Below are 287,191 nucleotides of genomic sequence, written 5' to 3' on the forward strand. Positions count from 1 at the left end.
CCGGGTCCTTTTCCCCCAGGCACTTTCCAGCCACTCCTCCCCAAGCCTGTAGTGTTACATGGGGTTGTGGTGACCCAAGTGCAGGACCTGGCACTGAGCCTTGTTGAACCTCATATGATTGACCTCAGCCCATCGATCCAGCCTGTCCAGGTCCCTCTGCAGAGCCCTCCTACCCTCAAACAGAAAAACACTCCCACCCAACTTGGTGTTGTCTGCAAACTTACTGAGGGCACACTTAATCCCCTTGTTGAGGTTATTGATCAAGATATTAAACAGAACTGGCCCCAAAACTGAGCCCTGGGGAACACGACTTGTAGCCAGCCGCCAACTGCATTTAACTCTGCTCACCACAACTCTCTGGGCCTGGCTGTCCAGCCAGGTTTTTACCCAGTGAAGAGTACACTAATCCAAGCCATGATCAGCCAGTTTCTCCAAGAGAATGCTGTGGGAAACGGTGTCAAAGGCTTTACTAAACTCCAGGCAGATAACATCCACAGCCTTTCCCTCATCCATTAAGCGGGTCACCTTGTCAAAGAAGATCAGGTTAGCCAAGCAGGACCTGCCTTTCATAAACCCATACTGACCGGGCGTTGTGTACGTGCCATGTGATGGCACTCAGGATGATCTGCTCCATCATCTTCCTTGGCACTGAGGTCAGACTGACAGGCCTGTAGTTCCCAGATCCTCCTTCTGGTCCTTCTTGTAGATGGACATCAAGTTTGCTAATCTCCAGTCAGCTGGGACCTCCCTAGTTATCCAGGACTGCTGGCTAAAGGATTGAAAGTGGCTTGGTGAGCGCTTCTGCCAGCAACCTCAGTACCCTTGGGTGGATTCCATCCAGCCCATAGACCTGTGTGTGCCTAAGCGGTGTAGGACATTGCTAACCATTTCCCCTTGGATTTGGGGGCTTCATTCAGCTCCCCATCCCTGTCTTCCGGCTGAGAAGGCCAGAGAACAACTGGTCTTACTATTAAAGACTGAGGCAAAGAAGGCATTAAGTACTTCAGCCTTTTCCTCATTTTTTGTCACTATGCTTCCCCCTGCACCCAGTAATGGATGGAGATTGTCCTTAGCCCTCCTTTTGTTGCTAACACATTTATAGAAGCATTTTAATTGTCTTTTATGACAGTAGCCAGATTAAGTTCTAGTTGGGCTTTGGCCTTTCTAATTTCCTCTCTGCATAACCTCATGGCATCCTTGTAGTCCTCCTGAGTTGCCTGCCCCTTCTTCCAAAGGTCTTAAATTTCCTTTTTCCCCTGAGTTCAGTGGAAGTTCTACATTCAGCCAGGCTGGTCTTCTTCCCTGCCGGCTTGTCTTTCAGCATATGGGGACAGCCTGCTCCTGCGCCTTTAAGGTTTCCTTCTTGAAGAATGTCCAGCCTTCCTGGACTCCTTTGCCCTTCAGGTCTGCCTCCCAAGGGACTCTGTCAACAAGCCTCCTGAACAGGCCAAAGTCTGCCCTCTGGAAGTCCAAGGGAGCAGTTCTGCTGAGTCCTCTCCTTCTCCAAGTATCAAAAACTATCATTTCAGGATTGATGTGCCCAAGATGGCCTCCAACCATCACATCACCCACAAGTCCTTCTCTGTTTGCAAACAACAGTTCCAGGGGAGCGCCTTCCCTAGTTGGCCCACTCATCGGCTGTGTCAGGAAGTTATCTTCCACACAATCCAGGAACCTCCTAGGCTGTTTTCTCTGTGCCGTATTGTATTTCCAGCAGACACCTGGTAAGTTGAAGTCCCCCACAAGAACAAGGGCTAGCAATTGTGAGGGTTCTCCCAGCTGCTTATAGAATATTTCATCTGCCTCTTCATCCTGGCTGGATGGTCTATAACAGACTTCCATGATGATATCTGCCTTGTTGGCCTCCTCCCTGATTCTTACCCATAAACAATCAACCCTATCGTCAACATCATTAAGCTCTAGACAATCAAAACACTCCCTAACACACAGGGTTATGCCACTGCCTCTCCATCCTTGCCTATCCCATCTGAAGAGTTTATAGCTGTCCGTTGCAGCACTCCAGTGTGCCAGTCATCCCACCATGCTTCCATGATAGTGACTATAGTGTAGTTTTCCTGCTGCACAATGGCTTCCAGCTCCTTCTGTTTGTTGCCCATGCTGCGTGTGTTGGTGTAGATGCACTTCAGTTGGGCTATTGATCCTGCCACCTTTTTTGGGGAAGAAGCCCTAATTCCTATGTGACCATTCTCAGGCATTTCTTCGGTTTCTAACACATCCATAACCCTTGCGTCTTTGATGCTGCACGGATCTCCATCCCCTACCTCCACTGAGATGGCAGACATAAAGACCTTGCTAGCACACCATCCCTCAAACATTGGCATGCCACACCCAGGCTTATCACTAGGAAGCCTGTTTTTATCCCTTTCCCCCTTCAAATCTAGTTTAAAGCTCTTTCAGTGAGCCCTGCTAACTCCTGTGCAAAGATCCTTTTCCCACCTTGAGACAGGTGTACCTTGTCTGTCGCCAGCAGGCCTGGTGTTTTGTAGACTGATCCGTGATCAAAAAACCCAAAATTCTGCTGGTGACACCAGGCTTGGAGCGAGGTATTGACCTGCTGGCTCTTCCTGTTTCTTCCCTCATCACTCCCTGCAACTGGAAGGATAGAGGAGAATGCTACTCATGCTCCTGATCCCTTAAAAAGTCATACCAAGGCCCCGAAGTCTCTTTTGAGTCATGGCTCAGGTGACATGACTGAAACAAACAGGGATTTGTTTGCTTGAGTGGTGTATTTCTCTGCCTGTGAAAGAAGTGCCAGGGAAAAGAACCACATACATGGAGAGTATTTGTCTAAGAGACAGATAAAGATTTGTAGTTTAAGCCCAGAAAGAAGCTGAGAAAGCAGGACAGCTGGGCAGCTTCCTGTCTAGGAGGCATCTTGGCACTGCAAGTTAAACTCCAGAGTGTTTCATTCCTGATGTGCCTGGAGAGAAGAGGCTCTGTAAATTACTTGTGAGCAAACAGGTCTGTGCTCATGGCACAACCCACAGCACCCTGAATGCTTGCTAGATGAAGAGGAAAGATGCCAGTGCCGTGGAGGCAATTTTTGTTTGATTTAAAATGTTTTGTAACCTTGGAGGGACAATAGTGACTCATTTTACTTTCAGTCATCTTTGGCTTCCCATATCACAATCTTTGTTTGTCAGTGCCCTTTCATAAAGAGGGACACCTTGAGTGCTGTGCTATTGTGTTTTCTGTTATTTTTAGGCCTATCTCCAAATCCAACTATGTTTCTATCGGACAGGTTTATTCCTTCCTTCCTTCCTTCCTTCCTTCCTTCCTTCCTTCCCGGAGGTAAGTTTTCAAGATCTGCCCTTCTTCATGCCTCTGCATGACCGTAGGACAAACAGGTGGGTAAGAGCCTGATGTGTCAGGCCTCTTAATATGTCAAGTGAAATAATTTGAAGTAATAATTTCAGAGATTTATTGCACTAGGCATCAGTTTCAGGTTACCTGTGAACCCTGTGTACCCTAAGGTGTCCAATGCCCAAATGAGGCAGAACGCAGCTAACAAAGCTGGCATGCTGAGAGGCACCATGGCAAAGAAATCAACAGTAGGAGGCTAAAGGAGAGATGTGAATTTCAAGGACTCATACACAAGGGTTTATATGGGATGTGCAAAAAGAGATCAGCAATCTTATATAGGTCATGGCCTCGCGCTTTAGAGTGTTTTCTGTTATTCTTTTCTTTCACAAGTACAATAGAAATACGAAAGTGTTGGTTTACAGGTGCTCTCTTTCATGTAAGTCTTATACAGGAAGCCAGGGAAAAGTTTTTCATTTGTTTTCTCCCACATACTTCCTTTTAAGTAATATTTTCTTAAATCTCACCAGTAGGTGAAAAAAATCCACCCCAAAGAGGCTGAATGGGGTATTTGGCAGCAATACCTTATTTTGTTATTTGGAGTGTCAGAGTCAAAGCAGAGTGGAAGGATGAAAAAGTGCAAGGTGGGATTACAAACTTCGATAGTAGGAGCTACAATAAGACAGGATCTGGCAGGCATGAGAACGAGTGGCATCTCTTAAAATTCAGGCACCTCTTGTTTGACATCCCCCTTTGCCCCATGCCCTGATTCTGCCACCCCAGCTTGGAAGAAGCCTAGGGCTTGGGCTTGAGTACATCTTTATAGGTAAACTGGTGGTAAAGTGGGCTGATCTGGAGCCCAGAGGGTTGAAATGAATATGGGAGGGACAGACTTAGGGCTGGGCAGTGCACAGCTTTGTCTGCTCCCACCGTTGTGCAGTTGCCTGCAAAGCATTTCTGTTGTAGCAGGGGAGCGAAACAGTTTTTTGTGTTGATAGAAGGGTTGCTGTCACCACATTAAGGGTAGACACAGAGGGATCTCTGAAGAATGAGGAGTCAAGTCTTGGTTATTTCCTAATTTGCCAACTTAAAGGGCAAATGACATACTTACTGTGTCATGTAGGTTTACAGAAGTCCACAATCTACACGGACAGAAGCTAATCAACTTCTAAGCAAAATATGCAAAAGTAACAAAAATCGCAAAGCCTTATGTACTGTAAAAATATGGCATGTATCAAGCTTAAAGCCCATGCAGCACACTAACATGCTTTCTGATCAAGATTTTGTATGGATTAAAAAATCAGCGGGAATTTTTAAGATTGTGGTTCCCATGGCAACCATACCTTTGGCACCTGGTGCAAATATATAGTATTTTCTACTTGTGATGACTCGTCTGGAAAAACATGGGATAAAAATAAAATTGCAGTGGTAAATATCACTCCAGATCGCCTGAGCTTGTGCACATAGGTGCTTGCTCGTTAAGGTCACTGTCCACAAATCTGCATTTTTTAATGTTTAGTCTCCTATATTAAGAAAAGTAAACAGAAACAGTATGAATTTTGAATGATGGTCCTTCGTAAGGGCCTGTTATGTCCTTGGATGTGTGTCTCTGGAGGGGACACCACTGTTGAGATAAGTACTAGTACGCTCATCCCAGCATGCAGGAAAGCAGACAACTGTCTCTTCTCCACAACCTTGTGCTCTAGCAACTGAGAATCCCAGTGAGGCTGGATCAGAGGAGTCCTTCCTGCTCCTGGAGCAGATCTTTGGCTATTCTTAACCCATTTTCTCTCTAGCCTCTAGCTGCTACAGAAAGGGGTCCTGGAGCTGCTGCTCCCTACCTGCCAGCCTCCCTGCACATCCCTGATGGCACTCTACAGCATCTCAAAAAGCACTAGGTACATACTCTGAGGAATCAAATCGAACCCTGAGCCTTTGTGTTGTCCTGGGCAAGACATCGCATGTCATTAAAGTCTTCCCATTTGATTACACGTGGGTAACGACACTTCCCTACCTGTAAGGGAAGCTGGGAGGGGTAATTAGCTGAGTTTATGTTTGTATAGCATTTTGAAGATGAAAAGAGCTGTGGAAAGTACTAAGCATTATTTCACTAGAAACTTTGTGATGGCGGCTCCCTAGTGGAAAGCCTGCTGTTCCAATTACAGGGTAGCGGTGCTGATAGAGAAAGTATTCATGCAATTAACATAGTGTCAGCTGGAAAGCCTTTACATGGAACATACAAGATTGAAAATAACATTCACTTTTAACGGCTGAACTGAGCTAATCTGTCTGCTGCAAGTCCTGCATCCTCCGTTGCTTGACAAGCTGAATAAACTTGAAACATGAGACTCAAAGGAGAGGTTGTGTAAATGTTTTTGAAAACCTTTGTACCCAGCATGGGGCTTGCAGCCACAAATTACTACAACCCTTCTAGGGCACTGGTGCTATTCAAGGTCTGTCCACTGATTTTTTTTTTTATTTCCTTGTTAATATTCACTAAGGGCTGGGCTTCAAGTATTTAATGCAGTACCAAAGCCTGTGCATGTTATTCCAACGCGAATTTCTAGTGAATCCAGTGGGTTGTACAGATCCCCTGCTGAACCACGTATGGAAGTTGGCAGCGGGTGGTCTGTGAAAGCAGTGCAAAACTGATGCTCAGCACCCTCTCTCACCCGTGCAACCCCGTACGGGCATGCTCTGAAGGAACTGGACAGTAGGTGCCTGCATGGGGCAGCAGCAGTTGCAAGAGAGGGTGCTTCTGGCAGCGCCCACTGCCATGGGGATTGCAGACTGTGTTCCCAGCAGCTGCCAGCTCTGTGCTAAAATGCTGACAATTTTTTAATGATATTAGTAAAGCTATATTTTTTTGCTTCCATCTCCCTCAAACAGCAGAAGCAGCTTATGAGAGAAAATGTAGACCTTCGTTTCTGCTTAAAAGGCTGTGTGACCTTTGGCTAAAAAATATAATGAGAATACAAGGAGTTCCTGCCAGGAATGGCTGATCCTGCAGTGCCCTGCTCACATCTCACGGGCTAGAGCTCCAGCGTGCCCGGCAGCCCTCAGGAGAGTTTCCCCATCACAACAGCCTGAGAGGCTGAAACTGGGAGCACAAAGCAGCTAACAGTGGCTGGCAGGATTGTCATACGCAAGATGGGATGGATGCACACACATGGATCCTGTGGATTCTGCGGGTGTTTGCAGAAAAAATAATTTGCTGAGGTCTTTATGAGAGCTGATGCTATAGCACAAAGTGATGGCTGCAGTCAAACTGTATTGTGGGGAAACATAGCTGAAGCTTAAAATGGCTTTCAAAGTATTGACTAGACTTTTTTTTTCTACTGGGCTTGAATAGCTTATAAAAAATTCAAAAGAATATTTTGATTAAGGTAATGAAAACCATAATTTGAGGCCTTATTCTCCTGCATCTACCTATTTTAAACTAGCGTTGCTCCATCAGCCTCAGTGCATGCACTCCCCACCTCAAGCAGTTTATTTGCTCACTTGGATTACAGGCAAAGAAACACAACCACAACCAGCAGCTGCAGGAAACGGCTGCTCTGTTGTGCACCCCACTGAGGCGACAGGCACCTCTCCTCCAGCCATGGCAGCCCCCCGCAGCCCCCAACCTCCTGCCACCTCTGGGGGAGTGAGGCAGAAGGCTGTGGGCAAGCCCCAGGATTGTGTGCTGCAGCTGGATTCACTGGGGCAAAAATCAGGCCCAGGGGGTTTGGGTTTCTGCTCTCATGGGAGCACAGGGCTGTCAGCATGGCCAACGTCAGGCAGGCCAAAGTCCTGTGAGTCCTTCACCCTGTTTCTGGCAAACAGGCGTCTCTTGAGGCTGTGCCAGCAGAGCTCCCTGGCAGGACGCCAGGTGCTCGGCCCACCCCATGCCAAGCCCCGGAGCAGCAGAGCAGGAGAGGCTCGAGCTCTGGCATCGTGGCCAGCACTTATCTGGTATTTGCACTTTCAGGAGGAAAATGGGTGCACGCATGTTTGAAGGCACTCGGTGGTGGCTGGCAAGGCTGCTTCGGTGGGGGAGCAGAACCAGGGCTACAGAGCACAGCACGCTTCAGGTTACTGGTGGTTAAAGTTTTTGTTGTGAAGAAGTTAAAACGTTCCCTTTGAAACCGGTGAGCTGAAACTAAATTTGAAACAAAGACAGAACATTGTCCATAAAGGTCTTTTGAAAGACTTTTTTTTTAATTAGAGACTGCCAAAATGTTTATGCGTTCAGGAATGTTATTTTGTCCACTGAAAGGGTCCAGGCACCTAAATGGATGCAACTAAAACATTGTGTATATGTGTGTGTGTATAACTATATATTATGAAATATATTTAAAATATCAACTGGGGTAAAGATCAATAAAGTCCAAAGAAAGCCTGTACCTTCTCACACATTATATATGTTATGTATAATGACCTACTAAGAATTTAATTCACAGTGTAGAAAAAGAAAAGCTTATTCTTAGATTTTTATCTAGGATTTTGTTTGTAAAAGCCCTCATAGTTGTAACTAAACTCTTAATGTCAGGGGATATGTAAGTTGCTTTGCAAATCCCAACCCACATAAGCATATGCCAGAGGTAACTTCCCATGCGGTTTCATTTGGATATACTTTTCAGCACTCCCTGACACAAACTGTGCTGCACTCTCTCTTCAATATTTACCACATTTACATTTTGGTAGTAGAGCAGGTATCAGTACACCAAAGGATTCAGGGGTTTGGGATTTTTTTTGGGGGGTGTTTGTTTTTGGTTTTTTTTTTCTCCTCTCAGCTGTGTTGGATAATTCTGGAGATGCAATCACCTGATTCAGTACAAAGCCACAGTGAAAATACTAATTAATATGCAATTAGAAAATATGTAAATGATACAACAACGTAAACTATCCCATTTCTGCAGTGGGAAATCAAGACTGCCAGACGGAATACATCTAGGCAGGTGTCCAAAATAACAAAGATGTGTTTTTATTTGGATTTTTAAGCACGTGATTTCATCTCTGGGGACACTGGGTTGTTGGGGAGCGGCCGAGTTCTTTCATGAGCAAGAAGCAGAACTCAGCTTGGGTTTGTACAGCTGTCGGTGAAACGAGGCTTCTGGGTGCTTTTTTTAATACGAGCAATTAATAAGTGGGAATGCAGCTGTGAAATGCATTAGCCAGGTATTGTAATATGATTTCCACAGTACCACGTATGTAATATTTATGTGACCATTTTGTGTCTGTTAGAAAATTTTTTCCATAGGTCAGCAGACATCTCCAGCCTTGCCAAAAGAATGAAGTGCACCACAGGAGAAAGCCTGCAGACTTTGCACCCAGCGTGCATGCCGTGAACCACCGTCCCTCTGGGTTTGTGTGATCTGGAGTGCCTTCATAAAATGTGGCCAGAGCAGATACGCAAGTTCCCAGTCAGGACTCGGGCACCGTGACTGTTGGTTTTGGTGAACAGCGGAAAATGTCCCCTTTCACATTCACTTGTGTCGAGACACTTTTAAAAGCCCACCTGTAGATCTCCACCAGGGCCAAGCTTTGTTGCTGTTCTGGAACAGGCTGCAGCATCCACTGAAACCCACGTCGTCTGCCTTGAACTGCATCCAGCCCTGTCGGCACGCTCCCCAGCTTGTCGGCATCAGGGACTCTGCGTGGGCACGTGGGCCCAGCGGGACAGTGCCCATACCTTTCCAGAACCGGAGTAATTTAAACCTCGTAACAGTCCCTGGCAGGCAGCCCAGTGTGTCACATGCATGTGAACCGCTCAGCTATGCTGGTCCGCCCGTGACTGTGGAGGAAGACAAGGTTACAGCACCCAGCTGCTGGGAGCAGCGCCACTTCCTGACTTCATGCGTAGTTATTCCCTAATCCGGTCCTGTTGCTATGATCTAGGCTAATTTGCACACTTTTAATAGCAGGAATTTTCTAGCCGGGGTCCTCTGACATAGCATGGTGAAGGAGCAGCTCCACGTGCAATTATGCCGGGAGGTCTGAGGGACAACGGCAACCTTTGCTCAGGGCAGACTGAAGGAGCTGCTCGACATGGGTGGGTGCAAGGCAGCCCCTGCCATGGAGTGCCAGGCACCTCTCCAGGCCCAAACCCTCACCATGAATGTTCATTGCAGCCTCAGTTGACACCCCTCTGGTGAAAAACTGGGCCAGACAGCTTCCACAAAGTAATTCTCCTGCCTTTTTTACAGCAAGTCCCAGATTCCACCTGTGAGTGCCAGCCATGGCAACTGGGATCTGGGCATGCACCAGAGGGGCTCCTTGTAGAAACAGGCTGTCCTGCAGAGGTGTAATGATCAACAGCAGCCCATTTGCTTCAGGACGTGGAAGGCCAGTTCCACAGCACTAGCCCTGGGTATGCAGTTTTAATTCTCCTGGGCCCCTCTGTCATTTCCGCAATGGGTGGGCATTGCCCTCTGGCAGCCCTGCCTTCCGGCAGTGCCTGGCACCCACTGACCAGGGTTACTGCAGCTCAGAGCTAGCGAGTACCTTGGAGCGACTGCCACTGGGAGGCATGCAAAGCTGCCTGCTGCCTAGTTTCCCCTGGAGCTGTTGGCTTTGCATGCCATCCTGAGCATTGTGACTGTATTCTGGAGAAACAGCAATCGCAGCAGCTATTCCTGGGTCATTGCAGGGACACTTGTCTTCACCCTGCCATCTGTGGGAGGAGCAGTCGCTGCCACCGTGGTGGGTTTGCTCCACTATGCTGTGGGAACTTGCAGCAGAGGCAATTTGTGCACGACCACATCAGCTGCATCACCTGTGTGCACAGTGCCCTCCTGCTTCTGAACAACATCCCTGCCGTGATATTGGTTACAGCTGATCCCTGTGGTGGAGACAGCACCTGTGCAGAATTTTCAGGTCATATATCCCAGTTGTGCCTGGCTCTGAGCAGCTGAGGGCCTGTGGGTGGTACCTCTGAAGTGGTTTGTTGCCAGCACAGAAGACATTTTTTGGTCCATACGTAGAGCATTGTCTCAGCTCACAAGAGCTCCTGTTCCAGAAGGATCACCTCTGTGCTGGTCGTGAGTCATGCCCCTTTTCTCCCCAGATACCATTCCTGCTTTGGTTCGACTGTGGGACCCTCAGCTCCTCTCCCTTTTAAACCACCACACTGCTTCTTTATAGAGTTTTCTCATTGCTTTCACCTCAGCAACCTCTGCACACCAAACTTCTCCTCTCTGCCTGGGAGAGCAGGCAGCAGCCTGGCTGTCCAGGCAGCCCAGGCCAGGACTCTTCACCCCTGTAGGGCAATGGGAAAAAAACCAAAGAAATATTTTCTGTCTCAAAGTAGAAGGAGAATTCCTTGCACTGGATCACCTTTCTGCTTTCTTACCTTGCTCTGAAAGCAGAGGATGTTGTCTTCCTGTAGGGCTCTGCTAGTAGCCCACAGCAAGCCCCCCACACAGACTCTGGAGCGGATGCAGAAACACGTCCTGGCTGGGTTTCGTGATCCTGCAGCTCTGCCTGCTCTATCTGAACGGACATGAGAGAGGAGCGGACCAGAGCAGGGTGCAGATGACACTGATTTCACTGTGGCAGTGGTTAGCTGCTTGGATTTTTGGAGGATGTGGTGGTTGGTGCTGGGCTAATCTCTGCTGCAACTACAGCTTTCTCCTTGCCTCTTGCCAGCCAACACTGAGTGCTCCTGTTGCGCCTAGCTGTTTTATAGGGGCTACATGAACTACGTAGGGGCAACAGTATATGACTGTGTAACACACTGTTGCAGAAACAAATAAAACAGTCAGTTTTGTTCTGTACCCCAAATTCACTTTAATACATTTCCCCCATGGCTCTGGGCTGAAGGTACTCACTGTAAAAGGGCAGCACAGCTTATTGCATCAGGTGCATGAAGAAAGATCAGCAACAAACTCAGCAGCATGTACAACGTTCATGGGGATTACTTCACCGAGACTAAGCGCTAGATGAAAGGAAAAATATGCTTAAAAGAAGCTAGATAAAATATATGGGTGTTTTCTTACATTTTTTTCGGTGTAAGCCTGGGCTCTGATGGGATCAAGTGCAAAAAACCGCTGTGAATGCTTGTAAACAGCGTGGGGGGAAGAGTTCAGAGCTAATGTTCGTTCCAGTCAATTCAGGGTTTATTAGCGATGGCAAGTGTGTTAGTGCGTGCTAGCCACTGGATGGCATTAGTGGTCCAGGTTTCCTTTGACAGACTCCCACAGTACTTCTACTCTTCCTTTGCTAAAACACTGGAAAAGTTGTAGCAGCTAGAAAAGGAAGATAACCGGGCACGTTGGTTATTTTATACCTACACACGACTGTCCCTGCCCTCTTTCATGTAGATATTGCCATCTTCATCCTTCTTTAGGAAACCCAGAGGCCTCATAAACCAGCAGACCAACCACCAGCTTTTCTGAAACGGCCACTGACTTCCTGCAACGCATCTCATCCCAGTTTTGGGCACTTAATTTTTAGCAGTGTTGGGTTCAGGTGGGCCCTGCCCAGTAGAACCAGCACGGTGCGAGCTGCTGGTGTCAGGCCCTGGGAAGTATTCAGTGCTTCAGGGAAAGTCCTCTGCAGGGTACCTCTACACCTATCTGCCAGGCATTCAGACCTAGGGACTGTGAGAAACCAAAGTGTAGCTGAGCCAGGTAAGGTTTTATAAGTCATGCTTAATTCCCTGTTGGTGCATAGATCAGTCCGTTTCAATGAAAATAAGACCTAAAAGGAAAATTTCAAGCAAGACCTTGAGCCGTCAAGCAAGAACTGTTTTGGTAGGCTCCTTATTGCCCTCCTCCCAGTATATCCTTTTACCAGGCCAACATGCTTCATGACTAATCCCATTCTATACAGATTCCAGCTTCAGCCTATCTGACAAAAGCAGGACTTGGCTAAGACTTAATTGTCTCTTGGATATGCTTGATAACGTTAAGATTTGTGGGTGAGGGGTCTGAGGAAGCAAAGGAAAGAAATGAGTAGGCTTATCAGATCAACAAAAATAAATTTCCCCTTTTTAAATTAGGTTTGCAATTTGGAAACCTTGATGAATCTTTGGCTGTGACAATATAAACTGTTGACTGCCCGCTCCCCCTTCCTTATCCCACAACACCTGGGGAGGATAGCTGATAGTTTTCTGGAAGAGAGAATCTGTCTCGCAAGGGTTGAAAATAACTAGTCTGAAAAGAGATCAGAAAGCCTTCAGGTTTGTACAAATGATTCTCTAATCCCTCTAGGGACACAGACAGGTCTTTATATAGCATCTTACATCAGACTGTAATGAAAACAAGAGGCATAAGGACTTGCTTGTCCCCATCCATTGCAGAACATGGAACCAGTCTGTCATGTTCACATGGCCTGTCTGGGAAAAAATGGATTTAAAAGTGAATATCACAGAGACAGTGAGTTTTTTAATATTGCGATAATCACGGAACATCAGCAGCTTCAGTAAAAATGACAGGATGCAATCTCTCGCCCTTTGGCAAGGTGTAGGGCCTCTCCATGATAGAAAGAAGCTGGGGAACGTAAGAGCCTGACATAACAAAAGCCCTCTTGAGTGCATAAAATAGGAATATCAATGTAGGCAGCACCTGGCTCCTCCAACATACCACTCCCCTATTACACAGACCACTAAACAATTCACTCTGCTTCAAAAATGAGAGCAAAATGCCAAGGTCTCAGACGGGCTAATCCCCTAAGGAGACTTAGTAACAAAAGGGTTTGGGGGCAGCACCAGCACCCACTTAACTTTGCAGGGGCTGAATTCCATGAGAAGCCTTCAAGGTTTCTGCCTCCCATTCTCCCCTCGCTCAGACAAACCCTGTGAGAGCAGTGCTTATGGGTGGTTGTAAGTACAATGCTTGGCACAGAGCCATTTTGCTCCCTCCACTTCCAGCACAGACACAGACTGTAGTTTGTCTGTGTAGGAGGAGAACAAGTGCCAGTCACGGAGAAACTATTTGCTGGAATCAGAGGGTAGAGTGACTTATTACCTGCATTAACTCGACAGGGTTGAGTTACGGGTGGACAGCAAGAGTGCTTGTGTAAATAGAAATAATGTAGCTAATAAACACAAATCAATAGGCATGAGTGTTCAGCAGCACCTAACACCCTCTGGTCCCCTCTAAGGTGGGATCTAACATCCATCACAGCAGGCGAGGGCAGGATGGATGGGTATGCTCTCAGCACAGGCAGTTCTGTACTCCTGAGCTGCCCAAGGCTGCAGTGACAAAGTGCCTACAGCAAAGCATCTCAGAGCTTTTGAGTCCAAGCAGAAAACTCCCAAAAGCCAGAACTGACAAAAGTCAAGGGGTTGTTTAAAACTGTCCCATCATGACATCATCTTGGAGGATGCATGTCCAGAGAAGCTAATTTGGACTCTGGTTTTACCTGCTTTCTGCCTTTCCCCCCCCAAGTCTTACAGCACATATTCTGGCTTGTGGGAGTCCTTGCAGGGTAGCACTTTTGCCCCTAGCTCCTCAAGAAGACAGAAGGTGCACCTACACTTGCTGAGTACAGGAGGACCAGTGGGAAAGTTCAGGCACTGCATTCCTGATCATCGGCACTGAGTAAGTATTAGGTCAATGTTTCAGATCATTGTGGTGGTCTCTCCTGCCACTGAGACATGACACGAGTCAAAGCCTCTGCCCCAGGGTCAGAGCAGCAGTCCTCTTCCAAGCTCCTCTAAACCACCATCTCAGCTCTCCTTCTGCCAGCACACATTCAAAGCTGAGTTAGCAATAGAAATCCAACCTAGTGCTTTGCCGTAGTGGCCAAGAGTCACCAGTTTAGGTATGACACATATGCAAGTTGTCTCTTCTGTCACCTCATCCTTCACCTTCCAGCACGTCTTAACTATACCTCAAATCCCTTTCAAGACCACGTCCTTCCAAAGCTCAAAGCTTGCGGTTGCTGATCTGCCAAACCATTTCTTAAGCTGTGCCTTAAATTCCAGTAAGTGAATCCAGGTTCATGGTTGACCTTGGGAAGTGCCATGAAAAAACAAAACGAGAATTACACCTGGGTTGCTTGTGGCAACACAGATAGCAGGAGTAAGAATGACACAGGTTTGTGCTGTCTGCTTGACTTGTTTATTTTGAGAAAGGGCAGTGACCCCATCAGTGGCTACCTACAGAAGCAATGATGCTAAGCGTGGCTTAAAAATATAGATAAATTGAAGGACATTGAGCTGCCCCCCCCTTCTCCCCAATTCCTGCTAGCCTTCCCCACTCCACACCTAGACGCATGTGGGCGAAGATGGTCTGTAGCAACTCTGGCTACTGTTTTTGCTCTCCGTACTTCCATTTCCAAAGGACTAGGACGCTGGGAATGCTTCCCATTGCTTTCCTCCCCAGGGAAAGGGTGGCATGGGCAGGCCATGCTCTAACTCACTATTAAGTAGAAGTTCAGTTCTCTCTGGTTTTAATATTTTAAATGAATTATTCAAAGGGTCTGCAGGCACAATCACCTTTTCAGAAGGAGCAGGTAATCAGGAAAACATTAATATTTGAGGAAGAATAGCTCCAGGCTAATGATCTAGGGGCAGGAGTATTCTCTCCCTATCCTTTCCTAAGCAGCTTTGTGCTTCTCTACGTCTCACAGTTCTGACACATTATGGGGTAAAGTATGATTAATTCTCCATAAATATGCTTGGGCTGTAAGTTTGCCTCAAAAGGCAAATTGATTTGACATCACTGGGGACAGAAGGCTTGAAGGTTTGAGTTAGGCTTGCTGCAGCCTGCTCACCCTCAAGCAGCGGGGCCACCTGCCCCTTTCCCCTGTCATTCTGCAGGCTACAAGCCTTTTTCCTCAGGTAGCCCCTTTCAGGAGGCAGGGCTGGCAGGCAAGTCTGATGGAGTACAAAACTACGTCCATAAGACTTCCTCTGGGAGTACGTTCCTGCAGATCTCTGTGCTGCTCAGTCAGCTTTAGAAATCAGGAAAACAAGTTACGAAGAGACCCGCTGAACGCTCTCCACAGGCAAGTGCCCTGCTGCTGTGGCACACGGGCTGGGAAGCACACAGGTTGAAATCATATCTCCGCGCAGCCAGGGCTGAGGCATGCCCAGCTTCTACTGGGTCCACCCGGGGAAGGTAACAAGGCCAGGCATGCAGCCGCCCAGACCTCAGCACAGCAAGCCACCCTAGCAGGTAACAGGGCAAGGTTATAATGGCCCGTGACAAAGCCGGGACCACCACGTCCCCATGGTTATCAGTGTCCAAGTTCACCAGATGAACACAAATGTGGTGGTGCTCACCTACTGCAAGAACCCATCTGATGGCAACACGCGAGCTGCATGTCAGTCCCTGTCCCCCCATGTTCTGGGAGGAGAGCAAAGCTTTGCCTGTCCTCCTACAGGGGTTTGTGCCTGACTAAGGTGCTGATGGGCAGTGTCTGACTCTGCATGGTTGGTTGCTGCTTGCCTGCCTCTCAGCAGTTTGCTCAGCAACTGCCCCTCTCCTTGCACCTGGGAGCAAGGGTTAGATGCCGTATTTATCCACTACTCAGGCTGAAAGGGGAAATCCAGCCCTGTAGCATGAGCCAACATTCATTTAAGTTTTATGTGCCCTGTATCTGCTCTTCAGATAGTAATAGCATGATGTACAGCCTCCACTGAGGACTACGTGAAACCTGTGGGCTGTATAAATCCTACGCAGCTCTCCAAATGTTCAATGGCATGTTGGCCCTTGCTGGCCCTCCACCAAGCGGCAAGTTTCACACAATGCCAGTTGAGGGACAGTGGTCTTTTGGAGTCACCTGAGCCAAGTTCTCCTCGAGTTCTTCCTCTGAATCCAGTCACTGTAGGAGAAATAACTTACCTAGAGGAGGAGAAGGAGTGATGGGGAGAAGAAAAAGAGTCAGGGAGGTTATGAGGTATTACAGTAATGGAGGATACAGAAATGATAGGTGCTGGAGGGGTAATTCTTCCCTGCTGCTACCACCAGATGATGCTCCAGAGCAAGCTATCAGAAGCACTGAAGGCTATGTCTGTAGGAGCCCAGTAAAACCATTTTCGAGATACAATGACTTATTAAAATCCATTCTTATGACTCTTACAGGTATTTCTTAGACATCCTCTCTGCAGAACGGAAGTGCCTTTCATGAATTACTCAGCCGAGCTCTTCCCTAGGCTTCCCCGTATGACGATTACTGCACAGCACCAGCTGCAAACTTGCCATGGCACATCCCCAACCACCAAAGCAGTCGGGGCGCAGCACGCACATGCACGCACCAGAAGGATGCCTGCACCACTCAGTGCACCACTGCCCTTGGAGAAATAACATGGGGGAACCAGGCAACCACTAGTCACCAGAATTAACTCCTACAAACAGCCCACAAAGAAAGATGCCCCAAATTGAAAAGGAGTGGGGAGAGGCCACATTTTGCATAAAACAGACACTCAGAGGAACAAGACACCTTCAAAAGGTGAATCTGCAATTAACAAACCTACTGGCTAAAAAGACATCTTGACTATAAAGAAGATACTAACTTTTAAGAAACATTAAAGATGCTCCACTCCTACTAGCATCTTAGTATCTCACCAGCAGTATTACCTACTTCTCCTACCATATCTCCCATGTGAGCGCTTCACAAGTACTGACTAAACTTGTTCTCAAATTGTCCAGTTGATTAATGTAATTCAATTAAACCCAGAACAATTCATGTCAATCGTTCTTAACATGAAGATTGCTGCTTCTGTTGCAGATATGAGGAAGGGCTTGTGTGCCTGAAAGCCACTCTGTTTTTTGACAGCATCAATGAATCTAGTGAAAAAAACCAACAGCCATCCAACACCAAATGACACTGCCTCTACCTGCAAACACCTGATTTGTGGGCTTAGGCTATGCTTTGCTCAGTGGCAATGGCACCTTGCATGTCTCCTGGCTCCTCTCTAGTTTCCCCACCAAGTCCTGCCTCTGCCATCCCCTTTTGCTGCACTGTCACCACTGTTCGTGGCACTGCTTGCTGTATGCTTTATATTATAGCAAAACCAGTATAATAACTATCTGGTAAGGGAAGGTTCTCCTTTCCTTTATGCTAGTATCAGCCCCTGCCTGTCTGTCCTTCCAGCTTGCTCAGGGGGCTAGACCGAGGAAGCCGATGTTCTGGTTTTGGAGAGTTGATTTTTGGGTGACTGAGCTTGCAGGGTCAGCTTTTGCAAGGCAAGCACCAAGGGAGAGGGACAAATGCTACCCCTTTGCACTGTCATTTACCGTTAAGGGTGGCTTAGCTGTAGTATCAACCTGCATCCCAAGAGAAGACGTGGGAGTGGTTAACCTGCCTAGAAGCACCCCAGAAATCCGTGCTCCCATCCTGTGTCTCCTGATGGCAAAGCCCACTGTCTGCCTGGTATGCTGTCTCTTGCTTTGCCATTTATAAGGGGTGTCTTTCATGTAGACACTCCCCTTGCATCTAGCTTTCAAAAATTTGGTTATTTCTGTCTTCTTAAAGTGCACCCCTGAGGTTTCAGACAGTGCTGGTGTTCCCTATAAAATTGTCACTCATGCACTCAACACACCAGTCTCTCGCTGGTTTATCCCACACCTGTGTTACTGTGTTTGCAGATGGAAGGGTAGAAGAGGAGAACGCTGCTACAGAATGTGCCATGCCTGTCCTCTCCTCTGCTGACCTTTGTTGGTTCCTTGTGGTTCCTTTCACAAAGGCAAAAGCCAGCCACGCAGGGCTGGGACCAAAGCCTGCTGGGGTTTTACTGAGGTGGTCGCAAGGGCAAATGTCCCCTTTGGGATTTAGTTAAGGACAGTAAATGATTTTCTGTCTGTGACCTACATGAGGGCTGAGGCCAGGTTCCCAGTAGTAAAAGGATAATGCAATCACACAGATTTTGCTTAGGTTTACATGTGCGGGTTAAGCTTATCCAACAAGAGACAAACATTTTCAGTGATGGTCCTTTTTGTTTTTCTCCTCATATAGGCTGTCTAGTAATTTATTCTTTATCCATAAATTAGCAAGGACATTGAAAAAGACCCTTTAATACCATAAATCAACAACAAAACAGGGACAGGAAGCAAGGGCTATTGCCTTCCCCGTACGTGTGCTTATGACATAAGCAATCATACCCCGGGAAAGCTCAGACTTCGCCATTATCCGAAGCACTCCGTGATTTTACATATTACTTCGCTCACAACTGGCAGTGAACAGAGATAACAGCATTTTTCAAAAGAGAGGCTAAGGCGGACAATCATTCATCGAACGCATCTCCTCTTCCTCTTTAGCATTACCCTAGATGCGCAAGGATACGATTCTGCTGTTACCCTTGCTGCAGCCTGAAAATTATTCACACAAGTACCTGCTGAAAAAACCATGGAAGGCATTATTATATTTTTTTAAGCATGCAAAGGCCTGGGAGGGCTTCTTCAAGGGACTATAAGGAGTAACAGATACTTAGCACTCATGGAAGCAGACCGTCCCTCCTAAAAGGGCTACTAAGAAGAGGGAGTTACTATGTACGCATTTCACAGTCTTGGAATCAGCTTGCATTTCTTACACTTAAAAGCCAGCAGGAAACCTCCACGATTACGCTGTTGTTCCTGTTTTCAAAGAAAAACGAAGGCAACAGCTTCTGGTTTGTGGTGAATGTCTTTTATAAGTTACGGGCAAAACTAACAGGAAAATAAGTAGAAACCATGAAGTTCACTGGTACAGAGCAAACCCTGATTCAATCCCACTTTGATGGCCTGGTTAGGACCTTGGTGCAAACAATCCTTCTGCCAGCTGTGTGCAGGACATAAAATGTCAGCCTACACGCGTGCAACAGCACATCTACAACTATTTTCCTGATCTTTTTAAACCTATTTTTCAATTTTTCAACTTGAAATGCCCTCTGCCATTCTTCTCTCTCAGATACACGAGTGCGCTGCTCAGGAATAAGAGCAGTGTTTTGTGTAGAGGAGAAATATCAAAATATGGATTACAAAGAGCAAAATGCTTTATTTACAGGTAATTAATTTTACAAATGGACAGGGAATGTCTGGAGTAGAGACAGAACTTTGCTTTCGAGTTTTCCTCATCCATACATTTTTTTTTAATAAGCACATGCTATTTCATTTTTTCAGTCATGGAATTACCATCCTTGCAATAAGTTATACTCTGTTCATTGTGAATTGCCAAGTTGTTTTTTGTGAGTGAGCTACTCCTGTGTGCCCCATCTACCACTTGTGTCAAAACCAACTGTGTTTTTTGCAGCTCAGTCATTTGTAGACAGACAGGAAGATGCCTTACTTCTGCTAAATTACCTGAAAACAACATTTGCTGATGCTGGGAAAAGGTGTTTAGCAAGGGGAGATTTCTGCTCAGTCCTGTGTTCTGCTTCCTTTTAAAATTTTTTGGAGGAAACAACTTTTATGCACACAATCACTGCGAGCCAAAAATAACAACTCTTAAATTAGCACTGAGTAGGTGGAGGGGTACAACTAGCACGCCAGCTTGCCGTAACAGTCTGGATATATAAAAGAAGAGGTAGGACTTGACATGCAGAATAACTAGAACTGTCAGATGACTAATGCATTTCACTCCTTATATTCTAAGGCCCTGGAAAAGTAGCTAATGAAGTGGGATTACTTGAAAAGTGTGCCTATATTAGCAGGCATAAGCCCCAGTTGCGCAGTCAGGTCTGCTGAGACGCAGCTGCCTGCCCACATGCGCCTGACCACGGGAGCAGCGTCTGGTGTGCGCAGGGCCGCAGCAGGGGAGGGGGCAGCAGCATTGAGGTGGGGGGCACAGTTCTCCTGTGCTGTTGTCTTGATGTGCACCTGAGCCTGTGCCGTGGCAGAGAAAAGCAGTCCCTGCAGGAGTTTCAACCTCCTTTTTCCCTGCTTGGTGCTGACATGAGCACCTGTAAAGCGGAGTGGTGAAGGGGATGCCGGAGCTGGTCTGGGCCAGGGGCAGCCCCTGTCCTCCCTCAGACACCTGGAGCTTTCCACGGGAACAGAAATATTCCCTCATCGGGGCTGATGGTAGATGTCACCTACAGGAAAAGACCCTGGACCCTTTCGGTTTCCCGCTGTTCTGGGGCAGCCGCTGAAAACCACACCAGTGTTTAAGCGGGACCATGCCAGTGCTACGCACGGTGGTGGCAGGAGACGACAGCACCCCTCTGGTGTTGGACTCTCATACACTGCCGGATGTGTCTTGCTACCATTTTGCTTTACAAGCTGCTAGAAAATGTCCTGGCCTTTTTTCACCTTTAGCTCTTCCTTACCATCCTTCTCCATGTGCCACAAAGGACCTGTGGGAAGGAGCAGATACTGGGTGTGAGAGGATCCTGGGAGCCTATACAGTGCTCGGCTATACAGTGCTCTGCTATACAGTGCTGTGCTATACAGTGCTCTGTGGGAGCCACAGGCTGTGAAACGGAGGAGACAGAGTGCAACAGGACCTTGTGGATGATTGCCTGATTCATTGCCTTGTGTTTGTCTCAAAGCATGCTGACAGCTGCAGGATTTCTCCTTTGGAGAGGTATGAAAGCCCCTGTACCAGAGGGAGGCTGGCAGACTGGAGCATGTCCAGTGGAAGGACACAGAGCTAAGGGCTGGAGGAGCACAGGCTGCGTAGAAGCCATGAAACCTCAAGCCTTGAAAATATGCAAACCTTGATGAGGCAAGTCCACACACAACCTCCCTGACTGAAATTAGCCTTTCTTTGAGCAGGTGATTGGTCTAGAGGCTCCCAGAGGTCCCATTGACTTCACTGTCTGTGATTTACAGTCCCACTGATGCCACTGGCGCTCCATGTAATTAAGGAAGATTTTCTGCACCATATTGCCTTCTTTGCCTCCCCTTAAAATACCTCAACTCTCCTCTCTGCCTTTCTTCCTTCCCCCTGACTCATTTCAATGAGGCTGTCTCTGAATCGCTTTGCTTGCCCTGTGGGGTGGTAGCAGCTTGGTAGTCTCATCTGTAAGGCATGGACAACGCAGCATGCTCAGCTTAATCCAGTCCTTCTGGCTTTTCTTTGCAAAATCACATGAAGTGGGAGCATTTGGCTCCTTGTCCTGATTTTGCTCTGTGAGGACAGCTCATCATCAAAGCAGTCTGCTGCTGGATGGTATTAGCCAAACCTAGGTAGTGACACAGCCTTCCTCAACCACTGCTTGGGCAAAGCAGCCGCACTGCACAGAGGATCCTCTGCCATCTTTGGTAGCTTCAACTTGGTTGAGAGTTGGAATGATGTTCTCCTTTTTTTTTACCATGCCTTTTCCCTTTCCGTTCACTAGAAGTTTTCCAAAATGGCAAATCAGATCGGAGTTACAAATCTCATTAGCCGTACAACTAATAGCCAGGTTGAGAGACCTTAAAGACTGACAAGTTGTTGTTGTAAAGGAACGTGTGTATCAGGCGTGCCCCAAGCTTGGCTGGGGAGCCAAGCACAGCCTACTAGCCAACGGAGCTGCCTGTAACATGGAAGAAGTTGATTCTGGGCTGTGGGATATACAGAAATAAAGCAATGCCGTGCCAGGCACACCCGCCTGGTGGGGCAGCAAGTCACCAGACCTAGCTGGCACGTGATGACAAAGCAGCATTGCCTGGCCGGTGACTTGCACCCGCTAGTGGCCAGATTGCACTTGTGGCCAAAGGTGCTGGTGGTGCAAATGAGGCACGCATCAGACATAAAAAGCCCAAGGTGGAGGAAGTGCATATAATTGCGGGAGAGGAGGGAGGCTAGGGTACATAGGATCTGGTCACAGAATCACAGAATGGCTGATGTTGGAAGGCACCTCTGGAAAGCATCTGGTCCAACCCCCTGCTCAAGCAGGGCCACCTAGAGCTGGTCTCCCAGATGGCTTTTGAGTATCTCCAAGGTGGGACATTCCACAACCTCCCCGGGCAACCTGTGCCAGTGCTCGGTCGCCCTCACAGAGAAAAAGTGTTTCCTGGTGTTCAGAGGAACCCCCTGTGTTTCAGTCTGTGCCCATTGCCTCTGGTCCTGTCACTGGGCACCACTGAAAGGAGCCTGGCTCTGACATCTTTGCACCCTCCCTTCAGGCATTTATACATGTTGATGGGCTTCTCCCTGAGCCATCTCTTCTCCAGGCTGAAGAGTCCCAGCTCTCTCAGCCTTTCCTCATAGGAGAGATGCTCCAGTCCCTTCATCATCTTCAAGACCCTTCACTGGACCCTCTCCCATATGTCCATGTCTCCCGTGTACTGGGGAGCCCGGAACTGGACCCAGCGCTCCAGGTGTGGCCTCACCAGCTCTGAGTAGAGGGGAAGGATCACCTCCCTTGACCTGCTGGCAATGCTTTGCAGCCCAGGATACCATTTGCTGCTTTTGCTGCAAGGGCAGAAGGTCCTGTCCTGCCAAGCCGCTTTCCAGCTGCATGGGCCCCAGCATATATTGGTGCATGGGGTTGTTTTTCAGCAGGTGCAGGAGTTTGCACTTCCCCTTGCTGAACTTCGTGAAGTTCCTGTCAGCCCATTTCTCTAGCCTGTCTAGGTCCCTCTTGATGGCAGCATGACTCTGTTTTATGTCACTCTTCCCAGTTTTGTGTCATCTGCAAACTGGCTGAGTTTGCCCCATCATCCGGGTCGCTAATGAAGATGTTGAACAGGACCGATCATCAGATCATCAACATCAACAGATGTTGAACAGTATTGACCCCTGGGGTACGCTGTTAGTTACTGCCTCCAACTAGGCTTTGTACCACTGATCACACCCTCTGGGCCCGGCTGTTCAGCCAGTTTTCATTCCGCCTCACTGCTCATCCAGGCTTCATCATCTTGTCTGTGAGGATCTTATGGCAAACAGTGTCAAAAGCCACACTGAAGTCACGGCAGACAATACCCACTGCTCTCCTTTCACCTGCCGAGCCAGGCATTTCATTACGATAATACTCGATGATCTTAAGTGTCTTTTCCAACATAAATTATTCTATGATTCTATGATTGTGGAAGATTGTCAGGTTGGTCAAGCATGACTTCCCTTTGTGGTCCTAGTGAGACTGAAGGGCTGAGGTGGCTGAGGGCCGTGGCTGGCCTGGTCTGCAGGAGGTGTAGCAGCCCTGCACCGGGCCAGGTAGCTCTTGGCTACATGGAGATTGTGATGTGCAGGGCATAGTCTGGTAAGTTAGGTTTGTTTATAAAATGCTGGACACCTTGAAGACCTGGTTTTAACTTATGCCACCCAATTGTGAGCTATAAACCAAACTGCACACCTGGGGTAGCTGTCACTTTCTTGGGTTTGTACGATTATTTTGAATAGCCACTTAACTAGGTGAACTTTCCTAATCCAGGGCTGTTACACACTATCAAATTTTAATAAGATCTCCTGGCTGAATCAGTGGGGAATTTTACCTAAAAATCAATGTCAGGAAAGGACCTGCATTTAATCTTGCTGATTAAACGCTTTCACTAAAGTGCCTGGTGCGGTAATGCCATTTAAAACCTGCCATTAAGTGATCAATGGCTTGATGAAGAAAACTGATGTTTTATATTTGGATTTGATTTGCAAGCAACGTAGTGATTAGTGAGTAGATAGTTGCGGTTTTGTACTTGTTTTTTAAAGGCAGGACAAATACACAGTATTGGAAAAGAAATATTCTTTATTCGATACGCATCCAATTGTTAAGATTAACAGTGACGACTGATTTGGACTTCCCCATCTTGACTTTCATAGTTGTCAGGGAGGTGTTTCCCCCTTTTTGTGTTGAAAAATCAGCTTGTGTAGTTTGGCGGGTTTTGTAAAATACCCCCAGTTGAGACACAGCTCATGTTTATTTATTAATGCATTTTAAAATGTACTTATCCAGATTTGAGCTGAGTCATTACTTAAAAAAAAAACCCATCGAACACTTTGGCAGCCGGGGCAACGCTTGTGACAAGGTGCTCTTTGGCATCCCTGCGTCCTGCTGAACGGAGTCTGTGTGCGTGATGCACAGCTAAAACACTGGCTTCAATTCCCTCAAAGTCTTTAGCACAGGAGCAGGCGGGCAGGGGGCAAAAGCCGTTGCACCTCGCTTGTGTTTCTGGGCCTTGTAGGTAGCCGTCGGTGCTCACGGGTCTCTGGTAAATGGCAGCGAAGGAAGGGGAACATGGCGTGGGATGGCGCCCACTGTGAGGAACACGAGCGCAGGCCAGGCCCAGGGGGAAGATCCAGTGCCACTGGTGCCTGCCGGGCGACAGCTCCTTGTAAACGCCTGGTGGTGACCATGAAGGAGGGGAAAATGGGGAAAGCTCCGCGCTGCTCCAGGGAGCTTCGAGGGGGTCGGAAGCCGTGTCACCGGTGATCAGGCACCTTCCTCTCACGGCTCGCGACCCCCTCGCAGCCGCCGAGACACGGCGCAGAGGTGCCGGGAGCCGTGAGAGGTCGGTCCCCGGCCGCCTCAGAAGTCGGTTTGACTTCGAAGCCAGGCTCTCTCCGCCCCGCAGCCAATCCCGCTCGCCGCCGCCGCGCGCGCGCCAACTTCGCCCGTCGCCCCCCCACCTTTCCCCCCACGGATTGGCCGGGCTCCGCCGCGCGGCGGGCGGCCCGCACTCCCCATTGGCCGCTTTTGTTGCGGGCCCCGCGGTGCGGGGGGCACGTGTGGATGTGCGTGCGCGCGTGGGGGGGTGGAGGGGGCGCGGTCCGCCCCCCGGGGAGCGGCCCCTCCCCTCCCGCCCGGGAGCCGCGTGGGCCATTGTCACACAACATTCCAACTCCGAACACCCCGCTGTTTCGCCGCCGCCGCCGTCTATTGGTTCGCCGGACTCGAACTGACACGCCGGGCAGCCAATGGGCGCCGGTTTCCAAGGCGGCCGCCGGCGCCGCCCCTCGCAGCGCCGGCGGTAACAATATGGCAGCGGCGCCTATTGGTGGCGGCGCGCTCTGAGCGGCGACGGGCGCCCGGCAGCGGCAGCGGCGGGGAGCAGCTCCCTGGGCGGGCGGCGGCAGCGGCGACAGCGACCGCGACCCCCGGTGCCGAGCCCAGCCGCGGCGGGTGAGTGGGCGGCCGATCGCGTCCCTGTCCCTGTCCCCGTCCCTGTCCCCGTCCCCCGTGCACGGCATCCCCGTTCGCACCGGTGCACCTTGGCGGAGCGCCCCACGCCGGGGGCGTTGCGCGGCGCTGCGGCCCGGCTGGCAGCCCCTCGGCCGCCCGCAGCAGGGGGCCCGGGCAGGGTGTGTGTGCGCGTCTGTGGCGGGGGGGTGGCGCGGGGGGGTGGGTGGGCGCCCGGCCCACCGGGGCCCGCTTTATTGTTCGCGGCGTGGGCCGCCGCCAGCCGCCGCCGCTTCCCCCCCCCGCCGGTGAGGCGGCGCGGGGCCGGCCCCACCGGGACATGCCCGGCTCTTCGGCGGGGGTCCGGGGCCGCCGCTGGCGCGTCCCCGGAGCCGGCCCTGCGGCAGCCGGCCTCCGCTGCGCCTAAAATGTCACCGCCGCCCCCCGAGGGGGCTCCGCGGGGTCCGTGCGGGGGCTGTCCCCGTGTGTGTCTCCCGGTCCCGTCCCGGAGAGCCCCAGCAGCCGGTGCTGGCCCCCCGCGGGGCTGAGGCGGCCAGCGGCTCCCTTCCCCGCCGGGCGATGCTGCTGCTTCTGCGGGGGGAGCCGTGCCGGCCGCGGTGGGGGGTGGCAGCCGGGGTGTCACTTGGGGAACACAGCACTTAGCGAGCCCCTGGCAGGCGAGGGTGGTGTGTTGTGGCCTGGGGGTCACCGACGGCGGGGCGCAGCCTGCCCCCGCCGCCCTTGCTGGAGCTGGGGACAGCTGAGTGATGCTCCCTAGTCCCAAGCTTTGACGGGAAGCGCTGGCACAAACGCGGTCTTAAATATTGGGTTGCAGGAACGGGTGCGTAATTCCCAGCGCGTGGCTCTGTACCGCCGTGTCGGACTGGGAAGCGCTGGGAGAAATAGACTTTCTGTTCCTCATCAGTCTTTCGTTCCTACCTCCCCGCTCAGCGGCAGCCAGCGGACTGTGGGCTGGTGAAAGCTGGCTACAGCTGGGAAATAGGTAGTACTCGTGACTTGTTAAGCATTTGGCTGTGTATGAAATTCTGATTAAAAAAATGTATTGGAATAAATCAGGGGAGGCTGAGATCTATGGAGTGATTACTTGGGTGCCTAATCTGTGATTAGAGCATCTTTTCCCCTTCCTGTATTATTAAAGCGCTTCTGTCAATTTCAATGACACTTCAGTGCTGTGATATAAATTATTGAACAAGGGCAAATGAGACCTCCTTCACCTTAGCCTTAAGGACCCGATCCTGCAGAGAGCAACTTCCTTCCACCCTCCAGGTTCGGCAGCAGCTGGAGCCCCTCTGCCGAGTCCTTGCTCCTGTCCCTGAGTGATCCCTGGCTGCCCTTCCCCTGGCAAATGCTGCCTTGCTCAGCCGGGGTGTTGCTTATCAGATTGCACGTAATGGTTGTCCTTGCTGCTTCCCGATGAGCCCACATGGATGGGACAGTCCCATGGGATTCTGAAGGTGCGAGTGACCTTGGAAAGCGCTGTGGTTTTCTCTCTCAACTTTTGCTTTAATTGCCTTTTGATGTGGGGACTGATGTGTGCACAGGTCCTGGGAGGTGTCTTAAAATCTTATAATCACCCCTGTGGTAGTTAGTTATTGTGTATGTTTGGTAGTGGCAATGATCATGCTATGCTAGCACCTCCATACTACTCAAGGTAAAACATGATTTAGGGAGTGGGAATGGGACTGTTTTTTCCCTTCCGAGCCCTGGAATGGTGGAGGTGGAAGAGGAATGTGACACATCCATGGGGAGCGGGTTCACCTCTGCTTTGGTTACAGGCAGATTAGTTCTGCTCCCACTTAGGCTGCAGGAACACTTGCTGCCCCAGAATTATGTTTCCCGTGGAGGAAAAAGCCGTTTTCTTATTGAACAGCAGAGCAACTCAAAAATGAAGTTTTTGTAAAGGGATTCTCCCAACAGGGGTTTAATCTACAGCCTTTTTGTTAGTGTTATTCTTGCATTAATGATGCAGTTATGCTTTCCAGTTTGTTAAAGGCAATATTCTGGAGTCCTTAAACAAATAGATTGCTCGTCATCTTTAATGATAACTGACTTTGGGATCTGGCCCTCTGTAATCTTACGCAATGGTGACTGTAATTTGCCTTAAGGGAAACAAGATACACTGCTATTTTAAATGGTCTTTTTTGCTTCTCTGGTTGCTCTTGGCCAAAGTAGAATTCAGTGAATCCTCCCTGTTGTCTATCTAGTAATTCATGTGGTCATGCTTGGAAGAGGAAAGACAGGTTTTTCTTATATCAGAGGTGATTATGCCATGTAGTCATTCAGTGACCAGGAACATCAGAAAAACCTTGTGAGGTATCATTTGAAAAGACTGCTGCATGTAATGGGGGAAAAAACCACGTTTGTCTGGTACTAGGTCTCTATTTCTCAGATCAAGTTCTCATGCCGTAGTGAGGAGCATGGTATAAATAGCAATGCTAGGTTTTAGCCGCTGAATTCAAAGTTATGGTTTCCACAGCAACCAGCACTCAGGCTGTCGTTTACATACGTAATATTTCCCCCTTTTTTTAAAAAAGAAAAAAAAAAATCTAGTGTTGCGCTCTGTCCGGTCATCCTCTGCGAACACCCCGCACTCATTCCTCCTATTCTGCTTTTGAGCATCCCCCTCCGCTTTCCTTCTCCCAATGGCTGTCGTCTTGCTCTGTTCCCAGCTCTGGCCTTCCTGCTGCCTTCTCCTGGGCCAGCAGCTGAGGGCTTTCTGCACCAGATCCCAGCCTGCCCACCATGTTCATTTGTCTTCAAAGTCCTTGTGTTGGTACCAGCATTTGCTTCCAGCTGTGGTGCGATGGGTACCACGCAAAGACAGGAAGAAGCACCCTGGCTTTGTATCCCTGGCATATCCCTCCAATACCCACCTGTGTTTCCCATCTCACCCTTATCTGAAGGGTCGTTGCCTTGACGGTAGGTCCACGTGCTCTCCTGGCTCCGACTCAGTCATCTCTCTTGAGCCTTAAAGGAAATGCAGTCAGAGAACTGTGCCCTGTGTGGAGGGCTGTGGGATGTGCCCTCCCTATATGAAGATCCGGGTGCAATGCTTGTTTTAAAAAACGTTTGTCGCACGAATGTGCAGTGTTGCTAAAGTGTTTTAATTTATAGCCAGGGGGTTGATGTATCTACATGGTTGTGTCCAAGTTACAGTTTCCAGAGCAACTGGAGCTTTGTATCTTGGAAGACTGTTAACTAAAGCACGAAACATCACATCAAATTTTCCTTTCTTAAATTCTAGTAATTTTAGCTACTGTTAAAAATGCAGCTGTGCTTATCTGAGAACATGTTTAAAAACCATAAATGAACAAGCAGATCTTCAGATATGTGCCTCTATGATGAGAACAAGAATGGGAAATTTCAGCCCGCAAAGTAATTATCCTTAGACTTGCAGCATCAGGTGACTTTTTTTTTTTTTGTCTAAACTAAAGAAGGAAATTGAAGTGCCATCTCATATGTATCTCTAACCAGAGCTAATGACAAAAGTGCGGTCTGGCAAAACTGAGTAAAAAGGCTGATGTCTGCTGAAAGCAAACATCAAACGAAGGATTCCCATGGCTGGAGAATCGATACTAGGAAGGAAGGGGACTCAGGGTCCCCTGTACCTGGGAGCAGCTGGGCAGGCTGTGGTGCCAGAGGCTGGTCTGGTATTGGTATTTTTTTTTCTTGCCTCCTCTTTCCCCTTTCATTTGGCTGCTGCTCCTCGTGAAACTGGGTCCCTCTTGCAGTGTTTCACAGACGCTTTTCCTCAGAGCGGTAATGCCAAGGACCTTTGGCAGCCAAACAGGTCATTTTCCCATTATAATTAAATTTGAGCCAATGTTACTTTCAAAAAAGTTGATGTATCTGCATTGTAGGTTTTCTCCTTGCTCTGTGAAGAATTTTGTCAATAATAGGCATGTCATTCCCTTATAAATTGCCCTACTGGATACTCAGATTGGTTTGAGCAATGATGCCATAAAATGGTTTGTAGGTTACCTGGGGAATCTCAGCCAGGAGGCTTTAAGTGTTGGCTTGTGTAAAAAGGAACTACAAAGAGAATGTCTCAGGGGTCTTCTGTTCTATTTTTGTTAGTATCCTTCCAGCTCAATGTTTTTCTTTTTATATGTATTTTTTATATATGTATATAAAAAAAAGTTCCATTGATGTTGCCGTCTATAATAGCATTGTCAGCAGCCTATGGTTTTTGCTTAATAAAATGGAGGAATGATTCTTCTCCTAAGAGATGGTTTTTAAACGAAACTTAAACCCAAACCTTGTGATCTTTGGTGTGCTGCCCAGATTATAGAAACAAAATGATTGAAACAGCAGCTGGCAGTGGCTCGAAGAGAGTTAAAATACCTTGAACTTCTCCCTGGGTCTCTTTGAGCAAAGGTAAGGATTTTGTTTTCTCTGTAGTCAGCCTAACCTTTGCGATAGGGCACAGGCCAAGAAAGGATTTTAGCTTGTTCACGTAGGCGCAGGCTGTTGCTCAGTAGCTGTAACCCACCTCCATGGCAGGTGATGCCGCATGCTGGGGGGTGAGGCAGAGAAAGCTGGTAACAATCTGGGAGAAGAGCCAGATCCTTTGCTGGAATAAGAACTGCCTGTTTATTTTCCTGCATGCTCCGAAAGTGCCAGTGTGTGCTGTGCTATCAACTTAATTGGCTAAGTCTTTCTAAGTGAAGGTACCGATGCTGGGGTTGAACATTATGTAAATGTGTCTGTCTTGGCAGCAGGACACCTAGTTATACTTTTCTCCAGTGCACAGTATAAATACACCTCTTTCTTGACTTCCTCCATTAATTTCAGTGGATAAAGCCAAGTCTTCTGAAGGACCAGGCATTTGAGAGTTGGAACAAGATACCTAATCCATTAACATTAAAGGAGACTTATTTTAAGAATTCCTTCCTTTGAAAGAGCAGGCAGTAAGGGTGGTGGGAAGGTCTTGTATTCTTAACCAGGTGTCCTGGTGCGTCGCTACAGCCCTTCAGTCCTCCTGGGGACCTGCAGCTGTAGTGCCTGACCAGCTGCTTCTGTGGTAACCATTGCTGGGGGAGCAATCCAACAAGGCTGCAGTGGGCTGGAGTGTCGCTCCCACCCTGTATATCCTCCACCTGGGAGGTCTTCCTTGTGGCTTGGGTAGACCCTTGGCTTTGAAAAGTGAGGTAGAGGAGGAGAAGGTTAAGATCAAAGAAGAAAGCAAGAGGTTATTGTCTATGCCTGAGTGATGAGGAGAGACAGTCTGGTCCATAGCACTGGATGTCATGCTTACTTATGGGAGAATAGTTCATGAAGTAGTCTGTTTTTCCCCAGACACTGCTTTTGTTTTTGAAAAAAAAAAAAAGTAAAAAGTTCTGCTCCTTCAAATTAGGGAAGGTACCAACTTTTGACTGAGGCTTTGTGCTTGTTGAAAACACTAATTTTGCCTTATGGGTAGGAAACATTTCTTGTGGTAGCAGCAAATCTCTGTATTTTTGAGTTTTGCAGCCCAGGCTGCAGTAACATAAATACTTGGAGCACCTTTGGCCAGAGTTATCTTGTGCATGAGAGACTTCTCTACTGCTTCGCATTATTCAGCATGTCTTTATGTCTAATTGTTTTTCCCCTTCATATGCTCTGTTCCTAAGATTAGTACAGCTTTTCTCCTCATGGATAAATAATTTAAACACCTGAACTGATTAAATGCGTGCATCTGAGCTCAGAACAATCACGACTTTTTTTTTTTGTTTGTTTATTTCAAAGGCTGACTTTTGTGAAGAAGTTTCAAAGCAACTGAAAATAGCTTCATCACAGAAACATCAAGCATAACTTGAAAATTATCGCTATCATGTAATGGATTCTGGTAGCGTACTTTTGCCTTCCCATTAGCGACGTCTCATTGAACAATCAAGGGTTTATTGACAACTCGTTTACTTTGCCTAATTGTATGACTTACTGGAGGGCACGGCAGTCCTTCCCTTCACAGAATGATGGCAAAGAAGTCATCGATGCAGAGTGGGTCTGTGTCGTGCAGTAGCTTGATAGCTCTGTTGGAGGGTGTTCTGTGGAAGACAAAGTTGACTGCAGAAGGTTTGAAGCAACCTCCAAAGTTGGATTCGACCATGCATTACCTGCAACATGTCCCTTTCCTGGCGTGGCATGGGAAGGTGCCAGGGTCCTTTGGCCCAAGTGTGATGCCACTCTGCAGCAGTGGTGGCAGGGCTCATGGGAGCTGGGTGGCTGCTCCAGAAGGTCTGGGCTCGGTGCTGTGGTGCCAGGAGCAGCTGCTCAGGGGTGGCAGCAGTTGGTGCTGGTGTGAAGAGAGCTGTCAGAGAGGTTTAGGAGCCAGGAGCTGTCAAGTTCCCCCTCTGCCATCACTGTTCCTGCTGCTGTGGGCTCATCTGAGGGCTCATGCAAAACCCCGGTGCTGGTAGGGGCAGATGTGTTCTTTGCAGGGGAGGATGGAGGGGATGTAGCAGTGCTTCCATATCTGGAAAAAGTATTTTCTGTTAATTTTCTTTCCAAAATATCTTTCAAAGAGGAATAGCTCTCTTGCTCTCCCCATGTAAAAGCCATACATGCTCCACAGCTGCCTCTGGAGAACTGCAAACCAACTACCTAAGGAAAGAAGTCTTTTTCCCTAATGCGAGACCCATCTCATCCTGCATTGTTATCAGTCAGTGCTGTGCCATTTCATCTTAGACTGGCTGACAATTGCACTCTCAGATGACTGGAGGTTCCTCTCCTTTTGTTGTAAAAAATATTCTTAGGAGCTACCTTTATAGAGCAACTGCATATCTCTAGGCTAAAGTTAAACCACAGCTGGAAAACATCTCTCATCTCTCACTCAAAACATCTTATATCTAGAGATATAAAACCTCATGCCAGAAGGCTGCAGCCTATTACTGTGCCCACGATTTCCTGCTATACCAGCACTACTCTACAAGAACATGGATACTCTGATTGTCTGCATGTGTATGTTGTCTGTCTTTATTTGCAGAGGAAAGTGGGAAGAAAATTTGTGATTTTATGGAAGTTTTGCTTTGCATTTTGACCCCCTTGCCCCTGGGTTTTTTTTTTTTTTGTTTGTTTTTTTTGTGTGTGTGCAGCAACCTGGCCGACCCTTTGCTTTTATCGTCACACTGGCCCTCTGGCTCTTCACCTTCTCTGATAAGCATTGCTCAGCCAGGCACCAGGCTTTCAGCAAGCCAGGGCAATTCCTGCTTGGATCCAGTTACTTCTCTGTTGGACCCATCCATTATTGTAGCAGCAGTGGTTTTTTTTTGTTTTGTTTTGTTTCAAATTATCTCTCTCCCTAGTCCATCACGGTTAGTTTCCTTTGCTGCTTCTAAAGCAAATCCTGTGCCTGCCTTTATCTCTTGGCATGGTTTGGGGAGAGACATGGCTTTTCATGTTAACCCCAGGCAGGCTTCTCGACTGCTTCCTATCTGACTTCACCTCTTGCCATCCTGATCTCAAAGCCTGTCCTCCTCTCTCCTGTTTGCCACCTCCTCCCACTCCAGCACTGCTTTGATCTCCTGGGCTGTGGAAACCCCCTGAGCTTTGAAAGCTTACTGTCCTGCTGTCAGTCATTCCTTCCTTGTGAACAGGCTGGGTTCTCTGTGCTGTGCCCCACCACTTGGTCCTACCGCTCTCCTCTCTGCCAGCACTTTCCCCGTTAGTCACCAGTGAAGCCTTGCTCAAAAGGCATTTCCCTCTGTGTTCTAGCCAGTGCTCCAGCAGGGCTCTGTTTGGTGGCATCAGCTCCTCAGCTCAGTTTGCTTAATGAAAGCAAGTCTTAAAACTTTGAGTACCGCTTCCTAACCACCCGATGAGTTCCTGCAGAGTTTCGGTGCTGTTTGAAACTTCTATGAAAGCCTTAATTCATGCCATGTCTGCATTTCTGTCCACACCTGCATAACTTGCAGGAGGCCTCCATTTGTAGCTTGTTCCTTCATCATGGACCTTCCCTAGAGTTTGGGTAGGTGCCGGTGTGATGTGATTGCAGAGGCACTTTTAAAACTGTTTTCCAATGACTGTGTGACGGGTGATCTGCAGAACCACAGTAAAAAAATGCAGAGAGGGCTGACTTCAGTTAATTTTTCCACTTACTATCATGTTCTTTTATCATCATGCTTTTAAGAGATGACACTGAGTTTTGATCCAGAGGGTCTGATATCTCCTGTGCTGGGAGATGGAGAGCTGTTATGGTGATGAAGCAACATGACAGCTAGCAATACTTAACTTGTTCCAACTTGGGAGCAAAAAAAGCTTAAGCATCGTTCCTAAAGAGGCTTGGCTTCCCTGCGGTGTTAGCCAAGACCACGTTGTCCGAAAAGCGGATTCATTGTCTGGTGTACAATGAATCAATAATCACACACTCAGGAGAGACGTTGCTAATTTATTTCAGGGTTGCACGAGCCTAAGTGCTCATTAGTTTTCCACAAATCAAGGGGAGGAAGGAAGGTGCGAAACAGTGCAGAAACTAGATGATGTGAGAAACCTTTTGAGTTGAGGCTGTTGCATCTCCATCTTGTTACTAGTGCTGCTTAACTCCTAGGTTGCTCAGATACCGCTGAAGCAAAAGAGCCCCAAAAGGACTTCTGCCACTGTTAACTGCCTCTGGTGCCTGAGCTGCCTCCTTCCAGATGAACCGATGCTTTTTCAGGCTTGGCACTGTCTTATGTTGTTGTGCATCCCCTACGTCTGTGGGAGCTTGGACAGGTGAGACACGAGCTAGCTGTGGTGATTTTGGAGGCAGGAGGAAACCCTAGGAGCAGTTGAGGCTAGGCAGATGTGCTTGTTGTCTAGCCCCTGGGAAAGCTTCCCCAGAGCTTGACTCATACTGACACCCACTTGTGCCCGGGGTGAGGTGTGCAGGATGCTTTAGGGACGCACTGATTGATTGGGGCCATGCAGTTCCAAGTTACTTAGCACTTTGGAGAGCCATTTTGGCAGGATTGTCTCCGTAACACTAAGCAAGAAGAGAAACTGTTAGCATGAAGTGACCTTTTTTTTAAAGCTATGTGTCTTGTTTTGCTTGTAGACATTAATGGATCTGTGTAAAAAAAAAAAGTGTTCAAGACCTGTTAATGGGGAATGGTGCTGAAGTATAGTGTGGTTATATGGAGTGCAGGAAGAGAAAACCTCTTTTGAAGACTCAGCATGTGATGGTGAGAAAACCTTTTGCACTCCGGCAGCAGAGGAAGACAAATGTAGCTTCCATTTACCCTGTGCTATCTGTATGGCACATGTTAAAAATGTATGTGTTGTGTTTAAGAAAAATTGAATGTAAATACTGCTACGTCTGCTTGTTGCTAGTAAAATACATTTCCTCACTAGGTTGTCATGGTCTCCTGGGAAAGTTGCACCAGTTGTATTAATTTAATGGCAGATCTGCTAATGAAGTCCTGGGTTCGGGATTTCACCCCATGACACTAAAACTTTGTTTATTCTGTTGCTATAGGCTGTGGGGTTATAAAAACGTGATTGCTTTGTGCTGTCAGTTTGCAAAAGGGTGGTTGTGAGGAAGGAAACTTGAGCTGACAGAATTACCTGCCAAAATAATTAAATACATAGCTAAATGAATATAAAAAGACCAGACAAGTAAATTGCTTTTGTACAAATAGCCTTTTTTATCCACACCCCACACCCCCCCCTTTTTTTTTTTTGGAGGCTTTCTGAAGCGTGAAGATACCTCTGTGAAAATAAGGTGAGCAATTAGTATTAATTGATTTGGTTTTTAATATCAGTTGGGATGAACTTGCTGAGGATTAGCGTGGAAATATATGCAATTTCAGGAGAAATTGATTGCATTTCATCTCTTCCATGGGTAGCTTTCCCTTAAACTGCTAATGAAAGTTCAATAACTAATGAACAGGATGTTTCATTAAATGTGTGTTCAGCTCAGAATAGTTAACAAGTGTCTTTCTGGGAACCCTTTTCCTTGCTAGCCCCACCCCTCCCTTTGCTGGGTATACAGTCTTATAATATTTTTTTTTTTAAAGATGTAAGTGGAGATGATAAGACTCTCGTGTCCATTCCTATATTCCTCTTTGGAGAGTATTTTGCATGGAAAGGCTGGGATTTTTTTTAGTATGTTTTGCCTTTGGTAGCAATTACTGCTGCTTGTAGTTGTGGCTTCCAGTTCGGAACAAAGCTATTTTGTGTGCCTAGCCAGTAATAATTGTTGACAGTTGATAATGTTGGAGACCTCTCATTGTGGCTGGGATCTGAATTATACTAGCTGCTACTGAACCCAAATTATAGGTTTTTAATTTTAGCTTCAGGGTTCCCATGCTAGAATAATCTTTCCTCTTGTAATAAACCAAAAAGAAGTTGGTGTTTAGATGTCTTTCCTAATCCTACCAAGGAAGACACAGAGCTGAAGTGTGTCAAAGACTGATAAATTTTTATTCTTATTCTTTTCTGCTCTCAGACTTTCCTGGTAACACCTAGTTATCACATCCCGTGAGGTGGTTAAACTCATTCACTGCATGTTTAAATCTGCAACATATATGTTAGCTGGAATATATTGAGGAAGAGGGGAATTACTGGGGGACTCTGCGTATCCTGTTACTGATGCAGCTCATGGACCACAAGCCACTTAAAACCCATCCTGAGCAGCTGGAAATGGAGGGTGGGTGCTGTGGTGGCGGGGGTGGCTCGACGATGAGACCCCCGGTGTGGAGGAGCTCTTGGTGCCTGCACCAGTGACAGTGAGTTGCTGCTGTGGACAAGGCCTCTGCTGTGAATCTTTCTTGCTTGTAGCTTTGAATGAGGTAACTGGTGTCACTTGGGCATTTTTCAATTTATTTTCTTGGTTAAATTTTCATGAGTAGGATGGTATGAAAATGAAGGTGTCGTTAACAAATGTACGTGAATGCTGTTTGCTTAGGAGTGATTAGGAGATTAAGTAATGGATTAATTGTAATTATTCTGCTGGAACCCTCCTAATGTATGTAGACACAAGGCACGCGTCCTCTCTGAAAGGTTGTGTCTGGAGCTTGCTCACGTGGGAGTGTGAGGTTGTGTGTGTTGTGTTACTTTAGAGAATTATTTGTTGGCAATTCATGTTTTCATCCTTGCTTCCCAAATTAAAACTGTTTAGCTTTCAACTTTGAATTGGTCTGAAATTTTTTACTTTTCTTCTGCATGTGGAAATTGTTTGTTGGCAAAATATGATTTCAGAGAAATGTTCCTTTTGCATCACAGGAAGACTTAAGAAGTTTGTGGGAATGGTAAAGCAGTTTTCCTTTGGTCACGTGTGAGTGTCTGGAGGTACCTGCTGGGGCGTGGGTTAAAGGGGGGCTCAAACTGGATGAATGAGGCGGTTCTTTGTGCAGCCTCTCCCCATGAGGTCTTGTGAATACACTCTCACATCATATGTGATTTTTTTTTTTCCTTCCATGAAGCACATCTGTGGAAGGCTACTAAATAGCGCCAGACCCTTCTGTGCTAGGTATGAGTACAAGACCAGGGCAGGTGCTACTGACACTTCTCTGAAGTGCTCTCCCTGCTTCTAGCGTTGTGCAATTTAGGGATTTTGCAGGCCAGCAGCAGCCCCTTTTGTATTTAACAGCTTTTTCCAGGGGGAGGCGAGCAATGTGTTATTTTGCCCTTCCTATGAGTGGCAGTGGCTGTGAGACCTTTGGGTGGTGTGAGTCCCAAAGGTGGCCCTGACTGGCGTGGCCATGGAGCTTGCCTAGACGGGCCATCGGTCAGGTGCCGCCTGGCAGCTGCTATCCATTTCCAGTGCAACCACAACCTAAGAAGGGGGGAAAAAAATTATGGTTTAGACATGAGCAAAGGTTTACTTCTACTACCTTAGGCTCTTATGTTTCAACTAGTTACATGAGTGGTGGTGCCTGGGTTAAACGTCTGCATAGCAGCTTGTGGTGGCATTGACACGAAATCTCTTGTGCTGGAACATCCATGTACGCCTTGTTGTGGATGCTCCCGTGTAAGGGATTTTATGTCCTTTTGAGTGTATTTCAGGGGTCAGAGACTGAGTCCTCCAATTCAGGGGTACCCAAATGGTGATTCTCCTCTCTCTTGTTTTCTGATGGTCTGCACCGGTTTTTGTGATGACTGTATGCATTTCTTTCTGGATAATGCGAACTTGAAATTTGTCAGTGTTGTCATCATATATGTCATCTGTTATGGGTGTATGTTGTGTGTGAGGTTTTGCGTTGGGTTAAGGAACGGCTTGGATGATATTGCCCAGCAGTCATTGGTTTAATTGATGACCAAATCCATGGTGTGGGTGCTGGGGTGTGTCGTGTCCCCTTCCCCTGCCCCCCCCCCCCCGGGCCTCAGGTCAAGGATGAATTAATGTCGATGTTAAAATCTCAGGCATAGCTGCAGTGGGCTGTTCACGGCTTTCTGAAGACAGTCACTGAAGCATGTGACTATGGAGGTACTTAGTGGTTCACTAATTACATTACTCACTTCAGCTTGCTTGGGCCATCTGTGGTTAATGCGCTGCTGGCTCTGTAGCACGGCGTTAAGGTCTGACACCTGCAGGCATTGCTCGCCCAGTTCTCCCAGGGCAATGCTGAGAAGAGGAGCTGGGCTTCAGGTGTCTGCTTGGCCCCTACAAATAGACAGCCTTTAACAGGGAGGTGTGGGACAAGTCTCCAACCATAGGGTATTCCAAACTTGTAGGAAGAAGCTGGGTATGAAAAAGATTTGCAAAATTTTTGCCAAGTGTTAAGACTTCAGGCGAAGACTGGTGGTTTACTGAGGAAACGAATATCTTTTCTGTATTTGTTTGTCTGCTGGCAGATAGTCACTCTGTCTCAAGTGTGCCTGGCCCCTGCCAGCTGTGGAAAAGTGGAGGGACTGAAGGGCAGGGAACAAAATCCATCAAAGAAACATGGGAAAGCTGCTACGGGATCCCTCTGGTAAAAATGGCCCTTAGCAAGCGCAATTAGCGGCAGCTGGGGGGTCTATGTGTGTGGTAGTTGAGTTTCTTGGAAGTTGTGGATGTATAATATATAAATAAGGTGTCCCAAATGACAAAAACATCCCTTGCTGTACCTTGGTTTCAGTCTATGTTAAATTAGAAAACACATTCTGCTTTCAACAAAGCAGACCTTGTTAAAACAAAAGCTGTGAGTATGGGCGCCCTTGAATTAAACCAAGAAGAAAAATGTACCTATTTGATGTTTGGATGCTGTTGTGAAGCCAGGTGCTTGGCTTAACTGAGGGATCCCACATGTCATCCCCTTCCTTCACCTTTTTTCCTTATTACAGCGTGGGATCTGTCCTGGTATCCTCCACCTATGGCCTGGTCTGGGGGGTGAAAGAGGCTAGGGGCATCTGGAGAATGTGACAAATCTGGGGAGGGGCGGAAAAAGTGCGTGTAGGTTTGGGCAACAGAGTAGGTGTCCTCATTTTTTTTTCTTCTTTTTTTTGAACAAAGAGTGCCAAAAGACACTCCCTCCTCCTTTCTCTTCCTGGAAAAGAAGAAAAAACACCCTTCAGAAGGCACCCCCCAGGGTATGATAGATAAGCTGTCTGCATTTTTGTGGCGGGGAGGGGTCTCCTTCCCATAGTCCCTACACAATGTAGGCCCTTATCTGTTCCCCATCTGAGCCCTAGTGGGCTCTGGTTTTACTGACGTTTTTAAAGAGAACTAGACTCCTAGTCAAGTCCCATGAAGCCTCCTTGGGTGGATGGATGTGACTTGCTGCTGCCGGTAGGTTTGCAAAATGCTGGAGGGCTTCTCCTGTCTTCCCTGGTTTTGCACAGGTCTGTGTAGGGCAAGTGTGTCAGGACAAGCACAGACCTCTGCTGGAAGGAAAAGCAAATCCTCTGCAAGTGCTCTTCCTCCTGCTGGACACCTAAACCAGCAGCTAGGTGTGCTTGCACACTTGCTTGCTTGCACTCTTTCTTACTTGTTGCTGAGCTTCTATGGATGTTTCTGGTCCCTCTAGTTTGTTTTCTTGATCTGGCCTTCTGTTTCAGTGGAACTCAGGCATGGAATAGGGGTTTGCCAGAGTAATGTCTACTCTCTCTTTGCCTAGGATTGTTCTATTCAAATGGAGTAGTCTTACAAGTTTTATGACTTTTTTTTTTTTGTCTCAGCACTTTGCCTGTTGCCTCCCTCTGTCCTGCAGTGGGAGCGGGAGAGGCAGCACCAAAGACGACTGAACCTTGCGCTCAAAAACAAGCTTTGAGCGTGATGCGACTGTAGAAGCAAATCTATAATTCTTCTGCAGAGTACCCAAATCGTCTTGAAATATGGGAGGAGAGGAAGAGAAATTATGCTCCAGGTTGCTCCTTGTGGTGAAAGTGTGGGAGGACACCCTTGGGCCTGGGTCTTGCCTGGCTGGTTTGCTCTGTCCTGGGTAGGGGAAAGGATATCGATGGAGCTCTGTACCAGAAACAGAAAAGACTGGTTTTTGAGAACGATTTGAGCTGTGGCCTGTGGGCATGCTGTAAGGGTCAGCAGCAGCAGTGAAAGCAGTTTTGCTACTGGTAGAGAGAGCCCTCAGGATCTGTGCCAGCTGAAATCCTAACTGACCTCTGTGGAGGAGGTGGGGGCACCCTAATGGGAATCATCATGTGGCAGAATTGGGAAAGGCAGTGCATGAAAAGCCTCGGGAGATTTCCCTGCTGCAGATGCTTGAGGTCTCCGGAGTCAGTGAACAACTGAGTCTCAATCCGCCGGGAGGTAATTTATTCCTTCTTTTGATGGACAGTAGAGGGAAGAGCTCATGCATGGTGCCTCTTGGCAAGTGCAAGAGGGAGAGAGCAACAGCATAATGCAAGTGTCTGGGGCTGGGGATCCTGCTCAGTGACTTGCACAGCCTAAGGGCCGTGGACCGTGACAGCCAGCAAAAGCAGCAGCCCTGGGGAGAGCTCCTGAGGCTTTGGTTTGATGCTGGGGAGTTGCGGCCAGCAATGAGGAGCAGGCATACCCGTGTAACGCCAGGCGGGGTAACAGCGCTGGTACAGGTGGATCATCAGGCGTATGCAAAGGGGAAAGGCAGCCACTCAAGGAAGTGTACAGACCTGCTCTAGGATGACACGTCCTGACCCTGCCAATTGGGCAGATAAAAAGGACTGACAGCAGACTGGGGCTGCTGGTGCAGGCAGAGCTGGGTGAGGGGTGGGAGGTCAGAGGGATGCGTGGTCTCTGAGCTATGCAGCCCGTAGGCCAAGAGCAGGCTTGTTTACTTCAGCAGAATCTGACACATCTTCAGGGCTTTCACTCATGACTGATAGTAGTAAATGTTGCTCTCTTAGATCTGCCTAAATCCTTGTTGACAGAAGGAATGTGCAGATTTCTTGCCGCATGCCTCCTCTGCTCCAGCACACCCTGCATGCACACACAGAGGGGAACCCGTTTATCTAGCTTTCCTCTGGGTCACCGATAATCTTTAGGTGTGAGGGCTGGGAAGCCTCCTGCTAGGTTCCAGTTCCTCTCTTGAAGAGGCTCATTTGAAGAGGTATTTCAGCATCTGGCTGCAAATATGGGGAGTCTTGCAGTGTTGTTGTTGGGTGGGGATCTTCTGAATACATCTGTATTATGTGACCCTTTTTGTACACAGACACTTTTTGGATGCAAGGATGCTATTTACTGAAGCTGCTGAGAGCATGCTGTGTTTTGGAACGAGGGGAAAAAATGATGGAAACGATGAGGATTAAACATAATGTCTGTGATGGACAGAAGTCTCTCTTTAGGGTGGGTGGCTGTCCTTAAAAGGATGTATACCTTCTCTCAAGCTGAAGCTGGAAATTGCTTATTTTTTGTACTTTTGAAGGGTTTCCAAGGAAGCAATAAGAGTCATCAAGCATTTTGAAAACTACCCGAGAGTGTTGCCCTACCTGAAATCTGCATATGGCTTTTTCAGCACCGGTGTGCTCGTTAGCTGATCTGCTAAGCTAAGCATCTCTCTTCATGTCACTGAATTATTTTTTTTGTCTCAGCTGTCAGTTGTACCTCAGTGGTGAAACTGCTTCCTTTAGAGAGCTGTAAGAGAGGACTGGATATAGTCTGTAGGAGTTAGTGACAGAAGACTGATACCTTAATCATACAATTATGGCAAGTGACAAACAACAGGAGAAGAGTAAGATTGGTAAGGCCAACCTGATTAAGGAAATCAGCCAGTACCAGCAGGTCGCAATGTAGGTGTGTGCGCATTTCTAAGGTGGGGAGAAAATCTGTGCTCAACTTGTTTTGTTTCTAGGTCTGCTCTGGTCTTTGTGAAAAGAAATAATCACCATTACCTTAGTGTCAGGTTTAGATGTATTGTTAGTCAGGTTTTTAGGTGTTAAGGCAACCTTTGTTTCTGAAGTGATTATGAAAAAACATAAGCGTTTGGGGAGACAAGAAGTTAGAAGTGTCTTCTTTGCCCAGCTTGGAACGGCAACTTTGGATTTCTCCTCATTGTGGATAGAAAGAACGAGTTGTCCCAAGGTGATGATTCAGTCTCAAGTTTTACAGAAAATAAGAAAAAAAACTTTTTTCTTTCATTTCTAGTATGTCTGTGTGCTTAATCTTCACTTCATGTTACCTAGGTATTTTCTGAAGTGCAGTCTTAACCTGAATAGCAGAGGGGGGGTGTTTCACCATGTTTTTATATACCACTGTCCCATTTCTCTCTCCTTTCCTCCTTGTCCTCCATTTGCCATGGGCGTGGACCTGCCAGTGATAGAGCGGTGCACCTGTGAAGCTGTAGAAGACCTTCCCTCACCCAGGAGCTCTGGAGTCCTGAGCCCTCCACTGCCGCCCATATTGCATGCTGTGTTTGGTGAGGCCTGTTGTCTGTTTTCACTCATGCATCGTAGTCATAATCATCTCTTTAATAAATGTGGGTACACAGAAGTGTTTATACCATCAAAGTGTATGATGCAAATGTATGGTCTTCTCTCAGCACATCCTTCCTTCCCCTGAGTAATTTAAAGCCTCCTTGAGATGGTGGGAGGAATTGTATGTGAAACACTCTTTATCTTTCTAAGAAAAGGTGTCTGAACCTGTTTGTACTTCAGGGGCAGGTACTATACCTCCTTCTTTTATCCCCATGAAAGACCAGCTTTTCTTCTTTTGTTTGCAGGATGCTTTGGGCTTTCCCTTTGCTTGGTGGTGTCACAAGCCACAAAAAATAGGAAGATGCCAGAAATACAGGAAAGGAGAGGCAACTGCGTGTGTGTGTGTGTGTGTGTGTGTGTGTTGCTGTTTTCTTCCCTGCAGTTAACTGTGGCCAGTAAATGAATCTCTGATCTGCAGCAGTATCTGGCCACTAAATGCTTGACTGATGAACTTTAACCAGCGTGAAATTTGAAGATAACATCTGTTGAGAAACGTCACTTGCTTCTCACCCTCCCATCCTGTGGGTTAAGGGTGGGGGATGCCTGGGGTTGTCCCCGGAGTATGGGTGCAGCACCGTGCAAGCTGGGCTTTGGCAAGGCTGTGGGGTGCCCCGACCTGCTGCTTGCCAGTTGCACTGGCTGATGCTGTAAGAAGAAAGCACCAACACGTACAGGACAGGTTTTGTTGAGGGGGGGATGTTTTTGCTGTAATTCACTACTATGCTATTTCCAGTCTTCTCTTTGTAGGAGGCACTCGCTTCCCTCTGCACTGTACCACGTCTGCTAATTCCTTTCCTTCCAGGGATTCTTGATGCATGTCCCCTTCCCTCCCAATCTTTAGATACCTGTTGAAGAAAATGGATACTTTTTTTCTTCTCTCACCAAGCGCTGGCAGCTAAATGCTGCCTGTTTTTTTTGAGGCATTAAAGGTTTCTGAAGGAATTAAGATGTGCCAGGATCTGATCTGTCTCCCAGATCAAGTGGAGCATATTTCTTGGATATGCTATTGCATATTTCAAGACTGAGACAATAATTGTTGCTGGTTTGACTTGGTGGCATATTGAGATGGAAGATTTGGCTGTGTCCATAGACATTAATGCTTCAGTAGGACACCCTGTTCCTAGCTAATACAAGCTCAAAACTGAGGTCACATTGTGCAGTGCTATAAAACACATCCTCGCTTAACGTAAGTGGGTAGGACAGTTGATATCAATGGAGTTCCTCTGGCTTGCCAACAAAACTTAATCTAGCCTTAAATCTTGTCTTTCAAGTTAGATGTAGCAGTGTCACTCGTCAGTGGGTGCTTTCCTTTAAAATTGCTTCTGTAGTGCTTGGTGGAAGAAGATAATTTCTACCCTTCTATGCTTTTGAAGAGATTGAATCAATTTGTCTTTTGTTAACCCCTGCCAGTCTTTTCTGTCTTTGAAATACTCTATCTCCTAGCTGAGATTAAAATGTTGAATTTCCCATTCTCATTCAACTTAAACACATTCTGAATTTCAGGGCCTGAAAGTGTGCAGCATTGCCAGAAAGGAGACTGAAGTATCTGTAGCCTTTGTTGCAAAGAAAACATTCAAAAGCAAAGTAGAGTCATTTTGTGTAACATCTTTTTACAGTGTAAGATAAAACTTGTAGAAATCCTCAAGAGAATTTAAACACCGTCCATCCATCTATATAGTTAAAGCTGCAATGATGTCAAAGTGGTTGTCAGACCCTGGGTTTCTCCCTTCAGATTCCTCAGAGGTTTGTTCTCATGCTTGGGCCTGTTTTAAACTCCCTGTCTCGTTATCCGAGTCCTGCTGGCACTTATGGCTCTCTTTGTACTTGGGTTGTAATACCTGCTTCCATTCCAGATGCCTAAAGTAAACCTGCTGCTACTTTTGTTCAAGTAGTCTCTTTAGTTGTTTTTTTGGAGGTGAGTATAACCTGGCATGCTCTCAGTATTTATTTGCGTTAAAGTGGTGTCAGGCTAGTGACCCGAAGGCCTGGTGTGCTTAAGCGTTTCACATAGAATAGCCCCTGTCTCATAAAGAAAACACTAATAAATAAAATAAATCAAAGTCTAGCCATGAGGTTGTGAGGATCACAAGATGTTGCTGCCCCATGGTTCAGTTTCCCTGCTTGTGGTACTAGGTAACGACACCCTGACAGGGGGTGCAAGATTGCTGTCATACTGTATAACGAGGATAAGGGAGTCAGCTGCTTTACTGGATACTTTTGTTATCTGCCATGGTGAGTGAAACTTCTAGGGGTACCTGGAATGTGGCTGCTGCTCCAGGTGTTGCAGCCAGCCCCAGCAAGGGCACAGGAGACTAAAGGCAGCCACTTGCCTTGCCTGCAGCTCATGGGGGTTTGCACTGCCGTGTGGCTGTCCAGGGAGTTTGGTGCAGACGAGAGCCGGTGTGCCCTGTGGTCTTGGTAGGGCCTCTTCTAACAGAAGGAAATGTTTTTGGGTTTTTTTGGTTCTTATCCCTGCTGTCTTTTGAAAACACAGCTGGTGGTCCCTTCAGTTCTGGATAGCTGGTCTTGGAAAGAGACTACTGAGCTTTCTTAAAACAGCTAATTAAGTATGAATTTAAGCTTGTCTGTGTGAGAAACTAGCCAGCCTAGCTGTAATAGGATTGTTCTGGATTGTTTTAATTGTGTTGATCTAACTTGTGTGGATGCTTTAATACGAGGTAATGTTTGGGAGCAGACTTCTCTCTGAAGTGTGCAGTCAAACCAACCTGTTGTGGCTGTTTGAACCCTTCTTTTAAGCCTGGTAGCTTTGAGACCTGCCAGCAGTTATGAGTGATCCAGGTAGCCAAGAACATTTCTGATGCTCATTCTTACTAGTCCTTGCTGCTTGTGCTGTGGATCTGAATGTCTTTGCATTGCGGGTGACCCACCTTGGGGGTAATGATAATAGTATTTCATAAATATTTTAAGTCAGAAGTTACTCATGCATACAGTATTCAATTTTATTTATTTTATTCAGTATTAAGAGCAGAAGAGTTGAACACTCGGAAGTCCAAGGGAAACCCTGCCTGAAGACTGTGTGCATTCATCACAGCAGTCTTAAGTAAATTGTATGCAATTAGGTGGTTTTTTTTCCTTCCTAGGATCATCATTCAGGATGTTTCCTTTTAGCAAAGAATTAGTAGATTTTTATTTTTTTAAACATCCCTTGTATAACCTCCAAGGAATATTTCAAGCAGCAGTTTGCTTTTTTCCCTTTTCCTTTATAGAAGTAGTTTTTGCAGAAATAGCAGGACATATTGGGTCCAGACGGGTTGTTGCTCTGTTTTACATCTCTCTTGTGGCTTTACAGAATTGCTATTGCTCTGCCTTCATTAGCTGTGGGAATTCCCTTTAGAAATTATTTAGGTGCTGGGGGAATTTGGGCTGTGCTTCCTGTCAAATCTTTGTTGGGCTAAAGAGAAGGTTGTCCTTCTAACTATTAAATTCCTGTACTATGAGAGAGGAGATCGGTACTAACCCCTAAGTCTTAAAGCAATAGGGCTCATGTGAGCATCTTGCTGACAGCAGAAGCTTTTGGCTTCTTCCCTGGGGTAGCAGCCTGGCTCTGTGGCTGGGACTGCTGCCTGATGGAGGGGTCCAAAAATCTCCTAATGCAGCTCAAACAGGGCCCCTATTGGTGTTTTCCCCTTTCGGGGTTTTAGAACAAGCTTTTGATATAAGTGTCACAAACTGGAGAGAAAAAAAAGTAAAAACCCCCCAAACTCTACCTCTGAACACGTTACTGCAAAAGTATTTGACTTTAGTAGCTTGTTTTAAGCCTTGCCTTCTGAGCTCCTTTCAAATCAGATGTATTACTGAAACCAGTCTGCAATATTTATAGAGTTTTGCCACTGAATTTGCTGTGTGTGAGAGGGAATCCCTTTCTTTTCCACTGTAAATGAATTGCATCAGGTCGGTTCTCCTTTTTATGGAAGAAGGTTTGCTTCAAAAGACTAAAAGTACAAATTTTCTGTCTGATATTTGACTTGAATGGGTAGCACTGCTAAAAAATTAATGGAGCAGAATAGCTTGGATGATGATTTCTCTTCTGATGTGAAGAAGTTTTATATTATTCTTTTCTTTTTAATTGCCTGGTGAGCTTTCTCCTTAACTATCCATATATCTATCTCATTTTTCTCTTTTCCTTTGCATCCAATTCCCTTGGATCCTGGTGCTTGTAGTCCGGTTAGCAACTTACTCAACCAGAACTGGTATTGCTTTTAGAGATCTGACTGGGCCAGCTGCTAACGTGTTTAATACGGCTCTGTACATTTGATGTTTGTGCTGATAACCTCGGGCAGTTTGGGATGCTTCAACTACGTAGAAATGGAGCTGAAATAAAAAGTTTTTATACTTGAAGACAGTTTTCTGCACTGGAGGTAATGGTGATTTCCAGTCGTCTTTTCCTTGTGCGTTGGCATGACCTTTGGTTGCCCACTGCCACTCCACGAGCAGCTGTGTTGGCTTTGCTGCTGGTCCCCATGGGAATGGGCAGCGGACCTCCGCCGGGTGTCCGAAAGCCATCCAAGGCAGCCCTGGGTACCTCCATGATGGGCAGCATGGGCTGGATGGGCCACATCATTGCTGCTGCCCCCAGCTGCCCCTCAGGGTGCCCCGGCATGCAGGATGGCAGGTAGCACTCCCATGGGGAGCGAGGGCAGCGTGGCCCCTCGTGGGTGATCCTGGAGAGAGGTGGTACAGGGCCTGGCAAGGGGAGCAGGAGCAGCGTCTTTGCCTTTGTGAGGTTACCCACTTCTTTCTGTTCATGTGCACGCACAGATTTTTTCCAGGGAGTGATGAGGGCAGGGCAGAGGTGGATTTTACTCTGGGACAGTGTTTTATATCACTTTGCAACAGTGTTTATTTCCCATGGGGAAAACCAAATGGTATATACCTTTTAGATTGCAAAGAAACATTAATTACTGTAGCATATTCTTCTCTTTGGCTTGGTTCTTGTCTTTTGAAAAACCTAGGTACGACATTTTCCATAGCTTGGATTTGGTTGTTTGTGAAGTCAGAGTTATATAATTAAAACAAACATGTTTTCCAGCAAAATGTTTTCCCTTAAATAAGTACAGTCTATAGCTGGGTAAAAATAAGTAGTGTCTTTGTTGAAGTTCTTTTTCTTCTTTGAAGATTTTTTATATACTATACCTAATTGACGATTTCCAATATTATTCTTTGTTTTGTGGTCATTGTCTGCTCTGGTTTGGAAAGGCTCATTAGGAAGAAAAGCACTTGATTCCCAGCTGAAAAGTGGTATTTACGATGTGTTATGTGCTCTTAGTTTGGTGAGGGTGGTTTGCAGAAGGTGTTTTTGTTGCTTTGGGTCCTGTCGCTAACAAAAGCGGTACTGATGAAAAAATTGCCTTTTTTTTTTATTTTCTCTCCTGTCTACCATGCTCGAGCAGTTTGCGTATGTGCTGCTTGGAAGTGGTGGACTGTCTCAGGTTTCGGCTCTCCAGGTTGGAAGGCAGGCAGCTCTGCTGCTGCCCCCTTCCTTCTGGAGGACCTGACCCAAAGCTTGCGGCAGAAAATAGGATGGCAGCGCTATTGCTGTGTTCAGACTGAACATGGAGCTCAGTGGGTCTTGGAGCAAATGGGAGCCCATGTGGTTGGGATTATCTGGTATTAAATGAAACAACAAACGTACAAACAAAATCCAGGTGTTCTGCATGTCATTTACTACTTGCACATCTCAAAGGCTTATGCTGTGCCATGGCAGCTCTGAGGTCTTTATGGCAGGCCTACGCGTGGCTGTGTTTGTAACTAGTCCCATTAGATTGTTAGGTTTGCACACTGGGAATGGGAGGTGAGGATGTGTTTTGCAGGAGTGAGGTCTGATTTGAACCAGGCATCACAAAACAGTGTTTTGCAGAAAGAGCTGTGTTGGCAAGGGAGTGTGGAAACATCTCCTTTCTTCCCCACTGCCTCCTGGGAGTGGGCAGGTACCCTGGGCAGGTAGGTGCCGCAGCCAGCAGGCTGGTGTGGTGCTGCTGGCTGAGGAAGAAGATAAGGAAGGAGCTAAGGCAGTCTTTGCAAGAGGACTGCTTGAGAGGCATGCCCTGGCCCTGCTGCTGTGGGGATTGGCCTGCATGGCTAGGGGCCAGGGACAGCATTTGCCTATGTCGGCTCTCTGGAGACAGGGTGGGGTCTGTGTTAGTGCAATGTGGGCACCTGGGATGTGGCTGAAACCCTTGGGGTCTTCAAGAGGAAGTATGGCTACAAATATTAATAGAGCTGCCTTTGGAGGGGCTTTTCACTTTCCTCAGTGTTGCAGTGATGTTTATATGCAGTATGCCTTTTGAGGTACACCTCAGTTGTTCAGTTTTCACACTCGTCTCCTCATTTTATAGCCTCTTGATGCTGGCATCAGTTTGAGCTGTCTCTTGTGTAAAATTACGTAGTTCATTCCTACTGAAAACCAAGAGCTTCATTCAGTCTCACTGTGGTCACCAAGCTCGCTAGAGCCACATAATATTGGAGACAGAGATAAGCTCCTTTGGGTATGGCACTGTAATACCAGCTGCAGTCCTGCTGAGATTTGGGCGTCTGCTTAAGTCTTATGCTCATGGTGTGTAAATATACACCATACATAAATATGTAAAGCCAAGCACATGCCTTGGCCTCTGCAGGACTTAAGCCATCAGATGCAATGTGGAATAGCCTGAACTGAAATGGAAAGAGTAACTATGTTTTCATAATATCTAATGGATATGTTGCAAGAAACAAACTGCAGGTTTTAAAAACTGACAGTTCCCCAACAGTTGCATTTGTTTTGGTGCTCAATTATGTACCTCTGCATGTGTGTCTGTAGGCATTTTGGAAGCGATAGCCTCTGAACTGTGTTTATGGAGCAGCTACCCATCAGGAATTGACCTGAGGGTCCTAAGGAGCTAAAGGCATGAATTGCGACAGCCTGCAAGACATGGAACCGTAATTGAGGTTTCACATCCTTCCTGCGTCAGCAGCAGAAGGGGACTTACCAGTTGGTTGGATTCACAGAGACAGCGGGTTCAGGGAGATGGGCGCACAAGGAAGAGAGACCAGACGGAGCAGTTCTTCTTGTTCCTGATATCCATGTTCTTGATCTTTTCAGAGCCTGCTTTTTCAGCAGCAAACATGCCTGTGCTGTTACTTGGCTTGGTGGTTTTTGTCTTGCCAGATGAAGGACTGATCCTGAAAGGCTCCTGTGGGGTACTGTGAGGACCCTCCCCCTGTTTCCTCTGTAAGGAAAAGTTGTGCATACTGTTAGCACAGGCATCAACTCAGCCCCCACTGACTTCAGCGAGACATAAGGGTTCTCAGGGCAGGGTGAGGGGTGGAAATCTAGCCCTAAAACTTCCCTGTAGTTTATGCATCATTATTTTTGGCTGCGCAGAATCAGAAAGGTCACGTATATTAACCTTTTCTTCTTTGCTTAATTTCAACATGGCTATTACCCTTTCTGCAATCTGGGCTGCCTGGCTGAGTGTGCTGATGTCTTGGGACACGTCTGTTTCCTGGTCTCTTGGAGTAACTGCATACAGACCATCTTCCTACCATAGTCTCAGCCTAAATTTGCCCTTTGCAACTGGGCAAACCGGTAGCTGAATGTAAGGGAAAAAGATCCTTTTGCTCTCGTAATGGAATCTGATACTACCTGCGTCGGTGGGCTATCGGGGATGGAAAGAAGTTGCCTTTCAAATTGTTGTCATCGTCCCCATCGCTGATTCAGATGCTGCTTTGCCATTGAAACAAGAAGCAAAAAAAAACTTTCCAGAATCTTTCCCTTCTGAGTTAATGAGAAAATGTTTGTGGCTGTAGTATGTGTTACAGTATTTACAACAGGGCTCTGCTGTAAATAGAAGGCTGAATTCAACGGTGGCGTTGATCTGCAGCTTGCTCATCCCATCTCCCTCCCTGACTCTCAGCCCCTCAGGTGAATTACGCCTTGTGTTCAGTGCAGGGCCATCTGTTTCCCTGTATGTTCTCTCTTTTGCTGCAGCCTGATTTGAATGGAAAGGTGAGTCTAAATACATATGACGAGGAGCAGCTCTTTTGTGCTTCAGACAGCTTGTTTTCCTGCAGAGGAGTCAAGTGATAAAAGAAATGCTGGGTTTTTAGCTGTCCTGCAAATGTGCTCCTAATGCAAGAGTAGAGGGGATTACTGGGAGCAGAGTTGAGGGGCACCTGAGTTTTGCGATTAATTTGGCACCTCAGACAAAAAGGTCTCTTGTGACTGGGCCCGAGTGGCTTTTCAAAGATGCTGAGATCTGTATTATGACCTAAAGCTATTGCCAGATAGCACCCACCCCCACACACCCTTCTGATTCATGCAGAGGAGCTGTTGCTGCTATCTAGGTTTTTTTGTGGTATCTCCTTTTACACTGTAAATGGTAATTTAATTTCCACATTTAGAGACCTTAATTAATTTTGAATAAAATCATTTGTATGAATTTTAGAGCTGAAGGGTGACAGATTAATGGCTGTCTGGAAATGCGAGGCTGCTTTGCCAGAAGGGATTCAGCTAGCTCTGCCCTGTTCTGCCTCATGTGCATCCCTGTGATGTGGGATGGGAGAAGGAGGAGGATTTCCATCCTGTGGCATCCTGGGGACGCTGGCACTAGGAAGAGGACAAGGAAAATGCTAGCAACCATGTGGTGAGGTGTTCAGGGAGCCAGTCCGCTTGAACCCACTCTTGGTAGGGTTGATTTTCACCAGTCACCCTACCCTGCACACCCTGAGTTGTGTGGGCGCAGGAGCATCCAGGAGTGCAGAAGGCAGGGCCCAGCATGTGGGTATATATGGAAGAAGGAGTTGTCATCTCTGGCAAGAGCGTGGACTTTGTCTGGCCCAAGACACCTAGACTAGTGTGCATCTCCATCTCTGCCACGCTATGGAAGTGGTCTTGCGCGCTCTTCATTTTCCACTCTCTTTTGGGTGCTCCTGCCTGCTACTTGTGCTGCCCCAAGCCCTCTGGCAGACTCAGTCGCCTGGTGGTTGCTTATGTTGAGTAGGTTGAGGCTTCCCTTGATGGTTGGTTTTAATAGGTCTGATGAAGTAGGAGTTTGGTTCCAAGTGCATATTGTCATATTTTAGGCATGGTAGGATTTGCTTCCTGTCCAATGGAGTAGAGCACTGTGCAGATTGGCTCTGCTTGTCTCTTTGTGCCTTCCCACCCCCCCCCCTTTTTTTTTTTTTCTTCTTCTTTCTTTAGGGATTATGGAGTTAATTGAAACTTTTAGGCTTGGTCCTCAGGTCTCCGTACAGGCAAAACTTCTACCGATCTCAGCAGTCACCTCTGCTTTTGACACGAGGCTGGTTGCTGGATGCCTGTGGGCATCAATCATTTCACAGCTGCAACATTTGTCAGGTGCTACTCGAAGAGCTCTCTTCCTCCAAGAAGTGTTTTGCCTTTAGAGCTCCTTATTGTTCCTTTTTTCTTTTGTTATCATTCTGCAGAGGCCAGTGGGCCTAAAATTACTTCTGCCGTCTGTCTCCTGGCTCCCGAGCAGCAGTGCCTGTTTGATGCCTGCATGCACACACATACTGCACTGTCCTTGTGCTCTCCCCGCCTTTTTATTCTTGGGGACAGGCAGGGTGCAGAGCTGAGTCCAGGCCTAGTACTCCAGCCAATTCTAGGACCGAAAGGGGTTTGTCTTCTTTTCCTAGAAGCTTTGCTTGCAAAAGTGAACAGGGAGCAATCCAGCTCCTAGCAGTTTTATTTGGCAAAGTTTCCTACCCTGGGTTGTCTCTAGCTCTTCCTCTGCAGAACTGGTGGAAACATTATTGTTTAATCCCAGCAGCCTTCCCAAAGTCACTGGTTTTGTGTTTCTGGCTCGTCACCTTCCCATGCGCCGTGGGTATTTATCTCCAGTTAGCAGTCCCGCTGGGTGATGCCTTGGCTTTGGATGCAGGTCGGGTGTTGCGCAAGGTCTGTGTCTGGAGGGCAGATTGCCATCAACAAGCTTCAGTATTTTTTCATGAAACAATACTTAACTTCCAGGGGTCAGTTGGAGGTGATGGTATCATGTTGCTTGGAGTGACTGACAAGGCAGTGACAAAGCTTTATGCTTCATAACTTGCTTTAGCATCACCAAGTGCGATAAACAGCTCACTCGGACCCCAAAAGCAGGAGCAAAGGCATGCTGGGTTAAGGTTTTAAGTCCTTTATAACAAACTGTCAAAAAATAGTCTAAACAGAAGGGGTCAAATTACTCATGGGGCCCCCTGGTTTTGTATGATTTCTTCATGCTTAATAATTTATTTTCCAAGCTAATAATTTCATAGCCTCTGTTTTACAGCCTTGTGAAAGAAATGCTAAGTTAAACAAATGCTAGGTGTTTGCAGAGTGTGTAGGTGAATGCAGTGGCATAGGCTGAGGTACTGCACATCCCGGCCTGTAGGCTTCAGTGGGTGCACAATGGTGTGAAAACTCGCCTATGGTGAAGATGGGGCCAAGTCATGGGGCTTCCCCATCAGTCTCCCTGTTGCCCTGGCCCACCTGGCGGGAGGGGATATGCTGGTCGGGGGAAGACTCAGTGATGGGGAGCCCTGTTTCTGTCCCCTTGCCCTGTTGTGTGTCTGGCCAGAGCCTCACCAGGAGATGCCCATCACCTCTGTTGGGTGGGTGCTCTGCTCAGGGTCCCTCTCTGTTTTGCTCTGACCTCTTGATCCTCATACCTCTCCCCGTGTTTAGTACGTGTTGTCCCTGGCAATCATCTGGTTTCCCAAATCCTTCTCTCCCTCTTTACAAAGTAGAGCTTCCATTGTTCTTTAACCTATCTTTGTTACTCCTAAAACATTGGTTTTGTATCCCGGGCCTCTTTTGGTGAAGATACCTGATGGTAAGAGAGGCACAAGCTGGAAACCTTTACTGCTTTTTTGTGTATTTACCCCAGTACCTGTTGGGCTAGGCTGTTCTTAAAGTTTTCTTGAAGTTTAAATAGAAAAATGGCAAACCTGCATGTTTGCATAAATGTATTGAACTGATACCTAGCCTGTTCTGAAAACAAGACACGTTCAGCTACTTGAGTATCCACTCTGGCATATAGCCACAGTCTCTCTTACTGACACGCTCAGCTGCTTTGGGAACCTGGTTATGAAGGTCTATTTTACACTAGTCACCCTAATAAGTATATTTACTGCTATAACCTACACTAGTAGGTTATTTTAAAAAAATGGGGGGGGAGGGGCAGAAAAAAAATAGAACTTCAGAGCTTTGCTGTCTGCATGTTCCTCCTGAATCCTGCAATTTTTCTACTTTGTTCTTAACAATTAATGTGGTTGCTCAGTCTTGCTTCTGTTTAAATATCTGTAGGATCTTAACCATTGGTTTCTACAGGACAAAAATCAAGTGTCTGTAACTATATAATGACGTACCATAGTGGTTATTAATGAGATGGTGATACATGCGTAAAATACCAGGATGAGAAGGACATGTTTCTCTGAGATGGCATAACACATTAAGTGTTGCTCCTCTTTTTCAGGATATTTTTTTGAAAAAGAAAAAAGGGAGGAAGAACTAGAGATAGGGCAGCATTCACAGCCCTCCCTGTGCCATCCATGTCCCACCCAACCTAGTCTGCCAGAAGGAAAAAAAGTCCTGGAGTTAGAGGTCCCTCTCTGCAAATCCCGAGGAGCGCCACAGCCCCATGGGTGTGAGAGCCCCAGCCTGTTGAAGGGTGCAGCAGAAATAATTTGGCTGCCTGATGCGTCACTCATTGGGCCCACAGCTGGGTGCTGGCAGGGCATGGGTGCCAGCGTGCCTGCTGACGGGCGAGCTGGGAAGGGAAGGCTGCAGGGCGGCATGGATGCAGAAATGTACACTGGACAATTTCTACCCTCTACTTGATTACTTCTACCTGATTATTTCTAATCATTGGTCTACAGAGAGTCCCTGCACTCCTGGCTGGGAGAGTAATTATATATGTTCCCATTCGTTTTCAAAGAACAGCATGGTTTTCCCTAATGAAACCCTGTGTGTTTTTCTGAAGGCTGTTCTTGTTCAGCGCAGGTGATTGCAAGCACTAGTCTGGAGGATGTCGCCTGTCACCCATGGGCTCTGTTTGAGCTGCGGGTGTTTGGGCTCACCACTCCTGCGGGGCTGGTGTGTGGGCACGGTGGGGTGTCTGCTCACAGCCGCGCTTGGTTGTAGCTCTTAAGCCTCCCAGACACTGGTGCGACTCCCCGGTGGGGCGAGCATGGAGGTCTGGTGACGCCTCATCTCTGTCTTCTCATGCTGGCAATTGCACGGGAGTTTGTTCAGAAGCAGGAGGCAATTAATATTGCAGGTCAGGAGGTGGGCGAGCTGTGTCGGTGCTGCAGCAGGACTTCTTTAAGGGGCTTTCGTATGAAGCAAAGCGGTGCTGAATGTTGTTATGCTTTTGAGAGAGGTGCGGGTTAGTCTCGCTTCCTACACTTGCACCTCCGCCGTGTATCTGTCCGCAATAGTCTCAATACCCACTTTGTTGACTTTTAGCCATTTCTAAACTAGCTTTAAAAAGTATCTGGAGCAAAAATGGGTCGCTTAGCAACCCATTCCCGCTGAGGGCTGCCGGAGAATGGGTCAGTGATTAACAATTATGTACAATCGGGGTTAAAAATGCAGGGCAGTCTGCAACATCGCTGCTCTGACGGCTGGAATATTTCAGCATTACAATGCTGGGATTTATGGTGGTGGTAAGTAAATTTATACCAGTTGTTGTTCTGACCTCGTGAACATGATGATTCAAGACTTCGGTGTTACAAAGTTGGACTGAAGCCTCTTTTCTTTACCGTTATATTACAGAAAAGCATTAAATAACCATTGGATGAGTAACATAGGCATGATCTATGTTTTACATATATATTTTATTTTTATTTTGTCATGTCTCCGCGCCCCCCCCAGGCTCTGGGCCTTCCCTTGGCCGTATGACTTCCCAAACAAACAGAAATATATCTGCATGGGAGAGTGGAAAATGCACAGTCTAGCTACAGAGCAGAAATGGAGAAGGAAGGTGGGTTTTTGGTTTTGGTCACCTACCTGAATGCTGATGCACTGTTCCTCCAAGCAAGGAAACAACAAATGCCACATGAACTTGATGAATACATTTTCCCGAGCCTTGTTTTGGCAACATGATCGTTTTCCTAAGTCCTTGGTCGTTCTTTGGTTTCTGGATGAAAAGATCCTTGGCAGCTTTTTCTCCTTTCACAGAGTAGAGAAAGGAGGTGGCTCGGTTGTGATTTCATTTACCCCAATAAAAGTCCCAGTACTTATCATTTCTGCAGGAACATACAGTGACAATATCAATCATTAAAACAGCACTCCATCTCTTAGATGTTTTTATAACTCTGGCAGTGAAATCAAGGTTGTTTTGCCAAGTCACTTACTTTCATTGTCTAATCAATTTCTAAAGGCTCTTGCCTATTTGCTTCTTTGTTTAATTAACCCTTCCTTTCAGTCTTATCCCACCCCAGTCATCATCACAAACTTGAGAAATAAGGATCAGCTGACAGTGCCTCTTCAGCAGTCACGGGAAGCGCTGAATTCCAGGAGCCCTGACTGGAGGTGATTTATATTCCTAAGGACTAATCTTCCATCACTGTTTGAAGCTGACAATGTCACGGGTGAGTGGGCAGCTCTTTTCCCTCACTCCCTTGACCTTCTTCCCCACCCTCTGCTTTCACTGAATAGGCTGATTTCCTGCCAACTTAAAAAAATACATATTTATTTTTAAAAGATCCCTTTCAGGCTAATATTACTCATCACCTTACTCACTTGCCACCACTGGTCCTGGACAAAAATCATCTTAATGCCCCTTTCCACAAGAGTAAGAGGATGCCTTAATGAATGCTGTCCTTTCTTGGTTTTGATCATTTAATCTACTTTACCATCGTTGGCTCTTTATTGCTTCAGATTAAGTGGTAAAATCCATGCTTGAGATTTTGCAGATGCTTTTAGCTGTCATTAAGGATCATTAATGTGCAGAGCAATGCCACACAACGGAGGCCGCTAGGGTAGGAAATGAGATCCATCATCTGATGTTAGAGCTGCAGGATAACTTTGGGTCAGCAGAAATCAGTCACTGGGACTGTATTTGGGCAAGGATTCCTGATTAGTATACTGAGAGAGCGTGGGGGTGGGATGGGGGTGGAAGATGGCAAACCTGAGCAGCTTTGGGGTTCCTCCCATGCTTGTTCTGCAGCGTTGATTTGGAGCATCTTTTGAATCCCGTAGCTCTTGCAGTCACTCCAATGTCTCCTAACTACAGAAAGACTATGCCCAAACTTGATAGCTTGGACTACATTTGTATAAATTGAATTAATATCCAGTTTCAGGCTACCTACTGTCTGCTTCCACAGGCCAAAGATCTTTCCTTCCTTCCTGGCTTCTGGATTAGTGTCTTAGTTTCTGCCTTCTGAGGGTTCTCCTGGTTTTGCTTGTTTGTTTGCCGTCAGAGATTGATTTCTACACCCACCTACCCTGAGGCAGGTGGCTGCATGGAGAGTGCTTGCGCCTGTTTGTGGCAGTACCAATACTGTCGGGCAGTCTTTGCTGCTGGATTGAGTTGGCAGTGACCACTGCTTGCTGCCCCATGCCTGTGCCCGGCAGCCAGTTGTGTGCTCAGCCTCCTAGGATGAGATGGGAGTTTTAACCCAACAAACTCCCTCTTTATTGGAAAGAAATCAGAGGCTGATGCTGCCTTCCATGGTTCCTGCTTGCTTTCAGTGGTACATCATAGTTTATTAAGGCTTTCCATCTTCTGCAGTACTGGCCCGTTTTTTTGTTAGGGGAGTACTCTGTGGCGCAGCGGCATTGCCTGGGGGTGCTTGTGATGAAAGGTTTGCTGTCCGTTCACCTGTGGCTATAGGATGCTTGCTCGATAGCTGGCGTGAGCTTTTTGCCTTTCTTCCCTTACGCTGAAAGGCCTCGAAGTGTCAGGGCTGGCTGTGGCAGGGAGCAAGAGCAGTCTGTTGTGGCTCAGCAAGGAAGGGAGGCTGGCTGAACAATGAATTATGTATCTCCTTTTTATTTACTTAAAGAGCGTTTCTCCACCTTGAAAAATTCAAAAGATAATTCTATGTGCTGGTTTCTGATACCGAACAAGCTGGAAATGTTAGTGGTTATGTTAACATTGCTTCTGGCTCTCATGGCATTCACTTTTGAAAAAAACAAATGGTTTTAATGTGCTTGGCGTGGGAGCTTTGATTTGAAATTAATGCTGTCAGCCATATTAAAAAGATGACAAATTACATTGAAAAATGTGTATTCATTTCTAGTAGCAGCACTAGGGTTATGCCACCAATAGAGCAAAAGCAGAATCATTTAAAACACAGGTGTTTTCCCCTGCCGGTTCCTCCCGTGCTGTGCTGCTGTTTGCAGGTGGTGTCCTGTGGTCACTTCTTGCTGGTGGTGAAGCCGTCTCCCTGTGGCGACTTCTGCTCACGCGGGGCACCAGCATGGGTGGTGGCAGGAGTTGCTGTGTTATCCCACGTGGCCTTTCCCCAGGCCCAGGTCTGTTGTGCCCTGTTGCTCCCTGCTCTCTGCCGTGCCATGGGAGGCAGCCATGGGGGCTCCCCAGGCATCCTCAGCACGTGGTCCCCCTCGGTCTCATCGTGTCTGATTTGGCTTTGCCTGGCAGTGGTGAAAGCCCTGCCAGCCTCCAGGGAGAGGGATGCCTGTCAGAGGACTGCACCTGGGCTACTGGCTGCTCACCTGGAGTCCTGCTTTTTGGGCTAATTTTGCCTGTTGCTGCTTGCTTTACGTGCTCATTAAAAGCACTGGGAATTTGTAGGTAAAGGGGAAGATAGATCTTACTCTGCATTACATTTTCTAATAGACTTGTAGATGAAAACCAACTTGACATATTTCTGTATTTGAGATTTATAATCTAATCATTCCTTCACTTGCACAGTAGGGACTGAAACAGCACGTAGTTATTTACATATAGGGAACATTAAACAGCCACCTCTTTAAACCATATGTGAACATAAAGTCCAACAACTGCTGCTGAGTAATGCTGCTGCTGAAAGATGAGAATAAAAATATAGCAGAAACAAACATAATGAAAAGGTATTATTGCACGCAGTAGCTGTGACAGCAGCATATTACACCCTTATACCGACGTGAAGATGTGACCCTGTAAATCTGCATACCCTTGCCTTTTGAATTAACACCGAACACATTGAACACATGCAGGTGGTTTGCTTTGTATTTTTCTCTAGTTGTAGTGAGCTGTAGGGGCTTTGTGAAGCCTCACCCCTTTGCCATAAGGAGCTAGAGGATGGCATGCCACATTGGTCCAAACTGTTTCAGACTGCTTGTCATTGCTCCTTTGGGGCAGTTGTGATCCCTCAGAAACCTGAAACCTTTTTTTTAATTTACCGTCAGTTAACTTTGGGGCTGGCTTTGTTGCTCAGTATAATGCCTGCTTGTCCTTGGAGGTGTGGTGCCTGGTAGCTGACTTCCCAAAACGGCTGTGGTCCTGCAGGGATTGGGATTAATTTGTCCAGGTGCTGAGCCACACTCCTGTGACTGTATTGCTGGGGCTGCAATGCCGCCTGCAGTGCCGGCATGGGCATCTTGGCTTTGCCATAGTTACTGTGGATACTTGACGGCTCCTGTGGCTATTGCCAGGCTGCTGTAGCGTAAAGGTATGTGCTTCGGATGTTTGAGCTTCGAGATTGGCAAAGGGATTAGGGGTTGTTAGTGGCTTTCCCTTCCTCTTTTGGGAGAAGAATGTATGGAGGGGCATCCTCTTTGGAGAAATCACTGCTCTCTCTCTATCATACGAAGCAAATATGTGTAGAGGCTTTCCCTAAAATACTGTGTGTTTATGGATTCTTTCCATTGGTGCTTAGTTTCTTGCAAATATGCTGCCTACTGTTTTGTCCTTTTCCATTTCTAATACTAATTATGAGCAGGAACTTGAAAATTATTCCCTAGTAAAGGGTAAGCATCCCCCTGATGGGTGTAGCTGTGTCCTGTAGAAGCCATGCTTATCCCATAGGCATGTTTTGATGGTAGGTCTAGATACTGGCATCTTAGCACGCAGGTTAGATAGAGCGAGCTGTTAATTGTAAGGGAGAAATGTATTCCCTCCCAAAAAATGCACATCTGAATTTCCTCATTGCTGGAGTCCTCTGTGGTACTGGTGATGGTGAGCCTGAGAAGAGTAACTTTTTTTTGGTTTATACGATAGAAGGAGAAGCTAATTTCTGTGATATGGGAGGATAAGAAAGTGAGTTTCTATCACAGAACCAAAACACTGTTTCTTACTGCTAAAACACTGTTTCTGTGGTATTTGAACAAAATACTGTCCTTTGCATCTTTTTCATCTTTTAACTGTTTGCATTCCTGTGCCCTAGAGGGAGGGTGATGAAAAATGTGGATGGCAGTAAGCTTAAGAAATTTTTTGTTCTTAAATTGCCACTATTTTAAAGTAGGATTTTAGAAATCTCAACTGTATTTTAATTTGGTTTGTCAAAGTATAATTACCGTGAATGAGGTAAGGAACTAATTTAAACACAGCAAGTGTAGTGGAGAATCCAATTTTCAGAAATCAGTGGAAATATAATTGGAGTCATTAAGTGCTGACTTCGGTAATTAAGGGTTGGTTTTTGACGTTTCAGGCTTGTGCTGCTAACCGTCTGTGGAGAGGGTAGAAAAATATTTTGTTTGCTGCAAAACTGGTCGCTCCCTAGACCCGCATAGCTGATGGCATGAATGCTGCCCGGCAGCTCGGGTGAACCCACAGCATTTGAGATTTGCTTGCTTGCGTCCCAGGCTCCCCATCCCTCTCTGCCTGCGGCTGCCCACAGTGGGGGATGTGTGGGAGCACGTTTTGGGGCTGCCCTCTGTGCTGGGGCCCATGCTCCCTGCTGTGTGGGAGGCTGGTGCTGCCTCTGCTGCTGCTGGGCAGCCCCTTGTGCTGGGACACAGAGGAGCCCCTGGGGGCTGTACCCTGTGCTGGGGCACCTTTGGAGTGGAAGAACCTGTGTGTGGCTGGGCAGGCATGGGCTTCAGCTGCTCCATGTCTGGTCTTGGCTGGGGAGGGCAACTCAGCTGTCCCTGGGTCTTCTCAGGTCCAGAGAAGCCCCTGGCGTAGGAGCTGGACTGGTGCAGGAGTCGCTCCATCTCAAACAGGGCCTGGCCACGCTCAGCCAAGGTTTTGGTAACATGGCGAATGGCTACCAAGAAGCATCGTTTCATTGGTACATGACCCCATACAGTGCCATGTCACAGAATACAGAGCACAAGCAAGTCCTTTATGATAATATTCAAGAGAAGGATTTTTCTAAGGCAGAGATGGATGCCCAGCTCCTTAACCTATCTTGCTTTCAAACTTTCATCTTGGATTGCAGGCTCATCTTGGTAAAATAACTGGATCTCTCTACAAACTTTAAGTGCTGTTACAGTTATTCATAAAAGAAATCAGTGGTAGAAGTGTGTCCTCGTCTCTTGGTTGCAAAAATTATCTCTAAGAAGTCGGGATGTTATGCATTTTTAACTCCTGCAGTTCAACCAGGATGCTCAGAACAGTTTTGTTATGATAATGGAGAAACTATAAAAAAACCTGACATGCTGATAGTTATCATCATATAAAACAAGCCTTATGTTTACTTTCCTATTAAAAATGCTGATTTTCCAGAGCAATGGCATTTATAAGGTGGTTTTTTTCTTTAGTTTTGTTGTTTTCCCAAACCCCAGATAACGCCCGTGTTTGGGCCTCCAGCATGGAAGCTGATGTGATAGTTTTTGTGCTTTTGAGCTTTCACACCCATGAACAAATCCATTGGTGGCAGCAATTTCTTGCTATCTGTTTGAGTTGTTGTAATTTTCTTATGGCCCAGCGGAAGATGGCACTCAGCTAGGAAGTTGCTTAAAATGTGATTTTAAAACTTTGGCTGTGCTCATTTCTTAGGTGTGTGAAAACCACTGGCAGTTTGAACGTTTGTTTTAACTAGAAATCCCCTTTTTCCAGTTTTAGAGTTTTTCACAGTGCTTTGCAAAATTGCGTTTCCCTTCTTTTCCCAGGGGGTCTGACCCTTAAAGCTGAACAGGTGGTTTCTCGTGTGCTTGTTCATGTTCCTTCTAGGCATGGGGCATCCTCCGAAAAGCACGGGATACTCTTTGGGGTCGGACAGCTGGGGGTGGGCCCCTCGAGGGACTGCTTGTGGGAGCAGTCCCTGCCACCCAGCTGCATTCAGAAGGCGTGATATTGATGTCCCTCCCCCATCCCTTTGCAGCCATGTGGTTTTCTGGATAACGCACTCAGAGTACCTGGCAATGGCTGAATGTGGTGCAACAAAAGCCAGAGGATCACTTTAAATAGCTAGAACAGGTTGGAAAAATAGTGCCAAGCTTTACCTACCAGGCTGGATAGAAAGGACTGTCTCTTTGCTGCCAGGTCTTCCATACACCAAGCGAGCAGCTCTTGCGGTAAAAGGGGGGGTTCCAGGCTGGGATTGGAACTGGGCTCTCCATAGATTGTTACCCTGCCCCCCCGCCCAGGCACTGGGCACCCAGCTCAGCTCCCACTCGCAGCTGCAGATTAGGGGAATAATGAGGATACGGTTTGCTTTAGGCATAATTTCTTTCCTGCTACTTTTACCTTCCCCATTTCCTTTTGTTTTATTTCTTTAGACAGCCTGTGTTGCTGCCTAATTGGATTACTAGGTCACTTACTGACTGACTGTGGGCTGTACAGGATTGGGACCGCTCCCTGAGGCTCAGCAGTTCGGGGGGCTGACGTAGGCTGGCAGCCTGCTAAGCCGCTACAGTCCCATGGGGCCTCAGCGGAAAATGGCATTTCCCGCCGAACCCTACAATGGCCGCATAAAGGAGTGGATCCATTCCTTTGTTTCATCTGGCTTTTTAGCTTTAGGGAGGAAAAATTTAAAAATTCTTTGTCTTAAAGTGTGCCGTGCAGTGCATAGCCTCCAAGCAGGACTGGCCATCTTCTGGGAAACACATCTAAATGTGAAACCTTGAATGCAGTTCAGATGTTTGCATATTAGAGATGAACAGCTCTTACTTTAAAAAGTGTGCTCTGTATCTTAAACAAAACACCTCCTTGCAGTTTCCATGGTAAGCTCTCCTTCATAATTGAATAACAGTCATAAATGGTTACATAAAACACAAGTAAAATGCCGCACCGTAGCTGAAGGCTGCACTTGTCAGCTCTGTGTTTGCTCTTCGCGCAGGGCAGCGTGCTGGTATCTGACGGCGAGGCTCAACGTGGGGCGCAGCCGTTTGGTGCGTCAGCCCTGCACCTCTGATTGCTGAAGCCCAGCTCGCCGGAGAGGCATCTCGTGTTCGTCCTAGAGCTGCTCCACGACTTGTCTCCAGACCCTTCTCCTAAGGAGAAGCCAACTGGAGGAACGGTGAAAGCTGATATCTGGTAATGGGACTGCTCAGAGAAAAACTCAGACCCTTTGCTTTCAAGGTATCTCTCTGCAGATAGTACTGTCGAACTCTCTTTCTGGAGCTGCTGTATTCACCTCGAAGCTGTTAGACCTTTGCAAAATAAGAGATCTTCGCAAGGTGAGTACAAATGATGTGTCAGACCATGTTTTTAAAACTTTTGTTTTTCCTTTTTTTTTTCTTTCTTCAATGACTGAGGTGTTTTCAGGAAAGAAAAAATAATAAAGCTTTGCTACTTCTGGAACAAGAAATTCTGTACTTCTCTACCTCTTAGGTTTTTACATTTCAAGTGAGTGGGTATCTGTCATGTTGTGTGTCATCGTCCTGCCCCCACATTTCTGTGCCTCTTTAATTATGAGGCTTTGAGTCTTGCTTAAAATTTGTCACCTGGACTCAGCAGTTGTTGAAAAAAAAACCAACCCCAAACAACAACAACAAGAAGCCCAAAACAAACCTCCAAAACTTGGAAAACCTCACGTGAGAAGTAGACCTCAAGGACTTGATGCCGGAAGCTTGGCAACGCTGTATTCCCACCAGTGGAGCTCCTTGCAAGGAGGGGGTTTCTCCTGCCCGGCTAGAGGATGCTCATTTCTTGTGCTGGGTGTGAATGGACCCCTACCAAGGGCTGTTCTGCCTGCACCCTGCTTTCCTGCCTCGTGCGGGTCCCTGTCAGTGGCAATACCAGAAATGTGCTGGTGGGCCTCCCAGCCGGAGGCAGAGACCCCAGGAGTTCCGCTGTAGGCTGGGGAGACGGGGCAAAGCCACTGGGCTCAGCGGGTGCATGGCACGCAACCAGCCGTGTGTGCAGTGCCCATAGGCCTGCTGCCTTCACCCTGCCTGTCACTGCGTGGCATGCTGGCCCCCAGATCCCTGCCTGTGGGTCACACGGTGGTGGGCGTGGGTGCTCCCTTTTGGGTTTATCACTGCCAGCAGCGCTGCATGTGCAGCTGGGTGATGCCAAAGTGTGCCCTGTGTCCATGTGCCTTTCAGGTTGAACTGGGAGCATGTCCAGGGGCATTATGTCACCTTGGAAAGACTGCATGTGACAGGTTGCTTGTGGACGCAGTTTCGCTGCTTCTCCCTCCCTGTAGCGCCACTGATTTGCAGGCAGCGGCTGCTCCTCCAGCCCTGTGCTCTCAGCACTTACCGATTGCCGCACATATGGCGTGTGAAATTACCCGGTGCTCGGCGGCCTGTGTGGCACTGGCAGCGCCAGCTAGCAGCAGAGTGGCAGACCGAACTCTGAATTTTCCCCTCTCCTCCAGAGGGAGGGGAGTGAGAGTTTTTGTTCTTTTGTTTGTCTGAGTTCATATTGCAAAGCGTGTTGGAAATAAGCCCGCTGCTTGCGTGCAGAGTGGAAAGGAAGGGATGCAGGCAAGGCGACAACAAAGGCGCCGCCTTGCTTTGCTCCATCCAGGGAGAAAGACACTGTGGGGTTTCCTACTTCCCACTTGAACAGTGGGTGCAAATTGCCCCTGTGCTGACGGGTTGGACCTGAGCATCTCAGCAGGAAGCCTGCAACACCAGTGTCACCATGCAGTGTGTTGCTGTGCCTTGGGCTGGTGGTGAGCTTGTCTTCTGACAGAGAATTTGGGATATTCCCATGGCTGTCACTGGCCCCCATGCCTGCTCAGGGGCTTGGGCTTGGGCCTGCTCCTGCACTCTGGTAAGGCAACGGTGACTCCTGACAGTCTCCACATTTTAAGGCATCTGGTCCCTACATGTGGAACCTGGGGCTGGGTGGGGAGAGGGGTATGAAGGGAGAGGTTTGCAGCCTTGGAATCACCACATAACTCTTATCCCCCCCCTTTATGAGGAGGAAGAAGAGGATGGAGGTGTGGAAGGAGGATGAATAGTTGTTGTGGCTTAACCAGCACTAGCCAGATGAAGGCAACGGTGTTGCCTCCATCCATCTTGTGTCTGTCTGTGGTCCTTCTGCAGTGCTACATGCTGCAGGGGCACCAGCCGTGCCAGCCTCCCCTGTGGCAGCGAGGGGCATTGGGGCTATCTGGGGGAGCTGGAGGACTTTACTGTCAGCTCCCAGCAGTAGTGTTTTCTGCATAGCCTGGAAGCATGGAGGCCTTGTTTGTTTCTGATGAAAGCTGAAGCCCTACTGGAAAGGAAGCATCCTCTGAGGATGCTTCTGGCCCTGGACATGTCTGAGAGAGGCTGCTTTCTCCTACCCCTCTCCCTCCCGTTTCTGGTTTTCCCTTGGGCTTTTGCTAACTGCGAAGCCGCTAATGTAAAATGAAGGCATGGAAATTTCATATTGTAGCAATTAATCGGCTCTCCCTAATACTTTCCAGTTGTAAATTGCCAGCGCTAACAGATGTGTGCTGTTGCAGCTGAGCAGCTGATCCTGCCAGGAGCTGATGGTGGGTTATGTTTGGTTGGTTACCGCATCCTAGGAAGCCATAGCGTGCCCTTACCAAAGTATAGTGCTCTGATTAGTTTAACAGAAAGTTTCCAGTTGTTAAACATGTTTTTACCATTTTTTTCCCCACTCCTGTACTTAAGTGAAACTAAAATAGAAAAGGTGTTACATTGTCACGGGACAGCCAATGCAAATTTCTAGGCTTTGGCTTGTACCCTGCAGCACGTTAGAGCTGGTCAGTAAATTCCTGTTAGATTTTGGTAGGCGTAGTATTATTTCTGCTGTGGGCCATACACACACAGATGTCCTTGTCCAGGATTTAGGAAAAAAAAAAAATGAACAGAGGAATTTTCCCTTTAACAATGTCTTGTTGCACAGAAGTGGGATTTATTTTCCTCTGGCATCCCCAAGACAGAGACGTTCGAGTAGCAGAGGTCAGGATTTGGGGAGGGGGTGGTTATTGGTTCAGGCTGTACCCTGCTGATGTGACTTGTTGAGTGCGATCTGTACAAAGCAGTGCTGTTCCCATCTGCCCCGTGTCTGCTGGATGTAGCTGGCTGGCCCATTTTGATTAAAACATTGCAGGGAGGGGAAAATAAGGAAGACGCTAAGTGCATTTCCTATCTTAGATTTTTAGGAGACACTTAAGGGAGTACACTTGGATGAATAAGGGCAAGGGCAAATTGCAAAAAGCACTTACTAAACTTGTCTGGGGACTTCAGCCCTGTAGTTTGTAGTGTGAAAGCTGGGCTTTCTTTAAGGAATGGCAATAAAAGCTGACAAGCCTAAAGACCCAGGTTAATTTAGGAACCCTGCAGTTGGGGGAGGAGGAGTGGAAACAGAAGTGCAGCGGCTCAGACTGACCTTTCCATCCACTCTGCTGCTCTTCCAAAACCGTGTGCGGCATCCGAGCTGTCGTCCACTATGGGGTCCCCTGGGCAACATGGGGCAGGCTGTACCTCAGACACTGGGGTACCACCTTCCTCCTCAAATGGCACCGGACCTCTGTGTGTGAGGCTCTGTGGATGGTATGGGCTGAGGCTGTCCGTCACTCTAGCCGATCAGTGTGGTACGACGCTGCTGAAGTAGCGGCGTCAGAATCCGTCCTGAAAGTGCCAAGCAAGGCATAGAGGCTATTTTGCAATACGTAGCAGCTCTTTTGTGCAACTTTGAGAAGTTGGCTTGCAGTTATACGCGCTGTCTGACGCAGATCGGTGGCTATTAGAAAGGATTTAATTATCCTGATGACCCAAAGTAACAAAAGAAACAGGCCTGTTCACGTCGAGCTGCGATGCTGAGCGTGGTTACTTTACTTCCCTCTTTCCTTCTCCTCCTGCCTCTCCAACATAAAGCTACAAAGTGAAAGATGATACCAGTGTTCGTCTTTCCCAGGCCGCTATATACAATTGTTTCTATAATCTTTGTTTATATAGATCTAAGGCAGATTAAAGTGCCTTTTAAAACCAGAGTACTTGTCGGGAGACTGGGTAAGCCTCTGTATGTATCACACAAAAAGTATTTCGGACCTCCTGGTGCTTTCTATCCTTCTTCCCTAATCGTGCATTTGTGCAGCTGTGTCCTCCCCACAAGCTTCTTGCTGCTCCAGGAAAACTTTAACCATTTACACAGTCTAGGAAAGCTACAGGCAGATTCCCTCCCAATATTTATTAAACCATATTCCCTTCAGTGGGAAGCAGAGAAGAGGAGCCAGCTTATCTGTCTTTGGGGCCCTTTGGAAGGAGATCAGGACCTTAATGCAGGTAAAAGCTCACACCTGTAGCGAAGGTGTGCCCTTTCTATAAATAAGCTGCCAGCCTGCCTGTAAGGATGACTGAAGGAGTGGTAGAGGGTTGGGGAGATGTAATGGGGTTGCCTAGAAGGAAATAATGCTGCAATAAATACAAGCTGGGTCTCCTCGGTTCCTGTCTGATCTTTGTCAATTGGATGGGTCTCCTGACTGTGATGGATTTCACTTAGATTAGAGATTATCTTCCCCTTTAGCCTTTTCTATACAGGTAGGTCATTGTATGATCAAACTGTCTCCTGAAGTTGTTTAACAAAAAAAAAAAAAGCTATATGTTGTGATACATGTATATGCTTGTATACAAATATCACATGTGCATATATCTTGTAATATGTAGTGACATCAGTTTAGGAAGTTATTAGATTACTTTTGTGCCAATGTTTTCACCTATGTAGAATTGGAATATTTACTGATAAATTTGTTGAAGTCTTTATCCTGCTCTTCAGTTATGATGGTGTAAGTAAAAAAGCTTTCTTTAAGAGTATGTCAGAGAAATACTGTTTTGAAAAGCTGTTTGGTTTCTTAGGAGCATGTGCACATGTGTTTTTCTCCTTATGATCTTAGGTTTCAACGGTATTTAAGCCCCGTTTTTCAAAATTCAGTTATTTAGGTAGAGTGAAAGAGGCTAATGCTTCTAAAGCAAACAAGACAGTTTCTTAAACTGCTGCATGTGTGTATCCCCATACGCAGTATGGTTCTTACAGGGCCAGAGTATCATCTTTGGATCACTGCAGAAACTGGGGAGTGCCTTGCTCTTCCTTGTGCTTCGCCTCTGAGTGGTGCATGTGACTCGGCTGAAGCTCATGCAGCAGAACGCGCTCTGGATATGGAGAATTGCCAGGTTTTTCTGACTGGCTAGGGAAATCCCACATATAAAGCAGCCCCATTTGAAGAGGTTTTTGGGAGGCAGCTGGAAGAGTACAGAACCTTGTATTTGTTGTTATGGTTGATAAGGGTTTGAAGGAAGCTGCAGTTTGAGCTCTGAGTAGTTCTGCTCCTTATCTTTACTTGCCCAAATGCTCTAATGAGTAAGAGCTGATTTGTTTCCTGAGCAGAGGAGCAAAAGGATGGATGCCACTTCAGCTCTGAAAAGCATTGAAGCTCTGCATGCTCGGTAGAAATGGGGAGGGCTTGCTGCCTGGTTTGGTGTGCTGGCCTGTCCCTTGGAGGCCTGGGTCTATAGCTTGTGCCAGGACTGGGCTGGGCAGGGATAACCCGGGCAGGGGTCCCTGTGTCACACACATGTATGTGGGAAATCTGCAGCCCAAAGGTAAATGAGTCAGACAAACCTTTATCTGCAAATGGCTCTTTTGTAAAGGCCAGGCGCTGGGGGTGTGCTGCGTTGGCACAGAAGGGCAAATTGGTGCCTTGTATGTTGCCTAGTCCGTGGTAATTCTAGCGAAGAGAGTTGCAACCCCTGCTGACCAGAGGCTTGTGAAATGTGCCCAGGACTGCAGCGCAGGTGTCTGCCCCTCTGGATGTCTGTTGGTCACCTGTGGCAGAGGTTTCTGCTTCAGTCTGGATGGTCATTCTGCTCTTAGCATTGGTCCTACAGGTCATAGCAGTAATTTTTAAGTCTGGTGGCTTAATGAATTTCACTTAGCTTGTGGTCTCTGCAGTGTTTAAATCTCTCATTGATTTTAACCTATTTATTTCAGAAGTCAAATTGGAGGGAAAAGAGCACAATAGTTCAGTTTCAATGCCAGGTTGTGTTGAGAGTATTATCTGTTACCAGTGAGGTACGCTTAAGTTCAACTAAGCCTTGGTAGGCGCTTTTTGTTGACTGTAAGGCCTAAGTGAGATTATTATATAAGCCTCTCCTCAACAGTTTAAAGCCTAATTAAGTATTCTTTGTTCTCAGTTGTAAGGGAGATACTATTTTAATTACAGAAGCTTTCTTCTAACACACAAAGTGCTTAGCTACCAAGAAAAGTATGGTGGCTTCCTGAATTTTACCTGCACGCTTTCTTACAGTCTCGGTTGAGTTCAGCGCAAAGCTCACTAGAAGATACAGCAATAAGGTGTAAATTATACAAGCCTTTCCAGTTTGCGTCATCCAAAGCTGGTGCTTTTGAATGTTAGCACACAAGTTTCCATTCTTTGCTGTTTGTGGAGAAAATGGAAAATAGTTTATAACCCCCCTCCCTCCTCCCTTTATCCTTTCTTTACTATCTTTGACCTTTTAACTTTCGAAAGACATTTCTTGAGCTGAAAGCTTAGAATGCGGCTAGAAAAACTGTCACGGTCTCTTATAAAATGCATCAGACTATCCAGATGTGTAACAGGTTGATGTGAACCGAGGCTCCAGTAATTTTGAAAATGGGAAGATATCCATGCATTCAGCTCCTAGAAAACCGATCCATCAGTTATTTGTGGGGTTTTGAGCAGTTGGAATGATTTCCTAATTTTGCAGGAGACTTTGTGTGCAATTGAGAGCTAACCGCTTCATTTCTGTCTGCCTCATTTACTCCCTTGCGTAAAAGACAAATAATATTAATACGAGAGAGTTGTATGAACAAACGCTTACGATTCAGTAGTGATATGCCCTGCATAAGGTACTGTTTAGATGTAGTTACTCCTGCCTTGGGGGCAGCAGGATGCCTTGTACAGCCTTTTGAAATGTCTTTCAAGCCTGTGATCTAGGCTCCATTGGCTCAAAACAACGAGGCGTGTTTCATGTAGGAGTTCAGCTGAGTCTTGATGGAAGCCCTAACCGTGCTTCTGTATAGCATGGCATTTAATTTGGTTTCTCATGTTACCCTAGTTAGTCATCTCTCATCTTAATTTTTCCTCCTCTCCTGACTTGCAAACCAGATTCTGCTTGGTGGAGGGTGTGTATCATTACAAGAATTTGCCCTAGCAACCAGATAGATTTCCAAAAATAGCTTATTCCACTGTTGCAGAGCATCTCTGAACCTCAGGATGTTGTACTGCAGTCTCCCTGAGCAGTTAAAGGCTGTAATTTTGTTTCTAATGGCCGGACAAAAATAAACTGTGCTGTAAGTGGACTTGACTTTGTGCTCAGAGTAATGCTATTTGAGACATGAGGGAAATTCCTGCAATGTTTACATGCTGAAGAAAAATGCCTTTGAAGCCAAAGTATTTCTTCTGTGTATCCATGCGTATGATTTTGTTTACAGCCTGTTATCTGAACAGTCATCTGCGCAGTGAGCACCTGATCTTGAGAGACGTAGTGCCTGGCTTGGCCGTGCCATGTTTGAAGTTATCTACTTCAGTGGCTGCTCTTGGACCTTTTGCTCCTGGTACCTGGAGCAGCTTGGCAGCACGCTTCCTAGGCTGAGGAGTGGGATGGCCAATGAACGAGATCTTTCCCTTTGGGGAACATGGGTATATAAGTCTCTGCTACTGTTTGGTTTTTTGCTAGTCAACACAGGAAATATTTTAAGATACTTTGACTGTGGCCATTTTCTTTTCCCTATCTCTTCAACCTAAGAGAATTCCAGTATTTGGGATATCACTGCAGTTCCATAGACTGCAGGAGCATAAGAATTTAGAGAAGTGTGTTCAGCTGCTGATCATCTTCTGCTCTGGCAATGCTTTTTACAATGATTATCTTTTCATTGCTTTTGGAGGGCATTCTGCAGTCTGGCATGTTGTTATATTCCCCTCTCCCGATTATCAGCTTCAGTTCTCCTCCAAACCCTTTCCTCTAGACATCTCCTTTTTTGCTATGTTTAAAACTACCCCTTACAGCTCATATTTTTTTTAAACCTTTCCCTAGCTGTTTTTCCTCTTAATGCAAACTCAGAATGAGGAATTTTAAATAACTTTATCACCCCTGCGCTTTAAGCATAACTTTTCATTGCAGTTGCATTGAAAATGTAAATGTTGTCCTATAAAACTTGAGGAATTCAGAAATGTTCTCATTATGCTTGGGTTTAAAACTGTGGATTTGAATTGGAGAGGGAGTAAGGAAGCTGCTCTGGACTCGAATGATGACCGTGGCCTTGGTGGTGATCAGGAGGCTGGACTGGGAGCCGGGAGCCTGGGTTCAGGTTCCTGCTCTTCTTCCCAAGCCGCGTCTGATCCTCCCAGGAAAATGGCCATGGGATGGATGGGTCTTCTGGGATTTCTCTTCGCCTTTGGAAAGAAACTTTCATCCCTCAACTGAAAGACTTTTCATACAAAATATTTTTGTAGCTCTTGTTTTCTGGTATTGTTTTTGACAGTCACCTCCTGATGCTGACTGGTTTGTCTGGAGGGGTGGAGGGGTGCAGCAGCTTGAACCTGCAGGTTCAGTCTGTGCGGCTCAGACTGTGAGCAAAAAAGCCGAATTGATTTGAGTTTGATGGTAGAACCCATTGCAACATGCGTTTCAGAGAGGTGGGGTTGGGGTGGGAAGCAATCATGGAATACACTGTGCTGAAATGCAGAGCGTGAGGCTTGTTCTGCAGTCACAGAGTGTATTTGCTCTACAAATTTCCCCCTGTACTGTGTCTGGGGAGAAGCAGTGTTTTGGAGGGATGATTTCTCTTGCATGGTCTTACTTGTGTGCTGAAGGAAATAGCTCGCAAAGTAACTTGGCTATTTAAACAGCTTAACCCTCTTCTTGAATGAGAAGAACAGGTGTGTTCAATGAAAAAATAAAATAAAGGCAAGATATGCTAGATACCAGCTTCTGTTTAGCGTCATATGAACCAGTATCATACTAAATCAATTTTTAATCATGCCCATACTTATTTTATGGTAGACTTTACTGAAGAGTCAGCTGGTTCTCTGGATGCTTTGCCAAGCTTTTTAGCTCTTTGGCTCTTTTTGATATGGATTGTGAATGCGAATTTCATGGTTCAAAAGGATGTCAGTGAGAAATGATGTTACAGACTTGAACCAAAGCCAAGTGACATCCATGGAAAATTCTTAAAACTTGCATTGGAGGGCTCTCTATTGTGTCCAAAATAGTTAATTTGTTTCATGTTGACCACTGTAAGTAGCTCTTAGATGATACAAAGAATGATGAGTCTATGCTCGTTTTTCTTTTCAGTGTGATAGGTCTGGGTCGGAAGAGCATCTGCTGTTAGTAACTGAGGAAGGGAGACAAATGTATAGTACCTGAGGGCTTTGCTTCTGATTTGATCAAGCTATACTGTGCAAGCTTTTCTTACTCCTCTCTTTGGAAAACTAACATGTTTGTTTAATAGCATATACTTATTTATCTATATTCCTTTATAATATGGCTGTGAACTGTTAAAAAAATCAACCCAAAACCCAGATGTAAATTAAAACAGTGGACAGTAATTCAGTTTGAATATGTGCGGACATGCAAGATGTAGGTTCTTGGGGGCCAGAAGTTACATAGATCGTTAGTACAGAAGATGGAGGACTGCTCAGATTAAAGTGGGATGCCAGACATTGATTTGCTTGTATGTGTGTGGGAGAAAAGAGACAATCAGATGAAATATTTACAGTGAATTACAAAAAGAGGGTTTTTTCATTATTTGCATTCTCTAGAGTATCCTATATTCTCTAGCGTATTTTTCTCATGTGTTTTGTTTCCAGAAGTTTATCTACATTATCTGCTCTTGGTTCCAGACAATATAACATTTATTACTAGTTTCATGAGTTGTTGTTTCAAGGGGGGGAAAAAGCTCTACAAAGCTGCCTGTAACTTTGAATTCTGCTCTGGCACTGTACCATACACAATATATACAATCTGTGTCAAAGAGGATGAATTAAAAAAAAATGCATATCAACCAAGTCACTATGTGTAATTATCTTAGTCATTAATGGTCATGAAAATCTTCTTGAGGAGTGTTCCTGATGCTTTGCTGTTGGTTGCCAAGATGGCTTTTAACCCTGTACCCCTCCCCCCACCATAGTGAGAAAATAAGGCCCATGTTTTCAAAGTGCTGATGTGCACGTCCTCACTCTGCAAGTTGTTACGGTGCTGCTTTGGGGACCTGTCCCTCCCTGCCCCTCCTGGAAAGCCTCTGTGCTCTGCCACTCGACAGCCAGTGCTGGAGAAGGGATTCAGCCTTGGGAAGAACCTACAGAGCCAGGGCCGGGTTGTCCCTGAGGGGATCGTGCAGAACTGCACCGTACCCTCCCTCAGTGCTGCTCGGATGGGTCCTGGGTGAGGAAAGGCGGAGAGGGCAGTGGTGCCCAGGTGACTTGTCTGCAGAAACAGGCAAGGAAAAGGGGGTGCATGCACATGTACACGAAGCAGCCCAAGAGGTGCTGGATAAAGCTGGGGTGTGAGGAGATGGAGGCAGGCATCTTCTGCACTAGAGAGTTTGTAGGGTCCCTTCCCAGCCTTCTTCCCCAAGATGGGGAGAGAGTGCCAAAAATGAAACGACAAGGAAACACTCTGGGGCATCTCAGAAGGAAGCTTCTTGTTGAGAAATTTCTCTACTGGGTTGTGTGCTTGCAGCCTTTAGAACGATGGATAGAAACAGTGTACTGGACATAAGTAGAGGGACCAGTGCTGTAACATTGTTTTCCATGCTCACCTTCTTTTTTTTTTTTTTTTTTTTTTTTAAAATCACTTACTTGATTTTCGCAATTGATTGCAATTGTGAGAGCTAATCTTAGTGCATAAATTTTATAATGGAAGCCTGCCAAGTGTTTGTGTAATGGAGGATAACAACTGCACAGAACTTGGTACAGGGTATGTTTGTCTTCCTTTCTCTACCAAATATTGGTGACTGTTTCATGGGCTGATATATTTGTATATAGCCAGTTTTCTTGAAGCAAATTCAACCAAACCCTCCTGTGAAAACAAAAGAACAATTTAGAGAACCATGAAGAGTTTTAAGAACAAGCTGAATTTAAAGCTGATGATAAAGTGATCATTGCCTTAGTTTTAGGACAAATAGCAAAACCAATTGAGTTCACTTTTAAACTTTGCATGATGGAACAGAGGGTAAATAAAAGAAACAAATCCAATATGTTTAGCTGATGAAGTTAAAGACCAGCATGTGGGTATATAGATCTGGGCCCTTAGAAAATGTCATGGCAGTTTTCCTAGCAGCCTGGTCCAATTTCCATGAAGTTCAATGTCAGGACTTGCAGGGAGAAGAGGATTAGTTGCCACAGGATAAAACCCAAAGATCTGTTTCTGAGTGAAATGTTAACTCAGGAATAAATTTTCTTTCCATATCTACATTTTCTTATCCTGAATGCAAGATACAGTGAATTTGGGGCTATTTTATAAAGGCTTTCCTCTTCTTCCAGGTGTATTTGTCCAAAGAGGAGGAAGAAGTTTGAAGGAGTAAAAAGGATGTGAAGAGTGCAGGTGGGTTTGTGGTGTTTAAGGGACATTTTTAATATGGATTTGTTGTGGTTTAGCCCTAGCCAGCAACCAAGCACCACGCAGCCGCTTGCTCACTCCCCCCTGGTGGGACGGGGGAGAGAATCGGAACAGTAAAAGTGAGGCAACTCATGGTTTGAGATAAAGACAGTTTAATAGGTAAAGCAAAAGCTGCGCGTGGAAGCAAAGCAAACCAAGGAGTTCATTTACTACTTCCCATGGGCAGGCAGGTGTTCAGCTGCCTCCAGGAAAGCAGGGCTCCATCACGCGTAATGGTTACTTGGGAAGACAAACGCTGTCACTCCGAATATCCCCCCCCTTCCTTCTTCTTCCCCAGCTGTATATACTGAACATGATGTCGTATGGAATATCCTGTTGGTCAGTTGGGGTCAGCTGTCCCAGCTGTGTCCCCCTCCCAACTTCTTGTGCACCCGGCAGAGCACGGGGAACTGAAAAAGTCCTTGACGAGTGTAAGTGCTACTTAGCAACAACTAAAACATCTCCACATTATCACCACTGTTTCCAGCAAAAATCCAAAACATAGTCTCATACTAGCTACTACAAAGAAAGTGAACTCTACTCCAGCTGAAACCAGGACAAGATTGAAAATTGATACTAAAACCAACCAACCCAGCTCATCTAATAGATTAGTTTTGGTACTCAAATTATTAGGTGAGTTCGCTTTTATGATAAGGTACCAAAAACTAACTGGAACTCAGGCCATCTTTCTCCCACAGGTTTTTGGTGTCTCCTCTCACTTATTTTTTATACTGGCATTCCAGTTGTGATTTGTCTTACATGCTTGATTAAAACCAAGTTATGTTTTCAAGCTCCCATTATACAAACATTTTTCTTGGTCATCCTTCCAGAGTTATTCACAGATGTATGTTTTGGCAAAGTGAGGGCCAAGCATGATGGCAGGTGGAGGATCCACCTTTCTGAAACATCGGCTTGTTCTTTTGTGTTGGTTTTGGGCAGTTTTAGTTCAGCTCTGTGCCATATGGGTTTTACTCAAGCAGATAGTTTGTCCCTGCAAAAGCGTCTTCAAAAAAGGATAGAACAGTTTAAATATGTTCAAGAGAATTAATTAAAATGCCTTTCAGTTGAAAGCGAATGAGAAGGTTGGTGGTGGTTTGTTTTTTTGGTGGTTTTTTTTTTTCTTCAAAATGAAGCTCCAGCCTTGTGAAACATTTTGCATCAATTACAAAAGGAACTTCAGTACATTTTTCTAAAACGAGGAATGAGCCAACTGCATCTGCTAGGTGTGGGAGTGACATTTCAAAATCCCACTGACAGTCACATTATCAAACTAAACATCGTCACTCTGTTACTGGTGCTAACTGAAGACCTCCACACTTTCTAGGGGTGAAATTGTCCCTTTGGAAAATGCCGGTGGAAGATATGGGCACCGTTTGGGCCTGAAACGGGACAGAGCCCACAATTCTCTACCATGGTAAAATTTGCTTTCTACAGGAAAGTGAAATTCAGAGCCCTTTGTCCTTATCTACATCTCAGCCGGTGCCAAGAGGGGTTCCTGAATTTATTTTGCCAGGTCTGTGTGGTAGCACCACCTTTGTTTTCCTGGTACTGAAGAGGCAGCTGTGATGCTTGGTACTGCTGTGATGCTGGTGGAACTGGTAGCATCCATCAGTCCTTCTGCTCCTGCAGCTGTGTGCTGGGATGGGGCCGAGGGGCCCAGCCTCCAGCCCGCGTGCCTGTCTCCAGTTTGCACACCACTGGTCACAGCCAGCTCTGGTCTCTTCAGGACTGTCAAAATGGCTGTCAAATATGCCTCATTTAAATAGCATATTTACATAAGCTAAGTCTCCTTACCCTATCAAAGAGGACTGAAGGAAGGGGGAAGTATGAAATATTTTCTGAGCAGTGAGGACTTTTACTGTTGGTTTATATTTACAAGTTTTTTTCAGGTGATACAATAATAATCTGTTATACTGTAGTGATGTTCTGCAGTCTTAAGCATAGTCACAATTATCTACTTACTTACATCTCAGTTTTAATTGGTAGATTACTAGGTCCATTACAAAAGACCTTTGATGTCATATCAGCTGTAATGGGAATGAATTGTGATTTTTTTGGTTTTGTTTTTTTCTTTGTTTTGTTTGAGAAGTAGAATGTCACAGCAAAGGTCACACTGTGGTGCTACCACAGAGCTGGGAGAAGACCTCTGCTGTGTGCTGTCAAGTAAGCAGTGCTGTTTCCAGTTCTAGTCTTTACTATTTTGCTTGTAAAAAGAAGACAGATTTGTAGAATTGTATAGGTTAGAAGTGCTCTCTGGTCCCTCCTCCCTCTCAGAAAGCATTTATAAGCATTTTTATATGTGTGTATGTGTATAAATGGTGATCTGGTGCAGGAGCATAATGCATATTGCTGCCTTGTTTGATGCTATTGCGCATGTTCTGAGAGGATTTATTTGCCACACTTGTCTGGAAGGGATGTGCTCGGTCCTGTACAGACTCAGATCTCACAGCCCTAGCATAAAGGAAGCAACAACATGAACTGGAAGATGGTGTTTATGGAGAAGCTGATGCAAAGAGTGAGCTTGAAAGAAAAGAAAGGCTGGATGGGCACAGAGAAGGTAATCTTGGCAATGTAGCAAACAGCATAATAGAAGGCCAGAGCTGTGGACAGGACCAGGAGACAAAAAGAGCAGTAGTGAAAGAGAAGCAGTAATATCAGAGAGGCTGATTTGAAGGCAAAGCTGGAAACACAAGCAGAGAGGAGGTTGCCCACTGATCTGTTTGATACATAGATTCACAGAAACCTGAGGACGGAGCAGTGGTGGTGATCGTCTGCACCTGTGGCTCATTGTCTGGGAATCCTTGGGAATTTCCTTTGAGAGGGGATCTGCTGGAGCTACTTGTGAAAGCAAGTTCATGTTGCTGTGAGCACAGATGAGCTTGTTCAGCCAGGAGGCATTTCTGCAAGGGCTGTTCTTCCTCTGGAGAATTGCTTGCAGAACAGAAACCGAAGGTGAAGGCCCTGATCCAGTCTGGTGTTCTGCATGGCAACAATCATGGCATGTCATGTACTTGCTCCCCGAGGCCTGCAATGCTTCAAGTTGCAGTGTATCTCTTAAGGTGTTCAGCTTCTTTCGCCTTGGCCTTGTTTGACAGTCTGCTCTACCCCTGTGTGAGCTCCTCCGGGGCCACATTACACATGCTGAGTTTGTCATGCACATCGTGCCTATGGTAGCGCCAGAGCCGGCGGCGGAGCTGCCGTTTCAATGTGGTAGCAAGGCAGGAATCGAGCGAAAGGGTTTACAGTGTTGCTGTTGCTGTCTTGTTGCCCAGGGCCTGCACTGTGGTACTGCCTGGAGACTCCCTTGGAGTTGGGGCCGTGTAGGCACACGGCTGCTGGAGGAATAATGTCAGGAGAGGTGATGGCTGGTGGGAGCCAGGAGGAAGGCAGGCACCGTAGGGCAAGCTGGGTGATAGGTGATGCAGACAGCAAAGAGCTGGCACCTTGGGAGGCGTAGGGGAGGGCACGAGGCAAGCGGACATAGTGGTGGTGGGTGGCCAGCAGCCAGGTGAGGGGAGAAGGACTGTATCTGCAGTCGCTGGTGTCTGGATTCAGGTACGAGCTGTGTTTTAAATAAAAACGCTCAGCATGCACGTAATGGCTATTTTTTTTCCCCTGAGACTTTTATATGTTCCTAAACTTTACAGTGGTTGAATACCACAGTGCAGTTAATAGTCCTGCGTGACCCGGGGGAGCAGGGGTGGGGAAAGGGCACAGGGCTCAGTGCTGCTCGAAGGAGAAGACAAAGGCTGGGTTTGTGGGCTGATGGGAATGTGCCAGATAGGAGAGAGAGGAAGAGGATGAGAAACGGATGTCAGAAGTGGTGGGTCAGGGGTGAGGGGCTGCGAAAGGCACACCTCGGGGTCCAGCTGCGGGGGCAGAGGAAAACAGCATGGTTAAAGGAGTTCACGATGCTGCAAGGGTGGAGAGGAGAGGCAGCTCAGCAGAATAGGCTGGGATTATTCCTAGGCACCTGGTAGCCTTTTTAAACTTTTGGTAGGGCAGTGTTGTTAGTGAAACTCTGCCTTGGTTAATGGAAGTGACCTCTTGTGGGGAGGGATGGAGTGCGCGCAGGACAAGATCAGATGTTCCCTGCAGGTGCTGAAGCCAAACCAGCAATCTCCCTTAGAGGCTGGTTGGGAAAAACAGAAGAAACTGTTCTGAGCAGTGTTGGTGGTGTTGAGGGAACATGGCTGGGGCTGACTGCAGCCTGCTCCCTGTTGCTCTTGGCTTACTCTTCAGGGGGAAAAAAATTTACTTGGGCATCTGGGTGATATTTTTTTTTTTTTTTTTAAAATGCTCCATGACTGAGTTGCTGTTGAAGGGGACAGTATTATCCCACCTCTTCCTTTGCTGGGCCCTGTGCTTCTACTGCCTTGCTGCTAGCACTCCCAGGCTATGTGACTGAAAAATGACCTGGCTTCATCAGATGTGTTTTTGGGCAGCTTGATTTGACTGACACGTAGATGCAGCCATGCTTGGGAGGTATGAAGGAGCCAGTGGGACTACGCAGCCCTGGGTTGTGCTGTCCCCTTGATGGTCTTGGTTTGAACTAATAGTGAAAGTGTACTCTGAGTGACATCTACTACCCTTCAGTATTAGTTTTGCTAATAGTTTTGCTAAAACCCCATAGTTTTAGTATTGCTATCAATATTTAGTTGGTGGGGTGATCAGCCCAGAAAAAACCACCTTGTGGATCCCATTTGTCTAATCCTTCCTTTCCTCTCAGCATACATTCTGGTAGTGCTCCTTGTGGAGCTGCTGCAAGATGAGTCAAAAGCATCTCTAAGTGTGACTGTTGCCCTTTATGCACAAGTATTATGGTAAGTTTCTCGAGAGCACTGCCTGCTCTGTAGGCTGTCCCTGGGCTGCAGCGTCAGACCTGCTGAGAGCTGCGTATTTCGAAGGCTGGGCTGATGTTCTCACGGAGATAGAGCTGTCTCGCTGGCAAATGCTGCTTAGCTGGGGTTTAGACTTGCTAATAGTGACTAAACTATGAGCTGTCAAGAATGTGTTGGAGGTGTGATATGAGGAAAAAATGGGATGAGGTAAGAGCCAGGTCTTGGGCAAGAGCACAGAAGGGGATACCGCAGTGAAAGAGAGCGGATATCACTGGCAGGTGAATGGCAGAACAGCATTAAAACAGGGTTTCAGTGTTGGATGTAGGAGATGATGATTCAAGAAATGTATACCTATATCAGGGAGGGTAGGCCTGTAGGAGCAGTGCGCTTGGAATAAATGAAACAGAACTGGTTTAGCTCTAAATCTTTTTTTTTTTTTTGTGCAAGAGGTGGGTGTGTTCCTGAGGCATGGAGACAGCTCGATGGTCGCTCAGTTTGCTAACAAAAGCAGTGAGTTGGCATGAATAGTGTTGGGCACGGGAAGGGCCATGGGCAGCTGGCAGCACCCCTGAGGTAAGAATGTATGTGCAGTTTTGGGGGATCAGAGGCAGAAGGGAGCAGGACAGGATGATTTCTCCCTGCCAGCAGCGTGGTGTGCTGGTGTGGTTTTACCCTACAGCCCCAGCCCCAAGTTTTAGGGTAAGTCACTGAAATATAGAAGGTGTCCGTGTTTCTTGCTTTCCCCTCATTTTGTCTTTTGCCATCTCTGCTCTTGGCAGCTCCCCTTCCAACTGCTCTGCTCTAGATGGGCTCGTTGCCCGTTAGCTTGTTAGACTCATACTGCCGTCACTTCTGAAGCGACCCTGATCCTTATGAGCGTGACGTGGGTTCCGTCTGCCCTGTGCTCCTCGGGAGGGGATTGAACAGACTCCTTGATTGCGCAAGTTGTCTTTTTGATAGCATCGCTTAGAGATGGGACGCTAGGGAGATAGCGTAACTGGCTCTTTCCACTGCGCTTCAGAGGGGTGGCTATTAAAAGCTGAGCTAGGAAGCTTGACAGGGCAAGCTACGTGACAGTTGCTTTTCTTTTCCAGATTTGCAGCGAGATAAAGAAGCATCTGGACATGACCTGTCTGTAGGCTGAGATAGTTTCTGCACTGGCAAACACGGAAAGAGATAAAGCAATGGAGAGCTAAGAGCTAAATCTCTTCTGTACAAATGCTAGGAGCATATGTAACAGGATTGTTGAATTTGAGTTACATGTTTTCAAGGATAAGTAATGTATGATGATACTGTACTGTTGCAGCCATTCTTTAAATCAGAAAAAAGGACTGGGGATTTACAGTAGTTGTTGGGGATGCTTGGGTTTCACTACAGGCTTCTAGAAGAGTGAAAGGGAAGAAAAGGCCTTTGCAGATAAGACAAAAAGTGGATCCCTAAGAAGGCTAGAGCTCCGATTGAGGGGAGTCCTGGGAGGAGAAAACAGTAGCGCTCTGACCTCAGTGTAGTTAGGTATCACAGATTTTTCTTACACAAAATACAAAAGTAAGGAAACTGTTCATAGACCTTTTAGCTGAATTTTCGTTAATTTACATGGAAAAAAATTAATTTTTTTAAAAAACATTTTCATTTGTTTTTCTGTGGACCTTTCAAAAGACACACACTGCACATCCCAGCCTCTATGTTAAATACTTATTACTGAAGCTACAGTTTTAAGCAAGCTAAACTTAGAAGATGTCAGAACTGAGGTTGCCTGCCTAATATTAGCTTGTCCTCTTTACACGTGAGTTTCAATGTGGTGTTTAATTACAGGACATCTCCTGCCTTGCCTGCAGCATGTTTGTTTCCCGGCAGGGCCAGCAGTAGCGGGCACAAAAGTGAGGGCTGCCTCCGACCCTGGTTTTGTTGTAAGAGGAACTCAAGGATGGGGAAGAGTGGCAGGCTTTTTATTGCTGTTGTTTTGTTGGGAAACCTGGGGTCTGCTTCTCCTGGGGACTTGCTGGCCTGGATGGATAAATGTCTGGTGTGGGCTTGGTCTGGCTTGTGGTCCGTGTGTCTGGCACTTGTGCTCTTCAGCACCTTGCCAGGTGAGGGAGGGAAATGCCTCATGTCAGATGGAGCTGCTTTTGGGGCAAGTGTCTGTGTTAGGGCAGGGGCTGGGGTGGGAGGAGGATTTTGACATGCGTGCTCCATGAGGGCCGCCAGTGTTTGGTGTGAGTGTGCCCGAGGAACTGGTCTGCACTGTGCATGTGGTGACTGAATCTCTCCAAAGCTGCTGCCGATCTGAGTGCTGGACCAAGGCCAGAGCAGCCTCTTCCCGGGGCTTTCAGCAGCCCTCCGGAGGTGGTGGGAAGTGGGGGAAGTGCCCGGCCCGGCCCCTGGGTGTCGACACAGATTTTAATCATAGTGGAATGACAGTTCTGCCCATCATTAGGATTCACACCAGCATGTTTTAAGACTTCCTAATTGATACCCTTTGTGCACATGTAGTAATGCAGGTAGAATTTCCCAGAAAGGTTGCTGATCTGCCAGTCCTGCCTGAACTCCTTCTAGACAAAGTTCCTGCCTAGTCCTCCTTGCTCCACGAGGTGTGTGTGTGGAGCCTATTTTTAGCTGAGTTTCTACCTGTTTACAGAGAAAGCATTTCTTTCTTGACAACCTGGCTGTGCTGAGACACCATCAAAGCAACAACCAACACAAGATGAATAAGACTTGGTATATGGACAAATGACTCTGTCCTGGCCCAGCGACTGGTGGGAGCCTCTCTTAGCTGACGTGAAGGTGGATTGGGATTCTGGGTTGAAGATTTGAAGCTGCTGCCTAATGCGAGTCCTGCTCTGTTGAGTCTCTGCTCCAGCCTTTCACCCAGGGTGGCACAGTGGGAAGCAGGCTGCGATGGGAAGCCTGCCCGCTTTTATTTCTAGTTCGGCTAAGGGGATTGCTACTGTTTCTTGCTTTTTGTTGTTGTGGCTGCTAATCCAGCATGCAGGCTGATCATTCCCGTGTGTTCTTGGCTTTTATTTTTGTTTACTTTATGAAGAAAATCTCTTTTTTTTTTTTTTTGTTTTCCTCTCTCCATCCCTGCCAGTGCTGGTGTGAATAAACGGGGAGATGCCTTATTTAACCTGCAGCATGCTGGAGCCTTGCTTTACCTGCTGCGTAGTGAAGGGAGATGCCTTTATTTTTGTGAGTGGGAAACCATGGTGTGTTGCTGGGAGAGGGGAGGTGTGGCTGTACATCTACTGCTGGGGTGACCTGGTGTCCCTCCAGGGCAGTTGGTGGAGCTTGTGCGGAGTTTGGTGGATCCTTGCAGAGAAACCCTGGCTCGAGGAAGTTTTCATCTGAGAGCTGCTGCACAGGGTGATGCTGTGGGATTCAGGCTGTTTGCTCTCGGCAGCTCCCTCCTCTCGTTTTCAGCTGTGTTGCTGTTTGACCATAGCTGATACATTGTCAACTAGCAAAAGACCGTTCATGTTGAATTATGGATGCATAAAACAGTGGCAGGCTTTTAATTGGGTGGCTATTCAGAAAGCAGGTGCTTCCTCTCAGGGTTTAAGTTACCAAATTCATCAGGGCATTTCAACTTCTTGCATTTTAAATTCCCTGATCCTAAAGAACAAAGTAATTTTCTCAGCTTTGGAGGCTGACATCTGCTTACAGGGATTAAGTGTGTTCCTGCAGCAGCGGGCACAGATTTTCTTTGTGGAAGGGGATATATTGAAGAGTATTAAACCTCAGTACAAGTTCCTGTACTGGGATGGAAATTGCTTTGCAGGTTTGGAGAGAGGCACGTTGGAGCCTGCTTATTTATTTGGCAGATGTCTGATGATGTTACATCATTTATAGCACTTAGAGCCTGTGAGGTTTTTGAAAGGACTTACTGCACTGTGGTGAGTTGAATGGCAATGGGAAGCTCTCCTCTTCCTGTTTTCCTGTTGTGGGAAAACAACCATTTTAAATAATGAGCCATCAGGAAGCTCTCCCTCCTGCAAACCTGTGTTTTGAGGTGACGTGAAGATGGTTGGTCAGTAAGAAGGGCCATAGAAAGAAGGGCTGCGTATGGTGCTCAGGGAGTCATCAATCAACTCATGTTTCCAATCTCTGAAGCGTGCAGTGATGATCTTTACTGGGGATAAGTGACCTTTCACTACCTTAGTTGGACAGGCTTTCTAGAGATTTATTTTTTAATGCATTCTGTTTTACTACCTTAAGCCTATGCCAGTTTATTGTTTTGTGAGAGCCAGGCTAAACCAAATTTGGCCCCAAGCTAATTTTGCTGACAGCATGCAATCAGGAGCCAAGCTTTTTATAAAACTCAAGATCAATAGAGAAATGGTACAATTAGCTAAACCCAAGTCCAGTGGAAAGAGTTGCTTTTAAGCAAGTAAATGTTCCCTGCAGGACTGGCAGCCCCAGATACTGCAGCCCTGACCGCTTGGAGCTGACCGACTGCAAACCAAAGGAAAACTGACTTAATTGGGCTTTGTGGCTCTGGCAAAATATAAACAGCAACAAATAATGAGAAGCAATTGGGATTTGAATTATTCCTCCCTCCCCTCCCCCCAGCCCCCGCATGGATAGGTCAAGGTGGTGTTAGAATAAAAATCTGGCCAGCTCTTTGGCTGCCATAGTTTGGCAGAGGTCTGCTGCAGGTAATGAGGGTTGTGCAGATTAACACCAGCTGTGTGCATGTGGCTTGATGTTTGAAGTTGACCTGTTACTCTTTCTCTTCCATTCCAGAAGCTACGTGGGACAACAAATGTTTCCCTACCTTCCTACTTACTTCCGAAACGCCCTCATGTGAGTAATGACTGCATTGGTTTTGGTAAAGACTATTGCTGTTGTATCTGCTTGCCGCTCCTGCCCACCCTCCTTCTGCTCTGCTTACTTGTCCCTTCATTTCTCTGTCCTAGGGTAATGCTCTGTAGCCTGCAAAGGAGAATGAGTGGTCTCTTAGGAATAAAAATGTTAAGGCTTTTTTGAAATATGCAGTGTAATACATAGTGAAATGTTTGTAGAAAAAATCATGTCAGCAGCTGCGTGTTTTATCAAAGAAAGTATATTCAGAAGCATTTATAGAAACATGACAGCACTAAATCTGGATAGTTGGTCACTAATCTTTGCAAAGATACAAGACTGATTAAATAAAAAAAATTCCCGAGGCACCCTGTAAGTCGCAGTATGTGTATGACCCAGGCTTTTAAAAGCTCCTCTCCTGCCCTCATTCTTCTCCACACTTCCTCCATGTGGTCACTCCAAATTGCTGCCAGCTGGCCTATTTGTCATGTGTGTTTGTTTGTGCTGCTTCTAATTTTTGACCTTAAAGAGACAGCCAAAATCTGTGGCTTATGCAGATCTTTGAATTTGCAGCCCGCCTAGTACTGGGAAGGAAAAATACAGGGAGTTTAAACTGCAGAAGGGAACAGATTCTGGTCTTTAGTGCTTCACTATTGACCATAGACCCTAGTGTGCCTGTAAATGAGTTGAAGCCTTGCCTGTTGTGTCTGGGGTTTTCTTACCTCCATGTTGCCTTCTACCCATATTTCAGACATCAAGATAGGTTTCTTTTGGTGTGTTTTCAGCTTGACAAATACTATCTGTTTTGTTTGTTCCAGGGTAAGTTGCTTTTTCAACTGGCTGGTTTTGTAGTGTGGTACTTTCACAGAGACAAAAACAGAACAAAAAATTGATTTAAAAAAATGTCAGCGGTGTAGAGAAAGAAGAATGAAACTAGAAGACTGATCCATCATCAAACTGAATGCCCCAGTACGCAAATACATGGCAGAACAGCCAGTTAACAGAAAATGATAGTGAAATTGGGTGATATTTCCATTTTCCCTAGAGTGAAAGCACACGCAGTTTACAATGGATAATGAAATGTTATGGTTTTTACGTCTAAAACGCTAATTCTGCCAGTGCAGTAATCCCGAGGTTCCAATCCACCACAAGGCTGACATTTATGCTATGAAGAGATGCACAGACATTTATTGAGGACATAGCCTGACAGTGCATCTTAAAAAGAAGTGAAAGGTTTCTTCTTCGTTTTCCCTTCCCTTCTCTCCCATTTCATCGTATCAAATGTTGACTAATGTCAAAGGGGCTGCTGCTCTGAAGGCTCACAGTAAACCCAAAAGTTAATACCTTTTTTTCTTGTGTGGGAAGGGGAATATCATGTGTGATATTTTCATGCATGTGTAGCGCTTGGGTTTTATAAGAGGAAATCTTCGGCATTTCCAGCTTGGAGCATCCTGCCTAGTCACACAGCTGCATCGCCAGGGTGGTCATGAATCAGACCAAGGCACTGATCTGGTATATAAACCAAGTATTGCAGGATATAACCTGTGTAGCCTTTGCCTGCTTAGCTGTAAGCTGGCCCCATTTCCCTGCCATGCTTTGCTGCTGAGCAGTGGAGGCATGGCTCTGAGCTTGAGATATCCTTTTAATCAGGGCCGTGTGTTCCTGCTCCCCTCCTTGCAGCGGTGCAGGTGCCTTCCTGACTGCGCAGTAAGCAAGTTCAGGGAGCCAGAATGGCCAGAAAATAAAAATGTGGGTTTTTTGGCCAGCTGCATTTTGTGAGCTGGTATGCTAAAGAGGGCTGGTGGCTGGCTGGAGGTGGAAAGGAGTGGGCAGGACGTGGCAGCCCTGATATGGAGTAGTGGGGTAAGGTGGGGCAGGGATGGGGGACAGGTGGCAGCCTGGGGGTGCTGTTGGCCAACAGTGCACATCCCTTCCCTCTTGGTGGGGAAGAGATGGCTCAGATGATGTGTGAAATTACAGCTGTATAGCAGAACCTGAGTATATTGATTTTGACTGAAAGCTCATCCTGGAGACACTGCATTTAATATAGTTGCATCAGAGATCTTGCTGTCCTTTACTTACCACAAGTTCTGCTCTATTTGACTTAACAGTGAAGGTGTGCTGTGGGTTGTGCCCTTCCTTATTTTAATTAATGAAGTTTGGGAGTGATGAATTGAAGGGTGCTAGGTAGGGTGGATAGAGCCACATACATTTCCTTTGGCATGTTTTTTATTATCTTGCAGAATCTCTGACTGCCCGCCCGCACCAGAGTGCTAGTTAGCAGCAGTTGCCCCAGCTTTTGGTGCCTGTTGAAGTAAGACATGTCACCATTCATTCCTATGTAACAAAACCTATAAGCATGCTGGTCAGCTTTAAACAGATACCAGAGGTCTGGTTAAAGTCAAGGGTGTTTTTCGTGTGTCTAAAGTCAATCCAGTGGCTACGTCTTGCTGAGGAGCGATGGACATTTTCTGAGGCTGCCTGAAAGGCTTTGCTGCACCTTGCTTAACGAGAGCAAAAGGGAGAAGTGGAGGTCATGGGCAGCCCAAGGAGCACAACTTCAACAGGGTTTCCTCTTGTGCAGAGCCAGTTTTCTTAGTTCATGAGTGATGTCCCTCAGAAGCTTTGACATAGAGGGGAGAACTTCTCTCGCAGCCTGGTGCTTCCTACCACTGTCTATGATCTTTCCTTGCCAGTGCATTGGGACAGTTTCGCCCAGTGCTGAGAAGCCAGCCACTACCCAGCACTTTCTGGACTCTTCTGAAGGCTGATTAAAGAGATGGACACAGTTTAATGAAACATTTTGCAAAGCTTGGACCTGTCTGTGGTGTACTTTGGGCCAGTCCTTCCTGATTCTCCTGGTATTGCCCTGAGGTCTCAGGCACAGAGCTGCCACAGAGAAGGCTCCTGCTTGTAAGAGGCTGCTACTTGTTCTGGAGCATTCATATCCTCTGCTCGCAGCACCCTGCTTCTGACATGAGTGTCTCAGTGCTTTAGTGCATCCTGCTTCTGAACTATGCATGTGTATGCTGCCTGCAATAAATAATTTCTCAAGTGTTGTTACTGCATAAATACGCAGCCACGGAGGTCTACCCCTCCTCTTCCCTGTTCTAGGGCACATACTGCTGGAGCTCCCTGCTCTTTGGTCTCTGCCCTTCTGTACCATCTGGCTGTGTCATTTTTGGGGAGGTTTAAGGAGAAAGGTGGTGTCTTGGAACCTGTTTAGCGCTCTCATGGTCTCAGCAATCTGTGTCACTAGGATCATTCACTCCAAAGCCCAGTGGTAGATGACATCCTTGATTAACCCTTCCTTACCAGCTATCGGATTGTGCTTATGTTGCTGTGGATTTTAGAGCTTCTTTGCTTGTGTCCTGCAAGATGATGTCCCAGAAGATGCCTGCTTTAGGGACCAGCCAGAGATCCACGCTGAGAGTGGGGTGGGGAGGGAAGAAAAGGAGGCATCTCCCTGGAGAGGCTCTAGATAACTCATGCTGCAGGATCACCTAATGGAAAGAGTGCAGGAGACCTGAGGCCCTCTGTGCTTTTTATTCTGCTTTGCAGGCATCTGTCCAGGACTTTCATCTATGGCTGATGTAGGAGGCTCCTTTTTCCTGTGGCTGACTGTGTCATTGAAATGGGTGAGAAGATTGATGATCACACCCTCTGTGCTGGTCTGACTTCAGCTGGCCTGACCTTGGCTGGTCTCCAGATAGCTAAGCTGGTTTTCACAGAGCCCTGAAATGTGGAACATGGTCATTTAAGTTTGGGGAGTTCCCTTATCTGCTGAGTGCGACTACAGTGGGGGAAGTAAGCCAAGTTATAAAAGTAATTTCTTCAAGTTACTGAGTGCAGCGTTCTTGACATACTTAAGCATGCAATCTCTGACTACTGCTTTTGTGCAATTAACACAACTGATGAAACTGAACTATTTTATTGCTCTGCAACATATTTGATTTCTCCCTGCCGTTGCCCTGTTTATTGCCCCTTTAATACATTCCTACCACTATTGATACCATGCAGCTATCCTACTGTGTGTTAATTGTTTGGTTTTTTTTTTTTGGGGCGGGGATAGAAGAGGGTGAGAAGTCACACAGACTTATGCAGAGAAGGATCTGCCCTGATGCACTGAATCCTCCCAGAGCTTCTTACAGTTGCAACAGTGACAGCAGGCAACATTGCAGTCTGTGTCCCAAATGTTGTGTTTAATCACAAATCAGGCTTTAATGTTCAAGTAACAGACAAATACTGAAAAGCCTCATAAGAAATAAAAAGAACAGGCAGGACTTTAAAGGGGGGGGAAGTACAAATGAGGAAAATTAATCAGCAGTTCTAAAACAATTGGGATTTTCAGAGTACGAGGCTTTTGCCGGTAAAAGGACCAGGTCTCCACCCTTGAGCTTGCTTAAGCAGTTAATCGGCATACGAACCCTTAGTCTTAGGGATGACCCAGAGAAATTATGCATCTCTAAGCATTCGGAAGCACACTTGTGCAAAACTATAAAGGCAAGGTCAAGTGGCAGTGGAGTTAGAAGCTGCAGGCTCAGGTCAGACCTTAATGCAGGTCTTCGAAAGGTGAGCATGTAACACCATGAATGTATACCTGTGTACATATTGTCTGTCAGTGTTGCCACTGGTTTGCAATTACTCAGGGCTGGGCTCACAGGAGCAGAGCCATTGTTTGAGTATCACAAACCATATATTCTTTGCCTGCTTTGTCTGTAATGAGCTGTGGCCTTCTTCCAAATAGTAGTTTGGAACAAGATTTGGAGACTTTTTTTGTTTAAATTTACTGGTATCAAAAGAAAACCACAGACTTCAGACAGCAATTCAGAGAAGACACTTCCAGTTGCTTCATGCTTTCCTCCTGCTCTTGTTCTGTACCTCCTTTCCTTGCCTGCTAACTGTGAAAAAGATCCAGCTTTTAAACAACACCTCCTGGTCATGCTTCTCAGTTTCTTGTTTTCTCAGTAAAGGGAGTCTGAACAATTTCCTTGAATTTTGATGCTTTTTGAAGCAAAATGCATTGGTGGCATTTCTCAGTACTATCCTATCTTAGCATGCCTCTGCTGTGCTTTGCACTTGGCCTCCAAGCTGTGTATAGAAATCCCCTGGATTTATTCAGCTCTGGGTTGGGAATGAGGGTATAGATAGAGGTGTGGTCTGCAGACCCACAGGATGTTGCCATCCTGCTGCCACTGGGTAGTACTTCATACTGTTAGAAGTCAGTAGCTTTCAGGTTTGCTGGTGAAATGGTTTTTGTGAGTGCTGCCACTGTTTTGGCACTCAGTGTTGTCTAGTTTAGCAGAGACCTGTTTGCTTAAGCGTGTCCTCAGCACTGTTGGACTGAAACAGGTCGGGGGTGCTGTGGCTGGCCCTAGAGCTAGGTTCGTAGATGTGTTTGGCAGCCGGTGTGGAAGGAGGAGGAGGATCCAGCTGTCACGGTCATAGGCATGGTTTGACTGGATCGAGCCCTTCCACAAGCTGTGAGGAAGCTGCAAGGCAGCGTGGCTGGATGGACCCAACACTGATGAAAGGCTCATCACCTCTTGACGTAGAGTTCTGCCCTCTCTGCCAGACGTGGTCCTGGGTATTTGATCATTGTTTAGGAGGGTACCCTGAGCCTGGGGTCAACGAGTCACTCAGGTAGGAAGAGACATGTGGTCTAACCCCCTGCCCAAAGCAGGGCCAGCTCTGGGACCAGACCAGGCTGCTCAGGGCTCTTTTCCAGGCAGGTCTTGGAAGCCTCCAAGGATGGAGCCTGTACACCCTCTCTGGAAAACATGATCCCACTTCACTTTTCACCTTGAGCATCTTCACGGTGAGAATATCTGTATATCCAGTCAAAACTGCCAGTGATTCACTTCATGACCACTGTAACACGGTGTACCCATACTTGGCATGGGCACCACCAGTATGGATGCCTAACAGAGACTGTAGATGGACACAAACTATGCCTTGAAATTAAAGATTTGTTCATTGTGAGGAGCACAGAACTGGCAAACAAGTAGATGGTAATATGGTTATATGGGATGATGTGTCCTGGCAGTGAACGAGAGGAGTATAAATAGGAAAAGCAGAAAAATAGTATGTACTTTCTGATTTAATTGTGCTTGTCTTTCAATGGAATAACTTGATGTGGGTTTTTAAAAGGGAAAAAGACCTCTAAAGTAGCTGTAACAACTTAATTGGAAACAAGAAAAAGGGAAGGCACTAAGACATAAACCAGAGATACGTTTCTCCTTAAGTCTCTGTGAGACCGGTGGGAGATGGCAAGTCCTGTTGTGCTAGCCCTGTCTGGGGGCTGTCATGTTTATAACCTTAAGTCATCCTGTGAAAGCCAGTGGTGGTAGCCCTCTGGGCAGGACCTGAAGTCAAGATCTCTGCTCACGTTGGAGGGTTCTGGGTCAGGTTGTGAGTGAGGGGTGTCAGGTCGGGGCCCCCCAGGAGAGAGGTATTAACTGAGCAGTGTGATACCCGTGTTGTGCTCTGGTCCGGGGAGGTTGAAACCAGTTTGGGGCTTCTTTTCATTGAGATGGCGTTGAGGGGAATTTTTTTACCATCTGGATGTAAAGATTTGAAAAGAAGAGAAGAAATAGATCAGAGCTTGTTTTCAAAAAAATGAGAACATGCACAGTCAACTGGCATCTTTTATTTTTATGCAGCATGTCTAAAATAGATGCAGGTCTGCCTACTTTCTTAATATGTATCTGGCAGAAAGTAGTAGTAGCAGTTTATGCTTCTGTGCTGTTTCTTTCTGTGAGAGTCGGGGAGGACCACATGATGGGAAGCTGTGCCTTTGGCTTGGATCTGCCCGGTAGTCCGGTCTGCAGCATTGGCTGATGGTGGGAAGGTGTTGCGAGGGCTTGCAGCAGGAGCTTTCTGAGCTGTTCTCATTCCCAAAGCACGCTTTGGGTTGTGCAGGCAGCTGTGCAAAAGCATCCTTGACTTCACGGCATGCTTTTGGGGAGAGTTTAGAGAAGCAGAGTGCGTGTGTCCGCCTCCGTGACTCTTTGTTCTCCTGCCAGCCAGATTGCTCCCTTCCCTGACTTGCCTGCTCCCACTGCTTGACAGTGAGCTGTTGAGAAAGTGACTTGGCTTTGGATGTGCCAATCACCCTTGCACCATGAAGGTGGAGGTGGCAGTGACAAGAGGTGTGTGTGTGGATGACATTGATGCTGCCATGGTCTCCTTCAATGAAAAGCTTAGTGTGAGAGGGAGGGAGCAAGGACACTTCTGGTAGCCTGCTCGCTGCAGTGAAAGATGCATTGGATGCACAGGGAAGCACTGCACAGACAGAAGAAATACTGGAAGGGTGACTTCCGTTCTGCGGGTGGAGTTAGCAGGTGTTTATAGTCCATGCTTGAAGCTGCAGGTTCAACTTGCCTCCTGGCTAAGTCTGGAAAGGGGCTCAGGGTTGTTTCCTTTGGATCTGTTGGGGGTGGAGGGACCTCCCCCCCCCCCAGTTTTGTGTCCCCACCACATGAGGATCCCATGAGGACTCACCTGCTGCACCCAAGGGGCGGACGAGTGCTGAAGGGAGCATGCAGCGCTGTCCGTGCTGGCTGCCAGGGCAGCGGGTGGTCTGGGGGAAGGATGGCAGGGCCACAGGCTGCAGTTTCCTCAAGCAGGGTAGGAGGAATGGATGGGGATGGTGGAGGTCTGTCTGTGGCTGGTGCAGTCTCTGCCACCCGGTCTCTCCTGGCTCTGTGGCTGTGAAGAGGTTTCTCCCAGAGCTGTGAGAAGGCGCCTCCTTGGGGGACAGTGGGAGGGACGGAGACACTGAACAAAACTTAGAGCTTTGGTGTGTTGTCTGTGGTGCTCCTCCTGCAAGCAATGGAGGAGGCTGTGTCTTGGTCTCACACTGGTGTAAGCTGGAATTTATCTCAAGAGTTGAAGGCATTGCACCCATGCCATGTAACATGTGGTCAGCTGCTCAGTCAACCCTGAATTCAGGCCCCGAGATCATAGCTGCAACTGCTTTGATCCTAGTGGCAAGGAATTGGAAAAATGCGTCCTGGGCCAGTGCATGGAGATGTGTGGGGCTGGGATGATAACCGAGGAGCCCCAGCTTGCTGGACTGAGTAGAGGTCTAGGAGAGAGTAACAGTGTGGCTCGTGGTCTGACAATAGAGGAGATGTAACCAGAGGGCTCCCAGTTTCCTCTTCCACTTTGATATCCCCTCCCTGTGCTCCGCCAGTTGTGCACTTGGACGGGTCAGGGAAGGCACCTGCCCAAACTCTACCCATTTATTTTTTTTTTTTTTCCTTCCTGTTGGGCAAGTTTTCCCCCCAAGCTGTCCCCTGAACTAGCAAGCCACCAGGCTGCCATGAGCCCCGGTACGTGTGCCAGGAAGGGAGCACATGGCTGTAGGCTGAGGTCTCTCCTTAAGTCAGCAGTATGGACTTCGGTAGGTTTAAGCCGACTGTGCCACCATGCTTTTTTCAGTACTGTTGGGCTTTATACAGGGACAAATATCTTCTGTCCTCTCACTGTTGGCATAAAAACATAGGTGGCAGGTCAGGTGCTCTGGTTAATTTAACGTAAGTGTTTTGAGTCAGGATTTCACCCTGGATGAGCAGCCCATGCCTGGACAAGGTGTTAGTGACAGGGGACCAGGGCATCAGCTGTAATCCTGCCTCTGTTCAAGGACTGTGGCCGTGAGCATGCTGCTTGCTCTCTGCTTGGCTATGCAGAAGATGGGGATAATACTTGCCTCACAAGGGTATTGTGAAAGTTAATTTGCTAATTATTTATAAAGCACGTTGGAGTGCTGGTTCAGTTTTACACAGTGTTATGATAACATCTAATTAGCAATTCCTTATGATGCTTCATTTTCTTTCTGCTATAAATATCGGCCTAATATAGGGACAACTCTGCCTGTGCTAGCCATCTCAGTGACTCAGAGGGAATAAGTAAGCTGGATTTGGTTTGTAAATGGTCTCCCCCCTGCCCCCATGCCATCTTACCCATGAAAACAACATCCCCTTTGGTGACCTGCTTCCTGGCCAGTGTCCGTCAGTGGGTCGCTGCCTGAGGAGAAGTCATCCCTCAAATGGAAATGTCAGCCTGCTGGCAATCTACCAGCTTTTGTATCCTTTTCTAGCCTCGCAGCTCTGGGCCCTTTCTTGCTGGCCTGGGGCAGGTGAGGGATGGCAGGAGAGAAAGGAGGAGCTGCAGTAGGAAGCTCTCTGCCCTCCCTTTCAGTGGGATCTGGACCAAGAGCTGAGATAATCGGATGCAGTATTTTCTGTCTTTTCCTCTAAAGCTCTTAAAGCTCTTTTTTTTTTTTTCTTTTTTTCCTTTCTTCCTTTGCATCCCATATTGTGCCGCTGTATTTCATGTTGTGTGCAGCATCTTGTCTTTGCTTTGGCCAGAGCTGTTACGAGATTTCATACGGTGGTATGTTGTTTTTCCTTCTCAAAATAACTAATGCTCAGAGACTTTTGCTGTACGTCACGTGTTGCTGGTTTTACCTGGCTTTGAGTGTCTTTGGGCTCATTTGAAGGTGTGAATATCCTGTATGTTTGATACTTCAGTGTGGTGAATCCAAAAGCTTGTGATACCTATTTTTAGCATTGGAAAATTTTAACAACTAATATAAACCTACGACACCCATCCTTTGACAGCATCATCACCAGTGTACAGCTTGTCACTGTCATTTTGAGCTGATTTTTCCGATGAAACTAAAACTATTGGCAGGAATATGGTGGAAGCGTGTCAGAACGCAGCATAAAAATGACAGCAGCTACGGCCTAGTTTCTTTCAAAGAAATGAAAGGGGGTGTTTAGATTAGAGGTCTTGAATAAAATGTTCCTCCTCAAGCCTCCTAATAAAAAAAGGAAACAGTCCCTGTTTTATTAAACTCAGGCTTGTTATTGCTTCACGTGGCAGTTGTGGTAAGGACCAAACAGGCTCACGGGTGCTGCTGCAAGGCTTGTGCAATGTGGGGTGTCGCAGCAGTACCCACTTCTGTGGTCAGGGGTAGCTGGGTTGGAGCCACCATGTGCAGCCAGACAACCCTATAAAACCATCCTGATGCTGGGGAGGTGCAGAAGCTTGTAGCAACTTCAGGTGTGTGTGTGTGCTTGTCCAGAAGAGCTTCACCACTGTGGATATTTTCTTGAGGCTAGGTGACTAGAAGCAGGCCTCTTCTATACATATTAATCCTGAATACCCAGAGGTGTATTTTTCACATGCATGCACCTGGAGAGTCCCAGTAAAGAGAAGGAGCCATACCTTTGCCTGTGAAGTTATGTGCACTGACTGTCTGAGCAGTGTGCCTGCATATGTGCCGCAAAGTCAGTGCGAGAGCTGCCGGCCACAAGCAGCACGATGAAACGCAAGCCTTAAATTTTAACTTGTACTTGCTCCAGAGGTGGTTCATGCCTCTTGTCCTGCGTCTTGGTTTCACAGGCAAGTGTGCTGGCTCATCTCCAGCATCCACTCCCTGTAGCTCATTAGAAACCTTTTTCAACTGCCCTTGCAGTGTAACAACAGGGATCATTTTTCTCATGAGTTGATATATCTGCTGAACTCTCCAAATAGGAAAAAAACCAAAACAAAACCAAAAACCAACCCTATAGTTCATTAGCTTACTTTTGTAGGGGCTGAAAGAGAACTATTTGTGGCTGAACAATACCTGCCTTTCACAGCTCCCTTCCTAATCCCAAATAGAAACATGAGGCTGAGAAAATCTTTGTGATAACAGGGAGTATGGATACATTCAGTCTAGTATAACTTTTCATGGTTTTAACATTCTTTAATTGTCTAGGGTTGGTTTGCAGGTTTTTATTGGACAGAGTGAAGGCAGGTAGAGTTAAACATGAATTTGAGGGGGTAGAAGTGATTCTGATGGTGGTGTGATGGTTTTCTACCAGTGCCCTCTTGTGAGCTTCTATATCACAGCGATCCAGTTTGAAAGCTGAGGCTTAAAAAGAAAATGCAGCCTAAGTCAACTTTCTTCCTCAATTTATCATTGAATATAAGATGGCTTGAGGCAAACTGTGTCCCCACCTACACAGAGACAATCCTTTAGCAGTATTCTCAGTCATAGTCCTTCCTGCCAGATGCATGAGGCCGCACAGGCACAAGCGTGGGTGTTGCTCCCAGGGGAGGGGGGTTACCAGGGTGAAAGCCAGTGCACAGCTTGGCCACATCATCCACAGTGATGTGCAAGAGTCAGCTTGAACTTTGAAGCCCAGGTTACATTTGTAGGGCTGTAGTTTTACAGTGCTATGTGAAAAGGGAGCATAATATCTCAGTAATGTGTGCCTGTGCCGCCGGATTGTTCTGTGGTTATGGGATGTTTGGAGCAGCGCCGAAACTGGCGTCAGGCATCAGCACCTTGGTGTTCCCCTGGGGTCGTCCCTGGCAGATCAGTGCCTGGTGGGCCCTGGGTCATGTTCTGAAACATGCTTGACCAAAGCAGGCAATAATCATAGTGGCTGGGACCATTAGAGACTCCATCATGGCTATAAGGACTTGAAGGAAGACCTGAGTGTCTCCAGTTGTCTGGAGGATGGAGACAGGATGCTTCTCCAAGGCCGTCTGTTTGCGCAGGTGGAAAATAAGACAGATAAAATAATGAATTTTTGAAGCACCTTGGCTTTGTAAGGTAAGCCGTAGTTAGAGATACGGTCTGTGTAGCCCTGTGCAAGTGCAGCTGATGTTCTTCATATCTTACCTTGCTGCTGTGCTCAGGGTGAGTCACTGTACTGAAGTGACTCCCAACCATTTTTCTGCCCAAAGTGATAATCCATTGTTAAAATGATATTAACTCATGTGTGCTAATTAGCAGGTGTGCCAGGGTGTGAGAAGCCTGGGATGTTAATTAGGGTTGATAAATACACCTTTACACAGGATACAGACTTGGTTTATGTCTGATGGGAGGCCCTCTCCCCTCCTTTCATGACCAAGGAGGTGCTGTCCTGCAGTGCACTGTGCCACAGTGCGGGGACTTTTCTCCTCTGGGCTCTGGGGAGGGGTCTTCAGGTCTCAGTCTGATATTTAGGAAAGCCTGTGGACTCCCTGGAATTGCGGTTGGATTGATGATCTTAAGGGTGTTTTCCAACCTTAACGATTCTATGAGTGTTGCTAGGTTTTGTCCTGCAGATACTGTAAGAAAAAGGGGCTTTTCTCAGTGGTGTCATCTTTACTCAGCTGAGAAGTGCCCTCTTCCAGCTGCAGGGGTTAGCCAGTGGTCATGTCTTCAAACTCCTGGAGGTGACGTCCCCTCCAGTTGGCCAGCTTAACGGCTGGCTGGGTTTTCTCTGGCCCGTTCTGGGTGGAATATGGTAGGTTGTCTGAAAACAGGTTTCGGTAGGTCTTCACTGATCACTTAATGCTCTCCTGCACTAAGAATTATATAAGTTGGCTCGCGCAACTTCAGAGGAAGCCCACATCAAAAGGCGTGTGTCCAAATGCGTCAGCTGAGCCGGGGTGATGGGGCTGGGGCCTGGAAATGCCTGTTCTCCCGCAGCGGGCAGGCGTGAGCTGACAAGCCACGGTGCTGCCCGGGAGGGCTGTCGGCAAGGCTCCGCACCTTCCCCGAGTGGCTGGAGCCACCTGCTCTCTGCAGCCTGGACTGCGGTGGCTTGCTTGCCCAGCTAGGCTTCCCTGAAGGCCCATCCTCTTGTGTCTCAGCAAAGCTTTGGAGGAGGGTGTGTTGGCTGGTACACAGCTGGGGAGAAGGCTTCCCTTGCCTCTCCGTCCAGCCGCCCCTGAAGACTGCAGCAACAACCAGATCAACCAAATCAAGTGCTGTATCTACAAAAGCCCCAGATCTTAGTTATGTGATGGCACCTGTAATTCTTCTGTGCATCTATCTCTGTACATAAGTGTTGTTATTTATTACTTGCTGTTTCTTACTCTGGTGCTATGGGTCATGATGGGAAGGGGAAATCACTGCTTTTCTTTTATTCGTCTGCCCTGACTTGAAATCCACTGGTGGCCAGACCAACTTGGGACTTGCTGACTTACGATTTGGTTGTTTGAAACTTCTGAAAGCATCTCTTACAGGGAGGGGGGCACATGTAGTTCAAGTTTTGCTGGGAGTCCCAGCCGTGCTATGGATTTGTTATAGGTAACAGTGAACCAGCAGGAAAAGATGCCCCAAACTGCTGTGACAGAATGGAAAATGTCCTAATGCTGGCAGCAAAAGGGTGTGCCTCCTTTCATCCTCTTAAGCTGAAAAATGCTTCAGACAATCACTTGCGATCTGTTGTAGTAAGCATATATGTTTCTCCTTTAGGACTGGAGCATAATTGCTTTGTATCTATGCGAGCTTGTGTGCACGCACCCCTGTGTATACGTACATATCGGTTTCCGCGCAATGGTGAAGCTATTCTGATGGGAGCAATTAAGGGTGGGTGGTGTTGGCGCTCTGAATGCGGCTTTGCCTGTCAGGCTGTTCAAATGGGTTGAAGACGGTGACTGCTGGCTGTGCCTGAGTGAACCCTAAGGCGGGTAGCAGCAGCCCCCCCCCCCCATTGCCTTCTGAGTCACTCGTGGCTCGCCAAACCTGCTCGCTTGCTTGGGGTTTGCTAGTTACCGGCGCCAAAAACTTCAGGAGCAGGCGGTGTGCTCCCCTGGGCTTTCTTCCGTTTATTTCTCCTGCCTGGCCCACAAATAGGAGCTGTTGGCTGCACTTACCTGGTGTTAAAATGTAAGGCTAAGGACTGATCGTTTCGGTGCTTTCTAGTCCAAATGGTGCATCTGGTCCCATCCCTCCTTCAGCCCTTTCCTGCTGTCGAGGTGGAGGGCTGCTGTGCTTATCAGGAATGCCTGCCGTCATGGGGGGGGACCCGGCACTTTCTAAGCATGGGCAGATATATCCGAAATATCTGATACGGCAAATACTTGAATGTAAAGTTAAACCAAACCTGGTGTTTGAAGTGGGCTAAAACTGACTGCTGTACCAGGAAACTCTGCTCGTGTGCCTGTTTTTTCATAATGGGGTGTGCAAGAATGATTGTGTCACATCGAATCACTTCAACTATCTTGCCTCTTACTGACCCAAAATAGAATCATCTCCCCCCATCCTCTCCTCTAGCACCTGTAGCACCCAGGCATGTGGAGCACCTCAACCTCACTACTGCTGTTTAATCATTGCAGTTGCACAACATTGCGCGTAACCCTGTGGGAGAACTGGGCTCCTGCACATACCTTTTGCTATTTTGGCTTTTTCTTTTCCTAATGGTTTTGTCCTTTTCCCAGTTTGTGGTCATTGGTGGGCTACAGAGGGCAGAACTGCAAGGATATGGTTATTGCTTAATACTCTGTATTTTTAAACTATCACACAGAGTGGTAAATGTTAATTTGTTAATTAGTTTGATTTCTGTTCGTAAAAAATATTTGCTGTGTTGTCTCCTTCATTCTGAGAATAGCTTGATACCTCTTTTTCTTCTCCCGTATAAATGGTGCAGAGTCAGGGTGGAGGGAAAAACACAGATGGTTTAGGTTTTGTATTGGTATTTCTTATTTATAGCAACCATTAACCACCCCTGGTCTTGAGGACGATGCTGCTCAAACCCTAATTCAGAGGCGGTTACATAGAAGTAGTGAATTAAGTAAAACCAGATCCATGAGTAATTTTGAAATCCCTGTAGTTCCTGATCCTGCAAACACTTTTGCACCTGTGGACAGCTTAGTGGGAGCCTGTGCGTTTTAAATGCATGTCCTCTTACAGAAGCACCGTCCAGATACGTACCCAGGGACAAATCTTCTGGGATGTAAGGGAGTCAAGGGCAGTGGCAAAAGGTGCAGAGTAGGTCGGAATTTTTTATTGCTGGTAAATTGCTCCCTGAAAATGCAATGAAGTGCCAGGGACGATACAGTTTAGCAGCGTGAGGAAGGGGACCACATGGCTGGTTCATGTGTTGCTGATGGTTGCCTCTGTGGGTTGACTGGGTATTTCAGTTCTTGGATCCTCTTGCAGTGTGCCAGGCTGGCGAGTTAAAGTCACCCCGGAGGGGTGTCCTTAGGAATTCAGATTTCAGGAGCCAGCAGGGCTGAGTGGCAGCTCGTCTGAAGCCTGCGACGGGAGGAATTACTCAGGGGAGGGAGGGAGGGAGGGATGGCAAAAAACCAAACCTTCAAACACACCCAATTGACCCATCTCATCTTAGAATGAAACTTAACGAGTTACACCCACTCTGAAGCAGAAGGGGAATGAAACGCTGGCGCTTCCTCCTTTCTGTTACAGGCAGCTGCCGCAGCTTGGGAAACAGAACAGGCAAAGATGTTTGTGCTGTTGATGATGAGCGGTAAGCTGCCTCGCGAAATACGTTAACTTTTGCTTGCATTGTGTCTGCTGGGCTGGGGGAGCCGAGAGCAGCTGAAGCTCAGCTAAAGCTGGGGAAACGTGTTTGTGGGGTGTAGCGTCGTCGTGTTGTCTAAGATGCTGTGTGTCCAGGAAGCCCTGTAAGGCTTTCCTCTTCTCACTTCTGTCTGTCCCCAGCGTGGATGGAGGTGTTGCTTTCTCTGAATGGCATTCAATTGCCGAGTGTTGTTTGCTTTTCCAGGGTTTGTGCTGCTCGCAGGTAGCAGAAGCACGCCGGGTTCATTGCAGACACCAAGAGCTCAAACTGATTGAATGGGAGCTGGGGACTTAATAGCTACATTCCCCAAGAGAGAAAATGTAGTATCGTGTTACTTATTAAAGATGGTTCCCTCCTTTAGCTGGCTGACTTTATTTCAGTAATTACAGGTTGCCATGCTCTTTAATTGTTGAAAATGAGCCCCGTGAAAGGTTTCAACTTGAATTGAGCTCTGTTAGGTGTTTCTGCGAGGTGGGAAAAGCTGAAACGTTGTGAAGGGCGATGCTGCTGTGCTTTTCAATGAAGGTGGGAAGGCTGGGTTTGGTGGGGTCTCGCACTCGCCCGAGATCTGATAATGCTGCAGAAGCACGGGCTTTTCCATATCAGGTTGCTTATTTTTCTCCTAGTTACTTTTGCGATTGCTTACCAAGTTACTTTATATACCGGTTACTATCTTTAAATCTAAATTGCTTAATTCTTGGGTTGGTGACAGGAAATGTGAGCACAGAGCCCTGGCCCTGCAATTACTGTGACTAAGCATTAGGGCTAATAACCAAGCGGGCAGTGCTGTCTGTCTCCCGGCCCTGCTCTTCCCCTAGCAGCTGGCTGCCATTGAGGGGCTGGCTTCCCATCCTGACCTGCTGTTTTCAGGCCTGCTGTAGAAATACTGGATATGGCTTCTGCTTCCTGAGGGGCACGGGCTTGCTTTCCGACGACCAGGGTTCAGACCTGATTCATAGCTGTGCTGTAACCCATCAGCTATGAGTAATCCTCCCGTGCAGAGGCAAAGTATAATGCGTACCTCTTGGGGGGAATTAAGTCACACTGTAGCTGTTGGAGATGTTAGTGCTTTAATCGTTTCATTTAATATACCAGAAACCCATTGTCAAGGTGGCTATTAATTCCTTTGATGGCGTTTTCATGTTGCAGGAGTGATTTAAATTTTCACATGTGATTAGTGCAGTGGAACGAAGGAAGCAGGTTTTGTGGATGTCGTTGGGCTGCTTGTTTTTCCCCAGTCCTTTTGGATTTAAAAGTGATCTGTACATTACAAAAAAATGTGCGGAAAACTGCTGTCTTAATCACAGCAAATGGAGCTAAGGAATCAAGTGCTGAAATGTGGCGTGCCTGGTTACACTTCCTAGGGGAACTTGCTCTTTAAAGGGCTCACTTCTGTTTTTAAGAGGGTTCCAACTTGTTTTGATGCAGAAACACTTTATTTTTCCAGAGTGCCTGTTGGAGAAAATTTACCAAACCGCAAATTTGCATAATTTAAGTGTTTGCTTGAACTTTATGCTTTTGCTCTGGGAAATCAGTGGTAGGACTTGTGCTGGGGTCCAGCGCATAGGAGCGGCATTGATTTTTGCACCATCGCGGCTGTTGAAGCTAAGCCTATTAAGACATCGGTCTTTGGAGCGGACCCATTTATCTTTAAAAGAAGTTACACATTATGGCTTGAGTCAAGTCATAGGTCATGGCTGTCTGAAAATGAAACCTGAGGAAAATATGGATAGTTCCCTGCAGGATCAGTGACCTGGACTGGCCCAGCACAGGATCCAGTCAATGCCTGGGCATCTTCCTGCCTGAAGCTGGGGCAGGAGGATGGGGTGGGGGCATAGAAATGGAACCTCCCTGCTTGGGGCAACAGGTTGGCTTGGGTCTAAAGCATGGCCTCACAGTGTATGTCAAGGCCCCATGACGTATGGCAGCAGCGAGCCCTTTATTGCTCCCCCTGTACTTCGGCTCTGATTAGTTAGCTGGTGCTGGTCTTTTGCCATGCTGCGAGGATTAATAGCGCAAAAAAATAGAGGGTCTTTGGTGGGGGGAAAAATGAGGTCACCAGAATAAAATAGCAGCTCCTAAACAATTTATTTAAAAAAAGAAAAATCTAATGCAAAAGTAATGGCAGCATCATCTTCAAAAAATCTGGCAAGAAAGAGGACAACTCTCTACTGATATGTCTTTCTCAGTATTATTTTGTTAAACTGGTGACTGTGCGGTGTGTTCCAGTGAGTTTTAAGGCCCAGTAATCCATTGCTGGATGAGAGGAATACATTATTTATAGATTAGAGTGTTTTAACATCCTAGCATGGGGTTGTTTAAGGAGGTCAGAATACAGCGCAGTGGAAATGGGATTAGCCCAGCTGTGCTGCAAACAGTGCAGAAGCAAGGGATAAAAAAAGGGAAGTTATCATGTAAATATTTACATTTGTATTGTGTCTTGCAAGACACAGGTCACATAAGATTTAGGAGTTTCTAGAACCAGAATGTAGTTTTTCTCTTTATTGGTTGTGCCATCTCAGATTTTAATTGAATTGTAAACAAACAAGAACATCCTTTTTCCCTGGCTCAGCAGGCTTGCTCTCTGCTGCTTGTTTGCTATCTCAGTGGGATGGTGTCGAAAGACTTGAGGAAAGGGGGGAGTATTTGTGATAACTAACAAACCCCTCTTCCTTCCAGGGGGAGGGTGATGTTTTGTTCCCATGCGTGAACCTCCCTCCATGCTCAACTCCTGAAAATACAGCCCCATCGGCCGTGCCGTGGCAGGTGTGAGAGGCTCGTGGGCAAACAGGTAGTTAGTTGATTCACTGCAGAGTGCTTTTAATGTAATTGCTTTTTGAGACTTCCAATTAGGCTTTCAATAAGAGTTGGAATGTGATGTTCTCGGGTAGCTTAAAAAGCCCTTGTAAAGCAAAGCAAATAGATGATCCTAGTAGAGGCCAGCAGTGGAACAGGGCGCCCATTAGGCAGTGCGTGCATTTGGGCTCATGCGGGCTGGGGGGTCCCATGTGGGTGCGCTCCTGTGAAGACTCTCTGTGCTGAGCCCTTGCACAGGAGGCTCAGCGGGCTTGCTACTGCTTGCCCCTACAGCAGTTCCCGCTGTCCCTCGCTGCCTTTTGTCGTCTTCCCAGCAGCGAGGTCTGGCGCGGCAGGTTGGAGATTAGCTCATGGGAGATCAGCAGTGGTTTAACTCTTGCATTTTCTAGTATTGTCTGGAGTTGGTCTAGATTACAGCGTAATTAACAGCTCAAACTCACAGTGATGTTAAGAGTTTAACAAATTGTCAAGTGTTAGCTGGGCAGCAGGAACTGAGTGCATGCTATTGGGAGCACAGCAAATGCGCTGGCGTGCAAGTTCACAGAGAGCGGTATAAGATGAATTGCGTTGCCATAGGTGTGACTGAGCTACTGCTAATGAGCAGCACCTCTGTAAGCTGACTGGGGCCTGACTGCAAGTCACCTTGCATACGTGCACGCCACTGTAATGCCATGAGCGTTTGCAAGCAGGGACATTTCAGGAACAGTTTGGGTCTGTCAAAAGATCAGGCTTACGGATTACCTGTGGACATAGAAATGTGTGAAAGTAGGTATGCCCCTCTGCAGAGGTAAGGGGATATAGAGGTGGTGCTGGTAGGTGGCCTTGGTGGTGCGAACAGTTGTTTCTGAAGAGGCAGAAACTTTTTTTTTTTGCCTTGTGAAAGTTGCTCTGCATTTCTACTTCTGTTTTCACTTCCAGACAATTTGGAACTGGCAGGCCTGGTTTTATATGATTAGTGTGAGAAAGCACCTTGCTTGTTGAGGGGATTTTATATTGAATAATAAGCACAGAAAAAGCATTTGAATAAAACAGCCTTCCCCCCATTCCCCCCTTTCCTCTGTATCGGTACTTGCAGCACTAGTATTGGGGCCCAGATACGTTTCAGCCTAAGGGGATGGCCGCAGGGGGCTGCACAGCTGCTGCCAGGATAGGCAGGGGCCAGGGGACCATGGCCCCTGCCTAGCAGAGGTGGATGGCTCTGCCCTGCTGGCCTCTTGCTCCACAGAGCCAAAGCCTCTTGTGTGTGTAAGGAAATGTCTCTTTCCCATAGGGTTGGAACTATCGGGGTGGTTGTCCTGGGTGCTGTGGGTGATAAGGCTCTCTGAAGTAGGCAGTGCAGGACACCAGCGAGTCATAGCTGCAGATGGATGAGTCAGGGGAGTTGCCAGACCTCCACTGTAGTACTTTGTTGGAAGCTGGAAAACGGGGCTTGGAAGCCTATAAAATAGCAGAGGTGGGAGGGAAAAAGGAAAGCATGTAGATTTTGCATTAATACCTGCCTGCACCATTTTTGGAGGATGCACGGAGCCTCTCATGCCGGTCTCTTCTTCCATACACGATGTTGCTGTGTGGCTGCTGGAAGTACCCTGGCTTTTAGTAAGAGGAGGCTTCGTGGCTCGTATTTGAAACTGCTATCACAAATTCTGAAAACCTGATGTTGTGACTGTCCCAGGTGAGCAAACAGGGCTCTGTGGTCCTGTAGCCGAGTCCCTCTAATCCTCAAGTCAGAGGGAAAACAAATAAGCCTTCTGCTGTCTGCTTCCCAGTGGAAAATTGCTTTGTTATTCATTTGCATTAACCTGGGCGGGGAAGGTATATTCAGAGTGTGCTCCAGGCCCTTACATGCTGAAATGGAGACAAAGACTCCCCATTGCGCAAGGCCACCGCTGGGAAGGGAGGTGGGAAGCTGCTGGGTGCAGCCACCTCCCTGCACCCAGGCAGGAAAGGGGCCAAAACCCTGGTCGGTGCAGGAGGGATTTTGATCAGGTCTGGGATTTGCAGGAGAAAGAGAATTTAATGGTTACAACAAAACAAAAGTAACTTGAACAGTACTGCTTGTAGGCACATTCTTGCTCGTTAGCTGAATTGCCTAGCTGGAAGAAGCTAAAATGGTTTTAACAGGCTGAATGGTATTATGCCGAATATTGCCAAAACCCCCAAATCCAGTGTGTCAAAGGACATCAACTTGTAGTGTAGATTCCCAACCTGAAATTAGTGGACATGAGTGATCAGTCTGAGTTTAAAAAAATGCATCTGTATGACTGCTGCTTGCCAGCTCCGTGCCCGTGGCAAGTGTCTGAGAAGATGATTTTTGGGTTATCCCAGTCATGGGAAAGGTGTGTCTCGACGCTGAGGTCTCACCTCCAAAGGGATCAGACGCGTCCCTGCCTGTGCCTGGGTTTTGCATGAGTGCTGGCAAGACCTGGAAGACCCCCAACAGAGGTTGTGCGCTCCTCCTTGGCTGCAGGGAGGCCGCTTGTCTGCCTTTGCGAGTCGCCTCCCACCACGCCTGGTGAGGGGGGGACCCACGTGCGAGGCCCCACTGCAGCCAGAGGGATGGTGTGGCACGACATGGCGTGGCTGCAGCCCACAGGTTGCTGGAGGAAACCTGTCGACCAAGCACTGCGGAACTGGAAGCATTAACTGCTCCCAGGTTTCCTGGAGGGGGGATTATTAAGTGATCACTGCAGGTTTATGCAGTGAATTAAAGTGGTTACTGAAAATCTTTGCCAAGCGTTTGATGACTTACAGTGAAAGTGATGTATAATGCACGCCAAAGGTTGTTTTGGTTAAAAATGACTAATGTACTTTTTTTTAATAGTAACAAAGGAACCTTTTTCTACAGAACTGCAAAGAAAATGCTGTTTTATACTGTACCCTGCCCCCCTTCAGCTGGAGGAAAGTTGCGTTTTTGTTCACTTTTATGGCATCCTAGAGCGGAGTTGGGAAGGTACTGCTGTAAGAGATGCAAGCATAGGCACCAGGCACCAGAAATGCACATAGCCTTGGTGTAAGACTCAAAGCAGAATACAGAGTCGATTTAGTTAGAAGTTGTAGGATGAAAATTATGACAAAAAAGCCAGTGGGAGTAATTTGTTGCTGCTTTTATTTTTTTTTTGAGCAAATTAGTGCTTTAGTAACATCTGGATGATTTCTTGATAATCTTTTTTTCTGGGAAGCGCTTTTTTCTGTGTGTACTTTGTTGTGGAATGATAAATCACTGTAATTTACCAACCTGTTTTCTTAAAATTTGGAGAGTCATACTATTTGATATGTTCCTTCAAGCTGTCATTCCTGGAGGCATATGAATGAATGCATGACATTTCAGCTTCTGTTTACTGTTTAAAACAGGTCTTTATGCTTGACATGGTTATCTGAGCATACCTTCAAGTTTGGAAGTTATGGGGTTTTTTTCAAAGGGAAATTAATAAGGAACAGGAGATTTTTGAGGAAAAAGTAGATGCAGTCAGTTGTTTTGCGCCACCTGGACTTGGTAAACCTGTATAAATACCCAGAGCTCAGCAGAGACTTTGGACTCACTGGCAGTGACCCTGGGAGCCCCTTGTCTTTCCTCGCCAGCAGCACCAGCTGCCCCCCCAGCCAGGGGACAGCTGGGTGCCTCTCTGCTGACATGTGGCCTCCAAAGAAATGGCAATGAAATAATTGACAAGCCTGAGTCTGCAATGATAGGAAAAATGGCTATGGCTTTGCATGAGCTCCTGGACCAAGGATCACATATCCTTGTATGATTGTAAGGCAGCTGGGAGCTCTGGTTTCAGTCCTCTCTGGAGCTTTCAGATGCAGCTGCAGTATAAATACAGCAGGGTCCATCATCAGCTCTCAGGAAGTGATCAGGGTGGATGGTGTCTCAGAAGAAAAAGGTTTCCAGAGAACGTGCCCCTTGTGTGTATAAAACACAGATATAACAACTTGCAAATGTATAGGAAGTATGTCAGTAAAGTATACTATTTTTGCATAATTCAGCAACGCAGAACATCAGAGAAATATGTCTTGTGAAAGTAGAATCAAGTGCTCTGACAAACATTTGTTTGGTGCCGATTACAAATGTGTAGGGGGAAAAAAGGTTGAAGTCTTTGAAGGTTAATTGAAGGAGCCCAGTAAAACAACAGCTTGGTCAGGCAGGCAAAATTGCAAATAAATCTATTAAGAGAAAAAATTAACATCCTATATACTAAAATGTGCAGAGAGATGTAGAGATGGCATGGTAATAAAAGACTGAGAACATTGTATGTGGTTGACATGGAGTAGCAAAGAGCTATGAAGTTGCTGTCCAGGGATGGCATCTTATTCCTCAGAGACCAGCTTTACTTTGGGAGGTGCCGGTGGAGGCTGTTGTTACGTCAAGGACTGGGGTGTGTGTGTGTGTGTCTCTTTTTAGCTGTAGTGTCTTTTGGCAAGGTAAAGCCTTGCACTCATGAGGCAAGCACGTAACACAAACGTACTGAGTGAGGCTATGCAAGTAAACCTTCAGGTTCCTGATCTGCATTCAGAGCTTTGCTGGATTACTTCTCCCCACCAAAGACTTTGATTTTAAGTTGGTTTCAGTGTTGATTTTCTGAAGAGATGATAGGGGGCTGCAGGGAGTGTCGTCTGGGTGTTGGAGTAGATCAGTTCCTGCTGCCGATGACTTGCCCACAGTTCAGACATGGTTGTTTGGTGCCTCCGTAAAGGAAGAAGATGGCTCCTCACACACAGATTTTTTCGGATTAAGGAACACGTACAAAGTTTTTCTGATACTTACTGAATAGAGTTTGCACATTTTCAGTGCATTTTACCCTAAGTTGTTATAGGCTAGAGCTGTTGTCCACAAGAGGAACGGGAAGTCTGAGGAATTGCCTTTGGAGTCAGTTTTGGGTTCAGCTGGCCTCATTTCCAGGGCGCAGACCTGCCTGTAAGCCCCTGTAAATATACGCACCCTTGCACTGGGATGGAGTCCTAGTCTGAGCTCCAGGGCTTCCCAGGGCCAGGGGGCCGGATCCTGCTTGCCACCAGAACCTGCTCCAACTTCACTGTGCTTATCACAAGCCTGCTGGCTGATTATCCTGTTTTTGAAATGGTTCCCTAGCCTGTGTTGCCTGAGATGGCCAGATACCCCCTCATCTGTCTGGGATTTTCCTCCACACAGCGGGTTTAGGAGAAGCACAGCTGGCCATCCGTAACTTTCTTGTAATTTAGACAAGATTACAGGCAAGCTGCAGATAGCCAGCTTTTCAGGAGCGATCTTGAACTTGCTCGTCAGAGTGTACAACTCACTTAACTTACTGAGACCAGCCAGCTGTGGAGAGCTATTTCTGTACAGGAATCCCTTTAAAGTTTAACGCAGTTTTTGTTCATTGAACCCCAAAGTGAGTCACTTAATGGAGTGGCATCAGATTTTCAAAACCTTTACCCACCTGTTGCTTCCACTGACTTTTCTGTAATGTGCTTTGGTCCTAAATTATTCAGAGAGAAGTAAAACAAATCCAACAGATAGGTTTTGGCAGCACATAATACTGATGAGAAGGAATTAAGGATTAAAGCATTTTCAGCAGGTATTTAAAGTTACGCTTTTATCAAATTCTCTTTAAAAATGTGTATTTGAATATGGGAAGATAAAAGCTTTTAGAAGGTTTTATTCCTCTTGGAGCTACTGATTCATTCTCTAAATGGCAATAAAATTTCTTGCCTTGCTGCAATCTGCAAAAAGGTGTTAGTCATATCTTAATGTTACTCAGAATTTGGTACAGAAGGGGAAGACAGCAACTTCATGCCTTCCTGGCAGCGCTTGCTTTTCGCTACCCTCTTTGCACCAGAAGGTACCAAAACCTGTTGCTGTGAGTTTGTTAGCAAAATTCTTAGGAGGTCTCAGAAATGAATACATTTGTGTGGAGGCCTGTCCAGCCTCTCCGTTCACCCGCTTTCTCAGCTCTTCACCTGAAGGGCTTTCAAAAGCTGGGAGCATTGGCCAAGTCGAGCTGGTGGGTGCTTGAGACCGGACCTGCTCCACTGCCCCTGGAGCTCAGTGAGGCTCTCAGTCGGAGCTCTCGAGAGGTGGAGGTTTGGGATGTTGTCAAATAAAAATAATTTATTGCTAAAGCTGGACCAAATTTCAGGTTTAGAGTCTCTAGTAGTGAAACTGATAGAGCAATAAGAGGATTATCTTCTTCTGACCTCTCTTTTTAAATCTAATAGATGAATGCTAGCAGCCAGGGATTCATATTCCACCATGCCTTACCTACAATTTATTGCAATATATTACCTCAAAGTAATTGAGTGGGTCCTACAAGTCTGTATATCAGACTAATTCTGTCCATCTCTTAAGGAGGTGCATATGACTCCTTTCCCTTCATTTTAGAGTGGCCTTTTATGTGAAGCAAAGTGATGTTGTGTTTTTTGATACTCTGATGAAATTATGTAGTGTTGAGACAGTCCCTTCTGTCTAATTAGATCTCTGTCACTACTATGTCACCTGCTTGAGCACTTCACCTATATAAATGGATTTATTCTGACTTTATTTCAGTGATACAGGAAAGTAATTTATCCATCTGTAAAGGGAGATTTGAGATGCAGGGAGATTTAAGTTACTTCCCTGTAAATCTGTGGAATTAAGTTTGAGAGTGGAGCCCTAATCTGGTACCTTCACTATAACATGCAGCCTTAGCTTAAGCCTAACAACTGAGTATACTCATAAACCTGTCAGAAAGTCTGGGTGCTGCATGCTGAAATTCTTGGCTTGCAATTGAACAGAATCCTCTAGAATTAAAATATTTAGAAAAAATGGGCCTCAACTTTAAAGGTACATGACCTTCTTTGAAAAACATCTCCCCTGCATCTGACCTGACTGTTCTCCTAAAATCTTGTTGAAATCATCAAAATAAGCAATGGTGCTAAGTGTAAGGAAAACAACAGGAACATGAACATGCCCAGTGTAAGTACTTCAGGTTATTTCATCAGGCTAATAACAGAAAATAGGTCTACCCAACGGGACAGCATTGTATAACACTGTTGAATTTTTTCAGCAGTACAGAATGTGATCTGAAATGCTACCTGTTAGCATTAGCTGTTTCACTGTAAATCGTGGATTTGAGGACTCGGGCTTTCTGATTGTTTTTGGCTGACTGTGATTATCTCAATAGTTACACTTGAAAGCTGCTATTTTATTTTCAGTATGACATTGTAATAGTGCTCAAAGGATTAAGCATAAATGTATGTGAAGAGCTTGATCCCTAAGAGTGTGAGGCAAAATCGTGTGCCTCGGCTGGGTTGTCATGATTCCATGTAGAAATTGAGAGGTTTTTTGACTAAGTGACCATTTATGCATCCAGCTTGTTGCAGACCCATGCAGATAGCCGTTTTCTTTGGGCTGTCATCAGGGTTGTGTATGCACATTGGATTGTACCATGGGAGTTGGGCAGCCAAGTCCTGAAGGCGTGAGGATGCCCAGAAGACTCAGCCAGTGCCATGTCCCTCTGGAAATGCCTGGAGGTCCGTAGGCCCCCCCAGGTGAGAGTTTCCCTGCTTACGGTGAGGTTTCCCTTGCGTCCTTCAGCACAGCTCATATTTGAGAACGCCAGTGGGGTTGATTTTCCTGTGCAAAGGGGATTCAGCTGCAGCACCAGACGGTACCTGTACATTGATATCACCTCATTTGTGTCTCTACAAAATCACAGTAGAACGACTTTTTTTGGTCTTGTTGCCAAAAAGGTTGTATGGAGACCAGAGTTTTAGAGGCATGAAGAAACCTAAACTCCCACTAGCTGAGAGGAGTTTGGGGTATGCAACGGAGTAGCCACAGGGCCATAGGATCCGGCCGGGGCAGCAGCCATGCGTGGAGCGCTCAGTCCTGAAAGCGGCGAAGAAAACGTAGCTAAGGGTGTTGTCTTCTTTAATAGCAAATTAAACTGGGCACTGAGTCACTGACTGCCCGCAGCCATCCACAGCGGTCCCCTATTGGAAGTTACCACCCCTGCAGCTGCGATGGTGAAATATGGCATTAAACCATATGGCTCAGCCTGTGCCCGAGTTAAAATCAGAGCAGTGTGCTTGGGTACACACATGGGGATGGCTTTAGCTACTGCACCCTAACCAGCCCTCCTGTTGATCTTTGATATCTTGCTAGTAGGTAAACACATTAAGACAGGGTGATGAAATCACAAAATGTAAGTGTGAGGAGAAAGGAGAAAATACTGTATTATCTACATTTTATATTAGTAAAATTTCATGTTAATAGTAATTTTGAACTTCACTTGAACTATGAGATGAAGTTCTTTTATTTGTTCTTGATGGAGCAAACACTACAGTGTTTTTCTTTGCAGCAGAGTAATCCATAAAGCTGTACCAGGTTTTTCCTCCAAGTCCTGTAGGTTATTCTTTTAATTAAAAATTGAATAAATTTAAGTGCTGTTTTTTTAGTAAGAGAGTGTTGAAAATATTCTAAATACAAATCTTTGCTAGTCCAACGCAAGACCATTTTAATTTAAAATCAACAAATGTTTCAGCTGGGTTTCCGTAGTGATTATTAGTTTTTAATTATTTCTGTCATTTTCCCTGATGAAAAATGGAATTATTACTCTTCTATTTCTAATTCTATTTACTGACTTGGCATGTAGAATTGCTTCCTGACTTCTTTCACAAAAGACACTGTAATCTCCTTGGAAAAGCTGGATGGCTTCATCTATGTTTCTTCATCTAAATGGATTTGAAAAATACTGGTAGAATTCTGAGGTTTTACTTAAGGCTTGTCTAAATAGCAACATATTAAGGTATTTAAGCATCAAGTTAGTTTCTGTGACATCAATCACAACTTTATGGTCAGTCTAGTCCAGATTGTCATGTTTGGTATCATGTTGGCTAAATTAAAATTTATAGTTAGCTGTCATGATATTGAATGTCATTTATCCTGATTTATTCTTCTCTATATGCATATTCAAACCCGTTCCAGTGCACATAGCCTGGGCTTTTGTGCAGTGGCTTTCAAAGTCCTTTGGTTAGTACATCCTTACAGCTGTTCCAGCAGAGGCGTGGATCCCTTAGAAGTCGTCAGTGGGCAGCGTGCTGCGTAGCAGCTGTGGCCCTGCTCTCCCAGTCCCCTCCTGCAGATTCCCAACAGGCTGTTGCAGAGACCACAGCTGAAAACCCACCGGAGAAGCGGCTGAGGCCTTTGAGCATATGAACTTGGGATATCACCCCTGTGCCATGGGCTAGGCTGGCCTTAGTGTTTCAAATTGTCGCTTGCATGCCTCCAGGTAATGCGAGAATGGTCTTTGAAATTATATGCTTTCAGTAGAAATTTTAGCAACATGTTACACTTGGCGCAAGCAAATGAATCAACCAAATTATCTGTGTTTTGGGGTTTTTTGTTTTACGTTATTACTAAAAACTGCGTTCACTGTTGTTCATTTTGTTATTTAATGCTTGCCTTAAATACAGGCTAAGTTAGAAAATACATACCGTAGGACACTTATCTGTTCACACCATGTGGCAATTTCCTACTATTTCTCTCAAACTCAATTAATGAATTAATCGGGTAAAATCACATACAGCTGACAAAATTCTTGCTGTTTCATTTTGATGGGTAGTGTCTTAAGTGATGTACACTGCGAGAAGATGTCTAAGTAGCATTCTTATGGGATCAACAATCCTTAATTCAATTTAGTCCAAAGTCGCTGGTTGACAAGTTAAACTGAGAGCTGTCCTCATGTCTCCATTAATCTTCATCTGAAAGTTCCCTGGAAAAATTGCTAGCCTGGGGATGGTTTCATTGCCGATAGGTGTGTTAGCAATCTTGCTTCGCATTGATCCGTGCTTCAAGCTGCTCACTTGAATTATGGGCTAATACTTTCTGGAATTCTGCATAATTTTAAAATCTTGTTTCTTTTAATAAAGTTACTTGTCAGGGTGATATCTGAAATAATGACCTTGGTGTAGCATTGTGGGACAATACTTCAGTCACGTGAGTGTTCGTATTTAAAAAAAAAAAAAAATCACTTGAGTGTAGTGGGAGCCAACTTACGTTACAGCAGTGCTGAGCTTTGCTCAGATCTGGTTATTGCAACATTTAAATACCTTCCTTGCAAGTGGACGTTAGATTTCCATGGGGGAAAAGAACATGGATTCTGGAAAACTTGCATAAACAAATTATACTTGGCAAGCAGGATGCTGCTCTGTTTTCTCTGCTTGTTAAAGGTTCCAGTAAAAAGGTCTCTTGATGATACAGAAATGTCCCAGAATATAGTTTTGGTTAGAAGAAGCTGGGAGCCAAAGCAGGGCCCTACCTTTTTACTTTGAAGCACCATCCCGCCTATGTTTGCATTTTCTGCATTTTTCATGATGTATTGAAAGAGAAATGTCAGGATAAGTTTCCTGAAAACAAAGGAGTGAATGAATAAAGCCTCTTTCTCTATTGTTCCCAAAACTGGTTACTGGCCTCCCCCCCCCAAGCCTTTTAGGCTGGGCTTTAAAAAGTAAACCCCAAACAATACAGTAAAAGCCAAAGCGCCAGAGCAGGTGTTGCCCACTTGTTCAGACAAGTATAGGACTCGTTTCCTTCTCAAAACGTGGTTACAAGCCAGGTTTTAAGGAGAAAGATCAAAATGGAACTATTGAGCATAAACTTAGAAAGTTGGCCCCTGTCCTAAAATTGTGTGTTTATGCACGGTGTTGTAAGAAGAACAGGTTATTAACCTTGCTGAGCTCCTGCGAGCGCACATAAATCCCCACACAAAACTGTCCTAGAGTATTCCCAGCATTTCTGCTGAAAATTAATTGCAGACCCTTTCCTTTCCCCTCCTGTTCCAATATTCTGGATCTTGTTAGCTGCCTTTTCTCAATGCTTCATGCCTCAAATTAAGCACCAGCTTCTATGAATGGCTCAGAGATGCACTTGTATTACTCGGCAGAGAGTTGGCATTACCTTCTGCCTGCCCACAACTAAATTATTCTTGTGAATATTTTTGCCTGCCATCTTACGCATCTCCATGTTGCAGTGTTGGTTAGTGCCATCCAGGTAGGGGGTTTTCAGCATTTTTGTAGATGCTAAAAAAAATGGTTGCAGCGTGTTGGGTGCCTGCTTCCTCTGGGTGCCACAAGAGTTATTTGACCGAATGCCTGAACCTGGGATCCCAGCAGCCTGGGATGTGCTCGGATGCACGTTTGGCCGAAGCCTCCTGTTTCTCCTGTGTAAACAAACGCTTATTTTTCTTAATTTCACCTCTATGTTCAGATTTCACTGGGGCATTTTTCCTCGTTGGTATGGGAGCCATCAGCAAAGGCCTCTGCCTAATTTGCTGGTGGGGCCAGGGGAAGTTGCTTCCCTTGAAAAGTTCGAGGTGCCCATTGTGTAAAATGTTTTGCAGCTCATGTTGTGCTGGGAAAAGTACATGGCAGGGCAGACTCTGCAAGCTGGAGTGGAAAGATACCTTGCAAAACTGATTATACATTCCTTTTCATGGCTGCTTTTTTTTTTTAAGAGGCAGATATTATGTTCAGGCATGTTAAAACCTGTGTGAAAAGCGATAATCAAGTGCTTACCTCCTTTCCCACAGCTGGGTGTAGATAAGACACACCAGACCTCTTGTCTGGCTTCTTTTGTTCGCAGCCCTCTCCCGTGGGGGCTGCTGCACGGCCTCTGGTTTGAGACAGGGAGAGGTGAGGTGTTTGGGGGGCAGTTTGCCTCTTTTCCTCTGCCTGTGGTGCACAAGCAGCCCTGATACCCGTGAGCAGCGTGGTGCCCATCCATGTCCCCATCCCAGGGGTCTGCACCCCCCTCTCACCACGGTGCTTGCTCTTGACCCCTAAGTTGCCAGGCCAGTGGTGCACGGGGTCCTTTCCCTGCCCCATCACCCTATCCCAGGGAATGAGGTCTCTGCCAAAAACCATCTTCTTTCCCCATTCCTCCATCTAGTGAAATCAGTAAGACTTTTCAAGGTAAAGCAAAACTCATGGCGAATGGGGGTGGTAGAAATTGGCCTCAAGCCACGTTTCCAGCCATTGCTGTAGTAGTTTATTTGTTCCATTTCAAAACCGTTGCAGACACGGCTGGTTTAAATTACTTCTCCCTTGCGACCTGCTGTGCTGATAAGTGGTCAGATGAAACTGTATCCTGTGTATTAATTGGTGCAGTGGGATTTCGGGTGATGCTTGAAGGAGCGTCATTTGTGTTTTTAACATTAAGTTACTCCTCAAATGTTTTTATCATCTTTAAAAGGGATTTACTGCCTGTGTAGGTAATTGTTAAACTAATAATTAAACCTGAAACGGACCCTGAAAGTTGGTGAATCTGTCTGAAATTCTGCAAACAAAGGAAGCCCGTCAGGTCTCTGTATCTTTTATAAATATAAGCCTCCGGAACCAACGAACCGACAGAAATCCCACAAAAATGTTACAGTTAATGGGCTTACTGTTTGCTGCACTATGTAAGATTGCAGAAATACTGGTAGCTAATTGCAACCTTACAGATGTCACCAAGAGGATGGTATAGCGGATTCTACAGCCCATGAGATGGGCTGAAAGGAGAGATGATTTTTCTCTAGCTTGCGCTGCCTTCATTTAGCTCTCAAAAGCTTAGAGCAATGAACGCTTTTTGCAGGGGAACCAAGGGTGTTTGGTTGCTTTTTGGGTACGCTGCCTGAAAGTAGCTGCTGTGGGAATTTTAGGTATTTAAAAAATTTTATACAAGATGTTAACAAGGGTGTTTTCAAAATGCTTACTGTGAGTTTCCTTTGAAGCACGCTTTTTTTTTTTTTTCAAACGGGAAAGTGAGATGTGCTGCTCTGGGACTCCTACCTGGGGCGATGCCGGGAGCTGGCACCTGGGGAGAGCGGCAGCGCTGCCTGCCACCACCTTTGCTTCATCCTCCTCCTTCTTCTCCAGCTGACTGGGGCCCTTGGGTCTCCTGGGCCAAAGCAGGGAGATGGGAGGAGAAGGAGCCTTCCCCGCAGCCCAACCGTGGCGGGACAGCCCTGGAGAGAGGCTGTAAAGGCTCAGGCACAGCCCAGCTGGTGAGGGGACTGCAGGCCACAGAAAAGGGTGCTAAAAATGACCTCTGAGGAAATGGTTTTTAGAAAGGACAGAGAAATAACATCTTGTTTCTCTGAGATTTTTTTCCATTCTTTGCTCCCTTTTGCCTTTTTCTTTTTGGTGTGAAAGTAACTGCATGAGGTGAAGAAGAATTTCCCATTGCAGTTCAGAAACAGCAGAGGCCGGGCTAAGCTTTTTGGCTTTGTGTGCGACTCTTCAAACCTCATTACTTCTTCGAGGGCCTGATCCAAAGCCCATTGAATTAATTTTCCACTGATTTTGCTAAAGCTTTTGGGCCGGGCCCAAAGCAAGGTGTTTAAGAGAGCTGCTGCTTTCTTGCAGGTGGGAGGGCTTGGATCGCTCGTGTGGCGGCTTGTTCCGAGTGAGGCCGATATGCATAAGCTCCTCAGCTTCCTTTTGAAGAAAAGGATGGTGTCAGCACTATGGAGGGAGACACTTTTTTCTTCCCCTGACAGACGTGAGGGTTTCTGCCCACCCTCAGCGCAGCCAGAAGCTGGCAGCCTCACAGACTGACAGCCGTCGGCTGCAGTGTCACAGGAAGGAGAGTGTCTGCGTTGCTGCGTGTTGCAATGACTGGAGGCTCCTTGGAGCAGCCCAGGTTTTGCACAACAGGGGCCAACGGAGAAGAGAGTGGCTTTCCCCTCCTGGCTAGCTGAGAGCACCAGGGCTGGCGGAGGAATGAAGAAAGGCATCGCATTGCTGAGGGCAGGTGCAGGCGTGCGGTGCAGCAAGGCCAGATATGTGTTAACAGCACATCGCTGGTGTGGTGCACCAACACAGCCTCCTCGCAGTTGTACAAAGCCTTCTTCATGTGGCTGGTGCTTATGGCAGCAAAACAGTGCTTTTGCTGGAAGAGCTTATTCTAAGCTTGTTTTCCTTTGGGGGAAAAAAAAGTGTTACTGTAAGTCATGTCACAGTTTTGCTCCTATAACTTTATTGCAGTGGCCTCTCCAGGCATAATCGGAGGTCACGCTCGATCAAAGTTGTGACTGACATAGCTGTGCTGCTGAATACTTGTAATGTAGGTCTGGCCTGAGTCTTGAGACTGAGCTTAGATTCCTGCTCTGCACAGAGCTGTCTTCCCTCATTTAATGTACAGGGGGTAACTTTTTTGCAAAGATTTTGTAGGATTTGAGTTGGTTGAAAACTCTAAATGATAAAGTGCAAAACACTGGCTTTTTCCCCCCCCTTCCTCCTCTTTTCATTTAGGTATGTCAGCTCTGAGAAGTGGTGGAAAAAACCAAGTAAACAAGAGGAGGAGGGAACTGCATTTGAAATGTTTTGATTTCCCTCATGGGTGACTTGAAGGGATGTGCAGCCCATCGATGCTGAGTGGCAAGGCGATCTTTTAAGATGGGGAGACTGTCTCTGATGGCAGAATGTCCAGAGGTCACCAGAGCATCTGTGGGACAGACTCTGTACAAGCGATCTGAAAACTTCAACAGTAAAGACCTCTGAACCAGAACAAAGAATATTGTCTTTCAAGAAGAGATGCAAAGGCTGGTGCAAGCACTGAAAACCGAGGAACCTTTGTTTAGCTCAGTTGTAAAGGTGTCCTTTGCTTCTCTCTTTTGGCCCCTTTTTAAAGGGGTTCCCTTTAAAATTCCCTTTTATAATGGTAGTAGACTCTTGTCTTTGAGGTATATCCACTTACTGCAAAAAACCAAAACTTAATCCTTCTGCCCTAGATCTGTGGGGTCAGCGTGGAGGTATGGTGAGGCTGTGGCTACTGGTGGAGTGGAAGGCATGGGGGAGTCATGTCTCCTGGTGGCTTTGGCACAAGAGGCAGGAACAGTGGCTTTCAAGAAGACTGAAATTCAGACTCCTTGATATTATTTTTAACACCCGTTTGAGTAAAAACCACTTTATCCAGTAACACAGTGGGGGCTGTGTGCAATACAGGCAAAAACAGTGCTGGGAAATTATTGGGAAAGTGTGGTCTTTCCTGCAGTTTGAGATCGCTCCTTTTGTCAGACAGATGCCATTTACATGAATTCAGGAACTGTTGTGAGCTCAGGTGGGCTGAATAATTCACTTTTAACACGGGCATAGGTGAATACGGTCAGTGTGCCCGCAAATACACCGTGTACATTTACTGCAGTTTTTATTTTCATTTGGGCTGGGAATGATGCCACAGAAAATATCAGTAGTTTTCTCAGCTACTAAAATCATCTACCACTCTTTAAATTTAAAGAGGAAACTGGTTATTTTCTCTTAGGACTGTTTTGGGCCACATACCGATGCGAGGCATTGAAATGATGGGATGACACTTACTACTGTTGAAAATATCAAGTGCTGTGTAGATTTACTGTGTCTTCATTTGGTGGTGTGGCTGGTATTTCACCAACCTGGCATTTTCGAAGAGGTGCAGCTATTGTTTTGTGAGATGTTTGCATTTCTAATGCATAATTTAGAATACCTTAAAAAAAATTCCACTTAAGCATTTTATAATATCTTAACACTGTATAATGTTTCGTTTATGTGACTATCCCCCGCAGTAACTGCCACAGGTAAGAAAAATATTCTTCATATATATATTAAGGCAGAACATTTTATTAGTGACCTTCTTTTATAAAAAAGGCATTGAAGCAGAGCTGACAGTAAGCAGTTTTCCACCAATGCTCTGGTCATGCTTCAGTCAGGCAGCATCTGTAGCACTCTCTCTAATAAATAGCTCTACCAGGTGACTTTCCAGTAATGTTTCACTTTGGGCTAGGCAATCAGTTTTTCTTTTTTTGGTGAATGGTTTATTCACTGAAATGTGGTTTGTGAGTTTGGGGCAGCTAAGAAACTCTGGAGCTGGTTATAAGCTGCAGAGGGCCACGGTCAAGTGATACTGTGTCGATGGAGCTCTCAAGCAGGATTAGGCAGACACGTGGCAAGATGCGAGGCTCTGAACGATTGCTACAACCACAGATTTTACTTAAACTTAATTTGTATTTTCAATTGGAAACCTAATTTTCCAGATGTATCAATAAAATAGAGAAAAAGTGGCTTCCCCACCCTCACCCCTGCATGCGTGCACACACACCCGCATGCTCCTCTCCATCCTATACCCAAGATGGTGTCAATCCACCAAAACTAGGGAGGCGCAGATGAAAGTCCGCTGTCTGGTGAGCCTAAAATGTTCATTTTCCACTTCTCCTGTGAGAGACACCTTTGCAGGAGGCTTTCTTGAGTTACTGCATTATTGAATGCTCCTGGAACAGTTGTCCTCAGTTTGTCTTGTAATAAGTTGCTTATGGTTTTCATAGAAAGTGAGAGCTTGGTGCTGGAAAATTCCCATCTAGGATTTGGAACACCTCTTCATGCTCCTCCTTTGGTGATACTTCTTGAACCGTTTTCAAAAGAAGGAGAAAACTGAAGCTGCTTTTGGCAGTCTGCTCTGTAGGATGTTAGGAGCTCAAAGGTACAAGACCCGCAGCTGGGCAACCATCAGTGCTGGCTTTGCACAGCTTACAGGTAGCTTGTGTGTGCCAGCAGCAACTTTTTACCTTTATTGACCATAGTTTGCAAAGGCAGAGGAGAACTTGAACCGACTACTGGGCCTGCCAAACTATGGACTATTAGCCCAGCTTCATCAATATATTACTTTTTTCAGATTTCTCAGAAAGAGCTTGAGTTTCACACCTTTTGAAAGGATGAGCTCTCTCCCTTGATGCAGCTACAGTCTCTGAATCCCACCAAGGCTGGTCAGTTCATGAAATCCAGGGCAGTAATCATCACCTGAGCAAGCCAGCTGGATCCACTGGGGTTGCTAGTGTGCAAAGCTGCCTCTCTGCTACACGCTTGTGTCCCATTTGACTACGTATTAGTTATTCTAAAGGCAAGATTTAATCTGTCCAGGAGAAGTTATTGTGCAAAACTTGCATAGTCTTCAATCCTTGTCCATTGAAACGTTTGAGAGAGAGATCACCCTGGCTTACTCCTTCATCTCCCAGGGCCAGCACCAGTCATGCTGGGATGGTGGGGACCTGCCTATTTCGCATTGCTCTTGTCCTGGGAGATCCCACGCATACACTGGGGACTGGCTGCTTTTAGGCAGGACTCCCTGCTCGAGCCGAGTACCTGTCTTGAGGCCATTTGTGAAGGGGGGAGGAAGCAGGAGAAAGGCACAGTCTATTTTGACCTTGCCTTACTTGTTTTGTCAGGATGAAATGGCTATGAATACAACCATTTTAATTGATTTTTTTTTTTAACCTACCCTTTTCTGCCCATGAACATAAATCATGTCCTTTTGCAGCATCTTGTTTTGCCACATGAGACAGTCCTGTTGTTTTCACCTCTGAGTGAAGCTCTACGCTTCATTGTGTCTGCCTTGCTTTTCTTGAAGGTAGTCTGGCCTGTGTTAACCTTTGCCATGGATGATGAGGATTGTGCGTGTTATTCCAGATGAGGTCAGTGGTCTTCTGTGGCAGCATTCACTCCTGTTTCTGCTGGGCAAGTCTTGCTTGGTGCATCTTTTGATTATATTTGCTTTTTTGTCACTTTTATCACATTCATGGCTTATGGTCCTCTGGGATCAATACAAAAGGTCTGTTCTCTATTGTGACTTTTTCTAGCTTTGTGTCCTTAGCACAAATCACTGGTACATCTTTTTCTTTGTGCATCCTCATTGAAAGCCTTAAAAAACCTGGTCCCTTGAGCCATATAATTCTCCTTTCAACACAACCTCTTTGCAAAGTTTCTTATGCATATCATAACTCCTACAGTTTTCATCATCTTCAGCTTAATTAGTAGTCTCCTGGAAGCATATCTTCTGCCCTTTCCTCCCCTGGAAAATGGGTCATCTTGTTGCAGAAAGAGATCAGATTTGATTTCCCATTTCTTCCCATGCCATTCCCTGTTCCTTCTCTCCGATGCGCTCTCCAGCCTTGTGTGCTGTTGAGGCCAGACAGATGGGTGTGTTCTTGCAGGGGTCACTTGTTCTCCAGTCTGAGGCAGGACCCCGATCTGCAGGTTTTACTATAAAAATTCTTGCCAGTATCCCTGTGGTTGCTTGCACCACTTCTCTCATAGTTTTAGGATGCAGATTCAAAACTCCTGCTGACCGGCACGTTGTAAACTCTCTGAATTTTGCTCCTCAGATACCTCAGACGTGGTGATTCACATGCCTTGCTCCCCCATGCCGTTACTGAAAGTGAAGGCAAAAACATTCATGTTATTTTAAGGCCACACTCAGAGCTGATGGGTTTCAGCTTTCCATCATGAAGTTACTTTAGGCTGACTTTTGATAGTTCTGGCTTTTCCTCTCAAAAACATTTGCTGATCAGCCCGTTTCCCCACTCCGTGGCAGGGCTCTGTGCTCCCTGCCTGCATCTTCCCGGGGCAGGGACTCACCCCCTGAGCCCAATGGGTGTCTTCCCCTGGGATTACCATCCCTCATGGGTTTTGCCCCCTCTTAATTAGAGAAACAACACCCAGCGTGTGGCCTTTGGTGTTGTGTGTTCCTCCTGCTGGGGAAGAGCTTTCAGCAGGAGCTGTGTCAGGAGATGTGATGTACGAGTTGTGACTAAAACTGATAAACCCAGATAAACTTAACTGCGGTGTGGATACATCTCTGTGATGGTGTTTGAGTGATCAGGTTCTGTCAGGACGTGCAAGATAAAATCTGAGTGCTTAATTTAACTTTGACAGTGGCAAGCTGGTACAGACCAGCTGAGTTTTGCATGAATGTTTTCTTTTTTTCCTGTGTGCTGGAGAAATGGCGAGGGCTTATACTATGGTAATGCCAGGCTGAGAAACCTGCTCTGCTGCGGTTGGTATCATCGCGCTAGGTGAAAACAGCAGCCATTTGGTCATATGCTTGCTTGCCTTTCTTTCCTCCCAGGCTCTGAATAAACAGTAGTTATAGTTCCCAGTGTCAGGTTTTGTGAAGCACAGCTGCTTCTTCACCTGGGGCTCCTTTTTGTTTCTCCCATCCTCTCCAGCGGCCCCGGCGGGAGCACTCAGTGCAGGCTGAGGCTGGTAGTCCTGTTTTTTTTGGCCTGGGTGAACTCCTGGCTCAAGCATCTCCACCTTGCCCTATCCCACTAACATCTGGAGATGCCAGAGGAACCTGGCCATGGGGTCACTGACATGCCAGGCAATAACGCTCTCTTATTTTCAGGAAGCGTGGGATGTTTAACATGTGCTTTCTGCCAGGTAAACGTGGCTTTTCTCCTTAGAGTCACCCAGTACCCTTTTAAATTGGGAGTATGGCCATCTTGGGTCTTTCTGCAGTAGATGAGAGCTCTATATTCATGCTTCACAGAGAGGAAAGGAGCTATGGGGAGTCTCCCTGGCTTGTCCAAGGTGGCATAGGAGGCAGGCTACCAGGCAGGAATTGAGCCCTGCTCTGCAGTGCTGCAGCTTGTTGGCCTCTCTCTATCCTAGCCCAGTGCAGTGGCCTTGGCAAACAAGTTCAGTGAAGACTGAATCTTGCAATCCTACTTGATTTAAAAGTAGGATCTCATGGAGAGAGATGGTGGTACGAAAACTTCTAGAAGGCATGCTATAAACTTAAATGGACTTCCTCCACTTCACTCCTTTTCTTTATTATACTTCCTTTTCAGCCTCATCCCAGAAGCTGTTGTTACTTTTACGTCCTTTCCACTAATTATACGGCATACCTTGTAATGATTTTGTACCTCAGTGAGGTACCTCATTCTCCGTCAGAGAGAGTGAAGCCAAAATGTGAAAGCTACCCTGATCGTGCAGTTGCTCGAGTTTAATTTGCTGCCTGTTTTTCCATAGACCTCTGGAATCCCTCCCCAGTACTTAAGTTGGGGTATCTAATTTTAGATACTTGTCTTCGTATCTCAGGCACCATCTTAATGATCTGCGTGAGGTCTTTGGCATTGCTCAAAAATCAGATTACTTACCTCTGGGCTTAAATGAGGATATACACTAAACGCTTCCTCTCCAATTCCCCGTCCCCCAATTATCGGCCTTAATTTTTTTCCGCAACATTTTAATCCTTTACATCCTGCCTGCAATGGCTTCCTGGTCACTCAAGCCAAGGGTTTCAATTTTTATTGCTGGAGACTGTGACATTGGGTGGTGGTTCTGTGCGTGCATGGTCCACTATGTCCCGCTTTGCTTCTCCTTTCTCCCTCCTTCAACTGCCCATCCTCAGCTGGTCAGTGAGGGCTCTGATGGATCCATTCAGGGCTCTGTCTCCTGATCTGAACATTTTCTCATTATGTCTAAATAAAGTTTTTGATTTTTTTAATGCCTTTGGCATGTCCCATCCTTATTGTGTATCAGCAGTTCTCTGCTCATTTGGCAGAAGCAAAAAGCCATTTTCAAGCAAAGTGTAATAACAATAATGCATAACCTTAAGGTAAATAAACAAACCACACTTTATTTTTATTTCAGCTGCATTTTGGGCATCCTTTTTCTTTTTTTAAGTAACACATAAATGCACACACAGTCCTTGTAGCTACCTTTCTCATTCTTGTTCTCTGTGGAGGCCAAGTGGGCTCTTTCTTCCCTGCAGCTCCCACCTGGCTTTGTGCTGCAGCACCCTGGAGCGGGTTATAAAACCCCTCTGCTTCCCAGGACGCGGTGTGCAAGCTACTGTTTGTCTACCCCACAGGCTCCAGGGAGTTGCCCTTGTGGCTTCCCATAGATTTGCTTATGTCTGATGATCTGAAATTAGAATCCTTTCCCTGCTTTGCCCTTTTCTGTAAATGTGTAAAACCCTGCAGATTTCCCCCAGGGAAGAGAGGGGGATTTTCCCGCCATTAAAAATAAAAGGGAAGGGAAGGAGAAAGACTTAAAACATGTTCAGATACTTATAAAAATGATTAAAAACCAAACAAACCCACAACTGTGTGAATTATTCACGTCCCCTCCTATAAATATAGAAATGCCGAAGAGGGCGCTTTCCCTTGGGCTACCTGCTCTTCTCTTCCATTAATTTATTACCAGGGCCCCATGGTGCTTTGTCAGTGCCATGTGTCTGTTTTTGTTTTCTTTAGCCATGATTTGGGGATGGCTGACTGTTGGTTATATGGAGGTTTTAGGTCTCCTGATGGACCTCCCTCCCTCCTTTCCTCTCTTTTTGCCCTTTCTTCCCTCCCTTAGAAATTCTCATAGGTGTGGTGCTACAGCTGGAGGAACAAGGCTTCCCACATCTTTCCTTTATGAGTTCTCCACAAAGAGAATGTGGGTTTATTTTTGTTTCCCCTCCTCTTCATCTGGAGCAATAACCCAGCATTGTTCTCCTAACCATGACAGACATGAAGGTTGCTTGTTAGTGAGACGTTTGCAAAGAGGTGGTGCAATGCCAGCTCTGCTGTCCGATTCTTGTGGACCTGCGGATGGTCCCACCAGCCTTGTCTGGATGGTCGTCATTGTCAGACTTCAGTTTCAGGAGCAGCCGTTCTCTTTGACAGGTAGTATAAGCTGTGGTTGGCTTAAAATTACTTTTTCTTGCAAATGAAAGCTTTCTGTGAAATTTTATATGTCATAAAAAGAAAATGCAAAAAGGAGCATGTTTGTTATTTATTTTCACTGGTTTAGAAGTCAGCTGGCTTCTGCAATCCACTAGACTTGGTCTTAGAGCTCAGTGTCGTATATAGTTTCAGTGACGAGAACAGGGAATTCTGGAGCGTTTGAGTTACATTTCTGAACCCATGCGTGCACGCAGCCCCATCATGGAAAGCCCTCTCAGACAAAGATCTGGGCATAGAGCAGCCTCCAACCAGCCACCCACCATCTCCTGTGGGTTGCATTGTTCCATTTTGTAGAGAGCAGCCCAGGGGTATGGGATGGGGAGAGCCAGAGTTGTCAGGGCACCAGGACCCTGGAGCATACTAGAGCATTTACCACCTTCTCAGGGTAGGTGATTTGATTGATTTCGGCAGCAATTCATATTAACTAGTGGTAATAAAGGCTAACAAAATGTGGCCTCCAGTTACAAATAAAGAGCCTGATTCTCCATTTCAGAAGACAGGATCGAACACTGGAGTTACAATGGTGTGAAACTGGGATCGTGGGTGGGGAATACAGCCCAGAGCCACTGATTAATATTAAATAGTTTCTGTATGAAATTACTACTGCTTTCTGTCTACCTATATGCGCCCTGACGGTTTATGGCAGAATTACTGGGGGCCTCTCAAAGCTGGATGAAGAGGTGCTTAATGACCAACTGATCTCACATCTGCAGTTGCATTTGGACTCTGACAAAAACAATGCATCATAAGAACAAAAAATAAAAATAGAATTGAAAGAGAGCTGTCGTTCTTCTAGCCAACTTTTTGTGTTCACTGGACAAGGGGATATACTTGCATGCCGTTTTTTCCTTGCTGGAAAGGAAGGGTTCTGCTTTGAAAAGGCAGCTTTTAGAAAACTGCAGCTTCCCTATTTTTCATCTGTTAATGTTCATGTCAGGTGTCCACAAGCAAAAAGAAAACAGGTGTGCTGTTCTTTTTCCTAATGTCTTGGTATTGTAGACTCCTCCTAGCATGTGGAAGTCAAACCTCTCTTTGCTCTACCTAGAATCACAGGTCGCAGATGTGATGAATAACAAGATGCTCTTTTAATATATACCGCTTCCCAACTATGCGTGCATTTAATCCATTCATGGTGGTTTTCTGTGAGCCTCCTCCGTTTGGAATGACTTAAGTTGCTGTGTGATGAGCCCTGTGGGAGCTCCTTGGCCTGATTTTTCAAGGCGCTGTTTTGTGGCTATGAAATAAATACAGCTGTGCTACTTCCAAACCTTCAAAGAACAAGAGGAGTTGCACTGACGTATGTAGACATTGGCACACACGCATGCATACATGCATCATAGATGCATGTGTGTGTGCATGCATGTTTGCAGGAATCAGCCCTAAGACTGAATATTTTATCTTGAGCATGGAAGTTCGAAAATCTTTATCTGACACTTCTTTTTAAACCAGATGAACTGTTCCACGTGTTACTGTTTACAACTGTCCATCTACCCTGAGAACGGTTACTGAGGAGTTACTGGTGGTCTGAACATGTGGTCAGCTTTCCCCTCAGTCAGGTTCCACTGACAGAGTAAATGCCCCCTGTGCACGGAAGGGCTCTGTGCTGGGAAGCAAGCCAAGGGGCTGTGCTCGTGTTTGCTTCTGCCTTTCCTCCTGATGGAGGAGCATGGGCATCCCCTTTTGCTAAGACCCTGTTGGAGGGAAGTCCTTGTCCGAGGCTGCTTCGGCACTGCAGACCCTCAGAATTTCTGCTGCGGCAGAGCGTGGGCTGTTGGTGTGAACTGGGAAGCACGGAGGCAAGGACCGTTCCGGTGTGTATTAGTGGCAGACAGAGAGGTATGAAAAACTGATGTTCTTCTCCAAGTTATAAAAGTCAATAGGAACAAACATTTTCAGAAAGTAATCTGTGGGTAATGATAAATCCTTCTCTTCTGGAGGAGCTGTGTGTGCACAATACTCATCTCTTTGTGGCAAAGGATATTGCCAGCCCGTCTGATGTACTGGAGTGTAGTGAGGATTTGGATAATCCGGTATCCAGTTGTCAATGTCCGCTTTGGGTCTTCCCACCTTTTTAACAAATGAGTGCAAGAAGAATAACTTTTGTCAGAGGAGCACAGATGGCGTGGGGAGTGGGTGATGTCTTAGTTGGATTCTCACAGAAGTGACCAGAGTTCACTTCAGCCTGGAGCAGATTTTTCTGAATTACAAACTCCCGAAAAGCTGCTTCAGGATGGAAAATTTGATAAAATGCTCGACCCCATCTGTTTTTTTCTTCTTTTGGGCAAGTTTTCTGGGGCAGCAGCAGGCGCATCTGAACTAAGGTGGTTACAATTCCTTTTTCTTTGGAGGTGAGGATGCACAGTGCAGGGTTGCTTGTCATGCGGTGGATGCAGGTGGAAAGCCTCTTGCCTGTAGGACCTCGTTTGTCAGCAAGAATCCCGTCTGGCAAATTATTGGCAGCTGGCATGGTAATGAGTCCATTTCAATATAAATGAGCTTCATTTTATTAATTCCTGCCAGCTCCTGAGTAATTCATGAACTGCTTTTCAGATCTCAACCCACAGCTTGGGGGATGAGAGAAAGGATAGGTGGGGAGTGGAGAGGGGAACATGAAGGAGGAGAAAGAAAATGAGAATGTTTTTATTTTAGAAAGGAGCCGGTGACTCTCATCTCTTTTGAGAATCCAGCCAAGATTGAGGATCACAATTTCCCCACCAAGCAACTCTAATAACATGAAGGGCATCAATAATCTCTTCCAAGGTTTTTGTTCCTTGAGATATTTGGGAAAGTTTATAACTCTCAAAACTCTGTGTGCAGTGTTGAGTTATCAATTCAACTGCTGGTGTTTGGCTGGGAGAAGGGGGACTTGGGTGGCTTGAGAGCTGGCTTAGGCAGAGCACCCAGTCTTCTGGTGAGTTTGTGGTTCTTGGTATCTCACAGGACTGGACCTTGAGCTGGCATACTTGCAAGGGAGCTTGCCAGTGGTATCAGGCCAAGAAAGGGCTGGGATTTGGTACCTGTGCGAGTGTACACGTGTATGTAACTTGAGAACTATGCTTATGACTTGTCTTAGGCCTGAATAGGTGCAGACTGGTGAATGCAATTAACCCAACAATCCTTTCACCATGCACAAAAATGCATGTAAAGGCTCTGCCCTACATGCGTGATTTGCCCTTGAAAAATGTTAATGAAAACCCTGCTCGGGTAACAGCCCTTTCTGTAAATTAGTCTGTGCAGAGAAACCTCTTCTGAGGTCTTCCAGTTTCAGGCCTGTTCCCTGGCCAGTTGGATTCCCCCTTGCTGCCAGAAGTTAAACCCTGGTTTACTGGAAGGTGCCTTTCTTGGCAGTCGTCTTCAGACGCAGGTGTGGTTTTGGACCTGAGATTTTCTGTCCCTGCCTGAGACAGACTGTCCTCAGCAGGGGCATGTTAATGTCTATGGGGATTTTTATTGAACAAAGTGGTGGGAAGAGGAACTCTCTGTGTTCTGTAGTTTGGGCTGACAGCAGTTGACTGGGTTTTTCATTTATTCTGCCATCATCAGATTTCATCATTCAAATTTAAGCACAGCATTCGCATGCTGCATTGCACAGAGCTTCTTAGGTAAGTGATGATAACAGGACCTGGCAGAAGATGTCCTCCTGTATAGCCGTTCCTGCTAACCCTTTGTCTGATTTTTTTTTTCTCCCCTCTTTCTCCCCAGGTTTTTGGCATATAGTCATAGACTCTGACGCAAGAGTAATGGAGTCGCTGAGTGGCAGGTGCTGACAGCTTCTGCAGTCCCAGTAACTGTTCATTTTGGTATAATTTGCAATTCTGTACCTCTAAATGCCACAGCTCTCTTGGGGAAGGTTGCGCTGGATACCGGTACTGCCTCGGAAGGTACATGTGTGTCCATATATTTTTATTCAGGAGTTTGCTGTGTTGTATAATGGTTCATGGGAGGGGAAAAATTGGATAAGCTGCACGCAGTTTATGGTTACACCCGTGTAGCAATACAAAGGCATTTGAATGGCTGTCAGGCAGCTACTGAAGACATCCCTTCTTCCCTCCTCCTCCTCCTCTTATTTAAATTGCCTGTAGGCCCTTTTTGGAGTCCATCCTGTGCTTTAACATATGTGAGAGCAGCTTACAAAAAAGAAATGGCTCGATAAAAGGTTCTGATTTGAAAACAATTAAATATGCTGCTGGAGTTTCTGAGAAACTCAAAGGCCTCGTGTGGAATTTCAGCCTCTCTTGCCCCTTTGAAAAAGCACATTTTAATGACAATAGAATATGTGTGTTCACACTTGGTTTTTTAGTCTTGTGCGTTTTTCTATGTGGTTCTTGTGAGTTCCGTAAAATCTGCCAGCCAACAACATAGATTTTTAGCAAAAGTTTATTTCTGTAGGCTCATTGCTTGCTGTGGATCTAATCATTGTTCTGGTTTTCACAGCCATCAAGCTCTGCTCCAGGAGAAAAATACAGATTTGTCACCAGGGCCTCCCACTAGAATCTAATTTTAAATTTGCAATCTGTTGTCTTGCGAGGTGCTTCAAATTTGTTTGGAAAGTTAATATATTTTAGATTTTCTTCTGGAATCTAACGGCCCAACTTTTTGCAAGTTTGAGAGTACCTTAGGTTTAGTTGAAATGAGTATTTTGGTTTTGTAATTATTTTAAGAAATATTTAACATCCGGGGAAAGGGAAGATAAAGGAAGATTACCATATTTATGGAAAATTGTATTCTGTGATGGGGCTGTCGTCAGTGGTCATCTAAAATGTGATCATCTTCATGTGTAGCCATATTATATAAGACTCATCCAGCAAAAAATCAGCAGTTCAGCTAGAGTTCAGTCTGCCTGTCTAGGGTGGTCAAAGTAGGGAACACTGGGTTTTCCAAAGCTTTCCTGCAGAATCTGTGTTCTCCCTGCTGATATTCTAATGTTGATATCAATCTTAAACTTTGATCAAAAAAAAAAAACCCCAACCCCAACTCAAACCCCTGTACTGTCTCTTGACATTCAAGCTGGCTAAAGGTGACTTTTCTGGCCCCTGGAAGACTTCCACAACTTTGACATTTTCCCTGCGCTGAACCAGTAAGGAACAGATCTTCTGGGAGAGGGAGCCCTTTCCCAGAGCAGCTGGCTTGATGGTCAGGCCGCTTCTTGAGGATGTGGAGGAACAAGTTGCCACCCCTCATTTGCCTGAGTTGGGCTGCAGATACGGATCTCAATCGTCCATGTCTTTGGCAAGCAACTGAGTCACCAAGCTGATGCTTTGTCCGGGAGACGTGCCTGTCTCCCCACTTGGGTTTTCAACTCTCTCCCTCTTGGAGTGGAGGAGCCTTTCATCAAAAGCTGTCTATTCCCACAAAAAGTTTGGGTTTTGATGAATCAACATTTTCTGCTGAAAAATTTCCAACTAGTTCTGCTTGCAGTGCATGGTCTGTGTGTGCTAATCTCTGCTAGCTTCGGAGAATAATGCAGAACACATTTTTGACACATTGCAATCCTTGGCCGAGCATGACAGACCTGTTTAAAGCATCAAGACGTGTCACACTTGATTTACGTTGTATCCTGGTGGTACCTTGATAGGTCTTTAATGGTCACCTTTGGATTCGATGGGTGAGCTAACAAGGGGAGCCTTTGTCCTACCAGCATTTGCGTGCAGCTCCCATTAACATTACTCATTTTCTTAATTTGATACAGATTTTTTTCATTGAGTGTGCTAAATTCAGTTAAGCCATAGACAGGCAGCATCTGGCAGTGGTAGCTGGAGCAGATTAAAACATTTCTGCCCCAGGGTGTCTGCCGCTGCCCCTGGGAGGGGGAGGTTGGGGCTCCCCTCCCCTGCCCAGCACCCGCTCCTGCTAGTTGAGGACACTGGCATCTGCGAATTCACATGTTTCAGGGCTGCCATTCCACATCTGCCTGAGCTGACCTAATAGCTTATTGCTGCCAAAAGATGGGGGAGGTGCCACTCACAGTCCCCTCTTTCCCTGCTCCTGTGTCACTCCCCCAGGCATGCTGCCCTGTCCTCGCTCTGCTGCGTCACCAGACGGGCACCCTTGTGGTGCCTCTGGCACGTGCCAGTTGAATTCACTATCCCAGCAAAACTAAACTAATAAATAAAGTCTCTTTGTTTTTTTTTCTCCCCACCCAGCCACTTGTGGTTTATTTTCAGCTGTTTTAGTGGACTCAGCTGCATGAGCACCTGAATTGGTTGAGGGTAGCTGATGGAAACACTTGGTCAGAAATGCAGAGGGGAGGCAAAAATGGGGGCAGGAAGGTAGGAAGGGCATCCGTTCCAGGGGGAGTCATTTGTCTCAGGTGCTCCACAAGCGGGCACCCTCAGCTTGACCCGGTGAGGTTGGCTGTCCCCACTCGAGGTGGACTCTGCCTGTTGTGCCCCTCATCTCCTGGCGTCTGGCGGGGGATGGTTGCAAACTGCGTGGACGGTGCCATCTTGCATCGCTGCAGCTGGATCAGCTGCACCGTGCCTGTCTGCGCCCACCGCACAGAACGAGCAAACCTGCAATGTAATGCTGGGGAAATCAGTGGCTCTAGGGTAAGGCCTCTTCAGTCATCCTCCTGGGTGCAGGAGCGATGGGCTAATCCCCAGGCTAGATAGCCATCTGTGAGATTTGCAAACGTGTCCTCACCTAAAGCGCCAATCCACAGAATTAAAAAGGGACAGCTCTTTGCTTTGAAGTCTGACGCTTCTTGCCAGTATCTAGCAGATACTTCTCATTGTGTGAAATCGCTCAGTAAACATTTCTGCCGCCGTCTGGGGAGAAAAGACTTTCCTCCTTCCTTGAGGGTGTTTCTAGAGGCGTTATTTCCTCGCAGGACGCAGTCTGAGCTGCTGCTCCTTTCCTCGCCAAGTCATTTGTGGTTCTGTTACTTTTTGGCTGGGTGAAATTTTGCCCGGTGTGCCTGGGGACTACATCGAGATGGTGGCGCAGGACTGCCTTCCATAGCCACGCTGCCTGGCTTTTTCATCAGCAAGTGTGCCTTGCTTTGTGGTGTGAGGGGAGCGCTCCTGGCCTTTGGCAGCTCTGTTTCTGAAGGTAAAGGGCCAGTCTTCAATCATTCAGGGTTTCAAGATGACTTTTAAAACTGTTCTTTCTCCTTAGACAGGTACTGAAGTGATGGCTGCATGGCTGGAGACTGGGGATAAATGGTTGCATGTTCTGATGGGTTTTGCAGCTGGTGGAAATCCTGTTGAATGAAAGTGTGGTTAACAGGAATCTCAGAATTGAAGCAGCTGAAAGCATTACCCCGAGAGGGTTTCTTGTGCAAGATGGGGAGTGTTGAGGTCTGGTTTTAGACATCAGCGTGGACGACAAAATGCAGTTTTTGTGCTATAAAATGTTTTGGAAGCAAAAGCTAGCTGACATTTGTTTTTCAGTCCGGTCCATATCAAAGTGCTGTAGCTTTTAAGGAATAATAAACCATGCCTAGGGATTTATAATGCTGTCAATTTTTCTAGATTAAAACCTGCCCTCTGTTAAGCACATTTATTTTTTCTAAATGATGCATGATAACCAAGTCTCATGACAGTCAACGGGAGTTCAGCCATTAATTTTGGTAGACATAGGGTATTTCCTGGTATAGTTTACTTGACATGCAACTATATTTATTTTAGATACAGAAATGTACAGATATTTACGGAAGTGCCTGTTGCTCCAGCACTGAACAGATTTTTAGCCTCAGACACAACCTACTTAGCTGGGTTGAAGAGTAGAGAAGCGTAGTCCTCTGGCTGTGGTCAGAAGTATCATTGCAGAAGTTCAGTTCCACCATACGCACGCAGGGCAGCCTATGGCAGAACTGCTGTGCCTGCATTTAGCACAATCAATTCCTCACTTTCTGTGTAATTTATGTAGGGCTAATTCAGTTCTGCGCAGCAGCGATAGTGTATATTTAGATAGTGATGGAAGATACGCGATCACATTCATTCTGCCAGCATCTGCCTCAATACCCATCAGCACATCCTGTTAAAGGAGAGGAAATTGCCCCAAGAAATTAAAAACTTCAGATTATTTTACTGTCATGGCAGCTTTATTTTTCAGCGAAGACTAATACAAATACCTCAAAATGAGGAAGTTTTGTCTTGGAATTTTTATTCAAGATTTACAGACTATTTATTTAGATGTAATTGTCTTGTGTGTAATTCAGGATCTCCTATTTAATTTTGAATGGCCGTGTACTTTAACATTTACTTTTCTTGTTCTTCTTCTTGATCTTTGGCCAGAAGGAGCCAATACTACTGATAAAATATTTCTGACATTTGTTGAGTGAGATCACAGACCTCAAAGTGTTTTTCAAGGTTGAATCCAGATCATCACTCCCATCTTATGGATGGGAAACCTTTTTCACGGCGGGACGTGCACAACTGAATAATGCAGGAGGCTAGGTACGGAGGTGGTGACAGAAGCCCAGTCCCTGCATTCCAGCTCAGTTTTCTCTTTGCTAGATCAAAGCACTTAGATCTAGCTATCTGCTTCAGAGTGAGTAGGAAGGAAAGGTTATTTTTGTATAGGGTGAGTCACTCATGTTAATTTATTTTTCATAATATGGCTTTCTTGTGTGGGGCTCTCTGTACCTGCTTCATGTTGCACTGTTTTTTTGTTCCAGAAATCAAACCTATCATTAGCTCACTGCTGATCAGTTGAATTTGTACTTTGCTATTTGGTGCTTCAATGCGCGGTTCCTAGCCCAAAAAAAACCAAAAAAACAAACAAACAAAAAAAAAGGTGAAATCTCAGGTAAAGACATATATCCATCTACTTTTTGGCATCTTTTTACGTGCTGATGAACAATAGCTGTTGATTTTTTGAGTTTGTGCTGTTGGCTGGAATTGCGAAGGATTAGCTAATACTAGCAGTCAAGTGAATGCGTGCAGAGCTGCAATTCCCGGTGCACATTGGTAGTAAACTGGATTCAGGCTGGGCCAAGCTTTAAGGTTCAAGCAATCACTCTTCTACACTCTTCATGTATACCGGGATAGCTGTGGTCTGGCTTTTTCCTACATACTGATTTAACTGAGTTGTATTTATAAGTTTGCTGGTATGGTCACTGGATCCCTTAATTCTGTGGGATTAATTGCCACTGTTAAAGCACATCATGTGAGACCCAGGGGAAGCAGCGGTGTAGGTTTCGGGACAGGTTCATTAAAGAAAAGAAGCTCTTTAGTGTGTACTGAGGCATCCGTGTGTCTTCTTGCCTGGATGTTTGGTTGCTACCTTTAACAGTCCCCGCTCTCTCCCCTTGCAGACTGTGACGCCATGGGAAACGCGGAGAGCCAGAGCGTGGAGCACGCCTTCTACGGAGACAAGCACGCCAGCCTGGGCCGCAAGCACACTTCCCGCTCGCTTCGCCTCTCCAATAAAGCCTCTCGCCGGACGCGGCACGCTTCTTCCGGAAAAATTATCCACCGTAACTCAGAAGTGAGCACCCGCTCCAGCAGCACCCCCAGCATCCCCCAGTCCCTGGCGGAGAACGGCCTGGAGCCCTTCACCCAGGAGGCCAACCTAGAGGACTTTGGAAGTCCCATCTGGGTGGACCGTGTGGACATGGGCCTGCGGCCTGTTTCCTACCACACTGACTCCTCCGTCACTCCCAGCGTGGACAGCAGCACCGTCCTCACCACCGCCTCCGTCCAGAGCATGCCTGACTCGGAGGAGAGCAGGCTCTACGGGGACGAGCCGCCATTCCTGGCGGAGGGGGACGGGAGGTCACATCGATACGCGGCCAACGGGACGAACTTCATGGAGACGGCCAGCTTCAAGAAGAAGCGCTCCAAATCGGCCGATATCTGGCGTGAGGACAGCTTGGAGTTTTCACTTTCTGACCTCAGCCAGGAGCATTTAACAAGCAACGAGGAAATCCTGGGCTTGGCTGAGGAGAAGGATGCCGAGGCCACCCGGGGGACGGAGACCAGCAGTAGCCCCCAGCCGCTGGTCACCTGCCAGCGTGCCAACTCTATGAGCGACTTGTATTCCCCCAAAACCCCAAGTGCTACTGTCAATGGTGGCCCGCGAAATGCCTTTGGAGGGTACTGCCGGAATTTAGTGTCTGACATCCCTGATATTGGGAGCCATAAGATGGCATCGGTTACCACTGAGGATGCACCTTCCTACAGTAATTACAATACGCTTCCCTGCAGGAAATCCCACTGCCTTTCTGAAGGTGCCACCAACCCACAGATCAGCCATAGTAACAGCATGCAAGGCAGAAGGGCGAAAACTACTCAGGTAAGGTAGTTTTCTTCTATGTAAAATGGAAGTGTGTGGCATTTGCTACGCTCTGTCTGTAGATAAAGATATTCCAGGTTCTTCCAGGCTCTGTTTTCCTTCAACACCTGCTTTCCAAGAACAGGACTGTATCCAGGAGAGAGCTGAACTAACCAGTCTCTGGAGCTAGCTTGATCCCATCACTGCCCCCTTCCTTATCTGCAACTCTGTTTGGGCCTTTTCCACTCTTTACTTCCTCTGGAAAAGATAAATCTGAATTTGCCAGCTAAAGATTTTCCTGCATGTTTCGCAGTGCTGATGGTGCCTTTTTTTCCAGGGTAGCTGCCAAAACCGATCACTCCGCTCAGGGAGCTTGTGCACATTGGTTGTGTCTCCCCTCTCTGCCCTTCCTTGCCCTGTTGCCCTCCCCTGCCTGCATATGGCAAGCACTCCTCAGCTCATGTGGCTGGAAGCAAAGGAGAAACCTGTGAGTGTTTTCCCTCCCCTCCATCATAAACACTCGCTGGGCTGAAATTTCACTCCTCTAATTAGCTGGCATTCACATTTGTGCAAAACATCACCCAGAAACAGTGTTGTCCCCTCGCTGGAGACTGCCAGTCCTGCAAGCTGTGGTGCTCACCTGCTGTAAACTAAAAAATGATGGGGGTTGTAGATGTATGGAGAAGATGCTGCTTCTCCTAGTCAGGAAGGACATCATACCCTTCATCCTTTTAACAGACAGCACAGAGCCAAGATGAGCTTTTCTGTCTGGTGCCCCTCCCGCACTCCAAACACCGGTCCTGTGACCTTTTCTTTGATGGCTATCGTTGGGTCTTTATTTTGTTTTGCCCTGCTTTTCTTGGCCGTGTTCTGCCTGATCTAGTTACACAGCACTGCCTTGTGCTGCAAACAGCAATTCTGCTTACAGTAAATGGCAGACTACTCTCAGAGGGGGGAAGAAGGAGCTACAAATCCTGCCCACGTGTACAAGCCGTGTGTAGCATACACGTTGCGGGCCTATTGCTCAGTTTAAGTTCAGTCGGCTGGCTTGGAGGGCCTTCTCAGAGCAGTGGTCCAGCTGTCTAATGGAAGAGGCTGGCTGTGGCATTTTTTACCCTTCACTATTTTCTAGCTGTGGGCACTGGCTCAGAAACATGGCCGGGGGACACAGCCAGAACAGTCTGACAGTGCAGGTCAGAGCTGTGCACCAAACTGCATGCTTCAGCGGCTCCCCTGATTTTATTGCATGGTTTCTTCTACATATGCCATGCCGCACACACACCATGCTGCATGACCCAGAAAAAGAAAAAAGCGGCACGTTGCATCAAGGTCAAAGGCTGGCAGGCTCACATCCTGCTGCTGGGCTGAGCTGTTGGCAGGACACCAGCATTAGAGATACCAGGGTGGACAGCGTGAGTCAGGCAGGTCGCAGCCTGCCGCAGAGGAGGTGCAGAGGGCTGCTGGATGGTGAGGGGAGCATGTCCTGCTCTGTCAGCTGGCACTGACTTGAGAGAGCTGATGGGAAGGGGTTGCTGAGTGACTTACCGTCTGCGCTTGATCTGTGGAGATATGCGGCTTCTAAATATAAAAATGACATGCTAAAACAGATGCTGCAGTGTCCCACAACAGCAGCTTTGTACTTCAAAATCAGCTCTTTCTTTTTGGAGGTATTTTTACGGTGTGAGTGCAATAACCCTTTGGTGCTCCATCAAGGTAGTGCAGGATAAAAAGCAAGCGAACAAAAACAACAAGCGAAAAAAAGGATGTTATTTGGCAGCCTTGAACGTAACAGCTTTCATGAAGATTGTTAGATGCAACTGCTGCCTCCAGCCCTCTTTCAAGTGTATTTAAGAAAAAGGGAACTGTGTCGCTGGTGAACAGTGAAGCATTTGTTTTTCTTCTTGGTGCCCGTCTTGGCATTAGGAAGATTCCTCTGAGGCACTCAGTGAAAGTCACAAATTTGTGTAGCATTTTGTGAGGCCTCAGCTATACCCAGGGAAATCATTCTGTGGGGCTGGTTTCACTAGATACATCTCCTGAGCTTGGAGACGGTAGCTACAAGGAGTCTCAGCAGTGATTATTACCACGTATAAATTCAACAAAATTAAAGCTTTGGAAAGGTCAAAATTCCTCCCAAGACTTTAATCCTAGCAGCATACAGTAAGTATAAGATACTTGTCAGCAATGAATGTCTTGTTAGCCCAAGCTTCCCTTTAGCAAGCTTAGGGAAATGACTATCATTATGTATTTGATAGACAGAGCGAAAAGGAAGTCCAAATTTGCACACAAAGGAAAAGAACTAGTTCCTTGGAGAAGCTGATTAGGTGGCTTCGGATGGGGTGAAAAGAGGGGAGCTACTAACCTATCTTTGTACCAGGTTCCCAGTCCGACAATATCTCAGCACTTCGCGCGTTTTTAACTCAACACCCCTGATGTGAAGCAGAGCATGATGGTTGCCCTATCTGAGACAGTGGAAGCTCAGATGGAGAGCTGATGGCCTTACTGCTTTGCTGTTAATGTGCTCCTTGGCACTGTGTTGGCCTGTGCCAGCTGGTACTTCATCACAGCTTGGGGAATTTTGTTTCCCTCTGCCCTTCTCAGTCTTTCAACACTTTCTCAATGGGCTTCATGCTCTTGATGACCACCTTGAGCATTGCCCCAGAGCCTGCTGTGTGTGTCCTCATGGTGTAAAACATTCCATGATATAAAAACAATTTACCAGAATGAGGCAAAACTTTGATGGTTTTTCCAGCCTTTTGAACTGCCTCCCCCCATCCCGATCCCGCAAAATAATAGTTATGTTTTAGGGCCACAGGGGCACCACACAGAGGTGACCCAGGACTGAGTGTAATATGGAGTTGGACGGTTTTCCCTCTTGACCTCCAGGCCAGGGACCTGTCACTGTCCCTGTGTTAACAGTGCAGAGGTAGCTCCCTTGTTGACAGTCACCTAATTGAGCCTCATAGCCAGGAGTGAGATTTCTGCCCAGATGACTGTTGCCCATCCTTACAAGAACTTGGTTTTTTATTTGCCAGTGGGTTTTTTTTTCCAGTTTTTGGAAAGTTGTAGCTGGGATATTTGCATGATTATTTAGTCTTACCTGTCCTGGTGCTAGAAATGCCAAAAGGTCCTGATGGCTACTTGTAGGTAGCTTTTGACTAGTCTAGTTCCCAAAGAGGTCCCTGAAAGCAGGAGATGCTGAGCACAGGGTAAGTCTGAGGCCACGGCAATGGGCTTGTGCGTGTGTGTTTGATTCCTGAATCCAGCCACTGTTACATGCATGTTCAACTATATGTACATCATTGTGCTATACAGGTTAAATTTATTAGAAGTTGTCAGTAGCAGTAATTTTTGTGGTGTGGTCACCACTGCTCCTGGGAAAATGCATCCTTGAATGTATCACAGAAATGAGATGACAGAATCACAGCCCTACGTGTTTTGTTATAATGCCTTATACATGGGTTCTTTACAAATACGTGGCGTACATTAAAGAAGAAAGAAAAAGAACAGAAAACCTCTCCCTTCCAAATTTAAACCTTAAATTGAGCTGTGGGAGTCACTTTCACTAATTGAGGAGAGCTTTTTAATAGTGGAGATACAATTATATTCAATATGAGCAAGTGATTAATATTCACAGGGTGGCTTTGGGGCACCCACGCAGCAGTTTTGTTTTCGTAACATCTTAACATTAAGGGTTCAGATCTGCTGAAGCGAGACTTCCCGGAAAGCTCTGCTGGGATCCTGTTTGGCTTTTGGAGCTGATGTGATGTAGGTGGAAAAAGCTTAATTGGCTGACATTTTCACCCATTTTTGCTTGAAGGGAGACAAGCTCCGGTTGGATGCAGCTTGCTCTGACTGTGAGTTGAGAGATCCCCAGGATCCTACATCCTGCCTGTTGGGATCCATATTTTGTGAAACGGCCCTGTTGTGTCCTGCTTGTAGCTAAACATCTGCCTGCAGGAGACTTCCTCCTCCTCCTCCTCCTCCTTCTCCTCCTGGTGGATGTTCAGAGACAAGTGTAGCCACGTGCTCCCCTGCTGTTACAAGCCCTAATTGAAGTTTCAGGAGAGGAATTAGGGAATGGAAACCTTGAGATATGGTTTTGTGCCACTTCCAATCCCATCTTGCCACCTCCTTATTCCATGTTCCCCCTCTGTGGATAATTTCTGACTGCTCTTTTCTCTAGACCATCAAATGGGGGGATACAGCCTTGCTTAGGGCATGAACCTCTTTTGACATTTCAAAGTCCACTACAGGGGTAGTCAGGAGAAGATGTCCTGCACATACAGAAGATATTCTGGTCACGTGGCAAAATTGGCTTACCAGGCTGTGGTGCCAGCAGCATGTCTGTTCATTGGCATCTACACTGGATCAGCATGAACCAGCCCTACCTGAAGCTGGCTCCAGGCCTGCAGTCCCTACTTCTCCCCTTCTGGTTTTCATGACGGTCAAGATGGTGATGATAGTGGCCACCAAAGCTGGAGACCTCCATGAGCTTCCGGTGCTGGTATTTGTTTTGTAGAGAAGGCATTAAGAGTAGTCCCTAGGAGGTGTGAAGCTATGGATTGACTGTCTTTTCTGGGTGAGCGATGCTGTTTTACGAGCAGTATTTAGAGCATGGTGTGATTCCTGAGTGCATTAAAATCCACGGAGACACAATGGCCAAAGTGTTTCCGTGTGGTCAGCCGCTCGTGTATGAGAAGGGTGACTCATTTCTTTCTGAGTTTTATAGCCTAGTCTGTGATTTCTTCTGGAAAGCTCAGTTCCAATGTGAGTGTTACAATGGTGCAGTCCAGGTTTTTTACGTAACTTTTGAGAAGGAGAAGCAAGAAGATGTCAAAGCTTTTTTACAGCATCTTCAGTCCAGTGTTTGTTCTGAAGCTGACCAGGGGGAGAGTGAACAAACTTCCTGCCCAACTGACTTGGAAACTGTGCCTCCTTCAGTGCCAGCCCCAGACTATGTCCTTGGCACATTAAATCCCCTTTTGTCTGATTTTCAAGTTTTTTACTATTTTTAGGCCCCTGTAGGTAGCCTAAAGGAATTTGGGATCTCAAGCCTCAAAAAAAAATCCTATATAAAAAATTTTGCAGGATATGCGGAGGATGAAACCAAGGTTTTTGTGGGAATTAGATCAGGACATACACAGAAACCAGTCTAAAATTAGAATATCTTCCCAGTCAATGTTATTTTTTCACTATCTCAGGGAATTTTATAACAGGTTATAGTGTTTCATTGTGTTCTGTAGGAAGGCTAAACTCCAGAGAGCTGATACTTGTTTTTAAGTTGTGTAAAACTTAATGCTTTTGTTGCATAGGGGATATATCCTCAAAATGTAAAGGGGCACAGTGGGTTAGTAACACAAAAGCACCATCCAGCCCAGTACCTTGTTCCCCAAATACCAAGTGCTCAGGAAAAGAAGGGAACGGGGAGAGTACAGGGTGAACTTTCCTTTAGGGCGTTCTTCCTGATCCCAGAAAATTAATGATTTGAGTCTTCCTGAGTGAGAAATGCATCCAAGAGTGTTGGGTTGACCTGTCCCCCATGAATTCTCTTTTCTGAAATAATTTTCTCCTTCTGGCTTTCACTGCATCCTGTTCACTCTCTACATAACACTTGTGACCTTACAGCCTGCTCTTATAGCCCTCCTCGGACATTGCTTTTCCAGGCAGAGTATCTTCAGCAGCTGAAGCTTTGCTCCTATTAAAGTCATTAGGTACATCTCAGTTTGCAGTCTGGAAAACACAGCTATTTTCAACCTAACAGATTTTCCCTGACCTTTAATCTTAGTTTTTTGACTCCAGAGGGAATCAAGGAAAGAAATAAAGACAATGTTGTGTATCATTAAATTATAATTAATATTGCATACTTCAGTAAGTGCCTAAAAGTAAGATGTTACTGATTTTGTGCTGTAGTGTGCATCTCACTGATACAATCCCACATTCGTGCAGCCCGGTAGTGCCTTTCAGGTGCAGGTCATTTCCAATGTCTTGGGTATAGCCTGAGCTGCGCTACAAATCTCCAAAAGCTGGAGATACTCGAGTCGGACCGTTTGGCTGGGGTAACTCAAGAGGCTGAATCCCACTGGAAGGTGCCGGACAGCTGGTCACTTTGCTGAGCCTCCAGGCAAACAATGCTATTAAAACCAAACATCTCTGTTTTTGGCTGCAGGGGACCAAGTTAAAGGAAGCGGTGGAAATGGGCTTGGAGGGGAAGGGGTAGCCACTCATTTTGGTGGCAGTCCAAGCTGCACCAGTGTGAACTGCTTGTGAATCCACATCTTGGGTCCTGCTGGCTGCCGGTGCTGGGGCAGGCAGCAGCCCGTATGGCAGTTCTCAGTGGGTCTGAATGACCAGACCCATTTAATGGCTAGAGTAAATGAGCTGTTTATAGCCCGGCTAGCTGGCAGTGGATTCAGCTTGAGTCTGGAGGAAAGCTTGAGGAGAAGACTTCAGACCCAAACTCAAGAGGTCCCCCCTGCTCTGTTACCAGGCTGCCCTTCCCAGATGGATGAGATTAGATCAGGTATTGCCTGTTCAGGATATTTTAAAGCAAATAACAGTCACTCCCTTCAGAGCACCCAATATTGTCAGGGAAAGGAGCATGTGAAAATGAGTGTTTTGGTCTTTGCTGGCAAATATTTTGATACTCTTTCAAAGATCTTAATCTGTTTTTCTTCCTTCGCTCTTGGTCTGAAGCCAATGGAAAGCAAATCTGCAGTCCTGATATCTGATCTAGCTCCATTCAGGCATGTTTTTTTAAACAGTAGTACTTTGTCATTTATACATCTGAAGTGCTTGTACCACTGGCAATAATTGTATTCTCTGCGAAGCTATATACACTACATGTTTTTAGTTTCAAGCACTTTCCACTGAAAAAATCACAGCCAGGTTGCCCCAGCTGCTTGTTTGCTTGGCTGTGTTTACTTAGATGGATGCAATTTGCAGTAGTGATCCTTTCCAGTGAAGTGCTCCATTGAAACATTTCTTTTCAGAGAGCTCCGGTATGTGATCCTGTGACTAGTCATCAACCCAGATGGCTGACATTTCCCTGCTCCCTTAAGTTAGGTGATTGTTTAGGTGAGCACCTCCCAGATGATGTTTTCATTTCAAGCTGCTGTTCTAGCAGCTTTCCCCTTTCCCACTTCTATTCCCTCTGTTACATTTCTCAAGAAGTGACTCTTCTTGGCACCAGCAAACAAAAAGTAACCCAACGCTGTATTTTACTTCGAGGATTATGGTTAGGCATGTAGCCATTGTTTAACTCGAGCACATTTAGGCTGCCTGAGTAAGCTGGGGGTTAGCTCAGTCCCTCTAGAAACTTTCTTCATCTGGGTGGTCCATTGAGATGAAAGCAAGGGAAGTTTTGGGGGGTCCTCAGCATATCATTTGGGAACAGAGGGTTTAAACATTGCAGCACTCAAGAACGGAGACTTCCTCCCACTGCTGGGGATGGAAAGCGGGCATCCACACCAGATCTGTGCAGGTGTCAGAAGCTGTGTGCTGGGACCACACTGCAAGAGGCTTTGCTGGATTATGGGTTGATTCTTGTTCATGGTATTATACACTTTTGCACCCCTCAAAAGTTAGTGTGAAAGCTAGGGAAAAGTGGGTGTGCTCAGGTCTCATGGTGGTGCTTCATGCTGTTTCCTGTTAAGTGCCCTGTTGTCCTTTCTGCATTCTCTCACAGGGTTGGAATTCTCTTATATTATAGAATCACAGAATGGTAGGGGTTGGAAAGGACCTCTGGAGATCATCTCGTCCAACCCCCCTGCTTGAGCAGGTACACCTAGAGCAGGGGGCACAGGATGGCATCCAGGCGGGTTTTGAATGTCTCCAGGGAAGGAGACTCCACAGCCTCCCTGGGCAGCCTGTTCCACTCCTCTGTCACCCTCAAAGTAAAGAAGTTTTTCCTCATATTCAGGTGGAACTTCCTGTGTTCCAACTTGTGCCCATTGCCCCTTGTCCTGTCATTGGGCACCACTGAAAAGAGTCTGTCCCCATCCTCCTGACACCCACCCTTCAGATGTTTATTAATGTTGATAAAATCCCCCTCAGTCTTCTCTTCTCCAGGCTGAATACAGGTGTCTCAGCCTTTCCTCATAAGGGAGATGCTCCAGTCCCCTGATCATCTTGGTAGCTCTCCGCTGAACTGGGGGGCCCAGAACTGGATATAGTATTCCAGATGTGGCTTCACTAGGGTGGAGTAGAGGGCGAGGATAACTGCCCTTGACCAGCTGGTCACACTGCTTTTAAAGCAGCCCAGGATATCGTTGGCCTTCTTGGCCACAAGGGCACATTGCTGGCTCAGGGTCAACTTGCTGTCCACCAGCACTCCCAGGTCCTTCTCAACAGAGCTTCTTTCCAGCAGGTCAGCCCCCAGCCTGTACTGGTGCGTGGGGTTGTTCCTCCCCAGGCGCAGGACCTTGCACTTGCTCTTGTTGAATTTCCTCAAACTGGCCCCGCTCTCCAGCCAGTCCAGGCCTCGCTGGGTGGCAGCACAGCCTTCTGGTGTATCAGCCACTCCTCCCAGCTTGATATCATCTGCAGACTTGCTGAGGGTACGCTCTGTCCCTTCATCCAGGTCCTTGATGAATATGTTGAACAGGACTGGACCCAGCACAGACCCCTGGGGAACACTGCTAGTCACAGGCCTCCATCCAGACCCTGCCGTATTGATCATGATCCTCTGAGCTCTGCTGTTCAGCCAGTTCTTAATCCACCTCACTGCCCAACCGTCTAACCCATACTTTCTAAGCTTAGCTACAAGGATGTTATGGGAGACAGTGTCAAAAGCCTTGCTGAAGTCAAGGTAAACAACATCTACTGTTCTCCCTTCATCTACCCAGCCAGTCACGACATCATAGAAGGCTGTCAGGTTGGTCAAGCGTGATCTTGCCTTGGTGAATGCATGTTGACTACTTCTGATAACCTTCTTTTCCCCTACGTGCCTGGAGTTGACCTCCAGAATGAACTGTTCCATCACCTTTCCAGGGATGGAGGTGTGGCTGACTGGCCTGTGGTTTCCCAGATCCTCCTTCTTGTCCTTTTTGAAGATTGGAGTGACGTTGGTTACCCTCCAGTCCTCGGGCACCTCTCCTGTCCTCCATGACCTTTCAAAGATGATGGAGAGTGGTTTAGTGACAGCATCTGCCAGCTCCCTCAGCACTCATGGGTGCATCCTGTCAGGGCCCATGGATTTGTGAGGATCCAGTTTGCCTAGGTGATCTCTGACCCAGTCCTCCTCAACGAAGGGAAAGCCTTCCTTTCTCCAGATTTTCCCTCTCACCTCTGGGGGCTGGGGTGCCTGAGGGCTAGCCTTAGCAGTGAAGACAGAAGCAAAGAAGGCATTCAGTAACTCTGCCTTCTCTGCATCCTGCATCGCCAGGGCCCCCACCTCATTCAGCAGCAGGCCCTCAGTTTCCCAGTCTTTCTTTTACTACTGATATATTTGAAGAAGCCCTTCTCATTATCCCTGACACCCCTTGCCAGATTTAGTCCCAAGTGGGCCTTGGCCTTCCTCGTTGCATCTCTGCATACCCTGACAATGTTCCTATATTCCTCCCAAGTGGCCAGTCTCTTTTTCCACATCCTGTAAACCTCCTCCTTCCATTTTAGATTTTCTAGAAGCTCTTTGTGCATCCATGCAGGTCTCCTGGCTCCTTTGCTTGACTTCTTCCTCCTAGGGATGCACCAGTCTTGAGCTTGGAAGAAGTGGTACTTGAGTATCGACCAGCTCTCTTGGACCCCACTACCTTCTAGAGCCCTAATCCATGGGGTTCCTCTGAGCATGACTTTGAAGAGGCCGAAGTTAGCTTTTCTGAAGTCCAGGGTTGTAATCCTACTTGTTGCCCTGCTTCTACCATGCAGGATCCTCAACTCCACCATCTCACGGTCACTGCAACCAAGGCTACCCCCAACCCTCACATCCTCAGCCAGACCTTCTGTTTTTTTGTTAGGATAAGGTCCAGCAGTACATCTTGCCTTGTTGGCTCCTCCACCACCTGCATCAAAAAGTTACCCCCGATGCTCTGCAGGAACCTCCTGGATTGCATGTGCCTCACTGTGTTGCTTTTCCAGCAAATAATCAGGGTGGTTTAAGACCCCATGAGAACCAGGGCCTGTGATTGTGAGGCTACTTCCAGCTGTCTGTAGAAGGCCTCACTGACCTCCTCTTCCTGATCAGGTGGCCTGTAGCAAATACCCACAACAGTGTCACCCATATATGCCTGCCCCTTAATTTTTACCCATAAGCTCTCAACTTCTTCTTCCTCCACCCCCAGGCAGAGCTCGATACATTCCAGTTGCTCCCTCACATGAAGAGCAACTCCCCCACCTCACCTTGTTGGCCTGTCTTTCCTAAAAAGCCTGTAGCCATCCATGGCAGCGTTGCAGTCATGGGAGCTATCCCACCCTGTCTCTGTGATTGCAATGAGGTTGTGGCCCTGCAACTGCACACAGACCTTTAGTTCCTCCTGTTCATTCCTCGTGCTGCATGCATTGATGTACAGGTATTTCAGGGAGGTAATTGAGCACACAGGTATCCCTGGAGGGGTGCACGAGGACCCGCTATAGATATGCACACCCTTGGTCTTCTGGTGGTTGGTCTTCTGCTTGTCACTTCGTGAGGCAGCTAAGGCACCTTTGTTGCTGCTGTGGTTGGCCTGGCTTATTCCCCTGGTGGATGTGATGGCATTAGCAGTGCCACTTTGGACCCTGCCCCCCGAGTCCAGCGCACCACACCAAGCTGGCCAGCCTGCTGCCACAGAAAAAGCAAAATCAAAACATCCTCCCCCTTCCCTTTACCCAATACTTTAGCTTTTAGGGATGCAAAGCTAGCTTTCTGAATATGAACAGATCGCAAACTGATGCCACAACTGTCCTGTGAGAGGTGAAGACCTCTGCACAGTACCTTCAAGAGAAGTGTAAAGCTGTCCCGTGTATTTCCCTGCAGCTTTATGGGAGATGGTTTTGTTTTCAACATTCTCTGTCTCACAAGTGACAGGGCCTCCAGGGCTCTATTTCCCTGACTGCTGTGGGAGTCCCTGTGGGTCCTTAACTTGTCTTTAAGTCATCTAAGTCACCTAAGAAAACCAGGCTCCTTGGGGAAGCACGGTGGTCATCAGAGATGATCTTTCTGGAAGGGCCCAAATATTAGCTGGAAAATGTCTGGGGAGTCAGTGAACCAAAAATGTTCCCAACCCCTGTGTTAGAGGCACCAAGCTAACGTGATAGCTTAACATGGAGCAAAGGAGCCGTGAGGTAATACTGAGCTAACAGCCATACATATCCGTCAGAGTTGCCTGCAAAGGAAATGGGTTTGATGGATGCTTGATACATTAGTGTTTTGCTACCTGCCTGTCCCACAGAAGCAAAGTGTATGCACATCTCCTTCCCATATTTGAGCATCTTCTGAGTGCCTGGCAGCCAGTACCTTGTCTGTCTTTCCAAGGTGCCAAATTACACTGTACAGCATTCACCGAGGCAAGATCACAAAGGAATTCTGCATCCAAAATCCATTGAAATCCATGCCTTAAGACTTTCCCAGGGATTATTGCCCAGAAACCTGTGACTGTGATTCATCCTTTCATAATAAGAGTGAAGCTTAGTGCTAGGAGAAATATCTAGAGGTCTGGACTTTTTGTTGAGAGTAAATTGGATCTCAGAGAACCATGGCCAAAACCTACTTGCTTGTTAAACCACTCTGAGCAAGCAGCTTTAATAACACATATAAGGGTTTTGGGTTTTTTTTTGTTTTTAATTTCGACTCTTTCAGATGTCTGAAGAGCTGGTGCACCAGTGCAGTGAGTGCACAGAAGCAGGAACCAAAGCTGCTCGTACATATCAGTATCTGATCTCTTTGAGTTCCCAAAGGTAACAAACCCAGCATCTCAGTCTGGTATCCGCATACGAATTGCACTTGGTGTGTAACTGTACCTCGTTGGACTTGGGATCCTTCGTAGGGGGTATAAACAAGACCCAGCCAATCCAACAGAAAACTGTAGTTGGCCCATGTTGGTTTGTGGCTGTCAGTTTAGTTCTCCAAAGCCTGCTGTTAATCCAGTGCATCCTGGCTAGTTCTCATATAGTACTGTCCTGTTTCATGTAGGCCTGTAGATACCCTTCAAAGCCTTTCGTATCAGCTCCCAGTATCTGGTTGAGGGGCTTTGTTCATTGTTGTGGTGGCGGATATCTTTCATGTCATTATTATAATGCCTCTGACTCTACAGTGAGTTACAAGGATGCAATTCAGTATGTTTGTAACAGTATTCAAAACTGTATTCCTCTGAGACAGAACGAGCTCTGGAGTTGCTTTTATGTTTCTTCATTGCAGGTTTAAAACCATTTCATTGCAACTTATGATTTGTCTTTGCTTCTTGGAATGTGTTGACTCTTTTCAAGATAGATAAGCCTTCTAATGTGTTCATTACCAGGTGTTAAAGTTACTCTGGAGAAAGGACTTCATTTTGATTTGGAGCAAGTTGTACCTTAACAGACCATCTTGACCACCAAATGTTGGTAGAGTCAGTACTGAAAAGAAAGGAAAAACACTTATCAGGCCAATCTTTTTCTACACAGGAGCTTCAAAGAGACACTAGGCACATAAAAGCATGCAAACCATCAGGTTGCTTACGCATTTAAATATATTCTGTGGTGCTTGCCTAACAAGCAACCAGACAGGTTATGTGCAATTTCAGGATGTTGCTGAACGTGAACACCTTACTGCTCTGTTGCTAAACAGGAGGGGGAACAGAGCATTTGTGTTCTTTTAGAGGGAGCCCCTTCCAAGGAAAAAACCCACTCAGTTGCCTTTTAGTAAGGAGTTCTTTCAATCTAATGGTTAATTTAGAAAGACGTATTATCCACATAAGGAACTGTTTATATTAGGGAAGTAAGAGCTTTCCTACTAAATCAGTCCCATGTGCCTGAAGTGCCCATGAATCACTGCTGTCAGTCAAGCAGGAGAAAGTGATTCACCAAGCCATTGTAACAGTGTCTGTAACAGTGGTGTTGGTGGGAAGTTTGGTGAGTGCATCGTTACTGTAAGTGTTCTGCATGTGTCCAGTCATGAGCCAGAGAGTCGGGCATGGCTTATCCCATCCAGTGGTCTCTTGCTAACAGAGGCCAGTACCAAATGTGTTCAACAAGGGGACAAAGACAGTTGGAGCCTGCCCCAGAATGTTTTGCCTCATCCTCGCTAGCTGAAGGTAGATGTTTTTTGTAAAGCAAAAGGCTTTTTTCTGTGTATCTTCTAAATCTAGCAAGAATTTTTTAGCAAGTGTGGTTATAGCAAACATGCAGAGGTATGAGTATCATGTGAGTATGCAAAAGCTACAGCACCAGCTACGTAAGTTTGGTGTACCTTGCATTACAGTTTTATTCACCACTGGTTTGCTTTGCGTGAAACCCAGTGTTTATGTGAGGAAAAAACCATATATTTAAGGGGGTTGCTAATACTTCTACTAATATTTTACCCCATTGGTTCATCAGTTAAATTGTTCTCTGAATTTGATGGGGCCATGATAATTCCATTTCATTACACTTGAATGCTATTAGCACTTTGTTGCTGTCCTGGCATGTGGCCTGCTTGCTGGGCCTCACTGTGTTCTTGTTGGTAACAACAGCACCATTCAGTCTGTCTCTGGTTTCTCATCCTGTGGTACATCTCTCTGGTGTAGGGCATTCCACCTTTCCCTTCTTTTTCCCCCCATTACTGTCTGCTGAAACTCTTTTCGTAAACCCTGGGCGTTTACAACGGATACAGTAGCATTGTCAGTGTAAGAAACGGTGCTGCTCCTCTGTCATCTTCAGCAGTAGCAGGGATCCCAGATCCTGGTGGAGGCTGTGCTACTACTTACCGTCTCCCCACTAAACCACTTGCATAGTGCAGCACAGTCACTAGAGCCTGTTTCGTTCCCTTCTTCAGCCAGTGGTCTTCATGCAACTTTTTCCCTGCTTTCCATTGAGCAATCTTAAATCGAAGGGACAAAGCCCCCCTATTTATTCAGTTTATTGTCTCTATGGACTGAGACCTGTGTGTTTGTGAAATGCCAAGAACTGCTATTCCCATGACTTCCCCCATCTCTCTGTCTTAGAGGAAATATGCTTTCTTTTCTTTGCTACATGCTTTCTACTTGGTGTGACCAATTTAATGATTTCCACCTCCCTCTTGCTTTGCCCTCTTGTCCTCCCAGGCCGGAAGCTAGGTAAACACCAGTGGGAAGGCTAAGCGGGGCAGCACAGATTTTAGTTCCAGTCCCGCATTTGGTTCCTAAGACAGTGTCCCCAGGCACAAATATTCCCCTGTGTGGGGACAGCTGTTTGCCAGCCTGAAAATACAAAATATTTTGCGAAGTGCAAAATATCAGGTGTGGTGTCCTGAATCTTACACAGAGCTGAATGACACTTTTGGGGTTTTTAACCAGTGAAATAAAACAGAGCCCCTTGATGGTAACAATTACAAGTCCAGATAAATGTGGTGGTGATTTGTTATAATGTGTGTATAATGTCCAAAACTGCAGGCTTCTGAAACGTGCATTCTGCAGTCTTCAGCTGCCTCCCAGCTCCCACGATGTGCCTGACACATGCCATTGGCATCCTGGTGGAGAGCCGCAGGGATGATGGGCAAGAGTCAGAGGGGTGAAGACTGAGCCATTTCTATAGTTCACTCTTGGCCTCAAGAGTCTTTGCCTGGTAACTCCTTCTGCTGAGGAGTAAAATGCTTGTTTCATTAGCAAGCCTCTGTGGTGCATCCTGTCATGGACCTGGGATGGTAGTAAGTCTTCCTTGGAGGAGAGGGGTATTGCTCTTGCCCATGGGGCCCTTTGAGAACCTGAGCAGAAAATGTAAGTTTTACACAGCTCTCATCGAGGTTACACGTTTGCTTCGTGTCTGGGCAGTAGCCTCTGGTGGCTGTGTCAGTATTTTGAATGCTGGAGTCTAAAGCTAGGAGCCGGTGTATCCACATCGATCACGTCAGCGGGGAGCTGGGCTGCTCACGGTGTGAGCTGGGATGCTTAATTTTCAGCATCGTCATTTGAAAATTTGCAGGAGTAGTTCAGTGCCCCAGTGATGTGTTCATCAAACCCTGCTGTGGTTTGTTGCTTGGCTTGGGAGTGTTACCCCTTCGGCCTCAGCACATTTCTGTGGAAGAACAATACTAAACCTCTGTACTTTCTGCTGAACTCCTCATTGAATGCGCTTCAGTGTGCGGATTATAGCACTGCAAGATGGCTAGAGCAGATGCTGGCTGCTTCTTGAGAGCTTTTCATACCCTCTGATGAGAACGAGCTGACATTGCAGCAGGAACTCAGAAGTCAGAGACCTGTGCAATGAATGCTCTTAACCCTACTAACCCCAAGACCAATCTTCTCACACAGCAGACTTCCGAAAGTACTAAGCTCACTCAATGCTACGTTTCATAATTCATGAGCGTGAACAATATTAGCAGGGTGTAGGTTTTGAACCATTCTGACCTCTGTATGCTCAGACCCTCCTCCTACCAAAGGGCTTGCATGGGTTGGCAAGCAGTCTTTGATATGGGATATTGAGGAGAGGAAAAGGGAGTGCAGGGAGCAGAGGGAGATTAGGGGCAGGGCTGCAGTATTATGCTGAAAAGATCTTTTGACCCATCCAGCCTATCACTTGCATTGTGGGAAAGATTATAAAGATGTTTGCAAAATGTGCTACAATTTAAGCTCGTGAGCATACATAACATTCACTCCGAGTTTTCCATCCTTTCATTTTTTTAATAAATACTAAGCCGTTATGTCCATTAACAGTTATGGAGTGTAATCCCCATTTACGGGTGGGGAAACTGAGGTGATTAATGCTGTGTCTCATCAAGGTTACACGAGAAGGCTGAGTCACACTGGGGCGTGAGGAACCTTGAGAGCCTGCACTGCAGCGCTGTGCATGAACACCTCTGGGTGCACTTCTGTTTTTGAAAAAGTACTCCATCTGCTAAAAAGCACAAAGAAAGTTTTATGCTTACACTGGCTGGCAAAATTACAGATCCGATCTCCCGCAAGTTGGTGGTCTGTTGTAGTAGCCCTTTATTTTTTTAAACCGACTAATTCTAATTAAAGCATGAGCATGCTTCCTAAAAGTTACATCAGCTAAAATTTTGGAATTAAGTCTATACTTTTTGTATAGCATGGCTAAAATAATTATGAGCCAGACTGTATATTTATTAAATCATTAACCTAAAATAAAAATCTCAAAACCTCAAATAATTTTTGTTGCCACCATTACTCAGCATTCACTTCAGTATGCAGATTTGTTTATATTATCTGAGTGGCACACTTTTTCCCTGTAAAAAAGTTACAGAGGAAGAAGGGCCCAGAAAACAAATGTAAACCCTGATCATTCTATGGGAATAATTATCCCAGTGAACATGGGGGATCCGGCCAGTTCTTTGGCGCTCTAGTTTTACACCGATGTGGCTGTGTTAGCAGAGAGGCAGTGCCTGAGGCACACGAGTGTTGAGCGGCCATGCCAGTCCTGGCTCCCTGACACACAGGGTGTCAGGTGGAGCACTGTCATCAGAAGTTGCACCATTCAGCTTTTCGTGATAGCGTGCAAAAACTCACTCACAGCAGTGTTTTATAAAGACCGGTTTCTGAGCAGCACCGGTTTCCCTCTCCAGATCTCTCTCCTTTGCAGTGTTGCAAGAAATGGCAAGATAAGTGGCTTCCAAAAAACAAGCGTATTGGAATAGCAGGAAAAAATGTGTGCTTGTGAAAACTGCTCTGTACGGGTAGATGACTGCACTTCCAGGAAGCCCTGCTCAGCTCGTTCACATGCGGTGGGGTAGCGGAATATTGGCCCGTCCAGAACAGCTTGTCTGTCACTGTGTTGCATTAAATAGCCAGACTGACTAGGATAACTGTGCTCATTGAGTGGGGAAGGAAGCACTTATTCTTCCAGCTGGACTCCAAGTCTCCCTTGAGATGTAGCGTTTATAAAGAACGAGCCCATCCGTTATAAATTAAAGCCTTAAAAGTTAGTCAAATTCAGCAACACCCCTCCCCTCCCCCTAAGGCTTTCTCATCCAGCTCTTGCTCCACAGGAGGAAGGTTTCAGAGTTCCGTGGAGGGTTTCTTGGTTTCTGCAGAGCTGCTCTTGGATGCATAGAAAACTGGTGCTTGAACCAATACCTAGAAGCTAGGTTTCTCTCAAAATAAATACTGCATTCTGCCACCTCTTCTCAGAGTGTCCTTGTTGTTATTAAACTTGTAAATCAAGCACCAGCTACTCTTGCAGCGGAACTAGAGGCTGAAATCCCTGTTGCTTTCACCATATTTCTCACCTCTTTGCATCATCTTCCCTGGTTCCCTCTTCTCCCAAGTACTTAACATAAGATATTTCTCTCCACTTACAGGGCTTGGCCTTTATTTGCCCTCCTTCAAAAACTGCCACAGATGCCTTTGGGTGCTGAGGTGGTAGTGGTTAGCCAGCTTTGGGCACTAGCCTTGTGGCAGGGGGCAGGCTGAGCCACTAAGCCATTGAAACCTGAATTTGGTCATGTTGTTTCCTGTCGTGCTCCAGCTGACCATATTCTTGTCTCTTGTGATCCTTCAGCTGCAAGTTCTTGGGGACCAGGAAAGCTCTGCTGTCGTTGCAGTATTTTGGCAGGTTCTATCACCATAGGATTCTGGCCCGTCATTAGGGTTTGTGGTGTAGAAGTGACTCAAACCAGAAATAATCTCAAATACATTAACTTCTTAGGAGGGAAAAAAAGGTACCTTTTTAGTTATATAATTTGAAAATTACAGTCTTGGGATGTCTAAAATATATCTTCAACTGTAGGTGTGAATGTACAATATCAATGTTTTCTGTTCAAAATGCGTAGGTTGATTGCTGCTTTTCTTGACACTGCCAGTTTCTGCTACCATATGTTCTCCTTTTGCAAAACCTTTAGCACTGTTAACTTAGCTCAATGTAAACAGATGATGCTGCGTCTTATATTCCAAAATGCTACGGCTGTAGAGGCACCACCTGAAATCGTGCGTGTGTGACTGGTCTTTCCTAAACTGTGCTGGAAGTTCTGCTTACCCCACCTTTTCTTCCAGTTGTTTGTCTTAAGAAGAAAAAGATGAGGGATTTCCAGTGCCAGACAAAATGAGGGTGTGAAGAAATGTGGTGCCACCTGGGTGTTTTGGGTTCTGTCAGTGTCTCCAGAAGGCCAGGCTCGGACAGGCTTTTAATCTCACCCTGTGTCTCTCTTGCAACTAGGACGTCAATGCAGGCGAGGGGAGCGAGTTCACCGACAGCGGGATCGAGGGAGCAGCCACCGACACCGACCTCCTTTCCAGACGCTCCAATGCTACCAACTCGAGTTACTCCCCAACGGCCAGTCGGGCTTTCATTGGCAGCGACAGCGGGAGCAGCTCAACGGGCGACGGGCTTCGCCAAGGTGTGTACGAGAACTTCCGCCGGGAGCTGGAGATGAGCACCACCAACAGCGAGAACCTGGAGGAGGCCGGCTCTGCCCTCAGCGATGAGCAGAGCAGTGGCACCCTCAGCTCCCCGGGGCAGTCCGACATCCTCCTGACGGCCGCCCAGGGCACGGTACGGAAAGCTGGTGCTCTGGCAGTGAAAAACTTCCTGGTGCACAAAAAGAACAAGAAAGTGGAGTCGGCCACCCGCAGGAAATGGAAGCACTACTGGGTTTCCCTAAAAGGTACAGAGCAAGCATGCAAGGGTTTATCCAGATGGGGCATCCATGGTGTCCTGTGGGTTCTGTATTGCAGCAGATGAAGAAGCCAATAGCCTAGACTCTTAACAAAAGCTGCCTTGAACTTCAGTATAATTAACAGCAGGTATCAGGAAGTGGTCCTGATGTCTTTCAGAGGAGGGGTTTACTTGATGGTTGTTGATGTACTCACATTATGGCATGCTTGTAGTGCAAGACACGTCACTGTGCTGCACTGAAGTGGGGTTCATACCCTGCTTCAAGTCCTGCTGGCACCACCTGGGGTGGCTTCTCCGAGTACTGGGTGTTTTCCTTCAAAAAGCATGTCTGTGGCTTGCTGACAAACTGAATACCTGTGTGCAGCTGCAGGCACGTGGTAGCACGAGTTTGCTAGTGATGACACTGGCATGTGTTCAAACAGGGGCTCTGTTTGTGTGCATTCCTCTCATGCTTCGTGGCGTTGGCCTCCCCTTCTCTGAGATGTGCTTCATGAGTAGAAACACTCAGCAAGTTGCGACACATTTGTGGTGTGGACAGGAAGCCGTGGTTTGGTCATGGAGGATGGCTTGTGACTTGAGAGATGTTGGCTCTGGCTGCATCACCCATCTCGCGGTGGGCAGTACTCGGTGCCCAGCTGCCCTGCCGGCCTCCTCAGCTGCCCGGGCCATCAGGCCGTTTTCTCTCTGAATTTTTGTGGTTCCTGCTAGGAGGGTGCTGTTTGGGGTCCGAGTGCTTATAAATGCACATAAGTATTAATGGAGCAGCAAAACTCAGGTGCTGGCCTCCTAGAACGACATCTAATTAATCTTCATGCTGTTGCATCAGCAGCAAAACAGGAAGCAATGCTTGCAGGGTTTTGGGACTGGCCTTGCTCTCCTCCACTGCAACTGGCCTCCTCTGTGAGCCAGAGGAGGCAGAGCCATGTCTCCTGCTGTAGGTGGGATTACCGAAAAGCTCAGTGCAGTTAAAAGTCCTGTCCTGCCTGCAGAGCATGTTTTTTAGAGCACTAATTTTTTTTTTTAATTTGCAGCACTATTTTAAAACCAACAGCGAAGTTAGGTGGCAGCTTTTCCTTGGGGTGGTTAGAGAGACTGGAGAAATGAAGGAGGAGAGAGGGAGGGCTCAGGGGCAGGGGGGAGCCCTAATCTCCTGGGAGGGGGGCCCTGTGGCAGGAAGGTCTTGCTGTGAGGAGCAGGCAAACAAAGGGCCATCTGGGAGGAAAAAGGGGAAGGATGAGCAGGGAGGCAATGTTATTTTAAAGTGCTTTGACTTAAGTGGAGTGTTTGCTCCTTAGATTGCTGTGCCTTAATAATGTTAGTGTTTAAACGAGGCTTTGAAGTTAACAGCTGCTATTGTTTGGCTGCAAATAGTTTTCTGAGAGGCTGGGTAACGGGGCATCCCTATGCACCAAGAGGGCTGTTGCCAGTGGCTGAGAAACAATGTGCCAGTTTTAGTTTAAAACAACTGTAGATAATGTGGGAAGGTGAGAGGGAAAGGAGGAGACCCTTCTTTGGGGGTCTCCCAAATTGCAGGCTTGCTATACATTCCCCCTGCCCCAGAGAATTGTAAAGAACATTTTGTAAAACCAAGCAGGTTGTTTGCTGTTCCAGCTAAAATGCGTTTTTGGTTTTGGCTGTATCGCCGTGATTCAGAGCTGAAACGTTATAGTGGAATTAAGGATTTCTTTTATGCTTCTTGTTTGTTGGGGTTTTTTTTGTACATCAGTCTTCCAGTGAGCACAGTTCATTCCAGCCCATTTTTCTTCCAGTTACTCATCTGCATCCAGTAATTAAATCACTTGATCTTTGCCTTGCAGGGACTGTAGCAGCTGCAGGAGGCTGAGGCAGGGCCATGGAGGTTCGCCTGGGGGCCTGTCTGCTGGGCAAGGCTGGCTCGCAGCTGTCTGGCACTGCGGTGCCAGATGTGCCCTCACACCTGCATCTTCCTTTTGGTCCCCTTGGTGGGATGGGGTGGCTGTGGAGGACCTCCATTTTGGGATTTATAATTACATTTCTCATCTAAGGCTGTATTTTACTGCCTGTGACTTTCTCAGCTCATGACTGCGGCTCTGTTTTAGCTGTCCTAGGGTGAACAAAATGGCCTGCTGGGGCACGGCTCGATGTACCATATGGCTTGTGGTGTGCCCCCATGGTGTGGAAACCACCGCTGTGTCTGGCTAAAAACTGGCTGCTGCTGGTGCTCTCTGCTCTGGGGCCGAAAACCTGAACAGGCCCTGGCAAATCCTCCCTCATCCCTATGACAGTTTTACGGATGATTTACAGTCCCAAGTACTAGTACTGAATAGATGCAGGGTGGCTGTTGCATTTAGAAGTGTTGCTTGCTAATGCACGATTGTCTCTTTTAGGATGTACATTGTTTTTTTATGAGACTGATGGCAGATCTGGCATTGACCACAACAGCATCCCAAAGCATGCTGTCTGGGTGGAAAACAGCATAGTGCAAGCGGTGCCTGAACACCCCAAGAAGGACTTTGTCTTCTGTCTCAGCAACTCCCTTGGGGACGCTTTCCTCTTTCAGGTTGGTCTGGTTCAAGGGGTTTATGAAGTTGTTCTCTTTTTCTCTCTCTCCTTCATTTCACTGACCAAGGAGGAAATTTTAGCTCTGGTTCAAATCAATGGAAAAATCCTGCTGACTCCAGTAGGTTTGGGATTGTTCTCTGGCAGTGCAATAGGAAGGGCACAGTGTATTCAGTAAAGGCCACTCAAGACACCCACCACCACGTGAATCACTGTCAGATCTGCTGGTTTTATTGACTGACTGGACCCTCTTTCTGTAGGTGAGTGGAACAAAGTAAGAACTAAGAAACAGTCTTACATCCCTGTAAAAAACTGGGAATATTGGATGGTTTGATGGTGTGCTTATAACACACAGGTCAGGCCAGTTACCATATAGAACATACTGTCACTCATTAAATGCGCTGTAACACTATCTGCATCTCTTAAGAGACATGTATCAAAGATGGGACCTTGCAGAGAGGGTCAAGGGGGTTTACAAGACCAAGAGGAGTTTGAAGTACAAGGGGGTACTTGGACCTCCAGGTGCTCTCCCAGTGGTGCTGCAGAATCCAGTTGCCCCTTGTTCATACAGACCTTAGTCAGCATCTTGCTGTTGCCCGAGAGGAGACTGAAAGTGCACGCTTAGTTCTTTTAATCAGAAAATAGAAATGTCTGAATTTCACAGGGTGCTTTTAAAAAAAGTCCGGTACTTGTGACAAAGACCATACATTAGTTGATGTGTTTCACTGAAAAAGATTTCTGTATTTTGCTAACTACTGCTTCCCTGAGTGATTTTTAGGTTGGCATTCTACTTTCTTATTGCAAGTTGTCACTATTCAAGGTGTGACACTCTGCATTTGTAATTGCCAGCCTGTGCTGAGGTGGTGCCATTTCCTTCTCTTCTGATTCTGTTTTCTTCACTGGCGGAATCCCGTATTTATTTCCCTTTCCAGTGACAATGTATTAAAAGTTTCTTGCCTTCTTAAACCAGAAGCTACTCTGTGATAGGATGTGCCCCCAAGTCATCGTTCCCCTGTACTCCGGAGCAAATCTTTAAAATTACACTGTCTTGTAGGTCCTTGCAGCTGTCCTAAACAAGGAGCTAGATTCTCAAACTAGTGCAAAATAAAAAAGCCTTACTGACTCAAAGGCAGTTGTGCTGGCTTACCGCTTGAAGAGACTGAATATCTGATTGCATACTGAAAAAAAAGAATTTTTTTTTGCAGACTAGCTTTTCTGCCACCTCAGTCTGATTTTTCCTCAGCTCATAGTGTAATACTGCACTGCCCTTTCCTACTTCATGCCTTTCCTGGGCAGGGTGCCTGTATTCTGCCACCTGGAGAGCTTCATCCAGGAGGTAAGCGTGGCGTTTATGGTCTCAGCATGTGCTTGAAAGGCTGTGGAGCACCACCTCCTCCTGATCTACTGATAGGAGCTGTAAAAACTTTTCCATGCAGTTTTCTAAGGAAAAACCTTCATTCTCATAAAATTAATGCCAGTGGATGCTAAATACTGAAAAGGTCACATTCAGTACATTTCTTTTGTGGCGACACAGGGCCTTATTCATTAAAAGCCCTGTGCCATTATGCCATGGGTAGATTTTCATGTAACTTCGTGGGAAAAAGCAAAAATGAGCCTTTTCAAATTAAAACCAATAATTTTTATTGCCTTGCAGAAATTTTTACTTGATGTGTCATTTCTGCCATAGACCCCATGCATTGCTAGTGAACCAGAAGAGAAAGAAGGGATGGGTTTGGGGAGAAGGGAAGGAGACCAGCTGCAGCCGTGGAAGTAACGTGTGAGTGGCTGTGCTGTAGGGCTTGCTCTGCTGCGCACGGAGCAGCCAAAGCACATGTAAGGCTGTTCAGCAGTGTTACTTAACTGTTCATGTCATGCACGTCCATCCACACATAACACGGTGATGTAGTAGCGGTTTTGATGAGAAGAAACCACAGACCTACAGAGGATTATTTCTGTCCTACGGAGACTGTGTACTTAGGGAGAAAAATAGGGTTGCTTTGTAATGCATACAGATATTGGACATCTTGTAACAAGCCTTCCCACTGCATTGCACCTAAAGACATCACATACCTCCTACACGATGATTCCTTGCTCAGTCAGTTCTTATCATGCCTACACAAATCCATTACTTGCAGATGTCACATGTATTTTCCAGGAGCTCAGAGCAACTTGTGACACCACATACTTATGTATCAGATGTTTGCAGCTTGTTTATGTGGTCCTTTCCATTGAGAAGCAGAGTGATTCCCCTTGCCTACTCATCCACCAGAAGAGTCTTCAGCTCCTAAAATCCTTTCCAGATTTTTTTTCCCCCCTCCTTCTGACCTCCTTCTCCCCAGGAAAGAAACCAAAATGAAAACTGAATCTAATGGTATACAGATAATATTTTTAAATTGATAAAGTTCAAAATATGATGTCTTGCTGTTATGATTTTGCTAGGAATTAACATAACATGCCATCTCATTATAAGTCCAGTGGTACTGTCTTTTCTAGTGGGGGCTAGGTTTTACCACCTGACTGTAAGCAAAGTATCTTCCGTTCTGCAGGTAATTTCTCTCTTTTCAGCAGAAACTCCTCAGCAAGGGGAACTCAATGTGTCTTCAGTGGTGGTAAGACATTGTAAGCCCCATCCATGAGTGAGAGCTCATTAGTGTTATTGGCTGGGCAAGGAGCATCTCCGGTTTAAGCAATATACTTTATACAGTGCCAACTGAAGGCAAGAAAATGGGGAGTAAGAGATTGTTCCTTCCGGTGTAGACCCTGTCTTCCGCTTAGGGCTTCTAACCTGAGCTAAGGAAAGTGATGTCCTTCTGGCACACATGTGCTTCACCTGCGTCAGTCCCACAGAAGTTTTGGGAGCACTGGTCTGAAGTCCAGCCTGTGCATACATCATTTCCAGTGTCAGGCTTCTGTGGGAATCTCTCCTTGGCTTCAGTAAGCCACGTCCTTTGCTGTTAGTTGTCAATGCCAGGAGAGCAGTGAGGATGACCTTCTTCAACTGTGCTAGCAACTGGAGAAGTCATACTGTGCTGTCTATTTATAGATCAGGTATCATCAAAAAGTTTAATTAGAACAAGGTGGTTTGGCACCTTGCTACTTTTCAGCCACGAGCCAAATACCAGTGTGATTACTGCGAAAGGCTGACACTCAGAGAAAGCCCGCTGCAACCCTGAGTTGGCTGTAAATTTTGTTTTACAGCCTACTGTAAAAAGGAATGAAGGCTAAGAAGATTTACTTTTTATTTTGAAAGTCTGGAAAAGGAATGCTTTGAAATATTCTTTCTGTGTCAAAAGCCTCTAATCAGAACAGTGCTTGTCCAGAAAAATGTACTGGTGTCCTGTGCCCCAGCCCGGTGTCTCATATAGAATCATAGAATGGTTTAGGCTGGAAGGGACCTTAAAGTCCATCTGGTTTCAACCCCCTGCCATGGGCAGGGCTACCTATTGCTCAAAGCCTCATCCAACTTGGCCTTGAACACTTGCAGGGAGGGGAAGTGTTCCCTTTTCCCAAACTGGCACACACATGCTTGGGAAGGGGCAGTACCAGAGCCTTAAAAATTACTATGAGCCTGGCTTTGATGATAACACAGTTGACTTCAGAGCGCTTTGGGACCTTCAGAAGTGGAAAGCTTGTTTGTCTATGCATCATAATAAAGCTACTCATAGATATCATGATCACGTTTTATGCCATTAATTTATTACTAACTGTTGCATGCCAAAACGCCTCTTGATACTGTGAAGAGCACAGAGACTGGTACATTCCCTGCCTTAAGGAGCTGGGAGTTTAGAAAACGTCATTAAATGTTGAGCTACAAATTATGGCAGCATTGCATTGAACAAGGAAGGTAATTCTTGAGACCTTGTTGGGAAACACCGTACAGCTGCAAAGCACAGATATAGGTGTAATTCTAAGTGCTGAATGCCTAGTGCTGAGTTAAAAATGGCCTGCTTAAGAATGATGGGGGTTTTATTACTGCTCTTGTAAGTGGATTTAAGGCTTTGAATCTTAAGATCAAAGTGGAAGAAAACTCCTTGGAATTGCATTTGTTAATCTCCAATCAATTTTAAAGAGGATCCTGACTTCTTTTCTCTCTCTTTCCCTCTCTTCAGACCTCTAGCCAGACCGAACTGGAGAACTGGATCACTGCAATCCATTCAGCTTGTGCAACGGCAGTGGCAAGGCAGCATCACAAAGAGGACACTGTAAAGCTCCTGAAAACAGAGATAAAAAAGCTGGAGCAGAAGATTGATATGGATGAAAAGATGAAGAAAATGGGTGAAATGCAGCTGTCCTCAGTAACGGACTCTAAGAAGAAGAAGACCATACTGGATCAAGTAATCTTGCTTGCTTATGTGAAATAAGCCCCTAGCAAATATTTAAGGCCTTCTTCAGATTAGCAGTACCTGTGTCTGCTCCCACTGTGCCGTGTGTGTGTGCTGGCAGAGCTCCCCCGATTAGGTAGGACGTGTGTTGGCAGGAGAGCTGTGGTGGCTGCCCGAGTTGCACCATTTCTCCAAACAGCGTGCACTAAGGTACAACATGGGCTGTCTTCTCCCGGCCTCCACGCAAGGGATTTGGCTAGCTGCTCGGAGCTTGAGTGAGGGCTTTAGGGGAGTGAAGAGGATACCAGGCCACGGCAGCAGGATGCCTAAGGGAAGAGCTGGTCATAGACCGACAAATGCTGCTGTTGCTGTTGTCTTAAGAGTGCAAGAGGCTGATTCTTCTGCCGGCAGATGGGATGAAGAAGCAGTCCCTGGTTTCTACTTGTTGTGGGGGCCTGCCTTGACCTCATGCCTGTGGCCCTGGCTGCCCCTGGGGACCACTTCTTCTGACTTCAAGTGGACAACCTAGTTGCATTTGAGACGCAGAGAGCCTAGAGCAGATGTCTCTCCCGCTGCCACAGCGGCACCTTATTTTAGGAAACTAACATATGGCTCTTGCTTCATTAGTTTGTAGCTCTTTTACCACGGCTGCCAAACGCGCCTGTAATGCAAACCATAGGGAGCGGCCAGGGCTCTAATGCGCTAAGCTGAAGAGATTTCATACCCCCTGGAAGCCTGTGAGAAGTGGGGAGAGAGGGGGGAGATGCTCACCTCTGTTGAAAGGGCTCCACTCAAAGGCTGTCAATCACAGCGAGAGGGCAGAACAGTCTCTTTATGTAACTGAGTTTTTCTAAATGTTCTGAAACTTTTCTATCAGCAATTTGAATTATTTAAATAAGTCCTTACATAGGCTGATTATAGTGCTCTTCCGCTGATAAGATTAAATATCCCCAGTGTACTACACTTTTTCAAGTATGGCGAGCTCGGTTGATGCTTACAGCAACGCTGCTGCTGCAGCTGCTGATTTGGGGTGCTCTGTATGTGCAATTTGGTGGGGTTTGGCTTTCTTGTTTCTTGGAGACCCTTGATGCATGAAAGAAGCCTCTTAAGGGACTGCTCAGAAGAGAATCCTGGAATAGAAAGAAAGTTAAAAGTGAAATTTTAATCCTATTTAATTAGCATTGTATCAAAGGAGCAGTTGTCCCAGGAGAACTTCTGCCAAGAATTTTAAAAAAAGTTGTTTCTAGCTAGTGAAAACTTTTTAATTATTTGTATCCTTTTTGGGGTTGGGAGGGTAGGGGAGAGTGGGAAAGAAGGGGAATCAAAGTTTCTTGAATGAGATCAGCATTGGTGAAAAGGTGTGTTATTGGAAACAGTTGAATTTTTTCAAGGTATTTACTGCCCTGTTCTTCCTCCTCTCCCCTTCTCTTCTCATGCGTCTTGCTCCTCAATCTTTGCTGTACACAGATCTTCGTTTGGGAACAAAATCTTGAACAGTTCCAGATGGACCTATTTCGGTACCGCTGTTACTTGGCTAGTCTCCAAGGAGGGGAGCTCCCAAACCCTAAAAGACTGCTTGCTTTTGCCAGCCGTCCAACGAAAGTTGCGATGGGCCGTCTTGGAATCTTTTCAGTCTCATCGTTTCATGCACTGGTAAGTTTGAACAGAGGCCAGGGGTCATCCTTGCCAACCTGCAAATCGCTTCACATGTCCAATGCAGAGATCATGTTGACAAACAGCAGTCTGTGCCTGGGGGGTGAGCCCTTACCTTAGTGTGCAGAATGTTCTGCTTCCTGAAAGGGGAGTGTGTCCTGGATGTAGATTAAAAAGCAGACGCTTGGAAGCCATGACCTTATGGAAGTGGAAGAACCATGTTTCTCCTAAACGTGTGATTTTGAATTTCCAGATCTGCGCTATAAACATGCTTTCTATAAACAGATCTTCCTGTTACAAGAGCAGGCTTACCTCTGATGTCCACGTACATGGGCTTGATCCAAAAGTCCCGTGAAGTCAATGGGAGCCTTTCTGAGGACCTCAGCATGTGTTGGCTTAGACCTTCTTGGGCATGGCTTGCTTTCTACCATATGGATGAAACTACTGACCAATTAGTCTAGTATCCGGTCTCCAGTGATCAACACCTGATACTCCCCAAGGGAGGGGAAGTGTTCTTCTCTGCTACTTATGGTGTGGCAAATAGTGTTTAAAAAGGTTGTTTAAAGTTAAATAATGTAACAACCCAGCTCTTAAAAATACAGAGAAATATATTGCAAAGTGGTGGGTTTTTAATTAATTTAAATCAAGTTCCTGTAGTTTCGGCTTGGACTCCTGGAGCTTCACAGAAATAGCTGAGCTCCACTGTTGTCTTGTAGATGTCAGCTGTACCCTTCAATTGAATCTAGAGCTGTAATTCAGTCAGGGGCGTTTTTATTCTTTTATATATGAAAAGATTAGCGTCATCATCCTGAAAATTGCCAGTGGATTTATATTTTTTTTTTAAGTAGCAGGGTGTAATTTGCATTTATGCTTATATTTTTTTTTGCATCTAGCAAAGCACTGAGCATTAGCCTGAAAAACAGTCTGCCTCTGCATGCTGGTGTCTCTTGAGAGCCAAGTGAAAAAAAATATGTTTTGAATATATTGTGTTGGAAAAGACACGTGCTTTCTTCTCCTTTAAGCAAGTCTCGTGTCCTCCTTTGCCCTCAGTAGCTTGGAGATGGTGCAGTGAGTGTCAGACTCGAGCTGGGTGCTGCATGGTGATAGCATGGCATCCCGAGCTCTCCTTGAAGATGTTCCTCAGTGCATTAGTCAGAGGATGTGCTGAGTCTCCCAGGTGCCTCTGCACAAATGTCCCAGGTACAGCTAAGAAGCGTCTCGCATGTCCAGGCTGTGGAAATGGAGACACTTGCAGTAGTGTTTAAATTCTCCTGTTCCTTGATTTCCCAAGGAGAATCACCATTACTCACACAGCAACGGTTCCCTGGGTACACAAGCCAGCCTTCTGTTTGTCCCATCCTTTATATGGGTATTTTGTATCTGCAGCACCCAAATAACCAGTTTCTCAGCTCCGTAGCTTAGGGCATCACTCAGAGATTCGGGTGTTCCCACTGAGGTTGCCAAATGACAGTCACATTTTTCTAGTTTTGGCTGTGGGAATCCAGTACAGAGGTGTTCCCGGAAACATACAGCCAAGTCGGCAGGGTGGGTCTGTCTGTCTGTCTAGCTTCACCTTGTGCTTCCGTTCGTACCTGCCATCTCCTACCACTCCCTCTTTCACAGGAGAGGAGCTCGCTCTCCTGAGGCCACCTCCACATGGAAATCTGCTTAAACTTTGGCCTAAACACTTCACCTCTGACTAATGCCACACTAACTTCTACCAGAGCTTCCTCATTTGGGAAATGCTCCCCAAATATCTGGTCTCAGTAAAGGCAATATCTTTTTGCTCTGAAGGGGTTGCCACGGGCCTTTTTTAAAGTACCGGAGCAGTTAACACTGCTGTAATCGAAAGGGTCATTTCAGCTCACTTCTTTTCGTCCTGTGTTTTGCTCACTCATTCAAATGTTGCTGTCTTTAAGGAAGTGCAGGTTTTAAATACCTTGACCTATTTGCAAGCCTTTATCTGGCCTTGTAACAGTTATGAGTCAGTTCCAGGATGCCCAGATTGCTTCTACAGGAAAGAGCAAAGAGAAAGACCAGGCTCTTCGCAAGCAACAGATAAGTTTGGAAATCTCAGTTTTCATGTGTCCAGCTTTGAAACCTTGTTAGAAACAAAAAGGAAAAACCCCAAACCCCTCACTGGTGCTGAGGCTTTGCTCTGTGATCATTAGGCTGCTTCAAAATATCTCAGATTAAATGCCAAAAAAATGGGGTTCGTACCGTCCATTTTAATTTTTGATGTTTGATGTTGGAAGAAGTGAGTCAAATTGCAGTGAGAAGGAATTAGCCCGGCAGCATCACCATTGTCCCTGTTGTGAGTAAACGTTGTTGCCGTAGTATTTGCCTCTTTCTTCAAACCGGATTCCAGTGTTAGATTATGTAAGCCATGGTGCGGTGGGGTGCTGTGACCTTTGGTTTTAAAACCATGTGGCATTGACAGGTGGCGGCTCGCACAGGGGAGTCGGGAGTGAGGAGAAGGACTCAGGCCATGTCCAGATCTGCCAGTAAACGGAGAAGCAGGTTTTCTTCTCTTTGGGGGCTGGATACTACCTCGAAGAAAAAGCAAGGAAGGCCAAGCATTAATCAGGTAAGTGTGAAGAAGTTTGTGATATTGTTATTTTCAGGTCTTACTTGTTAGTGTGCAGAATGCAGCTCTTGCAGAGAGTCACTTGCATCAAGCACTTACACATCCAACCTTAACCTTGCCTATTTAATCTTTCATGGCATATAGTCATCTCATTCCACATCCTTTTCAAAAATCAGTGACTGTAATGACAGATAAGTATACAGCAGCTCCTATCAAACAAGGTTTGGAGTTCACACCTTCTTTAGCTGAATTGGTTGCATTTCTACTGTTGTTGCATTTCTGCTCCTCCTACTTTTGCTGGAGGTACTTCTCCTGAACTCAGGCGTAACAAAGCAGCACTGTAAAACAGACACGATTTTGGAAGGAAAAAAAAAGTGCACACTTGTTTGTTTCTTTAAATTATTAGTTTGTAAAATGCTTCAAATGTAGCTGAGTTTGGGGAAAACTTCCTAAGGTAACAAAAAGCTTAGCATTTAGTAGGAACAGTCCCTGTTTTGCTTCAAATTTTTAAAAAAGCAAAAGCTGAAACGTTTCCACCCAGTCACTGCCCAGATCTTTCTCTAGAAAATGAGTTTCAGTGTGGTAGGAAGGTGCTTCCCTGTTATTCTTTCCAAACATCCCTAATTATAGCTTTCAATTTTTGAAAGCCATACCTCATCTAATTGCAGGAAATGTAGGTTTGCTTTTCTTTCTCTTCTTTCACTTTCTGAGGGAAGAAAGGCTTGGGACACATGTTGTTCTGTGCCCTGTGATCTCTTCTTCCTTCTGTTAAAGCAGCAGTGGGTGTTTGTTTTGTTTAGCAGAGGATGAATGCTCAAAAATTCTTTAGCTTGTTTTTAGTGAGATGTTAAAAATTCACCTAATATTTAGTGGCTTAGCAAAAGCCCAGGGTTTTACTGGGAAGCAGCAGATGCCTCCTTGAGCGCATCCCTGTTGCTTTGTACTTATTTTTCCTGAATCAAGTGCAATCCCTTGTCCTGAGCTAGGATGCTGTCCATGCTGTGTCTTCAGACCTGTTTTTTATCTGAACTCACCCTTTCTTTTTCTTTCAGTGGGGATAAATGCATTCTTCACACTTCCTCTCCCCGCCCCCACCCCTACCCCCTCACTCCTCAATAAGCACAGGCATGAAAAGGGATTGTGTTCCAGGTTAAAGAAAAGTCACACTGGAGAGACTCAAAAAGTAAACTGTTGAGAAAGTAGCAGGATGACGTTAACTGACGTCAGCCTGAACACGTATCCCCGGCTCATGTGTAGAAGCATGCAAACTATTGCCAAGGTGAAGCAGAAAACTGTAAATCCTGAAAGGACAGTGACTTTCTCCCATCCTGCATGGTCCCTGCTTCATTTTAGGTACAGAATAGTTTGCAGCCAAACCTGGCAACTTGATCATAAAGCTGTGCTGATGTGGAGCTGTAAAACTTAACTTTTCAGTTTTAATTATAAGCTTCTGCTGCAGTAATACCCGTGTTTGCCTGTCTGATGCAGTCCTGTGCTGAGTTGGGGTGGATCCTGTAAATATTCCCATTCTGTTGTTCCTCCCGCACGGAGTCCTGTTTATTTTGGCTCTCTGGCATGTGCTGGGTTACCAGCTCCTATTTCATTAAAGAAGGGTTACTCTGACTTGTGGTACTTAAAAGTTTGCTAAGTACTTTTTGGAAGCTGGTTTATTACAGAAACAGCCAGAAGTAGAGCCTTTTTTCTGATTTCTCAGCCTTAGCAGAGGTGGAGAAGTGTTCATTTCCCCCACTTTACAGGTATGGAAGTTGAGCACAAAAGGAGATAAAATTTGTCCAGCTCCACCAAGTAAGTCAGTGACAGACCACTAAGCAGAACTGGCCTCTAATCTTTCAGCATGGTGCCCCATCACCAGCTTGTCCTTCATGCCCACTTCCCTTTTAACAAGATGATTTTTTCCTTTTCTGTGTTTTCAGATGAATGTTTTTATTTTTCAGTTTGATTTCCGTGCTAGATGTTAGATACACTGTTCTCCCCTTAGCGCGTGCTGCAGATGGCACGGAGGCATGTTCAGTGTTTTAAAGCAGAGTCGCTTTGTTGTTCCTCAGGTGTTTGGCGAAGGAGTCGATTCAGTAAAGAAATCTCTCGAAGGAATCTTTGATGATACGGTCCCAGATGGCAAGGTAAAACAGCAGCTTGTCAGCTGCCTCCTTCCCCCGCCATTTACAGACAGCCTAAATGCAGTGTTGACTCTGGGACGCAAGAGGGGATGCAGAGCCCATGGGAGAGGAGAAGACCCTCTGTGTGCTGTAGGGCTTGTAGCTCCTCTGGGAGGGTTTGAGCTCGTTGCCCACGGTCAAAAGAGCTCGCTGTGTGTGGCATCCTAAGCACAGCTGGAGGTGCCAGACCCAGAGGGGTGTTAGCGCCTCATGCCAGGGAAGTGCCTGCCCACAGGAGGACCTGGATGCCGCTGGTTCTGGAAAACGGCTCCTCGTGGCGGCCATATGGGGTTTTCATAACTTAGGGTTGGCACAACTGTGAAGCGCAGGGCTTTCTGTTTTGTTCTCATGCACTTCTGTGAGCTTCTGCATTTGCAGCCACAATTACAACTGCTTTCTCCTTCCCCAGAGAAAGTCAGCTATAAAACAGCATTAAGACAGTGCTGAGAGGCACATTTTTCATGTAGAGAATATGGGTTTAGCTGCGTGAGCCCACTTGCAGCAAATAGGGATTCTGCAGCTCCATCACTTCCTGGGGATTTATAGCTTGGAGTGCAACTTGGATGTATAAAAGACAGTAAATTCAAAATAAATGCGAAGATTTGCTGTTTTGCCATTTCTAGATACCAGAACTGTAGCATCTACAACAGTTTTGTTGGCCTTGGATTGTTTTACTCGGAAACACAGTGCATTTAAGTTTTAATTTTAAATCTCTTTTTACCACCATTATTTTTTGTTGCATTCCTAGCATTCCCAGTAGCCATAGGGTGAAATCCCAGGAAAAGCTCATTGCACCAGCGTAGCTGTGTGGGTGGCATGGGAAGGCACACTTTATACGGCTCAGGTAAAACAGCAAAGTTTCCTGTCCAGACAAGCCTTCAATCTAGGCTTATGAATAAAATGTCTTCTCTGTAAGAGGGCTTTTTGATACAGCATATAATGTTCCTTACACTTGTTATTGATGAAGGGAGATTGTATTTGGCTGGTAGAGTCATAACGTTTTTGTCTATTTAGAGGGAAAAAGAAGTGGCACTGAGCAGTGTCCATCAGCACAATCCCGACTGTGATATTTGGGTTCATGAGTATTTTACGCCATCTTGGTTCTGCCTGCCGAACAACCAGCCTGCTCTGACAGTCATCCGTCCTGGGGACACCACACGAGATGTGCTGGAAATAATTTGCAAGGTAAAGGCTGCGAGCGTGCCCTAGAGCCAGGGTGAAGTGGCTACAACCCTGAGCCCTTTCAGTTGAACCTCATAGTGACTTTCTCATATACCAGTGCTCAGTCTGCACTGTGTGGGGGAATCAGTTGTACCTTAGACAAAAAACATGAATTATACCGAAATTTTCATGCTAGCTCCACACAAGAAAAATTCCTACAGCTGGAGCTAAACTTGGCATGCATGTAGGGAGAGGAGGGCAGACTAGTTCTTGCCTTTTCCACTCTGAACGCTGCACATGAGCCTTTGAAGCGCCTTTCCACCCCAACTCTGCTTCTGCTGCCACCTCTCACGTACCTACCTACCCACTCCCCCTCCACTGGAGACCAAGCAGTGTGCAGGACCCTTCTCCTCTCCCCATCTGCCCCCAACATCCTGGCCCCCAGCTCACTTCCTTTCTCTGGATGCCCCATAGCATGGTAGTACAGTCACCCTGTCCTCACCTGACCACCCTGGTTCCCCCACCTCTGCCAAGCCCTCCCATGGCTTGTGCCCTCCTCCACCAGGCAAGTGGGGTCATCTCACCCTTTCCCAGGTGCCAGGTTGTCCTGTTTCCAGGTGCCATTCCTCCTTCCTTCTCCTTGCTGCTTCCTCCCCTCCAGCTGGCATGGGGGAGGAAGGCACGGAGAAAACAGCAGCACCAGGAGTAGGAGAAGGTGCCTGTGTTTGCCGTCTGCATTGCGGAGTCACACTCGCCTCATGTAGGTGGCAGGAGGGAAGAGAGAGGAAAGCTTTTATCTGTATTTGGGGGGAATGGAAGAAAAACCACCTGGATTTCTTTGCAAGATGAAGTATCAGAGGCATTTGGCCATTAAAAAGCGTTACATCTCAGCAGAGAAGTTGAAAGCTTTGACAAATTAAATACAAGCTTTCAGTTCTGGCAGCTACATAATGTATGTTTTCTGCTAACTGGCTGACTGAAAACTAGACCCAACTCATGTCATGTGCTGTTCTGAAGAGTCTTCTTTTGTACAACAACAACAGCAAAAGGAAAGAAAACATTTATTACTATTATGAGCTTAACTTTGGGGACTTCTAGAACATGTTGCATGTGCTTCCAAAGAGAGGGAAGGTGAGAGAAAGGCATTTGTTTGCAATAATTATACAGTGTGCTCGTCTCTCTGCCAGGTGCACTATTAAAGAGTGCTGCAGCTTGTGAAAGCTCTTCATTGTATTCAGGAAAAGATGACATTTTTGGAGAGAAACATAATAGAGAAGCTGGATGACACATTATTAGTAATGATTTATTTTTAGGATTTATATTTTCCTTTGGGTAAGAGTGATTAACTCAGTGGGCCAAATCCTTAGCTGGAGTAAATTGGTGTAGCTCCACCAGTTTCAGTAAGTGCCTGCTGAGAACCTGGTCTCTCACTGTGTGTTTGGTTATTGCGGGTGGTGGTGTATAAGGAGAAGGGGAGGTGGGTGAGTGTTTGGTTTTCAAAGAGCTATTATCTGTTTCTTTCCTTTCTGTAAGAGTTTTCAGTCTGGAAAACACTGATGGATGCCTTCTTTTCTGTAGCATTTAATAATCAATCTCTTTCTTCTGTCTCTTGCATTCAGCTCATTTTTTCCCCTTTAATATCTGATCCACATCATTTCACATCAGTTTGCCATCTGCCATCTGAGAACCAGTCAAGTTCTGGTATAGTAAACATTTCAAGATCTACATTTCATATAAACCTCTTCATGTTTGTAGATGTGGTTAAATCTCTCTGTGCTATTAAATTGAGCTTGATTATTCTGTTGGAGAACATTAAGTGCACTCAAGTCATTGTAGAAAATGTGTTCTTATACTAAGATTGCTGCTTCTTATTATTCAGCAAGTTGGGTTTTGGAGGCTGCTTTGTGACACTTTTATGATCCAAGAATGGTGGGAGGAGACTTTAAAGCATATTTTAAAGTGGTTTCTTGAAGATTTCGCCTAAGATTTAACTAATAACATCACTTGGAAGGCAGAAAAAGTCAGTATGTATGCATTCAGTTGTTTCCTATGGATAATACCGATCAGTGTGAACATGTGTATACGTATTACTAACATTTGCTTGATGGTATGTCTTAAGATTGAGTAGAAACACACCCACTGTATAAGGATTTAGGCAGAGCCAGTATGGAGAGAATAAAACACCAAAAACCAAGCATAGAAGACTACACAGCATTTAATCTTTTAACTGAACTGGACAAAAAACGAGAATTGAAAAAGGTGCTGTTATCTCATTATTTACATTTCTCAAATAGACCTGCATGAGGGGCAAGAAGCAGATTTCCCCTAGGTCTCTGAGTCAGTGCTCAAAGTCTCTGAGAAGTTACTTAAGCCTGATGCTTTGCAGTCTTGCTTTGATTTTGAGCTGGTGTTTTCCTACTGAAAAAGCTTGGGCCGTACAAGTGCAAAGCCCGAGTAATACGGTGGGACGGCTAGCATGTTTCCATGATGCTGTCATTTCAGTGCTAATGAAGGTTGCCCCACCAAGCTGAAAGAATATGCCTGAAATGGATGAATAGTTCGGGTTGTGTGCTGACCTGCTACACCACGCAGAGCCTGTTGAATTGGATCACACACCGGGCTGTAAATTCTTCTACAAGAGCATGTTGGTTAAGCTGTCCAGTTGTGCTTTAAATTGGGTTAGCTGCTTAATTTAGTCCAGACATAGCCAGAGTTATTAGGAGAGAAATAAGTAAACCAAGAAGCTTCTTTGGACTGCTAAAAGGTATTTTGGGTGGTCTCAAAACGATATGAACATCATTAAAGCTGCCTTGTTTCTGCTTCCACCTTCCCACATATGGATGCAGCTAGACCAGCAACAGAAAAAGTGGGTTAATGGTATGGCTTTTAGGGCAGGCTGGCTATGTCCACTTTCAGAGGACCTTTTCCTTTCACTTCAGTAGAAAATCATGCCCCTGTTTGAAACAGTTTAACTAATGTAAACTGTGGAGGTAGACGTCAAACTGCTGCAGCTATACAAATGTTAATTAACTAAATGGTGTGGCTCAGGTGCTGCACCATCACAGCTTTATGGTGATGACTCTCATTGCCTGACTTGGATGAGATTGCAGTGTAGCGTATGAATGGCATCCAGCCCGGCTGATAGTGTTTCTTGGAAGAAATGAGAGGCTCAAAAGGTCTCTGGCATAGTTCAGGGCTTCAGTGCAGCATTGGTCATCTTGCGTGTTGCTCCCTCCCGCTCCCTAAAATGGCCAGCGCTCATGATTTTCTTGTAAGCAAATCTCCCTGCAAAGACTGGTGTGAAAATGGAGGCGTTGTCGGTCACCTCCATGCCTGATGCAATGCCCATATCAAAGCAGGCAGAAGCCCTGTCATTGACTGCCGGGATGGCAGATCAAGCTGCTGCCTTCCAGGAAGGTTGTTCTTTTAAGATGCTATCAGGGCGCGGGCTGCGGAGGGGGTTGCAGGCAGGCGTGAGCGCACCCTGCCCCACAGCGGGCGGTGGCTCTGAACAGGTGGTGGTGGGGTGGGTGCTGAGGTGCCCCCAGCCCCGCGGGGAGCCCAGCGTGGCTGAGCATGGGCTCCCTGCCCTGCCGCTGCAGCTGAGGCAGCTCCTGGCCTGCGCCCAATGGCTGGGCCCCAGACTGGATAAATTAATGTCTCTTTGCAACAGGTTGTGATTTCTGCTGGCCTGGGGCAGGCTGGAAAGCATCCCTTTGGGTCTCCTCTGCAAGGAGAGGACGTTCAGAGTTGCTGTTGGAAGCAACACGAATACCCAGCTGCAGACAGGGGCCAACCCTGGACTTTAGCTGATGACATGTAGCTTGCCAGCATAGGTCTGGCTCACTGGCATGGCCTGACGCTGCATGAAATGCAGCACGTGTACAAGAGCTTCAGCATAGGAGACCATGGGAAGATACGCCGTGGTGGCAGGAGGAGGCTGCCAGGTTTCCTGGCTCCTTTTTCTGCTAGTATGTATTTTCCACGTAGAATTTTTTCCCCACTGGCTTTGCTGTAAATGGCTCAAGCGTTTCATGGACTTTCAGAGAGGCTTATCACAGACTTCTCCTTCCAGACGTGGGGGGTGCAGTCTGTGGGTTTATGTCTCCTCTATATGTTTTTGTTTAATTGGTGTGCAAGGCGCTCTTCAGTTTGTGTCTAGGGATAGCCAACTAATCTGACCAGAAACTAATCTAGGACTCCTCTGTATCATTTCTGAACTGTTAAAGCCAATTCTGCTTCCCTTTAATTTCTGGAGTGTTTGTTTGTCTGTGCATGTAAGAGAGAAAACTAGTGAAAACGGTCAGTAAACAATGAGCAGAGCATGCAAAATGCTTATCAAAAAAGGAAAAAGGGGAGAGGGCAAGGTTCTTCTATGTTCAGCTCTTTTTGTTGTGCCCTTGATAGATTTCAAATTTTTATTTAATTAACTAGGGATTTGTCTGGATTATGGAGGTTATACCATTTCAGATACTTGATTTCATATAAGGATAATTTGGTCTTTGAATTGAACATAATTGAATATGGTGCTACATAGAGTGCAGCAATAGATCTGTCTTTTTTTTTTTTTCTTCTTCTGTTGGTAGATCTTTTTATTCCTGGGTTATTCTGGACTTTCAAAAATGTTCCCCATTCTCCGCGTATTTGCTGAAGGGTTTGCTAGGTCAGTGTGTGATCTTTTCCACAGGTCATTCGGTATACATTACTCATCATCTGTGCTGTATGATCAGTCAGCTGAGTCCCGGTGTATCATCATCTTGGCTTGAACTGGATAAGCAAGGCTTTCAAAATCATAATAAATAAGCAATAATGACATTCTTGCATGAATTTTCAATGGGCCATTGTTTTTAGTACAATCTAGGATACTTTGGTGATTTGCTTGTATAAAGTGAAAAGGCCAATGTATAAAAGCATATAATAATGGGATTTCAAAAGTGACAACGAGGAGAATTTACCTCCTGTATTTGTGAACCACTTTGGGGTCTTTTATTAGCTTTAGTCAACAGTTTACGAACTTCAGAAGTAACTTCTGAATGACATCCTTTGTGTTTATCATAATTCTAATGTGTTTTGATTATACACTGCATTAACCTCTGCTTAAATCAAGCTATTGATCATGCTGAGAAAAGGTTGTTAATATCTCCCAGACCAAATGCCACGTCCTCCACTAATTATAACTAATTCATTAAAATGGTGTGACCTGTTTCCACTGGGATGTAATCCAGTATGCAACTCTTGGCTTCTTTTAGCCTTATAAAGCCAGTCTATCCTGAGCTGCTTTGAATTTAGAGGACATACAGATTTTTTTTTTAATATTAACCTTGCTTAAAATTTACCACATCATACTTACTCACTAAATTACAAAGATGCTAAAAAACCCAAAACAAACAGAAAAAACCTTCCTGTTACATTTTTCTCTCTTAGCAGAACATTTCTTTTCCTCCTTGCAATTTTAAATGCCCTTTGTATACAAAGGTATGCTCCAAGTCTTCTGCTGTAATAGTATTTGCTTATTTCTGCAATAGCATGGGAGGGAGCAGAACTACCAGATAATCAGAACCAAAGAGGGTGCTTAGAGTACTAGGACTGCCCTTGACGTCCTGGTCAGTGGTTAAATGAACGTTTATTCCAGGAAAAAAGGAGGAGGTTCGGGTTCTTGTTCAGGTTAGGAGATGGGCCTCTTGTGAAAGACAATGCTGGGGCATTTTTCTTCTTATGAGTGTCAGGCCACTCTCTGAGTATAGATGATGCGTGCCATTGCTTTTCTCTTCTAAAGCCTCTTCTCTGTTTCTTGCAGACACACCAGCTGGATCACTCTGCTCACTACCTGCGTCTTAAATTCCTGATTGAAAACCAGATCCAATTTTATGTACCGAAGCCTGAAGAGGATATCTATGAACTGGTAATGCTACCTACTGAGCAAAATTAAATGACACTTGGTAGGACACTACTAATTAGTGTTTATCTGACATTTGTAATATGCAGAGTTATGCTTTTTAACTTGCAATTATAGTGCTTTGCAGACCATAGCAAATTGGTCTACAGTAAAGTAATCTCTCCAAACATTTCATCTTGAGGAGAAAGTTGGTGTTTAGCTTATGTTTGTGCATGCATGTGTCTGTGTGAAAGAGAGAGAGGAGGAACAGCCACAGGTAATGTGTGAAAGTCACTGTAACATACCTTTAAGCTTGACTTCTCTCAAGGTTGCCTTGCCTTTTCCTATTGTTTATATTGTCCTTGGTGGTTTCAAAGACATAGTATTGAGGCCTGAGTGTTTCTTGTTCAGATCACTTTGCCTGATTTTTAAAGAGTGGGGGAAAATGCATAAGTAGTTGGGGTTTTGTTTGGTTGTTTGTTTGTTTTCTTAAATGGGAAGTTAAACATTGAGGTTAAACAGTTCTGGAGTTACGTGTAAGAATATATTTTCCTAATTGCTTCAGTTGGATGTTTTCATATCATTCATCTCAAAAGCAGACTTCAAAGAAATTTTGAAATGAGAGATTAAAAAAAAGACCAAACAGAATTAGTGTCATGCTTTAACTCTATGATTTTACACATGCACGCTGTAAAGCTTTTTAAAGTCCTTTTCACTGATGGCTGTTTTATTTATAAAGAGTAAAGCTTTGCCAGTTATGGATGCTTTTGTTCATTTAGTAAAGAAGTTCTGGGATTTGCCATTAACGCTGTCAACAAAAAAAAAAGAGTGAGAAGGTGCTAGTGCAGTACTAAGACTGGGAAGTGAAATACAGTTGGGAAAGATTAAAACTCAGACGAGACAGATTTTACCTGTTATTTCCTGGAAGGACTTCGGTGACTTGTCTTATGTTGAGAGGATGTAGGATGGACATAGTCATCAGTTATTGTTTATTCTGAAAAAATGAAATTAAACCACAACTCCGCAGTCAGTGGGATTATGTACATGCTGAAAGATTATAATATAGGTAGGTGCTGCAGGCAATATCTAATGTAGTAACATTAAAACAACCCACATTTGTGCATTTGTGTGCGTGTGTGCTTGCTTCATGAGCGAATTTGAGTTACTGTATTTAAGAGCTTAATTAAATGATTCTGGTGCAATACGGTAAAACTAATACCTCTATTTTTGTAGTCTTGAATAGCTGTTTATATTATTGTATAATGTTGATGTCAGCTTTCTAGAGCTATCTTCCATTTACTAAGATGCTTTTACAGACATACATTACTGCAGAGAAGTAATTTCTCAGGATGATACTCCTATTTCTTGCAGACTGTATCAGATATATTTAGATAAGAAATAAAGATTAAATATCCATATTCCATGACCCTCCAAAACAGTAATGGTGATGCTTTGCATACTGACAGTGTCTTTCAAAAATTTACAAGCTTGGTTTATTAGGCGTTAAAAATGTTAGTAAGGGCTCAGGGGACAGTATTTGACAATAGGTGCTGTACCAGGCAGTTGTACTTTTAAGCACCTTTTATTGTAAACTAAGTGTTGGAGTGTTTTGGCTGAGGCTTGAGGTGCCAGACTTTTTACTTTGTGTAGGATGGCACTTTTAGATGAAAGCAGGAAACCAGAGGCCTCCACAAAAATCTTGCAGGCAGGATGAGGCTGTGGTGAAGGCATTGGGACTGCTGGAAAAAGTGGCCCTGGGAAAGGATGCTGTGTCAAGACCAAAAGTGGTAGAGGAAAAATGGGCAAGGAAGAGAAAATCTTGAGGTGGGGGGGTGAGAAATCCCAAAGCTGCCATGAGAAACACTACGAGGGATTGGAGCAGCTCAAAGGGGAGATGCTGCTGCTGTCAGGAACAAATCCTGTCCCCAGGCACTCCAATGCCTAGCAACCCCCCTGGGATGCCCCCGGTATTGCTATCAAACCTCTCCGCGCAGAGCCCTGGGCCCGGTGCTAGGTCTGGAGGGGGTTTTCCGCATGAGCCTGTGGTGCCCGTGAGGCCGGCAGCTTCATGGTGTGAGCTGCTGTAGCCTGCCTTTGGTGTCAGGACGGTGGGTCCACGAGGCACAGAAAGGCAAGAAGCACCTCAGGGCTGCTGTTGGACCGGCTCTCTGGTTTGGGCAGCTCAGCTGCAGTCTAGGCATCCCAGTTATTTGCCTCCTGTTCAGTAGAGGTGCTTGCTTGAAAACAGCGCTTTGGGGTGCAGGCAGCAAGCGGCTCCTATATCCCTGCAAGAGCTTGTTGGCCGTCCTCCTTGGTTCTGATCCTGCATGCTCAGTTTAGATGACTGCAGGGATCAGACACAAGTTTTGTTTTGAAAATACTGCTATTTTTGCTCTTTTTTTTTTCTTTCTCCTCTTTTTAAAACCCTTGCTGAAATCTAGCTGAGATTTTTGTAAATGTCATTTGACTCTTTTTCAGGTTCTGAATAATACATTCCTATATTTGAAAACTACATTTTAAAAATACTGCTAGCATGGCATCCTCATTTAATTTCACATTTTATTTTACAACCATTTTATTTATACAACCATTTAAATGTTCTGTAATACCTAACATTTGCAGTTAAACAGATGTGTAGGTGCTGATACAAGCAGGAGATAAAATTATATTTTTATTAAGGAAACCCTTTACTAATGAGTTACTCTTCTTTTTTAAATAAATGGTTTAATACTTCAGTCCAAACACTGATGTCACTTAGTTTCAAAATGTTAATTATTGTGAATTGCCTTTTTACACACTCATACCAGCATGTAAACAAAAATAATATTTACCTGTGGGCTCTCATTCACCTGTGTGTATGATTTTTTCCGAAGACAAAAGGACGGTTTGTTACTTAAGTGGTAGCCTGTGCTATGGGCAAACCAGCTTCAAACTTGTGCTGAGCCAGAGGTTTCCATTATGTCAAGGCTGTCTTACAAGGAGTAAGTCAGGGCTGACTCCCAAAGCTGTCAGCTCAGAGCCTCTGGATAGCTGACGCTGCCTGGAAGAGGGGTATTTCCCTGCCTCAGGTGGGGTGATAGGCCTCAGTACAAGCTCGGTTGTTTGGGGCTTGGGGCAGGACCCGGGTACGACAGCAAGCCACACAAAACAGGAGGATGTAAGTGACTTAAAGCACAAAATGTGTGCGCAGCGTTGGAGGGGTGTAGCTGTGCTGAGGGTTTGCTTGGCTCCTGAAAGGCAGAGTGAATTGCACCTGGGTGCATATACTTCTGGGTTATTACCTAGGTGTGAATTCGTGCTGGTCTCCCAGGAAGGATGTTAATCACCGTTTCAAAGACTTGGGGTCTTTTCTTGGTGCAAATAAATATAAATACATTAAAGATGAAATTTCATGCTAAGAAATCCGGTAGTCTTCTAACAGTTAAGAAATGTATTTAAGAAACAAAGTCCCTTCTTGTGATTTTAATACTATCAAATAATGGAATGCCTGCAATGTCTTAATCAAAATAATGTAAAAACATTAAATGATGACCACCCATAAAATAGGAAAACAGGAGCAGGAGCTCTGTTTCTTGTGCGCTTGTGCACTCATTGACCAAGTGAAATAAATGTGTCCTTGCTTTTATGGTGGTGATAGTAAAACACTGGTGCCTCCTCTTTAACTGTGTTCCTAACATGAAAGCTTAGTGACACTATGACTACATCTTGCACACATGGAGAAAAATTGTTTGATAAATAATGACCACAGTCTATTTCTTCTGCCTGTAATTAAAAAAAAAAAAAAATATCATCTGTTCAGAATTATTACAACTGATGAGTCCTCCCACAATAACATATTTTTGTGGTTTTTTTTCTATTCAGCTGTACAAAGAAATAGAAATCTGTCAGAAAATTACGCAGCACATTCAAATAGAGAAGTCTGATGCATCCTCTGATATTTATGGTGAGTTTCTCCTTGATTTGTTTTTACTTTTCTACCAAGTCAGTTCTAGGGTGTGCAGGCCCTTGCTTGATATTCGTTGATAGACCTGACAGGCCTGTTGAACACAGTAAGAAAAGCACATCTGATTCCTGTGCCATCCACAGGAAGTTTGCTCCCCTGCCCTGAAGCAGGACAGTTTTATATGTAGTGCACTGAACGTTGTGTGTCCTTGTGCTCAAGCTGTAGGATATGCAGCTTTCTGATGAGAACTACGGTGGCAGAAAGGAGAAGTGTTTTCTTGTTCTTGTAGTTTCTCAAAACACCACCTACAGAGGTTGTGCAACTGAGCACCAGGGGAAAACAGCATCGTTTGCCAGTTGTCACATCTTACATGAACGCCTTCATTGCGGTGCTCACTGGGGCCCTGCAGCAGGGCTTGGGAGAGGGCTGCTGCTGCGGCTTGCTGCTGCTAGCAGCCTAGCAGGCTCTCCCCTCCTCACCCCTTCCACCAAGCATGATGACAGGGATGCTGCCAGGAGCATTGCTGTGGGTACGAGGCATCTTAAGGTCTGTGGCCAGGCAGCTATCCCAGGAGAGGCTGCTTGCCTCTTCCCCCCCTGCTGTGGGCATGCAAGGCAGCTCCCTTTCTCTCACTACCATTCCTGAGGCTGGGGGAGCCTGGTCCCAGTGCATGCCTGGCCCTCGAGGATGCCCTCTGGACTCCTGGAGCCAGAATCTGACACAGGATACAGATCTGTGCATAAAATATAAAACGGGGGAAGTCCTCCCTGTGTAATCTCTGGAAAATCCCTAGTCCTTACATGGGGGTGGTCATATTTCTTAGCTTTCAAGTATTTCAAGTTACAGGCCTCCAGCCTGGTGAGTTTACCCTTTGGTCTGGCAATTACAGTTCCGTAGTGTATTTTAAAGTTATTTGTGCAAACTACCCTGTGGGAAGCCAATCAGCGTCTTTTTACTCTTTACCTAAGTATTCTGTTTTAATGACAAGAATAATTCTGAATCCCCAAACTGCTTACCATACAGCTGCAGGCCATTTGAATATTGAGCTCTGCTACAAAGCAGTGGTACTGACTGCAATTTGAATATTGAAGGGCTAAGAAAGTATTATTAACCAGCACGGCGATGGCCCTAGGTTCAGTAATTATGCTGTGCCTGAAAGCACTGCAAGAGTTAGGGGTATCATGGCATTTCCTGTTTATTTCTTTTTCTTCTCTTTTTTTTAAGTGATAGATGGGAAAGACCGTGAAATGCACTGTCATGTCCTGTGAAATGACATCAGCTGTGTGAGACGTGATGTATCTGTTCAGTGGCTCTGACCCTGCAGGGAATGAATGCGAAATGTACCCCCAAAAAGCTGACTTTGTTCTCATTGAAAGAAAATGGCAAAACTTACTTTGACTGTAAACAGCAGTAGAAATTCTGTAGTCTGTATGTGCCTCATAGAAACAGTACTATGTGTTCATACAGTGACAAGTGTGTGCTGAAATATGTGTGTATGGGGCGGGGGGCAGAGGTGAAGTGTTGATCCTGTCTTGGTGCTGGGGAAGGCCAGGGTTCCTCCTGAGATCCCTTCCCATCCTGTATGTTAGGTGCATTTGATTTTGCAGTCCTTTTAGTCTCTTCACAGAATTAGCATTGCCAATACATACTTTTACAATCCAGAGAGAAAGCTACAGCATGTTCACAAGCTATGGCAACATGAAGATCAGAGCTTTAAAATTTTGGCATAGAATCTTTTTAACAGGGTTGCTTAAGGGTTCTTGCTACTGGTTTTGTTTTAAAGAAAACCTAAATCAATAACATGACCACACGGTCTCTAAGCATTTAAGCACCTGCATAAGTCTGTGTGTGAGCGGGGCTGCATTTGGTTCTCAGTCAGCTGGGCAGCGCTGGAGGCTCAGCCCCTCGCAGGCACTTCAACAAGAGCTGGGAAACAGGGTCAGGAGCCAGTACTGAAACCAAACGTCTTGAGTGCTAAGGGGCTTTTATTCTGATGATTACTTGTTTTTTTCTGTGCAGCTTTGTTCAAGCCTCATACTTTTAATGCCCATTTTAAAAGCATATGTCCAAATTCCCTGTGCGTTAATTCCTCCGGAAGAACTGGAAAAGTCTTCATTTTGAAAATGGATGAGATTATGAAAATCATTAGTGACATTACCTGTTGCTGTTGCTAGTATTCCAGCTGTAGCAATAATAATACCTGTAAATAACCTTGGATTTTCAAGGTACTTCACAAGCAGCTATGCATTAATCCTGACAACGTAGACTGAGTGCTGTTATCTTCATTTAACAGACATGGTATCAAAGATAGGGAGGTGAAACGCTTTCACTAAGGGTGCAATTTGGCAGGCCAGGTCAGCTCAATAGCCTGGCAGAAAGGTAAGATAATAAAAGAAGTGAATAGCTGTCTGCTGGCTTTGCAAACTGTTTTGGGCCAGCTAAGAGATCCTGGTGCTGGGGAGGGGGCAGAGCTGCCCCTTCAGGCACTAGCAGGCCTTTGGAGAAGCTTCACCATCACGCCTGAGCACACCATGAGTTCAAGTGACATAAAGAGGACGGAGCAGAGCGTTTCAGGGAAAGCTCACCTGGGAACATTTTGTAGTGTTTCTACTCCCACTGGCATGCCTGTGGTAAGAGGCACTCCTGGAGTGTCTGACCAGTGTGTTAGACCTCGCCAGAGATAGATCTGTCAACGCGATGCTGTTGTTGATGCCTGGACACCTACGTTCTTGCCTCTTTCACTGATACCAGCCTCTTCGCAAAGGTTGTGGGGCAGGAATCAGGGCACACCAGCAGTAAGAACCTATTGCTTCCAGCTCCTGTATGTACCAGGAGCACACTGGCATTTTTGTTAGCAGCTGTCTATCTCAGGGCGCTGAGGTAATTTTCTGGAGGTGGTTCGTGTATTGTGCTGGTTCAGTGAGGCTATGTGCACTCATAGATGCAGACTTTTGTTCTCCTGTCATCAAAACTTCTCAGTGAAGAAAAGGCTCTGTCTGGGTCACCACCCATCTCTTCACACCTGTGTTTCAGAGTCCACGCACAGTTTGATAATAATCTTTTTTGGCAGTAATGCCAGCTTATGCAATCGCCGTCACTTCCACCCACTCCTGCCCTTCCTCCCATGCAACGCTAGTACACGTGCTTGTGTGGAGCACCTGCAGAATTCAGCCAGATGTAAACTGTACATTGGTAGTATACATGTGTATATACAAACTACACATACATGTTTATGTATATATTCAAGTATATCTCTCTCTCTCTCTCTCTCCACATACACACTTGACCAAGGTATTTCCTAGCTGATGAGTTCCCTGCTCTGCTTTACTGCATGGCAGTGAAAGCACTGGCACCGGCACTGCAGTGGGACAGGAGTGCTGCTTCGAACTGTTTACTAGATCCAGGCACATCACAACTGTGGAAGTAAACCAGTTTATCCATACTTGGGGTATGGTTATATACCCAGTCTGTGGAGGCATTAAGTGTATTTGTGAGATAGGATCATAGAATAGAATCACAGAATCATAGAATCATTAAGATTGGAAAAGTCCTCTAGGATCAAGTCTAGGTGTCAGCCCAACACTAAACCATGCCCTGAAGTGTCACGTCTACATGTCTTTTAAATACCTCCAGGGATGGTGACTCCAACATCTCTCTGGGCAGCCTGTTCCAATGCCTGACCACTCTTTCAGTATGGAAATTTTTCCTAATATCCAATCTAAACCTACCCTGATGCAGCTTGAAGCCATTTCCTCTTGTTACAGAATCAAATGACCATTTCAAGGCTGTTGCCAGTTGCCCATCTCTCATCTCTTAAAGGTGATGACAACACATGTAATTGCTCCTTACACCTGTTCCTCTCTGGATTTTTTTCTTTTAATGAAAGCCAAATTTAAAAGCAACTACACCTGCCCTTAGCCCTGACAGATTGGAGGAGTCAGAGGTCTTCTCATGGAGGAGAATGGGAGCTTGGGACTGCTTGGGCATGCTAATCTCTTCACAGTTAGCCACAGCAAGAACTTGAGAGGCAACTCAGCCTTGTTTTAACTGTATGGTAGTTGGCTGCAAAACAGCATTTCAGTTGCAAAAGGGTGATGGTCATTAGTAACTGATAATTTGTGCTGACTCAAACTGCAGTCTCAGGCATGCTCCAGTATGCTTCTGGTTAAGGGTTTTCCAGGTAGGCTTTGCATTGATGACAACCAATAGCTACTATTTTTTGCAGCTGCTCTTTTGTTTAGTCAAGAGTTTTTCTCTCTGCCAAAGTTGGTGTTTTGAGTGAGCTTCACAAATTTAATTTTATTCAGGCTGAGGAGCTCGCATACAGATTCCAAGTAGCTCAGTAAGTCACGAAGGGCCATATGCTCCTTGCTTCTAGGCTGCCACGTTCATCCCCCTCCTTTCTTTTTTTTAAATGATGGATGAAAAAATAACTTCTCATCCATAAGCACCAACTTGAAGAGAGTCCTAAAGTTGGAATAGGCTCCCAGCACATCTGCTTCCTCTTGGCTGGTGGCTGATTCGATGTCAAACAAGCGTCTCTCCTCAGAGGTTTGTAAATGTTTTTCTAGTCAGAAAAAGAGAGAGCAAATGGTTGCCTACACCCATTTAGGGGCTAATGAAGTTTCAGAAAGGCAAATGTTGTGCTTTAGATAACCCTCAACAGTAAATAAATAAACTCTATTTAACTAACCACATTGTATTTCCTTTACACATTGTTATCTTACACAGTGTCAAACACAAATGGCAGGAAAATCACCAAAACCAAATGTAACAGTACCATTTGCACTGTTTAAATTAAGGCCGTGTCAGTACTTCCATTACAAGGCTGGTCTATGTGTCTCTAATGTAGCTATAAAATGTGTGCTGAGCTGAGACGTAGCAAATAACAGGTCATGCCAGGAGCAGCTGAGAATAGAAAGGGGGAGAAGGGGAAGCAGCATTTTTGCATACTTGTCCAGTCAAGGAATTGAAAAAAGTAAAAGTTGGCATTCCGCCTCAGCAGGCGCTGTTATGCCCTGTCTGAGTGCAGGATGGCATGTCAGCCATAGCTCTTTGTTTCCTGGCTTTTGCCCGTTTGGGTCACAAACCACATCTCTGTGCAGCTTTTGTCTGCAAACAGCAAAACTTCTTGAAGTGACCTTTTGTGGCCAGAGAATTGGAAGTCTGTTCCAACATTTTGCAGCTGTGGTATCTGCAAATAAAGCTGTAGATGATTTCTATATAAACTCTGAAATTCAGTTCAGGTTTTTTCTAAAGCCACTTTCATTTTTTACTTTTCCCTTTACATTTGTAAAGGTTTATGGGAAAGGAGAAGGGAGGATATCCCAACTGCTTGCTCCAGGGACAGCACAGCACTACCTGTAGTGCGTGCAGTTGTTAGGACATGCTGGCAGTGGTTGGCTTTTTCTAACCATCTCGCTGGGTATCTCCATAGGTTTCTCTCTGTCCTCTGTGGAAGAAGAAGGGATTCGTCGGCTGTATGTGAACGGCGTCAAAGAGACAGGCCTAGCTTTCAAGAAAGGTAAAAGACTTTTTAAAGTGTTTTTGTTATTCTTTATGTAATCGTGGTATAGACTATGAAATACTTGAGATAGGAGCTTTATGAACACACCAAACCAGGGTCCCAGTCCGAAAGAGACCATGGTCTTTTGGGAAGAACCTTAGGTACTGTATACATGGCTGTTCTGCTCTTGTGATCAGCTATGCTGTATAGTCAACCTCTTCATTTTGAGTTGCCGTATATGTAGCAGGGTCAGCATGTCCCTTGCTGAGGAGCAGGGGCCCTTTCAAGTCAGTGACTGCAAGATAAGCGGATACAGTAGAAGTCATCATAGTGCTCTCTGTGGCTGGGATTACTGCTTCTAGTTTTGCAGGAAGCATGACAGCACTTGGACCAGAAAACAGCAGAGATAACTAGGCTGCTGGGCTTGTCCCAGGGCAGAGCAGGATATGGCTTAACTGCAGCTTATCCAAGCTGAGGTCAACCCTGACACCGCCATGCCCTTACTGCTTTTCCCATTCATTGCCCTTTCTGGTGTGCTGGCACTGCTGCTCACGCAGTCACGGGATGGGCTGGTCAGGGAGCTGGGCGAGTGAAACCCAACTGGATTTTAAAGTATAACATGGGGAGCATGAAGAGTGGGAAGAATCTCATCTCGTCATAATCCACCAGTGTATGCAGAGTCCTCAAAAACACCTGCAGAATTTTATTGGTTAGTGGTTACATGGTCGTGCAGAGCTTATTCAATGGTTTGCTGTTGCCAGAAGCAATGGGGACTGGTCTCCCCTGAACTGCTTCAGCCCATTGCCTTGTACGGACTCTGGCACTCTTAGCTCAGCCAATTCAGCTCACTGCCTTGATAGAAAACTGCCATGGCGGAAATGCGTGGCTGGTTTCCGGACCCGCTAGCAAACAGAGTTGGCTTGTGTTGCAGTGAAGCAAGTAGCAGAATTGCCACAGTTTGAGGGACAGGGCCATACAGACAGAAACTGGGAAGGAAGAAGTGGCGGGCAGAGGAGTGGGAACAGTTCTGGCTGCAGGGGAGCCTGGAGTTTCACTCAGCTTTAACCTCTAACCCTAACTTCAGAAGACTCCATAGGTGGTTCTGGAGACTGCTGTGCATGTCTATTGAGCTTGAAAAGACTGTCTTTCTCTCCTCACCCCACCTTGGCCTGGTACAGTTCCCTGGCTGACAGGATGGGGATTCTGCCAAAAGCCCTGAATGGAGTCTGAGGGGCATCTCTCTACCAGCCTGCACCAGGGAAATAAACTCTGTGGGCTTCTTGTGGGGAGCAAAGAGAATACTGGGAGTGGGGGGGTTCAGCAGGGCTTCCTTATTTTGCTTATAGAAAATGTTTGAGCAACAATTTAAATGAATGCATGAACACAGACTGCCTCCTGTGGGGCTGGAATGCTAAAACACACTTTCAGTGATATTTTGCTCTTCACAATTGGTTTAAAAAGCCAATTCTGTATGAACAGTATTTGGCAGGATATTATGAGAAGATACCCATAGTTAGCAGAAAGCAGGGAGGAAAACTCTTTCTTCCTCCCATTATTTACATTCATGTTTGCATTTGACTGTACTTCCTATAGTAAGTCTAACCAGAAGAGACACAGTATTTCATTTTCAATCTTTTCTCCAATTAGAAAGCTTAAATTTTATTTTCTCCTCATAATTTTTATGATTTATCTTTTATTTTTCTATTGGTCTGCATTAGTTAGACCATTGTTGGAATTTGAGGTGCTTGATTGTACTGAGGTAGATGTACTTCATCCCAAATGATTCAAAACAGGGATTACAAAGAGTAAATGAAGCCCCAGATATGGTATTTATGGTTGCAGGCATATTAATGTGCTACTATTATGACATGGCATCAGTAAGTAGAATAAATTAAATAATGCAAAATGCTTGACTTGCTTTGTTTTGTTCTTGTTTCAAATATGATTTTATGGTCCATTTACTTTGTAGCTACTCTATCTAGTTCATTTTATTCTCTCCAAAACTGTATGCCACACTACAGTTTCTGGGCACAACTACATGCATTTAGAAAGATCTCAATTTTCCTAAAGAAAACTGAAGCTCTTTAGCCTCCTCCCTTCCACATTTTTTTCTTGAATGCGGGTAGGTAATCTGTTTCCTGGAGGATGTAGCTGAGCTCTGCTCATAGCTCAGGCTCATCGGGTCAGGCCTTTCATCTGGGCTTAAGGGTGACAAGACTTGTGCTATCATCGCCCAAGCAGAGGACTGCATGGCACGGGGGCAGGTCACCCCCATGGAGGGAGAAGCTCTTTTGACCTTGTATATTCCAGCTTTCATCCCTATAAATGCCAGGATGGTGACTGGGATACCACAGCAGTCCTGTTGGTGGCTTGGTGGCCACGGCAGAGTATGCTTTCCCCCCGGCTCCTGGCAGGATGCCCTCCAGGCACTGCCAGCATCACCCTCAAGTGGGCAAAAAACCCCTGACGACTGGGGCTGTCAGCACCGATGTGCCCTGGAGTGCTGCTGCCTGCCTGACCCTAAAGTTTATTTGGTATTAAACCCTAGCCCAGCTTGCTGTTGTCAGTCGGAGAGCAGGCCCAGCTGGCTGAGGGGAAGGTCAGGTTTCCTGCGGCACCTCAGAGGACTGCAGGTCGTGTGACGGTATCTCTGTTGCCCCCGAAGCAAGCAGGAGTCAGCTGTTTCCTCTGCAGATCCCCTTTTCCCTTGGGTGCTGGTGCTATAAATAGCTCCTGAAATCAAATTGGAAAAAAACTATGACTAGCTTACCAAGCGCTAAAATTTGCCTTTTGGAGATCTGTGTACTAGGACATGATTTAGACAGGGCCAGAGAGGAGGCTATCTAAAGTCCTACACCATACATCCTGGCTGAATGGGAAATGTTTTTCTCTCCTCTTAAGTGTATGGGTAGGTGACCACTTCAAATAAAATCCTTTGCTTAGATGGGAAGTTAAAAGCAAGAATCAAACCAGCCCAGCTACTCCATCCTTGTCCCTGTCCTGTGTGCAGCACCTCAGAAGTCTGACTCTGTCCTTCAGTATGTATTTATTTACGAGCAGTGTGTAATGTAGGGTGGCTTGCAGTACAGCAGCCGTTCACTTGCAGAGTGGTGTGAAGAAAAAGGGGATATCTTGTTGCTGGTATGTTGTGCGGGACTTCCACCATGCTCTTGAGGATGGTACTGGAGTACCAGCCTGAAATCAGATCTCACAATAATCCATCAAATTGCAATATCATTTGCAGTCATAAATGTTTACTTTATGTCTAGACGTAACACTGTCTGGCACTTCATAAACACCTGGCTGAGCTCCTTGATGTCTGTGGGTAACAGAAAAGTTACTGTGCAGGTCTTACCTGTTCCTTTCTGTGTTGCAGGCCTGAAGGCTGGCGATGAAATTGTGGAGATTAACAAGAAAGCTGCTGAGGATCTGGACTCAGCTTTGCTGAAAGATGCCCTTGTTCAACCTTCACTGTGTCTAACTGTGCGCACCTATCCTGAGATAGAGGAAGGACAGAAACTAACGCAGCCGCCACCACGCCGCTTGGAAAACCCATCTGACTTGAGCGACAGTGCACTGGCATTTGCTGGGAGCAACCAAGGTATTGGGCTCAATGTAGAAATTACCAGGAGGAGGATTCATGCTTACTATGGGCTGGTGTAATCCCATTGATCCCTGCATGTAGCTTTCATGGTGGAAGTGAGAGGAATTACAGTCTGAATGCGCTGGGCAGATTACACATGGGTGCTCTGGAAGCTGTAAGGTATGGTCTGCAGTAGCAATGAAGGATGACTGTGTATGTGGTTAGGCTGTGTCACATGCATGTCACATCCTCTAGCTGTGCCAACAGCGAGTCGCAGAACTAATTGCTCCCTTATGGGCTGCTCAGGAGGTGCCTTTACCTCTGGATTTGCCCACAGGATATACGTATGGCAGAGAAGGAAGAGGGAATAAGCATTAGCCCTCTCTGGGATTGGCCCGGAGCACAGGAGCCCTGTGTGTTTAATGAGACACATAAATAACTCACAAGGACAGTTCAAAACACCTGAAGGTAGGGATTGACATTACAGCCAAACGTATCTAACTGGTCCCACTCTGGTGGGAAGGGACATTCCTGCCCCTCACACTGCCCTGTTCCAAGAACTGAACTGGCAGAAAATCCATCCCCAGCAAGTGTGAATTGTTTGCCATTAGTTTAGCTTCCTGAATCAGCTGAGGACAAGCACCTGTGCTGGGATAAGAGAAATGACTGCAGAAAACCAGTATCACCTCCTTGGTAGTTGCTAGCCATTACCTCTTTAAAGCCAACAGTGTTGGGAATTGCACTGGGATAGCAGGAAAGCTCCTGCACCATGACTCCTCTTACTTGCCTGCTTAGTCAAGTGTGACTTGCCAGCTTCTAAATGCCCCCAGTACTCAAAAACGGAAGAGGATACTGGACATACCTGCTTGCTTTAGTTTTTTTGAGTAATTTAAAATACATGAAAAGTTAATGGAATGGCCAAAGAGAAGTAGTTTCTAGATAATCAAAACTATTCTGAGCTAGGTAAATTTTGACTTCCAGTTCAAAGTAATTGGTGTCTGAATATCTCAAAATACTTTGTTTTCTCCCCAAAATACAGGTTTCAGAAATGTCAAAATAATTATTTTGATACCTATGAAGTGGTTTTGTTTTGGGCATTTGGAATAAAAAGCTGGAGCAGGAGGGGGTCCATTAATGCACTTCACTGGGGTTGGTCAGCCTTCTCCCAGGACTCATCTGTCTGATTGCAGCAGTCACTCAGTGTCAGGGCTCTGGGATGAGTCTGGGTGCAAAGTGGACCTAACCCAGGAGTGGTGTGAGTGCATTAGCATGATGCTGAGCTGGAGCAAATGAGCCACAGTGAAAGACAGCTTGCTTGGGCTCAGGACCAAGCTGACTCATCTCTGCATGCAAAGGCTCAGGGAGACAGAGCCTGCCTCTCAACCTCTCTGGATGCTGCTCTGGTTTTGCTTAAAATATTTACTGCAAGTGATCTAGCAAAAATGGCACTGTTCAGGTGACGGGAACACTTAGTGGGGACAGGAAAAGCTGGACCCCTAGCCTGACTTTGGGGAGTGTGGTATTTATAGCAAGTGGAATAGCGTGACTTTGCAAATACAGCTTATTGCAAATACCTCTGAGGGGACTGATAACAGCAACCTCATGTAAGATGTGGGATAAACCCCCCAAGGCAGTTAAAATTTAAAATATTCAGAAGGTCATTTTCCCCTTTCAATTTTCATTGAACTTTTCTCAGTTAGGCTTTTGTGCTGAAAAATCAAGCTCATCTTGTACATTTTTTAGCTGGCCACAAGATGCCCCCATTTCCTACTTAACAGCAGCTCTTTGCCGGCCCCATCCTTTTGTCCTCCGCTGTGCTTTTTCACTGAAACCCAAAGTGCTGAGTCCTCATACCCTGACTTTTTGCTGAAGTGGATGTCTGCCCTGGGTGCAAAGATTTGGGAACTGGGACTTTTGTATTTATGCAACATAGTGATTTCTAAGGCAGAGCAGTCACATTTTGTAACACAGGCTCTCAACAGCTGGTCTCAACAAGCAGTTTCTCTGCCACTGTCAGTTCTCGGCATCGTTATTTTGAGAGACATCGAGGGGTTGTTTTCTTTGCTGAGGGTGAGACAGTGCAATTTGCCAAAAGTGCCAGAAGAGCCTTGCATTTGCCTTTTAATGTTGTCCAGTAAAAACGCTGCGTGCACCATGTGAAATGAAGACATAGGACGTGGCTGATAGACATGTCACGGCAAAATCAGACGTCCTGTCTCTGCTGCTTTGTAGACACGACTTCCTTTGTGCTGCTCTCAACTCATGTTCGTCCTCCTTTGTAAGCTTCTCCCGAGCTGAGTTTTTGTGGTTATCGCAGTGGTGTGGAACGGCTGCTTGTTTTTCCATGTCCTGCAGTGACCATCTGAACTGTCTGGTGGGCCAAAGTGCCTACTTCTTAAGTAGCTCCCCAGGACCAGGGATAAGCTTTAGGGCTTCCTTTTCCCTTCAGATTTCTCTCAGTACAGCTGCCCTTCACTTTTGGTGTGCTGTAGTCTGCTCCTTCGCTCTCTTTTTCAGGCAACAGGCGGCACAGAAGCTAGAGCTCTCTTGACAGGTGCTTTCCTTCAAAACGCAGCAAACGCTGAGGTGGGAATCACCTTCATTCCTCCTCAAAGCGGGAGGAATACTCTTTTAACCAACAGAAGCAAAAGAATAACTGAGCAGCAGATGTGCAGTGTCTCTGGCAGCTTCTGAAAGTGCCTGCAGTTGCCATATGAAATATGCCTCTGAAGAATGATGTTAAGATGGTGTTTAAAGCTAAACAACGCTGATGCTCTAATTTGGGATGACTTAGCCTGAGGTGGGAACGAAATCAAGGATCTGCACCCAAGTGTGCAATTGGGAGGCAGGTGTTTTGATCTTCCCCATAAATTTCTCTCTTTTTAGGTATTTGTAGAACACCATGTTTTACTGATGCCTTTCTTCTGGCCATGTGCTTTTCTGGGGTATTTGTTACCTAAAATGGGATCCATGTGAAATTTTAAAAAGGGGTACGTGTTTTTATTTGGGAGACTGTGGCTGTATCTTAGATTTTTGGTCTCGGCTCCACAGCTTCTTGTAGAGAGCAGTCAAGTATGAAATACCCACTGACCCATTTATTTGTGTCCTTGTTGATTACTGGCAGTTTGGCTGGCTACGCAAATCAGCTCAGTGATTTCTGTTATATGCTTTATTTATAGCATGCAGATTTTTTCTTCGGTCCTGAAGTAGTGTAGATCCCCTTTCATCAGGGGGGTGAAACACTGCTGGCCAGAATGCCAGCAGGTATAAATCACCTGTAGGCACATCCATTCTCCAGAAATTCAGGGTCTGGTTGACCGATCATGCTGATGTCCTGTCATTATCTTCTTCACTAGCAATTCTTCATCGGCTATGAAGGCAGCAAAGGGTAGATACTTTGTGTGAGGCAAATCATTTTGTGTGTTTCCAACAGAAAGATGATGGGTTAATTTTTTTCAGGAAGCTTTCCTAATGCCTTATTACTCTGTGGGAGGTCTTCCAGGAGCATAGTGGGGCTGTGTTTTTGGGAGTCAATCTCCCTGAAGTGACTGCCAGTGCTCCTGCTAAATACGATGTCTCTTACAGCTGTTTCATTATCTGGAACTACCTTGTATATAATGAGGTTGGGGCTAGAGCGCAAAATCAGCTCGGTGGCAGTGGTTACTTTATTGTGTTTACTTAACAGGTTATTCTTGAAAAGACCTTGGATTTTATATCTCTAACTGATGTGAAAAATATAATCTTGGGTATGATAATACATTCCTCTAGGAATTCATGCTGCATCAGGCTTGCAGTGCCACAGGTTTTGTTCCTTTCATCTATTATTGCTTTTCCTGGCTTTCAGTCTACTGTCCTGCTAACGCAGTCTGCATAAATCTGGTTGAGGAGGACAAACTCTCATTCTGTCTGGAGCCCCACAGCATGTTTTCCTTATTGCCCCAAAGGATGGGTGAGAGCTGCCTCCCCTCCCCATGAGGAGTGTTTTGTCTCACCCTTCTGCTCCACTCAGTCCAGGGAATGAGAGGCTGAAAGCTGAGTTGCCTCTCCCCGAAATCATAAAGAAGATACTTTGTTATTAGAAGGGGATTTGGTAATGGAAGTAGTATCCATATTTGTTTGTGGTCTCCCCACAATTCACTACCCTTTTTCACTCTGGGGTAGAGTTTCTGAGGTTTAGGCTTTGCATGCTCCTGTGTTTTGGAGACCTCTAGTATGAGGGGTAACTCTACAGGGATAACTGAGAGCCATATAAATCACTGTGCAGAGTGTATAAATGATAAAAAAGCAAGTATACACCTGCTTTAAATGGGTATATTAATCTTCTAGATATGAAGCAGCTGGGCATTTTTAAGGAGTCTATTATTTTGTCATTCAGAAAGCAGAACCAGAGGCTGAACTTAACACGTGCTCTAAAGACTATAATATAAAACTGAAACACTTTCATTGCACTATAAGAATGGCCACTATTTTTCATTCCATCCTCATCCTGTCAGAAGTCCCCTTAGGCTAAGTAATTTGGATTTCAGAACAAGCTGAGACTACCAGTAACCTTAATTTTTTCAGGGTTATTTTCCTGAGGCAGGCAACTAATTTCATACCTTTTGTAGCATGTTAAAAAATATCGATATCATTGAGTGCTTGATTTAACAATTCCAAGGGCAATTACTGCAGCAGCAATCTGAGGGTCTTGCATATAATTAATCAGAGACATGCAGAACTGTTGTTCATGAGATCTATTTTCTAAAAGCTTAAAAGCCAAAGCTCAAGGATATTGCCTCAGTCAGAATTTCGTCCGGAGGTCTCATTCCTGGCTTTTCTAAAGTCTGCCTGAGCTGCTGTAGAAATAAGCAGCATGGCTATTAGCACGTTAGTTTTTGCATTGCAGTTTTGGGTTTCTGACCCTTTCCATTTTAGCTGCAGTAAGCATACCTGCTCCCTTACCCATGGATTTCAGTCTTAATATTCTTGCTGTGTTGACGCTCCCCCTGCCGGCTCTGTGAGCCCGAAGCTGCAGCACGGTACTTGCAGAAGGAAAGAAAGGCTGTTTTTTTCCGATCTCAGTGTCCCTGGTTTCCAAGCTCACTGAGCACATGCTTCATTTTTATTCCTGTTTTTTCCAAACAGGCTACTCAAGTGTATTGCAAGTGTTTGATGAGGCTTGTGACCAGGGGAAGGTGAAAAGTGGCTGCTGTATAGTTGGTACGGGGAGGTTTTCATTGAATCTGTGTTTTTTCCCAAGAAGACTGAATTAATTGAGTGACATCCAGCATAGATTTTTCTATATTTGTGCAATTTATTCCCTAGTTGAAATGGGAAGCAATAGAGCTCTGTCGAAAGAGATTTACGGGGCTTGTTCTGTAGCTCTCTAAGAAAGGGAGAATTCCCCAGTTAGTTCCTATACTGTTCTTTTGCCACACAGGTGACTTTAACTGTGGTAGTTGTAGATTGGTTTTACAGGTCTTTAGAGAGGTTACCATCTCTGCGGGACTTCTCAATGGGACAAAATACCCCAGTGTAAAAATGATGTTTTCTTCTTTTAAGTTTCTGTGTCTCAAAGCTAACCAAAATTCTTCTAAAAAAGAACACCTTTTTAATTGTAGGTTTGTAGGTGAGATTTTGTCTCAAATGAAAATTTAACCTGAGAGACAGTTCCCTAATAATTTCTATTAAAATTGTTCCGTTTATGACAGCATCTCTTCTGAAAGGTACTCAGTTGTCATGGTGGGGCTGTTCACCCAGAGCATTTAGAATTTACTGTTCCTGTTTTAGGAAGTTGCTGTTGAACTGTCCAAGTAAGTCATACTCTTTTCTTTTACGACGACAGTCAAACATGAGGCGCTGAAAGCACTTCGCCACTGAAGCCTCGGTTGCACATCTTGCAGGAGCACAGACACCTGAGTGTCTTGTCTGGGCTTCAGCTGGGGTGGTCAAGTACTGCCTGGTCCATATTTCTTCTGTGGTTTCAACTGGGATGGGGGCCACTCCTTATTTCTTGCTGAAAGTAATTAAGCAATTGCTGTGTTTGACTTCCAGTATCGCTGAGTTTCATCAGTGAAAGTACAGAGAAGCACAACGTACCTTTTGCAGGAAGCGAGCGGTGGCAGGCGGGCAGGGAAGGACACCAGGCTGAGCTCCTTGGCCCCTGACACTTGCCACCCGGCTGCGGCAGTCCCAGATCTCTGCCTCAGTTGCACAGCAAGGTGTTGTGTGGGGCACTGAGATGTGAAAAACAACCTGCTTGAGAAACTGAGGTACCTTAAAGTTACAAACCATAGCTTTCAGCCATCCGAGCCTGTTGTTGCTTCTGGCCCACAGCACATAACATGCTGGCAGATGGCTGTCCTTGCCAACGCTTCCCCGTTGCAGCCACCGAGGGGACTAAATTCAGTATCGCCAGTTCCACGTATTCAGGAATGAGGCATCGAGATGCTAAAATTATGAACGTGGAGGGTTTCCTGATTTGTACGCTGCTTTTTGTGTTAGTAGGATGTGCACTTCTGAGCTTTGCACCGCAGCTGACATAGCTTGGCTAGGAATAGTTATTTCTACCGCATTCTGGCACCAAGGAACGGGCTTTAAGAGAAGTACTGAGTATCGTGGAAGTCTCATTAAAATCTTGAGCAACAGCAACCCTGCAAATTGAAAGCAGCAGCCGTGGAAAATTTTAGCCAAGTGTTGGCATGATACTTAAGCTTTACGTGATTCTTCAGGCCTTTAATCCCCAGCACCTTTTCTCCAGTGATATAAGACTTCCTTTTATTTTGTTAGTTCTAGCCATTAGTAGGAGTTTTTTAATGGGCATTAGTCATAATGTCATGGATATTACACTGCTGAGGCAACTGGGGAGCTCGTGTGACCTCCATCTGTGCTGGTGGCCACATGGATTTGACCCCTCTTTCCTGCTGCTTTTTGGATTTCCCTTTTTAATTACTTAATGTCAAGTGAAGCCCATGTGTTATCATCCCTAGCAAATGGTAGGGGTTGGGCAGCATTCAGGTGCTGCAGGAGGAAATGAGCGCATTGTCCTCAGAGCTCCTTCCAGAGCTAAATAAAGATTTACAGGGCAAAAATAAAATGATGTAATGAACCTGACAGAAACGGGACGGTAACTGGAAGGTATTGAAAGGCAGGAACGTGTGGCGTTATTGAACTGATTGCCTGTGTTTAACAACCAGCAGATAAACCTGCTAAAGTCGACATTGGCTTTGGCAGCTTAAGACATTAGAAATACCCTGAGCACATGTACTGTGTGACTGCTCATTAAGACGTGAGTGAAAGATTGCTGTCTACTGGGTACAAGTGTTTATACTGCAGGAAACAGATTAAGTGGTGTTTTAATATACAGGAAAAGAAAAAGTGGTAGCTTAAAAGCAAAAACCCAAACCCCAAAACAAACATTATTTGCCTTGGCTTGGTATGAGAAACAGCTGTAGGATGTATTTCACACAGCTTATAATGAGAAATTAATTGCAGTGAAAAAGCACAGACTGCCCAAAACAAAATATGACACATAGCACATTTTTTCTCTTATTTTTGAATGGATAGCTTAAGGGTTTAAGATGTTTTTTTTCACACATTAATAGAGAGGCCAGAAAGCTAATAGTCCAAGTTGATCAAATCATGGGCGAGGCTTGGAAAATCTCACTTCTTACAGAATTTTGTGTTGCCAAACATCCTCTACAAGAACATCTATTAATTTGAAAGGTAAACCCTATCTTTTCAGAAGAGATGTATGTCTTCTGGAAGCTCAACTATAAGCTGCCTTTTATGTCCTTTTAATTTCGTTTTATGTCCAATTTAGCTCTATCCCAGTATACAGAATATTTCCTGAATTTAATTCTGGTTTTCTGAATTCCAATTTTTCTGAATTACTTCCAGATTCAGTAAAGTGAAAATCTTGTACAATGCTGAAAATTGTTTTTGGTAATGGTGGCTGAAAGCTTGCAAGGACAGCAGCTGAAAGATGGGTACTGAAGAACCCTGACCTGGATCTCTGCCCTCCGTCTTGATGCAGAGACCCTTGCCTAGGATGTGTTCATGAGCCAACACTATGCATTAACGTAACACTCCTTGAAAGAAGAGCAGTGGGTTTTCAATTGTGGTGAAGAGGCAGCAGATTTTTTCTTATTTATTTAGGAAACATATTTCTTAGAGACTATCATTTCCATATCATGAAATATATTTTGTTCCAGTATAAATATAAACAAATGTATTAGATGTATGCAATCAGGTTTGTTTTTTTCAAAATCTCTTGATTTTAAAGCAGCTTGCCATTTTATCTGAATTTAAAAAACCATCCACGCTATTACAGCCTTCATGGCCAAACCACATAGTGTTTAACTGAAATACATCAGTATAACCGATGTGTGTTATCATCACTGTGGCCTTTTTACTCACCACATTGCTATCTAGCCAAATGCTCCTTATAGACAAATATACGTGACTCACCTAAATTGAAATGTCTAATTGGAAAATAGCAACTAACATGAGAGTCAGCATGGGACTAACATAGAAATGATGCTGCATCTTATGTGCTAAATCACTGAAAGTCTTTGTAAAACATCCATGTTTCAACCTAGTAGTGGATAGGAGTGGTTGGCTGCTGGACCACTGGGTGCTGACAACGTGGTAGTGTGCTGTTGGTCTGCTTCTATTAGTAGGACTAGCAAACACAAAAATACCCCACCCACTGGTTTGAAAAAAATTCTGTTCTGCTACAGAAAAGTGTTGGTTTTCCACCAAAATGCTTAAATGCTATGTGCTCACAATACAACCAAAAATTATGTTAATATAGTCTGTTGAGTCTTGGGTTTTAAAAAGCAGGGATTCTTCTGTGTTGCTGCATCCATTGAACTTTGATTATGTTTTCTGCATTACCTGAAGAATAAACATAATGGAATAAAAGGTAAAATCCCTAGTGGGACATTTCACTGTCCTATTCGTGTGGCAGGATGCGGGCAGGGAGGCGTACTCAGAAGCCACCCTTCCCCACCCAGCCCCAGGAGTGGCACTAGAGGTAAAACTCTTCCTTATAGGGTTGAGGGGAGGAGAGGGGAAAGGTAACAGGAATTAGTGTTCAGACTCAGCTGCTGTAAAGTGTCTTTTTATGCTGGCTTGAAGGTCAGTTGAGGCATGTAGGAATTTCCTGGCAGAGTTCAGTCTGTCACTGGTCATTAGGATTTGCCATGGCTAGAAGTTGAATGTATAGGAAATCTGTTTTTCTGTGAAGGCTGGCTAAGCTGTAGTAATACTGCTTCTTACAGCTACTTGAGTCACAGAATGAGATCCCAAAAAAAGTTATTTGTGCACAGAGCTCTCAGGCTGAGATTAGTTCTCCTGTTTCTTTTGTCACTCACAGGTAACTCATCATTTACAAGAAGTCACAGAAGAATTATTAGCTGTATCAACAACATAGTCTCCAGAAGAGTGTTCAGGCATAGGGGTGCATAGTTGTTGCCACGTACTGATGGAAATGAAACCTAGTTTTCAGTTAATGCAGTAGACTCCTCAAAACTGCTAAAACTGAGTTTGTTTCCTTAAAAATCAACATTGAAACTCAGTAGTGGGTGTGTTAGGCCAAAACCGCACGCAATTTAAAATCATCACATCTGACTTAACTCAGGGGAAGGGCTGGCCAAGGGTTGCTTCTTGGCACAGCCTGCCCATTCACATACTGCCGTTTCCATCTGAAACCACTGAAGTATAAAGGTAGGCAATTGCTCACCAGCCAAGAAATTAATAATAAACATAAGAATTTCAGTGTGGCATTTTAGCCTTATCTCTGAATCAGCTTTCATAGTTTCCACTAAATAGTGTGTCTGGGCATAACCTGTTTGTTTTTACACCTGTAGTTAAATCTGGCCCCTGCTGTAAACTGAGGGAGTCCTTTGTGGTCATTGAGTGCCTCCGGCATTAACATCTTGTTGGCATGTACCTGCATGCAGGATGGGGCCTGGCCCTCCATGGGAACGCCATGTCTGTTGCTCTCAGCTTTTTGAATTTTTTGAAATTATGGCTGGGTTTTCACACACATCTCAATTTCACCAGGGCACTCACTTTGCGGCGACCCGGACAGCTCTGTTGAGGCAGCTCCAGAGGAGGCAGAAGCGCAAGACTTGGAGTCATCTGATGAGGCCGATAAGATGAGCAAGGTGAGGAAGTTTCATTTTCACATGACAGGGAGCGAAAGCACAGTACGCTCACACCTGATATGCTGACTTTACAGCTGCACACAATTAGAGAGCATCTTTCCAAGAAAATGTTGATCTTACTTTTAAGGTGTTTACAGATGATATTGAATGTAACAAATTACAGCTTTCATTATGGCACATCGCTACCTCTTAAGCAAGACTTGTGCCCTTTTCCCAGGGTTGGTTCCCATTTTCAGTATCTTGTGATAATATTCCCAGATAGTTTTTAAATGGGCAGGTTTATCACCTCCTTCACCATAGCAGGGCAGCTAGACCGAGAGATTAGTTGGATTATTACAATTACTTATTCTATCTTGATTTCTAGGCATAGGAGGAACATAAATTAAACAGCATTTCCTTAAATCAATAGTGTAGCGCACATCCTAGTTTTTCAATGCAAACTAATTATAGCCAATCTACCTTAAATTGAAGCAAAACTCTCCAATTATAGCTAAGAGGTTGTGCAAATGGATTGCTAATTGCCATCTATTAAGGGGTGGGTTTCGCAGTGGTTGGTAGCTTGCACTTGCTCTGGTGCTGGGGAGCTTTACACAACATAAGGTGTGATGATAGTGGCTTTTGTGGCAGAATCCAGTGAGATTATTTTGCAGGCACTGACTGCTTTTAGGCATTTGTTGCATAGGTGAGGGTGAGAGCGTACAGCTATTTTTCTATAAAATTTGTGATCTAATGAGTATCAGATCTCGCTCAGTCTGTGCTTACATACAGGTGTGTTTTTTCTCAGCTCTTGTTTTAACTAAAATTTGTTACAGTGAACTCTGAACTGGTCCCTCTGCTATTGTACTTGTCACTGTAGCAAAAGGAAGGAAAAGACCCTGGCCTCTTGTTTCCTGATCTCTTATGTCACACTAGCCTGTAGTTTTGTCTTTGATAGCCAGACCGTGGAAGTCAGATAAGAGGAAACATTCCTATGCATTAAATATATGCAGAGCTTGCATGCAGAGAAGGTGATTACTCTTTCAGTTTGTTTACGGGACTTTTGCTTGAAGGTACAACGAATTTCTTCCTGAGTAAGTGGAAGTGTTTGTTGATACTTTAGGATTTTCAACTGTAAATATGTGGGATTTTCATATGCTCTGAAAGGAATCTCTTCTGTTAAATGCTGAAACTGTGGAAGAGCACCGAGCATAATACATAGCTGCTTGGGGAATAAATGTTCTTGCTGTCTTTTCTGTGTAGGTTTCTTTTTCTGAACTCGGCGACAGGCTGTGGGGTTCCATTTTGCATCTTGCCTCCTGGATCTTCAGAGCTGTAATTGCCTGAAGCAAGGCGTAAGGATTACACAATTAGCTTTGTGGCTCAGCAGATTTAGTTAAATTGAGAAATGTGTGTTAGCAGCTCTAATACTTAATATTCTTATACTGGAAGAGTAACTTGTGATTCCAGCAAGCCTTGGTTTCCAATGAGTGGAAAGGCTGTCTTTCTACAAATGAAGTGTTGATGTCAATACATGTTTTCTTTTAAAATGCAGAAAAATGTCTTGTTTTGTTTGTGTGATACAGAGGAGAGTGAGGCATTTTACTTCACATTCTGTTATGGGACAAACTGCTTGAAATGTCCTTCCTTAAAAAAAAAGAAGCACACTTGTACATATAATACACAGTGTGCTCAATTTGGCAAACTCATGAATGCCACTGTCCCTGTTCACGTAGAAGAGCTTTGTACTAAGTGGGCTTTCTCTGTGGTTCCTCTCTAACGAAAGCTGCAGAAACCCCCAAGCTATTTTGCAAAGCCTTTAGAGAATTCCAGGATATGGTAGAGGCGAATATGTCATTGCTTGCTAATCACGTGCTAATTTTTAAATATAACAAAAATCTAACCTAAAAAAGCTCAATCAATGGGAGAGTTTTCCTAATTCCTTTGCTTTTGTGTGTGCATGGAAGCGCCAATCTGCACGGAGTGTATGGAGTCTGTAATGTGTTTCTTGCATGGAAGGTTATCACCTGGCTGATATGGTGAGGAAAAAGCAAAGGTGTTTTCCTGTCCGTGCACTGCCACACCTTTCTGTGCTCCTAGGATTATGACGCAGAAGGTTAAGCTGATATCCTCAGCGCTCTTTTACAGAGGATATTTTTGTACGTTGGAGGTGAAATACTCTGCAGTCATACCATCAGGAGGGGCATGTTCTCCTCTATTGCCATTACTGCCACAGCTTCCAGTCTGTCTAGGATGGTGGGGCTCAAGGGAGCGTTTTATTTTCTGCCCTTCTTGGCAAAAGCAGGGTAGGAGCACTCTTATCCATTCACCGCTGGGCAGCAGAGGAAATCCAGTTTAACTACACTGGACGATCCCACCTGAATGCAGAGCTCCCCTTCTTTGAGCGCAGATGCAGCATTAGCAGCTGAAGATCTGAAAATAGCGTTTGGGTTGTCTTTTGCTGTGTGATAGCATGATCCTGAGGTAGGGCTTAATCCTGCAAACACCACCGCTCCGCGCCTTGGTGCTGGCGGTCTGCTGATGCCCGCGGTGTGCTTCAGAGGAGGAGGGCTCCAAGCTTCTCCAGGGAAACTTCCCGGCTCTCCAGCTAGCAAAGCGATCCTAGGGGAGAGTTAATAATTCATGGGAAAAGGAGAGGAATGCAGCGCTGCAGCTCTCCTTCATCCGCTCTTGTAGCACAGGCTGGGTTTTATGAAGGCCTTTTATGAAGGTAAGCTGTGTGAAATCCTACCAAGAGCTGCGCTTCGGTCCCTTCTGACTTTCTCACGTAGGTGATAGGTACATGAGAGGTACTCAAAGGTGTCTCCCTTTCTCTTCCTCCTCCCTCCCAGCTGTCTCTTTCCCTTCCCTCAGCCCAGCATGTGTGCATGTGGGCGTGTGTTTCCTTAGTAGTGGTGCATTTGTTTCTTAATCTGCAAAAGTCTCTAAGCTGTTGATGGTGGTGAAGGATTTGCAGGGTACACCAGTGCCTCTGAGGATTCCTCCCTTTTCAGAAAATCTTACCTTCAGTATATCTTAAAGACCTGATAACGTCTAGTTTATGTCTCCATTGCTATTGTCAGAGGAATCATAATAATAAGCAAAAATGGAGTATCTGTAGAACTATTCTGATAAAATACTAGAAGTCCCTTTCCAAGGTGTGTTGAGGTGTCAGCAGTGCAGTGGTGTGGGATAGCTATTCTCTGGACTCGCTCTCTATCTAATTTCGTGGTGCCTTCCCTGCATCAACCAGCCCTCTTAGGTTGAAATCTCTTGGGTTGAAATCTATGTGAACAGTAGCAAGCAGGTATGCTTTCTGGGTGCAACTCTTTTCCATTAAGCCATGCAACTGACAGTGGCCTGAGTTGTTCTCCCGGTTGCTTTCTGGGGTGTGCTCCCGACCTTCCCTTCTCTCCCCATTTTGTTGGGGAGCCAAGAGGAGAGAGCTGGTTGGGAGAAGGGTAGGAAAGAGGAAAGCATGCTCTCTGCCACCTCTTTGGGCTTGTTTTCTTCTAGCATGTGAATTCAGGTTTCAGGCTGTTTATGAAATGTAGATTATGCCCCTCTGTCAGTCTCCAGTTCAACAGAATATCGGGAACGTTTCGTACCAGAGTAATTTCTTAAATGGTTACTTGCCTCTGTGATGACCTGACTGTTTTGGCCTTTAAAATATTTTAGAATAAACTGGGGTTTAAAAGAGTTACCCTGAAAACTGAGTGAATGTGTGAGTTCTTAATGTTGCAGGTTACCAAAGGCTGAGATAGGTGTTGTGTTGCATCTCAAGATCAGTCTTTGTGCATACTTCTTCCTGTAATGGCCCTTTGAATTTAATTGGGGATGTGTTTAAAAACTGACATCAGTTAAAATACTGCAGGACACTAATTTCTCCCAGTTCCTAATTAAAGACATCTGCCTCTTGGAATAAAAGCTAATTACCTTGCAGCACTTGTGCTTAGGGGAGTGTGCTGTAATGGGCTGTGTGTGTACATGCTTATAGCATTTAGAGGTATTTTTTCAGAGAAAATAGGTCATCTTCTTTCTGCAGCATTATCCAAGACCAGAATTAAGTCTCAGAACCTTCAAATTCTTGCAGTAGATGTGAAAGGATTAAAACAGGGATTTGAGGGGTAGGTTTTTCAGTAGCATAACTAGCTTTTTTTAAGTTCTTTTAATTCTGTGCCTCTGTCCCTTCGCATGCTTAATATTCTTCGGCTGTGCCATTCGTAGCCAATCAGGTCGTGCTCAGCCGCAGGCAACAGACATTTATATTCCTGGGCTGCCTTCACCTCTGCTTTGCTGCATTTCAGCCTCTCTGCTGAAGTTTTCCTCTTAACGAATCTATGAAAAGCAGCGTTGAGTTCTCAGCTTCGACTGGTAGCCGGCTCCTACTTCCAGCTGATGTGGTGAGTGAACGAGGCTGGCGGCAAATGACACATGCGGAAAGGCTGTGCTTAGAGAAATATGGTCACTTCCTTATTAAAATACGGCCGTCTTCTGTGTTGTGTGCCAAGTAAGCAGCACGGAGTATCTGTCTGGAGTGGGAAAGCCTTTTGGATCAGCTGAATATGCGGACAACTGGGATTTTCCTCCTAGCTGAGTGACAGCTCTGGCAATACTGCCTTTCCAGCAATGTCGGCTCTTTGGAGAGTTAACCGTAAACTCAAGAATGAAAGCGCTGGGAGAGCTGGAGACTCTCTGTACCGTATGCTGTATTTGGTGAGCAGATCTGCTGTGCAACGTGACTAGTCTAAGTAATTAGCAGTTAAACGAGTTTCCATGCTGTTTTAATTTTCAGGTTATAAATTCGAGGCTGAGCTGTAACGTATATACCCTGTAGAGGCTTTTTGTTATTGTGCAATGTCATTAGCAGTCCTGGCAATGCATGAAAGGATGCAATTTGCTTGAGTTTTGTTGGGAGATCAATAGTGCTTAGCGTTTGCCGTCCGTGGCGGAACAGAGGTGCTGCATGCCGTTAAAGGGGGCAATCTGCCTGATGCCCAGGCACCCTTATGTCTTTATACAGTGAGTGCAAGAGGAAGCGGCACTCAGCTCTCACAACCATAGGGCAGGCAGCCAAAACTCCCCACTGTGGGCAGCATCAACATGCTTGATGAATTTAAGGACTTACTTCTCCTGCATGGGAAGGGTGTGGGCTTAGCTCCTCTGCCGAGCCCCCTGCAAAGAAGGAGTTAGTGTAATTACAAAGTAAACTTCACTCTACAGCCCAGTTATAGCAGCCTTTCATCTCATTTTAAGGTTGCTAGGTGGGATTGCTTGCAGAATTGTGCCTGAAGCATGATGCCGTAATTCTTCTAGAGAAATCCTGGTTCAGTGCTATTGTTATAGCAGCTGGCAAACAGAGCTGGTGTTGGGAGATAAAGGGATGTGTTTCTGTTCCAGACCTTCCCTAGAATATCTACTTTCTGGATAAAAGTGGGGACAGAAAGGCTCTCATTAATACTTTGAGAGCTTTCAGCAAAATAGCTGTGTGCTGAACCTCCCTGGCTGTAATATGCATAAGCTTTCTGTCTAGAAACTGATATTTTTTTTTTTTGAAGTAAATATAAGGTAGAAAAGATTACATTCAGGAATGAAACAAGGCAGTTTGTTCAATGAGCAAGCAAGAAAACAGATTTGTGAACATTATTGTGCTTGAGACTGTTCGTCTGTCCAAAGAGTATAAGGTGAATGATACTTGGGAAATAGGTAAAAGATGTGAGGCAGGGCAGTGGTGAGGCAGAGCTCGGCCCTGCTGCGGGCTGGGGCTGGGCATGGCTGAAGTCAGCGAGTGGTCTGTTAACTGTGCGCAAGTGGAGATAAGGCTTCTAGGAGTCTTCTACACTTCCTTTTTGGCATATGGGTGTAACTGCTGCTGGGGCAGACAGCATGCCTGTATGACAGTTATCCAATTTTCAAGTACTTGTTAGTGTTAAGCTGGTGTTTCATGGTGTAAGTGGATTTTTACTCTTTCTGGGTGACCTATCTTTCCCTGCCACTTATTGCAAGTGCGTGAACCGGATGGTGAGCTGTCTGCGGGGTATCAGACATGAACTGCTTAAAACACTTGGTTTATTTTTGGAATTTGATTCCATCCTTGCTTTATACGTGATAACTATTTTTAATTGTACAATTGGCTCTTCCAGCAAAATCTCACTGGATATGCCTTCCTCAAGTATTCTTTTCTTGAAACAGTCTTAATAAAGCTAAATGTTTCTGAGGAAAACCCTGCCTATCCTGGGTCTCTGCAGGCTCAGATTAACGTCTGTTAGTTGTCAGTTCTTTGCCCCTTTCCAGGAGAGCAGGTAACTCGGGCAGGTTTCTGTGCTTGTGCTGAAGCCAGGCTTTCACCTCCTGCACTTTGTGGATTTGGGGCTGTTGGGATCACCTGTTGAAATCTAATGCAAACTTAGCCTAAAAGTTTGGGTATGCTTTGGGTATACTTAAGAGTACAGCGAGTATAGGTGGAACCTTACTGATAAATTAATTACTTTGACTAACAAATCCAACTCTGACGTGTGCCATTACCAGAAGCTGAGTTAGTTGGAAATGGTCTGGTTCAACTCACTGCTTCCCCCTGTCCTCAACTCACAACGCCTCTCCTTTCTTCCTCATCAGACTTAGACCTCAGATACTGAAGATGAATATTTTTCCTGTAATAAACTGTGTCCAACAAGCATTTTTGCATAGTCAGTTACAGTTAGTTTGTTGCTTACACTTGTGTCCTGACGAAAATTGTCCTCTGCATAACAAGGATCTTTACTGCCTTGCAGTGGTACATTCAGGTGAGCACCCGCAGCCAAAAGATACCTTTAGGGAGAGCAACTGTGTTACGGAAGGAAATCCCTTACATGTCACTGGCATGGTTAATGTTCCTTTTGGGCTTTGTGGCTGTGTAGTGCCATAGGTGCACTGAGAAGGGAGAACAGCTATGTATGAGCAGAATTGCTCAGCACTGGGTCATCACAAAGGTGTGGGGTGGTGCAGGCTCCGGGTGATGTTGTTGCTACCAGCTGGTGGGAGTGATCTCCCAGGGGGCAGGGCTCTGTCTCCAAACTGCAAAGTGGTGATGTGCTTTTTGCTTTTATTTTCCTCCTCTCCTCTCTTTGTATATGCTCTGTTTGAGCAGGCTAATTTTTGGGTAAGTTGTTTTAGTATGGACTGGAGGGCTATAGAGGCAGTGCTGGGAAGTCACTAAATCTGGATTAAGATACCATGGCAGGATTAGACACAGAAGGTTAGAGAGGTGCGATCAAGTGCAGCAGCTCTTTTCCCTCCCGTGCTCCCTCCAGGTCCCCAGGAGGGATGGAGACAGGGCACGCCACTGCTTTGGCAACCCTAGAAGCCTGGGGCTGTCGTCACTGACACCAGAGACTATACCTGCTTCCGACTTTTCGGCGTAACGAAAGATGCGAGAAGGTGATCTAACATGAGGAGGTGAAGAGAGGATAACTGTCTCTATATAGAGACAGCTGATTAAACATTAAAGAAACCAGCTAGATGTAGCAGCTCTGAAAAACCTGACTTAGGGGGAAGAAATTCACCCTGCAAGGCATGTTTCCAGACGTAGACCAGATATACAGTTACTTTCCCAAAGAGCTTGACGTTTGAGGCCTTGAGAGGCTTTGGCTCCCCAGGTGTCTCTGCTTCCCCGAAAAACAGCTTAAAGGGGTTCTGTCTCCCTGTTGTCTCCTTGGCTGTGTTGACACAGCTACTCACAAGATTCTTGCAAACTAGATTAGGGAACTGGCGGAGGGCTGGGGTTCGTGTTTTGTTTGCACAGTCATTTTTGGTTCCCAATTCTTGGGCCTTTTTGTTTGTTTGTTTTTCAATCTTAAGTGTTGGACGAGCCTATTTTAATTAAAGTTCATGCTTATCTGAAACCAGGAATGTTACTGAACAGCACTTCAATTAACTGGAATTGTGCAACTCTTCTGCCCACCCCGCCCCCGCCCACCTGCCCTCCTTATCCACAGCCACTGAGAGATAGGAAAAACAGATATATGAAATGATGCATGCACTTCTGGACTTTGTTAAAAAGCCCCCAAGCTGCAACTGCTTAACTGCAAAGGCTTCTCAGCTCCATCATTCCTATAGCTCTTACTCAAAATATTACAGCTGGTCTTTCCTCTTCCTTCTTTTTAAAGAGTACAGAGCAGGTCGCTGCTTTCTGTCGCAGTCTGCATGAAATGAACCCTTCTGATTCAAGTGCTCATCCTCCGGAATTTACAGGACCCCAGCTGGCCACAATGAGACAACTCACAGATGCAGATAAACTGCGAAAGGTTATCTGTGAACTTCTTGAGACAGAACGCACCTATGTCAAAGTAAGGGGTCTCTGTGTTGTTTCGGTCTACTAACATTTCTCCTCCTTCTGGAAAGTTTTGTTAGTTTATTCTCTAATACTTCAAATTTTGTTTCATGCGTGTATCTCTTAGTTAACTTACATTCAAATCTACAATCTGTCCCTAGAATAGTAACTTAAACCTCTGAATTAAGTAGACTTTCCAAATTCTTACGCTCTCATTTTGAAATTAGCTGGTGTGCAGAGGAACACTGCTCAATAAAATCCAGTATTGATTTTGTAAGTAAAACTGTCTAAATGTTTCCTTTTACTGTCTTAAATTCTATGAAATCCAACTGTTTTGTCTTATGCATGAAAAAGAAAAATGAATAGACTAGGTAAATGGTAATCTTTGCCACTTTGATAAATATTCAGAGGCAGTTTGAGGCACCAACATGGGAATCTTTTTCTGAATTTTTAGGACTTAAATTGTCTAATGGAGAGATACCTGAAGCCTCTACAAAAAGAAACGTTCCTCACACCAGATGAGGTATGTTAACTGTTGCTTATCTTTTTTGCTAGGTAGCTTACACACACCTCTCTGCTCCACCCACCCCCCCAGCTTGACTTGCTTGTTTGAGCAAGGGCTATGGAGAAATTTTGAATTCCGTTTCTTTTAAGTAATGGACTGAGTAGAGTATAAAGATACTTCTCAGTAATATATAGTGTCTAGGGTTTTTTTTTTTCCTGACATCACACTGATTATACAATTGGACTGAGGATTACTGAAGTTCTAGAGAATCTGATTTAGCCACAAAGTGATATTTTCAGCATCTTGCTCTTTGTTTTTCCTCTTATCAGCTGGATGTTCTCTTTGGAAATCTGACTGAAATGGTAGCATTCCAGGTAGAGTTCTTGAAAACTCTCGAAGATGGAGTAAGGCTGGTTCCAGACCTGGAAAAGCTTGAAAAAGTTGAGCAATTTAAGGTAATCTCATTGTTTACATTCTGAGTAGTCCTTTAACACTCTCCATCGTATTTGTATGACTACTGTCACTGGTCATGTAAAAAACTACATCTACTTACACTTGAGAATAATTTTTAGCTAATACTGGAGCTGTTTGAAGAACTTCCTGCTGCAATTGTAATTTATGGTACATTTAGCCACACAGAGCACTAGAAATCTGTAACACTGTGTGCTTTTAGACGCTATTCTTGCCCTTCTGCCAGATTTCTTGTCTCGGGCTGTCAGGAGAAGCTAGAAGTGGAAAGTTATGTAAAACCTTTGTCCTGACAAGTCTAATGTAGTAGTTCAGAAGCCCACTAGGACTACAGATCAGAACTGTAAATTGAATTCTGTATTTGGGCTTTTGATGCGTAGTGGAACTATATGGCAAAATGCTTCAAACTAGCAGCAGATATGCATCAACGGTAGAAATGTAAACTAAAGGTATATAAACGTCATTTAAAAAAAATAGGAAAATGTGGAAACAGAAATTTCGTTTTATTTCTGATGCTGTCAGGTACTGGATGTATGGCAAGTAGCTAATACAGTGTCTTGCCTTTGGGGAATTTTACTCTTGCTTTGAGCACTCACCTTGGTAGAGGACAGGATGTATTGATGAATAATAATAATAATTCCACTGCGATTGCTCTTCAGCTAACATACAGCCATGGAAGAACTACTGAAAGAATTTGTCTTTTTGTGCATGTATGGCTTTGCCAACAGGTGCTTGTTTAAAATAAGCATCAGTCATGAACGCTGCCCTTGCGTAACTAGAACACAGCTTTTGCTTAGTAGGAAATGTGTCCTTAATAGAGAAGCACAGAGACACTTTTTTTTGGTGGAGGAAGCCTCTGTGGCCACTGTACACTCTGAGCTTTAAGAGTGTGGAGGAAGCCTCCTTATGGAGAGAACTCTGTGTTCTGAGTGCTAATGCTTCCACCTCTTTCCATAAAAAGCATATCAACTTCACTTTAAGTTCTGTCCTATGGGCATAGTCTGAAAGCATTGTGTGAAATGGGACTTTAGGATCATGGTTTCAGTTCTGCAGTTACTTTCCTTCTGCTGACTGTAGGTAAGCTGCCCATGTGTTGTCTTGCCCTCCCCACACCACATTGTCTTGTTCCTAAGTGGCAGACCAAACGCTTGACAGTGGCATAGACGTCTTAGGGAAAGATCGTGTTTGGCCCTCAACACAAACTCATTTTCAAGAGAGTGAAGACCTTGGTGTGTTTGTGCAGGGGGATAATAGTCTTGCTTGTAGCTCCTTAGTGTCTTGATCCATTACAAAGCCAGATACAACCAGTCCTTTTTGTGGCCTCTGGTCATTACTTACATCAATGAGGTTTTAAGGTCAGGCATTTAACTACAGTTCTAGAGCTGTCAACCTAATTCCCTCTATAGTCAGTGGTGTCTCTAGACCGTCCTAACTGGAACTTGGCTAATGATTCACATAGCCTGAAACCAGACACTAAGGTTAGGCCTGTTTCATGCTAGATGGTGTGAAAACACTCTAAGAGCATGTTGTCCTGTCATCCAAAAGCGAAATGGAAACTTCAGGTGACCTGGCAGAAGGGAAAATAACTGGCTTTCATGTGCTTTTTCCTTCTAATGCTTTTTTTTTTTTCTTTTTTTCTTTTTAATCCTAGAAAGTGTTATTTTCCTTGGGTGGATCCTTTCTTTACTATGCTGACCGGTTCAAGCTGTACAGTGCCTTCTGTGCCAGCCACACAAAAGTCCCCAAAGTACTGGTGAAAGGTAAGAGCCATGTGCTGGACAAACAGACCTGGGCATGCAGAGAGAGAGATGCTGCAGTGATGTGTTGGTTTAGGCTGGTGCAGGTTGTCTTTGTGGGTGGTGAGAGGTGGCCTCTGCACCCCAAGCCACGCAGGGCAAGTTGTGGCAGAGGAACGGGAGCACACGTGTGCCTGGTTGCTCTCCAGGAGCCTTTGCGGTAGGGAAGTAAATCCATCTGCCTGAGAGGCTTGCGGAGAGCTCTGTGCCATGGGTGTTCTTGGACCACCATCGATGTAATGATACCCAAGAAGCCCATTACAAGAGGTCATTAACTTAACGTGTAGTTTTTCCCCCCACACTTCATTTACTCTCACCTGACGTGTTCAGTTTCTCTTCGGTCATGTGGGGAGTGGAAAGATTTCATAAATCACCGATGTGGCATGTGCTAATGGATCACTGTGTACTTTGGAAGGAGGAGCGGTGATACTTTTAATGACCTCTGGATCCTCCTAGAGTTTGTGCTGTGAATCCTTGCTAGTCACAATCCCACTGAAGCTCCGGCCAATGTGGTTGAACGCTGACAGCCACTAGGAAAGGATCAGCCTGGGGGAATGTTTTATGGAAGCTGTCTAAATATTTTAACTTCACTGTGCTCTCTCTCCCCTCTCTTCTTCCTCTCACCTTGCTTCCAATTTGCCTGAGAAGTTTCCATGTATGAATTCCTAGTAGAGCTTGGCTTGCTGAAATGGAGATAAATGAACTGTGGTCTGGCTTATAAATGCTCATGGGCCTCCTTGCCTTGGAGTGATGTTTTTTTTCCCCTGTGGAAGTGTTAATCTCTTAGAGTTAGCAGTGCTCCATGCAATTTGTTTTTGGCCAAGACATTAAATAAACAAATGGTTTCAGTTGTAGGAGCAATGCCACTAAGAGATGAGCTCTTAGTTTTCAAAGAACATCTGGATGCGTGACAATTAAAAGTTTTGGGTTTGGTTTTTTTGTTTGTTTGTTTCTTGTTTGGTTTTTGGGTTGTTTTTGCTATGCACGTTTTTTTCATTTCTACTCGTAAACTCTTATTTACCATGCTGCAAAGAATACTTGGCAGCTCTGTGGAATATATGAATAAACGATTTGTTGCTATTCACATCCATGCTTTCTTTCAGCATTGTTAGCCCTTAATGTTAAGGCTGCAGACTAGGCAGATCTGGTGGTTTTGTTTTGCTTTTTCATTGCTGACTGTATTTATAAATGAGGAATGGTTGTGCCTGAATCACGGCACAAACAGAACTGAAAATTTTATTCTAGTGATAAATCTCTTTAAAAGCCTGGGAGTATATTTCAAGTGCAATTTGATGTTCTCAGCTGAGGTGCAGGTGGCTTTTGGATTTGAAACTGAAGTTGCTTTATTGAAATCAGGTGACTGTCTGCAAAACACCCACCCAGCCTCAGTAGGGGACATGGCTCAAACAAAAGCAATTGTGTGGAAATGTTCCTGCACTGAATAACTTGAATATCTAAAAATACCACCTTCTCCATACTTCCCTCCCTGTACAAATTTATGTTCTAGCAGAGGGGAGCAACAGAGAAAGTGGTATTTTTATAAATTCAGTAGCAGTCACGTAGAAAAGATGGTAGCAATCAGGTGTCCAGTCTGCCTGTGCTCCCAAAATATGTTGTACTATCACAAGTTTACTGCTTCCTGCCTCCTTACTAGCTCTTGGTTTTTGTTGTCGTTGTTCAGTACTGCATTGTAAATCTTAATGAGGTAATAATAACCAGACTTGCCAATATTGTAGGTGTACCTGTCAGGCTAGACTTATGAGTACTGACTTCTTACAAATACCCAAACTGAGCCTTTTCTTAAAGGAAACAGATGATTAAAACAATTTATGCTGCCCTAAAATAGTTAGAAGGCCAGAAATACTGCAGAGAGTGAAATTAAAAACTGCACATATTGGTAGGGTAGGTGGGTGTCGGATGTTAAATCATACATAGCATATCTGTGGCAAAGTGTCAGTAACTCAAAACCTCAAGTGCATAAATTTAATACTGTGGATCTGATAAATCTGCACTTCTTTGCAAAATGTCTCTGGATAAATTAATTTAAAACTGGAAAAGTCACTTTATCAGAGCAGCTGTTATGATTTTTGATTTATCCAATCACTTCATTTTAATCTTACAGCCAAGACAGACACTGCTTTCAAGGCATTTCTGGATGCTCAGAATCCCCGACGGCAGCACTCATCCACGCTGGAGTCTTACCTCATCAAACCCATCCAGCGAATACTGAAATACCCTCTCCTGCTGAAGGAGCTCTTTGCTCTGACTGATGTAGACAGTGAGGAACATTATCACCTTGATGGTAAGGAGCTAACCGATGTTGCTCTTCCCCGTTCAACTGCTGATCTGGAATCCTCTTCCTCCCCCTTCCTCTCAGGCTTAAAAATACCTTTTGTCTCTTCCCCTGTCTCTCTGTATTTCTTCTAGTGGCCATAAAAACAATGAACAAGGTTGCCAGCCACATTAATGAAATGCAGAAAATCCATGAAGAATATGGGGCAGTGTTTGACCAACTCATAGCAGAACAAACAGGGGAGAAAAAAGAGGTAACAGGATGATCAAATTTAAGAGAAAAAGGCTGGTTGTTTTGTACCTGTAGCGTGAATTGTACGTTAAATTGTATCAAATATTTGCCTTTTGTACTATGTCATTTAAGTGGCTCCTGATGCAAACGGATAAATCCCAATCCAATTAAAAAACTGCTTTTCCACGTATTGTTCAATAAATGGGACCAACGTAAAGAAGTATTGGGTTAATTCACCTTCAGTGTTGTGCTTGGGTCAAAATCACATCCCAACCTGCAGTTCACTATTTTGATGTCAATGTGTTAGCTGTCCTCATTCCACATGAATAGTCTCGCCCCACCAGTCTGAGTGGACTGGCATGCTGAGGCAAGTCTGTACTTAGCTCTGTAATCACTTTAAAGAGATCAAAATGTGAGGTGTGGTGTATGAGAAACTTCTGTTTCTCTTTTAGAAAGTGTGTTAGCGGGCTTATTATGTGAGACAGCCCTGGGCTTTGGTCTAGGTGTCTCATATGGTGCATACGGAAACACATGAAGATCCAGTGTGGCAGAGTCCTGGCTGACCATCTCGGAAACCTGTGGAAGGTGTCTTGAAGTTTGAGGCTGATACCTGGACTCTCCATTTACTGACAGAACATAGGTCTGCAGTCCAACGACAGAGTGAAAGAGAGTGGTGCACAGTAGGGGGGGAACAGAGGAAGGTCAAGGGGGACTCAAGGAAGAGGTAGAGACATACTAAAGGGCCAATGGGAGCAGCGCTGTAGGTGAAGGCTGGAGAGAGGCATGACTGTATGAAGTAATGGTAATGGGGTTTTGCCAACAGCCAGGGTGAAGAACAAACATAAGAGGCATTGGGCTACAAGGCAAAGAAGGTCTGGGATTGAGTAGTGTTGAGGAAGCTTTGGGTGCGAGAGCTGGATAGCAGCAGCAGGAAGGAGGATCAGATGGTGGGTAGAGAGCAGAGTGTAGGGTTGGTGCTGGCAAGCAGTGGTGGAGGGAGTGTGTCAGGACTTCTGTTGGGAGAGCAATTGTGGTTTGGTGTTAAGCTGGGAGAGGAGACTAAATGCATATCTTAGTGTTGCTCTTCTAACTGGGGAGACCTCAGGTTGTTGTGCTGATGGTATCCATGGCATCCTTTGGCAAAAGTCAGACTTCACTGAGAGGAGGGGGGAGGAATGGGATAACATGGCCCCTGGATTGGGGATAGCCCTTGATTTGTCACTCTGGGAGACTGTAAGTCAAAGTGAAAGATCGGGTTGCTGCAATGTTAGTAGCCATCTCCCATCAGTTGTTGAGAACTCCTTTATTAGTCCATTTCCACCAATGTAGTTTCCACGGATGAGCCTTTGGGCAAAATCAAGAGCCATAGCAACTGTGGGGAGGAAGTGCTTTGACCGCTTCACATGATGAGGTCTCCAAACTTTACCTCAAACTATGTGTGCATGATGGGGGCTATGCTTAAATGTTCAAACAAAACAGAAATAAACTGTAGGGAGAAAGGTGGACAAAGGGAAAAAATGCAGGGAAAGCATCTGGGTTTTGCCCTGACTTCCCACCAAATTGCAAAAGCCAAGCTTTGAGTTTGACTTGTAATTTATTCTCACCAGTTAAGGATTTACATGCATCTGTTGCTGTCATAGTCTGTTTGCACATGCTTGCAGTCATCCGATGAAATATTCCAAAAGTTTGCTTGTAGGGTGTTTATTTGTTTAGGAATAAACTTCAAGCAAGTTTTCTTGAACTGAAAATTCAGGTAAGCTTTCTTGAACTGAATACACATTGTGTCTTTGTGCATATGTTTGTATTGGCAGGTTGCAGACCTTTCGATGGGGGACTTACTCTTGCATAATACAGTGATATGGCTCAATCCTCCTGCTTCACTGGGGAAATGGAAGAAGGAACCTGAGCTGGCAGCATTTGGTTTGTATCCTAGTAATTTTATTTTAGGCATCTGAAGATGCCTAAAAGACTGTTGACTGTGCCTTAGCAGGTATTTATTGAAGGTAGTTGAGCATTGCCTTCCCCAAGGTTGGCTGGAACTTAAAACCCTATTTGTCTCTTTGCTGCAATGGTCAAACTCTGTTCTGTGTTCATGTAAAGCTAGTGAAGACTTTGGAGATGACTGCTGTAGTAGTCCAAGAGTTTCTTAAACCCATATACAAGGCTATGAATTGAGAGCTGTATAGAAAGGTATTTGTCTCTGAAAAGATACAGTTTGGTAGTCTGATCAATGCTAAGTAACTCTTACTTCACGTCCTGTAGAATGGGTTGGGGGCTTGCAGAGGCTTTGCCTTTTTTCCTCCGTGCCTTTTGGCGGAAAGAACTTGTATGTCTAAGCTTTCAAAAGTGCTTAAAAGCTAAGCCAGGACTCCCAGCGAATCGCTTTGGAGTGGTCTGTTTCCCTTTGAGTGGTCCATCTTGGGTGGCCAAACTGGAAGTTGAAACTGCTGTTGGCATAGATCTCAAGGTCTTTCCACTGCATTGAAGTACAGTCCCTTGGAAAGGCACATGATTGCTTATATTGGCTAAATCACATCGTTTTTACTTTTAGAATGTTATCAAGTAATGCAGAGTGTGCTAAGTTCTTTATTGTTCTTAAATTTCTTTACATGCAACAGGCTTCTTCCTTGTTGTGGCCAGAAAGTGATGCTGGTTAGGAAGCCAGTGATTTCTATTTTGGGGGATTTTTTAAATACCAGATAATGAATGAAGACTCTTTTAGCTTTGCTCTGGAAGAGCGTATAAAAATTGACTGCTTTCCTGTAAGCTGGAAAAGCACCTGGTCATACCCTGAAGCTGAGTGGCCTCATGAAAGCTGCTAGGAATGTGCAGCAGCTCTTAATTACTCCAAAAATTGGTTTTATAAAATGTCCAAAATTGTGTCCATGCAATTAAATGTGAAAATAAAGGGTGCACTTGAGGCCTGAAGAAAGAGTTCACAGGGAAAACTGGGTTCTTGAAAGACAAATTCCAGCTCCACGTGGATGTTATTTGGCAAAAGGGGAACTGAATTACACCCCCACCTGCCAGTGGTGCTCACTTTTTAATTCAATCTAGATCACTGTCCCAGCTGGGAGGGGTTCAGATTCTGTCCAAGTGCAGTCTCATCTGCTGAGTGGCTGCCTGTAGCTGGATGCTGCTTATTTGTCTGAGGTGAACTTAGCCAGGGGGATTAAAGTTTTCTAAATTTTTATGTAGAACTGTTGCTGTTTGAATAGTTGTTGCAATAACTGGTAACTTAAACTCTTAAGTTTCAAGTGACTTTGAAGTAACCTGGTTTTCCGTGGCAAAAGCTGTTGAGCTTGGGTTTTTTGGGAAGAATATGCAAGAGGGCTGGTAGGTTTGCTCCTGCCTTCCCTCCCTGACTCGGGTGAGGGCTGCCTGAGGAGTTGAAAGGTCTGTGCGCTTGGGCATAGAGAAGACCCATTCGGAATGTTACTGACTACATGGATTTTGTTTCTAACTTTCTCCTCCAGTGTTCAAAACTGCTGTGGTCCTTGTATACAAGGATGGTTCCAAACAGAAGAAGAAACTTGTAAGTTGCATGGACTATTTCAGTGATACTGTGTGCATTTGTGGTGCTACGATCAAGACTTGCTTTCCATAAAGCTGTGGCGCTAGAGTGTGCTTTTCCATATGTGATCCTTGTTTTCTGCCACACAGCTGAGGCTTTGGGTAATGCTGAGTGGCCTGCTGTTCAGCCTGGGCGCAGCAGTCTGCAAGCATTCATGTAGTTTTTCCTTTACTCTCTGCTGGACTAGTCATCCACGTTGCCTGCCACATCCACTCCATGCTGTGGAGTGGACTTTCATGAAGCAAGGTATCACCTTGAACATCTCTCTTGTGTTTGACTCCCTGGTCAGAGTATGTGAATCAAATGTGAGAGCTGATGTTTGTCAACCTTCTCAGTGAAACACACCGCCCTCACTTCAGTTCTGGCTGTGGCAGGCCACTGAGCAAGTGCTGGCTGCTCTCAGCTAAATTAGGTGTGCCTACAGCATGCATCGGGATTCTACTGGAGTTTGGGATTAAAAGTTAAAGCTAAGTTTGGCAGTAAGCACATGCCTTGCTACAATAGGGAACATAGTTTATAGTATTACAGAAAACTTTTTAAAGAAAACTTTTTGATTCCTCCATATGACAGAAACCAAAGTGTGATTTGAAATGCTTGTATGGTGAAAGTCAGCCGGCCACAAGGTAACTTCGGAGTGACTAAAGCAAAACTAACGCATCTTTGTGAGCATGTGTGCACTTGGAGGAGAGGATGCAGCACTGATCTCAAATGACTTTTGAAGGCATTGATAAGAGTTGATTGGCCTAATGGTTGTTTTTGTCTAGATTATAGCAAGATGTTCATAGATAGGCACTTCAGTGACACCCGTTACTGATATGTTGTAGTGAGAAAATAAGAACTGCAACAAGTGTCTAGCTGGACATCCTCAGTGCAAAGCACAGGAGGCTTTTGTCTCTGGCTATTCCAAGGTGTCTCATTTCCTAACGGTATTTTGAAATTCTTCCAGGGAGGATCACATAGAGCTTCAATTTATGAAGACTGGGATCCATTCCGCTTTCGCCACATGATACCTTTAGAAGCACTGCAGGTTCGAGCATTGGCAAGTGCAGGTAATGTTCCCACTGCATGCGTTTGGCCTGGGGGCATTCACTGACCAGTCTTTGTCCTTAGTATGTGTGCACGCAGTATCTGGGGCCTGAAAAGGGAACCCACAACCTCAGCATCCATAATAGCCCTGGAGAGAGATGAAGGGGCAGAAGCTCCAGTTTTGTATTTCCAGCTTGTCAGTACTTTTCTGAAGTCAGGTGGGGTTCTGGAGAAACAGGGCGAAGTTGTTGCTGGCTCTGGTTCACTCTGTTCCTCTTCTGGAGACTAGAAAGCAATCTTGCAGCTGTGGGACAGCAGAGCTAGTGAATTTTTGTTCCTGTGGTTGATGGCTTCATGTGAAGCTTACAGTATTAAAAATTTCAAAATTTTAAACCATTTGCTCCCTTTCTAATGCATAATTGAAAGTAGAAAGAACATAGGAGGTAGCTGTAAAATGTGACAATACTCTGTGGAATACCTGAAAATCTGGGTTGGGTTTTGGTGCTTTTTTTTTTTTTCTTTCATATTTTTATGGGACTTAGTGAGTGCATATAAAATACTCCTAGATTTTGGCAAGTTTAAGAGTTGTTTCATTAGTGGCACTTGCCCACTGCTGCCTTTCAGCCTTGAGTTAGTGCTATTTGCCGTGTATTACGTGTTATCCTGGATGGTCTTAAACCATTTTGTCAGGATTATGGAATAAATACTCTAATTGAGGTTAAATATGAGAAACTGTTGTATGCGGTTCTGCTTACTTTTCACTTTAGATGCAGAGACGAATTCTGTATGTGAGATTGTCCATGTTAAATCTGAGTCTGAAGGCAGGCCAGAAAGAACGTTTCACCTTTGCTGTAGGTAAGTGTGTTTCCCTATTTGCAGTGGCGGCTGCATCTCTGGATCCCAGCTTGCCTCTGTCTTTCCTATAAGACAATCTGGGAGCAGCCAGTAGGGGAAGTGGGGAGAGGGTGTTAAAACCTTACTACTGGCAGGCAGAAGGTTGTAAAATATATTACAGTAAAGGCATATATTTGATCGGCCTTGCACCTTTATAGGAATATCCTTGTTACAATTTTCCTTTCACAAATTGACATCCAGTTGAACTCCAGCATTGGATCTTTATGTTAGGTAGCTGCTAATGTGTTGTGTTCAGCCGGTACCTTTCATGCCACCAAGTTCCAACCTCTGCTCTTAGGGCATTGCTCTTTCCTTAAGTAAAACTTGTCCATCTTCATTGGGGTGGTTGCCCTGATGCGTTTTAGAGTTCAAATAAGAACTTGGTACACAAGTTCACCAGGGTCCAACAGAGCTGATACCAAGTCAGTTCCTACTGCTAGGTAGGAGAGAGTTGCAGGACTGCTGCTTGGTGTGTGTTTACAGGAGACAAATAGATTTAATTAGCCACCATAGGTCAGCTTGATGTGTATTGGACAAAACTAAGTGCCTGTTTGGTATTGGAGGAAAAGGAAGTCTCAAGAGGGGTGAATGGCTAAATATTTTGTTAGTGAAGAGTGTATTTGTTTCCTTGGGTGTCCATTGCAATGACTATAGATTTAGCTTTGCTTTGAAAGTACTGTGTTAAATTGAGTGTTCCCTGGGGGACGTGCATGCCAGTTGGTTCGCCCTGTTGTAAATTACAGAACTGGTCATTATTTATCTCACAGTGTGTTTTCAGCAGTTCCCAAGAGATAACTCTGCCTTATGCACTCTTGCCTATTTTTCAGTTCACCAGAACACAGGAAGGACTTTCTGAAGGCAGTGCACTCGATTCTGCGGGATAAACACAGAAGACAGCTTCTTAAAACCGAAAGTTTGCCCTCATCCCAGCAATATGTTCCTTTTGGTGGAAAAAGATTGTGTGCTCTAAAAGGTGCAAGGCCAGCCATGAACAGGGCAGGTACTGTAGGGCTACAGACTTTCAAGATCCCAGTAACCCCAGCACCTTTGTAGGGCTTGTGGTGGTGTCTGTTACTTGTATATTAGGATTAGCATTCTCTCCTGTGTATGTAAAAACTGCTGGTTTTCCATGCTTCACCTCCTTGAGAGCCTTAAATTGCCTCTATCTACCTTGCTTTACACTCAAGGCTCAGCTTCAGAGCAGTCCTTCTGGCATGGAAGGAAGAAATGGGATTCCTGTCAATACCGATTGGCTGTGCACTTTAATCGGAAATGGGTTTCAGCTGAACAAAGCAGAAGCCTGCTGCATATTTCTTAAAAGCATGTACAGAATTTTGAGCTAACCCTAGCACTTTTAAACTAAAATGCACAAGAAAAATCAGCTTCCTTGAGAGAGTGGCTTGGTTTGAAGAGATAGCTTTGTATGTCCTCCATTTTGGCCTTTTCAGCTCTATTGCTAAAGGCCTCGTGCTTCTACCTCTCACATTTTGAGAGGCATGCACTTGATACTACTATTTTTGTAATGGCCTGTCCTAAACTATGGATTTTCCTTTTCAGTTAACTTCAGGCAAAAGCAATGAGAAAATCCCAGGGAAAAACATGTTTTCATTTTCAGAACACTAGGTGACGGAGGGAAGAAACATTCGCTTCCGACTGAAAAGTACACAGCACCGCTGCGTGTTTTGTTCTGGTCTGTTATTTATTGGTTGGGTTTTTTTTTTCTGCTCATTAGATCCAGCAATATAGACAACCAGGCTTTCTGTTCCTCTTCTGTAATGGGCAGGCCAGACCAATAACATTTGCAGCATGGCTTCTCACTCGGGGTGTTACTAGCCATCTGCCTCAGACACTTAAAATCGTAAGGAAGAGTCAAAGGAGGGCCAAAATGCAACTGTTTTACTACAGTGGTTCTTCAATTGGCCTGTGGGGCTGATCTGCTCTAGATGCCAAACCTTCTTTCAGTTTGGCTTGTTGGGGCACTTGCATGATGAATTCTGCAGAGATTAAAGTCTCTTCTTAGAGTCCAGACCTCTCACTACAGTTAAAATTTGCAACTGCTGAGCTGTTGTACTTAATGTATGTTTTGAGGCTCAGGGATATGAAAATGTAATCCCTGCCCCCAAGCTGCTAGAGTTTAATAAATACATACTGGAAGCGCTAAGGTGCTGTTTAGTGGAAGGGGACAAACTATAACCTTGGAGTTCACCTGCTTGCGATGGAGCTACGTGTGTGTGCACGTAAAGCACTGGAATGCCTGCAGGTCCTTTGGCTGCAGGATTCGTCCCCTGCTTTGCCTCACAAGCCTCTTATGAAGATGTTCCAACACAGAAGATGTGAATTTGCTAATTGGACCAGTTGCAAAAGCTAGTAGACCAGCTGATGCTGAGTAAGGAACTTCTGAAAGTTTTTCTCTTTTGCGGTTTTTTTTTGTTGTTGTTGTTCTGTTTTTTTTTTTCTTTCTTTCTTTTTCCCCTCAGTAGGGAGGGAGTGGGGAAGGGAGTAGCAGAGCCTAGACCAGGAACTTACTTCCCCATAAATAATGCAACAATTGCAGCATCTTCAGCACCGAGGTAGCTACTTGAAAACCTGTAGTGTTGCTCTTACCCCAGACAAAGCAATTTCCCATACTGAGGTGTAAAGCTAGCTGCTTTTCGTGGTGTGCTGACAGCAGGGCACTGCGTGTGAGAAGCTGAGCTGAACAGATGCACTTTATGCTGGCTGGCTGGCTGGCTGCCTACCGCTTAGGAGGAACAGTAATTATGGGCCATTATCCCAACTGTGGATCTGAGTAGCAGAAACTCCTTTTTCAGCTGGAGAGAGACCTGTGCTGAGGAGCTGAGTGAAGTGTGACTTGCCCGCAGGGAGGATGCCGAATGACCAGGTCATTCGTGAGAGTCTGCCTGCTTTGTGCCTAGCGGTGTTAAATAAAGGGCCCCTGGAAGACTAACTTTTTAAAGAGAGTTGTACCATGTGTAAAAAGCCTGTGGGGTTTTATCTTTGTGTGTGCGCAGTGTCAGCCCCAAGCAAGTCTCTTGGGAGGAGGAGGCGGCGGCTGGCCCGAAACAGGTTTACCATTGACTCAGATGCCGTCTACACGAGCAGCCCTGAAAAAGAGCCCCAGCAGCCCACGCACAGTGGGGACACTGACCGCTGGGTAGAGGAACAGTTTGACCTTGCTCAATATGAGGAGCAGGAGGACATCAAGGAAACAGACATCCTCAGCGATGACGATGAGTACTGCGAGGCCATGAGGGGCGCCGTGGCCGACCGAGACCTTCGGGAGCGGCTGCAGGCAGCCTCTATCACGAGCAGCCAGCCGTGCCGGGGAGACCGCCGGCGCCCGGCCATGGACACGCATGCCTCCAGGATGACCCAGCTGAAGAAGCAGGTGGCCTTGTCCGGCATCAACGGCGACGTGGAGGGCCACAGTGAGGAGGTCATCTGGGTTAGGCGTGAAGACTTTGTCCCCAGCAGGAAACTGAACACGGAGCTCTAAACCGGTCCCCTTCCCCGCCTGGATGCGTAGGTCTCCCCGTCCTGCCCTCCATCCCTCCCTCCTGCTCCCGCACACCGTGGAGAGCCGGTCCCGATAGATTGCACACTTGCACACACCATTTCGGCAGCTGAATTGGTCCGAAGCCATGCGGCCACACTTTAGGCAACTGTAAAACGCTCAAAACCTGGAACGGAATAAGCTTAAGGTCCTGTCTTACTTTACCAAGGGCTTTCACACTATTTTATTTATTCTAAAATAATCAGGGGCTGAAATTAAGTACGGGGAGAATATCATCACTGGAAAACAGATTACTCTGGATGTCTTAACCTACGTGCAGCAAACTAGCTTAAACCATAGCACAACGAACAGAGGGTTTTATAGCCGTAAAACAACAGTCGTAGGTTCATCTCCTTAATGAGGAAACTGCCTTTTTAAATGTGTACAGTTGCAGTATTCTTATTACTTTTTCCCTCTTTAAATGTAAGAGAATATACATGTATTTTAGGAATGTGTGAGGAGAGGTTTGGGATTTATGTTGTGTTAAGTCCTCTTGGTCTGTGGCTGGTCTAATTTAATGTCAATGTTGGAAGCTCTAGTTTTACATAATATTATAAAGATGCCAAACTCTCTTAAAAGAGATCCAAATTTAACACTTGAAGAAATATTTTTTGTATTTTACCTGAGATGCAGGGGCACAAAGGGATAAGAGTTTTACAGTGTTAGCGTAGCTCCACGTCTAGGATATGAGGCTAGCTTTTTGCCGAGGGTTAGGAATGGTGGTTTTATATTAAAATATGAACTGGAAACTCTTATTTAGGTATAACTTTCTTCAGGAAGAGGATTATTGTATATGTTTGAGACTGGAGTTTAGTTAGATAATAAAAAGAATAAAATAAAATTACGTGACTGAATTGTAGTGGACCAAACTGACCCACAGTGTAACCTCGCTGCAGCTAGTGTAGCAACATCACAGGTCTGTTTGGTCCACTCTTTCTGGCAGAGTTTGGGCTTAGGGGACAGGGAATTCATGGCCAAAAAACTGACCTCATCCACTCTCCTATTGTGGGTGAAACTAGTGTATTTTAATTCCTTTATAAAAGCTTTTCCACTGCAATAGAGTATGAACAAGTTCTACACAAGCAAACCTCCTTAACATTTGAAATCTTTTATTTAAACATCTAAAACAGGGTAAAATGCGACTGAAGTCTTGTGTTTTTTAAGTAGACTTACAAATACGAAACACAAAATAGCACTTTTTTTTAAGATTTATATAGCTTTTCCCATTTCGGTGTCACCTATAGGAAAAAAGGAAGATTATATGAAATTGTCTTTTTTTTTTTTTTTTTTTGTTGGTATCTGTTGATGTTTGACACATCAGTAGGTACTTTGAAAACCTGAAATTTTATAATAGCTTTAGGATTATATTTTATAAAATCCACTCTGACTATATTTTAAAGCATAACAAAAGTTATTCCCCCCAGAAAAATCCATCACTGTCTTTGTGTCCCAGCTAGCATTCTCCCCTTGCCCCCCTCCCCCTTTCTGGTTTCTGGTGCACTATACTTGATCTTATGAAAGCTTTCTCTATTAACTTTTTGCTATCTTCTGATTTCTTTTTCGTAAAAGCTTTAGAAAGGTTTCTATACCCTTTGTATTATCACATCGTTGTTTTATATCATCCACCTGTCAGTTGTGTCCCAGCATACTAGAGAAGCGGAGGTTTTAGCTGTCCGATGCTGTACCCAGCAGAATACAGTCAGCGCTGAAATACTGGAAGGCTGGTACTGGGAAGGTACCGTTGTTCTTGTACATAATGTCATGACATGTCTATGTCAAAGGTTCTTATATATTTCTTTTATAAGCTGAAAGAAGGTCTATTTTTATGTTTTTAGTTCTATGAATGGAACGTTGTAAATGCCTGTCAGAAATAAAATACTGGAAAAAAAATACAAAAGAGTGGTACGTGTACGTGTGTGCTCCAGGACAGGTGCCTCTCTCAGCAGAGGCAAGCAAGGAAGCAAGTCCTACAGTAGGTGAAGCTCTTAGGGTCACTGTCCTGGCTTTAATAGCCTGTAGGGAGTCTCTTTAACAGTAAGGTTTCGATCCTTAGTGGTGTGAGCCCTGTATCATGTGCAGATGCTCCCTCAGAATGTGTTCAGCCTGTCTCTGCTGTGGTTTTTGGTGAGGTCTGAGTTCTGGGGTAAATAATGGCTCCATTGGCCAGCACATGCTGAGCTTCAACCTGTCCCATGTGCGAGGCTGGGGCAAGCTTGTTGGCCCCTCTTTTCTCCTACCAATACTTCATTTTTATTTATTTCCCCAGTGGGAGGTCTCAGCCTGGAGCCTTGCCTGTTAGAGGGTGGGTGGAAAACGAGACACAGAGGAAGATCAAATGCTAGATGCAAGTATTTGCCCACAGTGTTTTTATTTGATGTGCACCTTGGCACAAAATGAAGCTTTCCTTTAATGGGACCACTAACTTTAAAATGGCACGTTCCACTCTGTAACTAGCAACGCTGTTTCCCAAATCTCTGCAAATGCATCAACCTCTACTGAAACGTGAGTGCAAAGCATGCTAATGGTGGTTTGTGTGCAGAGAACAAGCATGAACTTCTGTTTTCAATGCCACCTTTCTTTAGATGTGTTCACATGTTCATCTCCCCCACAGTTTAGTCTTTACTAGCTACTGCAGTCTTTTCAGCAACTTACTTCAGCTTTCAGATTGTATATGAAGCTGCTTAAAGAGCCTGTCCTACTGCAATAACGTGAATTTTTAATGCAAGGCATGATGTTATGTAGCTCGTTTATCATATATATGAGCCTTACACAGAAGGCGTGTAGGGGGATTAGCATAATGCTATGGAGTAGTTCTTGTGTTCTCACCTACCGGTCACTCTAATTTAGGAAAGAGCCCTTGGGTAAGGCTCAGCTCATGTTTTGCAGAAGTGAGAGTTGCCATTTTCCTTATTACGTCCATAACCAGTCATGCCTGTTTCTTTTTATATGCTGGTCACAAGGAACCTTAAGTGCACTTTTTGAAAAGAGAGGAGAAATGTAGCAAATTTCAGAAGAATTCCGATTACATTGGAAGAGCTCTCCGGTCTCTCTGTGGCTGGTTGTTTGGCCAAATGCCCTCCCTTTAGGGTGCTGAATTTTAGTCCAAATGTAAGGAGCGCACCCCACGGTTGGTGTTTTGTGCAGCCTGGAGCTTCCCAGGCCTGGGGGTGAGACCCTGACTTCCACCACTTTTCTTCAGGGGAACTAGAACTAGTCGTGTACAGGCACTTTGGTTACGCGCATGGATCCTGGCAGATTGTCCCTAAAAGGTGGGCTGGTGGACAGTAGGGAACTGGTTTATTAGAAAACAAGGTGTGACTGCCGGAGCTGTGAGAAGAACCTTGCACAGCCCCTTGGCCTTGCCTGCAGTAGAAGAAGCAGCAGTCTCATAGGGAGAGCACAGGGATCCTGTAGCACTGGGGTCTGGGAAGGGCTTTTCTTAACTCTGCTTTTACCAGTCAGTTGTTTTTTTGTTGTCTTGTCTAGCAGACCTGCTTTGCTTGCACTGGCTTCAGGACAACACAGGAAATATTTTGTTTCTGAGGCTATTGTCTCTGCAAATAACACAGCAAGAATGTGACCCTGCTCCTCGCGTGTGGCTATTTTAAATGTGGCCAGATAACCATGGAGACAGCAAACAGTGCTGCCACTCCCCACAGCTCGTGTCCCCCCTCACGGTGTCTTCAGCTTCTCTGCAACTTGCTCTCTTTTCTTTTTATTCTCAACAGTTGCTGAGGTACTTCCGTAAAACACTAGACTTCTTTTTTTAATCCTTTCAGTTTCAAGAGCTGTCATGCATGTTGATTGAAGACTGTCAGCATGTCAGTATTACTGAATGAACCCAGTCCAACACTTTGGAAGCGTGCTGCAGCTCTGCATTATTCTAGGGGGAGTTGAGGGGAAACAAAGCCTTTGAAAAATTGCTTCCTCTGTTTCTCTTTTCCTTTGGCCGCATCCTGTTAATAACGCGTAGTACCTCTGCGTCGTACGTGGGCATGAACTTGAGTAGCTTTTTGCAATAATGAAATCTTATAGCAGCCTTAGGGCCTGGGTAAACTGTTCCCATTTTAAGCTTGACCAACAAAGGCAAGCGGAGGAGTACACACAAGGTCACGCAGCAAGCCTGTGGTACCGGTGAAAGGCCTGCAGAAGGCTGTGTAGCCATTAGTCTGGACAATGTTTCCTTTCTGTTCACGTAAAGAAGTAATTAGCTGTAGTAAGGAATCCTTTCTTGTGGCAGAGCAATAAAGTGATCAGGAAAACCACATGGACTGTCTGGGCAGCAGGGATTTTTTTGTCCGTTACGTACAGCTGGGAATAGACTAATGCTGTGGTGTCGAGTTTGCTTTCTTCTTTCAGCTCTGTGTTTCCAATCAATTTAGTAAGAGGCGGGGGATGATGGTGGGTCAGGGAATAATTGTAACCGGTGAAATATTTTCCATGTGACCTTCAAAATGAAGCCATGGTTTCTGTGGCTGTGCACCTCCAGGCACTGGTGTTACGGGTGATGCTGACTGCACACAGCCTCGGGGGCATACGCCTCATGCGCAGGAAGGGAGAACGGGTTGCCCATAGAGCTTGTGCAGGCTCCATCCTTGGGCAGGTTTCGGGAACGGTGTGGAGGAAGCCCTGAGCAGCCTGGTCTGATCTCAGAGCTGGCCCTGCTTGGGGCAGGGGGTTAGACCGGAGGCCTTACTGGGTACCCTTCCCACCTGCATTATCCTGTCATCCTATGAGTGCCGCTGCACACCGCGCCGCACCCTGTCACACAGGATAAGTTTTGGTTTCTTTGCTGGTTTTTTTTTTTTTTTGCAGTCAGGAACAAACTGCAAAATGTGTCTTGAATTTTGTATCAAAAGATGAAAATACTGCAATGAAATCAAATAGAAAAACACCCAGGAGGTAAAGCTTGGTGACACTTTTCCATAGGAAATGGCAGGGGCATAGATTTGCTGTGGGGGTGGGACAACTGAAGAGGCCATAAGTCACCTTCTGCTGATCCTCTCACCCCCAGCGAGAAGTGTCTTGTGCAGTTGTAGATATATTTCCTGGGATGCCCCAGGTCTACTAAATACATTTAATGGCAGAAGTGCCTGTTTGCCACTAATCCTTGGGTCCTTGGTGCAAAAACATCAGTGGACTTTTATCTAAATTGTGATTAGGTCTACAAAATCCGCTTTCTACTCCTCTGTCTTTTCCCAGTTGAAGCAAAATATTTGAAATGATAAAATCTCCCCTTAAGCTCCTGTTTTGGCACATCAGAGTTAAAGGTACTACTCCCCCCTCCTCCCAGAGCCCAGTAGGTGTCTGAGGTCGGCATCCTACTCAGAATGCCGCTATTCTGAAGGAGGGATCTCTTGGGAAAGGTTGACCACAAAGGGCAACGGAGGGTAGGGTATGCCTCAGGGCTCCCCTGTGGATCCACCCAAGTGTCCTGCCTCCAACAGCACCCACAAGACATACATCTAGGGAAGAAGAATAGAACAAACATTTGCGATACTTTGACCTCCACGCTCCCAGCTCCTAAACACAGGCACATAGTGCTGTTTCATCATGTAGTATCCTAAGGCACTTCGGAAGATCCCAAGGCCAATTCAGGTGTCCACGTGTAGTCAGTAGTAACACTTCAGATGTCTAAGGTCCAAGACATCTATCTGCGTGGGGGTACGAGAGGACCCAGGTGCTTTGGATGAGCTGTGGCCTTCTGGAGGGGCAGCTGGAGTATGGTGGGTAATCCTGGGGCAGCTCAGATGGCATTATAGGCAACTGGGTCCCATCCTGTGGGTTTAGTAGCTCTCCAATGACTTCTGCTTCAGGAGGCTGACCAGTGTGCCCTTGAATCCAGGTAAGCTTTTTGCATCCAGACATCCTTTGGCAAGGAGTCTCCAAGGTCAGGTAGTCAGGCAGGGATGTGCCACCTGCTTTTGCTCATTCTGAATTTTGATCCCACTGGTTTCATTTGATACCCATCAACTTTTTACATTGGAGGAACTGTGAAGACTCAGTCTCTACTAACTTTTTCCACATCATCTATAGCTTTAGAAATCTCTGCCATATTCCTCATTAGTCAGCTTTTTTTCCAGGCTGAGCCCTTTCTGGTACGCAAAGAGCCATTAATCCTGCTCATTGATGCCATGGGACTTTTTTCCCCAAAAAAGAGATAATAAAAAGTATGAAGGTGTAACAGTGAAGCAAGCAGAAATTAAACATCTTGAATATGTTGCCAGCAAGTCTGACAAGGATTCTTAGAGTGATTAAATGTTGCAGAGCTCCATCTCTCTCTAGGGGTTGACAATAAAAGATGCAGAAAGGCGATGGCATGAAAATGGAGTATGGTATATGCAGCAGTGCATACAGCAGTGGCATCTCTTGCAGCAAGTTAATGTTTGCTACTTCAGGAAGGATTATTTTCAGCTTGTAATACTATCAGACTGATCCAAAATCCTCAGGAAGTCAGTGAAGTAGTGAAATGAAGAAAGAGAGTCAGGGCATCAAGCAGAAAGCCACACACAACTAGAAGAGCACGCACACAAGCGGTGAGAAGTGGCTCGGGTATGCCAGCTCGCTGTGCACTTTCCTGCACCAGATCTGAAATCCCTCCTGCTGCTTTGCCTTAAAAACTCTCTGCTACCATCAGCCAACTGTCTCTGCGTGAAACAGAGGAAGACAGAGGGAAACTTCCTCCTGCAGTTCTGTGCACGGTTTGGAGAGGCGAGTACTGATGCCATTCTTGAGAGCTAGGACAGATTCCAGTAGACTGTGCTACAGAGGTATGCCAGATCCCTGTGTCACACCTATGCAATTAGCTGATGACCCGTACACAATCACACATTGTTACAAAGCCAAGGAATCTGCTTTTGGGGAAAAATTGTTTGAAATTAAATAGGTAGCCTGAGGAAATAAGAAATAATTAGAAATAGCATATTGAAAAAAGAGGGAGCAAGAGGGCCTGAAATTAATTAATGTTGCAGGAACCGGATCAAAGCCAGAAACTGAGATTCATAAAGCTGCAGAGGTGCGTGAATAGAATATTAAGTATGTGCTACACTGTCTCTGAAAGGAGAGCAGGCTCCCAGTCAACACCTGACAGGGGCGCTTGGAGTGTGGCAAGGAAAAAGCCAAGTGCTCCTCCACACCCAAGGGCCAACGTGCAGCTCTGTGGTATGTGGCACAAGCCTCAGTTTTAAAGAAGCACTGGATGAACCTTTGCATTCGTTGTACCTGTAAGATTTGTTCTAGACACCCTCCCTCATCAGATGCTTTTCTGCTTTTCAGGCCCCCTAGGCTCCCCCACGTTAATTCACAGGGTAGCGCGCGGCCACAGGAACGTTTTGCCTGTGGTGTGGTGTTGTGGCGCTCAAGGGAGCTCCCTAGCACAGACACAGGCGGTTCTGGGTCAGCTGCCCCCAGTGCCAGAGAGTAGTCTCTGGCGCTACGTTTCATATTTAACAGCACAGCCACGGCTCCAGCAGCTTTCCTTTCAATTCCTAGAGAAAACACCTTTGGCTTTGTACAGTCGCAGGGTCAGCCCAGTGCAATTCATTGCTCCTTAGGGTTCCTTCACGGCAACTCGGTGAGCCTCGAGGCTCTCCTTCAGCGGCGTGGGGCCGTCCCTGCGTGGTTTCCCCGGGGTTTGTTGTTTCAACCGAGGCAACACGCAGTACTGCCCACCCGCCTCGTCCTGCAGGCTGGTATTTGATTTCAGCTCTCTCTGCCGTGCCTTAGGTGCTCCAAGCATCTTGTGACGGTCAGCTTGCAAGAAGCTGAGCTGACAGTCAGTGACTGCAGGACACCATGGCCTCTTCGGTGGAGTGACCGGAGCAGTTTTTCCCCTGACGACCACGATGTGAGCCTTGTCTGTTGCTGGTGGCCAGGGCTAACTGTCCGGGAGGCAGTTAGCCCCGACATCAGCTTCAGCGCGGAGCCAGAGGCCCAGCTGGCTTCCGCGCCTCAGCCCGCCAGGCAGCACAGCACGGCTGCCAGCAAGCGGCCGGGCTGCTCATGCTCTGCAGGAGAGGGCAGAGGCTGAAGAGGCGTTTCTGCGGACGGTGCCCCGGGAATAGCCCTCCCGGTGCTTCCTCAGGGTGAAAGTCCCGGAGGCGCCGGCGGAGGGGAGCCGGGGCCGGGGGCTCCTTTCCGCCCCGCCGCCAGCGGGGGTCACTCTTCCCCTGCAAATGCTGCCGGGCCCTCCTTGGAGCGCGTTTAAAAGCCGGGGGATTTCCGCTGTATTAAAACACATAAACAGAAAATAAATTAAAGGCCGGCGTGCTGTGGAGGCAGTCAAGCAGCGCCCGCTTGGCCGGCGTAGCACAAGGCACCCCGCGCCGTTGCGGGGCGGCCGCCGGCCTGGTACGGGGTGCTGCGTGGGTTTTACAGCGTTCCGTCGGAGAAAGTAATTTACAGGGCTAGGTTCAGATTCACTTCTTCTCAGTGGAGACTAAACCCCTTGAATTAACTCCTCAAAAGGTATTAGAGAGTTTCGGATGTCTGTAGTTGTTCAAGCACTCATGGCGCAGGGACTGATGCTCCTGATCGGCAGGTACCATCTCCCTCAGCGAAGGAGGGCAGACACTCCCTCAGTCTTGTCTACTATTTTGTATTAAGTCTCCAAAGGGACCGAAGGATCCCATCAAGGTTTTAGGAAGGAGGGAAGGGATGGGGATAACACCTCCTAATGGGCAGTGTCGAAGATGGCCAGCTGCTCAGCACCGTCCTGAGGCCTGTGTCAGTGCTTTAAGTGACAAGGCAAATACGGCATAAAGGAGAAGGAGATTTTGTACCTGCAAATTTCGGCAGTGGCTTATACGTCCCGCCTCCCATGTTGCTTTTGCAGGATCTGCAAGGCAGTGTGGGAGCAGCAGCCGTTCGCCAAGACCATTTACAGATTTGTACTCAGAGTCTTCCTAGAACACCCCAGCTGAGCAGCGGCTGGGCAGGTCAAGGCAAGAGCCTAGTGTCCCTGAAGTTTGCTTTGAGAACTGCAGCACTGTGCGTAAAAATGGTAAGTGAAAAGCATTCAAGAGTGTTCCATGATACTAGAGGGTTTTGGGGAAAGCCCTGCTATTGGAGAAGGCAGAAGTATGTGGAAGCAAGCTTTGTAGAAATGGAGCTCAGAAGAACCTACTTCATCCTCTCCCAAAAGTTCCTAATACAGCATTAAAAAAAGCTCTTTGGAGCTCCAGTAAAAAACTAAAAGGCTGAACTAGAGGAAGAGTATCTGCTTTCTCTGAGGTCACTGCAATAGCAGGCTTAGTTGAATTATACACTGCAATACTCCAGGAAAAGGAGATAAAGAGAGCAAAAAAAAGAGTTACTTAAAATGATAAGAAAATCCAATCCTCTGCCCACTCAAAACCTCACGAAGCAAGAGAAAATGAGCAGTTGGTAAAAAAATGATTTTTAAGTGACCCTGCTCTTCTGCCTCCCATTTAAAAAGTGAAGAACAAGCTGTTGTTAAAAGTAAAATAAAAACAAGAGTACTGGGATAAAAATTGCACATTTGCACAGCAAATGCATTTTAAAAACAGTGAATAGGTCTGTGAAAATTCACCCCAGCGTGGTACAGACAGGTTGGAGCTGTGGGGCTCAGCTCTCTGCATTTCCCCAGGGAGCTGCAAGAGCTGATTTCAGGGAGGTGCAGGGAAAGGTCCCTAGCAGTGAGCTACAATTGGTGTTATTTCTGTGGATGGCCCAAGGAGATTTTTCAGTATGTTGGGGCAAGAGCAGAGGTTGGAAGGTCATAAACATCAGTGTGGAGACTTAAGACTGGGTTGGGGGCGGGTAATGGGACAATGTCATTGGGAACTGAAGAAAGAAACGAAGAGAGAATTTCAGGAAAAAGGAAATGACGTAGTACAATCCACAATCCCAGTTGTGGGAGAGTTACTACAGGGAGGGACTTTTTTATTTAGGATATTTAGGCTGAATAGCTTGAACCTGCAGAGTGCTGCCCTGATCCACAGTGATGGCTGTGGGGCATGGCAGCACAGACAAGCTGCCCCATACAGAGCCGGTCTGTTCTGGCAAGGGGTCTCACCTGCTCCAGGGGGGCTTTCCATTTTTCTGCTTGCTATGCCAGGTTCTCACAGTCAAATGTTTAAACCCTGCGTTAGGCTGAGTTCTGCAGCACAGGGCAAGATCTCTGATTGTTCTGGTGCTGAAAATCTACAGGGATGCTGCTGCTTTCACCTGGTTGGTTTTATGACTGGGCTCTAAACAAATGACACATTATGGTACCAGCTGGGTAACAGTTCCCTTCCTCTACACCTATATCTGCTTTTTTAAACTGTGCATGCTTTAAAATGCTGCCTTATGGCTCTACACTAAGAAATAAATATAATATACACAGCAGCAGTAGGCAAAGGGTGTGCCTAGCATGAATCAAAGGAATTAACACTTTGCAAAAATATTATCCCCAGTACTTTGTCAGTCCACAAAAATGTCCCACCCCTGGAGAGACTAATACTGGGGAATGAGGAAGAAACTTGCAGGATAGTAAAACTTTGATCACAAACATGCAACAGTTTAGAGTAGTATCATGACAAAGACAAGTAATCCCCGCAGCTGTGTGCCAAAAACTGCAGCATCAGTGTGCAATGCTGGTCCTACCACCTACTGAACAATGTCCCTGTTATCATTAAATGAAGTTACACCTGGGGTGGCAAAACAGGTCTGTTTGTAAGAAGCATAGTATATTGGTTAAGCTTTCTCTTGGATTCTTCCTCTCTGGTCCTGAAAGCAGTGAAATCAGGAAGAAATGAGGAAGAATCATTCCAAAATTTAACTATGTTGCTTTTACAGCTGGGAAACGGTTTCTCTCCAGTTTCATAAAGCACTGGAGTTGTTTGGAGTTAAAAACAACGGTTTCACAAACTTGAGGGCTGTATCAGTTGACTTGTGATCTCTGGTTTTGATGGAGCATTTTCTTCTTACAGCTCCTTCATCACTGCCTGAGCAATTAGAGCCAGCCTCACTTGCAGGCTATTAATTGAACATCCTTGAGACATTATATGTGCTATGTGTTTCTGAAAGCTACCAATGTTAGTCATGCGAAGGGACCATGTCACTTTGCTAATTTAATTAAATACAACTGAATTTGAGCCTGAAGGGACTGTTAATACAGCAGTGCAAGGGCAAGACAGAAATGCTGACAAAACAACCTTGTGCACATGTAAACACCTCTCATGCTCAGGCGCTGCGTGGTAAAAACCCATTACAACCATTTTGACCGGTGTCTCTCTGTCATTTTGGTGACAGGAGAAGAACTCTTCCAGAGAGAAAACAGGCTTACTTTTCTCCTTTAAAGTCAAAACACAGAGAGATGCGTTACAGACTACATTTCCAACAAATATACCTTTCCTTCAGCGTGGTAGGGGATTTCAGCCCTTTGTCTGTTTGATGCTTACAGAAATTACTAATTTCTCACACTACAGATTTGTCTTTCCTGATCCGAGGTTTAACTTTCCCTTCTTGCAGAGAAACATCAGTGGACGCATAGGAACTAGCTGTGGCCCAGTTGCGTTGCTAAATAAATGCAGCTCAGTGCACGGTGACATGATATGCTCTGAAATTCTGAGGAAGCCTTGTTGTGCCTTCAGATAAAATAGGACCTGGGTTGTATTTGTTTCCTATAATTGCTTATTAAAAAAGTGTGGAGGTACCTACTCGACAGTAAGCTCTGCACCCTCTGAGTAGCTCGCTCTCCTGCTAATGGAGGTGGTTCCACATCAGTTCTCCTGGCGGCACCATGGATCTCTGAGTGGGTAATGCAAGAGGAACAAAGGAGGAAAAGTCTTGTTATCACAACGGTGCTGATGTATGATCTTTTGAATGCTGAGCACAAAGCCCAGCAGCTTACAGCCACATCATACCACGCTTCTGTGTAGCTCGTTGCATGATATTAGTGGGTTTCAGTGTTTTCATCTGCCTGTTTTTGCTGTGCTGTGGCATTGCACTGAGTATTTAGTTAGGTAAATGAGTCTTGCAGTTTTCGTTTATGAAAGTTTCAAGAGAACAATTGGTGACTCCTGGCTGCAGTGTGTGACAGTAGATTTCCTAGTCAAATGTCAAACATTTGTCTCTGAAAATCCTGCCTTCAAATAATAAAGATGAACAAGTTGTAAAGAAGCCCCTTCTTTCCTTTTTCCTTCTGGACTTTGATTCAGGTCTGAGTTTCAAAATGTGTAAGAAAAGACCCCGCACCACCCTATGGGACTTCACAACAAAATCTCTTTTAAGGATCAGTTAACCAGTGCTTTTGGTTCTCATAAAAGTCCTGTTTTGCTTAAAAGCTGGTATACTGGATCAGCCAAGACACAGGTGCAGAACAGAGCCCTCAGTGCACATTTGCATTAGTGGTTTAGCTGGGTCTGGGGCATGCTTTCCATTAGAACATCCCAGTCACCCCCAGTGACCCTGCCTTGGTTCACACTGCAGGAGGCTTCTGCTTCCAGTGACCTGATACACTTTTGGATTAAGAGAAACTGGAGGATCTGCTCCAGGAGCACACCTCATGCACTCTGGCCTTGAACATGGACATGAGGGTCTGAAGCAATGACTCAGCCATGCAGCTGTTGAGACCTCCAGGTCTTGCTGTGGATGCATGTGCTAACAGAGGCTCTGGAAACACCAAGAGGTCTCACAGCACTCTGAAGTGCTTCTCAGGCAATGGAGAGGCCAAATGTATCTTCAGGTTTGCTGTAAGCCTCCTGGAGGAGGAGGGATGGGAAGGATGCCCTGCCCCTGAAGCTGGACCATGCCCTCTTTTGGCTCTGCTGCATTGCTCAGCCTCAGTGATGCTGATCTGATGACCGATGATTAGGCGTCCATATTGCCCCAAGGCTCTGCTCACAGGGGCATGACTGGAGCTATCTCGTCTCAGTGGTGGAGCATCATGTGTGCTACTTCAGTAATGTGATCTGGCCAGTGTTTACCACTGCTGGTCCCCACTGGGATCCACCAAGTGATGCTGGTGCTGTTGTCGTGGTTTGCCCTCTTCCATCCCTGCCTGCTTTCCAGATGAGCCCTGCTCATCTCCCTGATGCTTAGGGGCCACACTGGGCCTCCTGGGGAGCATGGTTTTGTTGTGCTCTGAACACATTTGCTTCCCCATAGCTGTGTCTCTCTCACACCTCCCGAGCTACTCATCCATCTTCCGTCACCCACAACCCACAAATACCCTGCCTTCACCCTGGGAAATGGGGAGAAAGATACCCACCAAACTTCCCTCCTGTCAGCCTCTGTGCAGCCACTTTGTGAAGTGTTTTTCCCCACCCAGCCACCCACCACAAGGCCTGTGAGGTCTCCTGAGGGTGGTTGAGGCCATGCTTGTGGGCACACCATGGTGCTTGGGAGGGGGCAGAGAGAGCCTGGGGACGTGTTATCAAAGGAAATGTGCTTGCCCAAAAGATATTGTGGCCGAATGCTGCTGGAGAGCAAGAGAAGAGGGTGAAAAGATAAACCTGACCAGCCGTTTGGTGCTTTTCATTAATTTTCTGACATTTGCCACCCTGCAGAGAGGAATCTGTGTCCTCATGTGCCTGTCCATCCCTGCACACCCAGCACAGCCATGCTCCTCTCTGGCAGCAGCCAGGATGTGGATGGCCTGCTTGTGTGCTTTGGGGGTGGAGGGCAGGGCATACAGCTGTCAAAATACCCCATCCTTGCTGCTCTAGCCATGATGGTATGGCTCACAGGGGCTGCGCAGGGCAGTGTTGGCAGTGCTGCTTACAGCCCTTTACCTGCCCTCCTCAGTAAGAGGGCTGGAGGCACACTCCACCCGACACCTGCCATAGGACCGGTGGGACAAGTGCTGTGTATGTGGCCTGTGTAATCACAGCTAATTTGGGTTTTGGAAACGCTGGAAAGCAGATGCTTAGGTGATTTTGTTGGTACTTGCTAGTCACTTAGTCTAAGTTAAAGAGTTTGGAGGAAGGCATGGAGACCTGTGTGTGGTACATGGTGGATGTGCCATCCCAAAATGGTTAGCCACTGACTGTTCGGTGTAGGGAAGTAATGAGTCTTCAGAGGGCAATAGCTGCCTTCCTGAAAGCAAGTGTGGGCTCCTGAAATACCATCTGGCAAAGAAAAATTTGCAGCAACATCTCATGCCTTTGTTGTGCCCATCCATACTTGACATATCACCATCCACTTCCCAAGAACGATGGGGTCCTCCATGCCCAGGACCTCTGGCTGACCAGGGCCAGTGCAAGGACCCAGAGAAAGTAATTTCTCTACCTTCCTTCTCAGCCATCAAGGCACCCATGAAGGCCAGTGATGAGCTATATGGTGGGCTGTCCTGATGTGTCTGCCTCAACCACAGGAGTAAGCTTGCCATGTCCCCCAAGAGGACATGCATGGGGCTGGTGACCAAAACTGGAACTGCAAGGTGGTTCAGGAACCTGGCACTGCGGCACCACTCATCAGTTAGCAATTTCCCCTCCCACTGCTCCCACATCACGCATTTATATTAAGCAACTCAGCACCTCTTGTCAACCCCAAACTTTGTTTTATTTCACTTGCACCCTTCCACAAGTGCACTGTCCCTTCTTGTCCTACATGTGGCCTATGGAAACTGCACTATGTGGTCTTTCATCTGTGATGCCATTTTAAATATGGGACTTGACAGACAAGTCCCAGTCATATTTGCTAAATGGTTTTAAAATCTTACTGCTGTCACCCCTTTGGTTTGTGTGTCTGTGCACAGCCACATTTGCCACAGCAAGGTCAGCAGAGAAATGTATTTGTTCGCAGCCCCTTCCTCCATCCATCTCAGCATAAGCCATGGAAAAAGTGGGTTTCCTGAGCCCACACAGCCGTCTGCTCTGGGGCAAGTGGCCTGCAGCTGGGGATGGTTGTCATGGGAGCACTTTAAGGTACCGACAGGAGATTTGCCAGAACTGGTCTGCCAAGACCCAGGGGAACCTGAGGCAGGGCCATGTGCTAATAATGTGGCAATAACTCACTTCTGTGATAATGCTAATCCATTTCAAAAAGGCCATTGACACCATCTTACTTCACTACAATTTTGGGTGTCTCTCACCCTGATGCCCTTTTGTGACCCTGCACTTGGGACTGCCAGTATTTTGCTGACTTCATGGTGACCTGAGGGCAGTTCTGCAGCCCTCTGTGAAAGACCACAGCTGAATGTTTTTCCAACATACAGTATTCTGTTTGGAAAATAGGAAAATTAATTTTTTACTTTAAGGTTGGTTGGTTTAACACTGGCACCGGTTGCCCAGAGAGGTTGTGGAGTCTCCATCCTCAGAGATATTCAAAACCCAGCCTAACACAGCCCTGGGCAGCCTGCTGTGTGTGAGACCCTGCTCTGAACAGGGGCTAGGACTAGGCAGTCTCCAGAGGTCCCTTCCAACCTCAGCCATTCTCCTGTGACTCAATGAGTCTGTATTTCTTCTCCCAGTACCACAGTTAATAGCAGCTCAATGTGGCATTGCCACCTTTTGGTCCTGTCCTATCGGACCAGAAGTATTTGCACGCTTTTGTGTAATGTTCTAACATTTTATTTGCTAAAACCAAGAGGTGTTTCTGTGTCTGGAAGTGAAATCTTTTGTGTTGAAGGCTTAACTTAATTTTTCTGTTTAGGAAGAATGAATAGTTTGTGTACAATGGATTTAATATACTAGACAAATAAGTTGAAAAACATAACAGAAGAAAAATACACAATTAGAACTATTTCTTTTTAAGGGACCTCTGTACAGATGCTATCTAAAATATTATGACAGTACATTAGACAGATTGGCTTTGGTTGTGAAATTATTTCAAGCAATGTTTTAATGAGATGTTGCAGCTGATTTCAGTGAACAGAGCTTAGGAAACACAGCAAAACTGCAGAGACCGAATATTGAAGCATTCCAGGTAATATCAGAAAAGTTTAAAATTGGAGATAGAAAATCCCTAGCCAATTATCTGAGTTCAGCTAGGTAAAACAGGATGGCTTCCCATGAGCATCTGCAAGTACGTTGAGCAGAACATTTCCCGAAGGCAGTAATTCTATTTCCAGAGACCTAGGTTTCTCTCTGTGCCTCTGTGTATAGGCAACATCTGCCTCACACTGGAAAAGCATCTCATTAACCAAATTAGCGAAATAGCTATCATGTAATTTGATCCTGCTGATAACTTCTCTACTACCTCTGAAGTTCAGAGAGCTGCTACCTTAGCTGATACAACAGATGAGGTCTGCGGGAATGTTGAGGTGATCGCTCAAAAAAAAAATCATAGCCAATATGCTTAGGGGACAACAGCTACCTAATAAATGAGAAGGCCTTGGCTGTTAAATTAAAAAACTGTAACAAATCTAAAGATTACAGCACTTACCCACCAAGAATTCAGCTTTGTAGATTCTGAATGCTTTGGTCTCAGTCCAGCAAAGGCCCTAATCATGTACTTAAACACAGCGTTATTGATCTTGCCAGCTCAAAGGTAAGCATATGCATAAGTACATTAGAAATTCAGCTCACAACTGTGATTCACAAGCTGCTCTAAAACAATGCATGACCACAGCAGAGGGACAGATCACAGATCAACCAAGACAGATTATTTTCCAGCAGAATAGAAGAAAAAAAATAAGATTTCTTAAAAAATGAAAGAGGGCACTGGATATTTCTTAATCACTGCAGGCATAAATGGAAGAAAATTTCCTAATCAGGAATCTATTGATAACCACACAATTCACAGTCATTCTATCTGCATTGCGTGGAACTACACTGCTGCATTTTAGACAGTGTAAGGAGAAAAACCTAGCTACTGGGAGTTTGAAAAAGAAATGTAGGCATGCAGTCTGAAGGTTTAGATTAGACATGATGAAGTATAATTTAAAGATTTTCCTTGAATGTTTATTGTAAGCATCTTTTGAATTCTATTTTTTTTTCTTTTAAAATGAATCTCTCAAATCTGCTACCCAGCGTTAGTCCCATAGATAAGGCAAGTATAGTTTTGAAGTCAGCAAGTAGCTAGGATGAATCTCACAAGGCCCCGTGCCCTGACCTGTGTTTGAAGTATTGTGTGTGGGAGCTACGGTACTTCAAAGACAGATGGTGTCCTTCTACTTTCAGGGTACGTAAGAAAGCTGAAGTGGATGGCCCAGTGACCACTGTGAAATGTCCATCTTCTAAAAGTATATTTGTGCTTAGTTCTAACTCAGATTACTGCACTCAGTAGCACTTTACAACCCTCTTTGCCCTCAGGAGATATCTTTATTGTCACTGTGAGGAAAAGAGTTGACCCTATGGCCATTTCCAGATGGGCACAGAAGGAAAGGAAACCTGGGACATGCAGAGGTTTTCTCTGGCAGACCAGGGATTTAGCTTTGAGTTGATAAATCTCAGATTTGAAAATCTCAGCCAGAATCATTTCCATAACAACCTTTCAATTCAGCAAAAAGACAATGCCAATCTGCATGCTTGTGTATAGTGCTGTTAGCACAAAATAAAATGGGCACCTTTAAATGAGGACTCTCCTCAGAGGATGAACAGAGGAGCCCCTGACTTCGTGTGGCTTGGCCAAATGGGGTACTGGAAGTGCTGCACAAACTCTGTGCTTGTGGGAAAACAAATCTGAACTTCTGCACGTGGGTTGCTCCTATGGCCAGAGGGCTGCTGTCCTGATGTATGCGTCCACAGGTGGTAAAGGAATTGCTGCACTGGTGTCAGCGGTGGTCCTGCTCTGTACCTGCATCCTGGCCGCATCCGAGCTCATGGAGGCTGTCCTCTACAACAGGCTGGGTCTGTCTGCATCAGCTGCTCTCGTACTTTCCAGTCCCAGGCCCACTGCAGAGGAGCTCTCCCAGTGCCAGGAGGAGCTGAGGGAAACCACTGCCATACCTTAGCCTCCAGGGAGGCAGGACTGACTACTTTGCTGATTTAAAAAAACTCATAACATAATTCACCTCTTCTGAGGAGAAGGGGAAAAAAAGAGAACATTACCCCGGTGTAAAGCTTCCTTTCCCTGTGCATATGCAGCTCACTTAAGGGCTCCAGTGAAACCTGAGGTTTCTTTGTAATGAAGTATTTCCCCAAAGAAATAGTGTGAAATTTGAACCTCTAATTTTCAGTGGCTGTAGGAAAAAACACACATGTGAAAAGAAAGGGACTTTCTTTAAGGCATATGGAGACATGCATGGATAGCTGATCTCATTTAGAAACTTGGAGCCCCAAAACCCCTTGTGTTCACCAATGACTTTGAAAGTGATTTGGCCTATAATAGCATTAAGAAGTGCCAAGAGAAATCAAGCACTTATTGTGGTGCTGCAAGGGCAGAGATGGAACCCATTCCTTTCCTTTTTTGTTATAAAAATAAACACCCAGTGAAATGATGTTTCCTGACCCAGGGAACAGACTGTCATGGTACAAGCACATAATTAAAAACGGTTCTCTGCAGAAGCCCACGTCCAGACAGACAGAGGGAAATGCAAGCACAAGCAGATGCAATAAATTTCCCTGTGTTGCTCAGTAGAGCCCTGGTAAAGCCCATGTGTCCTGACTCCCCGCAAAATGATGATAAAATGGTATGTCGACAAGAAGGATTTTCCTTGGTGTAAGCCACAACGACATCAAAGGCTCTGAACTAATTTGGGTTTTGTCAGCTAGATAAAGATATTAGGTTAATGCCTTTTGTTCCTCAACAGAATGTTTTAGTCAGTGAACAGAATTAATTGTGTTGACATAATGGATTTATTGTTTCAACAAAATGCCTGTCACACAGTGGATAAGGGATTTGACAAAACTAATGCTGATATCGGGGGATTCTTATATAGCTGAATTATCAACCTGATAAAATGCCACTAGTGTAAAAGAGAACATGAAGGAAAACAGGGTCTATACCCCAGAGGCATTAGTGCTCATAAGAAGTACACAAAGAATACATTACGTTTTACAGTTCCCGTGGCTTTTTGTGATGAGCAAGGTGCTACTGATACAGACTGTATGCTCCCACAGACCCCTGCTTGCAAAGGTGAAAGCCCTCTTCCCAGAAACCTGGCAGACCTGCCGACAGTCAGGATTTGTGAGTAGGGAAAGCACTCAGTCTGGGCCAACACCAGCTCTGCTGGTGCCCACCAGCACCGCTGCTGTGGGCTACCTTTCTGCACGTCCCTGGGAGCAAAGCACGTTGCTGGAGCAAATAGTGAGCGCAGGTTGTGGTGAATAGCCTGCAAAATCCAGCTGAGAAGCACAAGGTTTGCAATGTAGAAGATGTCTATGGAGTCATGGCATGAAACCTGCTTATTCAAAAGTCAGTCATTTTTTTTGTCTCTCTGTGCAAGCTACTTCCATCTCTATCAACAAACAAAAACTAGTTGTGCCTCTTCAGCACTGGGCTGTAGCCTTTCAGACAGCTCTCCCCAGACCAAACTGGGAGATTTATGCTTAGGAAAAACCATCAGACTTTTGCACTTGTGTCCCAGAAGAGAATGAATTGTGTTCATGTGCTAAGCAATCTAGGGCACAGCCTGTCCATGCCAACCTTGCCCTGCACTGAACTCTCCTGCCCCAGTTCTGGGCTTCTGTCAGCCCTGAGCTCCGAGTGGGACCAAGCTGGAGGGAAGCGCTGGTGGTGTGCAAGACCAAGGAGCACAAAGGCAGGTGGCGAACACAAAAGAGATTAAAAGATTAGAAAAAGAGAGAGCGGTAAAGATGAAAGAAAAAAAGATGAAGAAAAAAGATGAAAAGACAAGAAAGCAGAAAGAAAGCCATTGTCATCTGATTTCTTTGTCCAAATCTAAGTTAATATCTCAAAATGTTAAAAAGATTATTTCACTACTTTTCTTTATCCCTAAAGCCAGTAAGAACTCATTTTCCTTTAAAGGAGACTAGCTAGTGCAGAATAGTTTTCCTGCAGCACCCAAACCACTCGTGTGTGCACAAAATCAGAGGGTGCACCTGAGGACACATGTACAAGGCTGGCTGACCTGCTGCCGGTGATTCCTGAGCTAGCACGGACCAGGCATTGAGGAGCGGTATTACCGCTGGAGAGGGCGTTGCATTAAAGCCATCAAACCCTGTTCAGTAAGTGTATTGTCTCAGAAGCAACACATTCAAACCAGAAAGAGAGCCACCGGTTGCCCAAAGGAGGTAAGCAGTAAGTAATGAATTTAAGATGCGTAGTGAAGGCATGAGGGAGCTAGACAAGAAAAGGTCTGTGTGGGTGAGTGACAGGGAAATAACACTGGCTGAAAGGAGAATGCATATTTGAATGCTCAGAAAGATGGGAGCTCCAGAAATGATGTGAAATGGAAAATCTTTTCTTTCTGGAGAAGGACTGGGTTTCTGTTTCTGACTACAGGAGCAGTGCTCCAACCCTGCAGTAGTCGGGTCAGCTGCCAGAGAGATGGCCAAGGTCGACTACAGACTGACCTGCATTACCCAAATGTTTGCTGGGAAGACTCTTTTCTTTTCTGTTCAATTTACGTTGTCACAGCATGTCGCCTTGTTAATTTGAAAATATACCACAGCATAGCATAAGGGATAATTGCAACAGCAAAACACGTTTTGCAGCCAAAAGCGAGCAGTGGAACTCCTGTTTTGTTCTCTCTGTACTGGTTGTGTTTTTTCCTGAAAATTTATTTCAAAATAAACCATACATGAGTGAGTGGTGTTTCCTTTTTTCTTCCAGTCGGACTCGCTTGTGCTATTGCCCTGGGGTAGGAATGAGTCAGAAGTAAACAGAGCCCATTTACTAAGCTGTCCTTCAGAAGAAGACATGCTCAGCTCCGGTGCTGACACTGGTGGTAAGTATTGCTGTGGGTAGTCGGCCACACAGTGCCAGGAATTTGATAACAGGTGGTGAAGGTTTGTGTGAAAAGAAATAATTTGTAGCAGCTGAAAGAATGAATTGAAGGAAATGAAGTCAAAGTAACCACATGTAGATGAAAGAGCTCTTCATCTTCACCCACGGAGAGCACCTGCAAATAGTTTTGGCAGAAACTGTGAATGAAAACAAGAATATGGAATTTTCTTCTTCCTTAAAAAGAAAGTCCTTTGGTATGAGACTGTATGGTGACTTGATGCAGACAATGCTCTTCCTCAGCAGAGACGATTAGGGCAAAGATATCTCAACGTTGTTCCCATTTTTACTGATTTGTGGATAGGAGAAAGGGGTTTAACCCTTCCTCAGGTTAAAAAAGAAGTCTTTTCTGTTCCTGCGCATTTTTTCTCTGAAATTTATGCTGTCATGGAGTGGCATAGAGTACTGAAACTCCCTCCTCAGTGCCCCATATGATTTCTTGAACTGCTCAAAGGGCAGAAAGAGGAGATAGTAAAATTAAAAGAAAACATGACAAAACAATTTGGGGGAATTTCATCCTTTTGACCAAGATCAGGTTAGATTGTGTAACTGAAAACCCTGCAACCATTGGATTTGGACATTTTTTTCTGTGCTTCTATGTGGAGAAAAATGGGGGACTCAACTTTTGATGACCTTAATTTATTTTATTTACATAAAGCATAACTTTCCTTACCCAATGCTTGTTTTGATTTGGTTTTTTTTTTTTTAATGCTTTGGAATTAGTTGTGTTTGTTGTGATGAACAGCTGAAGTGATCCAGTAGCTACCAGTGAGCTTCTATAGTCCTTCAAAGACAGTTTCCAACACTTCCCTCAGAGCCTGCGTGGTTTTTAATCACAGAATCACAAACTGATGCCTATTTGACTTCCTATGTAGTACAGCTCCAGTTGCACAGGAGTCAGGCAGGAGGGGATCTGCCTTACAGAGGTCACCCTGAGCTTGTGGGGTGCTCAAGCTAAGGAGACCTACCCAGCATGGCCCAGCAAGACATGTCTGCTGGCACTGGGAGTCCCTTTTGGGACCGGCTAGCCCTGACTGGGCAGGGCCAGAGTCAGAAACAGTGTCAGGCTGACTTTGTGGGGAAATGTGGTTAGCTTCAGGGAGGTGAAAAAATTGACATTATAGCTGAGCCTGGATGGGCCAGCTGCGCTGACATAACCTGGGTGGAGTCTAACTCATTGAGTGGGCACCCTTCTGGTTCCTCTGTGTCTCACAGGGTCCTGGGCAGGATTTGGGGTCCGACAGGGGTGAAGGGCTTTGCTGCCCCTGGTTAATTCAGAATTGCATGGTTGACTGAATTTTTGAGACATTGCATTATGTTTATTTTTGTTCCCCCGTCCAATCTTTCCTCAAATAAAAGGTACTTTTCTTGTTAAAAGCTCTTAATGCCCTTGAGAGAGAGGAAAAATCATGCCTGTAAGGTGGCAGGACAGATTTATTTTCATTTCCTGGCACCAGAAATAGACCAAGTGTGATAAAAGCTACCTATTCTGTTTCACATTATAACAGATTTGGAGCATGCATATGGTCAGTTCACTCATCTTATTGCATCTACAGGGAGGGAACTTCTGGCTGAGGGAGCAATAATTTCAGCCATTCACATTGAATCAGCAGCTGTATGAACCCTGTACACAGATTTCACTTTATCTCACAGCGTTGCGCATCTAAGCCTGAGAAATCAGGCCCTCTGAAGGTATCGTCAGCGACACATCCAGTGAGAATATGAAGTAAATATAGTGACACAGCCAAAGTTACTAATCGTACTTGAGACTTTAGCAATGGTTTGGCTTTGTTACACATTTTTTTATGTGCGTTTCTCCTGTCACTCTATATTATCTTTATTCCACAATTTGTTGTCTTTACTGTTTTCATTTGACACACAATCAGAAGACAGAAACTGCCATAAGAATGACTAAAGCTTTGGTAGGAAGAAGGAGAGTCTGTCTTTGTAGTCAATATTTGTACAGTGCTGAGAAAATTGGGGTCTGATACAGAAAAGAAGATTTTAGGCACAGCCACCGCATAAATAAGAAACAGGTTGTCCCATGAGCTGCAGAACTAATGGAACCTCTAGCTCCAGTAGCTGAGTTTGCGTCTTTGAGACCCTTTCCTTGTGATAATAACCTCTCTTCCCTGCATATACTCATATGCCACCATGAAGGGCAAGTAACAGCGCAGGCAGAGGCTAGGCAGGGACCCTGCTGCACCGATGGGCAGGCGAGGATGTATTGGCTCGTTGGCCAGGTAACTGCTGCCAGGTGGACGATGGATGAGGTCTGCCTGCCTTTCCCACAGTGGTGACAGTAATTTGGGTCTGTCTCCTTTGCCTCAATTTCATTTTCATGAAGCTTGTTAATTTTTCATTTTAAATGTTTCTGTCAAATGTCATTGCAACTGGCCAAGAGCCAGCACTTGTTTAGGGGGCTGGGAAAACTGTCAGACAGGCAGATGGATGGATGGATGGATAGGCAGGACAACTGTATAACCTCATTTTCTTAGGGAACAGAGAACAGCAATAATGGACAGATGTAAATGTTAAGTAGTTGGTGCTAACGTTTGGGTAGTGTGCAAGTTAGAATTCATATTGTGGGTGGGCAATAGGATGCTATAAAATAATAAGCCATCAGAGATAAAATTTTTGTACCCATATGAGGGAATCCATCAACTTTTTTCTATAAGAAAGGAACAAGAATATTGTAGGGCAAATGCTCTGAGAGTGAATTAATAGGAATATCATTTGTCACAGTAAGGTCTTTACTCAGGGATGAATGAAAGAAATCTGTAACGCTGACTACATAGCACAGTGTTAAATTCTCCCTTGAGTATCCTAAACTCTGCTTTCAGTTACATCCTGGAGAACTGATTAACCTTGCTGAGATGCTGAGTACAGGAAGAGTCCAACCTAGGTTATTTGATCCAATAAACTTTCTTGATTCCTTAGCTATTTATAGCAGGGAAGCGAACTGGAAAAGATTTACAAATGTTACTGATCTTGAATATTTTCCCAAAATATTTTCTGAAGCTCTGCATTGAGGAAGGTCACAAATGATCACTCAAATCTTCCATTATTTCCTATAAACTTTGTAAAATCAACACAATGGCACCTCCAAACCTTGCCATATAACTATAGAGAGAGACTTCTTGAAAACACCAACTGATCAAAGGGAAAAATTCAAAAATCTCATTAGGTTTCGGAGCAGATGCTGTGTTCTGAGCAGAGACCACGTGAAAGGAGAAATTTATGCAGCCGGCCTCCTTTAGCTAGTTATCTCTGGATCAGCAGAAGGAAAGAGAGTTTCCACTATGCTGGAACTACACAGGAGCCTCAGATGCCTCTTCAACACTCTTTTTTTAAGAGGAAGACAATTGTCATCTCTGAATCACATGTTTTATCAAGATTTCAATTTCTTTTTGTCCAGGAAAGCATATCTGCTGCAAAAGGTGGAAAAGTAAAGGTTGCTGCTTTTTGACATATCTGTGAAGGATAATGATGAGAGATGGCATTTGACAAAGCAAACCGTTTAATAAAGTTTAAAAAACAAAAGGGGAAATCCCCCAATGGTGGGAGTCTGTAAGTTATCTGTTCTCCATATCATCTCAAAGAATGCCCAGTGCTGATCAGGGGCTTCCTCATGTGGACATCTGCCTTCCAGAAACTGTGAACTGCTTCATGCTGAGGCCATGGGGGTGACCTTACAGTCGCTGCATGGGAAAGACCATCCAAGGCTAGGGGGCTCCCAGGTTCTTGAGCCGGTCAACCCCTGTTGGCACACTTCTCTAGAAAATTGTACCTGGCTTGAGCTGAAATGTGAGGATTAGTCAGGAATCATTGATTTTCCTTATTACTGTCCATACCCCCAGTCCCAAAGGGAAGGAAAATTAGACTTCTAACAGGGAGCAAGAGCACTGTTAGGAGCTCAGTTCATTGCACTGTTTCCCTCTTGAAACACAGAGTTACAGAACAGGACGAGGCATAGCCAACACACACTGAAGCAGTTCCTGCTTTAGTTAAGGATAAATAGATTTATCTCAGATCCTAACAGCTAATAAAATACATGTTTTCTGTGCTCTTACATCACCACATTTACTGAGGGATTCTTAAGCAAAGGTGTTAAGAGCTAAGGCTAAGATTTGCCTAATGAGACCTGATTTAATATCTGATGATGCATCCTTTGTTTTATTGTCCTTTTACATTTTCAGGGTGCAGCCTTTTCCCTAACAGTCAGTTATGGCTGCAATCTATCTAACAAAAATAGTCAAGGCTTTGTGAAATGAACTTGGAGAGGTACTAAGGGACCTTATTTACCACTAGCCTACTCATTCAGTTCCACCCTTTTGCTGTAAAAAGCTAGTATGTGTAACATGCCTGAGTCAAATTCTCTTAAACTAAAAAAATTTTAAAAAAACTTTCAGAGTTCTTGAAATCCAGATAGGTTTCATGCTTTATTGTCAAAAGGTGACTCATTAAAGAGTGCTTTTCCATCTGTCTGCAGAAACAATTTTGTATCTTCTGCTGAAGGGTGTAGGGTCACTGGAATAATGATTTTCTCTTGTAGTAATAGGATCCTGATTGCATATGATGGTCTGTTTTTTTTTTTTAAACTTTAATTAAGTCACTTTATGCATTTGGTAGCAGTAAGTGATTTGATGGAAGTCCTCAAAATTTCAAAAGCATGACTTGTATGGCTCTCACTAACAGGGAATGTAAAGACTGAAATTAATTTCTAGCATGGTCTTTTACCCATTTACAGGCAAGGCTTTGCACAGGCACAGTACAATGCAGTTCACTGGATGAACTTCAACCCTGTTCAATCGCAGTTTCAGAAACAGCTCGACCTTCGTTTGGAAATATTGTTTACTGTGAGCAGAACGCTCTTGTCTTTTGGAGAGAGTATAACATCTCCCACAACTTAACATATAGTGGTATCAAGCAACAGAAGGGAGAGCTCAGTTTGGAGAGAGGAGACTGCTGTGTTGGAAATATCCACAAATTGATAAAAATAAATCTTAAAAATACTTGCTTACTTTTTTTTTTTGTGTGTGTGTGTGTGTGTGTGTGGTGGAATCTAAAGTTTCTGTGTACCTATGTTTTCCTCATGGTCACTGGGGTGTTTAGGAGAAGGATGGAGTAAGATCTGTGGCTGTTTCACATCTCTGTCTGTGCCAGGGTTTCATGAATAAAGGCAACCACGTAGAAAGAAACTCAGGGTTTCTGAAACTCAGAGGGAGGATAATGTGGCTGAACAGCTTGGGTTATCATGCTGATGCTTTTGTCTACATCAGTGAGTATTGTTGTCCAGTGGGAACAGATATGCAGATGAAAACATTTGGTGCTGGGGGCTTGATATTGAAAATACGTGTGTTTTGGAAGGGCTATGCCAGATGAATGTGACCCCGGTCCCATGAACTGAATACCGTTAGCAGCCAAGTACATTAGGTACAATCCTGGAGTGCACCATTGTGCTTAGTCTGACCCTGATCTGTCCGCAGATCCAAGTGCAATATAGGTAATCCTTTCCTTTCCCTGAGGTTGAATAAGGTGCTCATGCGACTCACCCTGGGTTGCGAGTTCGTTGACTGAGGCAGGCACCCGTGAGAGTGGGTCAGCCACCGCAGGACTGTTTCACCCAATGTCTTTCAACCGAGCTAGCCTTTCATCAGTCCTCTTGTAACAACCACAGACTGAAAGAGTTCCCTGAGTCATGGAAGCAACTAAATTTCCATCCCTATGGTTTGCTTGTCGCAGAAGATGGGTCCTACAGCAATGATTATTTCTCAGCACAAAGAAAGAAAAGTGCAGATAACTAAGTAACGCATCAGAGCAACAACCAAGCAGAGCAGCTGCGGGGTTGGTATCTCAATGAGACAGAGGAAGGACATAGGACAACCAGCTGCATCAGCCTGGTACTACTAGCATCTGCCATTTGTGTCTCTGTCTAAAACCACAAGAAGATAATGCTAAATTAACTTGCTGTTTCCGCGGGTGGCTGGCTTTTAATGCATTTTGTGTCTCAATGCTACTTGTTACCATGCATAAGCAAACAGGAAAAAATATGTGGCTGTAAAAAACTGCCTTTTAAATGTGTATTACATGGCATTAAATTTCGTTAGAATGTCTTCCATGATCACAATATGCTGGTTAGTGGTTCTGGGATTTTTTTTCTTTTTTGGGAGTTCACATCTCCCAAATTTAATTTAATCTCCTTTGAGTTAGGTTTTTATATTTTTGTAGAGCTGTGCAGCATGAAGAAAGAAAGTGCATGAGAATCCAAATGCACTCCTCTTAATAAAACTAAAGGGCAGAGCAAATAACCCATCATTACTGTCTCATGGAGAAAGCAACTACAGAAACCCACAACCATAGTTTTTTCTTATCTGCTTCAAAACCGTAAGTGAATGCAATCAAGGCATGCACCAAACAATAGAAAATTTTAGGCTGGAGTTGTGGGAGTAGTAAAATTGCTGGGTCCTGTGTACCAATACTTTGTGCCAGTCAGGATTTGAGGGAAGCGGCAGTTCTTTGCAGGTGTACATATATGAGGAATTATTTTTTATTTTTGCCATGTCCTTTGCCTCAATTTAACCTGCAAGAAGCAGTTGGCACCATCCTCAGCATGCTCTGGCTTCACACCTTTAATGAACACCTATATTAAATTTGCTTCCTGACAAGCAAAAGAAACCACAACCCTTCTCTCAACCAATTAAAATACGGTGCTATTTATTGTGAATACATAACTATCAAGGTAACAGGGCTTCAGAAAACTTGCAAATAGTAATGCAATGTTTTGAATGCACCCAGTGAAAAGAGAAACGTACTTCAGAAATGCTACGCTAGAGGCATAAACTGAATGTACCATAAGCATAAATGAACTGATGCATTACCAATGCAACACCTACACACTTTAAACTGTGTAATACAAGCATCTTTATGCCTACTGACAAAGCCTCTATACAGATCTGGCAGAAACATATGTTTTGAAGAGAACACTGTGTGCGCAGGAGACAACCAAAACCCACCCATAATTCACACACAGATTTATGACTTGGAATAGATAAAATGATGGCAGGAAGCAGGATCCATTTTGCTGAACTTGTGTTAGGATTTAAACTGCTCTGCTACAAACTGAGATCATGGTCACTGAAAAAAAAAAAAAAAAGTCTAGCATTGCTCCCATTGTTTTCCTGAGTGAAGTGCAGGTTTTGTGCATGAGGACACCCATGATTTGAAAGGAGGCTCATTGACAAGGCTGAGAGACTTGGGTTTGTTTAGCCTGGAGGAGACTGAGGGGGGATTTCATAAATACCTATAAATATCTAACGGGTGGGTGTCAGGATGATGGGGCCAGGCTCTTTTCAGTAGTCCCCAACAAGAGGACAAGGGGCAATGGGCGCAAGTTGGCACACAGGAAGTTCCACCTCAATATGACAAAAAAACATCTTTCCTGTGAGGGTGACAGAGCAGGGGCACAGGCTGCCCAGGGAGGCTGCGGAGTCTCCTTCTCTGGAGACATTCAAAACCTACCTGGATGCGGTGCTGTGCCCCCTGCTCTGGGTGTGCCTGCTCAAGCAGGGGGGTTGGACAAGATGATGTCCAGAGGTCCTTCCAACCCCTACCATTCCGTGATTCTGTGACAACTGACTGACCTTTTGGATTTGGTTTAGCAAATTAAAGGTAACTGACAAAATGTCTCTCACACATGCTTCCTAAAATGGCAGCCATTCAAATGCGTTAGTGATGCTGATAGAAATGTCACAAACAAGAAAAGCAAAAGTTATTACCATAAGGAGGATGATCTCCTTGCTTTCCCCTGGGCTCTTAGCACTGGATAAACAGGTGAGAGCAGCTTATTCCTGTCCTAGCCCTAACCAGGTATTAAAGGCTCTGGATCAAGCTGTGGGATGACTGCACAGACAGGATGTTTATTGCCTTTGGGGAAAGCAGAAGGGCTGGTGGAGGAGGGGTGGACAAGGGACGCAGTGAACCGGTGCTAGAGAGATTCATGCTGACGCAGCTGTAGCCCACCCGCAGAGCACGAGGGATGGGCGCATAGAGCTGCCTGTGTAGGAAGGGCTACTGAAGCTCTCAGAACTGGTGTGGATGTGTTCCAGAAAAGGCGTTTATTCTAGCTAGGGTGTAACTTCTGCTGCTTACTGCCATCAGATATTAATGCAGATAAACAAATATTTCAAGCTGTAATTCATTATTAGATAGATATGTAGTTAACAGAAATAAGCATCTGGTAGTTGTCTTGTGTGAAATGTCCTTTGTACTTCAGAAGTGTTTCATTATGTATATCTAAACTTGATTTAACTGCTTTCCAGTGTACATGCAGTGCAGGAAATCTTTGTGATATACAGTCCCATTTGAAAACTGCATACAGATTTGCAGGTACTTTTAATATATCTCTTTGTTCTTCTCTGCCGATAGTGCTCAGCAAAAAAGTTCAGTCTCTGTATCAAACCATCATGTCCCAAAGTTCTTCCAGTTCAGTGAGTTAAAATCTAAACTGTGAAAGTCACAGAGTAAGATTTAAAAAGTCAGCAGTCATGAAGACGCTAAGGGTGTAAATCCTTTGTATGAGTTCATAGGCAACTTCCTTCTCTAGTCATCTGTCTTGATGCTGTGTTGCTGTTTCTGCTTTTAGAAGAAGCTTTGGAAGATAAAAGAAAAAGACTTAGGGAATCATTTTTAGTAAGTTTGAAACAGAAATAAATATATCCATTGACAATGATAGAACTACAAATTTAAAATCTACAAAAGCTGGTATAACTGGGGCATGATAGCATTGAGTAGATCATGAAGAATTATAATATTTTTGTACATGCTTTAAGTATGGGGGAAAAGCAGATTTTTGTACAGTAAATTCTCTCAAACCTGGGAATATTATAGTCTTGCAAAGCTAAAGTAGATTTGTCTGCATCACATAAAAACTCTTACATTAATCCTTAGCCAAAATCTAAGCTTTTCTGTGGATAGCTAATGTAGGTTTTACATAGCTTGTCATGTAATCAATACAGTAAATGGTTCACCAAGAACTCTGCAGTTAGGTGTTGTGCTGGAGTGTTTCATTAGGCTGTAGGCTGTTTCGTGGATTCATGAGATGCCAAATTTGATCTGTACAGTATTGCCATTGACTTTTAAGGTATATTCTTAGAAAACATATATGTGGTACATATATGTGTGTGTGTATATGTATATAAATAAAAAAAAAATCAGAAATTGGTTCCTTTACTGTTTTCTCATGAAGACCTGTAGGCCAAATGACCTATTATAAGGATTGCGTCTGTGCTCTCTCCATCTCTTCTATGGCACTCCTGAAGCGCAGTTCCCAAAGGTATGTACTTCTGCATAGCTGAGGCCTCCCCAGTACAGATAGAAATGCCCATTTTCTGCTCAAGTCTTATGGACAATAATCCTGTAAATGCATGCCAGGAGAAGATTTCCTCTTCCTGAAACAGTGTCACTTTACTGACTGGTCAATGGTTTGTCATCTTCTCCAGCAGTGCTTCCTGTGTAGCCAGCTACTCCCCATTTTTACTGGGCGGTTCATCTCTCCTTTCCAATTCATGTACATGCCAACTCTATGGGTTTCGGGCATGCAAACCAGTGCAGAATGTGACTTGACAGATCCTGATGATGCATATGAAAGAATGTGCTTTGTTTTGCTTCGGTGATTTTCAAACTCCTCTCGTAAAGAGAGCAATTCAAGAGAAAAAAACTGGCAAATTTCCTTACACTTGTAATTTGGGGGGGTAGAGGACCTGATTTCTCTAGAATAGAAACTGGAAATGATATTAAGTTTATTAACCTCACATTTATCTGTTGTTCAGGCCCCATGTGCACTCTAAGAAGAATTTTTAGTTTCATTGTTGCAATAATGTTTCAGTTACCTGTTCATGCTTAAACAGAAAGCTTCAGATATTTTAGAAAATCGATGGAAATGTGCTTTCTCATCAGCATGTGCTTTGTGCTCAACAGTTACGTTTTATTAATGCTTTGAGACAGAACAACTATACTGTCATATTGAAAGCGAGTTAAATGTTATGTAATAGGTCTTGTTTTTCTATAACTGTAATAGGAACAGAACTTTTTCATTATTATTGCTTAGATATCACAAAGTTACATAATTATTTTTGTCTCTTCTGGATACTTAAGCATTATGTTAGCTGTGGTACTGTGGGCAGAAATGAAATAAAAAGTGTTACTGTTGGTGAATAATCCCTGGAAACCCATTAAGTGCATTGAATTTCACATGTAGTAAAACTTTTCGCTTTCTCTTTTGAAAAACTAGAGGCCTTTTCAGAGCTAAACCCTGCGGACTTCAGCTAGGGCTGCATTCTGAGGGAGCCTGTGCCCAGTGGAGAGAGCAGGCAGCACTGGCGACACAGGGCTGCTGGAGGAACCATGCCCTTGCACGAGAGCTGCTCTTGTCCTGCAGGTCAGGCCAGCTCTTTGCAGTAAAAATAACCGTATGAACACTACGAATTCTTCCATTTGTCTTAATAGACCTCTACCAGCTGCTGGCCCAGGCCTCTCTTCTGACCTTGCAGGACAGACTTCACAGAGGTGCCATAAACTTAAATGTACCGGCCAAACCGCATGCTCACCTTTTCTTTGTTTTCTTTAGGCACGGCCTGAGTAGATAAATGCTGTGGTTGCTAATGAAGGACAGCTTAATCACAGTCATGACATGGTGGAGATGACACAGTCCTTCTCAAGTCTAAATGGCTCTCTTTAACTCATTGTACTTCCTTATGCTTTCAGAAGAAGTAGTAATAGCTGTGTCTCAAAGCCCAAAGGCACTGTAAATGCGGGACAGTGTCCAGGGTTATGGCTGTCACATGAGCATTGCCCAAAGTGCTCCTCTTTCCTTCCCTCTGTGTCACTCAAAGAGCAGCCATTGCACTGCTGGGTGGCCCCCCATCAACCAACGGCGTGTACCTGTCCCTGCAGCTGACCCGAAACCTGTAAGCCCTGCATCTATACCACAGTGACACTTGCTGCTGTGAAATCTTCTCAGTTCAATCCTGGCTTTGCTAACGCAAAGCTAAACTTCTGGTCCAACTCCTCTCCTCTCCTCTCCTCTCCTCTCCTCTCCTCTCCTCTCCTCTCCTCTCCTCTCCTCTCCTCTCCTCGCCTCTCCTCTCCTCTCCTCGCCTCTCCTCTCCTCTCCTCGCCTCTCCTCTCCTCTCCTCTCCTCTCCTCTCCTCTCCTCTCCTCTCCTCTCCTCTCCTCTCCTCTCCTCTCCTCTCCTCTCCTCTCCTCTCCTCTCCTCTCCTCTCCTCGCCTCTCCTCGCCTCTCCTCGCCTCTCCTCGCCTCTCCTCGCCTCTCCTCGCCTCTCCTCGCCTCTCCTCTCCTCTCCTCTCCTCTCCTCTCCTCTCCTCTCCTCTCCTCTCCTCTCCTCTCCTCTCCTCTCCTCTCCTCTCCTCTCCTCTCCTCTCCTCTCCTCTCCTCTCCTCTCCTCTCCTCTCCTCTCCTCTCCTCCCATTTCACCAGTCACCTTGGAGCACCCTTCTTGATTGTATTAGAATGAAATGACAAGCTTTTTCTAAAAAAAACCTCTTTTATCATTCTGATTTAAACTTTGGACCTTACTGGAAGTCACTGGAACTGCAGAACAATATTAAGATCTAATCCTTTTTCATTTAAGCTGACAGGACAAAAACTCAACAGAGTAATAATAATAATAATAATAACTTCTGAAGTGCTTGGGATGGCTTGTACTTTTCCTCCATCTTTTCACATTTATAGTTCTGTTTGCTTGTGGGTTCCCTTTGGGACATGCACTTCATATTAAGTGAGTATTATCCCGGACCATGCTTACTTTGAGGTTTATTTGAAGGCAAACTGTGTTAAATTATGGTGCTGCATTATTAACAGGCCATATGGGCATCGGGCTTGAGAGAGAGAAGCTTAACAAGAACACAGGAAAACAATCTTCTAGATCCTTCCTTCCTTCTCCTAATACATAATCCTGAGTGCAGGAAAGAGATAAAATATTTAAATACCATGGTGGAGGACCGTAAGGGACAGCATGCTGTTAAGCCCTTCTGAGAGCACTCCATGTCCAGTCATCACCTCTGCTGGTCTTGCCCAGCACCCATTTAAAGCAATAATATTTTTAAAATATTTTCTGGCCTGAAGTAAGCATCAGAATAGATTTTCTGTGTTTTCTGTCACGTTTATACACTTGTTTGCTACTCCTTGTTGTAACAGTTTTATTCCAGTTTCTCTGGACATAACGAGAGCCTTAACGGCAGGAGCGTGGACGTAAAACACCCTTTTGATGTGTGTGAGCCCACCCCAGTTGCACCTGATGGGTCTTGCTGTGGTGCAACCCTGTTCCTCAGCTCCGTGTACCGTGCTGGCAGCCACAGGGTCAGACTTACTGCCAAACCATTTGCGTGGAGGGGAGGACATGCTTTGTTTAACCAAATCGTGTTCTCTCTGATATTTCCAACCCCGCAGAATCCTCTTAGTGTACAGTCTGGGGTGGCAGTCCCGGGGCCACAGAGGTACGGTGCCATCGGAGGTGGCTGGTTTCCTATGGATGAATTTAGAAAGCTTTTTGCACTCCTTGGTCCCTTCTTGCTTTGCAAAAATTTTTCATACCCTGAAACATTCCCCATACAATTGCAAGATTTATCCACTCAATGTGAGATATTAGCGATTTCACAGTAGATATAATTTGATGTCTACTGCAGAAATTGATTCCTCAAACGTAACTGTTTCTTCCTTTGAGACACAATTTAAAAATCAATGGTAAGGTAAAGTTTAAGGAATATTTTAAAAATTTATTTCACAATGTCAGACTAGATTATAAGGTGGTAATATAAAGTAGCACATTTTTGGTGCCAACATTTTAAACAAAAGGCAGGCTGCTGAGCTGGTGGATGGTTACTGACTCACTGAGGTGCCAAATAAATACTGACAAGAGTAGTCTTTTCTGACAGTAGAGGGATTATTTTTCATTTTAGTTTATTCAGCTAGTTCAGGTCAATGCCTGATTCACTCTCACCGTGGCAGCCGGTTGCTATTGCAAGAAACAAAAAAGCATGTTTTCAACTCTTTAAGTAATGGGTAGAAGCTACTGGCATTAAAATCCTCAAAGTGCTGGGACCACAAGTCAGCAGTTCAGATCCTCTCCTCATGTACTTTAGAGAACTGATGCATTACTTTTATTTGTAATTTGCCTAAAGCTGGGTAAAAAGAGGCAATTGATTAAAATATATGAACCCAGACTTCACAGTAGTTTTACTGAACTAATAAAAACAATCAGTTAATTAAAAAATGAATGACCCACACTCAGTGCCGTAAGAAGGCCGTGATATATGCATGTTTAAATAACTGCAGAGATATAATATTTTGCGAAATGGGAATGTCAAATTCAAAGTGAAATACCAAGTATCAACTTTAGCATAAAATTTTGTTTTATTTGCAGGTTACAACACCTTTTCCCAGTTATTTCACATTTTATTCTTGTTTTTCTATGAAAGCAGCTCTTTGGAAGTGCCCAGACCAGCATAAACCATGCTGAAGATCAGGGATTCATTCTGCAATTACAGAATTACTCAGCTGTAAAGCTGCACTCATGAGGACAGGGAGAACTTCACTGTTGACATTTGGTGAATTGCTGCTAGAAATTTCACTGCCTTGGGATGTGGCTTCACATCAAAGAAGACAGAAAAAATCACATCTACGTACATCCTTCTTTTAAAAGTGTAGAGAGTCCACAAGCATGTAGATAAGGGTGATACATTTAATTGACAGCTTTCTAAGATTGTTTTTGCAAGGTCCTTCACCATCAGCTGTTGCAGCACTGAACAGCCACGGGGAAGGAAGAAGGTCTGTGCACTGATAATTAAAGGGAAACAGAAGGCAAAAATTAATGGTCAGCTTTCACAGTGGAAGAAGGTCATGAATGGAGTCCTGTGGGGATATGTGTGGGGAGCTCATGCTGTTCAATGTGCTCCTAAATGATCCGAAAATGGAAAAAATGAGGTGACAATATTCACTGATCATACTAAGTTATTCAGAGCAGTGAATGCCGGGCTGATTGTAAGAACTGCAGGACATTATAAGAGTGAATGACGAGATGATGAAGTGGTCAGTGAAATTCATTGTAGGGAAACATGAAGTGGTGTACATGGGAAAAAACAATCCCAATTTCACATATAAAATGATGGCCTCTAAGGTGATTGCGACCTCAGCAGAATGAGCTCTTAGGTTTCTAATAGTTTGTTGCATGAAAACATCATCACAGTGCTTGTTATTGATCACACTAACACACTGAAAATCAGGCATAAAGATCAAAATAGAAAGCAGCATGTGGCCATCACACAAATCCATGCTGTGCCTGCATCCTAAATGTGCATTCACATCTGGCCCTCTCAGTTCAGGGGGGGATGCAGCTGACACAGAAACAATACCAAGAAGGACAACAAGGATAATTGGACATATAGACGAGTTTCTACATGAGCAATGATTCTCTAGGTTGAGAAAGAGATGACAACAAAGGGGTATGGGAGAGGTGTATTAAATCACTAGTGACAAGGAGAGGATGAACAGGGAATTGTTTAGAGTCTTACAACAAAAGAGCTAGGAGGGGTCAAATGAGACAGCCACCCCTGGAGCTTGCTGCAGCAGGAGACCATTCTTCACACAGGGTGCAGTTCAGACATGGGACTGTGAGCTGCATAGCATTATAGTTGGTTATATTGGATCAAAACGTTATGGGACAAGTGACTGGGACCAAAGTCCATTAAGGGCTATTAAATACAAAAATACTGAAAAAAGTCTAAGCTGAAAATTGCACGAGGGGGACTTCTGTGAATATTCTGGGGAAGGTTATCACTTGGCACACCATTACACAACTACATTACTTAGCCATGAGCTGCTTTGGAAACAGGGCGGTTGACTAGGTGGACCTGCCGTCTGACAGATTATGCTTATAGTTATGTATGAAGAAGAATGTATTGTATCTGAAGAGGACCTTTCTGGGACAGACAGGAGAGAAATGTATCCCCAACAAGATACCTTTACCTTCTCCATCTTCTCCTATAGGAACTCTGGCATGAAACTGCAGTGAAAATCAGTGTTAAACTTTGAAGTTCACAGCCAGCTGGTTTTGTGCATGGAGCAGCTGGTGGCACCAAAAGAAAATCAAATCAACTCACAATGAAAGAGATGAGATATTAAAAGCACTTGGGGGGAAATTCAGTGAAATATTTGGATGAAAGTGTGAGTTCCGCTGCTGCCCACGTCTCAGCTGTGAGCAGGGAAGTCAGCCTTCCTCATCAGCAGCTCCTACATAAAAGATATTGCAGTGGGCCTCAAATTGCAAAGATGTTCCTTTACAACTGAAGGATGGCTCCGAATTCCCCCATTTCCTTGCATGCAATGCAGTCTGCAATAACCCCATGTCACACACCCCTGGCTCTGCAGTGATGTTCCCCTCTCCTCTTTGGTACTTGCCCTCAGTCAGACCGATACTCCTTCAATAAGTTCTCTCTTTACCTTCATATTATAAAGACTGATCCCTCCTCCTCAGCTATTAAATGTAATTTCTGTTTATACATCAGTTTATGCTGGGAAGACGTAGGAGAACTTATGGCTTGCCTGGACTTGTTCCTACCAGGAGGAAAGGTGCAGACCCCCCCAGCATTGCCTAACATGAATTAAAACACCACTTGACACCTTGTTTAGACACAGCTTAAGACTTTCTGCCTGGTCTTATGTCTCATCTTTCTGCTCTTCTGTTTATAGGCAGGGACAACAGCATTACAAATCTACCTGAGAAGGCTGGTGTTAAGATTAATGTTTCTGCAGGTGTTTGAGGATGATCTATAGCTGATAAGTATTAAGAGACAGATGGACGGAGTCCAAAAATCTCAGGGCAAAACTAATTCACATTGTCAGGATTTTGGAACATTTGAAGGCACCACCTCCTCCTACTCCCCCTCTCTGTGGGACTCCAGTTTTTTCTGCTTTCTTCCTTGTTCAGCTCTTCCTCTGAATATTTAACCCCCTCCTTCCTTTCTGCAAAGCCTTGCCTCCTTCCTGCCCATGTCCTGGCCTCCCCCTCTCCACTCATTTTCTCTGCTTGCTTTAGAAATTCCTGCATTTCTAACTTTTCTTAAGTGGGAATACTTTTCTTTCTCTTTGTTCTTTTCTGTTGCAGGTACAGAAGCTGTGTCATACATGGTTTGCCCTCCTCACCTTGTCCCTGGAGGGCTCGGCAATTTTGGGTGACTTATCTTTATGGAGGACTTCAGGCTTCCCTGAATTTCCAGTATATGGACAAAGCATTTCTTTTAGTTTTGACTTCCTAGGTGAGCAGAATGAATAGGTTTTGATTTGGTGGCACCATGCAGCCTGGAGAAATACACAGTGACTAACTCTTAGCCTATTTTGAATGGCTTCGCTGTTTCCTTTACTGATATTTTAATACGTGTGTTTTATATTCCACCGTGCCAACTGGAGCTGACCATGGCTCCTTATATGCCTGGGTTGATTAAATTGCTCTCTGTACATCTGCTCCATAGTTCCCTATTCATTACAAACTCATATTAGCTTCTAAAGCCAGGCCTCCTTGGTAATTGTTATTTGTTATGAAAGAAGCTTGCTTTTTCATTCTGTGCTAATTATTATATTTAAGCTGGATCTTTCCGTAATTCAGAGAACAATTGTCCAGCTTTTATGAAAGTAATTCTTCCCACCTCTGCCACCATTCTTTCCCTTTCTTGCACAGTAAACTGGAGAGTAGTGTAAGCTCACATCAGACTTTCTTTGTTTAATCATGGCTTGGCAATAGCCCGTAGTTCTGTTATGTCTGCTTACCCTCCAACGCCTGTTGTCTACACAAAAGGAAAAAAAAAAAAAGGGTTAGATATGGATTGTACTTCCCCAGGGAGATGTAGAGTTTTTATTTCGCTTTGCCTCTCTATTGTTGCTGCTTTGTAATGAATTTGCGGTAAGGAACATCTTGTCTGCAGAACCGTGTTTAAAATTAGAGAGGGGAGCGACACATCGCTTGCACCTTTTGTTTCACATTTCTGGGACGTGTTAACAACAAGCAGTAGAATTATTTGTTTGGCTGATTTGGTCCCTGAGACCGCAGCAGGGTTTAACAATCTTTTTGACTTGCTTTATTTTAGACAATGGGTGGTAATCAACCAGAGAGCACATTCAGCCCGCTTCTTCTGCCTTCGTGTGGGTCACCGGGTCACCACTAAAACAGTCATTAGGCTTGGAGTTGTTTTTAACTTCCACACGCACACACACCTTTATTCCACCCTGCAGCTGCTCCTAGCAAGACAGGCTCTCCTGGCAGCTCTTCTAAGCAGTGTTTGACACAAATTGGTCCACATAGCCTGGGCCTGTGCACTGCCCTGTGCTGCTCCAGAAGGAAGCATTTTTCTTCTCACAGCTTCAGCCTTTATAGGCTAAACCAGAATCTGCTTCTGTGTTGAGCGCTGGTTTTATCTTTGTCCCACTGTGACCTTTGCTGCATACTCATGGGGTGGACACAAGTCAATGCCTTTGGCTGGGCTGTGGTTAAGATCCCTTTGGAGAGAGATTTTCCAGGAAGATGGGGATGGGACCCCCTCTGCTATCTCCAGTGTTGCTGGTCCCGCAGGTATAGGAAGGATTAAGCTGCAGAAGAGACCATCCCATCTCTCCTTCTGCCCCCCAAGGCCTGCATAAGCTTTGGTCACCCAGGACCTTCAGCCTGGTGGTGTCAGGGGAACTGGCAGGGAGGCTGGTTTCAAAGGGGCCGTTCTTCCCTGCCATCCCTCTGTCTAGCTGCTGACTTTTATGCAAAGTGGGTGTGAAATGATGACAGGTCAGAACTGACATGTATTTGGCACAGACTGCTATGAGTGCTCAAAATGCAAAGCACTAGAAGACAAATCCTGAAATAATGGATAGTTTGTTGTCAGCATCAATTCACCAAAACAGACTATTAAAAAAAACACAGTACTGACCAGAACATTGGGGATCACATGCCTAATTTTCCTTTAAGTTATGCTAACCCTACATCAATACAAATTCAGTGATTTCACTGAAGCAAATCTAGCAGTAGCTGGCATGATGCAGTGCTGTAGTCATGCATCAACCTTCCATGAAAGTCTGTGTTAAAATCTGTGACATACGCAGATGGGATTTACCCCCAAACTCTTACAGATCATTTATTCAGGTTATACCCCAGGGCTGAAATCTAGGGACCCCTCAGTACTTACCTTAGCTTTGTAAGTGATCCTTTCCAACCCTTGACTGAGCTGAAAAAGTTTTTCTCAAGTCAAGGCTATACAAAAGACAAAGCATAACAAATGATAATAAAAAACATACATATATAGAAAACACACAAAGTAATATGGTGACACTGGCAATAAGAAGTGACATTGTGGGTTCTGGGGGAAGGAGCTCCCAGTGCAGCTCTTTCATGGCCCAGGTGGGAATTCCTCCTTCCATGTACTGAACCTCTATGCAAAACAAACTGGAGAGTAGGTGATGCTGTCCAAAGCAGCACAGGGAGAATAAATAGTGCATTGGGAATTAGGAGGACAGGCAATACTGTAATCATGAGACAGCTGGACTCCCAAGAGCTAAGAAGCTATAAGCCGGTTCCCTGAGGAACCGAGCCAGCAGAAGCTAAAACAAATAAAGCAAGCAGCATGCCTCTTTTGAGACAGACTTTGGGAATCTTCTTTTCTGGGAAAGGATGGCTTCTGGACAGCTTTCCCAAAGCAACAGCCTTTACACTCACGGCTTCAGTCCAATGCACCATTAGGAATGACAGAACAACAAAGCACCCAGGATTGCAGAAAGTGACGCAGGGAAATTTCAGGCCATTTTGTAGGGAAAAGAGAGCAAGGCCACCAGTGAGCAAAAGGAAGGATTCCTGGAGGTAGGCTTTCCTGCAAGGGCTGGCTTCAGGAAGAGCAATGCTGTGGGGCTGACTCATTTTGTCCTTTCCGTATTAGACAATGGTGCAAGATTTCGTCATATTCATGAGGGAGCAGGATTGTGCTCCTACCATGAACTGGTACAGGACTATGTGTTTTAAGCACGTGCTGGTAAAACTAACCATGTTATTAAATCTAAAGAAGAGATGTTAAGTCCTACAAGTCACATTTGACAGGATAAATATCAGCTTATTAAAACAGACATGCAACATCACTATTTCTGAGGCTTTTATATTTGGTTTTCATACAAGAAAGGAAAACAAAGGCAACTGTTACCTGAGTTTGCCAAGATATTACACATTTTTAAAAAAGAAACCACAGAAGTCTGGAGAATGTGACACACCATCTCACCTTGACCGTGCACAATGCTTACTTCTACATTAGCTACATGTTTGTGCTTCTCTCCAGGGGTGCAACACTTCAGCAGTTCAAAGAGACTGTACAACAACCATGACAGCTTCCATTGCTCTTAAAAAAAAATCTGATGAACTCAGGTGTTCACTGTTCCACTTTGATCCAGGATGTAATTAAATATCCTACAGCCATTGCTGTCTCCTTTAAAACTTGGGTTGTAACTGCAGCACTGCAAACTCAGCAGGGCTCAATTTGTGGAGCTTTCAGCTAATTAAACCCCACAGTCTGCATTGGCTGGAAGCAAACATCCTGTGTGGGTTTGTTTGGGTGTTTAACAAGAGGAAAATTAATAAATATCAAGGCTGAATTCATTAGAACAGATTTTTTCTCTCTCTCAGCTATGCCTGACCTCAGTGTCTCCATTTGCTATCTGGGTTTAGAAAACTTCAGGCAGCAATGGTGTGAAGGTGGCTAAGTGGGAGGAGGTTTCTCTTATAATTACGAAGCCAGTAAACCTGAGGCCAAGTTCCTGAAAACATAAGCCCGAGGACTCACCACTTGCTGTAAACATTTTGCACAGCTTTTGCAGATAATTCTGTAAAATAATTGCCCTCTCTACTCAAATCGAAATGTGATTAAAGCACTAGGGCACATCCTGATTTTCTACTTAGCTAGCAAAAGTAATGGCAGTAATGACCCATCAGTGGCTTGGGCTTCAGCATGAGCTCCCAAACTGAATCTGAGGTCCCTGCTGAGCCTACGCATCCCTTGCTTGCATTTCTGTTGTTACGTGTGGCATCCAGGTTCACCCTTCTTACTTCTATCCAGAGTAAATACATAGCTGCTAAAGAAAAGAGGTTTTTCTGTTTATATTTATTTATCCCACTCCTTGCTCTGAAAATGTGAGGAAAAGGAAAGCCCGTTTGGTATGCAGGCTCTCTTGGCAATGGCCTTACAGCGGAGAAGGGCTGCCACAAGAACCAGGATTCTACTTCTGTTCTGAAAGGCACAGTGGTGAATTACCTCCAGTGTTCAGACCCACCTCTGAAGCAAATATCTCTTCCTCGCTTGTCTCTGCTGTGGAGAAACTATCCCGAGAGGTCCAGCAACTCAAAGAAGATATGTCCTGCTCCCCACCTGTACGGAGTAGCGTCTCAGCTGTTAGGAATAAGCGTCCTTTGGCTCAAAGAAGGGGATACACACCACGGGCCACCCTATGGTTCTACCTGCGTGACCACGGAGAGGACATGATGAGGTGGGATGGCAAGCCTACCTCAACCCTAGAGGCACGGGTACGTGAGCTGCAAGGAAGAACAATCCCTCAGGGAGGTTCCTCCAGGAAAGCTGCTGCTCCAGTTTCCGGTGAGCAGGTCCCCAGACAGAGGAGTAGAAGCTCTGATTTTATTTCTGAGCTTAATAGAGGGACTCCTGATTCACATTTACAGGAAGTGAGCTGTGAATGTCATGATCAGGACTAGAGGGGCCCTGCCTCCGGCTGGGTGGAGGAAAGGGATAACCAAGTTTACCGGACTGTGTGGATCCGATGGCCTGGCACATCCGACCCACGGGAGTATAAAGCTTCAGTGGACACCGGCGCACAGTGCACCTTAATGCCATCACACATCTTGTCCACTGGAAGAAACTCAAGTGGCAACAGAAAATCTGAAGTCTTGATTGTCTTATGAGGAATTTATGATCGAATGCACATTCTGTGGTATTTTGGGGTAATGAGAATTAATATTCATCAACAATCTTAAATGAGAATTTGTAACCAAAAAAAAAAAAAAGGTGTGTTTGAGATCTGTAATGACAATCTTTCACAGCTGCTTTTGTGAGGGGGGAATAATTTAGCAACACTATAGCTGATGTTGACTTTCTAGTTTGTGGCGAAATGATAAAGTAAATGTTTCCTCCAAAGAGCTCCAGAGCTGTTTATGAGAGTTAGAGGCACACTTCTGAGACAGCAGCCTGGAATCTGATGTGTTGCAATATTGTAAATTGGTGTAATTTCACTGCACTGCCTTCAGCATGCCTTCACCCTATGGAAAATATCATTATAAGAAAAAAAATTACGTGACTTGTCTTTAACTTTTAGGGAAATGAATGCATGCTAAAATGTCCATATTGTTTTCCTCTCCCCATATAATGTTAGATCCTATCTACTTGTTTACCCACAGAAATACTTACATTTTTCCCTACTCCTAGTGGGAAATTTCTGCAGAAAGAAAATCCTTAAATGTGGAAAGGCCAGAAGCTTGTACAAGCTAAACAGAAGCAGGTTAAGATCAAATACAAAAACATGGTGTAAAAAGATAAGAGGTGACATAGTTTCAGAATAAAATATTTAGATAAGGATTATTTGGGACACTGCAGAGGAGGGAGGAGAAGGGATTAGAACTGAAGAGATGTGCTTTTTGTCACACTGAATTCTTCCCCATATTTCTCATTCCCCTTCATCCAGCTATATCACATTTGTTTGTTTAGTGATCTTACAGCTACACATATCATCTGTCACTTAGTAAGGACAGCGCTGCAGAAGACACCATTGCAAAGAATTCTGACGTGGCTTGTTTTTCGCAAGAACAAAGAGTCAGAATTGTACACTCCTTTCCTAGGGAGGGCAAATTCTGGTTTAACAGCACATGTTTCATACACCGATGGTACAAATACAGAAACAAAATAGATGAGAATTTGCCCTCAGTGCAACTGGTAGCAGGCAGCTTTTTAACGTGTTCTTCAGCCATTACCTACTGCATATTTAATTTCTGGATGGAAGCCATGACTACTGATTTTGCCTAAGTTTTTTTGGTCAAAAGGTACATATAAACTGCTCAGGAAAGTGATTTTAGGGGTAGTACTCTTTCTTTTTTTATAATTTGAATGGAATTTGCTAGTCAGTGTTGCCAGAAGAAGTAATCTTATCGCTGTTATTTGATAGTAAATTGCTGTAATAGTTGAGATGTAATATTTCAAGACAGGAGTAGTTACTTGTAAGACACTAATCTGATGGTCCAACTTTAAAACTAATAGATATTTTTACAGCTGCAGTACAACATCTTCCAAGAGCCCTGATAAAAGGTTTATTTTGTATTAAATGGTTGTATATATATGGTACAAATGGGTGTAGTTATTAGAGGTTTTAGATCCCTCAACTAGAATAAATTAAAAAAAAAACTGACACAAAAGTCTTGTTTAAACTATCAGGCATAAATAAATACACAATATAGTACAGAGGGTGCGGAACAGACCGTCAAAGTGTTTGCTCACGTTTTAAGCCAACCTTTCGCAAAGACACAGTGTCTGAACCTGATAACTGAGTTACCAGGGGTTTTTACCAGGTTAATTATTTGTGCTGGCAAAGCAGTTCATTGCCATGGCCAGTAGCACTTTGCTTAATTGGGCCCTTAACCCCTGCAAAGTCTCAAGCCCTGTCAGCTCAGCCAAGGTAGCGCAGCCCTGAGCTGGTCGCCCTTGAGCACAGCTGCATGCCTCACACCCTGGCACAGGGCAGCTCCTGGCTGTGGATTAAGGACATCAGTGGGGAAGCCCAGGGGGGACTGCTGGCACAGGTTTTGCTGCCTGGACGTTCACAGAAAGAGCACTGGTTATTTTGTCTGGAGGACAGTTCTTGGCAGAGCAGGTGGTGGCCATCAGCAGGGTGGCGGGAATGGCCAAATGCCCCGTGGTGACTCCACCAGTGCCAGGTCCCAGCGCTGGGGGGAGCTGATGGGCCCCTTGCCCATGTCTGGAGGCAGCAGGAGCAGGCATGCACACTCTCCAGGGCCTTTCTTATGGCTCTGCCCTTCATCTCACCCTGTCCCTTCCTTGGCAGGAGAGTCTCAGCTCCATCCTCACAGGCTTGAGCGAACCCCTTCTTTCTCAGTACTGGAAGCTCAGGCTACAGCGGGACACCAAGAACAACTGTAAGTGACTGCATGAGGCCTTCCAGGCTCTTGTAGAGCAAAGGCAAAAGGTTAGCTTAAATCGCTGCTGCAGGCACGCTTTTCAGACTCCTATCTTTGGGATTGTAAGGGAACGCTATTCTGTCTTAGATAAAAGTAAAGACTTATCTCTTTTCAAGGTTGACTTCTCTAAATGATCCAACGTACATGTCCCAGTGCTGCTGGGTGCCTTGTAACAGGCAGATAGGGAGGTATTCCAAATCTGAAGACATTTCAGCACATGGTTCCTAAGATGTTTTTTCCCTTTTCCCACAAAAATCAAAGAAATGGAAACAAGCAAACAAACAAAAAAGAACCCCACCACAAACCCACCCCCAACCGATTCCACCAACACTTTTGTGTGTAAAGGCAGGAATCAAGTGATGCCTCTGATCTTGCCCTGAACGGTTTGGGTTGCTTGATGCTTGCCCTGTTGTACACCTTATTCAAAACCAGCTTGCCTGTTTCTGAAGTGCACATCCCAGTGGATTACACTCACATTTGTGGACTGACTTGCGTGCAGGCTTTTTGGGCCATTAATTTTCTTAAGAGATACTAGCTATTGCCTCCAGATGTGTTGCTCCTGCTCTTTGTGTGCACTCCCCATGCTTGGGTCTATAAGGAGGGAGCTCAGCAGCCACTAACTCTGGTTTACAGGCACCATGGAGCATTTTGAACCTGAATGAGCAGAAACTTTTAAGAGTAGAATGTCCCTGCTCCCTATCCCCGTGTATGGGCTTGAGTCTGTTTCACCAGTGTGTTCAGAGACTGGGCAACCAGTAAGTAATTTTTATATCCTAATGGCTTCTAAATTGCTGATGATTTAACAGGAAGGGAAAAGGAGCTGGAAATGCTGACAGTGCAGGTATGTATTTCAGGAAAGCGCAGAATAAAAGAGACTTTTCAGTCCTTGAAAAGGATGATAAACACAAAGTAACAGAACACTGAAATTTTGAGGTGTGAACCACATACATAATTTTCTGATGGCTGGAAAGCTGTAACTGCATTAGTGGCTTTTTGCCACTGAACAGAGATAACCATACTGAACTTAGCGACCTACATCTGATGAGTATCATGAAGCCTAATTAATAATTGTAATGTGCTTACCAGCTGACAGGGGCTGTTGACAAGTGCTAGGTATTGTCATGTTTAATTGACAGGTACCTACATTATAGACATAAACTGGAAGATGCTCAGATACTACTGAGGTGAGAACTGTGTGAAGCAGATGGACAGATTGCTATCAATAAATATTGTTGAACTGCACTTTTAGGGGACTGTTTATGCCTATAATCTGTATTTTTCTCTTTTGATACTGATTAGAAGGGGTGACCTGTTACTGACTGTGGCTTTAAAGAGCTCCCTTGCCCTACATGTTTCCAAGGGTGGAATTGAGAAGTTGAGTACAAGAAATATATTAATTAAGTCCTGCAACACTGTATGCTCTTCTCTGTTTATCTGTCAACAGATATGAAGGGGCATGTGTGTAGCCTGCAGATCGACAGACCTTGTGGAGATAATTTCATATGCTCAGCGGAGGAAGCAGCCAAGCCACAACAGAAATCAGATCACCTGCAGCTGATGGGACAGCCAGCCTAATTTGGAGCTCCATTAGTTCTGTGCTTTGGTATGGTGTGCATTGGAGATATATCCTAATACCAGATCTTGGGCATCTAAGGACTTGCCCTTGAATCCCTCGCTGGGAGGGGAAAGAAACAGTAGCTGGCAGAGAGGTAATGAATCCAGGCAGGACTGAGGGCAGGAGTGCTCCTGGGACAGCAATTGATAGATTCAGAAATCCTTCGCCTTCGTCTCCTTGGACATAGGTTGATACATGTCCACTCTACCGAAATTACATTTGCAGGGCTGTATTTAGGCCTTCCCTCTCTGTGTTGTCATAAGCACCAGAATATCACTGTTCTGCGGCTGAAATAGCTCCTGTGGGCACCTGTAAAGCATTGTCTGCATCTGCCTAGCACCAACATCTACCTATGGTGCTCCTCTCCAGCAGGGATGTGGTGGCAGAGCACTTGATGCATATGTCATGGTGGCTTTTCTCTTCACCTACAAGCATAGTCACATGAAGCATCTGCTTGGATGGCTCTTACTATGGATTCACCACCTATGTTGGAGGAAGCTCCCGCTTGCCCTGGCATTCTGTTGGAAGCCACTTCTGCACAACCCTGCTGCCCCATGACATTCAAGCAGAGTCGTCCAGGGGGGCTGGAAAAGACGCAGTGCCTCTCTGCTCTCTGTGGCCCTGGGTGAGAAGGCCGGCATGCTCTTCCCAGGAGGGCTCGAGGAGGTGTCCCCACATGTCACTGTGTCACTTCTTTCCATGGAGCTCCCCAGTAGCCAGGCAAGTTGTGCAAGGTCAAAAAATAATTCAGCCTGTCTTCTGGTCAGAACTTGAGAGGTTCTTGTACTTTCTTTGGAACTAGAGACTGCCTGTGTTAATATAGTGCAATGGGAGTTTTGCATATGTCTTCGATAGGGTGGGAGCAGGACCCCATATAGCATGTGGTATTGGAGAAATTTTGTCATAACTGATCAGTAACACAGTATTTGATGCTCTAATTGAAACTCGATGGCTTAGTCTCACTTGGGCCGTTACAGAGATAGACTGGATATATATATATATTTAAAGGATTTATTTTTAATAGATTTCTTTCTCCTTTTGGCTTTATACTGAATTGAGCTATTCAGAATGATACTGAAGAAAGAATACTGAGTGACTGCAGTGGCTCTGGGTAGCTGAAACCAGGTGAAGGCTCAGCCTGCAACTTCTCCACTGTCCTGTGCTAGAGGCGGGGCAAAGATTAATGCTACTTTTTTTTATTTTCCTTCTATATATAGCCCAGGAGATGCATACACCTACTCAAGGCTCAGAATTAGATAAATGGACCATAGTTTCAGGCCTAAGGCAGTTGCTTTCTCAGTCAGGTCTGCTGTGAAAGGCAGGAGCATGGCTGTGGCACTGTGTTACTCCTTTCCTTTGCCTTCAGCAGACATAACCAAGAGACCACAGCTCCTACAGCCTGCCTTTCTGAAGAAAAAAATGTGTGTGTGTGAGAAGGTGGGAAAACACTATGTGTGGCGATTGCTTACCTCTGAAGAAAGGATAAGTATCTTTGGGAAAGAAATGGAGAAATATATTTTCTTTAAATTACTTTCCTTATAAAAAATTTATTTTTTTGTTTTTCATGGGAATTTTCATATAATATTCAATCCAATAATACTTCTTTCAGTGTGCAGAGAGAAAAGATTTGGCTTTTTAAATAGTTCACATGGAGAAAATTGGTGGCTTTTTATTTAACAACTTTTTAAACTTACTTTCACTGGTGAGACTTCTAAATTAAATATTTAGAATTTCTCTCATTGTTTAAATATTTCATTTGGAAATTTCATCTGATAATGAATTACATTGACAGAAAAGAACATTTGCTGCAGCATATGTTGTTGTTAAAAGCCAAACCCTGCTTGGATTGAAAAACATTGTCCTTGAAGAAATTGCACCCAGCTCTTCTCGTATTCCATGTGTGCATCCCAATCTCGCACTCGGGCAGAACAGATCACAATGCCGAACAAAGAAATGCAGGAGAAAATTGAACATTTTCCCAATAAGGATAAATTTAACTTATCAGAGGAGGTGCAGTGTCATAGCACTGATAATGTTTCAGGATGATTGCTGTACTTCTGAAAAGTATTTTTGTTCAGTACTTTAATGAAAGTAAGAGTGCGTTGTGCCAGCTGAGCGTGTGCCATCTGATGGTTTACATTTTAATAGACCAAATTCAAATGTGAGTTTGCTGGCATAAGCTTTTAGCACAAATCTGGGAGAAGGTGGTGATCTAAAAGACACAGTTGGGAAGGCTGCAAACAAATACAAAAACCGTCACCAAATGCGCAGATGCATTCTGCATTGCTAAAGTGCTGTTCATAGATGCTCTGTAATATCATAGGTCTGTCTCACACCAAGAGGAAACAAAGATAACTTTGGGCACAGACTGCCACCGCAGGCAGAGTGTCCTTCCCACCTTGGTACACAGAGAGTGGCTGGACCAGGGAATGTGGGAGATGGGAAGCTCTCAACGTGGAGCAGTCAGTACGCATATGCAGGATATGGGGGCAACAGCTGCATATTGAAGCATGAGTGAGTTGAATGACAGTTTGGGTACGTACCTGCAGTTTTCTCAAAAAGAGAAAAGGATTTGGACAGGTAAGAATGGAAACCCAAGGAGCTGCAGCTCCCAAGGATCCAGGGCTTATAAGCAGTCCCCAAGAGAGGAGCTCCCTGGAAGCCAACGATTTCCCACTGTGGTTCAAGTGTGTCATGGTTTAACCCCAGCCAGCAACCAACCACCACCCAGCTGCTCTCTCCACCCTCGGTGGGATGGGGGAGAGAATTTGAAGGTTAAAAGTCAGAAAACTTGTGCATTGAGATAAAGACAGTTTAATAAGTAAAGCAAAAGCTGTGCGTATAAGCAAAGCAAAACAAGGAATTCATTCACTACTTCCCAAGGGCAGGCAGGCGTTCAGCCACCTCCAGGAAAGCAGGGCTCTATCACGTGTAATGGTTACTTAGGAAAACAAAATGCCATCACTCTGAATGTCCCCCTTCCTTTGTCTTCCCCCATCTTTATATGCTGAGTATGATGTCATATGGCATGGAATTTCCCTTTGGTCAATTGGGGTCAACCGTTCCAGCTGTGTCCCCCTCCAACTTCTTGTGCACACCCAGCCTGCTCGCTGGTGGGGTGGGGTGAGGTGAGAGGCAGAACAGGTGTTGGCTCTGTGTAAGTCCTGCTCAGCAATAGCTAAAACATCCCTGTGTTATCAACTCTGCTTCCAGCACAAATCTAAAACACAGCCCCATGCTAGCTGCTGTGAAGAAAATTAACTCTATCCTGGCCAAAACCAGCACAAGGTAAAAAGACAAACAACCCTTCAATCACCCCAGGATTACTGCTTTTATTTTTTTTTCTTCTTTTTTCTTTCTTTTATGCCTTTTGGTGAGCAGACAACTAACTTTGCTTTGCCTTTGGTGATCACTTGGGCTAAAATATGTTTCAGAAAATTTCTTGTATGTTTGGTCAAATAATATGAATAATACTGAAATGTCAAGAAAGTTCTTTCTTTTTCTTGCCTCCACTCATCTGTTTCATCTAGAGCTCATTTCATTCAATTAGTCATGTAGGTATTTCATGGTAAACTTGTAAAGGTTTATTGTCCAGCACCCCAACTAATTTAATAGGATATTGATCTGTAAATAACGTTCCAGCTGGAACACTTTGTCTTGATCTTGAAGAGTTTGGGCATTATATATGGGCTGGTGTTGCTATTGCTCCACAAGTAGATCTCCTACAGAATTCAGCAGGGGTCCACCATGGGAAAAACTGGTCTGTAAGAATAACGTCTACCCTGACCCATGTTACTAATGGATGCAGCAGTGAAAAGCCAAAAAAAAAAACCAAGGAGAATTTGCAATAACAGAGAAAGGTTTAACCCAGAAGCAAACTAGGACATATGGCTTCCCAATCAGATTGGAGAAGTGGCTAAAGGAGAAGACATTGAAATCCCCCTTTATACCATATTTTGATCCTTCCTCCACTTTTTAAAGGCTTTCTAGTTATATGCACCTGCTTTAGGTACCTTTTTCTAGAGCGCCACTGACAATTATGATGTTTACAAGCAGAAAGCTTTGCCCGCTTTGAACTTTGAAAAGTGCCTTTGGGGGGGTTGCACCCACATATAAAGAGTATGTAGAGTATGAGTATAAGTTTGCTCCCCTAGGCCAGCACTCAAAACAACCCCAGCTGTGCTCTCATAAAAGTACTTAAGACTGGATTCCTGAGCTGGACTATTTCCTAACCATGTTGTGTATATGTAAAAGACAGCAAATGGTTGCTGCCCTTTTATTTTTGCAGGTGATAGGTTCCTGTGTGTGGAAACAGCAGCTCCTTCCTTCCTGCCCCTGGAACGTAGGACTCTGACCAGGGTAGGCAACTAGTGAAAAATGTCTACAAGCAGCAAACGTTTACAAGATGCCTCCGTCATCTCTCTCATCCCAGAGTTCAGGGCTATTTATAAGATGTGGCTAGTGAAAGATTGCAACTAGCACACACTTCATAGCAGTGGACTCCATGCTCTGCAGTGTTATTGCAGGCTCAAGGGGCTTTCTCTGTAAAACAGCTTGTATGTTTATGTTGTCTCTCCTACTGTCAAAAATGCACTGTGGAGACAGAAGAGGGAAGGGAAGGGCTTAATAAATGCTTGAGCGCTGCCTGGCATCTGAGTGGGTTTAACACATAAGAAAAGGTAAGGTTTGGATACGAGTTGACGCTGCTGCATCTGAGGCCGAAGAGATCTCAGGCACAGCTGCTGAGAGGAGCAGTGACGCCAGCAGTGCTGGGCTGTGCTTCAAAAGATTTGTGGGAGCACTCTGAAAACCTGCCAGCTGCTGGCTTCTGGCACAAAATGTGTATCACGTTACAGCGTTTGCCATGCAAAGGCTAGAACTCTAGAGCTTCTTTTGGCCTGCTTGAGGATATTTATTGTGTTACTGATTTGTCTGTTGTTTTTCCAGAAATCACGCCAAGCTGTGATGATCTGGTTTTGAAGATGTTATTTTGCTCATCCACAAAAATCCATTAGTGCTAAAGCCAGGTAAGCTATTGCAGAGGCAAAAGCATGTTAGAAAACTGGGACGAAAGCCTGGATTTTTTCTATCAAGGATAACAAAGGAAAGTCAAGAAAAAGAGTGGGAAGCCTATCCAGAAGACAGAAAACCAGAAGCAGGAAACACATGCTGTTTTGTATTTGTGTAAGGTCTTGACACCCCAGCGCTACCTCTACAGCATACATGTGCTGATTCTGTGCGTCGCAGATTAACTGCTGTGCTGAAGAAACAACACTCTACTTCAGTCTTGTTCTAACTTCACACGGCATATATTCTGAATTCGTGGGTTTGGTTGTCTGAGTCCCCCTTTCATTCCCTCCCCTTAGGTTATTACAAATAACTGCAAGTTTACTGTTATGCCTCAAAAATGCTAGACTGTTTCTACAAGATATACATTATCACCACCTTATACCAAAAGAGTAACATTATTAATTAAATTGAAAACAATCCTTATGTCCTCTGAATGTTTCCTCTGCAAAACTCTTAATAAGGATTCTAGGCAAGCAGGCAAAGCTGAAGTTTTCCTCTCATTTCCACCTGTGAAATCCTGCTGCAGACATTGAGGCACCTGGGGTATAACAGAAGACAAGCACTGGCCAGTTTTTTATCTTTAGTGATCTATCATGTCACACTCGTGAAAGTCTTATGGTTCAGGATGGGCAGCCCTTCACAGCAAGAATGTTAGGAATGCTAAAAATAAAAGCCTGGGGAGCTTTTAGAAAAGCAAATTAAATGTAATTTAGTGATGCTTCAATTGGGCTGGAGCAGAAATGCCACAAATGATAGGTTTTGTCTGTAGAAGTAAAACTTTTAATCAAATCAGCCTAGGCAACATTTCATTTCAAAGAAGGTCTGGCATCTGTGAATTGTAGGCTAATTGCAGGAGATGCTAGAGAATGCTACTGAAGCAATCACCTGAATGGGATAAACTGGGATTTACATTTTCTTTCAAACACATCAATCATGGAACTTCTTCTAAAACAATGAAGAAATATATTCATCTCAGACCTTCATATTCATGATCACATCTCTTTCTGTGTGAAGAAAAAAGTGACTTTATACAAAATACTTCAGGTTCCTACTCATTGCACAGCAGAGGGGCGATGGGTTTCAGTGAGCGTAAGCTAGGTATTTGAAGTCAGAAGTCAGCTTGCCTGTATGACCCCTTCTAGGGTCTCCCTCTAGGAAGAACCCTAGGAGAGAGGGTCCCGGGCACCAAGTACTAGAGTCTGGTGCCCGAAATATTCTTTAGCCTCCTTAAGGTGAATCTCCTGGAGCAGAATGATCCCCTGACATCTGGCTATGAACTTTATCTAGTCTGTTTTTCATGCCGCCAAGTGGATAGTTTTCCAGCGCTTCTGTTAGCACAGCATTGTCTGTTATTAATTCTCATGAATATTCAGCAACACAATAGGTCATTTCTTTGTTCGGGTGTCCAGCTTGTCATGAGGTTTCAGCTTTCATTAAAGGTGTACAGAGACAGATAGCACAGGAAGTTGATGCCTCTGATGCTCTTTAGCCACTGAGTATCTTCAGAAATCCTATTTTTGAACTGTGTGTCCCTCTTCTAAGTTAGGCAAATTTTCTGCATTAACACTTCACAAAACAAACAGAAGTTAAAAGCAGGGAAATTAAAATTTCTGCACCGCATGTTAATCCAAGGAGAACATCATCACATTGTCATGGATTTTATATGTGGGATTTAAAGCGTGGGGAGCAACAGAAGCAAATGTGTAAAGTTATTTGGGATATTAGGCAAAAAGATTTTCTGTGATGCTGTTACATTACTAGCGAGGGATAACTATTTTTTGCACTCCTGTCATTGTCCCTTTTGCCACCTAGATGATGGTCCCTTGTTAGTGGTAAGTGACGAAGAGAGAAGGTACAGGAGTAAAAGCTACCTCAATTGAAAAGAAGTGGCTCTTCAGTGAAGATGATTGTGAACGTATGTGACTCTGCTTGCACTAGATATGTTGAACTTGCTTTTCATGTTCTGCTGCATTAGTTAAAAGATCTTGGAGAGAAATAAATGCCAGGTTACAGTGTACCTGGGGCAAGCCATAGAGCAGTGCACATCCACTGACACAGTAATAATAGCCTTCCAAGAAAGAAAATGCTGAACAACTTGTCTGACATCAACACTCCTCTGTTTTTCCATAAGAGCATCAATAATCAGGATTCTTATAATGTGCCAGTGATGCGGGGTGAGATTTTTGGAGGTGTTGAGCTGCCACTTCTTCCCCCTCTCCCCACCTCCCCCTTAGCATCAGTGATTGCTGTTAACACTTCACAGCTCTGGAATTAAAAAAATGCTATATGCTCAGGAAGGTGAAGGACATTATGCTTAAAACATATTTTCCTGGTGTATTTTATTCCAAAACACCTTTAGTGGCTGAAAATGGGTTATGACAGGGACTTGGGGGCTGTTCTGCCCTGGTGGGGAGCAGTGGGTTCCCAGAGAAACTGTGAGAAATGGTGCTAAGTGGCAGCTGAGCTAATCACAGGGTTATCTTCTTACTTCACCCCTTCCCCAAATGGCGAGCAGCATTCAGAAGAATAGCGATGTAAGGAGGGTGAGAAGTCCCTTCTTGCTTTCACACAAGGGGATTCATTGGAGAAAGTTGTTATCAACGTGTCAAAGAGACAGGGAAGCAAAATGTCCTGACTGAGGAGTCCTGTTTGAAGCTAACAGACAGACCAGCCAAGCCCAGTCCTGAAATGTTACATGTTTCCCGCTCAGGCAGCGCTGTTGTTGCTTTAGGTCCACATTATTCACCAAGAGTATAGAACAACGGGTGCCTGCAGCTGACTTACTCACCCGCTCTGGAGAGGAGAAAGGGGAAGAGGGCAGAGCTGGGAACACGGAGCAGGAAAATACACTGGGCATACAGAAAAGCTTGACACTGACTTTAAGGATATTAATTCCTTAACCTGGAAAGGAAAGGAAAGGAAAGGAAAGGAGAGGAAAAAGGAAAGGAGAGGAAAGTAAAGTTCAATTCTGTATGTGCATATTTGTTTTACAACAAAATAACAGGATCCTGTGGCCAACAGTCAAATATGATTAGCTAGTCACACTAGTGTGTTTGAATACAGAGAATGAATAATGAGATTCTTGACTTGCCCCCTTCCTGTGTTTTAACTGTAAAACAGCAGATGCAATCCATAACGCTAAATAAGATTTCCCCACATTTCCTTTTGAAAATGGTTTTAAGCAAGATAAGGTACTAAAATGTAATCCTTCTAAGAATGTACAAATACTGAATACTTGACACAGACACACTCTTACCATGAATTTATATGGGAGCTTTAATGGTTTTGTAAATTAATCAATAACATGCCTAAATTATATTTGCTCAGCTAATTATTTTCCATGTCCTGTAAATTAGAACTTCAGTAGTCTCTAAGAAAAATCAGTCCTGCTGCTTGTATCACATGCTGCTTTACTTACTGATAGTTATTAAAGTGCTTGTTTATTTGTTTTGCTGTAGGCTGGTAGCTTTTTCTTTGCTGTTTGAGTGGCAACCATGGGGCTGTAAAGTCACGCAATGATATATATTATTATATATTTAATAAGCCAATTCTATTTTAGCAGAGAAATACTGTGAATTTATAGCCTTGCTTCAAAATCCTCCTTGTCTCACCCTTGGAAGATCAGGATTTAACCACCCTCTTCCCCCAAGAAGTCTTTGGGACAGTTTTGGTGACTGAAATGGACTTTGATTGGCTTCCTAGCTTCAAGACTTTGAAGGGCACAGCTTCAAGCATGGGATGGATTAGGTGACATCCAGAGGCTCCTTCTAATTTGAATTATTCCATGATTCTATGAATCTGGTCATCCAAGAAGATTTCCCTACTTGGTTTTCCAAAAGTCCTGTGCCCAGACCCCCTTCACTTATGGATCTGTATGATAGGACTAGTTCTCAGCATGCGAAGCAGCAAATTGTGATTTCAGTTACACAGATCCAGACTCTTTCATGCTCTAGCAGTCTATACAGTTCCTACATAAATACAGTAAGAGTTAGTGTGGCCTCTACAAATTAATGAATTAGCAATGTATACATTCTGCACAACAGAACCAAGTCACCCTTTACTGCTGGCCAGAAAATGACACCAGAGCTTGCAGCAGGAGGAGAGCTTTCCCCCCCAGAGCCCTTGCACCAGCAGTGCACCTCACCTTTGGGAGGAGGGCGCTGCCCACTCCCCTGTGCCCGCAGGCCAGCAGAGGCAAAGAGCACAGCAGGGCACCGGGGCATGGGGTCTCAGGGTGTGAAGCCCAGGGGCGGGCAAAAAATGACATGGGCGTTCAGCTCACAGGGCAGTCATGGTCCCTAACTCAGGAGGCCGTCGGGCCCCTCCCTCGCCTTGCTCACAGGCATGGCGAAAGGGGCTCAGACTGCCATGGGAGGCTGACTGATTGCAAGCAGAAGCCAAAATTGCAAATACATGTGTGTGGCAGGAGAAACACAGAACAGGCAGCGTAGTTGCAGTGGGATTAGCTACCTCTGAGTGCCATAGCAGTAAGAGCAAACCCCAGAAACCAGATTCCTGCTTGGCTTCTCATCCCTTGAAATGTTTTGGGAGCTGCCATCAGGCTAACTGCACTTTTCAAGGCAAGGTGCTTAGTGCCTTTGGATTAGGAAAGTCATGCAGACAGCAGGTTTGATTTCAGAAACATAAACAAAACCAAAAAGGCATAGTGGAAAGTTGCCTGGCCACAAATCAGGGCTCAGGGAACTGGAAACAAAAGGAGATGTTACCTGCCTTCATCCTTTCAGCATATCTTTATAAACAACAGGCTGCACAGAGGTTGGAAAAGCAGGTGGATATGAAAACCGTGCTGAATATGGAAAGATTTGTAGAGTGCTTCTTACTTTCCCTTGCCTGGTAACCATAGTTTTAAGCACACACACAGAAGCACACTTAGGGAGCATAAAATATGACATGTAAGTGCGACTTTTATCTTTTCTCTATCTTTGATATGCCAACAAGCTGGCATATGTAGCACCACGCTGCTCTACTTCTTTTGCATTTACTTTCTGTTTTTGAAGATATATATGGCAAGAAAAGAAATAGAGGCAAGAAAGTTCACATGAATAGCAGGAGACTAGTATTTCAATATCTAGCTAGTTATATCCTAAACTGATCTTTTACAGTGTAACAAATTAGGTCTTGTCTTAACATATGGAGTACTCCTTTATAACCAAAAGTCCTAGTTTGTGCCTAATTTTTCATTTTCTATGTTAAGGCACATGCAGAGATCAGGATGAATACTTCATGCATGCATTTGTAGCTATATGAAGTTGTAAAAAGAATCCACTGTTACATGCCTGGGTTGCTTTCTAGATTTTTGACTAGTGATTTCCATCGGTCTGGCTTTCCCAAATGTCTTCACCTGACATTTTCTGGGCTTGTCTGCTGGTCACGTCACAAAAGAACTCTTGAATGAATAATTCACCTGCTGTCCATAATTATAATGTTTATTTTCTTTTGTAATTAAAATGATGTTTTTCGAAAGTATTTGTTTGTATATGGATAGCTCTAATAGGTCTTTACTTGGAGCAATGCTTTCCATCGCACTAGATTCCATCACAGGGTAATTGCTGGGTTCATTTTTGCACAGGAAAGCAATTTGCTGCATAGCTTAAATCACCATTTTGTAGACCTGATTGTGCAACCATTTAAGCATGTAGACATCTCCAGAAGCCTCCTATCCACATAACACTTGGTAGAGCAAGCGAAATGTATAAAGCTATATACGTATGCAGGTATTAGCAGGACTGAGGTCTCTTATTGTTCCCTCTACCTCTTAAATGGTCTTTTGCAGCTTTGATTTTCCTCTGCAGAACTCTTTCAGGTTCAGAGTTACTTTATCCTTTTCATTTGCCTTGTTCCTTGATCCTGTCACTCCAGTACCCTCCTTCAAGCTTCAGAACAAAAGTACTTTTGGGAGCAGAGGCCCCGTGGCAGGGAGCAGGGCTCTGCTTTCCTCCTGGCAATTTGCCACCAAGCCAAGCTGAGGCAGAATATTCTTGCTGGTTCAGTGCAACATCTTCAGTAACTGCACCAGTGCACAACTAAGTCTCCCTACCGAGACCAGTCCGTTTCCTTAGCACAGGCAAGCCTGTAGACAATAGCTACAGTTAAGGGTAGGGCTTTCTTTTTCTTTTTCTTTTTCTTTTTCTTTTTCTTTTTCTTTTTCTTTTTCTTTTTCTTTTTCTTTTTCTTTTTCTTTTTCTTTTTTCTTTTTCTTTTTCTTTTTCTTTTTCTTTTTCTTTTTCTTTTTCTTTCTTTCTTTCTTTCTTTCTTTCTTTCTTTCTTTCTTTCTTTCTTTCTTTCTTTCTTTCTTTCTTTCTTTCTTTCTTTCTTTCTTTCTTTCTTTCTTTCTTTCTTTCTTTCTTTCTTTCTTTCTTTCTTTTCTTTTTTCTTTCTTTCTTTTCTTTTTTCTTTTCTTTTTCTTTCTTTTTTCTTTTTTCTTTCTTTTCTTTCTTTCTTTTCTTTTTTCTTTTCTTTTTTTCTTTCTTTCTTTTTTTCTTTTTTCTTTCTTTCTTTCTTTCTTTCATAAGCAACTTCAATGTAAAGCATTTTCCTCAGAAGGTACATTTATCCTAAGTGGCTCTTCCTGGTTTACACACACCCTCTCCTTTCTCTTGCTTTGGAAAGTTGTTCCACTTGATTGCTCAGTTTGCCTCTTTGAGTCAGTGGTGGCGGGGGAATTATAAAGGTGATGAAGGTGCAGCCAAGGTCCATTTAGCTCGTGCCAGATTTAAGCTGATTTAAAGCTGTGCAGACTGACTCTGAAACTTTCTTTGCACAAAAGAAGAGTTTTGGAAAAAGTTGCTCAGTTTTTTTCCAGCAGTGTGTGCCTGGCTCAGGAAACCTGCTGAGGTGTGCTCACCTTGCAAAGGCAACATGGTCAGTGGTGCTTTGCAGATTGCCGGGCTGCTTGTTGGTGGCATTGGCATGATTGGGACATTTGCTGTCACAGGCATGCCTCAGTGGAGGGTGTCTGCCTTCATCGAGAACAACATCATCGTGTTTGAGACCATTTGGGAAGGTCTGTGGATGCACTGCATCAGGCAAGCCAACATCAGGATGCAGTGCAAGGTCTACGACTCCGTGCTGGCCCTCTCACTGGACCTGCAGGCATCCAGAGGGCTGATGTGTGCTGGGTCAGTGCTCTCTTTCCTTGCTTTCATGGTTGCCGTTATTGGGATGAAGTGCACGCAGTGTGTGCAGAGCAGCTGGCAAGCCAAGGGCTATATTATTCTGACAGCTGGGCTCCTCTTCATCCTCTCGGGTGCCGTTGAGCTCATTCCAGTCTGCTGGGTTGCCAACACTATCATCAGTGACTTCTACAACCCCATGGTCAACGTTGCACAGAAAAGGGAGCTTGGGGATGCCCTCTACCTGGGCTGGGTAGCTGCCTTCTGCCTCATTGCTGCTGGAGCCATATTCTGTTGCTTTTGCTGCTGTTGTGAGAAAACCAGAAACCACGGATATTCCGCACCAACTCACTGTCCCACTTACAGCCAGCATCTGCACAAGACGACCGAAAGCTCATACTCCAAAAGTCAGTATGTCTAGATGCCTTCTGCCTTCCCCTATTTTTGAAGCATTCAATCTGTCTGGATGGATTTCAGCCTCTGCACAGCAGGGCAGCTAGATAGCTGCCTTTGCTTTCTGCCCTGTAACTGCTGCTGTTGGGGCTGCGTTTTGGAGCTGCAGTTACCCCCAGTAGGCTCTGCTGTGGCTAATGCTGCAGCACGGACAATTCTAATGCATGGAAAGGTGAATGTTTAATATTATTTTAATAGTAACTTGGAATAGCTTTTGGGTTGTGTGGCTTTGCTTTGCATTGCATTTATGTATAAAACAGTTATAAAGGGTTTAAAGCTCCACCGTGATGTGAAATTCTGGCCTATTGAAAAGAAGAGGGGAGTTAAGCAACTGGTTTGGTTTGGGTTTCGTTCTTTTTCTTTCCTGCCTGGGGAACAGGGGATGCCAGTGAAAAAGGACAAGACAGTAATGGTTTAAAAGAAAAGCATTCACTAAGGGATTGATTTACTGTAGGTTTAATGGAAGGTTGCATAAAGAATTTATTCATCAGAGGAAGGTAAGCTGAAATATATGAAAAATATCCCTTATTTCAGAGAATAAACATAGCTCTATGTTCATCCTAAATATAATCTTTTTGATGAAAGTTAATATTTCTTTTGTAATCTGTGTAGGTCAAACTCATTCACATCCTTCTTTTTAGAAGCAGCAGTATTCCCTTGCAAAATCCTTGTGGCTCACAGCATTTTGCAGTATTGCACAGATCACAAACACTGCGTTGGTTACTTGCTGCAGGACTTTGTGATATGTGTATTTTTAAATAAGGGTCTTTTGTACAATCAGGCCGATATTTTTGCTGAGACCCGCTCACCCCAGCATAGTTTACAGGCATAAAGAACATAAGCAGTGATAGTGTTTTCTCACAGTTCACACCAAAACAAGATAAACAATATTTTAATAATAAGATCATGCACCCGTGATAAGCAACAATGTAAAGAAACCAAGTCTACTGAACTGAAAATAAATAGCTCCATAGAAATTAATTTAATAAATGACCCAAATTAATCAATAGTAGTAATATTTTAATAGAATTTTGTAACCAATGAATAAGGTGTAACTCCAGGCCCACAGAAATCAATGGAATTTTGCCTTTGACTGAACTGGGAATACAATTCAATTTGTGGTGTTTACTGGAGAACAACATTCTTCATTGACTGTATTAAATATTTTATAGAAAGTTTATTATATGATCTGTAGTTCTCTAGTAAATTCCTTGGACTATTACTACTTGAAAGTTCAGAAGCAAATTTTTCACTTCATAAGATGCAACTCAGAAGAAGCTAGAAGAAATCAAAATCTGCTTTAGAGCTCTCACCTCAGTGTTTGTAAGATACAGTAAGATGTGCTTGATTACGTAATTTTATTTTTCCTCCTTATTTTAAGCAAATTATTTCTACATATGATTATGTGTAATGTGCAGCGTGTGGCTGTATTTCCTTTGTATTCCTTCATTAATGCTTACACACCAGTCTAGTCTCTTTTTTGGGGGAAAGAGAGTGGAGGAGAAAACCTGTTGTTAGCAGCACTTTGCGAATATCCTACACAGAACTCATAGCTAGAACAACAGGGTTTATAACAGTGCCTATAATAAAGCCACCGGCCTGGTTCATCCCTCTAAAATGTAGGTACAAGATCTTACTCAGAAAACTACATATATATGTACCAGTGCACTGCAGTTATCGCTGCTGTCAGAACATGGAGTGACTCATACAGCATTCATCTTCAGGTCTGAGGCAAGCCTCAGTGAAAAGTGAGATAAGCATGAGGTCTCTGTAAAAGCCCTGTGTACATCGAACACTACTGCTACATCGGATAGTATTAGCTGTTCCTGGTAAAGCACACACTGATCTGGTTGTACAAACAAAAGAAGATACAAGAAGATTATAAGAAGGCTTCTAGAAGTATCCACAGGACTAAGAGGAACACAAGTCCAATGGACTGTGAGTGGGACCCTGAAGTCTTTGAAAATCTCCCTTATAGATCCTATATGTGCTGCAAACTGTTCACCTTATTATAACATATGGAGGTTCCCCCTTAAACACCTCCCATGCACAGCCAGACATTTCCTTTAAATTGTATCTCACCCATATACCATATCTTCAAGAGAACTGAAATGAAAACTTCAATTTTAAACAGAGCTGGCCTCCCCCAGTTTTGTGCATTAAATAAACCCTGAGTACTCTGAGCAGAGGGTCCCATCTAAAGGTGTATGTCCAAGCACAACACAACTGCCTGAAGTAATAAACTTTCAAATATTGTATCCTGTAATTTAGAACTCATTTTCATGCTTACAAACAAGAGAAACTATTTGGGAAATAAGCAGTACTGCCTCCATAAATGAGGCCGAGGGTGTTCGCCTCTGCCTTGCACTTTGGGCACTTGTATGCATTCCTGTGGTGTAAAATGGATGTGGAGCCTTTCCAGGTCCACCTGGTGCCCTCTGTGCCATGTAAATGAATGCACGACTTGCAGGTCAGAGGAGAGTAATACTCATTTAACTCGGATGAGTGAAAGTTCAAGATTTCAATCACCATTCCGTGATTGAGCAACTGGGCTTTCATTTATAATGAGCCTCTTCTGAAATTCTCCCACTGCTGCTGCAACTGTTGTGGAGGTGTAGGGGGTAGAGCTGCCACCTGCATTACTAGGCACCGCTCTTATCAGAGCTAGGCAGCAAGGTGCTAAACACATGGGTGGCAGCAGGGCCACAGTTTCAGGAGCTGTTTTGTGCAGGCAAGGCAGAGCCGTAACAGTGCCTGAGTGTATGTGAGCTCCTGTTTTGCAATTTTATATGAGAATGACTCATCTGATACATGAAGTTACCACACACCTGCAAATCCAGTAAGGTCAGCTGCACATAATGGATTTGTCTGTCTCTTTAAGGTGCAGTCCTGCATAGGTGTTATACTCCCCCATGTTTTTGAATGTACATGGTGCCTATATGTGAGAGAGTTTTTCCTGTGGGCTGCTTGCTTTCTATTCAAACTCTCAAACATGATTAGTAAAGAATAATAGAAAAATAGAGCAGGGAGAGATTAGGAGAGGCCATATCTTGGGCCTCACAGCCAAGAGGCCCATTACTGAAATGTAAGAATGGCCTTACTGTGTCAGCCTGGAGATGTATAGAGATATGCTGCTGCCACTGTCAGAGGTAGGTGCCTACAGAGCAGCAGGAGACCGGGGCCAGAAGGCAGTTGTGCTTAGAGTTACAGTCCCCACTTCCATCCTCCTGCAGTCAGGGTGTCTTTGTGCTTAACAAAACAGCAGGTTTGCCTGGGATTTAAGCCCTCCACCAAGGGTCATACTCTGATGCCACACAGCAGATATAGTAGGCTTTCTGAGCATGAGGCACGATGCACAGCTCTCCCTACCTGCTGAGCTGGAAGAAGGGCAGTGCTGCACGCAGTCCTGACTCAGGCATGTCCACTACCCCAGTCTTGCCTTGCAGAGCAGGGTTGAGCCCCTGAACTGAGCCCCTCAACCAACACCCACCTCCATTCTGCATTTTGGATGTTTCTAGCCCTCAGGCTTTGCCTGTGACTCTACCATGGATCAACCCCTAGGCAGCAAAGCAAGCTGACCCCTTGCTAACCTTGCTGCCTCCCCATTCATCCCACTGGCCCGTGGAGCTGGTGGCCACAATACCTTCCTGCAGAGTCTCAGCAAGCAACCAACACCTAAGGGATGTAGGCCATTGGTAGTCCTGGATATGGGTTGCTTGAGAAATGGAGAAGGCTGATGCCAACTAGCTTACCTGGGTACCATCAAGAGTCCCATGAGCACCATCAGTTCCTTTCACTAGTGGGAGGTGGTCCATGTAGGGCCAAAGTGCACAAATAGGAGGAGAAGACAGTGTGAATGAAGTTCAATGTTTAAAGGTGATACTAACTACTCCATTGCGCTTCTCAATGGATAAATATGCCAAAATTATTTCTGAGAGATGTTTGTGCAATAAAAACTTCCTGAGTTGGCTACTCTGCAGTGTCCTTAGCAATCTATCCCAGTACTTAATTATAATTTTCATTAAGAAAGGTTTTCATGAAGCTTAAACTAAATCTCTCCACTGCAGGCTAAGTGCTCCATTATTTCTTGTTCCATCAGCAGCAGGCATAGAAAAGAGACTACTGCTTTCCTTTAAAGTATCAGTTTTCTCCATATTTCAGGACCGTCACACCTGACCTCTTGAACCTCTCTTGTTTAGCTTAATCATCTCTAATTCTGTCCTCACTGGCACGCTCATTAAATTTCTCCCCATACTTGTTTTTGGCTGCTCCACCTCTTTCTTTAAGCTTGGTGCCCAAAACTGGACAAAGAATCCCAGAGGAAGCCTCACGACTGCTGAGCTCACTGAATATACTTATTGCAGGTTATCATAGTATGGGGTAAATGATTCACAAAACCAAGCAACTACCTTCCTTGAATATGCTAAATGCATTGTACTTCTATTAGTCCAGGCCTCAGGCTCACCAGCTTTCCTGCACTGTGGGACTTAACCGTTGACAGTACATTGACCAGCTGGGTGTCTAATGCAAATATCCTTGCTGCAGTTCCCCCTTGATTGCTAGATCCCTGAGGGTAATGAGATGAGACCCCAGAGAAATCCTTGGCTCCAACGGTAGCAGAAACCGATGTCTGGAAATAGGAACGTGATAGTTCTCCTGCCAATATATCCTTCTGTTGTTTTACTCACTTACAGATTCTGCATCCACATTACATTATTTTTACCCTTCTCCATCCCTCAGTGTCTCTGTTAATTTCCCATTGCTTATGTCAGATGCTGTAATAAGGTCCAAATGGATTAGATTTTTCTCAACTTTTATTTTCTAGAAAATGTTACCAAACAAAAACTGAATCTATTTTTGCTAAGTCCATGCTGCATTTTATTTAACTTTCCATTTACATATAGGTATTTATTATTCTTTTTTTTAATGGATTTTAAATCATTTTATACTATTAGGTTCTGACTAACAGGTTTCTAGCTGTGCACAGGGTTTTCCATATCTGCACTCATTCCCTTAGTTTCGCTGTTCTCCAGGCACACAGTATTACTGCCCATTTGACACATATCCTAACAGTCCTTGCTTCCAGATTTGGAATTGCTTGTGCTGAATTTCCTTCAGTGGAAATTACTCTCTTTCTTCAGTTTGTGCTCATAAAGATTTGGGGGTTTTAATCTACCTTGGATACAGTATTGTAATTCTGCCGTGCTGTCCTTCTATATCCTTGTTGTTACTTAAACTCAAAGAAGAGGAGGGCTAACTACCTTTCTTAGACTCGTACTCACAGCCAAGCATGCCTCTTCCCTTTCTGTTCTGTATTATATGTATGCCTGTAATACCTTATTCATTCTAGTTTTTGAAAAGCTTAATTTGGATTGGCTTTTATTGAGTCTCATTTCCCCCTCACATTTTCTGACCTCTTAGATATATTTTCTTTGCTGGTAGGTTACCTTTTCTGTTCTTCTACCACATACCTACTCTGTGGAGTCATTCACCAGGCTAAGTATCAGCCTTACTCCTACAAGTCTCTCCTTTCCTTCCCCATGGGACTCACGTTCCAGACACTTCCTAAGGAATTTTTAAGCCTTGTCCACATTCATGTCCCTCAGCTGTTCAGTCCAACTAATAAAGCATAACGTGATCAGGATCAGAGGAGTTGTTCTCCCTCAGTGCTCCAGGCACTTTCACCTCATTGGCAATGATCTTCTGCAGAGATACAGATCCTCTCATCTAAATGATCCTTCACATACCATTTTCTGCCTCACAATGTGAGCCCTGTTCCATTCCAACACAAAAGCATCAGATTTGCAGAGGGCTTTCCCTCCTCAATTTTGTACTTCTTTTTAAATCAGTCTGCACATATCAGGCTGTTTTCTATTTTTTTTTCCTTTCCCTTCCCTAACTTCCCTAACTCCTTGGATCTGCTACGATTCATGACACTGGAGAAGGTGTTCTGAGAGTAAGTGACAAAAATTAATTGGTTCCTGTGAAGTACTCCTGCTTTGGTCTCTGTGACAACACAAATCCAAGGTGATTTACGACTTCCAGGAAGAGGTTCTTTTGTGCCAGTGCAGGAACAGCTGGTTGGCTGGGCTGAACTTCCCTTCTCTGCATCCCTTTGTGTCCCTCTGTTTGAAGGGGAACCAAGGTAAGTCTGTAGATGAACTCTGCCACCTATGCAGGCCCAACAGTCAGGGGCTGTACAGCTCCTTCCTAGGGGACACCCAGCTTGCCAGTCACGGAAAATCAGCCACGGTGTCCCTGGCAAGAGGTGAATCCCAGTCCTTAGGACAGAGGAGTAATGGGACATCCTGGCCAGAAGCACAGAGGTTTGATAAAGGACTCTGGATTTGGGTAGAGAAAGAAAGGGGGCAGAGGGTGACCCTGCTGTATGCTGAGATGACAGTTTTGGGGGTGTCAGTGGGTACACAATGTTGAGGCTAGTGGTGGTGAAGCTTATGCTGCTGGGGTTTATTTTGGAAATTAACAATGTAGTTATTTACATTCAGGAGGTTTGGGAGAGGACAAGAAGTGGGGGGACAGGGAGGAGCCCAAATTATGACTGAGAAAGATGGGAGAAAAAAGCCTGTTCTTCAAAGTTTGAGACTTGTTTAGTTACCCGCACTGCTGGGTTACTGAAAAACTAGTTCAAGGGTGTATTATTACACTGTGCTCCAAAAGTGATCTTTCTTGGAAATCTGAGGCTAAGAGCTTGTTTCTAAAACTATCAGGTAGTCTAATAAATTCTATTACCTCTTTCTACAAATGTTGCCTTTCATCTATTTTTAGGCCATCACTGCCACAATATACCTTCTCCTTCTCTTTTATTCCATCACATTAAATCATGTAAATAAAGGACTCCCCCATGCTTTATCCAGTAGCAGCCTAACTGTATACCCTGCTGCTAACCCTCATGAAAACAATTGATACTGCCTTGGGAATTTGCCACTGTTATATTTCCAACAGCTTAATGCCAATTGCACGATCAAATGCACCTGAAGTATGCTTTGTGGTCCTGTCATTAAACAACAAAGTAAGATAGCATATTTTTTGGCCGGTTCTATTTCTATCAGGATGGCTGCTCCCTGTATGCAAGTATCGAGGTGATAAATACCTTGTAAAAGCCTGAAGCAGTTTAGATGGATTACTCAAAGGAGTATTTAATATTTTATTACTGTAGGAATTTATTACACTGAACTCGAGTTCATTCACAGTGTCCAGGAGGCAGGCTTCCTCAGACATGGAACATCATTAAGAGTTTGGCAGTTTTGTCAGGCTGTGAATTTCAGGCATGCTGAAGAAGATGATGGAAAATAAATATTAGTTCTTTTCAATTCGTCTGTCAGTCATGGGCTGCCTCAAAGCTAGAGTTAGAGGTCAGTGCCCAAGTACAGTGCCTGTTATGTGTCTGAGGGAATTCCCTCTCTAAGCTACACTGAGCAGATGTTCCTCTCACTCCAAAATGCGCCACGCTTGAAAAGAGGGAGAAGGAGATGTGCCTTCGTCTTTTAACATACGTGCAGGCAGCAATATTAAAGTTAGCACAAATAAAAAGGCTTCCGTTAGTTTCAGTCCATTTTCTCCTGAATTAAAACAGAATCAAAGTAACCTTTTGCTTCACCAATAGGCTTAAAACACTGTAGTCAATCAAAATACCATAGCAAGTAATGGAACTATTAACTCGACTGTGATTTCATTGACCAGCCCTTATAAATAGTTGAAAACAAAGTGGTTAACCCAGCATGTAATAAATGGACTAGTGGAAGCCAGAAGCAGGGAGGAACTAATGCCATTCACATGTGTTTCCAAAACAAATGATTTGCAGACAATCCTGACCCTATTTGTTGTACACTTAAAGCTGATTTTACATGTAGACGATTATCTAAGCCTGCGTGGCTTCACCCAGCACCTCTGCCCATGGGGACAGGATGCAGAGTGACTGTAGAGCCACAGCCTGCTGGACTCTCCATTGCTGGACTCTGCAGGTGGTTGGGCAGCTTTGCAGCCTTACTGGATAACTGCAGCCTCTGGGAGGTTAAGAGACTTAACTGTAACTCTTAGGAATCACTAATCTAAAGTGTGCTTTTGATAAATCTGCATATTTGCCTGTTCCAAAAACCTTACCGAACCTTAAATTTAGCTCATTACCCTGTAGCATAACCAACCTATCTATTCTTGATGAGAGCTCATAATGAACTATGTATATTATAGTTGTACATTTGTACAAGATTAAAGTCTGTTTGTCTATATATAGGTGCATGTGTATGCATAAAGACTCTAAAATTCAATGTACATAGAAGATATACAAAGAGGAATGAAACCTGCTTTCTGGGAGGCAATTAAGTGTTTACATTACTGATGCCTGTAATTAATTAAGCACTGGGGATCATTGACAGGTTCTGTTAATCATGTGAACTGGAGTTGCTCTACTTCCTCCTTTTCAAGGGGCATCAGCATTTTAAAAGGTAGGGAGGGAACAGAAGGTATTGGCCCCAGGAAAAGATTCAAATGAACGTCTTGATTTGAAGGGAAGAGAAAATGTAAATCTGAACAGAGATCCAGTGAAAGATTAGCTGCAAAGACTACGTGCTTCCTCAGTTGCCTATTTTCCTCTTTGAAGGCAAATTTTTGGGTGGACATGTTTGCGTAAGAACTGGTATTCTCCATCCTGAGGCATGTAAGCATCCAAATAGCATAACAGATGGATGATACACAGAATGAGACTTCTGAAATCTAGTTTCTTTTTATTTCTTCTCACCTGACGCTAAAGCCATTTCATCTGCCATGCCCACCATGTAAACATTTAATTTCTACTTTAAGAGCTGTCTGCTGTTCAGAGTGATTTTGAAGTAACTCAGTCAACTAAGTATTTTTTTCTGAGAGGTGAGATGAGCCTTTAAATGGAGGTACAGTTCTCTAGGGTACACAATGGCATAAGAGCTCCCTCCAAGCTGATTCAAAAACAGGACTTTTCTGTGAAAGATTATTTTTTTCAGCGATTAGCAAAGCCAGGGACTCATTGGTATTTAAGAGGTTGATGAGATTTTCCAGTCCTCATGACTTTCCAAGATACTGGTAGTATTTCCTCATTTTTTTTCAACCTGTCTCCGGTAGCTCATTTTCATTTCAGGTTTCAAAACAGCCTCTTTCAGCTTCTTTCAAGGTGCATTGTACACTGAAAGAAAGCTTATCGTTTCATATTAGACAATTGCCCCCAACCCCTCCTAATGTTACCTAGAGAGGATTATTAGTCTGGAACATAATGACACTATCCTTTTAATGGGGAGAGAGTCTCATAGAGGATTAGTTCCTAACAGCGACCTTACTTGTGGATTCAAAAGCAGAAGCTGTGAAACTCTGCCAGCTATTTTTTTGTCATCCCTGAGAATTATGCAGCTGGTAGAGTAAAGCTTTGATGTTGATTAGAATACTTGACTTTCCTGTACCTGTCTAATATAATGATTATAGTTTTGTATTTGATCAAAATGAGGAATCTACATTAAAGAGCTACACCGAGTACCTCCTAGCTTGATTTAACAAAAAAAAAAAAACCACAAAAAACCCCAAAAACCAAACCAGATGTTTTCTCAGGGCTGTAGCATCTAGAAAGTAAGTCCTACTCCAGGTCCAAGTTTAGCTTTTGTCATAAGAACAATGATAATTACCTATTTTACATAGTATTTTAACAGATGGAAGTTCAGACTTTCTGTACTAAATTTCAACATAGCTGCAGTCTTGCAGTTAAGAAATCATTAGCCCTGCAATTAGGTACCTTTAATTTAATCCCTGACACTTACTTAATTATAGCATCACTACAGACACACTATGAGAAGCAGTAAAATCAACTATGACACACCCCTCCTAGTTTCCCATTGGCTGGAAACTTGTTAGGCTTGATGGGTAGGCACTGTAGTCAGAGGGGATTTCAAAGCAAATAAATAGCAAGTCCTTCTAGCCAGTCAGAGATGGATTTCCACCTGTCTGAATCTCAGAGTGGAGGAAAGAGCTTTTAAAAAAACCCAACAACTTGCCGTATGAAGAAACTACTGGAGAAAATATTCCCTCTCATTCTATATATTTCTTCTATGAAAAAGTGATTTTGGAAGACTTTCTAGGCCACCTCGCTTGAGGTGTCTTTTTCAGAAGAAGCATGTCTTGCTGTGTGTTACAAATCACTGGTCTAATATTCGGTGGTTTCGGCATGGTCGGGACTTTGGCAGCTGCTGTTATGCCACAGTGGAGAGTTTCTGCCCACATTGAGAGCAACATCGTGGTGTTTGAGACCATCTGGGAAGGACTTTGGATGGACTGCGTCAGCCACTTGGGCATCAGGCTGCAGTGCAAATTCTACGACTCTCTCTTGGCTCTCCCCCCACCCTTGGAGGCATTCAGAGCCCTCATGTGCATTGCAGTGATCCTGTCAATCATTTCCTTTTTGATGGCCATTGTTGGTGTGAAGTACACTCAGAGGTCCAAGGAGGATCCCCAGGGTGTCAGTATCTTCATACTGGCAGCTGGAGTTGCTTTTCTCCTGACGGGCATCCTTGTTCTGATCCCCGTGTCCTGGACTGGAGGTAGCATCATTCGTGACTTCTATGATCCGAAAGTCCCTGTGCCACTGAAACGAGAACTAGGAGCTGCTCTCTATGTGGGCTGGGTGAGCACTGCACT

General features: G+C 45.1%; 3 protein-coding genes across 11 annotated transcripts in view; all 3 read left to right on the forward strand.

Moving 5' to 3' along the window:
- The first annotated feature begins 25,108 nt into the window (after positions 1 to 25,108).
- Positions 25,109 to 220,065, forward strand: TIAM1 (TIAM Rac1 associated GEF 1). 9 transcript variants are annotated; one of them, XM_075101100.1, is made up of 30 exons: positions 25,122 to 25,210; positions 62,183 to 62,522; positions 73,772 to 73,832; positions 83,468 to 83,527; positions 126,840 to 127,018; positions 132,397 to 133,376; positions 151,590 to 152,037; positions 154,415 to 154,587; positions 158,696 to 158,920; positions 160,376 to 160,561; positions 163,002 to 163,148; positions 165,215 to 165,289; positions 166,340 to 166,510; positions 172,284 to 172,388; positions 176,223 to 176,304; positions 181,742 to 181,828; positions 185,187 to 185,411; positions 195,441 to 195,544; positions 203,665 to 203,844; positions 204,283 to 204,351; positions 204,663 to 204,788; positions 206,453 to 206,561; positions 208,720 to 208,899; positions 209,025 to 209,143; positions 210,933 to 211,041; positions 212,598 to 212,656; positions 213,642 to 213,744; positions 214,489 to 214,576; positions 215,443 to 215,615; positions 217,627 to 220,065. In XM_075101100.1, the coding sequence occupies exons 6-30, from the start codon at positions 132,408 to 132,410 to the stop codon at positions 218,109 to 218,111; spliced, it is 4,797 nt and encodes a 1,598-aa protein (XP_074957201.1). In that variant the 5' UTR covers positions 25,122 to 25,210; positions 62,183 to 62,522; positions 73,772 to 73,832; positions 83,468 to 83,527; positions 126,840 to 127,018; positions 132,397 to 132,407; the 3' UTR covers positions 218,112 to 220,065. The 9 variants fall into 9 exon arrangements, 8 of the variants coding, with proteins under 8 accessions (XP_074957248.1, XP_074957201.1, XP_074957209.1 ...); XM_075101108.1 differs by lacking the exon at positions 126,840 to 127,018; XM_075101147.1 differs by lacking the exons at positions 62,183 to 62,522; positions 73,772 to 73,832; positions 126,840 to 127,018 and having other exon boundaries at positions 25,109 to 25,210.
- A 54,939-nt stretch (positions 220,066 to 275,004) lies between these two features.
- Positions 275,005 to 276,514, forward strand: LOC142052142 (claudin-8-like). Its single transcript, XM_075081955.1, has one exon. It carries the CDS (start codon positions 275,817 to 275,819, stop codon positions 276,489 to 276,491), a length of 675 nt encoding a protein of 224 aa, XP_074938056.1. The 5' UTR covers positions 275,005 to 275,816; the 3' UTR covers positions 276,492 to 276,514.
- A 10,156-nt stretch (positions 276,515 to 286,670) lies between these two features.
- LOC142052144 (claudin-8-like) overlaps positions 286,671 to 287,191 on the forward strand; it is a 4,401-nt gene continuing 3,880 nt past the window's right edge. Inside the window, exon 1 of the mRNA XM_075081956.1 lies at positions 286,671 to 287,191. This exon is cut by the window's right edge and continues 3,880 nt beyond it. Coding sequence (XP_074938057.1) covers positions 286,671 to 287,191 — 521 coding nt within the window.

This window comes from Phalacrocorax aristotelis, chromosome 1, assembly GCF_949628215.1.
Source record: "Phalacrocorax aristotelis chromosome 1, bGulAri2.1, whole genome shotgun sequence".
NCBI classification, from domain to species: domain Eukaryota; kingdom Metazoa; phylum Chordata; class Aves; order Suliformes; family Phalacrocoracidae; genus Phalacrocorax; species Phalacrocorax aristotelis.

What these genes read in the sequence shown, in the direction of transcription:
- LOC142052142 (XM_075081955.1), top strand. Translation starts at nt 275,817, where the DNA reads ATGGTCAGTGGTGCTTTGCAGATTGCCGGGCTGCTTGTTGGTGGCATT.
- TIAM1 (XM_075101092.1), top strand. Translation starts at nt 98,763, where the DNA reads ATGTTTGTGCTGTTGATGATGAGCG. An exon ending in GAAGGCCAAGCATTAATCAG is followed by an intron (nt 163,149 to 165,214) that starts GTAAGTGTGAAG and finishes GTTGTTCCTCAG; the next exon opens with GTGTTTGGCGAAGGAGTCGA. An exon ending in CCAAACAGAAGAAGAAACTT is followed by an intron (nt 212,657 to 213,641) that starts GTAAGTTGCATG and finishes AAATTCTTCCAG; the next exon opens with GGAGGATCACATAGAGCTTC.